At 38.1% G+C, this 238,109-nt stretch overlaps 19 protein-coding genes across 72 annotated transcripts; 8 read left to right on the top strand and 11 right to left on the bottom strand.

The window, feature by feature from the left end:
* The first annotated feature begins 3,624 nt into the window (after positions 1 to 3,624).
* On the top strand, positions 3,625 to 46,904 carry LOC130567378 (potassium voltage-gated channel subfamily KQT member 4). Of its 7 annotated transcripts, XM_057355416.1 has the most exons (17): positions 3,625 to 3,942; positions 4,432 to 4,665; positions 28,058 to 28,148; positions 30,472 to 30,598; positions 30,707 to 30,882; positions 31,338 to 31,463; positions 32,181 to 32,291; positions 32,378 to 32,473; positions 32,604 to 32,692; positions 34,234 to 34,359; positions 35,295 to 35,315; positions 36,240 to 36,296; positions 38,687 to 38,913; positions 38,992 to 39,091; positions 43,015 to 43,146; positions 43,260 to 43,398; positions 44,387 to 46,904. In XM_057355416.1, exons 1-17 carry the CDS (start codon positions 3,911 to 3,913, stop codon positions 44,588 to 44,590), a joined length of 2,088 nt encoding a protein of 695 aa, XP_057211399.1. In that variant the 5' UTR covers positions 3,625 to 3,910; the 3' UTR covers positions 44,591 to 46,904. The 7 variants fall into 7 exon arrangements, with proteins under 7 accessions (XP_057211399.1, XP_057211398.1, XP_057211402.1 ...); XM_057355415.1 differs by having other exon boundaries at positions 3,625 to 4,665; XM_057355419.1 differs by lacking the exon at positions 34,234 to 34,359 and having other exon boundaries at positions 3,625 to 4,665.
* Positions 46,905 to 47,276: 372 nt separating this feature from the next.
* jtb (jumping translocation breakpoint) lies at positions 47,277 to 51,012 on the top strand. Its single transcript, XM_057354704.1, has 7 exons — positions 47,277 to 47,336; positions 47,424 to 47,478; positions 48,054 to 48,199; positions 48,315 to 48,355; positions 49,015 to 49,106; positions 49,406 to 49,485; positions 49,600 to 51,012. The coding sequence occupies exons 3-7, from the start codon at positions 48,111 to 48,113 to the stop codon at positions 49,754 to 49,756; spliced, it is 459 nt and encodes a 152-aa protein (XP_057210687.1). The 5' UTR covers positions 47,277 to 47,336; positions 47,424 to 47,478; positions 48,054 to 48,110; the 3' UTR covers positions 49,757 to 51,012.
* si:ch211-191i18.4 (uncharacterized protein LOC799350 homolog) lies at positions 51,010 to 51,901 on the bottom strand. Its single transcript, XM_057354706.1, has 3 exons — positions 51,748 to 51,901; positions 51,562 to 51,666; positions 51,010 to 51,210 (listed from the first exon to the last, which is right to left on the bottom strand). Exons 1-3 carry the CDS (start codon positions 51,877 to 51,879, stop codon positions 51,103 to 51,105), a joined length of 345 nt encoding a protein of 114 aa, XP_057210689.1. The 5' UTR covers positions 51,880 to 51,901; the 3' UTR covers positions 51,010 to 51,102.
* Positions 51,902 to 52,452: 551 nt separating this feature from the next.
* Positions 52,453 to 53,523, bottom strand: cart4 (cocaine- and amphetamine-regulated transcript 4). Its single transcript, XM_057355326.1, has 3 exons — positions 53,185 to 53,523; positions 52,907 to 52,987; positions 52,453 to 52,820 (listed from the first exon to the last, which is right to left on the bottom strand). The coding sequence occupies exons 1-3, from the start codon at positions 53,449 to 53,451 to the stop codon at positions 52,713 to 52,715; spliced, it is 456 nt and encodes a 151-aa protein (XP_057211309.1). The 5' UTR covers positions 53,452 to 53,523; the 3' UTR covers positions 52,453 to 52,712.
* Positions 53,524 to 60,300: 6,777 nt separating this feature from the next.
* Positions 60,301 to 73,119, bottom strand: si:ch211-191i18.2 (uncharacterized protein LOC564095 homolog). The gene is made up of 5 exons (XM_057353959.1): positions 72,984 to 73,119; positions 63,828 to 63,899; positions 63,452 to 63,591; positions 62,001 to 62,119; positions 60,301 to 61,169 (listed from the first exon to the last, which is right to left on the bottom strand). The coding sequence occupies exons 1-4, from the start codon at positions 73,060 to 73,062 to the stop codon at positions 62,045 to 62,047; spliced, it is 366 nt and encodes a 121-aa protein (XP_057209942.1). The 5' UTR covers positions 73,063 to 73,119; the 3' UTR covers positions 60,301 to 61,169; positions 62,001 to 62,044.
* A 15,038-nt stretch (positions 73,120 to 88,157) lies between these two features.
* anp32e (acidic (leucine-rich) nuclear phosphoprotein 32 family, member E) lies at positions 88,158 to 95,789 on the top strand. 2 transcript variants are annotated; one of them, XM_057355349.1, is made up of 7 exons: positions 88,158 to 88,357; positions 92,574 to 92,723; positions 93,067 to 93,189; positions 93,394 to 93,556; positions 93,660 to 93,802; positions 93,888 to 93,945; positions 94,032 to 95,789. In XM_057355349.1, the coding sequence occupies exons 1-7, from the start codon at positions 88,304 to 88,306 to the stop codon at positions 94,106 to 94,108; spliced, it is 768 nt and encodes a 255-aa protein (XP_057211332.1). In that variant the 5' UTR covers positions 88,158 to 88,303; the 3' UTR covers positions 94,109 to 95,789. The 2 variants fall into 2 exon arrangements, with proteins under 2 accessions (XP_057211332.1, XP_057211331.1); XM_057355348.1 differs by having other exon boundaries at positions 88,162 to 88,357; positions 94,029 to 95,789.
* Positions 95,790 to 100,846: 5,057 nt separating this feature from the next.
* Positions 100,847 to 109,611, bottom strand: plekho1a (pleckstrin homology domain containing, family O member 1a). Its single transcript, XM_057353969.1, has 6 exons — positions 109,373 to 109,611; positions 108,797 to 108,943; positions 105,439 to 105,579; positions 105,104 to 105,208; positions 104,414 to 104,515; positions 100,847 to 103,806 (listed from the first exon to the last, which is right to left on the bottom strand). Exons 1-6 carry the CDS (start codon positions 109,598 to 109,600, stop codon positions 102,724 to 102,726), a joined length of 1,806 nt encoding a protein of 601 aa, XP_057209952.1. The 5' UTR covers positions 109,601 to 109,611; the 3' UTR covers positions 100,847 to 102,723.
* A 1,230-nt stretch (positions 109,612 to 110,841) lies between these two features.
* Positions 110,842 to 117,794, bottom strand: vps45 (vacuolar protein sorting 45 homolog). The gene is made up of 15 exons (XM_057354756.1): positions 117,549 to 117,794; positions 117,176 to 117,310; positions 117,042 to 117,102; positions 116,855 to 116,934; positions 116,098 to 116,166; positions 115,831 to 115,968; positions 115,641 to 115,751; positions 115,232 to 115,366; positions 115,039 to 115,152; positions 114,794 to 114,961; positions 114,558 to 114,716; positions 113,597 to 113,704; positions 112,597 to 112,718; positions 112,161 to 112,292; positions 110,842 to 111,621 (listed from the first exon to the last, which is right to left on the bottom strand). Exons 1-15 carry the CDS (start codon positions 117,639 to 117,641, stop codon positions 111,540 to 111,542), a joined length of 1,707 nt encoding a protein of 568 aa, XP_057210739.1. The 5' UTR covers positions 117,642 to 117,794; the 3' UTR covers positions 110,842 to 111,539.
* Positions 117,795 to 118,208: 414 nt separating this feature from the next.
* Positions 118,209 to 130,377, bottom strand: zgc:153441 (retinol-DH_like_SDR_c domain-containing protein). Of its 3 annotated transcripts, none has more exons than XM_057354449.1 (7): positions 129,945 to 130,377; positions 129,281 to 129,415; positions 127,917 to 128,108; positions 127,671 to 127,832; positions 119,151 to 119,270; positions 118,867 to 119,071; positions 118,209 to 118,625 (listed from the first exon to the last, which is right to left on the bottom strand). In XM_057354449.1, the coding sequence occupies exons 1-7, from the start codon at positions 130,054 to 130,056 to the stop codon at positions 118,523 to 118,525; spliced, it is 1,029 nt and encodes a 342-aa protein (XP_057210432.1). In that variant the 5' UTR covers positions 130,057 to 130,377; the 3' UTR covers positions 118,209 to 118,522. The 3 variants fall into 3 exon arrangements, with proteins under 3 accessions (XP_057210432.1, XP_057210433.1, XP_057210434.1); XM_057354450.1 differs by having other exon boundaries at positions 129,281 to 129,395; positions 129,945 to 130,091; XM_057354451.1 differs by lacking the exon at positions 119,151 to 119,270.
* On the top strand, positions 121,818 to 141,783 carry pogza (pogo transposable element derived with ZNF domain a). 5 transcript variants are annotated; one of them, XM_057354443.1, is made up of 19 exons: positions 121,818 to 122,298; positions 132,434 to 132,553; positions 132,665 to 132,772; positions 132,986 to 133,071; positions 133,292 to 133,385; positions 133,602 to 133,799; positions 133,891 to 134,097; positions 134,234 to 134,322; positions 134,419 to 134,765; positions 136,323 to 136,477; positions 136,582 to 136,682; positions 137,127 to 137,273; positions 137,917 to 138,051; positions 138,239 to 138,462; positions 138,585 to 138,725; positions 138,808 to 138,867; positions 138,939 to 139,051; positions 139,135 to 139,159; positions 139,415 to 141,783. In XM_057354443.1, the coding sequence occupies exons 1-19, from the start codon at positions 121,944 to 121,946 to the stop codon at positions 141,057 to 141,059; spliced, it is 4,350 nt and encodes a 1,449-aa protein (XP_057210426.1). In that variant the 5' UTR covers positions 121,818 to 121,943; the 3' UTR covers positions 141,060 to 141,783. The 5 variants fall into 5 exon arrangements, with proteins under 5 accessions (XP_057210426.1, XP_057210427.1, XP_057210429.1 ...); XM_057354446.1 differs by lacking the exon at positions 121,818 to 122,298 and adding an exon at positions 131,123 to 131,287; XM_057354445.1 differs by lacking the exon at positions 121,818 to 122,298 and adding an exon at positions 131,311 to 131,917 and having other exon boundaries at positions 139,415 to 141,782.
* A 736-nt stretch (positions 141,784 to 142,519) lies between these two features.
* Positions 142,520 to 144,554, bottom strand: psmb4 (proteasome 20S subunit beta 4). The gene is made up of 7 exons (XM_057354452.1): positions 144,395 to 144,554; positions 143,694 to 143,900; positions 143,397 to 143,543; positions 143,190 to 143,271; positions 142,992 to 143,108; positions 142,781 to 142,869; positions 142,520 to 142,664 (listed from the first exon to the last, which is right to left on the bottom strand). The coding sequence occupies exons 1-7, from the start codon at positions 144,517 to 144,519 to the stop codon at positions 142,652 to 142,654; spliced, it is 780 nt and encodes a 259-aa protein (XP_057210435.1). The 5' UTR covers positions 144,520 to 144,554; the 3' UTR covers positions 142,520 to 142,651.
* Positions 144,555 to 146,787: 2,233 nt separating this feature from the next.
* Positions 146,788 to 155,337, top strand: si:dkey-166k12.1 (solute carrier family 22 member 13). Of its 3 annotated transcripts, none has more exons than XM_057354295.1 (10): positions 146,796 to 147,613; positions 148,489 to 148,592; positions 148,864 to 149,018; positions 149,294 to 149,462; positions 150,568 to 150,682; positions 151,083 to 151,186; positions 151,394 to 151,605; positions 152,477 to 152,585; positions 153,034 to 153,234; positions 153,355 to 155,337. In XM_057354295.1, exons 1-10 carry the CDS (start codon positions 147,260 to 147,262, stop codon positions 153,464 to 153,466), a joined length of 1,635 nt encoding a protein of 544 aa, XP_057210278.1. In that variant the 5' UTR covers positions 146,796 to 147,259; the 3' UTR covers positions 153,467 to 155,337. The 3 variants fall into 3 exon arrangements, with proteins under 3 accessions (XP_057210279.1, XP_057210278.1, XP_057210280.1); XM_057354297.1 differs by having other exon boundaries at positions 147,496 to 147,781; positions 153,355 to 155,333; XM_057354296.1 differs by lacking the exon at positions 153,355 to 155,337 and having other exon boundaries at positions 146,788 to 147,613; positions 153,038 to 153,165.
* A 49-nt stretch (positions 155,338 to 155,386) lies between these two features.
* zgc:110239 (uncharacterized protein LOC550326 homolog) lies at positions 155,387 to 161,845 on the bottom strand. Its single transcript, XM_057354294.1, has 11 exons — positions 161,673 to 161,845; positions 161,371 to 161,430; positions 161,200 to 161,292; positions 160,933 to 161,105; positions 160,599 to 160,848; positions 160,333 to 160,528; positions 160,044 to 160,234; positions 159,865 to 159,960; positions 159,406 to 159,563; positions 158,744 to 158,933; positions 155,387 to 155,574 (listed from the first exon to the last, which is right to left on the bottom strand). The coding sequence occupies exons 1-11, from the start codon at positions 161,716 to 161,718 to the stop codon at positions 155,387 to 155,389; spliced, it is 1,641 nt and encodes a 546-aa protein (XP_057210277.1). The 5' UTR covers positions 161,719 to 161,845.
* Positions 161,846 to 164,643: 2,798 nt separating this feature from the next.
* On the bottom strand, positions 164,644 to 168,754 carry sytl1 (synaptotagmin-like 1). Of its 3 annotated transcripts, none has more exons than XM_057355534.1 (15): positions 168,570 to 168,754; positions 167,692 to 167,834; positions 167,430 to 167,572; positions 167,162 to 167,330; positions 166,969 to 167,011; positions 166,810 to 166,849; positions 166,621 to 166,685; positions 166,440 to 166,529; positions 166,194 to 166,360; positions 165,795 to 165,897; positions 165,485 to 165,646; positions 165,329 to 165,407; positions 165,155 to 165,254; positions 164,881 to 165,080; positions 164,644 to 164,804 (listed from the first exon to the last, which is right to left on the bottom strand). In XM_057355534.1, the coding sequence occupies exons 2-15, from the start codon at positions 167,805 to 167,807 to the stop codon at positions 164,662 to 164,664; spliced, it is 1,620 nt and encodes a 539-aa protein (XP_057211517.1). In that variant the 5' UTR covers positions 167,808 to 167,834; positions 168,570 to 168,754; the 3' UTR covers positions 164,644 to 164,661. The 3 variants fall into 3 exon arrangements, with proteins under 3 accessions (XP_057211517.1, XP_057211515.1, XP_057211516.1); XM_057355532.1 differs by having other exon boundaries at positions 166,969 to 167,023; positions 167,150 to 167,330; positions 168,570 to 168,753; XM_057355533.1 differs by having other exon boundaries at positions 166,969 to 167,023; positions 168,570 to 168,752.
* A 716-nt stretch (positions 168,755 to 169,470) lies between these two features.
* fkbp9 (FKBP prolyl isomerase 9) lies at positions 169,471 to 175,011 on the bottom strand. Its single transcript, XM_057354214.1, has 10 exons — positions 174,804 to 175,011; positions 174,219 to 174,364; positions 173,253 to 173,442; positions 172,580 to 172,725; positions 172,306 to 172,495; positions 171,961 to 172,106; positions 171,683 to 171,869; positions 171,388 to 171,533; positions 170,017 to 170,180; positions 169,471 to 169,919 (listed from the first exon to the last, which is right to left on the bottom strand). Exons 1-10 carry the CDS (start codon positions 175,004 to 175,006, stop codon positions 169,743 to 169,745), a joined length of 1,695 nt encoding a protein of 564 aa, XP_057210197.1. The 5' UTR covers positions 175,007 to 175,011; the 3' UTR covers positions 169,471 to 169,742.
* A 632-nt stretch (positions 175,012 to 175,643) lies between these two features.
* On the top strand, positions 175,644 to 178,394 carry crtap (cartilage associated protein). The gene is made up of 7 exons (XM_057354218.1): positions 175,644 to 176,132; positions 176,308 to 176,457; positions 177,014 to 177,185; positions 177,276 to 177,404; positions 177,544 to 177,689; positions 177,802 to 177,885; positions 178,117 to 178,394. Exons 1-7 carry the CDS (start codon positions 175,644 to 175,646, stop codon positions 178,165 to 178,167), a joined length of 1,221 nt encoding a protein of 406 aa, XP_057210201.1. The 3' UTR covers positions 178,168 to 178,394.
* A 111-nt stretch (positions 178,395 to 178,505) lies between these two features.
* On the bottom strand, positions 178,506 to 189,344 carry susd5 (sushi domain containing 5). 3 transcript variants are annotated; one of them, XM_057354213.1, is made up of 5 exons: positions 189,272 to 189,344; positions 185,926 to 186,112; positions 184,470 to 184,579; positions 182,970 to 183,158; positions 178,506 to 182,830 (listed from the first exon to the last, which is right to left on the bottom strand). In XM_057354213.1, the coding sequence occupies exons 1-5, from the start codon at positions 189,309 to 189,311 to the stop codon at positions 181,395 to 181,397; spliced, it is 1,962 nt and encodes a 653-aa protein (XP_057210196.1). In that variant the 5' UTR covers positions 189,312 to 189,344; the 3' UTR covers positions 178,506 to 181,394. The 3 variants fall into 3 exon arrangements, with proteins under 3 accessions (XP_057210196.1, XP_057210194.1, XP_057210195.1); XM_057354211.1 differs by lacking the exon at positions 189,272 to 189,344 and adding an exon at positions 187,503 to 188,709 and having other exon boundaries at positions 185,926 to 186,124; XM_057354212.1 differs by lacking the exon at positions 189,272 to 189,344 and adding an exon at positions 187,503 to 188,709.
* Positions 189,345 to 189,358: 14 nt separating this feature from the next.
* On the top strand, positions 189,359 to 198,889 carry fbxl2 (F-box and leucine-rich repeat protein 2). 2 transcript variants are annotated; one of them, XM_057354215.1, is made up of 14 exons: positions 189,360 to 189,673; positions 191,218 to 191,279; positions 191,448 to 191,502; positions 191,605 to 191,679; positions 191,991 to 192,085; positions 192,691 to 192,855; positions 193,570 to 193,696; positions 193,782 to 193,856; positions 194,944 to 195,074; positions 195,157 to 195,217; positions 195,335 to 195,379; positions 196,325 to 196,381; positions 196,540 to 196,752; positions 197,115 to 198,889. In XM_057354215.1, exons 1-14 carry the CDS (start codon positions 189,644 to 189,646, stop codon positions 197,220 to 197,222), a joined length of 1,299 nt encoding a protein of 432 aa, XP_057210198.1. In that variant the 5' UTR covers positions 189,360 to 189,643; the 3' UTR covers positions 197,223 to 198,889. The 2 variants fall into 2 exon arrangements, with proteins under 2 accessions (XP_057210200.1, XP_057210198.1); XM_057354217.1 differs by lacking the exon at positions 193,782 to 193,856 and having other exon boundaries at positions 189,359 to 189,673.
* Positions 198,890 to 199,815: 926 nt separating this feature from the next.
* clasp2 (cytoplasmic linker associated protein 2) lies at positions 199,816 to 236,666 on the top strand. Of its 34 annotated transcripts, none has more exons than XM_057355635.1 (43): positions 199,817 to 200,758; positions 202,667 to 202,745; positions 203,473 to 203,576; positions 203,872 to 203,963; positions 204,853 to 204,928; positions 205,536 to 205,633; positions 209,643 to 209,713; positions 214,564 to 214,710; positions 216,138 to 216,217; positions 216,566 to 216,658; positions 217,035 to 217,180; positions 217,293 to 217,428; positions 217,514 to 217,584; positions 217,701 to 217,760; positions 218,101 to 218,178; positions 218,258 to 218,425; positions 218,519 to 218,556; positions 218,654 to 218,818; positions 219,040 to 219,060; positions 219,823 to 219,927; positions 221,038 to 221,064; positions 221,531 to 221,557; positions 222,833 to 223,000; positions 223,215 to 223,256; positions 223,965 to 224,072; positions 224,879 to 224,941; positions 226,119 to 226,180; positions 226,677 to 226,700; positions 226,834 to 227,078; positions 227,251 to 227,314; positions 227,970 to 228,026; positions 229,499 to 229,662; positions 229,776 to 229,854; positions 232,232 to 232,375; positions 232,627 to 232,770; positions 232,956 to 233,062; positions 233,143 to 233,293; positions 233,510 to 233,708; positions 234,301 to 234,491; positions 234,573 to 234,701; positions 234,808 to 235,014; positions 235,190 to 235,306; positions 235,493 to 236,665. In XM_057355635.1, the coding sequence occupies exons 1-43, from the start codon at positions 200,561 to 200,563 to the stop codon at positions 235,580 to 235,582; spliced, it is 4,635 nt and encodes a 1,544-aa protein (XP_057211618.1). In that variant the 5' UTR covers positions 199,817 to 200,560; the 3' UTR covers positions 235,583 to 236,665. The 34 variants fall into 34 exon arrangements, with proteins under 34 accessions (XP_057211612.1, XP_057211623.1, XP_057211622.1 ...); XM_057355634.1 differs by having other exon boundaries at positions 226,831 to 227,078; XM_057355628.1 differs by having other exon boundaries at positions 226,074 to 226,180.
* The last annotated feature ends 1,443 nt before the right edge of the window (positions 236,667 to 238,109 follow it).

Raw genomic sequence — 238,109 nt, 5'->3', positions numbered from 1 at the left:
CCTGGTCTGCTCTAAGAGTGCTGACATCATTTTGGAAAAGGAAGTCATGGATTTGGAATAAATTGTTTTTTAGCTCTTAATTGTTTGTTTAGGGGAGGGATTTTATTTTAATAAGAATTCTGACCATTGACGGCCCTGCTTCTGTGTTGGGGTTTGTTGTCTTGAATTTGATATACTTAAAGGTTTACCCAAAAAAGATTTTTTTCATCGTTTATTCACTGTTTATTCAAGCAGAAGACAGAAAATCATATGGCTTTGCGAAAACTTGAGGGTGAGCCAGTTTCCTTAGTTCGATGTCAGTTTTGGGTAAAAAAAAAGGGTCAAAACTGGTATCGAATAAGGAAACTGGCTTACCTTTCACTTTAATTACTAAAAACTTTTTTTTTTAATTTACAGAATTCAAATACTAGGATCATACTTGCATAGACGTTTTAGCTGATACACACACCTGGCCCAAAGTTAACTTCCGGTCTGTGTTTGTTGATTGGGATGGCTAGTTGCTAATAATATAACTATTTATATTTAGTTTAATTTATCTTAATCTTAATTTATATGAATATAAATATTTTATTTTATATTAATTGTATTAAATGTACTATTTGTTGTATTTTATTGTATATTAATTTTAGTAAATAAACAATTTGTTGAATGTTGATGTAATTTTGTCGCATTTAAGTTTAGCCAAGTAACTACTGGTAACCCAAAATAATACTGGCTAGACATACTTTTAACTTGCTAGCTAATGTCATTTACTTGTTATTTCTTTTGCTTGTTATCAGAAATAATCTACAGGGACTCTATTCTTTGCAGATGTGTACCGGAAGTTAAGTTTATGTTGTTGCTTTGAAACCGTCTATAGCATCTACACGATTTATTATGACCACTAAATCGAAAAGCAACTCTTTAAAACTTCTATGATTTCACCGGTACTTCTAAAGAGAGACAGAAAGAATATTGTATATCTACGTTTCCAATAAAAAAAAAGTAATGTGCTATTTTCTAAAAAGGCTATTACTGTTAATTTATCGATTAATGCGCTCTAAAAATAAAGTAAGATTTAAAAAGCCAAACAATATTTTTGATGTGTGGGAAACGCATCTCTAACAACTTATGTTCCACTGAGCACAGCGGAAGTGAGGACCTGAGGTCTAAGTGTGTATTTTTAAATTCTGTTAATGTCCCTCTGAGCTCTACAGTCAGTAACATAGAGTTTTCTGTAAAGTGTGTGAATGTGTCCTGTGTGTAAGTATTTACATGTATAGAGCTCAATGTTTTCTCATATTGCTTCACCACATTTGTCGTCTGTTTGCACCCATGCACCAAAGGAAGACGAGAAGCTGTTTATGTGTTCAATAGACTTGTCTCGGCAGTAACATTTGGCACTCTGAGAACTGTGGTGTTCTGTGAGTCTAGTGACCTGGCCAGCTGCTGCATGTCATCAGAATTCCCGTCCGGAGATTTGGGACTGTAAGTGTGTGGGTTTATGACTGGAGTTAGTGCTCTGTTTGCTTGTGAGTGTGAATGGTCGACTGTGTTTGGTTAAACTTTTAAAGTTAATCTTGTGAAGGTGACCTGCGGTTATAAGTTCAACTATACAGATTTAACTGAAACAGCTTGATCATGTCATGGCTGTACATATAAATACAGAACACTTTCTCTCGCATCCCAGAAACGACGGTTCCCCGAAACCCCAACCTTTGGAACTCGATCGCAAATGCATGGAGGAACGCGATTGCAAATCGACGGAGGGCAATGTTCCGTCTGAAGCTGACTCATTGTAGGTCCTGCGCAGTGCAATTTGAGGCTACGCAAAAAAGTTTAAAATCTACAATGTAGGCAAACGTCCACTCAGGAAGCAGCAGCATTACCTTTACATCATCTTAAGAAACAGGTAGATCATATAAGTATATTTGTCTTTCAGACTGTAATTTCAGAATAAGCGCAAATCTCTCTCACTCCCGATGAGTTCAGAGTGCGCGTGAAAGGAGTGGCGTGTAAAAAAAGTACCTTTTTATATATTTCTGATCTTGGACGGCTGTTTAAAGCTGTTGAGAGTTATTAAAGATGTAAAGCGTTGTTTTCAACAGACAAATGACACGCAACGCAAATGCAGAAGACACGTATGCATGCCATCCCCCCGGTCGACAGACCCGACCATGCAATCCCCCCCATCGACAGAAATGGTGGAGGGCCGATTTTTCTTCCCAGTCCAGCCCTGACCGCGTCTGTATTATAAACTGCGAATAAACTCTCGCTTGTGTTAAAATCTATGAAACAAGCACCGTTCTCGTTCGCGCTAGTTCTTTAAAAGGTTGACAACCACTGTGTTAGCAGATTGTTTGTTTCAACGATTTGTTCTTCAGTAACCTATTAAATTCCAAGTTAGGCATATGAAAATGTTAATAACTAACCGTATCAACCTCTTAACACATGTATTAACCAGTAATTTTTTTAAATAATAAATGTTAAATTAAAATAATGTTTGCCCACAAACTACCTGTCAAACCACAATAAACTGGCTAGAAATTAGAGACCTGTCCCCTGTTATTAATTATTATACAAAAGTTAGTTACAGTCCTTGCGTTTGATTGGACGAGGCAGTTCAGGAGTGCTGAGATAAGAAAGACACTACTATGAGAAAGTTGTCAAGACAGACTTTTACACAATGTCTTTCCCGAGTACATTGATGGATAAGTAAAACAAAGTTAAACCACTTAATGAAATAAAATGTATTAGCAGGGATTTATTATCATTCTTATAAAACGGTGACTCCTACAACAAAGCTCTCTTGTCATTTGAAAGCATTAAAAATGAGCGGTTGATGAATGTGGATTGAAATGTCATTATGTTCAAAACAAAAAGGTTTACCACCAAGAATGTTGCAGGAGTTGCCCCAGAGTGCACAGGGAATAAAGCGTGTGGCTTAAGAGGCAGAAGACTAATGCATTCCATAGTTGCTCTAAAGCATTGCATATAACGGCAGCAGAAGCCATTAGGGCGGCTTGCATAAAATCACATAATCTAAATGCAAGGTATTGATTGTTGATGTCCCTCACCTCCCCTCCAAAGCTGCCACAATCCAGTCCATCATCAACCCCACATAATTTAGACATTCATTCTCAAACTATAGTTCAGCACAATAGAGTGATTAGTAATATGCATTTTTGACTATTTTTACTTTACTGGTTCTTTTATAGCAAGGTGACACATGCAATAATGTTGGCATTTACTGATGCACATGCCTGGTTTGGTCCCGAGCTTAAAACGTTGTACATCCCCAACACCTGTTCAAGAGGGTTAATCTTGGCCTTGACATCAACAAGATGACCCTTTCATTAATTCTCTGAATATGACCGGGTGAACTGATCCAAAATCAGTCGTGTACTTGGATGTTTCTGTGAGAAAGCAACTTCTCACACAGCAAACGTGCCTTTTTATGGTTAAAAACAAATAACCTCGGACTAAACCCCAGTGTACATTCACCACTTTGTACGTTAAATCTCAAAAGAAAGCTCGGAAATGATGTGACTTTCCCCTCGGGGAGAACAGAAAACATAATCCGTACAGCTCAATTTGGTTTCGGTGCCAGCCATCCCTCCCTCTATCCCGTGCGTACTGCGCTCACTTTGATCAACAACGCTTGGAGCGGTACGCGCCCGTTACGCACTCGCTCCTTCCGCACCTTTACGAGGACTATAATATGTCACGGACATTCGGGACAGTCTTGAAATGACCGAACAAAAGGCACGACTTTGAATTCATCTCTCACGGAACCACCGCGCTCCTCCCCAAAGAACCGGAATTGGCTGCGCTCCGGAGGGGGCAAGAGAGGGGAACCGAGGGGCATGCCGCTTACTTTTACACGTTTCTGTTGTGCGATTAGACGGTATTCGTCAGACAGACTTGAGTTATGGGATGTATCGGGATGGTTTATTCCGCTGGGTGTGTTCCAAAACTTTTGTGTCATTTGCATAATGCGTACTTGTGTCTCAACACGAAGTGTTCGTTGTCTTGTTACGGTTTAAGATGCCAGAGAAAAAGCTGAAACATTTATACGAATGTGGAGAGAAGGCTGTTATGGATTTGTCTGTGTGATTAGTTGAGATGCTGAGATTACATTACCAGTAATAATATGTAGACGCGCATTTATGATCAAGGATTATAGTCTTCTCATGAATAATTACACATGAGCGACTGTTCGGCACTTTTGTTTCACGTGCAGACTGTTAGAAAGCTTGATAACTTTTTTAAGGGATTAGAGTAATTATTATTTGGCACACATGGTTTATGATTTTACTGATAACCAGAATGATGTTATGATTTGGAAAAGTGTGATAAAGCGAGTTTGTTAGTTAACGCAATAATGTTAGGAAGTCCTTCCAATAACGGAGGCATCAGGATGCTCTCTTCCCCTTCGCCCAATGACGACAGGCGGGTCGAGTTTGTGGCTCTCGCGGCTGTGCACACTGAAAGAAGCGAGCCGTCAACTCCAGAGCGCGGACACCCGTCTCACCGCACCGGTTTACTGGGCACACCGCTGCCCGCGCCGCCGGGACCCAGTGCGACCCCTTCCGCCTCCAGCAAACGCTACAGAAAGTTACAAAACTGCCTGTACAACGTGCTCGAGAGACCCAGAGGATGGGCATTTATCTATCACGCCTTCATGTAAGTTACCCACATTGAAAACTCACGTGTCAGTTATAAAATGCATGTTTTTTGGTTTGTTTATGAGCTTTTAGAAAGGCTTAGGCTAAGCAGGAAATGTGTTGATAAATGAGCTCGGAGAAACAGATAATAGCAATAATGTCATTTGCGCGCACAAATGGCGCACCTGCCGCGCGCTCACCTGGTGTCAGTGACAGCCTGTAATGACGAACAAGCTGAGTCGAGATATTTGCTATTATGTTAACTGACCCTTCCGATAGACATACCATTTAAACATCAGCCGAGTTTATTTTCTGTATTCCGCTAAGTTTGACATTTTGTTTATTTCAAGTTGGTTATCAACCCACTTCTCTTTGGTTAATGGTACTTACTCTAAAATAACCCACTCTTTACAATTATCTGCATGAAGTGGTTTGTATATCACTATGCTCCTCTGGTTTCTGGACTTTAAAAGTTTTAATTTTCAGAGAACCCACAAACTGTGTACCATGCACTGTAAGTCGCTTTAGAGCATCAGCCAAGGTCTTCTATGGACGTCCGAGATTATAAGCATAAATCAAGCCATGTGTGAAGAAAGCAATGATGGAGACTCTTCAGAGCTTTTAAAATCAGCGATGAACAGCATGTGCTTTTCAGATTGTTTGTTATATTGGCATTTTAACATATTTCTGTCTTTCAAAGATTTTTGACCACTTAAGCATGTTGTTTCGTGCTCTCTTATAAAACCCACAGTAGCCACTAAAGTGAAGATAGATTCCAATCCCCATACAATTTCTTTTCCCATCCAGTGGTTATCTGAGTCTCTCATACCTCCGCATGTCATTCATCTTCTTTACTCAAAACCACAACACAGACCCAAACAGAATGACTTCACGTCTCCTAATGAGTGTGTTTAGTTTTTACGCCCAGTTTAATTGCAAATTCCAAAACAATTTGTTTTCGCACAGCTTAAATGTCAACCAACCATTTCAATTCTGAATTACAAAAAAGATACATTTTGGTGAACATGACATGAATCGTCTTTTATCATCTTCACTTTAGTTTCTCTATATTAACTTTCTATATCAATATAGAACTTTTTGTTAAAATGCCATCTCATTTCCCTGGTTAGCTATAAGCAAGCAATATGTAACATAATTCACCCCAAAAGTGTAAGATTGTGTCCCTGTGCTGCTATTCAAACATTGCTTTTTCAATGTATCTGGCACAGCAACATGGCTTGATTTTGAGACAGGGCTATCTCTTCATCTTGCTGATGGAAGATGTGTTTTTTAAAACAATCTTTATTTTTGCAATTCCATTTTGTGACGCTAGTGATGCAGATATAACACACTTGAGCTTGAAAGTTCACTAAAGTTCATTTACTAAGCTTAGGCTCAGCAACTCTTTCTGTGAGATTGAAGTACCTGCATTCCTGCTCATGTCATGTCATTTAAATGTATTGAGTCACTGTTTGTTTTGGTCAGTCTGATGGGTAGACCCCTGGTCCATGGACAGAGACGGTTTGGTCTGGCGTGCTTTAGTGTAGTTTAAACATTATAGCCATCTGTATACCACTGCCACCATTTGTTTACATCAACTATAAAGCATTATCTCTCTTTTTTATATTCTCATCCACACACTAAGATGCATTAAATACTGTAATTGCATATAGAATACAAACGGCTTTTTAAAAACTGTGTTTTTTAAAAATAAACATAAATATGTAAAGTTATAGGCTAGGAGATTAAAATTCTCAGAGGTTATCCGCATATAAGAGCTTCTGAAACTGAAGAGTTTTAAATGATAAGGTTAAAACTTAGATGAGAATCATTCTTTATGAAAATGGCTTTGTCCAGAGCATTGAAAATAATGAGGTTTTATTAAAAAGTACCCAATAAACATAACATTATCATTTTTAGGCTATCGTTTTAGTTTTCTGTACAGTTTCATTCTTAGTGTGAGCAGGTCTTAACTGTGGATTAGGATCATTTCTGGTTCATGGACATGGTCGCACATTGATCATTAAATTGAGATGATTAAATTGAAATTATGCTGGGGTGTAATGTGTTGCTTAATTATCTCTGCCCTGCGAGGCATCTGGAGGCAATGTGTTTCTCTTAGGGTGCCCCAATTTTGGCAGGGTTGTAGTGTAGAGTGCTGAGGTGCTGCTCGGAGATCTCAACTTTTCTCTTCTTGTTTTTCCAGCAGTTAGTCAGAGAGGTGATTTCAGTGAACTGTTGCATAGTTTTTGCCCGTGGTTGTGCGTCCTATTCCGTAACCACCCACGGTGGAGTTTTTCCAGGCACTAACTGCGCAGAAAGGAGCATTATAACCGGGCATACGTCCAGACGATCAGGGCAGACGGCTGCATTTACGTCATTTTAAAGATCCGATTCAGGTGTCTGAAATGCTTGACAGTTCCGATAAAGATCACAGAATTCTTTGGCCACGTTTGTGCTATTACCTGACTTGCAGTCTTGTGTAAACCGGGCGATAAAACTATGTATACAGTGTTTGTGTGCAAATAAACAAAGAATGTATGTGTGTAACTTTCATAAAATTCACATCACGGACGCTTACCGATTTTAAGAATATCCTGAAAGTAAAATGCTTGGGCATCGATGTTTTGACTAAAGCCTCACGCCTGGAAAAGTCATTTGGGGAGGTGCATGCATTGTTCATTGACATGCGTGAAAAAGCCGTTCAGACAGCGAACACCTGCTGTTCTTCCCGGGAACTTGCTGTTGACAAATTCTTCCGTTGAGAAATGGAGCCATCGCTTGGACACTAGAAGAACCTTTGACCTTGTAAGAAGTTCTAAACAAATGGCTGGCAGCCCGGTTGCCATAGACATTTATTGCATATAGAGTCTTGTAGTCCTTTGACACAGATTAAGACGTCTTGACAAGGAGGTGGGGGGTAGAGGGTACGTGTAGACTGTTGGAGTGACAGTTGTGATAGATGGGGGTCAGAGGTTAGTGTACATAATGTACATGGGCAGATGCCAGGGATGCAACTGGAGGTTCAGAGAGCCAGAGATGACCTTTGGTCCCATCCTTAGCACCACATATAGAAAATCACGAACAGGCCCTGAACACACACGGCCTATCACGAGAAGTTTCACTGCGGTTGAGATGTTGTTGGTCAGTTGTTAAGCAGTTCTGTAGTCTAACTGAAGAAAAGACCAACGGAGGTAGTGAGAATTTTATCCCCTCCTGTACTAGACACCATTTTAATTGTGAGTCATTAATGGTTTGTCAAAAAATCATCACAATTATTAACAATATTTTTGTGAAGATTATACTGATGGTATAAAATTATGAATATCAAGATGAATTTGTGTTTTTTACTGGTCTGATAAAGAGTTTATTCGCAAAAACACATAACTCAGTTTTTCTTAATTTTCATAAACCACGTTTTTATTGCACATTTGATACATGATTTATGAAAATGCTAATTAGAAAATAATTTCTTTTCTCGGGACACTTGAGAGTGTTCAGACATTTAAGCAGCAAAATGGTGGAAGAATTGGAATATTTACATAATTTAAAGGAATAGTTCATCCAAAAATGAAAAATTGATCATCATTTTTGTTCTGCTGAACACAAAGAAAGATATTTGGAAGAATGTTTGCAACTAAACATGTGCCCCAGAACTGTTTAGTTTCCCACATTCTTCAAAATATCTTCTTTTGTGTTTAACTGCACAAAGGTATTTTTACAGTTTTGGAACTTGAGGGTGAGTAAATGATGACAGAATTTTCATTTTTGGATGAACTACATCTTTAGGTGAATCAACCGTCTGTGTGAGATGTACTAAAAATATTTTAATAAAAATATAATTGTTATATGTTGCCTATTATGATAATATATGAATATTTTTATAAATGAAATTGTAAAATTTTACCTGAAATCCAGACTAAAGTCTCATAATCTAATTATTTCACTAAACTGTGTTTTCACGGGCAGTGCCACAAATACCATCTATCTATTTATTTAGGGAAAATTGAAAAAGCATACCTTTTTTACTTTATCACCCAGCTCTAATAACCTAAAATTGTTTTATTTAGTGTGATTTAGTTTCCGTTTTTGACAGATTTTTGTATGTCTTGAATTGTTTGTTATTTGATGTCGATTAATGGAATCGTGACATATACGCAAAGATGTTTGCTGTATGTCGCTGAGTTCCACATAAAAGCAGCTGAAAGACAAACAGATTTTAGAGAGAAATAGATGCAATGAGGGTTTGAGAAGCAGAAGATAAAGCGAAGAGAACTGCATTTTTATTTCCTTTAGGATTCGTTTTGCAGTTTGACTAATTCCTTGACTTGAAGTAGTCAGTCAGAAATAACAGCTTGTCCAGAACTAGCGCTCAGTCCCTCAATGCCCTGCGCACATCACTCGAGTTTGAGTAAATAAATATATAATAAAAATGCGTTCTCTCTCAGCACAAACACGGCCTCACACAGTGGAATTGCGTGCATGAGAAATGCTTTTGTGCACATAGTCCTGTTACACTGTTCAATAATGCATTTTTGTGCTTTTAAAGAAACTACGCCACAATCATAAATCCAATAGGGATAGGAACCTCGTCTACATGGAAAGTCATCGATTGACTTCTTGGGTGGTTGTGAACTTGTCCGTTCTAGCTGGTTAAAGGAGTAGTTCACTTCAAAATGCGCCCCTATTCACTTTCCATAGTCATTTTTATTCCTACTATGGAAAGTCAATGGGGACACATGGAAAAAATTGAAGTGAACTACTCCTTTTAACAGTGGCTACCAAGATGTTTGGGAGTAGTCACAGCTTGGTTGTGGTATGAAGGATTTGCACAGTACTATTTGTACTGTTAAGGCTCCAGCCAAACCTTGGATAGTCCATTCCATCCTCCTCTGGATGAGGCCGTGATTTAATACACATGCTTTAGCAGGCTTTTAAACATAATGATGGCACACACTTTTCCAGTAAGCAAGGCAGTGATGGTACAGTGTGGTGAGTGATACCTTGAATCATGACTACATTTGTGCACTGCTATTCGTTCTTTATATGACATGTTTTTAATGCACGGTAGAGAGTTTTGACTTATATATTAGTCATTAGCCACTAACTCTGTCTATTTCTCAGGTTTAACAGGACTTTAGTGCTGACCTGACTTTGCTGCTGTACCACGCAAAGCTCTTGTATTTTCTATCTTTAGTTTTCTATCTATAGTTTTTCTCGTTGGCCTCTCATGCCATGTTTACCCATTGTAGTTCAGACATACCTATGTCCTGATTCTGCTAAATAAATATCTTTCAAACTTTTACAACATGTGCTTATGAGAGCATACATAAAAACCTCATTATTTATAGATAGAGGGTTAAAACGGACGGCAGCTTTCACACTACAGCCCTTTCCACAAACCGAACAATGAAAGACAACCTGCCGATGATGGATGTTGTCCAGAATGAAGGCCATTTGTTGTTCATAGTTTGCTTCAGGACAAAAAAATGGTCAACGTTAACTAGCTTCATGTCATTTCAAACCTGTATTTTCTGACTTTCTTTCTTTTGCAGAACACAAAAGAAAATATTTTAAAGAACATTGGTAACCAAACAACGTTGGCCCCCATTGATTTCCTTGGTATGGACACAAAACCCCTGAGACATTTCTCAAAATATCTTCTTTTGTGTTCCACAGAAGAAAAGAGGCAGTAAGGTTGGGCGATGTCTGTCTAATTGGCATCAGACGATGTCTACAGTGAAACATCGCGATGGACAATGACATCGCCCTGCGGTGTTATAAAGTGATGCGCGTCTTTATACAATGCGAGCTGCGCAGACACGCGTCGTCTTTATACAACGCGGGCTGCGCACGAGTATGGCAAGCCAATGGTGTCACAATTACGCTATAGATCAAACCTGTTTATATCCGAACGCCATATTTGATGGCGTTTTAAACTGTATTTGCACCGCAAAATACGACGTCGCGATTCCATATGCCGTAAAAAACATGCGAAAAGCCATTTATAGCGCCTTATTTAACGGCGTATTAATGCGCCCCGAAAAACGCAGCCTTTTGCGCCGCTATCTTGCCATATGACGGAGTAAAAAACGCTATTTTGGTTGCACATAGCGCGCATTATTTACGCCATTTTGCCTGGCCCAACGCTAGAAATCATTCCTGGTATAAGGTATATTAAAAGTAAAAATGTTTTTTGCAACCATTGTAAACTGCATTCCCTTTAAGAGGTGCTTATGCGGTTGTCATTGTAAGCTGTTGCTGTTAGCCTACTGGTTAACTGGTTAAAAATTAACTGGTAACTATACTGTATATAATAAGCATACAGTGGGATTGGAATGCTATAATTGCTGACCATGTTGTGTAACTTTACATTTCCAAAAAGAAAAAGTTGTTACTTTAGAAAGCAAGCTATGATATGTTTAATGTTAGCAGAGGTTGCACTGTGCTGCGCACATAATAATATCCTGTAAATTCAAAGGCATTCCTACATGATCAGGTGTAAATTGGTCTGGTCACACTTCATTTTTACTGGCTGTGGAAACCAGCAGGAGGGGATCATTATACGACAGGCAAAACGCTGTAAATAACGCGCTCTGTGTAACCAAAACGACGTTTTTGCCCCGTCACATGGCAAGACAGCGGCGCAAGAGGCGGGGCACCTTAAAACGGCATTTAAATACGGCGCTATAGATGGCTTGTCGTGCCTTTTTAAGGCGTTTGTAATCACGACGCTGTATTTTGCGGCGCAAATACTGTTTAAAACGCTGTCAAATACCGCGTTCGGATATAAACACGTTTAATCTATAGCGTAATTGTGACGCCATCGGCTTGCCACACACAAGTCCTCTTTATACAACACGGGCTGCGCAGACACGCGTCTTTATACAACGATTTTTTTTAACAAACTATCCCTTTAAATTCTTCATATCAATGCGAAACAACAATGTTTTCAAATAAATAATCCTTTACCTTCAGAAGTTCCTTTAAAAACATTATAGCCCCCTCTCTCATAATTTGCATGCTATGTATATTTCTTACTGATGACTGATGAAAATAAGACTTGTAATATAGAAAGGCAGGGTGGGCTGAAATGTAACTTTCTACTCAGCGTCTCTGTTTAAATTGCACATGATTGCAGTGTTGCTTGTTTCCCATTAGCTTGTTTTATTGGTAAGCATCAGTGAAGTGTGTAAATTTTGCCTCATTAAAAACACCCAATATTTATTTAGCCATCATTGCCCATCCCATAATATACTTCAGCACCGGATTATCTCTTTTTCTCACACCACCAATTTCCACTCAAGCTACGGTACAGCATATGCCATGGCACTTCATCTCATGCCCATAATATTGTGACTATTCACCCGCTTGACTTGTAAATAAGGTGAATTAGGTGGAAGAAGAGGAAATGCCTTTAGAATCTGCTGCTAAGTGAGGGCACATTTATGAATCATTCTAAAAGGGATAGTTCACCAAAAATATTTTTTTGTTTAATCTTTCATCATTTACTTACCATCATGTCATTCAAAACCTGTATGACTTTCTTTTTTCTGCAAAACGCAGAAGATATTTTGAAGAATGTTGGTAAGCAAACAACATCAGCCCTCATTGACTTCCACTGTATTGACACAAAAGCAGAGACATTTCTGAAAATATGTCATTTTAAAATCTGTGGAACACAAAAGAAGATGAGTGTGAGTAAATAATGACAGTTTTTATTTTGGGGTGAACTATCCCTTTAAGGATGTGTGAGTGGGCTGACTCTGACTGGCCTCTGATCTGATACCAGTTTTATCAGTTACCTCTGTTTAGTTTTTGCTCATATTGCTTTTTTGTTAAATTGTTAATTAATCGCAAAACATTTGACTCTCTCTGAGCTTCTTAAATGTGCATGCTGTTTCCAGTGTACTGTGTTATTTTCTCACTGAAGGATTAAAAGGTGTTGCTCAGCAGATTGAGTTAAATGAGGTGAATGCAGAACGTGTTCTCCTTATCTACATTACTTCACACCTTTTATTAAGGCTTTGAGTGACTTCATTATTGTTATATTCTCAGTGGAACTACTTCCAGAAGAGACAGTTTCTTTGAAATATGCCCTTAATTAATTTTTTCCTGTATACCATAAAAACAAAAGCTAACATTAAATTAAGAAAAAGTGAGATTGGCGTCACATTAATTTTATTTAAACAGAGGGGATGATTATGCAGAATTCACTCCTGCTGTATTTAGATCTGTGTCTGGGTCGTGGGCCACTGTGATATTTTATGTGTGTATTAGAGCCGTCACAATTCGATTTTCACTACACGATTATTGTGGTCACAAGACTTTACAATGAAGACAATATCACAATTGGGGCTGCATAATGATTAATCGCGACTAATCGTTTGCAGAATAAACGTTTTTGTTTACATAATATATGTTGGTGTACTGTGTATGATAATTGTAACTTGTAAAATGTAACTTTTGATATGTTTTATATTTATATATATAATTTATATATATATATAAATATTAAATTATATATAAATATTAAATATATTTTTTCTTAAAATCATGCATCCATGTGTGTGTATTTATCAATACATAATTATCACATACAGTAAACCAACATATATTATGTAAACAAAAACTTTTATTCTGCAAACCATTAGTCGCGATTAAGCATTATGCAGCCCTAATCACAATATCTACAATGTTTTTTAAAAATAAATAATGCTGTGAGTATTTAGCAGCATCTAGCGGTGAGGTTGTGAATTGCAACCAACGGCTCACTCCACCCCTCCCTTTCGAAAAACTATGGTGGCTGACACAGAACTAAGATGTTGTCACGTTTCCGCTTCTTTGCCGAAGGAGATAACCTATTTACGAAACGCATTCTGTAGAGCAGCTTGTCCATTTAGGGCTACTGTTGAAACGCGGGGACCCGTGGTGTATGTAGATAGAAATAGCTCATTCTGAGTTAATAAAAGCATGATGCTTCATTGTGTAAGGTCTTTATACACCTCTGAAGACATAGACCTCTGTCAATAGATCCTCCAAAAATACACATTGGACCAAGGCTTCAAGGTCAAACTTATGAAGATTTGTGTCTTTTTATGTTGATTTGTGGGAGTTTAAAGGGGTCATATGACACGGCTAAAATGAATATTATGTTTTTTTTTTAGATGTAATGCTATGTGTCTACACGATTTAAGGTTCAAAAACGCAGTATTTTCCACATACCGTGCATGTTTGTATCTCCTCTTTGCCCCGCCTCTCTGAAACGCGCAGATTTTTAACAAAGCTCATCGCTCTGAAAAGCGAGGTGCGCCATGATTGGCCAGTTAACCAGTGCGTAGTGATTGGTCGAATACTGCAAGCATGTGACGGAAATGTAACGCCTCTTACCATATTTGGAACATCAGGTTCCAAAGCAATTGTACTGACAGGTACACCAGCCTGACTTGCGTCTTAGTCAAATCATACCACGAACTGATGTAGATTTGTGGGGGTGTGGTTACACGAGGCGTTTCAGGCAGGTCTGGGTGAGCATTCGCTTTTAGATAGAATGCATCTTTTGTTCCGACACTTTCATTTTTGCAATCTTACGTGTCTAATACATGCATGGGCAACTTATAACACACCAAAGACACAGACAAAACACGTATTCGCGTATCCCCTTTAAGTTTATGTTTCATCCCTCATAAGACACCTCACACACACTGGTGGATGGGCCTTCGTGGTGTCTGATTCTATGCCCGTCACATTCTGGAAATGGCGACACGTCCAGTTGGCACTGTTGGCTTTACTCGGGTTTCTGATAAATTTATAGCGGGGAGTGTTATTCAGTGCTAATGTTGTGTGCGTGTGCAAAGAGAGAGAGAGAGAGAGGGGTGTTTTTAGATTTTAGGTATCCATGCTTTGACAGCTGACAACATGTGAAATCTCACACGTTTCTCCTCTAGAGGTTTAGAAGAGATCTCAAATTGTTCTTAAGGTTGCTAATATGAACTCAAATTTCCTATCAAAGTCTTTCAAGAGATTGTCATGAACTGTTTTTCGTAGTGGACATGTTCATATGTAGTAAACAGAATAAAGCACATTCAGCCCGTCATTTTGCAAAATAAACTTATTGCTGGATGAAAACCGTCTGGGTGTCTTATCCCTTACATATAGAAGCCTAGTGTAAAATTTACCAGCCTTTCTGACCTCATGTGAATGTTATTATCATCATAACATGAATCAAGAATCACAGCCAATCACAGCTGCCGTTAATAGTGAGAAGTGGAAATGCAGCAGTAGGTGCAAGACATGTCGCAGTGATGGGAGCATGATGCCGTGTTTCGTCCTTGTGACAGAACGCTGGTGAAGAAGTCCTGATGCGATGTATTAATTTCTCCTTTCGGGGCAGAAATGTTTCCCGTGGGATGACCTGTCTCTCCCAGGATAAGGCGCAATGAGTTTTGGGTTACCAGAATAATGACAAACAGGAGCTTAGACTGTTCTTCAGATTCTGGTCTAGTGTTCGCGCTGTAATTTACAAATGCTGAGTCAGGGTTAAGATTGTGTCTGTTCTGCGTTTTGTTCGTGTTATTTTTTCCCGGCGAATCACAGTGATTAATTGCCACGTTAGCGAGTACGCAAATGCCAGTCGAATCGCTGCTTTCGCAAGGCCTGTCTTGCTTCACAGATTTTCTGGTGGTATGAACAGTAAAGCAAACATGTTGGATTGCAAATCTGCAGTTGTGCAATGTTTAGCGAGTACAAAATACGCAGGAGCAGAATTATTGACCTAGTTCGGATCCGAGTAGTGTGTAGCATCCTCTCCGACTCTATAGAGGACAGACTGCGATCTGCGTCCAAAAGTGAAAAGATAGACACAGAGACCAAAGACCCAAAACTGCATAGTTGCCACTGCGTGTAACGTGATCGGCGCTAATCTGCTGTAATCTCTGTTTATGTAATGTTATTTTTGCCAGGCTAGACTCAGAGTCTGACGCTTCTGTATGTTGGCCTTTGACAAAGGCTTATTTGAAGTGGAATTAAAAATCTTACTGCACTCAGGAAGTTTTCACAACCATGCATGCGGAGCCATACTGTACATGAGATGATTTGACATGCGTGTACACAGTGGCGTCATATTCAGAGCTATAGTTCATCAGCCACATAAGAGGGATGCTTCACATAGTTTTTGTCTGTTGTACTGTATGTACAGTATAGCTGAGGGACATGCCGGGCATTTGATCCTTCCTCCACAAACACAGTGAATAACAGTGATGTTTGTAGCATTGAAGGGTTTGTGATTGTTTTGGTCCTCAGATATACTTTACCTACTTGTCTTTTGCACTGACATATTGTAACTTTGTACGTCGCTTTGGATAAAAGCGTCTGCTAAATGACTAAATGTATTTTTTAATAGACAACACGCTGTTCTCTTCCAACCAAACCTAAAGCCACAAACAGCCATGTCAAGCGAAGAGGAGTCATCACGAGGGTATATGTTGGGTTTTGAAATATAATTATGCCTTTGGGAAGGTAACAGGGTTCACAGTTTCATTTGACATTGCAAACCTTGCACTCAAGGTCATGAAAGTACAAAATGCATATGCAACAATTCAGACTGTTGATAAATATTACTTACATTGGCAGCTTTGTCTCGTTCAGTTGGTCTCGATCCCTCTTGAGGAACAACTTTGAAGCCAATCTTGCTTGTACTGTCCCAGGTTGATAAAGCACTCCGGCTTGAAATGATACACGCAAACAAGCAGGTTTTTACTTATGGTTTCTGAGGGATTTCCACTAAAAATAAAATAAATCCACTCCTGTCTCTTCCGAGGTTAGGACTACATTGCATGTTGTCCACAAACTTTAGCCATGGCGTCACGTACACCGCTGTCGCTTGTGAAAACAACAATGGCGGCAACGCCGTTGGTGGAATTGTGTAGATTAAGGGGTGGTAATATTATAATAAGATCCTGCTTTTACATCACAACAGGAGCGAAATCTGAACGGCTTGATTTCTCACATGCTTGCACGGAAAGGCTCATCAAAACAAACTTACTGGGATCTTGTTTTTCATGTTTTCTGGGTTGCTAGATGCACCGGGGACCCGATTATAGCACTTAAACACAGAAAATTTTTGATTTTCATCCGATGACTCCTTTAAAAAGTTTGACAACACAGTATTTAATCATTTAAAAATACAGGTTTTTTCCTTCTTTGGAATTGTCCGAGGTTTTAGAAGGACAGCTACGAAATATTAATAACAGCTATAATTCTGCTAACTTTGTGTTCTTCTATGCAATGCTTTGTATATTACAATGAAACCCATATTCCCTGATAGGCTGTGGTTTGCCTTTTTACCATATAATTTTATCCAACAAATACCTTAGTTTAGTCTTTTGTCCATTTTAAACCAAACACCTCCTATTTTGATGGTTTAGTCTACCCTAAAGGGGGCTGAGGGGGCATTAAAGCAGATATTGTACAAAAATACCCACTTGACATCACTTTTGGCCACTACTGTACAGTACGTACAGTATATGAGCGTCACAAACATGTTTTGCAGAATGACAGATGACGTGCTTTAAGAGGTCATTGACAGTAAGCACCTGCTCATTCTGACAGGCACAGCTGTTAAGATTACAAGTTATGTTAAAACGTCATTAAGTTAAAAGGTCTGGAAACCACACTCGGCAATATCAAATGCTGTTTATAAACAGTGCACATGACCTAGAAAGTGTTTTACCCTTATATCTGTAATTGCAAGGCTGGAAAGGAGAGGACTCGGGGGGAGCAGGACTGGCTTCCAGTATGAGAGCAAATGTGTATGTCTTTAGTCATGCGGATGCACAACCTGTGCACTTTTATCTCTGTCTCTATTTAAAGAATGTGAAAATGACCTTTTGAATTACACATCGAAGTCATAAATTACAAATTAGAGCATTCATGGTGTTAGAAACAGCAGTTGTTCACATTCAGTTTACACATCCCTGTGAGCTAGAGCAGGGGTTTTCAAACTGGGGTCCGGGGACCCCCAGGGGGCCTCCAGAAGGTTGCAAGGGGTCCCCCAGAAATTTATAGTAAAAAAAGATTAAGCAAAAAAACGATAAAAGTCCACAGTGTTTATCTGCTTTTTTTTGCTATGGATAGTTTCCAGAATTGTTTATATTTGAATCTTTCTAGTGAGTTTTTCTCACTATAGTTTCTTTTTTCGGACTCGAAGTGAAATTGTTGCCAACTATTTAGGTTCAGAAACAAGTTGTTGTCTTTATAATATCCTATTAACTATTTATCTAGCAAATTTTAAACGTTTCTTTACACAGAAAAATATATAGATTGATACATATTTTAGAAAAGGGGTCCCTCAAAAAAGCTTAATCATATTTGGGGGTCCTCGGCATCATAAAGTTTGTAAATCCCTGAGCTAGAGCATGCCAACCGGTAAACACTGATGTGATGGAGACTCACAATGAATTTGCTGGTAAAATTACTTGAAAAATCTGGAAGAAATTCCCATACTGGATGTCGCTCGCTGCACACTCGGGGGGGGGGTTAAAACTTAAAAACTTGATGGAACAACAACATCCTATCATGTTGTTATGCCACTGACTGTTGTTAAAGGGATAGTGATGTTAAAGGGATAGTGCACATAAAAATGACTCCAAAGGGACAGTTCACCCAACAATGTGATGTCATTGCAAACCTGGATGACTTTCTTCTGCAGAACACAAAAGAAGATATTTTGAAATACGTTGGTAACCAAACAACATTGGCCCTTATTGACTTTCACTGTATGAACACAAAACCACTGAGAGATTTCTAAAAGTAACTTCTTTTGTGTTCCATAGAATAAATAGTCATACAGGTTTAAATGACACGAGGGCAAAAAAATAATTAAATCATTGTTATTTTTGGGTGAACTGTTCCTTTAAGTCTAACATCTTGTTTTGTGTTTCACAAAGAAATATAATACAGTATTTGAATTGCATGACAGAATGTTCATTTTGTGTGACTGGCCCTTTAACTAGCAAGCTATAGGAAAAATGGAAACTCCAGAGGAAGATGACATGTGTAGCCTAATAGGGAACCCCTGTCTACATCTTCAGAGAGGAACCACTAACCTTCCACCCCCACCTCTGCCTTCTCTCGCTGACGGTTGCTGCTGATGTCCCGTGTATGTCCCCCTTAAGTGTTGTTAAGGCCCTTTATTTTATAATGGCAGGTTCTATAAACATGTCGGGAAACCTCTCCATAGCAACAGCACTAAAACAAATTCATAATATAGAGAGGTATTTATAAGCTCTAGCTTCCCGGATGCTCTCACAGAAAGGCTTGGGCTGTGTGTGACCATGAGCATGCGGGTGAACACAAGTCACATGCACAAACCTGGTTGTTCGTACCAGCTTTCATCTCAAAACAACAGCTATTAGTGAATTTTATTGAATTTCTAAATACAAAATTTGCCCATGCATTTATATTGCTGTAGAATTACATTAAATATGCATTACTTTTTTATGAGGTCACAAAAGTCAATATCTTTCCAATCACATTTTCATCTCCTCTTTATTCAAGTAGTATAGTTTTAATTGCAATGAGATCTTTAGGGCTGTGTTTTGTCTTTTAAATCTAAATTTTAAGTTTTATTTCTACAAAACAAAAAGCATGCATAGGTTTTTCGTTTGAAATATTATTGTAGAATGCCGGTGTTTTCATTGCAAGGTTAGTAGTGGATACCGCCGCCACGTGTATATATCTGGACAGGCAACAATGATGTAATGTTACAGATGTAAGTGTGTACAGTGTGTGTGTGTCTGCAGCTTTATGTACATGTGCCGGTTTGTATGTGGGAGTTTGTGTGTGTTCATATGAGAAAGAGACACAAGTTACTGTGTCCTGTGTTTGTCCGGATGGTCTTATCTCGGCTGTGTTTCTTAGAGATGTCATATGATGAATAGCAACAGCTCACAAGTGTCTCTGTCTTATTTCTCCATATCCCTACTGAGATGCTATAAGATGATCTACAAGAGCTCAGCTTTCTTGTTTAACTGTTACATTGAACTTCAAAATATACAGTCGAACATTTTGATTTAAAATCCAATTTAAAGGGTTATTTCACTTAAAATACAATTTCTGTCATCATTTATTCATTGATGTGGTTTTGTGTCTATACAATGGAAGTCAATGGGAGGGTCAGTGTTGTTTGGTTATCAACGTTTTTCAAAATATCTTCTTTTGTGTTCTGCAGAAGAAAGAACGTCATACAGGTTTGGAATGACATGGGGGTGAGCAAAATCATTTTTATTTTGGGTGTAAAGTTGACAGATTCAAAAAAGTATAAAAACATTTCGATTTGTTTAATTCTATTTCTTCCATCAAATAAATACATTTGTCTCACTGGCCATGTTAAGTGATTTGTACAAAAATAAACAGATTTCCTGTCTTCCATTGAAGCACACAAGATGCTCTTTCAAACAATCTCATATTCGGGGATAATATGGATCTGTGGGAACACACACGAGAAATTATTTTTCACAAACCGAAGGCTAAGAATTTCTAACACTTAATTTGTGTTATATTGTGTTAATTTGTCAGTTTAGGCTTTCACTCAAAATACACCAAAAGCATTTTAACTAGTGGTCTCCGATGACCCACGGCTATTTTAAATGCACATAATGTTTTTGTTGTATTAATTTGATTAAAGTCATGGACCATGAGAAGCATCCCTACACATCTAAAAGAAGACAAAAGAACAGAAAAAATAGTGCTGGTAATTTTCTGCCAGGACATTATTCGTTATTTTTTTTACTATTCCTGCAAAACGCAATGCAGTGCAATACAGATATTAATTAGGAATGTTTTTACAGTGTTTTGGCTCCATGTTAAAGTTGGATGTTGTAGTCTCTGTACTGTGTTTCGTGTCAGTTTCGGTGGTGTTGACAAGGTGCTGCTCTCTTGAGTTCACTTCAGCGTGCCACAGCAGGCATTCAGATCATCCTGAAGCTCCATGTTTGAAGTCTTGGTCAAAGATGGTCGCCCGGTGATCTTGTAAATAGTACTGCGGATGATAAGCGTAATGGTGAGATAGCATTTGGCGTGCTCTTTAAATGTCTCTTCTCTGCTGCCAGATGCCCTCATCACCTGTGTGTTAATAAGGCTGTCTTCAAAAGGAGCGTTCCCACCAGAGGGTCAGAGAGACAGCCCTGTCGTATCTCAGCTGAAGAGAGACATCGGCCTTGATCTTATAATGCTTGTGAAGCTTTAATGGTTACATCATTTTTAACCTCGACTTTGTTTTATTTTGTGTTTCCCTGCGTGATCGTTTTTCTTGGTTGTTTGAGTCTATTAGACGTAAAATATACCTGAGTTGAGATGACTCTCTTCATGTTTATATGACACTGCAACCAGTCAAAGTTTAAAGTTAATACGCATCCCATAAAAATTCCAACCACCAAAGCTGTAACCTCTTCCTCTTTCTCACATCTTGGAATTCATAAACCCAGTCAGTCGCCGGTCAAATGTCTAAACCACTTCATTCTTTTGTTGTTTTTCAGTCTACTGGACCGTTCTTGTTAATCTCATAACCCACTAAAGGAACATTCTGGTAAATGAACAGAAGATCTGTCACATTTTAATGATGCCGTTTCGATTCTGTAGCCGAACAAAGACTTTGGCGTAACCGCTTGTGTGTGTGTGCTAAATGGTTATCTGTGCCATGTGCCCAACTGATAAAATGTATGAAAAAATTGATGTTTTTCACGGTTCAGTGTGAATAACAGTTACCCTTGTGATAACTTATTGACATGAAATAATGCCTAAATGTTAAACATATTTTTATGTATAACATATACTGTATATACTGTATATAACATATAAAAGTGTATATCTTACACATAAGATTGTTACATTGCATTTTTAAACTCCTTTCCAAGAAACAAGTTATAATCTGTCACTCCGGAGTTTACCATTATCTTCACTGTATTACTTTGCATTTGGACATGTGTATGAATAATATGAACCAAAAATAGTATAAACCCGGCTTTGGTTTTCGTATTTGAATCAGAATCCACAGTCTAGAGCTTTCCTGTAGCTCAATGGTTCGAGCAAGGGTCTAGCGACGTTAAGGTCGTGGGTTCGATCCCAGGGGATTGCACATTCTTAGAAACAAATGTGTAGTATAGTGCAACGTAAGTCACTTTGGATAAAAGCGTCTGCCAAATGCGTAAATGTAAATGATGCATAGATGAGGAAGACGGTTTGCAAAAGCTTTTTATTGATGTTGTTGATTAACTGATAGTGTCGTGCAATCTGTAACTTGTTCTGATCAATACAACATATTTATGTAGATCAGAAGCTGTTGATCAATACCTACAAAGCATAAAATTAATGAATGTAAGTAAATGTTGTTTAAATGTTGATATCCAGCCATCCTAACAACACACAGCGATGGAGATGAAGAAAGACAAGAACCTGAAATCAGAGCTACTACTCACTTAAGGCCCAATTACACTGGCTTCCATTTTTCCGGCTCATGTGTAAATAAAAGCATTCTATTTTGCAGGGCTCTTGGCTTTTGAAGTGGTTTTAGCAGAGCATTGAGCAGTGAAATGTCAGCACATAAATACAGTAAAGCTGGGCAATGAACTTTGTGTGTGTGTTTTGAAAGCATTGCTTCAAATATGTAGCCAGTTTGTGTATTTTTGTGTGTGAAATATCGCATCTTTCTATGGGCACTTTTTGACCCTGCGGACTTAAAGGAATTAAAAACACTTTCTGACCCGGGGTGGCTAAAAGTGTTTGACTCCTGACAGTAATTCAGATCTGACCTCACCTGGGTCATGCGCTGACCCTATTCACTTGTGTCCCCTTTGAAAGCAAGTAACTTGAATAAAATACGAATACTGAGAAACAGTTGTAATTTGTGAAATGTTTATTTATCATCACAAAAAAGATGTTGAAATGGTTTATTTGTTATTTTACGTGCTGCTGTAGTTCAAATAGAAATTCACGGAGTGCATGAAATGAATATAAATATATAATACATTATATAAATTATCACTTATAAATGTATATAAAAGTATTAATATCATCATAGAAAAATATTTTCAAAATGCATCAAAATACTCTAAGGTAGATGTAATATTGTAAACTTAATGTAACAAAAATGCTGTTTTTCGTAAATAACGTAAGCTAAAATCCAAGATAAATCAAACGTATAGCCGTCTTTTACTCTATGATGCACGTTGGCAGTATTGCCAAATTACATTTAGTTTTAAATGTTATCATCATAGGGCAGTAGTTTGTTTTCCAGTGTAAAAATGCAAACGTGATTGTGTGTAACATCCTGTTTGTTCAGGAAATCGAGAGGGTCTGCTCATGGTTACTGTATTGTCTGTAAATGTCAAGCCTCTCAGCACTCGTCCGCCGTCCAATTAACATCTCTTACTGCTCCTCCAACCATCCACTTGCCAGCTCAGCAAATATCCCCCCGCAATACTGCGACTCGTGGCCCGTGATTGTGCACGCTGACCTTTTTAAACTACAGCCTCTAGATGGCCGAGCATGTTAAGAAGGCCACAGCGTGTTTGTGTGACTTGTGTATGGGGATGAATGGGGTGTGAAGCAAGCGAATAATGACGATTACACTTGTGCACAGCAGGATATCAGTGCTCTGATAACAATGTAAATGGGAACAACCAGTTGAGATCCTAATTTGAATTCAGTTGCTCTTTGGACTCCATGGAGATTTTTGTCTTTTATAGCAATAACGGAGTCGATTCATTTTCTAAGCAATACAAAACATATAACATAACAAATTAAACATCTTAAACCAAGCAACATTGTGGACTTGAGTAATAACAGATGTTTCCTTTCCAGTTCTCAAGTGTCCTTTTAAAATCTGTTTACTTTCTTTAGTTAATTCTACACTACTCCTAATAATAACACAGAGAATTCTTCATCATTCAGTACATCTACAGTACAGTATTTCAGTTTGGCTGCCGATATCAGAATTCAGTCTGCTTTGTTCCGGAAAGTGTCAGTACTTACGGAATTTTGACTGATAGTATTTCTGTTTGTTTGGTGGGTATCCGTTTTAACCCTGTTTTGCTGACATTTTGGATTTGCGTGTTCTAGATTGATTGCAGCTGTGGAACCTTATTCTCAGACAACCCCCCCACCCCTAGTTCGGATGCCCTTGCTTTTTCTTTGTGATGTCTTGTGTAACTGTAGTCTGTACGGTAAATTAAACTGTGACTTCCAATTCCACTTTCCAATTAAGTGTGTTGTTAAGAACTCTCTGGACTCTGGATCATTTAGGACTGAGATGGATGGAGCCTTATTGGGATAGTTCAGCCAAAAATAAAAATGGTGTCATCATTTATTTACCCTCATGTTGTTTAAAAGCTGTATATGAATCTTTCTTCTGTGGAACACAACATATATTTTGAGAAACGTCTCAGTGGTTTTGTGTCCATACAGTGAAAGTCAAAGGGGGGCAATGATGTTTGCTCGCCAACATTCTTCAAAATATCTTCTTTTGTGTTCCACAGAGGAAAAATGTCACACAGGTTTGGAATGAAATGAGTATTAGATGTTTTGTTTCTTTAGTAGTTGTATTTTAGTATTTTGGTCTTTAATGCCCTGTACATCTTTCTTGATCTGATCTTAAAAGATATTTATATGGGAAAGATGTTTAGATATTTCCTCTCTTGTTTTTTATTGCATTACTACAGACATCTAATTGTGCTATATAAAACCTTCGACAGTATCAATGCATATTTCTGCTTCAGTATCAATTTCTGCTTCGCACCTTCAGCCTACCTTTTCCTATGTTCCCAGAAGATGCATTGCAGCTTTAACAATGTGGTAGTTTGTACAGAAACACATTTGCAGGCTGTCACACTTTAAGGCACGTGAATATTTATAGTGTTTTCCAGTGTTACCACCTTTATCATTTGCTTAGAGGCACAATAATACTCTTGTTATTTCTATAATTTACTTTAAAGGAATAAATTACTCAAGATGAAAATTCTGTCGTTGTTTACTCACCCTCATGTTGTTCAAAACCTAAATGACTTTTTTTCCTTTAGTGGAAGAAATTCTGAAGACTTAATTTTTTTTCTTTTTTTATTATTTTGATGCATGTCATTTAAAACCTGTAGGTGACTCCTTCTTCTGTGAAACAAAATAGAATATATTTTGAGAAATGTCTCAAATGTGTCCATACAATGGAAGCAAATGGGGACCAATGTTGTTTGGTTACCAAAGTTTTTCAAAATACCTTATTTTGTGTTCTGCAGAAGAAAGAAAGTATTATACGTTTGAAATGACAAGAGGATGAGTACATGATGACAGAATTTTCATTTTTTGGTGAACTATCCCTTTACGATAAACTAATAAAGGATTAAAAGTACAATTAGCAATAAAAGACAGAACAGATATTACAGAATGAGAAACAAAAAAACAGATAAATATGAAGAACAAATGCTAATGAAATAAGGTAGGGTGACGCATCTCATTCTGGTAGAGCTCAGTACTCTTTAATTCATTTATATGTTTTGATCACATTGTGGACACACAACCTTTCTTTCTGTGACAGTCATTTTTATCTGCGTCTGCTCGTCTTTCTCTCCTCTCTCTCTCTCTTTCTGTGTGTAACTGATACCCGGCCGCTCCATCAGCCTGTCATGATTGAATTAGGGTCACAGTCTCTAGCGTTATGTGCAGATGTTTTGTGCTGTAGGGACTACGATGTCCAGCTCAGCAATGTGAGGAGTCCTCACCGTTCATCATCCCCTTTATTTACCCACATGGCCCATATCTCTGTCCTCCTGCTTTCATCTCGCTGCGGCTTTTATGGCATATTAACAGTCCAAGTGATGAATTTAGCCTGAGATTTAGTCTGATGAGCATCACAGTGGGTTTCTTTACAACATGCTTTATCTTAATTGTGTGTCATAGGGAAAGAGTAGATAGAAACAGCTATACACTTGTATTATTTCAGAACCCATTAATGGTTACTCTAAAAGTGGTTTTGTGATTTTTTTTGCTATATGATATACTTTCTTGCTCTTGTATTCTTGCGAGTTCCATTTGTTTGTACAGTTTTTTTGTGATAAGTTTCCATGAAATTCAGATTTGAAGTTTTCTGCCAACAGAAGCTTTCCGTCAGAGAATGACTTACTGAAAGACTGCACACTTGGTAACGGGAAATAAAAAAACCTGCAGTTGTAGAACTACGTTGTTTTAACCTCATGAGACCATGTTTTCTGCTGATTTGAGGATTTGATTTCTGCTTTTTTTCTAATTGACTTCTGGGCTTGGAGGTTGGGTTCAAAACTCGCCTCTCAGCTGAAATGCTACCCGCTGCACATGGTCTTTGCATAATGTATCTATTTCTTTTACTGCATTCATCGTTTTTTGATGGAAGGGCATTGGGGAACCTAAGCAGTTTCTGTCCATTTCCTTCCTCTGTCTATCCAGTAGGATTGTTGATGATTCAGGTCTGGGCTTTGGATTTGCAATGCATCTGGATTTGTATTTTTCTTTATTTAATTGCTTGGTTTTTTTTTTTGTTTGTTGTTTTTTGAGGGATCCTTTTACCTGTATTAGTTTGCCGCTAATCTGTCACACTCAGCAAATGTGAAAAACATTATTCAGGGATGCAATAACCTCTTAGTCTTCTCGTGTTTCCCCAAATGGTATTTAGCAGAAAGAATGTTTAAGAGCATGTTTCAAAGATAATGGATCACTAATGCAGATTCATGGTCATGCCAGTGCTGTATCTGCACTTTTTTTATACATTTTTGAACCATGTGTATCAGTTTTTTCGACATGTAACACAGCTCACAATCATTCTTTTGCAACACATTTAAACTTGGTCTGAACTCTGTTCAATTCTGTCGTGCAAATGTGTCATTTTTAACTTTTGGGAAAGTGAGTAAAAGTAAAACTTTAAGAAAATGACTCCGTGGAATGCATTCCAAAAGAGTTTGTGCATGTTACATTAGCACTATAACCTATTTATTATTTATCCTGTTTGTTGGCTTTAAAAACAGGTGTTTTCACCTTGCCGTGATTTCCAAAATAGATTCTTTTTTGGTTTTGGTTCCTCTTTTCTCAACATACTGTAGAAGCATGAATTAGTAGCTGCTTTATCAGCGGATTTCTTGCTGACGAGTGTTTAGAGATTTCTATGTTTATTGTCTTTTTTCTTTTCTGAGTGAAAATAAGAATCCGTTACAATCCGTTATATCATCCGGCGTATAATATAAAATGCATTTTAATACACATAAAATGCTGTAACTTTTTTGGGTACATTACTGTACTCTAAAATTGTACCTTAAGGTACCTCGGGGTACAATTTTAAACCTTTTTTCTGACAGTGTTAAATACATATTCATGACGTTATTAACATCCTATCCACGTTTATATCGATAAGTTGTGTTTCAACTGTTCTTAAGGGTCATTAAACGGCAAGCTTTTTGTCTGTTAAGGTCATTTGAATCATCTCTTATCTCTTTATATCCCAGAAGAGACACAAATCTCCTCCAAACCTTCACATTACACCCACCAATGCAGCTGAAACGTCTCATTCGCTCCTTGTGTACTTAAATTGCAAAACATAGATATAACGCAGTGTGGGATGGTTCAAACCAGCAGGCCAGATGTGCCGGGTCCTCATGGGACTTGGCATTGTCCTCAGCAACAGCTGCTCGTGTGGAGCTGTGCAGTGAATTCAGCTTTTGTTTCAGGAGCCTTCAACTGGTAACACCTGGAGCGGCCCGGGAGCCCCGGCTCATGCGAAAGAGCCCCTTTTCTCAGAGTTTAAGCTCTTCTAAGAACTGGCAGGAAGTGAGGCTTTAATCTCAGCTGTTATCCACTCCATTTTTGAGAGAGCATGCTGGGTATTGTGAGCGGGTCTGTGACAGCAGTGATTAAGAGCATCTGTGTGTATGAGCCGTCCGCCAGCTTGGATTATGGGGTGTCAGTGCCATGGCACCCGAGTTTGTCCATTAAACAGAGGGCAGGATCATTCAGTACATGTTGCCACTTTTTTGTTTAATTTTGGCCGCTCTTGCTGCGTCACTGTGATGTGTTTGTGTTTTTGTTGGTTGTTGATTTTTTTATGTTGTTGTTTCCTGAGATGTCATAGAATAAAAATAAGCCAGTCAGTATGAAAACACATTCTTTTAATGTATTTGCATTAATAGAATTAATTCTAACCTACCATTATGCCTGTTATTTTTAATGAAAGTAGTTTCAAAAATAGTGCATCACAGAGCAACACGACACACACAAGCAGTGATACACAAACTCAAGCATCTCAATTATACTAAATATGAGATCAGAGGAGCAGAAGTAACTGAGGAACACTCACCCCAGTTGTGTATTGTATTGATCTGTTAGTTTGTGTGTTTGTGTTTCAGTTTTCTTCTGGTGTTCAGCTGTCTGGTGCTTTCTGTTTTCTCCACCATTCCAGAAAATCAGAAATTCGCCAATGAGGCGCTCTTCATTCTGGTAAGGGGTTGAAATGTCACAATGCCAATGATGTATTTTTCCGGCTACACACGACACCGTGATTCCAAATAAGAACCTTTAACATTCAGACAACCTTATTGTTTCACAAAATGTTCTTTGTAGTAGAGAAAGGTTCTTTAGATTGTAAAAAAAGAAAGAAATGGTTCTTTACGATCTTTTGAGTAAATGGTTCTTTTGACATCACTGTGAAGAACCTTTCGTGGCACCATTTTAGTTGCTCAAGAATTGTATCAATCCAAATGATATCAATTACAATAAACACGTATTATTGCTAGGTATTATAAACACACACATTTACATCAGAATCATCTCTTGCTTGCTGTTAGTCAATGAATAAGTCATACATATTAAACTTAAATTTCTCACAGAGAAACAATGCCACCCCCATGTGTTAATGTTACTCATTAAATATGTCACAGTAAAAGCTTTTCATTTCTTAGTACGTTTTTTTTTTTTTATAATCCACTGACTCTATCTTACCTGCTGAGGAAATGTTTTTTAAGTCCTTCCTGGGTTTCTTGTTCAGTGAAAAAGTTGAAGTTGGCAGCCGGCGAACAGACTGTCTAATACAAGTATCTCTCCAAAGTACCTTCAATAAGCAACATTCATATTACATTGCCTTTGCAGTCTCCAGTCTAAATACATTCATAATTCATCGCTCAAAGCTTCCTCTGAGGCTGTTAGTCTGTCCAATAGTCCGTTTTTGGAGGTGTGTCTTCAAAAAAGGTGAATTAGGTGAATTTTTCTGTTTGCCAGCATTATGGTTCAAATCTGTCATGCACGCAAGCGTGTTTTGCTGTCCACTGTGTTACTTAGAGGTTTATCTTATAAGTGTAGTCTTGCATTGTTCTGAAATCCTTTGTAAGCATAAACGTGCACTTGTTATGTATTGTGACGTTTTTATAAGGACAAAACTATTAGTTATTAAATCATTAGTTTTTGCCAAAATCACGTTTCTACTTTAAGTCCATAATGTCTTGCAAAATGCTGCAATAACTTTATTTAGTCTAATAAGCTGTTGTTTGCACAGTTTCATTACAACACATCAGGGGGCCATTTGCTCACCTTATAACTTTACTGGAAGACATTCTTTAAATTATTAGGCCGTATTTTCGTGACTGTTTTAGCAACATCTCGGGGCAGGTCCATCTCTCATCTGATTGGCACACAGTAAGCATTCCTGTATGGTCTCATGTCTCCCTGTGGCTGCGTTAAGTGTGCATTTTGTGTTCCGGTGGGATCTCTGCTCTGGGAAATGGCAGTGTAAGCATACGGCAGGATTCAGGTGTTGTCGAGTTTGCAAGACTCCATCCAATAATCTCAACTGCAATTCTATAATCACCCATATTCAGTATGAAGTGTTGTCCCTCTCATGCCGTCTGTCTCGACCCCTCACGCTTTCGGCTTTCTGCTCCTTTTTAGTCCATCCACCTGCAGGAAAGGGCTAATGTTGTCTATCATGCAACTTATGACTCTTCTCAAGTATTGACCTGAGAGCACGTGTGCTGCTATAGGAGTTTTAATCAATAGAAATTACGCTTGTCTGGGACATCTGTAGCAGAAAAAGATTATGTACATTATCAAATTCAGGTTCTCTTACTTATTAATATTTTAGCTCATATTTATAATAATTGTAAACTCATCAAAACTATGGAATAACACATGTAACTATATGGGAATTAGGTTGTGACTAAAACAATTCCAAAATAAATCAAAACTTATCTTCTAAAAATTAAATTGAGCTAAATTGTATTTTATCTTCAGTATACTCAACTTATTCTTTTTTAAAAATATTTTTATTGAATACATTTTTTGTAAAGAAAGAAACATATTTTGAAAGAATTATATTTTTTGTAAAGAAATAATTATATAAAACTGTAGTCTACTGTAGCGTGTATATATCTGAATTTTTAGTAATAGAAAGTCAATTTCATTTTAACTCTTAAAATGTATTTGGACAGTTAACTTTTAACTATTGAACATTTTTTTATGCAAATGTCAGGGAATATTATTTATTTTACAAAAATCTGAATAATAAAAAATGCAAGATCAAGTACGAATGAAAAACGAAAAACACACTGTTAAATCCAATTTACATAAAAATTAGGATGGAATAACATCACATGGGTGGTCAGTGTGGTGATAATATAAATCAAATTTAATGAGTGTATTTGTTTAAATAATTAAATAAGTGTTGGATGGTGTTCTTTTTTCTAATTTTCCAAATATATTTCTTAGCTACGTATGACATCCAATCTGTAGCAGTTGTGATGGACTGAATGTGAATGTCACTCACCTGCAGGAGTTTGTGATGATCGTGGTGTTCGGTCTGGAGTATTTTGTGAGGGTCTGGGCTGCCGGATGCTGCTGCAGGTACAGAGGATGGCAGGGTCGATTACGCTTCGCCAGGAAGCCCTTCTGCGTCATAGGTGATCCTGAAGTCTCTCTTTAACTTTAACTATATATGCATACTAAAAGAAATGCATTTTTAAAGAGCCAGTCTTTGTCAATGTTTCTGTCTTTTGGTCTGTATTTAGACTTTATTGTCTTTGTGGCGTCGCTGGCAGTGATAGCGGCGGGCACGCAGGGAAACATCTTCGCTACATCTGCTTTGCGCAGCATGCGTTTTCTGCAGATTTTGCGCATGGTGCGCATGGACCGCAGAGGAGGCACCTGGAAGTTACTGGGCTCGGTGGTGTACGCTCACAGCAAGGTGACAAGCAACACACACACCATGATGGGCGAGATCTGTTTGGTTATAAGCATTCTTCCATATATCGCTCTCTGTGTTCATCAGAACAAAGAAATTTATACAGATTTGGAGTAAATGATGACAGAATTTTCATTTTTGGGTGAACTAAAATTCACAACTAAAATTGCAATATTGAAATATATTTTGGTAAGATTTAAAACCATTATCATTGCTAGGTACTATTTGCACTGTTTTTTGTGTTATTCACTGCAACAACCAAGTAAATTTGTGCTACCCACCCAAATGTGCGACCTACATTTTTTTAACCCCTTAGTGTTCCACTGTACAAAAAGAGATCTTAGGAACGCAAAATTCCTGGTCCAGTATTGTCTTTGAACATATATACACATTAAAAACGTACAAGACCTCTGTCTCCATCTCTAATTCTTATACATGTTTTCCTCCGTTTGTTTCAGGAGCTTATCACAGCCTGGTACATCGGCTTCCTGGTGCTGATCTTTGCATCTTTTTTGGTCTATTTGGCTGAGAAAGACAGCAACATTGAGTTTGCTACTTATGCTGACTCCCTCTGGTGGGGAACTGTGAGTACTGCCTCCTCTGAACTAATGAACTCGTGTCCTTGCTGTCAGATCTGTTCTTACACTTAAAACACTACTTTGATTTCAGCTTCTAATGGACACAGTTTAACTTTACGTTTTGCGAAGCTTTCAGTCCATGTCTATTCATCTACTGTACACAGTATACCTTTAAATTGTTATCAGCGTTTAAAGTGATAGTTCATAAAAAAATGAGAATTCTGTCATCATTTACTCACCCTCTTGTCATTTCAAACCTGTATGACTTTCTTTCTTCCGCAGAAAGAAGATATTTTGATGAAAGTTGGTAACCGAACAGCACAGCCCCCCCGCCCCATTCGCTTCTATTGCATGGACACAAAACAAATGAATGGGGGCCAGTTAACAACATTCTTCAAAATATCTTCTTTTGTGTTCTGTGAAAGAAAGAAAGTCATACAGGTTTGAAATGACAAGCGGGTGAGTAAATGATGGCAGAATTACAATTTTTGGGTGAACTATCACTTTAAGCAATGAAAAATGTGACTTATTGTTAATGACACATCCTACATTACACAAATTCGGTCCATTTGGGTTCTATCTTAGCTTACAGTTTCAATAGAAAATCAACACGGAAACAAAAACTGCACTCGTCGAGCAAATTCACAGTCTATAAATAATGTCAAAGATCTGCTGACTTGGAAACAATAGAGGGATGTTTTGATCTCCGCTGTATGTACTCAGATAACCCTCACTACAATCGGCTACGGTGACAAGACTCCACACACCTGGCAAGGTCGACTTTTAGCAGCTTGCTTTGCCCTGTTGGGAGTGTCCTTCTTTGCACTGCCTGCTGTAAGTACCTCTGTCGATTTCTGCCGCTGGCATTTCTTTTTTCCCTTATCCCAAATCGCCTGACGTCCTTTGTCCTCTTCCGTAAGGGCATCCTGGGGTCAGGTTTTGCGCTGAAGGTTCAGGAGCAACACCGACAGAAACACTTTGAGAAGAGAAGGACCCCCGCTGCCAACCTCATACAGGTAATCGCTCGATTAGCAACACCTGTAGCACATAGTTCCATTTCAATTTCTATTTCCACGTCCAAATACGTTTGTGTTGTGTCTGTCTGTGTGTGTGTGCGTGTCGTCCTGTGCCGTGATGTTTTCCCAGGCTGCATGGCGTCTCTACTCAACAGATGCTCAGCATTCTTATCTCACAGCTACCTGGTATTTCTATGACAGTATGCTGCCATCTTTCAGGTAAGTATTATCTGTGACTGAGCCCTCCCGCGTGCCATGCAAGTTTGAACTGGCCTTGTGTGTAACTGATATGATTGACAGGTAGCTTTGCCGCTTCAAGGTCATGATTTCATACACGGGGGGTTTAAAATATCTCCAGACACTTCAGCGTTAGACAGATCGATTTGATGAAAACAATTTACTTTAAACCGGCATTAGGTGTTTTAGTCATTGAATCCTCAGCTACAGACACAATGTTCTACTAAAATCCCTTTCACTCTAATTAAAAATGGTTCTTTGACCCAGAAATTGTGATTTTAATTGATAGTTTAGCAGTTGCATTTGTTTTTTTGCTTTATTCATATGCAAGTTTTTATGATATGACTTTATGAGATTTTATTTGCGTTGCTGTTAATACGGGGTGGAGAAAAGGGGAGAAATGGAAATTATAATCAGAATTTCGCTGCTTTCCTTTTGAAACCTTGTATCTCCATATTTCGTGGTTTTTATTTATAAATCATTATTAGTCAACCTTTATATTTGCCACTGGCTTTTGCAAATATCTAACCAATAAAAACTATTAAAAAGTGCTTGTTAACTTTGACAACATAGTATTTAATCATTAAAAAAATTACAGTGTTTTTATATTTCCTGAAAAACAGTGAATTTGGACATTTGAGGTTTCGAAAGGACAGCGACGATTTATTTGACTACTTTTATTAATTGCACCTAAAATAATATTGGATGTTCCTAAAACAACAAATATACACAATTATACAATATTTTCAATGGGCTATATGCACGCGTTACTTCCGCATTTCTTAATGCAGACTTAAAGCAGAGAGAAATGGTTGAATAAATTGAATAGTTCAATTTAGCAGATACTGTACACCGCAGTGGTATATAGAAGTGCTGTTCTACCGTATTTGAAATGATACTTTCATAAGCTTACATGTCATTATAACATTCAAATACGGTGGGACGCCACTTCTACATACCACTGCGGTGTGCCGCAATGTACAGCATCTGCTAAATTGAACTATTTTCTCAGTTTCCCATTTCTCTCTGCTTTAAGTCTCCCCAACCGGAAACTGCTGAGGGTTCTTCCTGTGAAACGCATAAGTCACGCATGCTTATAGCCCATTTATTAAACTTGATGTTTATTAAACTGTTTCATTCTATATGTATGTTTTTTGTAACGTATCCAGTGTCCTCAGACAGTTTATGCCACTTCTTTAATATGGATATTTCGATTCTATACTATATGTATTTTCTATATTTCCATTTTCCCCCAAATAACGTTTATGCCCCATGTGTTCTCTCTGGATGTCTTAAATTCATTTGACTAATTATCATTCATTTAAAACGACAGGGAAGTGCATAATATGCCAATACACAAATAATGATTTAACATCTTGCTAAATATGAAATATAGATGTTATCCCTGTCTTTTTAAAGTGTTTGTTTATTTACCATTGTGTAGTTTGTTGTTGCTTTCCTCTCCTATTTTTGTTTCGTTTTGTTTCTTTATCATGTTTTATTATTTTTTGCTTGTGGGTCAGAGAACTGACATTATTGTTCAGTCACCTCCAACGGCCGCGTAGCGCCAAGAAGGTTCTCCAGAACTCCTACCACACCTTGCTGTCGGGGCTCCGGCCGTATAGCTCTCCCTACCTGTCGGGAGACAGGTACTGCACTGTCAATTTGGATTATTTTCCTAGTAAACACTAACTGTACACTACTGTAATACTTTACATTCACAACACACTAGCATACTCTCACTACTGAGTGTAGTAAAGTCTCAGTTCATGACACTCCACATTTTCATTTAGTCTTAATATAGCATCACAGTGCACGGGGCAGCTCAAATAAACTGCAGTCTCTTGTGTTTTCTGTGTGCTACCTTTGTTCGCTTGTGTTTTCTGTCTTGTTTTTGTGCTGATACTAATACCTTATATCTGTACTGGGTGATTGAAAGATTTATCAGATAAGTGATTAAAGCTCTATTTATTATTTTGCACTTTGTTTTAATTTTACACAACCAGTTATTCAATTATTTATGAAAACATTCTCAGAAGAACTATTGTACATAAAAGTATTGAAGTTCATCTTTCTTTTTCATTGTTATATGTTTTATGTCAGACACCATCTAAATGTATGAGAGTATGGAGCTTTAAATTAGGGTGGAAAAACTAGCTCCGATAATTTGGTCTTGGTTCCTTTTAAAATCTCTGAACGTAGTTTGTGATTGTAAAGATTTCTGGGATCTTTTTTTTGTTGAAAAAAGAAAATCAAACAAAAGTCTCTATTTAATCCTGTTGTCTCTAGAATATGCAACAAAAAGCTAGTTTAAGAAATCCTCCCTAATATCACACTGTATGGAATAAGTAATGTTAAATTGTCTGCAACTGATCACATATCTGATCTTGGTCTTGTACAATGACCTTTATGTGTGTGCGTGTGTGTATATATTAACGTGTGTGAGCTTTTGAAGTTTTACCCTTTGACCTTTCAGTGTCTCTCATGCCCCAGACATCTTCATTCTACCCTTTCATTGAATTTCTCCATTCTCCTCCCCTGCTCCTCATTTTTCTGCCATCACATCATCCATTCATGTTTCCAGGAGGACCGACGTTACATGCAGGTTTGTGGTAGGCTTTTCACAAGGCTGTATTTCGTCCAGTGGAAAGTGACGTTGGCCGTGCTGTGTTTATAGCTTGGGGTGCTTTTTTTCAGAGTGACAGTGATCATATTTACTGGGTATAAAATGCAACGATAATGCAATTTTGTTTACCAGTTCATTTCTGTTTACAATTAAGTTTAATATATTGACTCCCAACATGCCAGTTTCCGCATGCACCTACCATCCGCCCACGTGCATGTGATGGGATCTCTTTTCACTTTCTTTAAATGTGTTACGTCACCTTTCACCCTTACATGTTGCACATTTGTATCCCTTTCAACTGATCCTGGGTCAGTCATTTCAGTGCAATGTAAGTCAAGATGTGCTGAAAGGCTGCAAGTTCTGAATCCTGAGTGTGTTTGTGTGTGAAACCCTTTCTTCAAAATCACTTAATGCTCCACTTATTACTGTTACACTTTGTTTTGAAGTGCATGTGTCACTGCTTTAAGGAAAGCTGATGAATACATGTAATATAGAGTATTCTTGGAAATTATGACAGTTGCTTCCATTCCTTCTGTTCCTGAACAGCATTAAACATTAGTTACATCACCAAATATTACTATATTATTATTATTATTATTATTATAAAGAGATTTTATTTGTTTAAAAATATGCGTTGTTAATTTTCTGTTAGATAATAGTTAACACATCTAGTAGTTTTCACATTGAAAACCATGGAAATTCTACATCTAATGCTTTACTCACATTCATGGAAAATCCCACCCAACTGAGAGAACTGGATCACATGGATTGTACTGCCGAATGTTTATCTATTTTTTGATAATAAGTGCACATTAAAACAAGTGTAACCCCTGTGTCCCAGCACAGGCGACTTACCCTCACGACCCCTCACAAATCCCTCCCTCTGCTTGTGTGTCTCTTCAGTCAGCTCGTTTCTAAAAAGCGAGGTTTCTTCCGGATTCATGGTGGCAGTAAGCAGAGGTATCCATGTGCGATGTGCCTGTGCACACTGGGCACGATCTGTCCTGTCCCGAATGCCTGAAACTCTCTGAGTCTTACTGATCTAGTGCAGCTCTATATATTCAGTAAGTTTGGCACACATAATAATGCCTTCTGTTAATGTGCATTTGTGTGTTTCTTGTTGAGGAACCAAATCTTAAGATCAGCACAGTTCCAAACACAATGGATTCATTTTTGAAGAAAAACCTTTAAAGTGGACAGTTCACCCAAAAATAAAAAAATGTTCACCCTTGTGTTATTCAATGGATTCAATACTTGTACGTATATGACTCCTGTAGAAGACAAAAGAAGATTTTTTTGAGAAATGTCTCGACAAATGGGTGCCAATGGTAGTCGATTTGGTTAACAACATTCTTCCGAATATCTTCTTTTGTGTTCTGTAGAAGATAGAAAGTCATACAGGTTTGAAATAACATAAAGGCGAGTAAATGTTGAAATCATATACATTTTTAAGTGAACTATCCCTTTAAGCTCAATCAAAACAGTTTAAAGTTTCACAATATACCCTTTCATTGGATGAGTTAAATGAACATCAAGTCAACATGTATTGCTATTTGCAGCCCATTTTACTTCCATAATATGATACTAAAGAAACAATGTAAAGCAAAATTGGTATCGCACTGTAGCTTCCATTGGTAGTTTCCAGGGAATGCATGTACTGATACAAATGTATGTCTGTACATCACTTTGGATAATAGGTATTCAGTAATATAATAAATGGAGCTGCTGAAATGACATTGTGAGAAGCACACTGTGAACTCAACATTCCTTTAACAGCTGCACTAGCTCAATAATCTCAGTGATATCTGTCCTGTAATCTGTGAGGCTGATCAGAGAACAGGAGCCCACATACAGTATGAGCTCTGCATGTACGTACAGATCAAAGATAAACCATGCGCTTGGGTCTAACTGAAACCCGAATCGCCTTTCTTCATGGTTTATGCTGATATGCATGTCTGCTGTGATGATCAATCACAGTCTTATGGCATGGTATAGTATTTGAAAAAAGGAATGTCAGTAATTCTCAGCACAGAGCCGCGAGACATTTTCACTGAGCTGTAATTTAGACACAAACATGCATGTTTAGGATGAGATGGATTTAAAAATATTTTTAAAATAATGCGTTTGAAAGCATATAATAGCATGCTGCAGATAGCAGTGTAGATTGAGTTACACAGTTCTGGGGTTTGCCAGAAAGTGTTTTGTGCATGAGATCTATGCACTCACTCCACACGCATGATACACAAATCTTGATGATGAATGTCCAGTATCAACAATTAAATAACAGTTACTGCCATGTCTTATTCTAATTGACTGAAGGTTATCGGAAAGTTCATTAAATAGTTTAGGCTTAAAATATCTACTTTAGCTTGTTTTTTCCTATTTGTTTGTTTGTTTTTTATCATCGGTCATTGCACTGTATTTGCACTTTGCATGATTTCATGGATTCAGAGAGTGGTCTTGCTTTTCTACTGTTTTACCTTTGGCATGCTACAGGTTAATACAACATCACTCCCCTTTCTCAGAAACTACCAGTTCATTCAATTTAAGGAATCTTTACTGTTTAAATATTAATCCAAATGAATGTCTGTACTGAAGTAAAAGGAACAGTTTACCCAACAATGAAAATTCTGTCATCATTTACTCACTCTCGAGTTGTTCTAAACCTGTATGTATACCTGTATGTGCGGATGACCACAGAGAGAGATATTCGGAAGAATGCTTGTAACCAAACAGTTCTTGGCCACCATGGACTACATTGTAGGAAAAATTGCTTTATAAATTTAGTTGTAAATAAATGTAGATATTTTGAAGAATGTACAAAGCAAACCGTTCTGGGGCACTTTGGGCTACCATTGTCATTTTTCCTACTAGTCAGTGGTGGCCAAGAACTGTTTGGTTACAAGCACATCTTTGTGTTCATCAGAACAAATACATTTATACAGATGTAGCGTAAATGATAACAGAATTTTTATTTTTGAGCAAACTGTCCATTTAAGAAGTGACTAAAAGTTCTGTATCTTATTTGAATGGAGGATGTTACTAAAACTTAAACCATTGTGACTGTCTAATGTAGATCTATTTTTTTCTGAAAAGATTTGTTGCGTTTTCAGATAGAGAGATAGATTTTTTGCACCACTGTTATCTTATCTCTTAAACAGCTTAACCCTTTCCTTGTGGTGCTACCACATACTAAACTACCCGTGTGTCGATAGATCAATGTTGTATGTTTTCTGGCCCTTTGTCTGTTAGTCTCTGTCTCACATAAACATAATTTGTTGTTGATCAGCACTTGATAACACGTCCTTGTTTGTCATCAAATCAGATCATTCCTCTATTTCTCTCGCCAGTGGAAAGCTTGGATTCCGTGACCGCATAAGGATGAACAATTCCCGTTCCTCTCAGGCGATCCGCAGCAAGGCTTCTCCTTTACCCCCGGGAAACGTGCGGCATTCACCCAGCACAGAGAACATTCCAGAAGCCACCAGCCCCGGTAAGGTCCAGAAAAGCTGGAGCTTCAACGATCGGACTCGATTCCGTACCTCCCTCCGCCTCAAACCACGACCTGCTGCGGACGGTAGCCATCTCAGTCCAAATGTTTACCCTTATACAGAAACACGTTATGCTTTTCTCATTCTGGTTTGATCTCTCGTAGTAGAGGGAGTTGGAGAGGAGAACACAGAAGACAAATCTTACTGTGATGTTGCCATGGAAGATGTCATACCCGCTGTGAAGACCCTGATTCGAGCCGTTAGGTGAGTCCCAGGGCTTGGAGAACTTCTACAGAGGGAGAATCCTGTAATCTCTAGCTCACTAATGGACATCTACTCTCAGCTAATGTCATCTATGTCATTATGTGAATTGAATGAATGGTCTTTTGCAAAAGGGACCTCGGTATAGAATCTGCTCTGTCAGCCTTGACCTTTTCACAGAGCAATTATATCAGCTGAACGTTATGGAGACAAAGCAGGTTGGACTCATAGAGGGCATGACAACCTTCAGTCGCGGATCCTACTTCTTGCTTAAACAAGCAGAAAGTAATACAACATGTTCCAAAAATATCGTTCAGTTCTTACGGAGATGTCAGAGCCCTGTTTTAAAGTGCAGTATAGCAAGATCTCATGATGTTGAGTACAAGATTAGGAGACTACTCAAAAATTCTTGTCAGTTTTTCTGAATTTACCAAGTAAATGATCATTTTTGTTTCATTCTGTTTACTAGTGATTACTAAATTGCAAATGTAAAATGTTATTTATATTTATTTGCAAAAAAAATGAAACAAGACAAACAGGTCAAAATAATCATTTTTGCAGATCTTGAATACTGCAACAAGAAAAACAAGTTTATATAAACAACACAATACTAATGTTTTTGCATGTATTTTAGGATCAGTTAAAAAATGAATATATGATGGATTTTATCACAAATTGTATGCGTCTTGTCATGCTGTCAGTCTTTCACATTGCTGTTGGATGTTTGTTTTTGTTGAAATTTAACAGACACTCGACTAGAATAAACACAATACATGCAGAAATGCCAAATAAAGGCAGAACTGCAGTGGTCTCTTTACTGTATATTTGCTCTATGCAGATGTTCCTGAAAGCCCATATTTAACCTTGCTAATAAGCATATTCTCTATTTATTATTAACTAAGGACAGGATGAAATGATTTATCTTATGTTCAAGATAAAACGTGTGTACATACGCACTGGTGCATCATTGATGTGGCCAATAAGATTCTGCATTTTACACAAGAGCCGTTCAATAAGATTGATGTTCTTAAAGAACAGGCAAATTTTAGCTTCACCGTGCTGAGGTTGCACTTTGAGGGGAGGCCCACATTTTCTGTTCCACTGATAAAAATGTGTAGTGCATGCTTTTTAGATACGGGACAAAAGATTTAAAAAAACAGATTTCACTTTAATAATACAATTAATAGTTAGACAACAGCAAGTCACATGATATTCTCTTCATTGCTACACACTGTTGGATATAACCATGATATAAAACAAATAGTTGATATTGTAGTTTCTGATTGGATGAGCCACATAACAACCAACAGTAATGACTTACAGTATGTCACACAATATATATTAATAATTAATATTCTGCTTTGTGCTTGGGAAGCCCTGGTAAAACACTGTTGTTCTTTTTGCTTTAAAATTTTTTTTTTTTTTTTTTAAACCAGCTTTTAGGAGAGCAGAACTTGAGCAGGTTTAAAAGCATTTGCCTCGCTTAAAGTTATTCAGTCACTTAGAAGATTCTAAACGGTTTCAACTCTCTAAATATTTGGCATACGTCTGAATGCATTTTCACGTTAAAGTATGAAGCCACGCAAGTTGTTGTAGCTATTCTTAGAGATGGCATCTAAAATGCAGCTGTGGGCGGGGGTATTCTAAGGCTGACCAATATAATGATACACCCATACAGTGTGCTGCCGTCACGAGAGAGCGTCAGCACTTTATAGAAACCCGTAGAGGATAGAAATAAATGGGATTTCTTTCTTCTCTGCCCTCTCTCCTTTCACTTTTTCCTTACACTCTTTTTCATCCACACCTGAGACCCGTTCCGGCAAAATATGCAGCTACCTGCAAAATTGCAAGAAAGAAGAAAATATACAGGCAGCAAAAAGCCCAAACTCTCGAGTCATCAGGAAACTTGTTTGTTCTGTATGGAGAACGTTGACGTGTGCTGTGGACCAGCTGTGGGCTTCTTAGCTCCAGCTGAAATTGCACCATCACCCGGGCTGAGATGTTCGCACACACAAGCTGTTCCTGTAAAACGAAGGGTCTTTAAAAAAATTAAAGAAATAAAGTCCTCAGTATACAATTTACCTGCACATTTTGTTCAAGCTCATTCCCTCCCTGCTGGTTACTAATGAATCCAGGACAATTATGCTGCGTGTTTTTTTTTTTTTTTTTAATTTTTTTTTAGAAAGTATACTTACCATAATTGAGGTTATCTTGGCACAAAATGCCTCTTTACTAAAGACAAGGTACTTTTCACTGATATTCTTTTTTAAGTCACTGTGGTTATACATCAAAGCAAAGTATGCCGTTTTCTGCTGAGCCCGTATTGCCTAATAGTGTCATGTGACAATATTAAGAAGGATTAATGGAAGGTTGGAAAAAGCTAACCTGCCTCTGTCTGGTTGTGACAAACTCTCAAACATCTGGCCGAAGCACTTGAGGTGAAAAATTAAGAACTGTGGTGTGTGACGGTCAAGGGCATCTCTGTCCATGCTTGACAGCACACAGTAATGTATAATAGTTTTTCTGCTGTTCTGCTTATGCTCACAAATGGCCAAAAAGATTAAATAAAGTTTCTGAACAGTTCCCTTAATAGTCAGAATTGATCTTGTTAGTTGCATAATGTGGCTGTCTGGTTTTTTTTTTGTAGAAACCTATTTCTAGATTTTCTCTCTTTCCTCTATATGTCTGGTTTGCTATATGTGGCTAATAACCCAGGTAAGTATTTTTTTGTGATTTACTGTTTTCTACATGAAATAATTTTAAATAATGTAAAGAACATTCTGTGAAAATATGACCCTGTCTTTAATATTGACAATGTGATGCCATGTCAAAGATTGAAATCAACTTCTGGTACTGTTTTGTGCAAAATAATAAAATGTAATGTATTATTATTTAACACAATATATTTTATTATTTTAGTAATTTCAGTGTAATAAATGGGTAAAAATATCCTATCTAATATTTTTATATATAGTCCTATTTATATTTTAACTGAACAGTGATCAGAATATTTTAGCCTTATGCGGTAATGAACATCAATGTGAGAGACTGAGAGAATGCAAAGACCCATGAAAGTTGTGAATAAAATCAGGCGTGTTCCATCATATATTCAGTTTTTAACTGTTCATAAATTAGCCTACATGTAAAAACATTAGTATTTTGTGGTTTAAACATAAATATGAATTGCAGTATTCAAGATCTGCATACGTAGCATCTTTTTCGTTATTCTAACCTGTCTGTCCTGTTTCAATTTTCTACAAATAAATACAATATTTTATTTGGAATTTGGGAGAAATTGTTGTTCACAGAATGAAACAAAAATGATTTTACCTAAACACTTTAAATGGTAAATTCAGAAAAACTGAAAATAATTTTTATATATATTATAGCTTTTCTACATATAGATGTAAAATTGAATGGCGATTTTATCTAAAGAGTGTTGTAATAATCTGAGAATTTTTTTGTCTTATGCAATAATGAACATTACATTGTGAATACTAGGGTCATAACAGAAATGGCACCAAAAGAGACAAAAATAATTAATCTTTTATTTGCAACACCTGGTATTTTTCTTTCTTTTCTATTTTAGGCCTCTGTAAATTTACATAATCATATAAAATATGAGATCCTATTATTCATATTAGTTATTTCAGTAATGAATACTGATGCATATGCTTTCCACTGTGTCCAGAGAGTTTCATCAACACAGTAATTATCAGTTATGGGATGTGTGTGTATTTTCCCTGCAGTGATTGTTTATGAGTCACTTACTGTATATAATTGATAAGGTCTCTCCCTGTAATTAATCTTGTTGCTCTTATTAATCATGCGGTTCATTTCACGCCAGTTTGCTTTTGTTTGCATTATTCCTGTTTTATCATCTGCCTCTGCAGTCTTGCGTGATAGTGTTTCTCATCCTAATGCAGGATTCTCAAATTCCTGGTGGCCAAGCGGAAGTTTAAAGAAACGCTCCGGCCCTATGATGTAAAGGATGTGATCGAGCAGTACTCGGCGGGACACCTCGATATGCTTGGCAGAATCAAAAGTCTGCAGATGAGGTTTGGTCAATCAAAATAAAATCAAAACAAGCATTAAACATCAAAAAATAAATATTTGTAAAAAGCATTTTCTAAATGGTCATGTTGAAAGTATTGACTCTTTGTCTTGGAAGGGTGGATCAGATTGTGGGACGTGGTGCCATTCCAACAGATAAAAAGTCGAGGCCTGAGAAAGGAGAAAAGACTCCTCCTGATCTGGAACAGATGGATGAATTAAGCATGATGGGGCGTGTAGTGAAGGTGGAGAAGCAGGTACGCTTTCAATGCATTGAGAGCTGGGCAATTCCAGGGTTATGCATGTGACAGTTTTAGTCAAAACTTAAAATGTATTTATTACAAATACATTGAGGCATCAGTTTGTGTTTATATTACTAAACCCCTGATTATAGAGTCCAGACAAAAAAAAAATTTTTAAAGAGCGAAAAGTGAATATGTTATGGATAAGGATGCACATTTTTGAGAGACCTCAAACGTTTTAGGATTTCTGTGAATTAAAATGTTCAGAACAGAAGTAACAATACCCAACAAATGAAGAAGAGATACCACTTTATAGACCACAAAATAGTTATTTTATTTTAATTTTCATGTGCCCATTTATGAGGAATATGGTGCGTTATAATTCACTTACCTATAACTATGGAAAACAATGCTTTAAAAACACCCAAAAATGCTTTAAAAACTTAAAAAGAGGCTTCACATGGGTATTTACCATCAAATATAACAGCTTTTCTAGCTCAGTGGTTAGAGCATGGCGCTAGCAACACCAAGGTCATGGGTTCGATCCCAGGGATTGCACATGCTCAAATACTAATGAATAGTATCATGCAATGTAAGTCGCCTTGGATAAAAGCGTCTGCCAAATGCATAAATGCAAATTTAAATGAAAACCTTTAAACCTGATTTTCTCATCTTAAGGTTGACGTTTGCATTGAATTGCCCAGCTTTAAATGTTTGTTTTTATTAGTACATGTGGTTTGTGTTTTTTTAACGCATCTAATCAAATCTCGCTAGTTTCTGTTTGAGACTTTATTTTACAAAATGAAGTTATATGGCATCTAATGTGTTCTTGTCTGGAGTACATTGCCGTTCACATAATGTTGTAGTGGTTTTCAAAACTGCCGAGATTCAATAACATTCCACCCTCATTTCCCGGACATTACCGGATTGTTGAAGAAATACCAATTGGCGCTCAGTATCTTCAGTCCCGAATCAAACTCACACAATCTTTTTCACTTTTCAGGTGCAGTCTATTGAAAACAAGCTGGACCTCCTACTTAACTTCTATTCCCAGTGCCTGAAAAAGGGCTCGTCCCACTTCACGCTCTCGTCCCTGCTGGAACCAGACCTGACCTCTGACTACCACAGCCCTACTGATCAACATGACCTCTTCCCTTCTGCCAACACCCTTAATATCTCCCACTCAGACAGCGGCAACATAGAATGACCCGCAGGGAAACTGTGGGAAGAACTGAGATCAGCCCGCAGCCACACGCTGACTGTAGCATCAGGGCACTCATCCAAAGGCTAAATACCTCCCTACATTAACCAACTGCAACACGAGTCATATCACACGCTCTCTCAAAAACAAATCAAAAAACAACCGTGGCATCCTTGCATGGGTTCGTCCTTTGCACAGCTGGATAGTGACCTCTTACCCTGTTTTTCTAGAGTATGCCTTGCGAACACTCTTGCATTTCATCATTTTTTGTTCATCCTTAAACATGCACACAGTAGTGGTAAGAAAAGTCCTCACTTGTGCCTGTTGCTTTCTTTTCATTGATTCAAGACTATTTTGTCAGAGAAATAATCTCGCTGGATGATGCCATTGAGGTTTACTCTGCATTCTGTGAACATTCACAGCGGACTCCTTTTTAGCAACGACAAACTTTTCATTCAGTCTTCCGAAATATATGTTGAAAAATCACTGCTATAAAACGTTCTCCTCTCAAGTTTCTTTTAAACAACAAACGTTGTTATTATGTCATGTATGGTGTTCCTCTCTGGAACTCTTAGTGCCAATATTGTTTCTTGGTTTTGGTTTTTGATAATCATTAGGCCCACAGAGCAATTCTATTTTTCTGTCTTTTTTTGTAAAAAAAAAAAACAGGGCGTTGTGAATCTAAACTGAATTTGATTTCGGACACTTGGCCATGGCCTTACACTTTGACCTGATGCAACAGACCCCTTGTGCCACGAGAAGACACCGAGCTTCTAATGAATGTACGGCATACAGTACACTTTCTTCGTCTATGCGTCATGAATCATGTCCTTCAAGAGAATGACCTCACAGAATGAAGTATACGCATGATGGACTCTGTGACCAAGGGGCATTGGACAGCATTCTCACCAAAGCATCGTCTCCTGTCATCTTGCATGGTCCCCCTGGCATTTCAGGAAGGAAGGAACTTCAAAAAAATGAGTCTATGTGATGAAGCCCTCAGGTTTCCTTCCTGCATCTCTGTAGCTTGTTGGGTCACTCTTTGCCACTGCATCATAGTTAAAAAAGCCCACAGTGCAAAAAATCAAATAAACAAACAAAAATATTCAAATAGCCAGCATTAAAGTGCATGTTAGAGGCGCGGTGCCTTGGATAGTTTGTTTTAATTTAGTGGAATTAGTTATAATAGAGGCAATTCATATGCCCTTCTCTCCTCTATGCCTTGAAGCCCATTTCCTCATTCTGCATGATCCAACTGAGATCAAGTCCGAGGGTCACTGCTTCTCTTCTGAAGTCTATATTTCTCCCTAAATGTGACTCTTGATTAGTTGAGATTAGATTGGGATTTAGGACTAAGGTCTTTCGCTGGAGTGTTAACTTTGGACCTCACGATGACCTTGTTTTTGCTTCTTTTATCATCCCTGTGAGATCAGTAGGTCAGGGGTTATTTTTTAGCTTGAGGATTAAATTGATCCGTCTGGCATGGTGTAATGCTTATCATACATCCATTATCTCTTTCACGAAAATAATTCTTACGTTCTCTCAAACGTGCCCTTAACCTCAGCCATGTACAGACAAAGCATTTTCAGGACTGAGAAGATTAAGAGTCGTTCAGAAAGGCATTAGTCTGAGTGCATGAACTTTAGTATCTATGCATGCAGTTTTGGGAAAGGTTCCAGCTTCATATGAGAGATGCTGCAGACAGCATGGAGGTGATTGTATGGAATACAGCACTCCTCTGCCTTACTGACACAACTAGAGCACACTGACCATGTGTTTACGGTACAACGGTGGACCTAAGAGATTTTTTAGGCCACTGCTCATGGCATTATTTCAGCATTCTAATGGGCAGAACTGGAGTTCAGAATTCAAACGTATCATTTTCTACATTCACTTTTTCTTTGCACATTTACAGACTGTATTTTTGGAAAGTAAAATTTTCCTTTTGCAGTTTTGTATTTGATTCTACTATAACAATCTGTTTCAATTGCTTTGGTTTACTCTGGTATTGCTATGTTGCTTTTAAATCTGTATTTCTTGTTTTCATCTGCACATGCTCTAACTTCTGTGTCCCTTTAAGCAGAACACTGAACCTTTCAGCCATTAAGTCATTATGATATTTTTGTCCTTATGACATGATTAGTAACTGCTAATGTGCGAGATAACTTGATCTATAATGTGTATGTTTAACTGACATGATTGTAAAAATTAATAAATCCAGATTTTGTTTATGAAAAAAAAGAAGTAATAAATCAATCCTGCGTATATGTATACACAAACACCAAGATAAAAAAATACTAATACAACACATTTACAGCAATAATAAATGGTAAATTAAGGAAAGAAGTCATGTTTATTCATAAACACACTGACTAAGGTTCAGACATGTTAGTCAAAATAAAATGTGTTATAAAATTATTTATTATACATTCGTTCTGAAAAACTTTATTTTGGTCAATTACAGCAGTCGAGGGCAAAACTAAACATTCATTATGGAACCATAAGTTAATAATTAATTATCAAAACATTTTATAGGAAAAAATTCAAGTGAAACAAGCCCTAAAACATTTTGTTGTTGCTCAAATCTCAATAAGCTCTTTTACTGTATTTGCGCATGACAACAGGGATCCGCTCCACAAGGGGGCGATACACTCTCATCTGATACAGTCAAAATCCTCATTCCGGCGTGACGTCGTCCTCCGTGTTTTAGTATGGCTGGTAGGCCCGTGTTGAAAGGTCTCTCTAAATAAGGGTATTTTTTATTTTACAAACTGTGTATTTAGAACTAACGTTCTTATGTGTAGTGATTGATCATCACTTTTGTTGTCAAATGTCTCAGAAGTCCTGTCATGGGATTGTACTGTGACACAGACTGTCGGACAATGTGATGTTGAGTGAGTATTGCGTGTTTTCTGGTGATGTGTAACTTACTGTGTTTGGATGGAGCTTCAAGGTGTCTTATTGAACTGTAGCTCAAGCGTTATCTTACTTCTGTCTATTATGTTATTAGTCATTGAGGGAGATAGCTAAGCGAAATCAAATTATTTGAAGATTTGTTGTTTCTTGGTTTATTTCTAACGTTAGCACTTACACGTAGGTTTAGTTGTTTTCAAGTGCTAAAACTAACGCTGTGGCTCAACCCCAGTAAGATGCAGTTAATACTGATATAAAATCATATTAATTTACATATTTATAGTAAAGGTAACTTATGTAAGTGTCTTATAGCTGGCAAAGTGTAGTTTAAAAAGAACACCCAACAACACTCGTTAGGTTAATCTTTCATTAAACGGCTCTGATCGATTACGTAAATAGCGCAGGTAATGAGATTAGCTTTGTTTAGATTCAGAAAACGTACAAACGTGTTACCTGTCTCTAAATATCTTATTTAAAATCTTGATATGTATAGTCTCCTGTTTTGTACAAAATATGTCGTTTGTTGCTCTAACGAGAAAAAAAACCATATGTACAGAGCAATGACGCGCCAGTAAACTGCAGTTGTTACCTGTGCTACACGTGCATCGGCGCAATGGAAAGTGACTGTAGGATTCCGATGTCGTGTCTGAGACCCCGAATCCTGGCCCTGCACGCCTTATTCTGGGGTTTAGTTTCACTTAGGTGAGAAATTACAAATGGTTCACAACATGTGAATCTTTCTTTTGCATTGTTCTGCACCAGAAAAGAAGCTTTGAATATGGATTTATTCATTATTTGTTTACAACTTTTTTTCTAGAGTGTTTGGAGCAGCTCTTCTTGGTGATGAGAAGGCCACAGGTATATCGAAATTAATTTTGTATTCAAAATGGTTTTATGCTTTGGGGATTTTTACGAGAGCTTCTTGCCATTTCAAAAACAACAAATCACTTTAAAGGACATTTCAATACAATACATTTACAATACGCGAAACGTAACAGAAAAGCAAACAACTTTGTGAGGCATTAAAACGTGTACAATACAGCTGTGAAGCGTCACTTTACTCATGATTCGATGCATCTTGTCCTCTGGTTCTACTGTTAATTGAAACTCTTTGTCTTTCTGCCTTTTTATTAGTCTGTTTTTACAGGTTGTTGGAGCATTTTAAAAAGGACCTGAAATTGGGGGGTTCTCTGTAGATGACTCCTGTGAACAGGATTTACTCATTTTGTAGGGAGCTTGTAGAAAGACTACAAGTATTTAAAATAAAAGCAATAACTATTGCATATATATTGTATTGAATAGTTATTGTTATGCAACAATGCAGAGTCTCTCACGTCAGCTTCACATTGAAAAAAATATTTTTTACAGCTCAAGTGCACAATGAATTTGGACCACAAATAATTGGTATAGCATAGTGTTACAGTACAAATGTCAAGGTCATGGGTTTGATTCCCAGTGAGTGCACATACTAGTGGGGAAAACTGAAAATATAAAGAATCATTTTCTGTTTTTTACAGTTGCGGTAACAAAGGCTGCGGCAGCTCCATGTTGGCAGGTGGAAGAGTTTTTAGTGGCTAAAGAGTGCAGTGCATGTGACGGCTTGCAATGGGTGAGATTCTGGGTGGATCACCACCAAGTAATGTTTTAACAGGAATAAATAGGGTCATGATGTTGAGGGGTTGAAGTAAAACCAAAAGCTGAATTGTAAATATAAATAATGATATATATATTAGAGCAGATAATATATTAAATTTAATTGATACAAGATAGCATTGATTTAGTGTAGATTAATGCATTATAAACTGAATGTGGTTATTCTAGAACACTACTTTATTTTCAGTGTATTGTGAATAAACGTAAAGCAATTGTTTCTTTTGCATGTCGTAAAACTATCTGTAATCTTCATAGAAAACTGTACCAGCTTGCGTCCAAACTGGATATGTAGAAATGATCAACTGCACTAAGTCTAACAAAGATACGTTCAAAAGGTAAGCTGATGATCCAGAATCTGTTTACTCTTTCAGTGTTTCAGGCTTTCTATTTAGAAATTTGAGTCATAAATCACACTTGTATAACACACTCTCTTTGTGTTTTCTGTTCAGCTGTCGGTCCACAAAAATGGAGGAGCACCTCTTCTGGAAGTTTGAAGGTACCATGCTAGCTCTGACTGTCGTCTTTGCAATAGTGGTGGTCGCTAGGCAAAGGTCACTTGACCGTCAAGCCTCAGACAAGGTTCGCAGACAAATTGAATCTATATAGTAGACTGAACTATACTAAAAAACTAAAGGACAAATGCCGGACAGGGGCCTGGTGTTAGAGACTCCTGGACAGGCTTCCAGATTTGAACCACTGGTTTTTCTTCCTGGACACACAAAGGCAAAACTCTGAATGAGTACACCCAGATGTTGTTTCCCTGATGCAGGATTGAACTTTTTCTGAAAGCTTGTCAAGTGGGTTCATTTAGACGTAAACATTGTGAATTCTTATAGTGGAATACACATGACATCTGCAAACATTATGCAAGAGTGGAAGTTCAATCCCAGTTTTGTAAAAGATTTATGTTAAGCTCTGCATACACCTGTTCTGTCAAACGCTGTGAAGGTGATGTGCATATAGAGGCAAAATGGGTGTGTGTTGCATGTTTTGAAAACCTAAAGCACATCAAGTATTTTGTGAAAATAATAATTCATATGAGCCCTAAAGCAATTTTCTTTCACTAAAAGTTTGCTTCATTAAAAAAGGTAAGTTCCAGTAAATATGAAAACCATGTGATACCATTCACAGACGTCTGACATACTCGTCCATCTGTTGACATTGGGAACCTTCAAGGAACCTTATGATAATTGAATCCTAAACATGCATTTGTTGTCTGTAAAATCCTTTTTTCAGTGTTTTGATGCTTTCTAAAAAGGTTTCAGGTTCCTGTTATTAAAACATTTAAATTTTTCCTCAGTGGTGGTATTTTACTTTGTTTTTGCTTTCTTGATTTAAGTTGTTTTTTTGTAGACAATTGTGTGGCCAGTGTCTGTTTATAAAGCTCATGTGAAAAATACCAGCTCTGTTCCCGCATCTGACCAACATGTGCAAGACTGCATTATAGTGTACTTGAGAAGCTGCTTGACTTGTTTGAGTGAAAAGATGTATTAAAATCAACCCAAATTAACTTTTTTGATCTTTTCCTGTATTTTTTTTTTTACAGTTAAGTGTTGATGTTGCATGTGCTTAAAATGAATCTTAGTTCCTTGAGGATGTTATACACAGATTTTTGTCATTATCGTTGCTTTTGGGTGAAGAACCAAGTTTCTAACTTTCATGTATACGGTTATTTACATTGAGTTGTTGAGCTTTTTTTTTTTTTTATTCCCCCTTAGAAAGAAACAATGTGAATTCAGTAAGACCTTGTCTCATAGTTTGTTTTATTGATCTAAATTGTAAAAAGTGTATTTTTATAAAAGCTGTGTGACTCCCTTTCCTCTGTTAAACATGAGGAGCAGGAATAAATTGCCGGAAAATGACTTCTTTCTTTATTCATCCACTTGGTACAAAAGATAATTCAAAAGTCATATTAAGTCCTTCATAATATAAACGCATTTTGCAGTGCAATGTCACAAACTCCATAAAAAGAAATATTTGCACTTTGAGCGTTTTGGACAGGAGCACATGTGGCCATGTAGGGAGTGCCTTCTGGCAGAACAGAACTTTGCTGTGTTACACTGTGGGAAGAAATGAACGAGAAAATAAGATATGTTTTCTTTTTAAAAAATCCTAAACACAACGTATTTGAATTGTTTTTTTTCTTAAGGGTTATGTGAACCCCAGTGTATTTTGAATGAACTGCAGGTTGAAGTTGAATCCGTCCACTTAAATTAATATTTATCATTCGTTCAAGATGTAATGAAGATATTATAATAATAAATTAACTATGCAAAAATGATTGAGAATAGTAGGTTAACCAAAACCATAACTTAGCCTAGTATTCAAATGAGTTACAATGGGAATTTCCATGGGTAAAATGACTTCGTGTTGCCACAATATGATTTACAATGCGCTTTAAATGCACGTACCAGAATAGTTATCCTTCTTCTCCTCAGACGTCTACATACACCCGGAAGACGGTTGAACTTTCTCCTCAACATGGGCACGATCTGTTTATGTTTCTGATGTCTTGTCTGTAATGAAGATCAATATTTATAAAGATTCAGCCATTTAACCTTTTTACTCACGTGCACTTGCGCGTTATTTCCACTCACCTCGTCAGTCACGTCGTCATTGTGCGCTGCTATTGGTAAATTATCCGGTGGTCTCGAATCCACGCCGCTGATATTAGAATTTATGTATAAAACACAGAGAAGCGCAATGAAAAGTACAGGTAAACTGGTCATGACGGGTGTTCTGTTAAAGTACGGATGAAAACGCGTAAGTGCTTCGTCTGAGCTGTTTGTGGAAATGACGCTGATCGCCCCTGATGATCGACTGATATCTAAGCTAACCGAGAGGGTTGAAGAGATTTCCGAGAAGCTTCTGAGTATACTTGTATGTAAATTTTAATGTATGCCAGTCTATTGCCACTGTTATTTAAATTGCTAAATTGACCACGTTATAACCTGTTGATGAATCTCACAGTTGCCTAATCCTATTTGTTGAAAAGAGGATTGGATAGAAGACTTCAAGTCTTTCACCGTTGGTTTTAACCGGTGTAACTCCGAAGAAGTGCGACACATTTTTTTTATTCGATCCATAAACTACATTTATTTAAACTAAGTCCTCTGCTTGCCTGCTATATCGTATTAGCCTACAAAACCATGTGACATTTAAATATGTTTAGTGTTTCACAAATATTTTCAACAACAACAAAAATATTTCGAAAAACTTGGACTTTCGGCTGTAAAACTCACTTGTTGATCATGGCAATGGTTATAATAAACTTCCATTCAGACCTGTTGTAATCTGTATTTTACAGTTTTATTTAAATGACGTACATATTATTAAATGTAAACAAGAATGTAGACATATATTTTAAACAATATTTGGACTGTAGCCTATTCAAAATCAATTAACCTTAAAAACATTTTACTAACTAAAAAATTATTTTAACAACACATGTTGTTTATAGATTACGAGCAATACATTACAGTATAGAATGCACCTGTTAAATAAATCAGTTGTCGCAAGCTTTGCTTTCATGTGCACAGTGCCTGAGGTGATAGAGAGTCAGTCAGTAGCAGCGCAAGAAGAAAGTGTTGCAGGCTGTTCCTCGCATACAATCACACAGCCGCCCGATGCGTGGTCCATGCTTCATGGCGCAGCGTTCTCCCACGTCGCACTAAAAAAACATCACATTTTTGATAATCACAAAGGTGTTATTGAAATTTTCACGAAAACTTGGGGAAAAAAGAGTAGTATGTATACCCTTGGTATGACGCTAGCCTTTTTCTCCACGGATAACCGGCTGTCTTGTTCTCCATCCAAAAGTTCTTCGAGAGCCTCAACCTGTGTATAAACAGAGCGTCAGTTTAATTGTGAAAAAAATAACTTCTATATCTTTTTTAAAAAAAAATAAAGAGTGTTTTTTACATAAGCCTTACTTTATGGAGTTACAATTGTAGTCAAATATACTATTATCAATGTCTTCTGTATGTGAAGTTCACTACAAAATTCAGCGGCTTTCAAATATCAGCGACTCTTACCAGATCTCTTTTGATGAATTGTTCCTCTTGCGAAGAAAGCGTGTTGTCCGTTGACATCTGACCTCGACAGACGCACAGTAACGAGAGGCAAATGCTCAGGTATACCGCTGCTCTGATGCTGTCCATGGTGCTGAACGCTTTGGCGTGAATAAGTTCAATTTGGAAATGCAAGTCTTCTTTATTTCTATCTGTTTCAGCAATCCCAGCGTTTAATGTCGTTTTACTCGCTTTTGTGTTCTTGCCTTCTGCTGTTGCTTCGCTGGGCATCTGAGCACCTTTCTCTATTTATGCGATGTGAGTAGGCTACCTGATGTATCCGTGTAACGTCATCACATCCGTAATAAGTCTTTTTTTTAAGAAACTGTAGGCTGTCATTTCCGGATCAAAGACGAGATAGCATCCTCTTACAGCATGGAATATGGAAAAACATCAGCAAATTATAACAACGATTTTTATAAGAGTTCAAATCTTTTAAGAATTAAGACTTTATTTACAACGATGGACAAAACGTTTAGAACAATATAAAAAGTAAGAAAGACGAATTAGACAATATTGTTAACATTATTAATTGAAATATTTGATGATTAATTTAGTCATCTTAATAAATACTCGGTTTTCTATTCTGTTTACTATTTATCAACTCTAGCAAAATATAGACAACAGAAAATGTTTAGACATCATGTAGCCTAGGCTGAAACATGCCACAATTTATTTACACTTGACTTAAGTAAAACAAAGTTAGTTTATAATTTACATTGTGTGACATTCTTATATGTACAAAGACACTTTTCAACTCTTAAAAATAGGTTTTGTCTGGTTATGTCTGGTTGAAGATTACCAAGCCTTGTAAAACTATCACTGCTGTACTTCTGAAACCGCATATTTCCATATTTTGTGGTTTATTTTTTGCCTTAAATCATTATAAGTCATCCTTTATGTTTGTCACTGGGTTTTGCAATCATCTAACCAATACAAAAATGCTTGTGCAGTGTTTTTACATTTACTGGAAAGCAGTGAATTTGGACATCCGACGTTTCGGAGGGACAGCGACGATGTGTAAAAATATGATTAATTACAGCCAATAATACATACATGTAAAACAGTTCAAAGTACATTTGTCAATTAGTGTTATAAGGAATGAGAAATGTGAGTGGATGGTCACAATGTCACTGATGTGTGGGAGGTTACACCTCTAACCTGTTGATTTTACATTGATGTATATTCCCACGTGGAATGTTAACTGGATCTGGGTGTCAATTTCCATCATACTCTGATATGATGACCTTTGCGCTGAAGGTTTCCCTGAAACATATGCAACATTACATGTTCTGAGAAAGTTGTGTTTTTGAGGCTGCGTCCTAAATGTTAAAGCTAGGAACAAATGTCAATGTTATGAGACAAGAAACAATGTAATATGTCTTATATTTCTTAGATCTGTCATATTTGGCTTTTTGTCAATTCATTATTTACAATCTATTTCTCAATAATACTGTGCTCATTGTAGCTTTATGTGACTTACATTGGGAACTAAATAATTCATAGCTATAATAATTTCACTGAAACTAAATGGTGCGAAATCACATAGCACAGGTCCTTTTTAGTACTATAAATTCCTATTCATGTCTTTTTGGAAACTTGAGCAGATTATGTAAAGATGAGGATGAAGATGTTCTTCACAATGTCTTGCATTCTGATGAGGTGCGGTCAGATGTCTGACATTTTCACCACCTCACCTGTCTCACTCCTTTCCTCTGGGGAAGACACTCATCTTCAACTCGTAATTAAAGCTCTGTTCTTTCCATGGCAAGGCTCACATACGTGTGAAGGTGAAAGAATGAATGAATGAGTGGAAGTGACTCATTTCATCTTGGACATCTATACCACTTTTTGGAGAGTTAAATCCATAGAAAAGTCCCCTTTACTTATTCGTACAGATGTAATAACGTAAAACGTTAACAGGGATATAGTACTATAGTATAGTATATAACTTAGGGCTCTATGTGACAATTGGCATAGCCGCGGGAAGGGGGATGCAGCACCCCCTGGCATCGAGCGAAAGAACTTAAACAGTGTCAAAAATAAATAAATAAAAATGTTTTATCAAAAAAGAAATAAAATACATTTTATTAATTTGTCCATTCACTAATATTCATTAAAAACATGAATGACTTCACTGTAAAAGGTAAGCCACACGACGTCATAGCATTCATGAAAATGAATGTCACGTGAAAAAGTGAAAGTCGAGTGTCACGAGCGGTCTTGTTGTCCAAATGGCGCAAAAACGAATTTCAGACTTATTATACATGGACAACTTGGACATTAATGACCTCATGCGGTACTTCATCAGCGTCAACCCTGAAAGAGAAAGGCCACGTTTGGAGTTTTGCATGCAGGCCAGCAGTAAGACAATTAGGCTATGAAGAGTTTGGTTCCAAAATGAGATAACTCTCATAAACCTGTTTTTTAATTGTGCAGTCCAATTCATATTAATCAAACTGCAGTTGGTTTGTTTTGATTTAAGCCACAATTACGGAACTTAATTACTGAATTAAGTTCAGACTTCTGATGCAGGATGGGCCATTTTTAACTATTTTTATTCTGTATTGATTGAAAAACAGGTGGCCTTTGAATGTTAATCAGTGAATAAGCTCTTTTGCTCACTTCGGTAAATTCCGGTGTGTGACGAGAACAGCGTGAGTGCACAGCGCGGCGGGACAGACCACACTGACCGTGAGAAACAAGGAGATGTTCAACAGAGCTCATCGAAAGATTCACATGAAAACGTATTTTGTAGACATGGTCATATAGGGGGCCGGTGCAGCACTGACTGTGGAATTCAAATATAGAATAAAAACAGACTGTTTCGCATTTTGATTTTGTTGGCGTCAGTGGGTTTATTTCATTATTTGATCAGAGATAATGCAAATACTGTACAAACGATGCAGAAATGTTTTGCATTATTAAAGCTATAGATTTGCGGGGATGATATAAATTATGCGCAACCCCACGCTAAAATTCAAACCCTGATTCAGCCCTGGCCAAAAAATACAGCACCTACTGCATACATTCCCGCGGCTATGCTTATTAGTTCACCCTTGCCTTTTGGAGGCCCCTGGTAGTTCGGGGCCCAATGCGATTGCCTACCTTTGCCAAATGGGTAAGCCTGCCCGAGGCTGAGTTGTTTTAACCCATGGTTGGGTCAGATATGGACCAATATTTTAGACAAACTAATACATTCTCAGTTATTTAAAACCAACTGTTTGGTTTGTTCATATCCGACCTAACCATTGGTTGACAACAATTTTTCGACTTCTCCACCAACATTCTCTGAACTTCTTTCAATGTCTTGAAGATTAAGATTTGTCTTGTTAAGAGTTGGCCGGCAGCCATATCACCCTGTAGCCCAAGACTGGTTGCCCACTGGAGCTAAGCAGGGTTGAGCCTGAAAAAATATTACAGAAAATGATATACAGTCTACCGATTTATAAGACATTTGGTGAATAAAAAAGTAATTTATGATTATTAAAACACTAGCTATTTGCTAAAGAATGTGATTCTAATATCTGTCTTTCAGGTAAACACATTGTATGTGTATAGATGTATGTTAATATGTGTGTGCTGATGCTTCTTGCATTATTCAGGAGTGTTGGAGCTGCCAGAGATACCTCTGGAGTGTCAGACCATTATTCACCTGGCTTGCACAGTAACCTTGTGGAGCGCACAGATTTTACTTATTCAAAATGTATGACCTGCATCTGGAATCAAACAAATATGAGACCTTACGGACCCGCCGCAATGATTCAGGGAACTGCTTCAGAATTTACAAAACTGTCCATAAATTTGAATGCCACTGTTTAATTCAAACATGCACCTACATATATTCTGTATTTGCTATTTAGGTAATAATGGTCAGTGTTGGGTAAGTTACTCTGAAAAAGTAATTAATTACTAGTTACTAATTACACATTCAATAGTGTAATTAGATTACTGTACAAATTACTCTCTACAAAAAGTCTTTAAATACTTATTACTAATTACTTTCTATATCTTCTATCAACCTTGATTAGTTAAGTGAGTCAAGGATAGACATAAAACGACTCTCAATTCATTCAAATAAATCATATAAAACTACATAGAGTACAATTATTAACTGACTTGTATAACAAATGTGAGAAAGATACATTAATGCATACATTTTAAAGTTAGATTTTGAATTTTAATGTCAATTCCACTATTGTATACATTACACAGTATTTAATTCAGTTACATCAGAAGTAACTGTAATTTAATTACAGAACAAATAAGAGTAATCTCTTACTTTACTTTTTAAGGTAAAAGTAATTAAATTACAGTAACTAATTACTTAGTAACTAGTTACACCCAACACTGATAATGATCATACATTTTACTTATGAAGCACCTTTCTAGAACCCAAAGTGCAAACAATACAACAAGTACCATAACAATTTTATGATTCATGAGAATGATATTGTTCATAAGTATCCATACGACTATGACTTACAAAGGAATCAGGTGTTCTTAGACACTCAAATGTTGTGCGGAATTGCGTTTCCTGATATTGTAACCATTCATTTTGCCCAGTGTTTTACCACTCAAGCAGGCGCGTTCCGGCGTGTTCACGTGGGAAAGTGACGACACGTGCATACCCTCTATTGTGAGACTGTGAACAGCCTTGCCAACTGTTTTCCTGAATTGATCAAATTCAGTTGAAAGGCACGTTACTGATTCTGTTGTTAACTGGGGACTAAACAAGTAAACATGATCAGACTGTGCACAGTTTGTACACAATTCTTTTTTCCTTGTGTCCTCTGTTGTTACATTATAACCTCAAAACTGATATGAAAGTGGGATATGGAAACACAACGGGACAAGAAAACAGAGAACATAAGTCAAATTAAGCATGACCATGACTGTCGATGATCACTTATGCTGAATGAGTGTAAACACCTGTCTGACCGTATAAGCTGCTGATTCTCAAATTAAATTTAAAAGACTGTAATGACAGAAAGACAAAACAGAAATTACATGTTACAAATAACCTTCTGGCCACCATTAAAAAATCTCCTCTTTCGGTAAATCGTTGATAGATTTAATTTGTTCTAACTATGAAAATTCTAAAAGTTATACTAAAAGAACACTGTTGTCTTGTTCAAATTGAACCAAGATGTATTACTAAGGGTAGTTGACAAATATCGCACATGTGTTTTATGGTGTGACACAGCAAAAATGTAGAAAAAATAACAATGAAGATAAATCTCTCTTATGCTATCTTATATTATAAATATAAATATTAATAATAATATATTATTAACAGTTTGTTTCAAAATGTTTGCTGTCACAGCATAGGACACATGGTAAGGTTTATTTGTCATCTACCATGTGCATTTGTAATTACATTAATCTCATAATGCTGTGCAATTGTTTTGTATACATTTGTCACATTTGTTAAATTTTAGATTAGGGAAACTCTGGGAAGTAAATTGATCAAATGCACCTTTAATTAGCAATATTATGATTTATTTATGATCCTTCGATGCCAGGTTACGGTTACACACTTATTTTTTGTCATGGTCTGTGGACCCCCTGAAATAGCCTTTACCACCCCATATATAAAACGATAAAAACGGTGTCTGTTACGTACATCAATATCAAAATTTAGAATTTGTTTAGTAACTATGCGACTCTAATTTATAACGTTTAGCACATTGAACTTGTCAGATCTTAACTAAAGATTTGTTCTTTTAGAAAACGTGAAGTTTCTGCAAGCTCACGGCGCAGCCTGACTTCAATGCGCTTGCAAATCGTGACTGAATGCAAATGTGACGCAATGGCGTCATAAATATGCTAATTACGCATGTCGTCATTTAGCGACTTACAACAACTTTCCAAGCGTGCTGCGTGCGTTTGTTTGCTACTTTCCGTTGAAACTGATTGGCAATAGTGGACACACGACAGTTTTTATGCATTCCCACTCAGTTAACGTCCATTCAGCTTTTGGTAAGAGCACACAGGCTGAATAAAATGTCAGCTATAACGACGAGGATCAGATTCGCATTATCGAAAGCACACATCAGAGGCGCTGTGTCAAAATAATAAAAAACTGTCTGAGGAGCTCCGATAAGGATCCGTTTTAGATACCGCTGTCGTCATCACCGTGACACCGCGTGATGTCGTTTCTGACCTTATTCTCAGTTTATAAACACCTCAGACATCTCTGTCCGTGTTTCTCCCACTGACCTATTGACCGAGGCCTCTCTCACATAGCAGAGTAAGCGGGTAAAAGCCATGAATATTTTACCAAATGTTGCTGAAAGGGGGCTGACGCAGGTACTGCTGCCTGCATGACATTTTTGCTGCTGTTTTAATTATCTGATTCGTACACGCTGACGGGAGGTAAATGAATTAGTGCTGAGAAGAGCCGAAGGTGATAAGTGCTGTTGATGTCTTCATACTTCATCACGAGATACTAGCAGCCTCAGGTAGGCTGATACAAGCCATACATGTTTTCAGGCGCTTTAATTGGATAATGCTCAGAACGTGACTCGAAATTGTCTTGTTGAGGAAGACATGAGATGTATGGCTGTGAATACAGAACAACCTGTCTGCATCTGAGACATGATACAGGTAAACTTAGAGATCACATCCAGAATACCTAGGAGCGGTTTCCATATTCATGAATCCATTGCTTCTGATGTAAAAAGTTTGTTATTACAAATAAATACATTTTGGGGTGTTTGCTTATTTTAGGGAGTACAGTGGGTGTTCAGACATTTATTAAATTGATAGGGCCTTTGCAAGCATGAGCATGTAGTGATTGTTCTGAATAAACCTGAAGATGACACACACTGACATATCTTCTGCTTTGTTCATTTGGGCCATTGGCCCATGGCTTCTTTTGTTGGCTATAGTCTTCTTCACATTTTGGTCTACTTTCATTTGAATCTGAGCTTTTTAACTTAAAAAATAAAAAAGACTTAAAATAAAATGCATTAAGAAGTTAAGAAAATGCAGAAGGACCAGATAATAACAAATCCCTTGTTTAAACGATCTCAGTCTTCAAAGGAAAACGGTAAAAACAGCAGTGTGTTACTTGAAAAAATATTTATTCAGTATCTGTAACAACATATAAAAATGGCTCACAAATTCATGTGCATTTTGGTGTAGAGCACCATCTAATACAAACATTTTTAATATTAATACATCCATTACAAATAAATTGTGCTGCTATGCTAAATTGGATTACGAAGGAAGGCGTGAGGCTTAGAAGTGCAGTGTGGTTAAGAAAATTGCCAATTTTGAAAGGTCATGATGCCAAAAGGCTAGAAATTATAGTACAATTATATGCTTTTCTGCAACAGCATAAGATGAATTAGAAAGATATATATGAAAAAGATGAAATTGGCATTGGCAATTGTTTAAAAAAAACTGATTTGATTGTTTGTCTGACATTGTGAAAATTAATTGCAAATGAATGAAATTTTCGTGGCAATCAGATGTGCACATTGTATATAAAAAGTCTCTAAAACAGAGACATGTGGTTTTGTATTGTTGTACATGATACTGAATAGCTACTGAATAGCTTGCATGTTTATGAATTTCTACATTCATTAAATAACAGAGAAGTCTTGTTTTCTCAAGTTTTTGTTACTCAGGTTTTGGTATGAATCAGAAATTGACAAAACAGACTCAAAAGAATCTGTCATTTAGATTAGCCCCATTTCATAGTCACATGCTCTATTCCATTCATTTAGCCCAGCGTGCTTTTTGTGTTCTATTTTGCGACGAAAAAGGCGAAAAAATGTGTCTTTTTTCATGAACAGCTTGCGTTGTTGTGGTTGGTCATGGATGCTTTCCACTCGATATTGTCTTTGCTTAAGCTCTTTGTGGGTGTGCACGTGTATGCGTGTCTGTCTGTACTGAAGGTCCAGGTTATCTGTCCATCTGCTCTTCCTCCTCTGGGACTTCTAGAATAATTGGAGAAACAGAAAGCTGCTGAGTGAAGTATTAAAAGATGTTATCTTTAGTTTATTGGCTACATATATTTCATGATGAGTGCTAGGTGGAGAGCAGAGAGCAGGTTAGGACATAAACCCATAGGAAAGATGCAGTGACTTTTAATGAGTGTCAAGAAGTCTGAGAAAACTCAAGTCTGACGCCCATTTCAAATCACAGTATGTGCTCTGGGTGATCCTATTACACCCACACATCCCATAAAACTGTTTGCAAAATGACGCCATCGATGCTTGAGCACCCTCTTCTGGCTGTAAAGAGCGTTGTAGAGAAATTTTTGTCAACATCAGCAGACATTACATTTGTTAACAAATAAAATGTATATAATCCATAATTGGGCAGTTCCAGTGTTATGGTTTTGACGTTTGCAAAAAACAGAAATATTAATAAAATGTTAATATTAACTGAAATATTAATTTATTACCAATACATTGAACCTTCTGTTTATATTGTCCTAAAGCCCTGTTGATAGTCTCCAAACATCAGAAAAACATCTGTCTATACATGTTTTATTTTTAGGATGATGGAAATATACAAAAAAGGACCATTTTTGTAGGATTTCTGTGAATTAAAATGCACAAATCAAAAGCAGTAATACACAACAAATAAAGAAGGGTTGCCTCTTCATAGAACATAAAACAATTATTATATTTTCCCATTTGGTAAAAATATTTTTATGGTGACTTTCCATGGAATTGCCCAGCTCGTATTTTATTAAATGCACAAATGCATTCATATAGAAAAGAAAACACAAGTGGCATTTATATTATATTCATGTTACTCACCTCTTTAGATGTGTGATAGTGTTCTGTGAAATGCTGAGTGTCTTCTATAGTAGTCTGAGCAGTTGATAAACCATCATAACCAGAGTAAGAAGTAAATATACAGGCGTCGACCTAGATGCCTAAAACAGTGAAGAAAAACGGGCATCGTGTAAGTATGTGTTACTCTCAATCCAAAGAATCAAATATCAAATAGGCCTGGGGTTTGGCAGATGGTGATTATTTAATGTGAAAAATTAAATTATAAAACAAAAAACATTATCCATAATCAAAGCAAACCTGACAGAAAAATATGTGATTTATTGAATATTAGATTTATATTTATTTTATGTGTTCAGGTGGCAGTGCACATTTTTTTGGACGACTTAAACAAAACATTTAGTTTCTCTTATGCTCCTCCAACTGTCTAGTCACAATTATATAAGATAATAATTGGATACTGCTGTATGAATGATGAATACATTTATTAGTTCAGATGGATCGTGTGCCTTTGTTCTTCATTGCTCTCTCTACCGCATGTGACTGTTTTATTGTCTACGTTTTTTTTCTTAAAGCAGATGTTACAAATGTCAGGAATTCAGATGGCTAAGTAGAATTCGAGGCTTGTTTAATGAAATGTGCATGTTTGAATAGACCAAGTGCTGTACTGTCGGGTTTGATCAAAGGATGCCGTTCCCTATTTACACATTTCCCCTATAGTGCACAAGCCTTCCTTGAACACAGAGCCATTGTTTAACTTCCCAATACAATGAGGATATGGAGCAGATGGAGCTCTCAAAGGAATCCATATTCTTTAAATAATAGGGGCACCTGTTTACATTCATGTTCATTTGCTGGAGTACTCGGTCAGCAGTGGTGTCTCAGACACAGGCAATGGCATTTCAGTTAGCAGAGTTTTATTGGACATGAATGTTATCCCCTCCACTCTGATATTTTCACAGCATATATCGCTGACATTAAATATAGAGAGCGCTGTTTAATTACGCTGCTATAATTTGAATCTCCATGGAGCATAAGTCCATTTTATGTTAGGATTATGCTTTTGAAATCACTTTAAAAGTTCAGCAGCTCCGGATTTCACGATGCTTGTTTTTTTCCTGGGTTGTTATCATAGGTCAGTGGCATTCTTTGCTTTGCTAAAATGTTTCAAAAGATTTTAAAAAATGATTACTGCGCAGATTTATTGTTTATTTTCTTTCTTTTTAATGACAGGGTTGTGATGTTGAACCTTGTATTCTAAAGTGTTGTGCGGAGAAGTTCTGTCCACCCACACAAATAGTTATCCACACAAATATCTCAAAGAGACAGAGCTTTTGTGTCTCATAAGAGACAACACTCAGGAATTTGTTTTACTTGTTTGACATATGAGCATTTTGAGTATTCAACATGTTTCAAGTTTGCTTAGATTTGATCAACACCAGCACGTGTGATAGAAACAGAAATTCAGGAGATACCCGATTCATAACAGAGAAAGTTGTCTCAGTTGGTTTTACTTCTCGCACACTTTCATCTGTTTCTGTAACGCTGGTGTCTCCTCCAGTGTCTGTCCCTCCTCCCAATAAAAATTTCTCGAGTTCCTCAGTGCTGCCATTGCCTGGTGAGACCATAAAAACACCACAAAGAAAAGTTCTGTTGTATGGACGCAGGTATATAAGTCATATGCATATGATTTACGACTTTATTCCTCTGATTTACTGAGAACTTACTGTATATACATTATCTGAGATACTGTACAAAGTTCATAGGCTACATATGGAAATCTATTACGTGTTTGATAATAATCCCCCCCATAACATGAAGTGACAACATGAAACCGTTAAAAAGACCTACTGAAGAAACTGTACGCGATTGTTGAATTGTCAGAGTACTCCGATGAATCATAGTCAAATTCATAATGGTCACCTGCAAAAACAGAAGAGATTATTAGCTTTATTATTATTAGATTATTGTAACAAAACCGTTATTGGACCCCATTGACTACAATAGTAGGAAAGATTACACTGATAGTCAATCCTACATTCCTACAATCTTCAAAATGTCTTCTTTTGTGTTCAACAGAACAAAGACATTTATAAAGAAATTTTTCCTACTATGGTAGTCAAATGTGGCCAAGAACTGTTTGGTTCATTCTTTCAGATAGCTTTCTCTGTGTTCATCACAACTGTGTTCATCACAACAAAAAATATATACAGATTTGGAACACCTTGAGGGTGAGCAAATGAAGACAGAATTTTCTTTTTGGGTGAAGTGTTCCTTTAATATGAATGATAAAACATTTAATGAATTGCATTATATCAATATTTGCTGAGAAAGGATCACAAATAAAGAAGAAAAGACATATATACATATACACTATATATATATATATACACTCACCTAAAGGATTATTAGGAACACCATACTAATACGGTGTTTGACCCCCTTTCGCCTTCAGAACTGCCTTAATTCTACGTGGCATTGATTCAACAAGGTGCTGAAAGCATTCTTTAGAAATGTTGGCCCATATTGATAGGATAGCATCTTGCAGTTGATGGAGATTTGTGGGATGCACATCCAGGGCACGAAGCTCCCGTTCCACCACATCCCAAAGATGTTCTATCGGGTTGAGATCTGGTGACTGTGGGGGCCATTCTAGTACAGTGAACTCATTGTCATGTTCAAGAAACCAATTTGAAATGATTCGAGCTTTGTGACATGGTGCATTATCCTGCTGGAAGTAGCCATTAGAGGATGGGTACATGGTGGTCATAAAGGGATGGACATGGTCAGAAACAATGCTCAGGTAGGCCGTGGCATTTAAACGATGCCCAATTGGCACTAAGGGGCCTAAAGTGTGCCAAGAAAACATCCCCCACACCATTACACCACCACCACCAGCCTGCACAGTGGTAACAAGGCATGATGGATCCATGTTCTCATTCTGTTTACGCCAAATTCTGACTCTACCATTTGAATGTCTCAACAGAAATCGAGACTCATCAGACCAGGCAACATTTTTCCAGTCTTCAACTGTCCAATTTTGGTGAGCTCGTGCAAATTGTAGCCTCTTTTTCCTATTTGTAGTGGAGATGAGTGGTACCCGGTGGGGTCTTCTGCTGTTGTAGCCCATCTGCCTCAAGGTTGTGCGTGTTGTGGCTTCACAAATGCTTTGCTGCATACCTCGGTTGTAACGAGTGGTTATTTCAGTCAAAGTTGCTCTTCTATCAGCTTGAATCAGTCGGCCCATTCTCCTCTGACCTCTAGCATCAACAAGGCATTTTCGCCCACAGGACTGCCGCATACTGGATGTTTTTCCCTTTTCACACCATTCTTTGTAAACCCTAGAAATGGTTGTGCGTGAAAATCCCAGTAACTGAGCAGATTGTGAAATACTCAGACCGGCCCGTCTGGCACCAACAACCATGCCACGCTCAAAATTGCTTAAATCACCTTTCTTTCCCATTCTGACATTCAGTTTGGAGTTCAGGAGATTGTCTTGACCAGGACCACACCCCTAAATGCATTGAAGCAACTGCCATGTGATTGGTTGATTAGATAATTGCATTAATGAGAAATTGAACAGGTGTTCCTAATAATCCTTTAGGTGAGTGTATATATATATATATATATATATATACTGTATATGTATAGTATATATAAGTATCGAATAATAGAGATAAGTCGGGGGCCACAATTAAATAAGTAACATCTTATTTTGTTATGTGTTGTACTGTTTTAAGACTCAATTTAGCATGTTAAATTGTTCTTAGATAAAAAAATTCTATTACAATATTTCCATTATACCAGTCCAACGGTGAGCATGTTAGCCATCAGTTATGACTTTTCTTCTTTTCACAAACACAATGAACTCTTTGAACTTTATCTGCCGATCTTTACTGCCCGTCACAGCTCAGTCACCTAGCTGAACCAGAGAGGACATTGTTTCCCATTGAAAAGAAACAGTGTCGGTAACTTGAGATCTTTGTATTGCTTCTCACATACTATTGCTATTCGTCAGTTATGTGAGACAGCTAGAGCTATTCACCAGGACACTCTTTCTTTCCATGTATCCTGTCTTCTCATGATGTATGCATGGGATACTATGGGATTACTAGAGAATGAGAGACAACAGTGACATCTGTGTAGTGAGAAGATGCCAAAATGTCTTAAAGGTATTTCGGTAGCAGATATCTTTCACTGAAGTATTTGCACCAAGTTTACTTAGAATTGGCCATTTAATGCCTCAGATTAGAGTTACAGTTTGTCGTTTCATGCAATAACATCTGTTCGTAACTGTTCTTTTTATGAAGAAATTTAATTATGTCTGAAATGCATTCCTGCTTTAGGGAAACACATGAGACAGTGCTTCGTAATATCTAATGAGACAAGACTAACAGGCCACCTGAGACATGAAGCATCAGCCGGAGATGACAGCATGACTAAATAGCGTGGCTGGTAGCCTGGTACTGTAAAAAATATCAGTCTCTAGATGATTCTTGGATCATATGGAAATCTTCTAAAGCAGGTCTCTGTGTTTATAAGACTTGCAGCCTCTGGAGGCACACGGGGCTCTGAAGTGCTGACCCTCCTCGAGAGCTTAGTTTTAAAGTACAGGATGGGAATTGACCCTGTGATTCTACTTCCCCAGGCTGAACAAATAGTCTGTCAGGCCTTTCCTTTTTAAATCCAACTCATTTATACAGCTGTTTTAGTAAGATCAGTTTGATTCACTTTTGAGGGGATTTGAAGGATATCATGGCTGGGAATTGAATGTACTATAAGACGCTCACCTCGCATGCCTCAGGCTTATCTGGGTTTGTCTGACTCCATTACCTTTGAAGCTTTTAGACAGATAAATATCATATGTCCAAATAGAACAGGATACGGAATATGTCTGTCTGATTTACAACCATGTAGACAATATGTGATAGGGTACAGGTCTACACCCAAAAGATATCAGTTCATATTACGTCTGCTTTAATCTACTGCCTAACATCTCCTTTTTTTCAAAACCTGTATATGACTCTTTCTTCTGTGGAACACCAAAAAAAGATATTTTGAGAAAAGTCTCAGTGGTTTTGTGTCCATACAGTGGAAGTCAATGGAGGCCAGTGTTGTTTGGTTACCAACATTCTTCAAAATATCTTCTTTTGTGTTCTGCAGAACAAAGAAAGACATACAGGTTTGGACAGAGGTGTAAAGAGTACCTGAAAACCATACTTAAATAAAAGTACAGATACCTTGCAGAGAAAATGACTCCATTACAAGTTACAAGTCACCAATTCCAAAACGACTTCAGTAAAAGTCTTAGAGTATCTGATTTTAACAGTACTTGAGTATTTTACTCATACTGAATGTAGGCTCAAAGCAGCACTAGTCCTCAACACTTAAGAGACATGTCAGTGAAAAACAAGAAACAGTTGATTTGTGAGGAGAGCAATCGCATTTATTTTCTTAAATCATAATAAGACTGAACAGCTCAAAATTGCAACAAATCATGGTTGACACCATAACCTACGTCATTACAAACACCCAAGTCTCATTTAAACTCAAGTGCTCATAAGTAAGCCAACATTCTTCAAAAAGGTGTCTTCAATATAACAGATAAATAAAATAATGTTAAGTAAAATTAAAAAGTCAAATCATTTTTGCACTGGACATGCTGGTTTGGGCCTCATGGCCAGCTGCAGTCATGTCCTCATTTCACATACACTGTTAGCCCTTACCTGCCATTTCTACAGTAATACATTGGCAACAGTGTTGCCAGCTAGTTACTGTAGGTGTTTTACAGTAAACTACTGCAATGGCTGTTTGAAGATACAGATGTAAATAACAGATGAACACAATAAATCTGTCAAGATTTCACCAGAGGAGAATTAAACACAAACATCAATAACATCTTCACATATTACAGACACCACTTTCACTTTATTTCTGTCATCTGTGTAAGATCTCATTGAGATTTAACTCTAGTTCATAGTGGTTCAATTGTGTTTTAAGTCACCATTATGGCGATCAGTGTTTGCTTTGGTTGGACTCTTTGACTTTCTTGTAACTTTAAAATGTACACTTATACAATAACACTGAAAGGGACTTTACAGGAACCGCAACTTTATGTTTGCTTAGTAACTGAAGATACATCTGAAAGAATTCAATCATTAAATAATAATAATAATATAGCATTAAAGATTTATTAAGATATGTTTGGTAAAGTGATTACATGTTACAATGGAAAGATCTCTGTCAGAAAATCTTTCTTTGCAATTGAGACACAGTTAGACACTTGACATACAAACCTCATCAATGGTGACAAACAATCATGAATGAGTTTTGTACTATGTACCCAGCATGCATTGCAGCATGACGCTGTTCAGTTGATTGTCACCATTGTTGAGATTCATACGTGGATTGTTCATTTCTCTGTGTCCGACTCATTCTATAGGTTAATATTTTGTCTATATAGTGTGAGAGCACTTTTGAAAATTGAAATACTATACATTCTTTTTACTGGTTTACATCACTTCATGGCAATAGTCCCACCACATGGTCAAATTTTGAGCAAACATGTTTAGAGCACATTTAGGAAGAGTTAGTTTTAAAAATAAGAGCTTTTGTAGATGTGTGACCTACAGTAACTAGCTGGCAACAGTGTTGCCAATATATTACTGTAGAAATAGCGTGTAAGGGCTAACCATGTATAAACCGCCAGCGATTGACTTCTACCTGATACTGCACTCATATTCATATAAAGAAGCCATGTTGACAAGTTTTTGTAAGTTATGGCAAAATCCACAAGATTGTAGTACCTTCATTGCCCTGTAAATGGCAATATTAATTATAAGATAGGTGCCATGCAAAATGTAATGTGTAATTGCATTAGTCTAAATGTAGTGGAGTAAAGAGTACATATACTTGTTCAAAAATGTAGTTAAGTAGAGAGTAAAAGTTGCTAATATCTTTAATACTCAGTACAACTACAAAGTAGCCAAAAAGATACTTAAGTAAAGTAACTAAGTACATTTACTCCAATACTTTACACCACTGGGTTTGGAAAGACATGAGGTTCATTACATTATTTTAAAAAATCATTTTGGGGGAACATTCCCTTTGAATAGAATAAAAACTCAAATGGTTTGCTACACTTGCTTTTAGCCTATGGCCAGTAGGCTACCATTAGGTCGTTAAACCTTTTCCCAGCCCTCCCTCACTTTATCATTTAAATCACCCTTGAAATAGCAGGCAATGAAAAGAAATATCCCATACTTTCTAATGTCGTGTTTTCCATGACGCTCTCAATGTTTTTGATGGGTTTTTCAAACAATCACACACCAATATGCAATCATACGTCTTTGGAAACTGTTGCCTTGTCAAAGCTAATTATCTGTAAGCAGTCAAACTTTCCCTTCGTCTGAGATTTGTGGGAAACGGGGCAGAGTTAATACCTGGATCAACACCAATAAACAAGTGGTATCATAAACACACAGGCCTAAATGCTGTTAGCTGACAGTGGGATGCCGGGCCAGATCTGCGGTTTGTCTCTTGAGTAAGTGATGAGTTTGTTTATTTAAAATACATCATCACTAGTACAAATCTTTCACTTATAAAGTCCCATCTAATGAGAGAATACAGCAATTGGGTCTCATGTGCTACAACGTTTCACAAAGGGCTCTTATCCAAACACTGTTGTGACCATTTAATCAGATAATTTTGCCAAATAAAGAAACAAAAATAACTGTTTCTGTCGGCGAGGGGTGAGCATGCTGCAGGGTTTTTAGGGTGAAGGTATTCACACGCCCTGTTGAATATCCTTTAGTGAGGAAAGTTAATAGAGCTGTGCTGCAGATGCATGCAATGGTTCTTGCCATGCATCCAATTATATGGCTTTTATACGTCTCACATGTTCTCCCACTGTCAGTACTACTAAGATGTATGTGGATGTGAACAACATTCGACGTGTCTAGAGGTCAACATATTATTTGGCCTTTGTCCAAATTCTTGCACTCATTATAAACTGTAAAAATCAATCTGGTCACACCAGTCACATACAGCAACCCAATGTCCTCTAAAGTGTTCTAAGTGATCCTGTCGATCTTGGCATCTTTAGGGTCATGATCTGCAATTGAGCTACATGGACAGTGAGGAAAATGTAATAAAAAAGATTGAACTATGTTAGCTGGCAACAAACCTTAAAGGGATTGTTCACCCAAAATGAAAATTATGTAGTCATTTACTCACCCTTCTATCTTTATCAACCGAACAACGATGGTACCCATTCACTTCTATTGTATGGACACAAAACCAATTCAAGTCAATGGGTTACTAACATTCTTCGAAATATCTTCTTTTGTGTTTTGCGGAAGAAAGAAAATCATACAGGTTTGAAATGCCAAGAAGTTGAATAAATGATTTAGGTGAACTGTCCCTTTAAAACATTTTAAACTCTTAAGTGTGCTTTTAAACTTAGATTGACATTTCATAACGTTTGCTGTAAAACACTGGGATTGGGAAATTTAGTCGGGCGGAACATGACCCCTCAGCTCCCACCAAGAGTAACCACAGAGTTACCACCATCAGTCATTCAAAACCCCCTAAACTTGTGATTTCAAGATGTTATCCTAAACAAATGTCAAAACAAGCATGAACACTTACAATAATATCCTAAAGGTAAAACATCACTCCCATAATGATTTTGGCCAACTTTTCCGCTTATCACTTTTCCCAAGGCTGACGGTGAAGTCAGTCCAAGAGAAAGACCATAACACATGTTACTCATCTCATCTGCTTTATTTATTCCCGCTTTTTTTGCAGTGATTAAGTCATAAAGTCACCAGGCTCCTGGCACAGTCTGTCATACTACTGGGCACATTCCCAGTATAGACTGCCAAGTGTTCAATCTTAACGCATTACAGCATAAACTCTCTATGTGCTGAAAGCTAACATTAAATTGGGACATTTATATTCACTAACAGCAGTTCTGGCATTTACAAAGTTTGACTGTCAATAATATTAGTATAGATGTTAAATCTATACTGTAAAAGTTAAAGCGGCCCTAACACACGCGGTTTCTGCCAATCTCATATTCATCTTGAGTACCTATAGAGTAGTATTGCATACTTCCTATCTTCGAAAAGTATTTAGTTTGATCACATTTATAAAAGATAGATACAGCTGAAGTAGTATTTCCGAAAGCATCCGGCGCGTGCAGGGGGGAGGGGTAGGCTGAACTAAAGCACATTGCCAATCAGTTTCACTCACCACATGCGGTTCATGTCCGGCATCTTTTAGCGCTGGGACGGCTCCATATATCAATTTCAGACGATCTCCAAATCCAGCGTTATATCCACCGTTTATATAACATTCATCACCCAAATGCAGTGAACAAACAAACACCTGAACTTGGCGAACGTATGCTGTCTCTCTCCTGCACACAAGTGAAAGTGACGTCTGCGCATGCTCCTTCTCCTGCTCTCCTTGCTGCCGCGTGCTTTTCCGGGAGAATTGTCCAATAAGGGACTAAGAAAAATTGTTACATAACAGTTTTATATGTTCGAAAAAAAACTTTCCGAAACCTGTACGATCACTGGGGGAGTGTGTCGAGCACAGAAATACAACGCAATACACCCAAGTCGTTTTTTGACAAGTTGACCATGTTAAGCATGAGAAGACAGCACGTTTAACATTGTAAAGAAGTCAGAATGCATGACACATCGTTGCAGCACCCCTTTAACATATTAAAACATTTAGCAGATGCTTTTTCCAAACCAACTTTCAAAATAACATATTGTTATTATTAATGCACACTTCCACAATGAAGTCATGGATGCTGTGCATGTCTGTCACTTCCTCAACACAAAAGACCCGATTCCTGCTTGTTTCTGTTGTTAGTCAATACAGTAGACCAAACAAGAGAAGGAAGCGAGAGCTGCGATCATGAGCTCTTTACAAACATGTAGACAGAAAACAGCTGTGCAGGGAACACAGTGGGATTGCATTGCTCTCGAGATTATTATAACCCCCTGGAGCCGTCTGTCATGCCGGAGAGTGTCTACTGCACTGCCGGAGTGTTAAAAAATTCAATAAAGATGCACTGGCTTTTGTATCGCTTTCCTGGGAATTTCCAAACTGACATGTTATCCTAAAAAAGTTAACTAATAAGCAGGATTACTCCATTAAAGGGATAGTTCACCCAAAAATATAAATTCTGTCATCATTTACTAAGCCTCTTTTCATTTCAATCCTGTTGGACTTTCTTCTGCAGAACTCAAAAAAAGATATTTGGAAGAATGTTGCTGTACCCATTGACTTGCATTGGTTTTGTGTCCATACAATAAGATAAATGGGTACCTCCGTTGTTCGGTTACCAACGTTCTTCAAAATATCTTGTTTTGTGTTCTGCAGAAGAAAGAAAGTCATACATGTTTGAAATGACAAGAGAGTGAGTAAATGATGACAAGATTGTTATTTTAAAGTAGAAGTTTTGCTTTTTCCTTTTGATAACATATCTTAATATTTTTGCGCACATGATAAGCAACATATCAGTAGAAAACACATTCTCTGACAGTTGCCAAGTGTCCTAGTAGTTATCTGACAAGTAGTTACTTGCTATAACAAGATATTATTTATAACTTATCTATAACAAGATATGATCATTTGCCTGAGGTCGCAGTTGCCTGGCTTAAGTTGCACCCGCATCTTAGCAGATAAAAATCAAAACCAGATGCCCCCAGCACTTACCTTCCCTGTCAGGGGGTCTCAGCATGGCTCACAAACACGTGTTTGTGTGTAAACACTCATTAAGCACGACAAGACTGCACATTACAACAACACAATTTTTCAAAACTTTTTTTACAATTCTCTCCAGGAATGTGTCTCTCTCTCTACCCTGATTTGAACTTTTCGCCACTTCTGCTTTCATTCCAAACATTCACGCACAACAACTTCTCATTAAAGTAATAATCAGTCTAGCAGCTTTAGGTCTCTCTCTCGCACACACGCTCAAACACTCACCCAAGCACAGCGGCAGCAGTAGGAGAGCGCCTGCCAAGCACGCTGATATGGTCGCACAGGGGTGAGGTATCCTTGCCATGTTGTCCCGAACGTGCTGTTGTGTGTATGTGCAGCCTCCACGCTGTGCCTCTGAATGACTGCGGCGTGTGAGTGTGTGTGAAGGGAGGAAACAGCTAAGAGAAGGGGTGGGAGGAAGGAGAAAGAGGGGGTGGGAACTCCCATGTTTTAGATAACCCATTCATCTGTAAACTAGCACCTCCTTTAAATAATACAGCTGTCTCAAGCCAGAGAGTGGATTGAGGGGAGATCTACTAATTCATGAAATTATTTAAAAAATGAAAACTGTTTTGCAGATAAAGATGATGAGGTCACCCAGGTCTTGAGATGTGGGTCGTAGGGCCCACTGTGAGGTCAGCGAACCGTTTCGTAGGTCAGCAGATCTGAACGTCATCCAGACAGCTGTGTGACAGCGGTATTGTGTCTGCCGATTGTCGACTGATCTTGATAAAAGATAGATGCTGATGCCTGCTGTGCGCTCAGTTGTTGGAAACGAGGTTTCAAAGTCAGATGGATTAAAGTTCACCCAAAAATGACAATTCTGTCATGAATTACTCTCTAGTTGTCCCAAACCTGTATACATTTCTTTGTTTGGTTGAACACAAAGAAAGATATTTGGACGAATGATTGTAACCAAACAGTTCTTGCACCCCATTGATAGTAGGAAAAATTGGTAGTCAAAAGTGCTTTTTGCAGCTAGTTTGCTGTCCTACACTCTTCAAAAGATCTTCTTTTGTGTTCAACAGAACAAATAAAATATAAAGCACTTTCCTACTATGGGAGTCAATGGGGTCCAAGAACTGTTTGGTTAAAGGCATTCTTCCAAATATCTTTCTCGGTGTTCATCAGAACAAAGACATTTATACAGATTTAGAACAACTCGAAGGTGAGTAAATGATGATAGAATTTTTATTTTGGGGGGAACTATTCCTTTAACAAAAGCATTTAATGTGTGGTCCATGAAGATTTTTACAAAAATCTGAACATGTCAAGCCCTCACCCTCAGTACTACGGTATTACCATGTGGAGAGGGGCTATAAAAGTAACATTTTACAAGCATGGACACTATATGTTGTGGTTTTATTTTCACTTAAAGTATTTCATACATCTTTATGTAAAAAAGGAAGCCCGACTAAATATCTTTGCATGCTGGTCCCACAGCACTCTGCTGTGCCAAGTGCCAGATGTTTTTGAGTTCTGGAGCGTGTAGGCAGGGGGGCTTTGACCAGCCCATCCTTTCTACTCAGCAGGCGCTAAAGGAGAGTCTCAAGGTATAGAGATGGACATCAACGGCAGGAAAGGGCCAAAGCGCAGGGGGTGTTTGTTGGCGGAGTACTTAAATGAATGAATATTCTTCCCCTTTCTTTCCTGTCTTGCAGCACTGACGAGGCTTTTTTGCCGGTTCTCACTCTGAGTCATTGGGACTTGGCCCTGAACCCTCTTCATAACCCTCAGCTGTGTGAATTGGATTGTGGGACCGTGTGGGTGAGCTGTGCATGATATGTGAGACAAGGCAAACAGTTGAGATCTATTTTCTTGCTTTAAAGCAGACCTAGCCCTTGTCTCGTGTGTGACAGTATCAGGCTGTGCCCACGGGCTGCGGACACGCCTTTGAATTATGCTGAAATCTGAGATGAGTCTCTTTGAGAAGAATGTAAAACTTTGTAGTGACTGTAAGGACACATCAGTGACGGTCTGGGTCATTTAGTGGAAAAGGGGCATGTGACTCACGTATAATGTGCAAGGCACAAATTCATATGCATTATTGCACCTCTGTGCGAAGTGAAAAAAGATCCATTTAAGATCTAAGTGTACTTAACTGTGCTATTTTGTGACACCATAAATAGAAGTACAAAAAAACTATTTTTTTGTATATTAAGTACAAAATTAATGTGTGAAAATAAAGCACTTTAACTGCAGGATGGCATTGTACTTAAAGTGTACTTGGTGCACTTTTTATTTTAAGAGTTGTTAAGATATTTGAGTTTTTTTCCTAGTATGGTCAACCAGCAAACAAGATTACAGACTGTTTAAAAAGCAAGTCGAGCCACACAAAGTAAAATGGGCACAGTTTTTGAACTTGTAGATTTTGGTCTACATACACAATCTTGGTCTCTTTTGAAAATAGATACTTTGAAACTTTTAAATTAATCAAATACAGAAAGTGTTGGAAAGCCTTGAATATTTATTTATATATTTTATTGTTATGTGTGAATTAGCAAAGATGTTTTTCCTGTGTGTTTTTATTGCTCTTAGGGTATGAAAGACAACTTTATACAAATATTGTTTACATTTCATTTTTCACTTGAGTGGCATAATGGCAACTATGCCATAAAATCCATGCATATGCAAAAATGGCTTTTTGAATAGCCTAGTTGTCCACTATAGTAACCTATATGCATGAACACGATCAGTGACCAGCAAATATTTGCACAAAAATGATTAGGAAATAAAGAAAAAGGCCAGTTGTATATAACAAGTATTGCACAGTTAAAGGTCCGGTTAAACACGCAGTTTCTTCCAATCTCATATTAATCTTAAATACCTATACAGTAATATTGCATACTTCGTATCTTCGAAGAGTTTTTAGTTTGATCACATTTATAAAAGATAGATACAGCTGTATGATTATTTACGAAAACAGACGACCTCATGGGGGTGTGCAGGGGGGAGGAACTAAATCACGAGCACACAATACATCATCGCATTATCCCTGCATAACTGTTGATTCACTATAAGTTTGTGTTGTTTACATTATGCACGTACGCGCCGATTACCAACAAAACACAGACATATGACTTCGTTTCACTTACCGGGTGCGGTTTATGTGCGGTATCTTTTAGCGCTGGGACCGCTCCATCTATCAGTTTCAAACAATCTGCAGATCCAGCGTTATAGCCACCGTTTATATAACATCCATCACTGATGCTGTGAACAAACAAACAAACACACCTCAACTTCTCTCACTATCACAAGAGTAACGAGCTGCAGCTGCAGGCCCACAGCGCAGCCACTCTTGATGGTAGCGGCCTGGTCTTCCTATCACTCATCGGACACGTAGGCGGACTATTTCTTTAGCCACCACAGTACGGAATGCATTAAAAGAAAAAAGAATTCATCTAGAATTTTGGAAATGGGAATTTAGGGAATTCCTTATGAAATGCATTACTTGTAACATTTGTGAAATATATGTTTGCAGTCATGATGAACTTGTTTTGATGGATACATGAAATAGCACATTTTAGCTCTGCAGGTGTAAGCCAAGCATTTAGCAGAACTGCTGTTGGATATTAATGTCTTGTTTCACAGGCACTGTAAACATAATCTACTGTAAATGACTGTGCTTCTTTATTTACATGTGAGCGGGATGTTAGCTACACTCCCACTGATATCTCAGCGTGGGCAGCTGGACCAGCGCATCAAATGGGACGTGTGTGGACGTGAGAACAGAAAGAAGATGAGTCTCGGGGGTCGCAGGGGACCCCTAGGGGAGCAGGGATGGATCTGCTGCTCTGGCTGTGAGGTCCCACAATGGACAAGCCAGCGGGAGAAAACATTTGTGAGTGTTTAGCAAAAAAGCATTTGCATGGAATCTGGGCTCTTATCCAGAAGCTTTTTTCCATGCACGCTGCAAGGTGAAGAGTGAAGAATTCTGCATCATGAACTGCTTAACTGTGAAGTGATTATCTTTAATAGTTAGAGATTAAGTCGGACCGCAGTATTATTGGCAGCAAGGTAGCAATTATTAGTAATAAAAGTTAAATGTATTATAGCATGTTTTTTGCATTAGTGGACAGGTAAAATAGACTCACATATCGTCGCTGTCAGTCTTAAAGCGTGTATCTCCAAAACACTTTACAAGATATCAATAAAAGATAGAGACACAAGATTTCAGTCTAACAGTGACAATATAATACAATTAAATGACTAAAACATGCCCACAGTCCAGTATGAAAGAATTTTTGTAAACTGTTCCTTTAAAATATGCCCAATAACTAAAATTCTGTCATGTCTTACTCACCCTCATGTAATTCCAGACTTTCTGTCTTCCGTGGAACAAGATAATTTTTTAAATGTTGATGTTGGCTTTTATTCGTACTATGAAAGTGAATAAGGCTGTCAGTCACTATCTGCATAACATCTCAACGGAAGAAAGTCATACGGGCTGTGGGGAAAACAAGGGTGAGTACATGATGTCAGAAAGAAAGAAAAAAAAAATCTTTTTTTTATGCTCTTTTAATATCAAAATGGTCGTAAAGAACAAGTGTGAATTTGTACATTTCCATGATGTGAATCACAAGGCCCAAAACATGTAATCAGATAACACGGAGTAAAAACATGGCCAGTATTTTGTCCAAAATCCATTATTTTTAAAGCAACGCTTCCCTAAAGACAAGAATAAATTTCAGCGTGAGAGCAAGAAACTGTTTACACTCTACCTTCATCGACAGATAGCTCACTTAATGCTGGCAAGGGGAGATTTTCTCAAGTGATATGAGTCTTTTTGTTACATAGCAGATATACTGGAAAGCCACCATACAGCGCTCACTTAATGCTGGCAAGGGGAGATTTTCTCAAGTGATATGAGTCTTTTTGTTACATAGCAGATATACTGGAAAGCCACCATACAGCACAAGGGGAGGATGCTGTTGACACAGCTGGTGCCAACTAAATATTTTTTGCTATGAAATATCTGTTGTGTAGATCATAGAGCATAATTGTAATACTTTTGCATTTTTTGTTTTTGTTATCCTTATAGCAAGAAGTGGACTGCATCGGCTAAACTTCCATTTAAATTATATAGGCTACTGTCATTATGTATAGTCGCTGTTTTGAGAGTTAACAGTTCGGTATGAATATTTGTTGTGAAGTGCCTATTGAGGCATTTAAAATATTTTCCATGTCTTAATCTGATTTAAAGAGATGCAGTTTTCGTTCTCTAATCCCACCCACGGTGTCACAGAGAGGTATAAGGAAAAGGTACATGGGATGGAGGCCAAGCCAATTGGGGTACTTGCAAGGTCTCTGGTTGCCATCGTTTCTTTGCTGGAAACATGTGCAAGAAATGAGCTCACTAAGAAAAACGATCAGGGACTACAACACAGGCAAAACTGATTGACAGTTTGCTGTAAATCCACACGACTATAAAATCCACATATGTAGGTTAAATTTGCAGGAATAATGACTCCCTTAACAGTACAGTTAGCAGACAACCATGATATAAAAACAGGAAGGTGCAATGTTGATATACGAGTCAATATTTGTCCACAAAGTAAGTTATTAGAAAATATGAAATATGATTGTGTGTGTGTTAGATTGTTGTTGTTTTATGTGTCTTTGTAAAATCCCACGTGTGGTTTAATTGTAATACTTTTCAAATGTAACAAAGATATACATGTTCATCTGTGTTCTCAATTACTTCTTGGTCAGTACATCAATTATTCTTTGAATGAATTTACATCTTCTGTGTGAATTGAGATACACAAAATATATAGCCAAAGCATATTTATAGTCCTCCAGGGAAACAAGTTCGGTACTTTTTAAACATGACCATATTTAAACATGTTTGGTGGGAACCAACCTGCAACTATTCAGACAACATATAGAGGACTGATTAAACGTTTCCATGGACCGTCTCACAAATGTGTTAACTTACTAAGCTTCAACATTTATGGAGTAGTTGGTTCTCCTGTATTTCAGCATGTGTAGAAAAGGCTACAATGAATGAGTCCCAAGTCATCATTCTCCTGGTCCCCACAGGAGAAGTTATAGAGCTGTGGCCCTGACCTCGAGTACAGCATTCAGGTCTTTTGTAAATCAGTCATGGATTATAGTTAGAATGGCCATCCTGAGAAGCCTAAGAAAACAGAGGGATTCTTTTGGGCTGATTTGTATGTGACCTCAACATTACACTCCCTGGGTAAAGGAGCTCTGGGTGATCACATTGAAGATCGTTGTGTGTCCACTGGTGCCTTCATTGTTTCCTAATTATTTCCTAATGGTGGGAAGGTTTTTAAAAGGTTTTTTTGGAGTTGGAATGCAGTAAAGAATGGATGTAGATTATAGGGGGATGGGGGGAAATGAACCGGGGCTTCAAACTAAGCTTAGTCACTTAAAAGATCATTTATCTCCTTCGCAAATATCTCAGTTCATCTATTGAGTACTTCCTCGTAAATGGGACCAAATGGTCATTAATAATAGTCTGTATCTGTTCATTTTTGCTCTGTGTCACGGCTTCTGTGCCAAAAGCTTCAAGGCAAATGGAGTAAATAGAAGGAGCCTTGTGTGATTAAGAATTTTTAATTACATCATCTGATTTGACTCATCCATTTGACCATAAGACATGTTTTATATTGATTTCCTGTTTTTTCCAAAGTGCACAAATGGTAACCATTTAGTTTTAAGTTTCTGTGGTTTTTGCTAATGAAAAAAACATTTTTCAATGTCACAAACCTGTAAACAAGAAACTAGAAGAGCAAACTTCAGTTTCATTTGCTTTATGCATTTGGCAGACACTTTATTCCAAAACACTTTACAGGGCATTTAAGGTAGCCTATACGTTTTCTCAGTAGGCAAACTGTATTTATAACCACGCTCTGACACCTTGAAGCAAACACATACACACATTTGATTTTACACGTAGTGTTGCTCTGTGATATACAAACAAAAATAAACCTTTCAATGAACAGTGTTCAAAGACTTTCAGAACCAGTGTTGGGTAAGTTACTCTGAAAAAGTAATTAATTACTAGTTACTAATTACACATTTGATAATGTAATTAGATTACTGTACAAGTTACTCTCTTCAAAAAGTAGTTATTTACTTATTACTAATTACTTTCTATATCCTACATCAACCTTGATGAGTTAAGTGATTCAAGGATAGACATGAAACGGCTCTTTTAATTCATTCAAATAAATAATATAAAACTACATAAAGTATTATTATTAATTACAAATGTGAGAATTATACATTAAAGCACGGATTTTAAAGTTAGACTTTGAATTTTTATGTAAATTCCTCTTCTGCACACACAAATATTACACAAAGTATTTAGTTTAATTACATCAGAAGTAACTAATTAAATTACAGAAAAAATAAGAGTAATCCCTTACTTTACTTTTTCAAGGGAAAAGTAATTAAATTACAGTAACTAATTATTTAGTAACTAGTTACACCCAACACTGTTCAGAACACATAAAAAATCTAATATTAAAGGCGCGCTGGACTAAACTGCTTCATGTCGGAAAATAATCATCTGAAAAAAGATTTCTAAGCCGTCAAACTCGAATAGTTGTTTACCAAAAAGCATATTGCATTCGACATTACTAAAGCTTTTAGTACCTCTTATGAAATGTGTTATTCAGTGGTTTATTAGTCTCGTGATAATGACAGCAATCTTAAACGGATAGTTCATCCAAAAATGAAAATTCTGTCAACATGTACTCACCCTCTTGTCATTTAAAACATGTATGACTTTCTTACTTTCAAAAGAATATATTTTGAAGAATGTTGTTATCCAAACAGCGACGGCACCCATTGACTTGCACTGGTTTTGTGTCTATACAATAGAAGTGAATAGGTGCTGCCGCCACTGTTAGGTTACCAACTTTTTTCAAAAAGTCTTCTTTTGTGTTCTGCAGAAGAAAGAAAGTCGTAGGCCTACAAGTTTAAAATAACAAAAGTGTGAGTAAATGATGACAGAATTTTCATGTTTGGGGGAACTATCGCTTCAAGTCTCTGTTTTCATTAAGTGCTCTTTTGTCAAGCTTCCAATTTTCCTGCATGTGATTTACAGAACGTTGTCCTGAAGACTGAAGCATTTTTCCAGGATTTGGTATACATTTTCCAAACCACTACAATTCTTCTAAATTCCCACAAAGCCCTGGCTGATTCACTTGACCTTGTACATGTGGGCTGGCAGATAAACCTGGAGTCAATTAAATATCTATCACACCCCTCCTTCTAATTCTTAACCAACTCCAGAACTTCGTGCTATTGTTTCTCTTGCTTGTTAACACTGCGCTATTTGTGTTTTGAATATACAATTTCAAGTAATTCAAAGATAATATTTGCTTAATGTAATCTGGTTTTCACTAAATAATATGTATTTAATGTATATTTAAATTCATAAGTTTAATGACAATAAGTAGTGCATGTGCATTTCTGTTCTTCAATAGCCCTTACAATATTATGGCCTAAAATGATGGCCTTTATAGTCTCTCGGGCACATCTTTTGTGTCTGGCAATGTATTTCTCATATCACTCCCATATTAAACGCTTGTTAAGGATTCCCAAGGTAGTCTGATGGCCGTTGGCTCATTGTCTTCTTTGCATGAGAATACACTTGTGTGTTTCTCCCATTATTCATTCCTGAATGTGAAATCCTCTCCCCCATCTGTCTATACCTCAGTAGGCCACCACACATTCAGAAGACAAAAGGGTGCCGGAAACATTGAGAAGACTTGACAATGGCTCTTAATCAAGGTCAGGCAAGAGAAGCTCTGGGGTTCAAGCACAATGAATATATCCAGCATTGATTTACATGATCATTTAATAGAAGCAACAGTTTTAGTTTTTTTAATTAATTAATAATGTGTATTCATATTAAATTGGAAGCGTGTCCTTTTTTTGTGTACAAGTAGGCTACAATGTTTGTGGAAAGCTCTAGTGCGCCATCTAGCGATCGCTTCTTGAGCTCGCAAGTTACACAAGCAGTCATAACCAGTCTCAACTAGTTTTGGTCGTGCACGTGTCTTTTCTGCCATCTAGTGTACAAATCGTGAATTTTGGTTTGGCGTACGTCTCCTCCACTTCGAATGTGTATTTTTATATAATATTTGGCTAGTGCTGTAATAAATAATAGTATGAGGGTCCGTTTACTACAAAACCAAATGCAATGCAATTCTGAGCTGCATCTTACTCGCGCACACTTTTCAAGAGTATTTCCTGTTTCCTGTATCCTTATATGTGCTTCAACCCAACATCTAATTACACTAGGCATCCCATGAGATCTATATCTGTATGTTGCACGCAAGGGTACGATAGTGGAATATCTTATTCACTGGACATCTGTGCTGTCACATGATATACAGCATATCTATCAACCTGATACATTGGGTCTGCTTCCCCCACTGTTCTGTAAATACGTATAGTGTGGTATTCTCCATACCTCTTCGGGCTAATAAATAAATAATTAATGTAGTTCGTTCTAACGAATGTTTAACACAAAAGCTTATTCACTTCTTTGGCAGCCTCCATAAATCAGCTTAGGAGATCTGTTGTGGTGTCCATTCCATTTCAGGGTCAGTATGCCATGTACCCCTAGTGGTCACCTTGAGGTACTGCTCTAATGCACAATGCTGGAGGCGTTCATTTTATGACAGGACTTATTTTTTATATAAGTGAGCGGGCATTACATTTTTATCGATTTTTAAAGAAAGTTTTGGATGTACTTAGTGATTAGTAATAATCAACAAAATAAAGGTAGAATAAGAATATATTTGCCAATATGGGACCAGGCCTTTGTGAGTTCAGCGATCAACACTTTACAAGGGACAGATGGCTTGGCATACTTGCAGTATATTACACAAAGTATTTAGTTTAATTACATCAGAAGTAACTAATGCTCACTTAATGCTGGCAAGGGGAGATTTTCTCAAGTGATATGAGTCTTTTTGTTACATAGCAGATATACTGGAAAGCCACCATACAGCACAAGGGGAGGATGCTGTTGACACAGCTGGTGCCAACTAAATATTTTTTGCTATGAAATATCTGTTGTGTAGATCATAGAGCATAATTGTAATACTTTTGCATTTTTTGTTTTTGTTATCCTTATAGCAAGAAGTGGACTGCATCGGCTAAACTTCCATTTAAATTATATAGGCTACTGTCATTATGTATAGTCGCTGTTTTGAGAGTTAACAGTTCGGTATGAATATTTGTTGTGAAGTGCCTATTGAGGCATTTAAAATATTTTCCATGTCTTAATCTGATTTAAAGAGATGCAGTTTTCGTTCTCTAATCCCACCCACGGTGTCACAGAGAGGTATAAGGAAAAGGTACATGGGATGGAGGCCAAGCCAATTGGGGTACTTGCAAGGTCTCTGGTTGCCATCGTTTCTTTGCTGGAAACATGTGCAAGAAATGAGCTCACTAAGAAAAACGATCAGGGACTACAACACAGGCAAAACTGATTGACAGTTTGCTGTAAATCCACACGACTATAAAATCCACATATGTAGGTTAAATTTGCAGGAATAATGACTCCCTTAACAGTACAGTTAGCAGACAACCATGATATAAAAACAGGAAGGTGCAATGTTGATATACGAGTCAATATTTGTCCACAAAGTAAGTTATTAGAAAATATGAAATATGATTGTGTGTGTGTTAGATTGTTGTTGTTTTATGTGTCTTTGTAAAATCCCACGTGTGGTTTAATTGTAATACTTTTCAAATGTAACAAAGATATACATGTTCATCTGTGTTCTCAATTACTTCTTGGTCAGTACATCAATTATTCTTTGAATGAATTTACATCTTCTGTGTGAATTGAGATACACAAAATATATAGCCAAAGCATATTTATAGTCCTCCAGGGAAACAAGTTCGGTACTTTTTAAACATGACCATATTTAAACATGTTTGGTGGGAACCAACCTGCAACTATTCAGACAACATATAGAGGACTGATTAAACGTTTCCATGGACCGTCTCACAAATGTGTTAACTTACTAAGCTTCAACATTTATGGAGTAGTTGGTTCTCCTGTATTTCAGCATGTGTAGAAAAGGCTACAATGAATGAGTCCCAAGTCATCATTCTCCTGGTCCCCACAGGAGAAGTTATAGAGCTGTGGCCCTGACCTCGAGTACAGCATTCAGGTCTTTTGTAAATCAGTCATGGATTATAGTTAGAATGGCCATCCTGAGAAGCCTAAGAAAACAGAGGGATTCTTTTGGGCTGATTTGTATGTGACCTCAACATTACACTCCCTGGGTAAAGGAGCTCTGGGTGATCACATTGAAGATCGTTGTGTGTCCACTGGTGCCTTCATTGTTTCCTAATTATTTCCTAATGGTGGGAAGGTTTTTAAAAGGTTTTTTTGGAGTTGGAATGCAGTAAAGAATGGATGTAGATTATAGGGGGATGGGGGGAAATGAACCGGGGCTTCAAACTAAGCTTAGTCACTTAAAAGATCATTTATCTCCTTCGCAAATATCTCAGTTCATCTATTGAGTACTTCCTCGTAAATGGGACCAAATGGTCATTAATAATAGTCTGTATCTGTTCATTTTTGCTCTGTGTCACGGCTTCTGTGCCAAAAGCTTCAAGGCAAATGGAGTAAATAGAAGGAGCCTTGTGTGATTAAGAATTTTTAATTACATCATCTGATTTGACTCATCCATTTGACCATAAGACATGTTTTATATTGATTTCCTGTTTTTTCCAAAGTGCACAAATGGTAACCATTTAGTTTTAAGTTTCTGTGGTTTTTGCTAATGAAAAAAACATTTTTCAATGTCACAAACCTGTAAACAAGAAACTAGAAGAGCAAACTTCAGTTTCATTTGCTTTATGCATTTGGCAGACACTTTATTCCAAAACACTTTACAGGGCATTTAAGGTAGCCTATACGTTTTCTCAGTAGGCAAACTGTATTTATAACCACGCTCTGACACCTTGAAGCAAACACATACACACATTTGATTTTACACGTAGTGTTGCTCTGTGATATACAAACAAAAATAAACCTTTCAATGAACAGTGTTCAAAGACTTTCAGAACCAGTGTTGGGTAAGTTACTCTGAAAAAGTAATTAATTACTAGTTACTAATTACACATTTGATAATGTAATTAGATTACTGTACAAGTTACTCTCTTCAAAAAGTAGTTATTTACTTATTACTAATTACTTTCTATATCCTACATCAACCTTGATGAGTTAAGTGATTCAAGGATAGACATGAAACGGCTCTTTTAATTCATTCAAATAAATAATATAAAACTACATAAAGTATTATTATTAATTACAAATGTGAGAATTATACATTAAAGCACGGATTTTAAAGTTAGACTTTGAATTTTTATGTAAATTCCTCTTCTGCACACACAAATATTACACAAAGTATTTAGTTTAATTACATCAGAAGTAACTAATTAAATTACAGAAAAAATAAGAGTAATCCCTTACTTTACTTTTTCAAGGGAAAAGTAATTAAATTACAGTAACTAATTATTTAGTAACTAGTTACACCCAACACTGTTCAGAACACATAAAAAATCTAATATTAAAGGCGCGCTGGACTAAACTGCTTCATGTCGGAAAATAATCATCTGAAAAAAGATTTCTAAGCCGTCAAACTCGAATAGTTGTTTACCAAAAAGCATATTGCATTCGACATTACTAAAGCTTTTAGTACCTCTTATGAAATGTGTTATTCAGTGGTTTATTAGTCTCGTGATAATGACAGCAATCTTAAACGGATAGTTCATCCAAAAATGAAAATTCTGTCAACATGTACTCACCCTCTTGTCATTTAAAACATGTATGACTTTCTTACTTTCAAAAGAATATATTTTGAAGAATGTTGTTATCCAAACAGCGACGGCACCCATTGACTTGCACTGGTTTTGTGTCTATACAATAGAAGTGAATAGGTGCTGCCGCCACTGTTAGGTTACCAACTTTTTTCAAAAAGTCTTCTTTTGTGTTCTGCAGAAGAAAGAAAGTCGTAGGCCTACAAGTTTAAAATAACAAAAGTGTGAGTAAATGATGACAGAATTTTCATGTTTGGGGGAACTATCGCTTCAAGTCTCTGTTTTCATTAAGTGCTCTTTTGTCAAGCTTCCAATTTTCCTGCATGTGATTTACAGAACGTTGTCCTGAAGACTGAAGCATTTTTCCAGGATTTGGTATACATTTTCCAAACCACTACAATTCTTCTAAATTCCCACAAAGCCCTGGCTGATTCACTTGACCTTGTACATGTGGGCTGGCAGATAAACCTGGAGTCAATTAAATATCTATCACACCCCTCCTTCTAATTCTTAACCAACTCCAGAACTTCGTGCTATTGTTTCTCTTGCTTGTTAACACTGCGCTATTTGTGTTTTGAATATACAATTTCAAGTAATTCAAAGATAATATTTGCTTAATGTAATCTGGTTTTCACTAAATAATATGTATTTAATGTATATTTAAATTCATAAGTTTAATGACAATAAGTAGTGCATGTGCATTTCTGTTCTTCAATAGCCCTTACAATATTATGGCCTAAAATGATGGCCTTTATAGTCTCTCGGGCACATCTTTTGTGTCTGGCAATGTATTTCTCATATCACTCCCATATTAAACGCTTGTTAAGGATTCCCAAGGTAGTCTGATGGCCGTTGGCTCATTGTCTTCTTTGCATGAGAATACACTTGTGTGTTTCTCCCATTATTCATTCCTGAATGTGAAATCCTCTCCCCCATCTGTCTATACCTCAGTAGGCCACCACACATTCAGAAGACAAAAGGGTGCCGGAAACATTGAGAAGACTTGACAATGGCTCTTAATCAAGGTCAGGCAAGAGAAGCTCTGGGGTTCAAGCACAATGAATATATCCAGCATTGATTTACATGATCATTTAATAGAAGCAACAGTTTTAGTTTTTTTAATTAATTAATAATGTGTATTCATATTAAATTGGAAGCGTGTCCTTTTTTTGTGTACAAGTAGGCTACAATGTTTGTGGAAAGCTCTAGTGCGCCATCTAGCGATCGCTTCTTGAGCTCGCAAGTTACACAAGCAGTCATAACCAGTCTCAACTAGTTTTGGTCGTGCACGTGTCTTTTCTGCCATCTAGTGTACAAATCGTGAATTTTGGTTTGGCGTACGTCTCCTCCACTTCGAATGTGTATTTTTATATAATATTTGGCTAGTGCTGTAATAAATAATAGTATGAGGGTCCGTTTACTACAAAACCAAATGCAATGCAATTCTGAGCTGCATCTTACTCGCGCACACTTTTCAAGAGTATTTCCTGTTTCCTGTATCCTTATATGTGCTTCAACCCAACATCTAATTACACTAGGCATCCCATGAGATCTATATCTGTATGTTGCACGCAAGGGTACGATAGTGGAATATCTTATTCACTGGACATCTGTGCTGTCACATGATATACAGCATATCTATCAACCTGATACATTGGGTCTGCTTCCCCCACTGTTCTGTAAATACGTATAGTGTGGTATTCTCCATACCTCTTCGGGCTAATAAATAAATAATTAATGTAGTTCGTTCTAACGAATGTTTAACACAAAAGCTTATTCACTTCTTTGGCAGCCTCCATAAATCAGCTTAGGAGATCTGTTGTGGTGTCCATTCCATTTCAGGGTCAGTATGCCATGTACCCCTAGTGGTCACCTTGAGGTACTGCTCTAATGCACAATGCTGGAGGCGTTCATTTTATGACAGGACTTATTTTTTATATAAGTGAGCGGGCATTACATTTTTATCGATTTTTAAAGAAAGTTTTGGATGTACTTAGTGATTAGTAATAATCAACAAAATAAAGGTAGAATAAGAATATATTTGCCAATATGGGACCAGGCCTTTGTGAGTTCAGCGATCAACACTTTACAAGGGACAGATGGCTTGGCATACTTGCAGTTAACCCACAATGACTGTCCGGATTTATGGACAGCCATTTTGTAGAATAACAGTATGGAAGACGGTCTTTTCAGATCACTTGTAACTGGGTGCGTTAGACAAAAATGAGAGAATATAATTAAATTATTTCAAGAAAAAAACATTTTTATTTATTTTTTTCGTTCAACTTGTGCTTTTTTAACCTGGCCTCCAAGTTTATTTTAAATTATTGGAGTATTCAAAGACTCGGCCATTCTCCCAGGGTGGGCGGATTTACAGTTTAAAAGCTTCATACTGACGTTTTCACCGACCCATCTAAAATCTCCTGCGCGCGTATTTCCAGCCAATCACAGTACTCTACAAAGACCGATTATGTTGATAAGCGTGATCAATTTGAATGGCAGATCGGTCTACCGCTCAGGCGTTCAAAAATAAACGCAGACCAATCGGCGCGCGGTGTGGGTGGGATCTCGAAAAGGGGGTTGGGTGCGAGGTATCATGGAGGATCAGTTAGAGAACGGCAGCCATTGAAGAAAGCCGAGCCGTGGGTCCGCGCTCTGGAGTTTCTGATTATTTTTTTCTTTAAACAGTCAAGCCCAGTGCAACCAATACAAACAAAATGGAGATGAAGAAGAGGATCAGTTTAGAGCTTAGGAACAAAAGTCCATCGGAGGTGAGATCTTTGAGCTTTATTTAGTTATTTTTTCTCGGAACCGCGAAATGATGTTAGTTCGCAACCTGATTACCTTGCACACTCGAAAGAGTCGCTCGCTAGACTCCGCTGATGGCAGCGGGGCTGAAAGACCACATGTGTGCATCAAGGGAAGCGAATAAGACTTTTTCAGACATTCACAGAAGCATTACATTGATATGTAGACGATAGACTAGACCTCTGAAGTCAATCTAATGTCTGATAGCGCCTAAAACTCGTTACACTCTGTCGCCACTGCATTATACTTGTCGTTGTGGGCGTCCCAAACACCACCTCAAAATAACGTGCTTTATACTTTCTTTCCGACGGATCTGCAATTAAGTGTTTACGAAACAATTTATATTACTCAACAAGTGACGTTCAATTGAGTTACGACTTTATGGTCCTGCGGAGAAACAAAAATGTTCGCTTTTAACTGGTAACAGTGCAATTTAAAGCAAAACGTTTTATTTCCAGAAATGCGCTCTCAGCCCGACCGAGCACGTATGTAAAATGTCGAGCAAAGCATATCACGTTAGAGCGAATCTGCTGCTATAAAAAGTTCGTTGTAGGCAAGCTTCGCGGATGCGTACCTCGGCTCACTTTTGCTTCTCTAACCTAGTAAAACCAGCAGTTTCGTCTTCCAAAGGCGGACATCTTATCTCCAGCCCCGACATTAGACATCGAGTTGGCACTTGCACTCGGTCTTCCTCGTAAGACCCCCAAAGCCATTATGTTCAGGAGTGTGACACCGCATATCGAGCGAATGTCAGGTCAAACTTTATGAGCAAAGCACGGCGTATTGTACAACAACGTTCTGTTCAACAACATTCATGGCTTCTGCATCGCCTCGTTGTGTGTGTGTGTGTGTGTGTGTGTGTGTGTGTGTGTGTGAGGATCGTGGCGCGCCTGATCCTGCTCGTGTTGACGGGCGGGGAGTGGAAGTCATTTTGTTGCATCAGTAGTTTAGACGCAAATGACGGTTTTTTGGCTTCGGCTGTGTTTTTGTTGGTCGGAGTGAAATATTTCAAATTCACGAAACTTACGTGTTATGTGCGAGGAGAGGTCAAATAGTCCCTCGACTGATGCGGTTGAACGAGTCAGTTCGAAAAACAAGTTGCTATTTTCTGCCTCGCTTACATTAATATCGGTGTAATTATTTAACATACAGTAAGAATTTTTTTAATATAACTAATATTAAACATTATACAGTCGATGTGGCGCTTTTCAATGCCTTCTGTGATATCCGTCACCGTTTTATTAATTGAAGGAATGTGGCAGATGGTGAAGGGGCGAGCCCTCCCCCTCCCCTCCGATTTTAGTGGATTATTGTTGACTTGCCTGCACCGAAGTATAAAGCCACACTTCTTTTGAATGAGGAGAGGATCTTTACACGAGCACGAGTTAATGCTCTGGAAGCGTGGACGTGTATTCACGATACGTGGCTTTTAACTTGGGCCTTTGTTGCATCACCGGAGCAATAACGATAGTGTTTTGCAGAAAACCCTTGTGAAACGCGGTAATTCAGCCCAAATCCTAATGTAAAAGTATTAACATGACTACATTACACCCATTCCTTGTGCCTGGGCAATTTTGAAATATGTGCTTATACGAAATGTGGAAGCCGTGTCTTTGTTTTCACAGGCAAAGCAACTGACTGAATATTTAAATGTCCAGCTGGAGTGAATGACTTTGTAGGTTTGTGTACACTGCTAAGAATTGACATGAGAGTAAAAATACACTCGGCACAAATCTGCGCATAAAAGTTAGTTATAAAGCAGCTCAGTCGTAATATAAGTGAAGCGTAGGACTAAATCTTAAATTTCCGGTTTAGAGATGATTCACGACACTTTGCTGCGCCGCAAATGGGATTTTGGATGACGACATTGCATGGACCAATCACTGAATAGATTTCCTTATTTAAGAATATTCTCTGATACATACACGTTGAATGGTGAAATTCCTAAGGAGTTTATATTCAACACACATATGACAAAGACTTTTCAAGAGAATACATTATGATATAGACATTGGAAATGAAAGATAAACACGTTTCCACCATTTCTAATTTTCCCATTTTAAACCGGTGCTGAAATTGGTTTTTATTTTTATTCGAGTAGTTTTGCTTTAAATACAGTGTTATTTTCGGTATAATTTTTTTCTTGAATTCACAAACTATTGAGAACAATACAGTATAACGAGAATGCGTAACAGTACTGATGATCCATAGAGCATCACTCGAATGCGCGCAGCATTAATGACATGTACGGACTGTGTGCCTTTTATCTTGCGCTCAAAGAAGTTTCTTAAACGTATAAATTTGATAATGAAAAATGATGTGTATATGTTGTTTCATTAATAAATGCCTTTTGCAAATTCCTACTTTAAAAAAGTGCCACCAACAATTACGCTTATGCAGGGGAGTGCCGAATTTATGCGTGTATAATGTGTAATGATACGGTTCCATTGGCCAACCCCTCTGTCCACCACATGTCTCTGTCTCTACAGCTCCATCACAAGCCCCTATTGGCAACTCCTAAGCACTTGAGACCTCCCGAGCTGTCTTAAATAATTGGGAGAGTAATAGTGATTATTAGCTTCAAGAAATTTGATAACGTACTTTTATACTTAAGTTTGGAAGTAGGAGTAAATTACACAAATTCTCAGCACTTGAGACTAAAATAGCGCTTTGAAAAGCTTGATAAATACGGGCCCAGATCAGCATGTTCCCAGACCTCTTTCTGTTCACAAATTTGCACTGACACAGAAAAGAGTCAGAATAGCTAAATACATAATTATATTTATAATAAATTTTGTATAATTTTGCCGTTAAACAAACAGCTTAGTATACAAAATTTTTTTTTTTTTGTATTTCCATTTTTTATTTAAAATGTTAGCAGTTGTAGGTTAGGTTAGGTTGTTTATAAGGCCTGCCCCCGACTAAAGATTTTCCTAGTCGACTAGTAGTCCTTCATTTCAGCAATTAGTCGAATAATCGCACATTTATGATATTAATTACTTGCGTATATATACAAGGAAAATAATATAAGTTTACCGGCTGAGAAAATAGGTTTTATAAAACTTCCATATTACAGAGAAATGCTAAATCATAATAATAAAGCGTTTAAAATATAAATTAAGCGCTTAAATGGACACATAAATGAGCAACACTGGAAAAAGGTATAATTATCATGTGTTGGAAAAACAGCAAGGAGACTACCTGTACATTTAAATAATTTATTAACAAAAATACAAACTATAACATCAGTTACATGGCAAATGAACTTGCCAACAAAATAAATAAATAAAATAAATAAACATACCACAAACGGCAACTCTTTAAAATATTAGTACAAAATCAAATATTAAGTAGAAAAAGAGTAAAAAGTACAAATAAAGTAAATAATAAAAGAAAAAACAGGCCTATGGACGCAAGTCATAAACAACTTTGTGCAAAGCAAGGCAAACAAAATAAATAAATAGCAAAAACACTTAATTTCCCTCTTCGATATAATTTTTCAGTTAACGAAAACGAACGAACGAATAAACGCAGCAAACACCAAACCTTAGAATTAAAAAGAACAGGCTACTAACAAATATGTTTTTGTACAAAACAACGCAAACAAATAAAAAGCCTATAAGTTCTTTGCTTAAATGGTTTAGAACAAATATATTTGAAACAAAACGTGGCGCAAATAATTTAAACAAAATGAATACAAATCAAATGGAAACATTCAAGAAAAATATCAGCGCAAACTGCCATATAAACCCGACGGATGAGTCTGAGAAGTGTTGCCTGGCCGTCAAGTGTTTCATCGCATGCGTGATACCAATAGTGTAGGGAAACCGTGACGTGGTTTACTACGTAATTACGCGCATGCGCAGAACAGATCGTGTACCGACACTCACGTTGTTTCTTTTGATGTCATACACTGACCAAGCTGCGCAGCGCCGTGATGTTTTAACGCGCATACTGACTCCGTGACGTCACGTGAGTTTTTTTATTTTATTTTCGCGACTAACCGACCAATGAAAACGTATTCGACCAAGCCTCCTTCACATCGACTAATGTTTAGTTGACTATGTGGGGGCAGCCCTAGTTGTTTAACTAAGCCATTTACCGTATAATTTTTTAATACAGTATAGCAGAAATTGTCATTCTGTGACTGTCAATGACTTATATTAATCTCTCCTACAGGTAGCAGAGCTTGTGGTGGATAACTGTCGCTCAAGCGATGGTGAGATTGAAGGCCTGACGGATGAGTTTAAGGAGCTGGAGTTCCTCAGCATGGTCAACGTGGGTCTCACCTCCCTGGCCAAGCTACCCTCACTGCCCAAACTGAGAAAGGTCAGTCAGAAGATCCAACAAGACAGTTAAGATGACCAGCTGGAGTTTTGCTACCAAAAGCTATTGTTTCAAGTTCAAAGTTAAATTTAGAGAGTATTCAGAAATCCGATTTTGAATTAAAATGTTTATTTATAACTTCATTTTTCAATAGGATGAGCCACATTTAAAGCTGTTATGAAGTGCTGATAAACAAAAAACAAAGTAATGTAGTTGCATACTAGTTACCCTTGTTATGTAAAGTATGATGTCATTGTCTGTTTAATAGATCTTGATATAGTATTTTCTCAGGACGTTCCTATAGTTACATCATTTATTAAGCTTAGGGATATTTTTTCTCATACAGTTGGAGCTAAGTGATAACAACATCTCAGGGGCACTGGAGACGCTCGCAGAGAAATGCCCGAACTTGACGTACCTGAATTTGAGTGGCAACAAGATCAAAGAGCTTAGCACACTGGAGGCTCTGGTAAACAACCCTGAGCCACTCTTGCATTGGTTGTTGTTATCATGTTCTATTTATGTTCTATATCAGCATTTCTGTTTAACATTGTTACGTTACGGTTATCATAATTCCTGATCTTTCTGCAATTGTATTGATTTTATTTTTGTTTCATTGACATATATGTCATATATGTTGCTTGATGTATTACACTTGTTTTTGAACCTTCAGCAAAACCTTAAGAACCTGAAGAGTTTAGACCTGTTCAACTGTGAGATTACAACATTGGAGGATTACAGGGAAAGCATCTTTGAACTGCTGCCTCAGGTCACATACCTGGACGGTTTTGATGCAGAAGACAATGAAGCTCCAGATTCTGAAGCTGATGATGATGGTGAGTAAATAAGACTTTTAATAAACATATTTTTTGCAATGTAGTGCGACGTTAATGTGATATTAGTTTATTGCAAATTAAGTGTGGTACTTTATTTGCACAGACGATGAGGATGGCGAAGAAGGAACTGGTCAGCTCGGGGATTATGAGGAGGAGGATGAGGAGGAGGAGGAAGAAGAGGAGGACGAAGAAGGCTCAGAGGGGGGAGAAGTTGGCCTGTCCTATCTAATGAAAGATGACATCCAGGTAATTTAGCTTCTGTGTTTTAAACATTCACAACCCAAGCTTTTCAGTGCTAGCTGTGTCTAACAAAAGTTTCCTTTTGTAATAGGATGAGGAAGATGATGATGATTATGTAGAAGAGGAAGAGGAGGAAGAAGGAGGAGGAGGTAAGCATTTATCACCCCACTTGAGTTATGTTCGATAGAAGTCTTGAGTTGTATCCTTTAAACAGTTGCTTCTCGCTCTCCAGAAGAGGCTGAAGTCAAAGGAGAGAAGAGAAAAAGGGATGCTGAGGATGAAGGCGAAGATGATGACGAAGACGATGACTAACCTTTAATGTTTGACTCCTTGGAAACAATATCCAAGCTGTAGATCAACCCTGAAAAGACCGTGATCTTGCAGATTGTTTTTCTCTTTGTAATCCATAGATAAACCACTGTAGATGCTAAGTGTTTTCTTTTATAAATACATTATATATTACATTATATAAAAAGGGGGTTTATTGACAAGTTATTTTTAGCCATTCCAAGTTTATCCAGAAAACGAAAATCAAAATGTCATCGAGGGGTGGGCACAGGAAGATTTGCAGGGCATGTTTTTGTGATTGCTTGTACGTTTGGAACTTGAGACAGCACTAGGATTTTACGGAGGGGAGACAGCAGCATTTGTGTGTCCAAATCCATAAGCTCAGTTCAGTTTGTGCTTCAGGTCCCAGTGACTTTTCCTAAGACCTCTGTGAGGAAGCAGAACATGTCCTGTTCCTCATCTACCTCTCCAGGTCTCATTCTCAGCCCATCACGAAGCAGCAAGCATGTCATCTCTGTCCCATTAGATGCGCTAGGCCATCTCCTTTGTTCCTGCATCAACCAATCGCTGCCAAGGATCTTGTGTCACAGTCTTTATATGGGATGGTCTCCGATTGATTTAGCTTTTCTTGTAGATCTGGATTGCTCATGTTGGCAGACCAGATGGTATGTGGTTTCATGAATTTTAAAAGTTTTATGTATGTAAATGCGATGTAAACGAATTGAGCAAAGATCAGGAGTTGGCAAATGGATTTTAAGTTTTAATCTCAGTTTTTTATTAAAGAGATCATTCATGGATTTAATGTGACCTGTGAGCGTTTTTTGCCCTCTTTCCCTTTTTGTTTTTGACAAGTGTCATTTTACAGTTAAAATTATTATTTTTTTAGAGAAATGACATGGCTAGACATTTTCTCGATGTTCAGGTTTAACAGTTTTGGATTAAATAGCACCCTTAAGTACCTTTATACCCTGTCTTGCTGTGGAAACAGGTTAGTTTCTACCTTGTCTTGAGGTGTTTTACAGAGTAATACCTTTTAATCTTATGATGTTCGTATGGCAATATGTATATAGTATCCGTTTCAACAGGTTGCCATTTCTTTTTTTTATCAAATTATTTGGTCAGTTGTTTTAATACAAAAGCACATTTTTGAGGGCTTACATACAAGCAATTCACTCGTTTCATTTCCAGAATTTGACTGTTGTGTGTGTGTTGTATTTGGGGTTGTATGTGTAGTTAAGTTCTTTAAAGAGTTTTAGTTTTTCATTGAATTGCAACGTTTTGTTTAAATGGGTTGTTTTGTTTAGGTTTTTTTTATGTCACATCTCTAAGTTTGCAAGCTCCTTTGTTCGATTGTGAACTCTATTGGAGTTAGTGTTGTAAATGAATGAAATGTCCTTTTGGTGATTAAAATGACAACTCGATGTTCAACTTATGTTTAATAGATGGGCCTTTGTTGGGCAAGGCTTTCTGCAATTTGACTATAAAATTATGAACTGAGAGCCATGAGGCAGCTTTGCAAATTTGCAAAACTGGTGAAGAAGCACTGTTTTTACCATCTCAAGAGATGACAGAAATGATCCATTCTGATACAAACAGTGATATTTCAATATATTTTTTTTACATGAAAGATTTATAAAATCCTTTTGATTAATACAACCTGGAATACGTGTGATGTGGACAATAAAGGAAAGACCTATGACCATTATTTTGTGTAGAAAATGATTGTCTTTAAAAAAGATGAACATCTGACAGCACGATTACACAAATTCTGCATGTCAAATCAAACTTTCCTAGGCCTTTGACGTGATGTGACCTAACACAGATCTAAATCATCCTGCCATCCTTTAATTTCATACGGCCATCTGTAATGCCCTATAGTACTTGGACCATTTATAAATTACACGACGCGCCAGAGTGTAGTGGGAAGGGGCGTGGCATTAATTCCTTAATTATGAGCTCTTCCTTCGGCCAATAGAAACGCGTGCAGCACTGACTGGGGGGAGGAGTCACGATGATTCTTCGTATTAGTTATTGATTGATTTATTTAGTGTTTCACTGTGGGTAATTGTTGATGATAATTAATAAGGCCAATGAAATTTAATTACTACTATAGCATCTTCTGGCTTTAAACTTGTACAACATCTTAAGTTTACCACTATGATTTCATAATGCAAATTCAGCTGATTTATGCACTATTTAGGACACATTTACACGCGAGAGTAACACATCCAGACATTAATTTGACTTTAATTTAGCAATAAATGAGAATATTTCTGAAAACTATAATGTGGCAATAATTAACCACAGGTTCACTCTTTCTAACAATTAATTGTTTACTATCCTAAAGCAAGTTATTATACCTTTATGCTATTGTCTGTATTTGCCGTTAGTTGTGTAGTTCGATGAAAATAAATATTACCTTGTAAAACATGTTGAATGTAAGTTCGCCCTTAGACCACTAGAGAGAGCTACTTTTCTAGTAACGCTCGACAAAAGCTCCTACAGTCATATTCCATTTTTTAAGGCCCTAGTTTAAGGTTTGACCACATGTTTATAATTATAACATCAGCATTGTCAGAAGGTCTGATAGTAGACAAACAGACAAATGTCTGTTCATTGCATTTTTGCATACTGTTTTGCATCGGAGATGTTTGTTTTGCGGTAATGGTACAAAGAGTAATCACACAAAAAGCATTTCTGACTCAACATTTGGAATCTGCAGTGAAGATATCATGTAGGCTACACTGTACACAGTCTCAAGCTTGGGTGAAGCTGGCTGCCCATGTACACACACAACAACATACACATATGTCACACAGCCTAAAGAGCCCCCACCGCACTACTAGACTGAACCATCCAATCAGAAAGCCCAAGCTTGTGTAAGCCTTATATGAGGTCAGTGGAGTGAATGGACAAGACTGGATGAGCAGTTACGATGAGTGACCATTTAGCTTTTTTATGTGACACAACTTCGTTCTTGTCAGATTTTTTTTACTAACAGTACTTATACCTGTAAGCTTCAAGTCTGAACGCTGACATCTGTTCTTTGTGAATAGCGTTGTCTGAATTAGCATACGGTATACTTCGTATTCTCTGTATGAAAGGAATCGCCAACACAATCTCAATGCTGGCTCATTCATAAGAATTCGAATTAGAATCTCATTCATACGCTTTAGTAAGATCTGCTTTCTCGCCACTGACTTCATTCGTGTTTTTTATTTTGTACTTTTGTGTATTATTCACATCGTACGAATTCATTCGAATTAACCGACCTCCTGTTGAACCGGAAGTAATATCAGCTCTGATTTTTTAAATATCTAACGTTAATTTCATTATTTAACTGGGCTGTCAAATGCATTTAACATTTAAAAAAAAGATATCGCAAAGTGATGAGGTCATGTGACAAGCATGAGTAAGGTAAAACTGCACAAAAGAATACAGAATAGAACTGGTTACATTGTTGTCAATACGCAGCTGTTCCTGGTTCGGTATTAAACCGGCGGACATGAGAAGCATGTTTACGTAACTAAATCGTTTTAATTCTCCCATAAAATATTGCTTAGGCTCAGATAAAATTATATCTGACTACAGGCATAACTGTAAAAAACACCTGTGAAGGTATTTTATTTACAACTGTAAATCCCTTAACCAACAGCTGTACACTGCGAGTTTTTTTATTTAACCTTGAACCAATAAATCTTTCTGTAATCAAAGGGTCGAAGTGATTTCCATTGATTTAGCAAACTGTCACCACTCTACATTGTAATTAGACAAACGGAGGTCATAGACATCATTACACCAAAAGTGCTAGAGCCTATAATGTGACACCAGGAAGCAGTCATTAACAACACATGATCATAATTTAGGGTCATTGTTCATTTTACAGAGCTATAATCATCTGTACAATCCACTTCATGAATAAAACATGGCATCACTAGCTGTTTTGAACTCTTGGGGTTCAAGTGATGAAAAGGACAGAAGAACAGCCTGCAATTACAGCTTTACGCTGGTAAGGGTGGGGAGAAGTAACAAAAGGATGTTTGAAGGGGATGTACAACACTAATTTGTGCTTCAGATTTGAATGTATTTGTTCAGTGATGCAAAAAGATGCAACACTGGGCAAAATGCATGTTAAAGTGATAGTTCACCCAAAAATGACAATTCTATCATCATTTACTCACACTCTTGTCATTTCAAACCATGACTTTCTTTCTTCCACAGAACACACAAAAAATATATTTGGAAGAATTGTTGTCAACTGCCACCCATTGACTTTTCTTGGATTTTGCGTCCATATAATAGAAGTGAATGGGTGCCGCTCCTGTTCGGTTTCCAGCTTTCTTCAAAATATCTTATTTTCTGTTTTGAGGTAGAAAGTCATACAGGTTTGAAGCGACAAGAGGGTTGAGTAAATGATGACAGTTCACCCAAAAATGAAAATTCTATCACTTTAAAGTATATTTTATTTTAAGATCACCAAAAGACTATGTGAAACCTCATGTCCGAGTGTTTACGTTTTCCACAGTGGCTCATAAATATGCAAACCCTGACGCATCTCTAAAAGCTCTCTGTTTTCATGTTATTTTTATAAGTCGCCATGTGCAGGATGCGCTGGTCCGAAAGAAATGACACATTAGGTTTTGGCCTTTACACTCCCAGAGCACTATAGCGTGCTTGTTTTGTCATGCGGTATTAGTAAAACGCTGTGTATTTTTAGCTCCGTTGCTAGCATTTCCACAAGAAAATCTCTCAAAAGAAGGAAGCAATATGTTTGGAACTGCAAATAAAGAAAATATTCTTGAGTTTAGTTTTTTGGCATAAGGTCAATTTCTTAATGGGACATGACATGTGATATAGTCATATCTTTTAAATCATTGTTGTGTTAGCAATATTCTTGTTACATGACCTTTATCTTTCTATAGCCTTTTTATTCGCATATGCAAGTTAGAATAATCTTGGAAAGGATGATAATGCTTTTAAATAATTGATATCTAGGTTGTTAACATTTTATCACGCTGGCAAACGTTGCTTGTTCAGATTAAATTTATCGTCTAACGTATTCTTACCTAAAAATACAAATCCATATACAAACATCCACAGATCTTGATTAATGGCCCGTGAGGATTTCCCATTAAATAAATGCACTTTACCTGTAAACCATATGAACCCCCAGCTGTGCTATACAGTGTCAGATCTATTTGTGAATATAGGTCACGTTCAACAGCCGTACTCCCTAAGCCTTCTCCTCGGAAGAAATACAATTTATGCGTAAGCAAGGCTATACCATTTAGCTCCAGGCCTCAAACCCAGTAATGCCGTCTCTGGGATGTCTCTGTTAATCTATTTGAATCAGTGGCTACGCACCAAAACCAGATGCTGCAAGGCTGATGATTCACAAAGCAACACCCCACCCCCATCCGCACGCTCGTACATACACGGAGCGCTCCCCCTGGCCCAGATGAATCAGGTGTATAGCTGATTCATCCACTCAACTGCCTGCTCCCCTGAGTTTTCTGATGTTAAAAAGTGCTCTGATTTGTGTCTGGCTGGCTAATGAGATTCAAATCCTAACCCCACCCGTATTTCTAGCCTGAGACTGATCAGCCTGTCGGCCACAAATTGGGGCATCTTCCATACGTCTGCTTTTACTCTATAGAGTTACTTATAAGTACAAAAACGGCATATTTGTGTCTATATGACGCTTCATTTAAAAAAATCTCCTGCACCTTATCTAAAGTCCTGCTGCATCTCACGTCTGATGTTCACGTTTCAGTACAAAATTCCTTTCTAAAACAACATTTAATGAAATGCAGTGCTGAACCTCAGAGGCCCCAGAGCTTATTAAAATGGTGAGAGGTGAGAAATTAAAGGAAAGAGGGATATAAATCATTTATTTTAGCCGGGCAGCAGAATCACTTCAAAAAACGGTGTGGACCTTCTAAACAGACTCGTTCTTGTTGTTGTGTTAAAGGGATAGCTCACCCAAAAGTGAAAATCCGGTCATCATTTACTCACCCTCATGTCATTTCAAACATGTATGACTTTCTTTCTTCTGCAGAACACAATAGAAGATATTTTTTAAGACTGTTGGTAACCAATAAAATGGTGACACCCATTGACTTCTTAGTGGTTTTGTGTCTATACAATAAAAGTCAATGGGTGCTACTACTGTATTATTGTTTGGTTAACAACATTCTTTAAAATATCTTTCTTTAGTGTTCTACAGAAGAGTCATATACAGGTTTTTAACCACATGAGGGTAAATAAACAATGACACAATTTTAATTTTGGGGTGAACTATCCCTTTTATAGTATTGTACACAGTATATATATATATATATATATATATATATTCCAAGTTGTTACAGAGCTGGTGGTTATTTAAATATCAGCCACTCTGTAGAACGACATATTGTTTCACAAAGAGCATGCCATCGTTTGCATTTGGTTTTGCCAAAGATCCTATTGATAAGATGTTGAAGCTGGACACAATGAAGTGGATTCACGATGACCTGAAACTGGGCCAACAGGATGACTCGATGTTGTATCATAGCCTCTGTGATGTTTTACACGAGCACATATATATATATATATATATATACTAACATAAACAATGTGAACAGGCTGTTACTCAGACTGAATACATCTGAATGATTGAATACATCACTAAACAAATGAGGTATACGCTTTAAATGATTTGATGTACTACCCTTATGAAAACTTGCAATGGCTTTAGTCTAGTATGGTATTGGTAGAAGAAATTGGGTTAAATAAATTATGTTTATTTTTATGTCCATAACAAATATGTTAATGAGAGTGTGCAATACATAAGACAGTCAATGTTCATAAATGAATGCATGACATTTACAGAAAGGTAACCTTTTTGAGTTTTGCCCCATGATCCATAATCTGTGTACATTATCATACAGTATAGTCACTTTAGTATACATCTGGCATGAGCGTGTGTGCTTGATGTTATGAACCGCAAGTTGACATTTCTGCCACATCAGCGAGACCTCACTTGGCCTCTAACTAAAGAAATTAGCCGTATGTTTAGCGATTGCGTGTTAATCTGGCATGCTGAAGTCAAGCCTGCTTTGGAAATACGTGGCCTACATAACAGTCATAATTCATTTAGTAGTCAATGATTTATGCTCATTTTGTCATCTAATATGACTAAAAGTTTGGGCTTTTAGAAGTGCCATAATCTAATGGGTTCCTCATAAAATCTTTATTCATCGAGACTGCAAGATTCAGGTCGCCAGATTGCACAAAAACGGGCATGCATTGACTACAGGGCCAGTTATTGACCCTGTTCATCCACCCACCTGATTCAATACGTCATGATTATGCCTGTTATTATGTTCTCATAATTACTATTCCTCCAGAGATCCAAAAGATGTTAATAAGTAGCTTCTTGGAATCACAATGTTCCCATTCAGAAGCATTCTTACATGGAATTCACTACAGTAATTATTCAAAACAACACAAGCATTTTGAAAATAAGAGGTCAACATACCTTGTGAAAAATACATCTGAAATATAGAGTTAGTAGATACTGGCCACGAGTCCCTATTTTGTAAGTATAAATGCATTTTTGTAAAATAAAATAAAATGAAATAAAGCATTCCAGGAGTGCTCATATATTGTTTATCACTAATGGAATATTACACTTTCTGACTTCTGTCTGTCTTATAGTTCTTATTTTGCATTACACTTGCAGATTAACAAAGCCTGCTGAAGGACAACTACTTGAGCAAGAAAATCATTTTATTTTTAAACTTTTTGTTACTTTGGGGGAATATGACCTGTATATATCTGCTTATCGATTCTGATTCTTAACGATTCCCAGTTTCGATTTCAAAGTTGTAATTCACTGCTCTGCTTATTCACTGGTCGCACTATATGTATATACATAGTCATAAGTTTAACAACCATGTTTTGTCGGATTTATTACGATTTGTATTACCATAGTTTAACTACAAATATCATGGTTAAACTGTAGTTACTATAATGAAACTATGGTAAATTTGTGGTTACTGTGCTTTACTACAAACCATGGTAAAAAATATGGTTCATTTTCATAAGGGTTTTTATTGAGATATCAGCAGCTCATTTCTGAAAATGTGCACACAGGAACTGATAAGATAAGAAATAAGTCATTTTAATTTTATATTAAGTATCCCATTCCTAACCTTTCGATTCCGATTTCAGAATTGGAATAGATTTTGGATTCCCAACCCTATTCTTGACACTGCAGGTTTGGAAAATGGATGGATAAGATGGAACCACATGGTCTTAGGCCCACTGCTGACTCTTACCAAAACATTCCCATGTGTTTACATTTTTCACCTGGTGTGTTTCAGTTCAAAATCAACCATACACCAGTTTAAATGCTTAACTGCACAACCACAATCCAGTGCTTACCAATAGCTATAGAAGTGAAGCAGAACATCATTGGAAGGTCATATTTAAACAAGTAAAAATACAATTATTCACAGTGCAAGAAAGGATTAAGGTGTCAGAGGAACAACAATTAATATATAAACAAACTGTGAGATTTGGCACAGTGGACAAAACAGCATCTTCCTTGCATTCATCATAAAGCCCTAAAGGCTTAAGTCTGGATAAACATCAGGTCAGGGGCTTTTGTGCTTGCGGCACTGTGAGGGTGTCTCAAGCGTCTCGGTTTTATTTTGCTCCGCCCGCTGCTGTCTTGCTTGTAGCTCCTTTACTTCTGCCAGTATCTCTCTAGCTTCTCTCCAGGATGAAATGGCTTCTTGTAACAGTCGCTCAGCTGCTGCCCTCCTGCTATCCCAGTCCAACACTTCACTGAGGGGTGAGTCTGTACCTTTAATGTTTTTGACATGGGGCAAGTAGGACACCCGGAAAAAAACAGGTTCTGCACACTTCGAATGGGGAGAGTGTGAGCCGGTGGAAAGAGGTGAATCTGAACCTTTGATGTGAGTCAGATCGATGCATTTCATATGGGGCGAGCTTGCCTCTTTCGAATCAGGTGAGTCGATGCTCTTCGAGCGAAAGTTGCTCTTAGATTTCGACGTTTTAAAGCGAGGCGACTCTTTTGATTTTCCATGAGGCGATTCTTTCCCTTTGGAACCAGGTGAATCTTTACCTCTAACAGGGGGCGAGTCTGCTCTGCTGTGGGGAGAGCTATGTGAGCTGGAGCCCTTGGAGTGTGGAGAGTCGGATCCCTTGAGATGCCGAAGTCGGGGGGAGTCGATGCCTCTCAGATGGGGGTAAGATCCCATCCTGTCCCTATGAGGTTTTTGTTCCTGGATCTCAGCGAGGAGCTCTTGAGTCCTCTGCAACCTCTGGGCGATCAGGTCCTGAAGATGGTCCGTGGGGCTTTGGGCTAATGTTTCCTTCTTGGTTGTTTTCCACTCTCCTCTGGACAGAGCGTCGTCCATGGAAGCACAGCGGTTGCGGCACAGAACTAACACCTTCTTATTTGGAGAGGTGTGAGACTGGAAGCTATGGGAAAACTCACTTTGGCGTGGTAAGCTACTGGTGTTCACCTTGGCGTCTGTAATGGAGGATGGTGGCCTGGACACATCTGTACCAGCACGTCGGCGAGCAGGTGCAAGCTTATCCAGACTGACCTCATGGTCCTTCATCCACTCATCTTGATCATCATCAAGCATACCAGCATCTTCTTCATTTACCAAGTCCAGTGTCAGCATCCCATCAGAGGTGGTAGATCCCTAAAAACAGCGAATGTTCATAACAATTAAATTGTTCGACAAGCAGTTTTCTTTCCAATGTTGATGTATTTCCTTTACAAAATAGCTAATAGGGACATCCTCATTCTGGAATGCATTTAAAGGGATAGTTCACACTAAAATGACAACATTTTCTTCTGCAGAACATGAAATAAGATATTTTGAAGAATGTTGGTAACCAAACAACACTGGCCCCCATTGACTTAGATTGTATGGACACAAAACCACTGAGAGATTTCTCAAAATACCATCTACATAGGTTTTAAATGGCATGAGTAAATAATTGCAGAATTTTCATTTTCGGGTGAACTACCCTTTAAATGGCAAACATCTGTGTTGTGCAAGATGAGTCATCATTGTTTCCGGTCTGTTTTTTTCAATGTATGTAGAAGCCCTCAAAACAAACGCATATTAAAACCAGAAAACATACTTTAAACTGCCTTTATGTATGTTATGTACATTTTAGCTATATTTGTCTATTGAATCAAACAACAATAAAGTGTCCTAAGGTCAGTACATTTCTTCTAGCACACAGTGTAAACATGAATCAAACAAATGTCCTCAAACTCAACACAAGAATGCTACCCACCACAGCCATGAGATGACCCCGCGTGGGCAAGCGGCGCCCAAGTGGGATCTTGGCTCGATCGCGTGTAGGGTGCGCCAGAAGACTCTCCTCCTCAATCGTGACCTGCAGAGGAAAAGAAGCAGTAAAGTGTAGCTGTGATTATTATTAACATATAGAAGAGTCATTTCAGCAGCCATATATGGATTTTGATTTACACAACACAAAGGGCCTATAAGACATGAAGAGCCATGCGTGTTTGTTAGATGTTAATTAATCTCACTTTCAGCAGTTTTCTTTAGCAGCTGTTAGTGTGAAAATGAATTTGCAGATTTATAAATAGCATGTGCTATAAATTTGTTGTTAAATTTGCCGTTTTAGGGAATGTGAAATGCAGTTTTACAAATAGGATTTTTATTTAATGTACATTTAAATGTAAAATGTGTTATTGTCAAAGCTTAAACCAAAACCCCTATTTCAATTATTGTGGTCATATAAAGCCTGATAACAATCCTAATTTTTTTCAATCCATAATACATAGTTGTGAGAGTTTATATGTTCAATGTTTAATTTTCTAACAGAATGACTGAATAGTTTTAGTATTATACGAAATGGTGCAAAGGACGGAAATAAAACAGAAATATCTATGTTGATAAAACCAGACAAGAAATGAGGGGATAGTGTGTGGAGAATAGATGACATGTCTGTGCTTACCTCATCCAGAACCCGGTTCTTAGCTCTTGTAATAGCTGTATTTAAAACATTGATCCAAGATTCCTTTTCTTCCGGACTCACTGCCAGAAACACAAGATTTGGACTCTAATGAAAGAAAAGGTGTTATAATGTTAACAATCAGAACTACACCAGCTCTGCTGACAAGCTGAAAATAGCAAAAATATTTGCTATTGTAAAATTAAGTGAATGCAGGAAAAAAGATTTGTAGATTACAGAAGTGCCTGCTTTTTAAAAGAAGACCTCAATATGCACAAAGGGAAATCAAAATGCTGCCGCTAAGCTATTTTTCCAACATTATAGTAATTTGCCCTCACCTTGTTGCCAGGTTGTGCGCAACGAAGCAGTGTAAATTTACTGTGGTTCTTCTTGCTGTGGCTCTTGAACTTTTTCAGTTCCTCCGAGTGCTCATATTTAGCCAGGTCAAATACTTCATGTGTCTTTCCATTATTCTTCATCTAGACACAAAAAGAGCAGTATCAGCACAACGACCGACCATCACAAGGCACTAGTTTTTCTGATTTTAAAATGGACTTTTTAATAAGTTTTATTAGGTTTTATTAGGTTAAATAGGTTTTGTTTCATTCTGTGAACTACTAACAATGTTTCTCCCGAATTTTTTCGGTATTTGCGTTTATTTGCAGAAAATGAAAACTGGAGAAACAGGTCAAAATAGCAGAAAAGACGCTTTGTATTTTTTCAGACCTCAAATACTGCAATGAAAACATGTTCTTTTTCACTTTTAAGCAATAAAACAGTAACATTTGTAAATGTATTTAGGAAAAGAAAAAAACTGATAACCTTGATTTTTGTCACAGTTTTCACGTGTCTTGTCATGCTGTCAGTCTTTCACATTGCTGTTGGATGACTTTATGTCACTCCTGAGGTTTGATTTAGTTGAAACTCAACAGACACTGGACTGGAATGGCCACAATACTTCTAGAAATGCTGATCAAATGAACATTTGGAATGGTCTCCAAATCTCACTTTCCGTGGCTGTATTCTTCACCATTTAAAATTAGTCAAATGTTTTTGTGGCTAATAAAATCATTAGTTCAGAGAAATATTGTAGGGTTTAAGTATTGTGAGTGGTGTTTTTTTGCAATCAAAAATCACAACAGATGTTACAAACGGTTTTCAGTTAGATCAGCCCCTCCTCCATCTATTCAGCCAGTGACCCATCTGTGCAAAAAGCCTTATTTTAAGACAGGTCAGTCCTCATTATAGCTAAATGTGATGGTAAATTTCACTGAACCTGAGAAATAAAACCCACAACGGGATTTCAATTCCCAGAGAGTTCCCAAAGGTTTCTGCAGATACAAACAGAAAAGTCAGACGCAAGTGATATTAGCATGAACTAATATGTGATGCGGAAAAATAAGGATGGAGGTTCACCACAGATACCGAGTTACGCAAAAAAAAAAGAAATCTGGAGTCAGTGAGTTTGAGATTAAAGTAGAGATCAAAGTGATCTGTGATCACAGACCAAACAGCAAGCTTAAAGCAGCCTGTACATAGTATCCAAGTGAATAAACAAAAAAATGACTCCATAATATCACATTCTGGTTTTCCAAACAAAATCTAAATCTCCTAAATCCCATATGGCCAAAGGTATTCTGCGTAACCTCACGCCTCCAGCTGGGCTCCAGAGGGTCACACATTTAAATGTGAGTGAGTGCACACTCGCAGAAAGAGCATACTGGTGACGCTTATATGGGGCAAAAGACCCCTGGAGGAAAAGAGCCCGGCCTCTCTTCACCACATCAATATTTCACTCCCCCACTGTTGGCACAGCACGTTCCCGACAGGGGGCCATCCTGATCTCTGGATTAACCACCTCCAAAAATAATTCACTAACACACCATCTTCATTCTGATGGCGGTATCTCCATCCACAACAAACCGGGAGGTCTTTATAAAGACTGCTCCTATAAATATTACATTTACCTGATGTGTTTCCTAAAACTCCAGTAGATTTTAAAAGCAAAGCTCAGAGAATAATGAATCTGTTATATTATGAGGTCAAACTAATTTCCACACATAAACACTAAGTAATCGAATACATCTCATGTTTTATTTGTCTTTTTATTTTTAGTCCCCCATCAAAGCGAAATTTAGGCAAAACCAGCAAAACCAGTTGAGACCCACAGCGCTACAGCATCAATTATTCACACCAGATATATAGAGAGAGCCTGAACAGAGGCACTTTGAACACAGTTATAGAAGCTCAGCTAGCTGTCTGCATGTATAAACATCAAATGATTCAGTTGGGACTCAGAAAGAATTATAGCATTTATGACTAGTGCTGCACGAGACGTGCCACACTATGCAATACGGGTGAGATCAATTGAAAAGTTATGTCAGGTGACATCATACTGGCGAGAAGAGGGCTACCTTGAACTCGAAGTCAACTGTAGTAGCGCACATCCCTGTCAGAACTACAGACGGCCTTGACAGACTATACAGAGCCGGAGGCAGTGATCACCAGAGGACAGTCCTACAGCTAACACACTAACTGATGCAACCTGCTGACACTGTATTCACATCCTATAAACGGAACACTTGCCTGTGATTTGTTTTAAAGTGATAGTTCACCCAAAAATGAAAACTCTGTCATCATTTACTCACTCTCTTGTCATTTTAAACCTTTATGACTTTCCTTCATCCGCAGAACACAAAAGAAGATATTTTGAAGAAAGCTGGTAGCCGAAGAGTACAGAACCCCATTCACTTCTATTGTGTGGACACAAAACCAATGCGAGTGAATGGGGTCCAGTTAACAACATTCTTCAAAATATCTTCTTTTGTGTTCTGCAGAAGAAAGAAAGTCATACAGGTTTAAAATGACAAACGTGTGAGTAAATGACGACAGAATTGTATTTTTGGGTGAGCTATCGCTTTTAGGGGTATGATGTCACGCCTTTGGATTCAAAGCCCTGAGCATCCTCTGGGACATGGACAGGTGCGGCTGTCCCTTTGATATCTGAATGTAAGTAATAACATCGCTGTTCTAAAAGATCACTGAATAGACTTTTTTCATAACTTTGGATACACTAATCAGGGAAAAATCACTGCACCACTGAGGTACCCAAGGTACAGATTCCAATGGTATATGCTGTTTTCTGACAAGATGAAAACAAGCTGCTAGACTTCCATGAAAAATGACAACCGTTCCACTGCATGTGCTTCAGGTAAGCAAATGATTCAATTACAAAGATTTCTTGCCCCAAAAATAAACCAACAATTGGAGTGATGCTTTATTCTGTATCTCATTACTTGTTATCAACTTTCAGAATATTTTGGGATTGTTGAAATTATTGTCATCACTTAGAAGACATCCATGGTACTTGAAAATGCTGATCATCACTAAGCAGCTTCAGTAATAACACTTAAACAAGCTTTCTATTGTCTGTAATGGCGTTTAATTGTCCGTGTTTCTATAATATCCTTAAGAAAATGATATTGGCAGGGATTGCTTTGATGATTTTGCAAGATCGTAGCTTTAATATCAAGGGCAGGAATTTTGGCAGACTTTCATGCACCAAGAATGACTCATTCGATATTATTTGTAACCAAGGTTATGTTTACTTGAAAAAATCTTAGCAATCCCCATTTGATTAAAAAGTAGTATAATGCATTATTTGACATCAATTTATAGCTCAGCTCTTAAACTCACCTGTTTTTCAAATATGTACAGATGATCCCCTTTCAGCATCACAAAGCGGTTTCGCCACACTTCCCTGAAAATCCCTTTGCCACAGAACCTCCGGATCCAGCCCACTTTATCCGGTTGGGATGACGGCTGGTTGGTATCATGAAGACCCTTAAGTGTGTCAATAACACCCGGTTACAGTTTCAGCCCTCTTACATAACAGTACATACAGATCTCTCTCACCCTGCGTCCGATCTCATTCGCATCTTCACTGCCATGAGTCACATACATTTCAATAAAAGAATGAACATCCCAGAATGTTAAACTGTCAGGGTGTGGTCAATTAAATAGGTTAATTGAAATAAAATTCATCACTTGATCCCATCACGAGCGATCTCTACCCCATTAAATAACGCACGAGAAAGGAGCGGAAGATGCAGAAAGATGCCCAGTATTCCAGTTTGGCACAACAAAGGAATCTTTTAGGATGTTAAAATATATATTTAAAACAAATCAATAAAAAGCAATGTGCACTACAAATAAATTGCACGTATTTTTAAGACGTGCGCATTCCATAGAGTAATTGTATAACACTCTCACCCTTTTGACCATATGGCTTTTCTTCATGCTGGTGTATGTGTATATTCCAGTGTATATTCCGCGCTGTGTCACGCTTTCTGTTCGAAACAGAGATGTTCGCTTTATCTTCCTCTTTATCCTCAAAGGCTCTGTGGTCCGCGCAGGTGTTCTTGTTAATAGGTTGAACTGCTGTAAATCAGCGCTGGACTGCCTCTGTCGGTTTGCAAAACGCGGGCACCGGCTCTCCATTGGCTTGGGTGACTCCCTGAGATGCTGTGGGTTTCATTGAAACACCCTGTGGGGGGGGTTATTCTCGTTCATAGAGCTCGACTGCTCCATCTATTGAACGAGCGCAGCTGTCAGCGTGATGTCACGGTGCGCGAGACGCTTTCTCCTTTTCTCATTAACAAATCAGATAAGCTCAGTTATTCGTTCAGGGAGTCTGTTAAAATGTTAATGCTTTAATACAGGGTGTTTTGATGATTAATAAGTTAAATTCAATCGAAAAGTATGTGCAAATAATCTTCTCTATGTAGGCTGCTTTAGTACAACACATTATGCGGCTGAAAATATACCGAGCCATCTACTCAGGAGGTAGACATTAACTTTTTTATCCCATATACAGTAAATTGTGTGTTTGATGGAGTAAAGCTATTAAGTCTTTCAGGCCTGCTAGTTCTCTGGCTGATGGGTGGGGATTAATGGATGTGATTATGGTGAGGGGAGTTATAGTGCAACAGCCCAAGCGAATCCAGAGGGTTTAAGCTCTGAAGGTTAAGGTAATGACCTAAGAGGTCAGGGCTAAACTCAGTCCACTTGATACATTTTTAAGTCATCTGTCAAGTGATGGAGTTTGTAAACTATAGGCTTTGGTCAAAATATAATTGAAAATCACTGAATGGAAAAGATAATACCTTTTAATTTATTTGAAAGCATCATAAAAATATTGTCATGTACTCCTTCAGTGGTTTTAGTGTAACTGTACAATGGTAAAGAAAAATTAGGTGGACAAAAGAAAAACACGCACGAACATGCTGAAAGAGTTAAATACAGTATGCGTTCTATACAAATTAAAGGGATACTCCACCCCAACATTTAAAATGTTGTCATCATTTACTCACCTTCAAGTTGTTTCAAATCTGTAAAAATGTATTTGTTCTGATGAACACAGAAATAAGATATTTGGAAGAATCCTAATAACCAAACAGATCTTGCCCCCCATTGACTCCCGCAGTAGGAAAAATTACTTTATCTTTTTTGTTGTTGTTCTGTTGAACACAAAAGAAGACATTTTGAAGAATGTAGGACAGCAAACAGTTCTGGGGCACTTTTGACTACCACTGTATTTTTTCGGAGTCAATGGGGGTCAAAATCTGTTTTTTATTAGCATTCTTACAAATATCTTTCTCTGTGTTCATCAGAACAAAGACATTTATACAGATTTGGAACAACTTGAAGGTGAGGAAATAATGACACAATTTTCATTTTAAAGTACCTTTAATAAATTTGGTCCCCGATCTGCAAAAATATAAGAATTAATTACAGCGTTTGATTATTATATAGTGTTGACCAGATCAATGAACGTAACACACAGCAAAATATCCATATTTCTTTATTTTTTCAAAACACTTCTGGATATTTGCAACGTTATTTCATCTAGATGGACAGGTCTGTGATTTTCAATAACAACATAAAGAATATGGTGGTCCAATATAATATTTAGTTGTTTGATTTGACATTTTAAATGCTCAGTTTTGAAACAAACTGATTTGAACGATGTTTCTGACTTGCTGGAAACTTGATGAGACATTTTACTATTTTATATTGCAATATTACCATTTAATATGGTTGCTCATATTATTTTTACAACACAGTTTTTTTATGTAGGCTTTATACACTTCATTTTTGTTCATGTGAAACATATTCAGCTGTCAACAAATGATCAAACACAACAACACTGAACAAATAAATAAAAATGCTGTCATTATAATCACTTCAACGGCATCCGAACATAATATTTACAGATAATTATTTCAAGTGATGCACATTTTAAATGTTTTGTTTCACACATTATTAGCAACACTCTAAAATTATGCACTTTAAAGGAATGTTAAGAGTGAAAAAATTAAAATGTGTTTAGGGTCAGAGTATTTAAGCACACATCAACGCATGTGATTATTGTGACAGTTCAGCGTCGGCTTGGTGGTCGACCAGATCCTTGTGCCCTGTCACCACCCGAACCTACTGTGAGCATCACTTCCTCCAGGAAGCTGTGAGGAGTGAAACAAATCTGGGTCAAAATGCGTAAATGTAGTCCACAATATACAGCAGCTCTCGGATTTAAATAGCCCACAGTGGGTAAAAAGAAGATTATAATCACATGTATGAACATGTTAACTATAAAGAGAAATTACTAACAAAAATAAAATATAAACATTCATATACATTTCATTTTTTTTAAGTTTATAATCCAAGACAAATATTCCAATAGCATGCAATAGCAGCTACTGACAACAATAATGTATTACTAAATAATTTCGATACACTTTTATGCAAGTTAACAAACAATCTTGACTCTGTAAAGTATGACCTAACAATAAAAATAACTCTCTGAATGAAATCCTGAATGATTCAATGAAATCATACGAGCAGACAAATGTTTTTTTAAATAACAGCATTCAAGGGATTATGTCACTCTGTAACCAGGATCAGTCTTGAATAAGACAAAGGCTTGTGTGCCGGAGGGCAAAGGATGGAGGCGAGTTGGTGAAAAGAGACAACTGTGTTGAGAGCATTTAAAGACACTGACCTCTTAGTGTTGTGAACGGTCGTGCCCCCGAGGACGATGCGCACTCCAGGCATTGTGCGGTTCAGATTGTAGACAGCCAGTGCCTCCTCATAAGTGGCCCCACCGATTATGAAGACGATAATGTCTTGAGGTCTAAGGGTGTCAGAATATAGGTCCAGGATGGGTCAGAAGCTCTCACTCTACCTTCTTCCCCACATATAACCATATGGGTGATATTAATCAGTTGGGTTGACTAACTCCTACCCCATGAATAATACTAACTATCTGAGCATCCAGTTAGAAGTATGAAAAGTAAATATTACTCAACTTAAAGAATTTAAGTTACACACATTGTAACCAGTAGGATGTCTGAATAAAAAAAGTATTACATCAACAGTACTCCCATGTATTTTAAGTGTATGATTATGCATGCAAATGTATTTATGTACTGTGTCACCTGTCTCTCAGAGAATTAGGCCCGAGGTAGGGGAACTGGCTGTCTTTCAGACGACCCTTGATCAGCTGATCCAATGTGTCATGTAATAGTGGCTGATGCTGTGTGTACACATTCTCAACTCCCTGTGCAAACACACACAAAAGCACCCATTTTGTGAAAAAACAACAACACTCTGAAGCTGTCGAAAAACATATGAATAATCTGTTAAATCATCAAATATAGATCCTGCACAATAGGTCTGCACAATAAGGGAAGTACTAACTAAATAACTACATTATAGTTCAAAATACTAACTATGACCTTTCTATTTTTAACAGAATGTGATGAGATAAAGATTAAAGTGACGCATGTATTCTTAAAATCAGAATCTCTTCCTTCAAAATCTAACACGTATGATAATACCATGTTAAACCTTAATGTGTCTCAGCTGACCACTTGTGTTCAGGTCATCTGGGATGGCTGTTAATACCAGGTCTAAAAGGATTAGTGAGTGGAGACCAGTGTTGGGTAAATTACTCTCAAAAAGTAATTAATTACTAGTTACTAATTACATATTCAAAAGTGTAATCAGATTACTGTACAAATTACTCTCTCCAAAAAGTATTTAGTTACTTATTACTAATTACTTTCTATATCCTATATCAACCTTGATTAGTTAAGTGATTCAAGGATAGGCATGTAAGGGCTCTTAATTCATTCAAATAAATAATATTAAACTACATAAAGTAGTATTATTAACTGACCAAATTATTACAAATGTGAGAATTATACATTAAAGCACAGATTTTAAAGTTAGCCTCTGAATTTTGATGTCAATTCCACTATTACACACACATATATTACAAAAATTATTTAGTTTAATTACATCAAAAGTAACTGTAATTAAATTACAGAAAAAATAAGAGTAATCCCTTACTTTACTTTTTCAAGGGGAAAGTAATTAAATTACAGTAACTAATTACTTAGTAACTAGTTACACCCAACACTGGTGGAGACCTACCTTAAGCCCTTTGAAAAACTGTTTGGTAATAGAAACAGCATCTGTAGGAGTGATGAGGTCACTTCCTCTGACTCGTTTACCTCCGTATTCCACCACAGCCTGTACCATCTACAACACAGACGTTGAGCACATGTTTGTAGGTTAAAAAGTTAATTTGTAATTAAAACAAATCTATCTACAGTATCTATCTATCTAAAACAGACACTATTTAAACATTTCTGTTAATTAAAATAAAATACCAGCCTAAATAATAAAAACCGTAAACCTCAGCAATAAACTGAAATAAGTTTAATTTGTTAATTTAATAAAAAATACATTTATAATAAGTGTAAAAATAAATATATATATATTGGTTTTATTATTAACTAATACAAAATAAATTAATTTATTAACTGAAATAAAAATAAAGTAAATTTACACAGCAATACCAATTTTAAAAATAAATAAATAATAAAATTACAAAATCCCAACAAAAAAATCAAATTATAATTAATGCAGCCTGTAGCATCTACAACACAGATGTTGCACAGAGCACACATTCATAGGTGTAGAAGTCCCATTGTAATTAAAAAATCTAAAACTGACACATCAGTCTAAATAATATTTAAAAAACTTAAACCTCAGCAACAAACAGAAATAAGGTTATAATAAATGTAAACATTTATATTATTTTTATTTATTAATAAAAATGTAACCGATTAAATAATTTAATTATTAACTTTAAAAAGTTATAAATTAACATTACACAGCAATACAAACTAAATAAAATAAATAATAAAATAACAATTCTAACAAAAAAAGTACATTAACATGAAAACAAAACATGTAAAAAAATAAAAGCTAATTTAAATGACTAATAAAACAATAAAGCTGAAAATAATACTATAATAACTCTGGCCTGAATCCCCCATCAATATTAATACAACATCTTTCTGCAACACAAAGATCTGATGTGTATTACCTTACGATGTCTCTCTGACACTCCTCTACGGTTGAGGTCCTCAATAAGGCTAGGCAGGATACTGCTGCTGTGTTTCTCATATCGCAGTGCGTACAGCATTACCAGCCGCACAGCATCAATTTCATTCAGCCGTGGGTTCTGCAGGAACCGCCTTACACTCTACACATATTCAAAGATATAAATCAAAACTTGGTGATAGGACCGAGGTTGTGAAAACTCAGTGTCTGATATCTGACCTGTTGTGCATTGGAATGGTCATTCTGGCAGGCCAGCTCCTGCTCCACCTCTGATACCTCCATCAGTTGTCTCTCACTCACCAGACGTGACAGCTCACCAACCACGGTCACGTGCTTTGACACCGTGCCTGACATTTTCTTAAACTGGGGGTAGTTATCCACAAATGCCTGAAGGAGAGGAGCAGGAAGTGATCATTAAAAAGAGCTTTGGGACAAAATACTAAAATATCCAGATCAGTGCTCACCTTCATGTCTGTTATGGACTCGAGTTTCTGTTGGCCCTTGGGCTTTTTCTTCTGGAAATCCTCCATGAGGTTCTTAATGTTTGTTCCAATCTCACCAAAATTTAGATACAAGTTCTTATTGAGAGAACAAGAAAGAAACATTTATATGTCGTATCGATTCCAAACTACGACAATTCAGGACCAAGCTACTCACATTAGCATAAAACTCATCATTCTCCGCAGACAAGACCACCTCGCGCAGTTCCTTACTGATTCCAGGCACCCTGGACAGGTCTATGCGGTTGTTATTAATGCCCAGCAGCTCATGAACCATAGCTTGATATGTCCACTAGAGGGAGCAAACACATACTTATTTGCTGCATTGCCAACACATTAAATTTTTATGTGATGTTTGTTTGGCTGCAGTAACACAGTTGGCTCAGGACACACTAGATCTTATAACTTCAAGATCATGAAAAAATGGAAATTTAATTTGAAAAAAGTTTAGAGATTATGCAGAAAAAACAATGTCCTCTATTACCCTCTGGTGGTCAGGTTAAAAATCTAACCTATATATTTTATATGCAAGATGACGTTCCAAGGAGTTAAATTCCATTTCTTGCCTGGTTGAGAAGAGGAGTTATGGCATCATCACTTCTGTCTAAAATCAGAAGTAGAGGTGGTACTTCTGTCTTCCTAAAGTCAAACAGTTCATACTCCTTGGTAATGATTTGCTGCGAGACAAACATAAAAGAGAATGGAGTGAATCATATCACGGCACATTACGGATATAACTGTAAGGTAAAATCTTACTTTGACGCTCTCTGCCAGTCTTTTGGACATGTCAGAAGAGAGCTGGTAGCGAATCATGGGGCATTTCTTTAATGACAACAGCACTGATGTCAAACCCTGTGTGACACGAGGCAGGACGCTAGGTTCCCAACTGCGACCCTATGAACACGCAAAGAGATGTTCACATGTGAACCTGTGTTAAACTTTTGCAACAAAGTCCTGAATTTAGTTCAGTGGAAAAATATTTAATTCCTATAACAGCAGACACAAGACACATTTTTTTCTTACCCTGGATACTCCTTGAAGGTTAAGGGAGAAAAGATGGGGGTTCACAGCAATGAAATCCCCATAGAACTCCTACAGTAACATGGAAACAATATAATCAACAAGAAACTATGGCTATTTAGGATTTTATTAGGGTTCTGAAAATTCTGTTAACATTGTTTATATTAGGAAGGTTCTGTTTTTTTAGCAATAATAACCATGTACTGTACTGTATTCATCCCTGTTTGTAATGTATACACTTAACACAAATTAAAGGGACAGTTCACCCCAAAATTAAAATTTGGTTATTATTTACTCATGTATTTATTTACCCTCATGTAATTTCGAACCTGTATGGTTTTCTTTCTTCTGCAAAACACAAAAGAAGATATTTTAAAGAATATTGGTTACAGAAAACCGTTGGTCCCCATTGACTTGCATTTGTTTTGTGTCCATACAATAGAAGTCAATGGGGACCAACGTACGGTTTTTGGTTACCAACATTCTTCAAAATATCTCCTGTTGTATTTTGCAGAAGAAAGAATGTCATACGGGTTGTCATAATGTCAAGAGGGTGAATAAATGATGACAACATTTTCATTTTTGGGTGAACTATCTCTTTAATTTCAATGTTTTTTATTTGGCAGACAAATGACAATGCAAATTACATGTACATTTTCATTTTCCAGCTTCATCTTTCTTCAACACTGCGTTAAATTAATCAAGTAAATTAAAAGCAATGCAAAGGTGACCATGTTATTATGAACCAGACTTCACTAACCTGTACTTCTGCAACAACTTCTTGCTCATCTGCCTCGGCCAATGCTTTAATTTCACTCTTACTGATCACATTACTAAAATCTGCACAGAAAAAAATAGAAGACACAAATTCAGTGCATGGTGTTTGTTTCAAAGAGAAATAAAAGTGAGAAATGCAATGTGCCTGTTGATCTACAGCTGCCACTCACAGATGAAATAGACACTGTACTTGGGTCGACGGAGCTCTTGAATCAGATGCTGTACGTTCTCCTGTAAACAAAGATGTGCTTGGTGAATAATAATCCACAGCAGTATCCACATGCAGACTTTAGATAAGGGTTACCTTGGTCGGTCGGAGAAAGCAGATGGCCTTTAGGTGTTTCGTATTGTCTCTGTTTTGAGAATCGATGCGCTCGAAAAGGTAGACCTCCTTCTGCAGTATCTCAGACTGCGTGTACACCATACTTACTATACTGGTCTGTAATAGTAAACAGAGGTTAATTTGTTTAAACACAAATTAAAAGTTGAGAGTTAAGAAAACTATGCACATCTGTTTAAGAAACAATGTTATTCAAAATTAGATCGACACATGACTTCATAACCCAGACACTATACCAAATTTTATTGAATTAGATTGCATCACCTTATTTACGATTGAACATTATTCAATAAAACCGTTTAACACATACAATTTTACTCGGTTTGCATTTACTCACCGTCTCTTTATCCATAAGCAGCACCTTCATACCGGGTCCGCTGCTCTCTATCATTTTGGAAACATACTGCTTGACAGCCAGAGTTACGTTCATTTTGTCGTTTTCTACGCGTTTAGGTGGAACGGGTTAGATAATCCGATCGTTAACAGTTATTTAATGGATTATAAATTACTATTTTAATCAGTAAACTCCAGCACATAAAATAATGTTGACATGAGAGTCAACAGCCTGCTCTTCCTTGTACTTCCGGTGTACGCGGATATTTAATTCGCAGCTGATTTGGGATCGGCTTTGCTATATTGTACGCGCTAGTCTTACTGGTTTAATGTACTTGACCAACTGATCTGAAAACAGTTCGAAGGCACAATAACACGTATCCCATAATTCAATGCTGCAACGTACAACAGCCTAAATAAAGCGCCATATTGGTAAGGGCGATGCGCTTAGTAGTCACGCCATAAATGCGCGAGATATCTGAAAGCTAGTTACTTATGTGTTGTTTTTATTTTGTAAAAAATATTTTAAGTTACGGGTTAATGCTTTTATTTATCACCAAAAGAAAAGTCTTCATTTTCATCTCTAAAGTAACAAGTGAAGTGGCCATTAAGTACCATTTCATCAACACATGGCTACACCTAATGCATCAGGCGAGTTTATGTTTAAAGCATCATGTTTATTATCAACAATTTCAGATGGGTGAATTCAAAGTATTTGGTCACAAAATGGGAACTATTTTTTTAAATATTGATAAATGGCAGATAGAAATGATTTGCATTGTCACACTTTATTTCATCCCACACACACACAAAAACAAATCCTGAAATCTTCAGTTTGGCTATCATCTAACCTTTAATCGTTTTATTAAGAAAGGTTTATTAAAAAAATTATAACGTGGCAAAGAGTGAATGCGTAGCATTGATCTTTAGGCATATGGTAGGCTATTAAAATAAAAACGTGATGAGATGTTGAAGGTGTCAGTCTTCACTGTAGCCCACAAGCTTTGCACTCACTTCCCACAATCTCAGTGCAGCGAGATCATCTTTTCCCTCAGGAGCTGGTTCTTTCAGCTTACAATCACTGTAAACAAAATGATCTCATAATTCTCCATTCTATAAATGCATCATAAACAGCAAGTTAAAAATATTTTGAGAATCTATGATGCAAATATCTTGCCAAGTATTTTCTCTAAAAAACCAAAGTAAGATTACAGATATAAAACAGGTGTTGAGGTTTCATAAGCATTCGATGCATAGGTGTCACTTTGTTGTAAAAAGTAGGTGGTTAATTCTTGTTAAATGATGTACATTGTGGTCAGCACCTGAAGTAGCAGCCACTGTGAGGCTCCAACCACTCAGCAACAGCACAGTAGATGGTGGTCTGAGCACCTTGCTTTGGGGTTTTCATCAGTAGAATGGCAGGAATAGATAACAGGGCACCGATGAGAGGGTGTCGCGTCTGCACATAACGCCCCAGTTCAGTGCGGATTACTCCAGGATGAAGGGCATACACGGTCACACCAGACACTGGTTGAAAAGTGTGGATGATTAAACAACACACAAGGGAATAAAACAATATTCATTTTCTGGTGATTGAGGCACAAACCTTTAAGCCTTCGCCCTAACTCTTGAGTAAACAGCAGGTTTGCAAGTTTGCTCTGCCGGTAACTAATCAAGGAATCATATGGTGCTTTGTTGAAGTTAAGGTCATCAAAGTGGATCTTCCCTGTTAGAAAGTCATGAGTTGAAATAGTAAATCTAAACATATTTACACAAAACCAGGAAAATATGTAATGGACGGATCAAGATATATTCTTTATCCATAAACTTACATATTTTGTGAAGCATATATATTACAGAATTTTTTTAAGGGTATCGAAACCAAAAGATACGGAGCCTGTCTGGTCACCCGTCGGAGAAAAAAAAACAAGATCCGCAAATCCGTGGCCACAGTTTTGTAATTCGTTCCCTCAGTTTAAAAATCCGTACTCACGGATTCTAAAATTGTTCCCACGGTTTACAAAACCGTGCTCTCGGATTAATAAACTGTACCCACGAGTTTCCAATCCGTGCTCTCGGTTTTGTAAACTGTCCCCTCAGTTTTTGAAATCTGTACCCACAAATTCATAATCTGTGCGCACGCTTTCGCAATCCGTTCGCAGTTTTACAAACTGTAGTCTACTCGCGGAATTGAAGCCTCTGTCTGTCAACAGAACAAGCTCCTACAGGAACATTAACAAATATTGTATACTGTTTTATTTTAGATTATATTATAAATTGTCTTAATGTGTTTACACACGAGCGCATGGCGCATATAAAGCATGCGTTCATTGCCGCATTTCACTGGCATAAAGTTGGTTTGACATTAAACTTTCGATATTCGTGAATTTAGGGACCATTTCTAAAGTTACATACACATTAAAATACCTTTTTCCAACTTCAAAAGCATTTACAGGGAATGATTTATAGCCACAAAACTAACTGTACAGTGTTCATGTGTGTGTCAGCTATTATGCACAACTTTTAGATTATAGAGTATTAAAATAAACCATCAAATCATATGCACATATTCCTATACGTATATTGAGCTTTAAGTAATGGTATATTTGTGTATGAGACCATTATACACATAGGAATGTTTGCATGTGATTTGACGGTTTATTTTAATACATATCAATAATCTAAAAGGTGTGCATTCTATCTGACACACACATGAATACTTTACAGTTAGTCAGGGAAGTCATTCCCTTTAAATGCTTTTGAGCTTTAAAATTTGTATATTTATGTAGGTATGATGACATAGCAACCACTCGCGGCGAACATTCTGTCTCAACAATGTGTTCCAAACTGCGTAGTACTAAAATGTGTGTGTCATTCAATATCTACTCCTGGCCGCCTGGTGGGAGTATGTTTTTCCTGAATACGACGGTAACTACATCGAGTGCAAACCCCTGCAGCGTTGGACACTTCGGGATTTCAGCCCTAAGGTGATTTCAGGTTACCGCGACTTTCGGAAGATTTGCGTGGCTTTCAACCGGTCCGCGAGCTTCATCTAAGCTTTGGACACTACTGAAAGGTAGGTGGACATAAATGCATAGCTTTTATCTTGGTACTGACGAAATTCCATCGAAATCCATAGAGGAGAAGGTATTTTACTAAATCGCGGAAATTATGTAGTCACATTTGTGGCGGGTAGATTAGCGAATGTACTGCAGGCGTCGTTCTAAAAAAAAAAACATCGTCTGTATTTAACTCGTTCTATTTAGCCCATTCCAGCTAAAACAGTAAATTTTCATGATTTCATTTGAAAGAACTAACAAAATTCTACCTTCTATTCAAATTTCATGCAAATATCTGATAAAATGAGGAAGTTACAAGCAAAAATGTGTGAATAAGCATTTTCGGTCACATGACTTCTATTGTAGTTAATGTATACTATTTTCATATATTCCCCGTTATTTTAAATATCATAACTTTCGCAATCCTCAACTGATTTTCACAATTCAGGTGTCGTCGTAAAGGGAATTTTCAGCTCTGTCTAGTCATGTGATCTATTTTGAGTTTAGGGGTGTTTGGAAATTTTGTCATCATGCCTAATTTATGTATGAGCCCATACAGCAGTGAAACACATAGGAATATTTGCATTTGATTTAACGGTTTATTATAATAAATATAAATAATCTAAAAGGTGTGCATTATATCTGACACACACATGAACACTGTACAGTTAGTCTTGTGGGTACAAGTCATTCCCTTTAAATGCCATTGAAGTTGGAAACATGTATTACAATGTGTATGTAACTTTAGAGACGGTCCCTAAATTCACGAATATCGAACGTTTAATGTCAAACCAACTTTATGCCAGTGAAACGCGGCTTTATCCGCGCCACGCATGCGTGTGTAAAGTAAACACATTAAGACAATTTATAATATAATCTAAAATAAAACAGTATACAATATTCGTTAATGTTCCTGTAGGAGCTTGTTCTGTTGACAGACAGAAGCTTCAATTACGCGAGTAGGCTACAGTTTGCAAAACTGTGCGAACGGATTGCGAAAGCGTGGGGACAGATATGAATTTGTGGGTACAGATTTCAAAAACTGAGGGGACGGTTTACAAAACCGTGGGAAAAGTTTTAGAATCTGCGAGTACGGATTTTTAAAATGAGGTAACGAATTACAAAACTGTGGCCACGGATATGCGGATCTTGTTTTTTTTCTCCGAGGGGTGACCAGACGGGCTCCGCAAAAAGATGTTAAGTTTTCACCTTATTTTGTCGTAAATGTGAGCGCCGCCATCTTTGAGCTGTTTGTGTTAAGACTTCCGGTGAGCGGCTACAGCTAATAACAGTCGTATTGCGAGTGAAACGAGTGTGCGGTTTTGACGTTGATATTTATTATGGAACCCAAAGGTACAAGCTTAATGTGCGCAGTTAGAGGTTGCCACAATAGCTGGTACAAACGCCAAAAATTTCTACAAAACATTTGTTTTGACCATAATCCACGCACCAGAGCTGAATGTGGATGTGGCGCACGCTACGATCTGCATCCACCTCCAAAGGAAGAAGAATCTCTCCGGCTTTGGTTAAAAACTTTAAATTTAAAGCATCCACCAAAACGGCCGTATGTTTGCTCATTTCACTTTGTTGACAGAAGACCCACAGAAGATCATCCATTCCCTGAGAAGTGGTTAGGCTATGATGCTCCAGTAAAGACTCGGAGGCGACGTCCCGTCAGGACAGTTGCTCAAACAGGTACAACAGCTCGATGAAATGCATGGTTAAGTCGTTACTGGTACCAGTGTCGATTGTCGAACGCGTGCGACGCATACCGCACATACCACGAAATGGGGACCCCTCCCACCGGCAGTGACGTCATGTCGAGCAGCTGCTGTATTATTGCATTTAATTATTAACATTATATAGGTTATAAAATTTAAATGTAATATACAAAATAACTTCACTCTAAAGACTACAAGATAAATGTATATGTTTGGGAATAATGAAAAAACAGCGCATTAAAGTCCCAGTGAAATAAAAAATTACAATGCCTGTATTTTCATGAAACATTGCAGCGTTTATTGTAAATAGTTTATCAATGTGGGTCATTCACTTTTTAAAAATCGTGTGCCCTCATAAACTTAAGTTAAAATCTGAATATGCACTTTCGTCCTGTAATGACTATCCATCTTAAAGCCCCAGTGAAATCAAAGTGAACGTTTTTTTCCTTTTATTAAAAATAAGTTAGCCTTAAGGACATCAATAAACTGATATGCTCCTTTAAGGCTATATGGAAGAGGCTATATGAAGATCGGACATCGCAGCCTTGATGAGTAAAGGAGAAGATAAACGCCATTGTCACTCACCAACATAAATAACAAGCGTCAAATGACACATCACTGGTAACACTGATCTTCCTATTCTTTTCAGTACACTTTTACACCACTCTGGCTATGCAGCTTTGCCAAGCTGACTGTTTGCCAAACAGTTTAACAAAACGCTATTGGTTATTTTAAAAGGGGGTGGGGTCACTCGATATGTCACGTGCTCTCTGCATTTTTCAGTTGAAATTACATAAACGCATCAAATAATGCTGTGCGTTCCAAGGCATTACAGTGGGGCTTTAAATGGCGTATGTTAGATAGCTTGGGCAGAGCATCCGTTAACTCCTCCCCTTCAACTGTCCAGTTCCATTTCAAAATGCAATGGCTGTTTTTATACATCCATCAAATCGCAGAAAGCCACGCCCACTATTTTTCGCATTCAAAATTCCATTTCACTCGGAAATGTGTCAAAACACGGAAGTAAAAATGATCGCAACTTCCGGTTCACAGGGACTTTAATACAGAAAAAGCTTAATTTGTTGACAATTGTCTACCACATTAATAACAGGAAAACAATAACGGATTTACCAACGTGATTTTATCGCAGTGCTTATCGTCCGGTGTGAGTCCCACCTAAGTTAGCGTCACCTGCGGGGCTGTGAACAACGGGTGATGGAAACAAGTGATGTTATTTCGGGAAATTTAGCAGTATGTTCTGTTTATTCTGCATTTTTGGGCTCCACTTAAATATTTTTGCTTAAATATTCTCAGTCAACGTGTTAAAAGGATACTCCACCCAAAGATGAAACTTCAGTTATCATTTTCTTACCCTCAAACCCTTTTTCTGATGAACACAAAGAAAGATATTTGGAAAAATGTTAGCAACTGACATTTCTTGGACATCATTAGCTGCATTTACATTACCCGCATAGAAAATACGCCCAATGGAAACACATCAATTTTGCAAAAAAAGTTTTCGCTTGCATGAGGTGTTTTTCCAGGCATGTTTGGAAAGATAGGATATAAGGAATTCACATTGTTTAATGGCAATGCTGTCATGTTTTTATCTACATTTACAAAATATTGCTTAATTTTTGCGCAAATCTGTAATGGAAACCCGGCTATTGACTACCGTAGTAGGAATTGTATCTTTTTTTGGTTCTGTTAAACACAAAATTAGATATTTTGAAGAATTTAGGAAAGCAAAAAGTTCTAGGGCACCTTTGATTATACCATTATTAATTTATTTTTATTATTATTTTTAGGTGTATACCTTTAAGCCTAAACAGTATATGGACCCATTGTAAAGTATTTGACATTGATATTAATGGAGGATCAGCCTCCCTGCAAATAAACAAGTGAGTTCAGTTTTAATATATAGCTGCAAGCAGCAATTACAGGGTCAAGCCCAAAAATGGCCCATAGGGAAACATTTTGTACATGTCAGATGATCAGATATTGAAAACAAGTTTAAAAACAGGGAAAGGCATTAAGAACACATAAAATTGCTTATAACTTTTGACCACTAGGTGACGCTCTGACCAAATATTAATTGAGGCAGACAAGATGTGCCATTGAAGAGACATACCAAGTTTTGTGTCAATACACAAAAGCGTTGCAAAGGTACAGCCATATGACCTTTTGGGGTGCTCGCCTTGATTTCCTTGAAGCTGAGAACCATTTGATCAATCAAAAAGCTTTTAACAACTTTTTGTCAGGAGGGTCTCAAGATGCTATGTACCAAATTTTGAATGAGGAGTTCAAAAAAGTAAGTATGATGGAATATGACAAATTTGTTATCAAATTTATCGTCTCTAGCCAACAAGTCTAGCAATATGAATAAAATGACATTATGTTGAATTTTTCATATGCTATAAGCAGTTTCATACATTTTGTTATATCTCTTGACCACTAGGGGCGCCTGCCCTAGTGGTTTTGTAGCCATACGCTATTGTGTTTGTAAAATACCGCATTTTATGACAAAATTTGAAATTTGTGGCACCCCCAATGGCCGACCGAGTAACATTTGATATGCCTTGACTTGGCATGACTCAAGGAATCAAACGAGATCACCCTCATGATTTTAGATGAAATTTATTATTACTTTATTAATATATATCTATATATTACTTATGACCAGTAGGTGGCGCTGTGCTAAAACTTGGTGTGTCACCGTCAGGCCCAGATCTTGATGACATATACCAAGTTTCGCATCGATACATGAAAATTTGTCAAAGATACAGCATTAAATCCATTTTGCCGCACTCTTCGTCAAATTCATCGGCACGCCATTCGAGAACGGATTACCCAAACAAAAATACATTTTTGCCAGCACTGTCTTGATGGTAGTTACCAAATTTGGTGCAAATCGGACAAACGGTCTAGGACGAGTAATTTTAAATGCCTGTACGTAATATGACCTCATGGGGTACAATCGAATTGGCATCAGCCAATGGTTCATAGGTAAGAAGAATTTTGTTTCTAGGGGTGTGCTCCAGTCCAAATTTGTATGCCCTTCCCTTGCAAACCTCCCCCAGTCTCGTTGACTAGGAGTGGGCGGATCGATCCTTGAAGTATCGATACTTCCGATACTGAGGTTGTATCGAAAAGGAACGATCCTAACATTAAAATATCGATACTAATGTGTTTTTAGTTGTACTACTGATTTTATTTATTTACTAATGTAGCAAATAATTGTATAATGAAGAAAAACTATTTCCCATACACCTAGTTTTGCACACGTTGCTCCTCCCTGCCGTGTTTTGTAGTCCGCTATCACGTGACTCAGCAATGCCAAGCGCAAGCACGCAGACGCTGCTGCAGCCAGCGAAAAGGTGAGGAGCATCGTGTGGAGTTTTATCACATCGGTGAATAAAAACACTGCGAACTGCGTTGTATGGCAGTGGGCCTTTGGGGGTAAAAATCCAAAGATTGAATGTACTTTATTATTTAAGCACTTTATTTACTTTGTTTCTCAATTGTGTGCACTTTGTTTATAAATTCACTTAAAAAAGTGTAATGAAAGGGAACAATGTTAATTTGTTCTATTATTTTCTAAACATAACACTGAACAAAAATGGAAAAGCAGTTTTAAAATCTTTGTTCTTCTGTAATAATTTTGTCCACTTTGGGTTTTTTTAAAGCTATAGAAGTAGTACTGGGATAACGAGAAATTGTTTTGTAATATATCGTTTTTCAGTTCTGTTAATCTGTTATTGTTACTATTTTCCAGTAATAATTTGGTGAAAAGTTCATGTTTGCAAATTCGATTACAGGAATAAATAACTAAATAAATAGATTCATTTGGTTTAAATTATGTCCCGTGTTTTAACATCTATATGATTAATTAGCCTACAGGCACATTAAGAGCATAAATCACAAAATATTTTAGTGGTCATGAAAATGTATTCAGATTTAGCATATTAATGATGCATTCATCTGATAAATCATGACATTTCATTTACAGGAAAGTAAATGTAAGTTCAAGTGAAAGCTTTTTAAAAGTAAAAAGTATTGGTATCGGTATAGATATCGCCAATACTGGCCCTGCATTTACTTGGTATCGGATCGATACCAGATTTTACAGTATCGCCCACCACTATCGTTGACTCGGATGTGCGTTATTGCTTACGTTGCATGAGTGCCCACTACTGGCGGAGCTTGTGAATAAGGTGTAAATAGAACGCCCTTGATCACTTGGTATTCACTTTGAAGCTGAATTATTAAATAAATCCCTATTCACTTATTAATTTGTTTTATGCACCATTTTATATACATATCAGTTGTTGTAGAAAATAAAAAATATAGATGGCTGTATAAGCTATTGGAGAAAAAATTAATTACACAGTCAAAACATCAATACTATAAACTTTGACTGTAGGCTAAGCTAACTATGAAATATTATGCAATTAAATCTCAACATAATTAACATAATATACACAATTTTGCGTGTATTAAAAAAAGTGTATATATACAGTTGAGCGATCTGCTGTGACGTCACAATCAAGTTGAATTGTGGGATATAGAGCTGCTTGAAGTGTACAGTACAGATGAAGTAGACTCGCTCCCTCGGTCAAAATCGAGGGAACGAGGGTCTGTCCATATAAACTTACCTCGTCCACTTCACAAAGTGGAACGCACTTAAAAATGGCGGTGGGGATTCCCGCGAGGGTAAGTGTTTAGGGAAGTTTGCGAGGGCCCGTCTAAAAGTGAAGTGGACATATCCTAGGACTTATGGTTCAAAAGTTATGAGAAAAATGTGTGTGAAACATTGAACTGGTGTTGGCGCTATAGAATTTGAGTTAGAGACTCCAAATTTGCTGTGGTTAAGGATGATACTGTCTTCTATCTGTGTGCCAAATTCTATAACTTTTTACCATACGGTTGGTTCTATGGGCTGCCATAAACACACCTAATGAATGTTTGACCCCTAAAAAGCAAAGGCTTCCCGTAAACAGGTGAATCTGTGACATTGCCCAGCAAAAGGGATGAGGCTGCGGGGGTGTCCCATATGCCACTGACTGGTACACCTCTGTGTTTTTATACTTGCTCATAAGAAGACCCCATGTAACTGAATATACGTTCTAGCCACTTTTTGATTTCATCCCCCCCCTGTTATACATTGCAGGTGTGGAAAATATTTACCATAACTGTTTTTAATCGTGTTTTGAGCGTGCTCCCATGACATTGCTTTCCACCGGCCGGCAAATAAAACGGAAGTCTCAGCACAAAAAGGAAGTATGTCACATCGTTTACTTCCACGTTCAAAAATATGGTGGCTGCAAGAGAACATGACATCCTCACCTCCTTTGTGAGCAATACTGGACACATTAATAACTCGACTAGGAGTAGATTTCCTTAGCACATCCAGAAGCATAACAGTCACAAGAAAATGGCCCAAATGATTGACAGCAAACTGGGTTTCATAGCCGTCCTCTGTAAGGCCTTTAGGGCACATCATCACGCCTAAGAGTACAACAATAGGTTTCACATAGTGTTTAAAGCAATTTTTATAAAATGCACAAGATGATTTGTCGAACAAGGTCTCACCAGCATTGTTAATAAGTATATCCAGTCGGTTTTCAGTGGCAACATACTCATGAGCAAACTGCCGTACAGAGAACAGAGATGCCAGGTCTAAGTGCCGAACGACTATGTGGCCGTTTCCTGTAGATCTGCGGATCTCTGCTGCCGCCTTTTCTGCTCTTGAAAGATCTCGACAAGCCATCACAATTCGAGCCCCTAAAAAAAAGATAATAGAAAGGCAGCAGCTATTTGCACTAAGTGTAAATAGCGACAGATGCTATTTACACTAAGTTTAAATAGTAGTAAGTTCTGTTTACACTAAGTGAAAATAGCAGCATTTCTTAGCTATATGCTATTTACACTAACCAAAAATAGCTGTAGGGCCTATTTTCTTTGGATTAAGTAGTTAGATGCTTTTTACTTATAAATAGTGGCAGATAACTTTACTATTTGCACCTCAGTATTATTGTGCATTAAACATTATGCAATAATAACAGACAGTAAATCATTATATTTTAAAAATTCTTAAAATGATGGCAACTTATTGAGATATTAAAGCCCTACACCTACCCCTAACCTTACCCTAAACCTAAAGTTTATGAATAAAAATGAATTTTAAGTCTTAAATCAATTTTATTGAAAGCAAATGCACTTATGATCTGTAAAGTAATAAAAAAGGTTGTAGAAGGTTTTCAGCAGGATTAGAACCCTGGTCTCCCGTGCCGTGCTATACAGACTTTACACTCTATACCACTCCTGTCACTGTTTGAGATGGTGTCAATCTTACACTTTCTCTATTCCAATCACATATTGGTAGACGGAGCTAGTGTATATAGTCTCTGCCAACAAGGCGGGCTATTTGTACTCAGTGTAAATCGACACTACGTATTAGAAAATGTGCCTATGTTTTGCTGTGATGCAGCGTGGACCTTAAATCCTATGAAATAAAGGTATTGGGTCCAGTGTGTACTTTTTTGGAGGATCTATTGACAGAAATGCAATATAATATACATAACAATGTATTCAGGGGAGTATAAAGACCTTACATAATGAAGTGTTATGTTTTTATTACATTAGAATGAGTTATTTCTATCTACATACACCACGGGTCCCCTTACATGAAATTCACCATGCTGTTTCTACAGTAGCCCTAAACGGACAAACTGCTCTACAGAGCGCATTTCATAAATACGTTATCTCCTATGACAAAGGACCGAAAACGTGATCTTAGCCATGTGTCAGCCACCATAGTGCTATGAAAGGGAGGGGTGAAGTGAGCCGTTGGTTGCAATTCGCAACTTCACCACTAGATGCTGCTAAATTTCATTACATACACTGGACCTTTAAGAGGATAAAATGATGAACAATTAGGACAGCATGCTGCTTACCTCTCATGGCCAAGTCATGTGCTGTCTCTTTTCCTATGCCGGTGTTGGCACCAGTAATGACAACCGTCTTCCCATCCAGTCGCACACGACATCGACATACTCCACCTGCAATCCACTTTCGTAGCAGAACCAAACCTTTTTTTTTTAAAGAAAACTTATAAGCTTTATTTTTGAATTCAGGACCAATGTATAGTTTTCTTAAAACAATAGTTAAGAGTGATGTATGCAGCCTTTACTGCAAACCAAGTGTCCAAGTGTTTTAAATTCAGCTTAGATTTAGAAGCTGTGTTGGAGAGCTGGCTGGTTGCCTGTATTAGATTTGATATTAAATCCATGAGGTCCAAAACATTTCTGGAAATTCTTAAATGTGTACAGTTACGTATTTGTTACATTGTGTTACACTGTGTAAACATCCTGCCAGCAGGTTACCGACATGCTTGTATCAACTGTCTACAGTACAAGATACAGATATGAAGTGGGGGTTACAGTTTGATAACAATACATGATTTTATATAGCCACTTCCCTTCTATCTTTTGAGCCACAACATCTAAATAAAATAAATAAAAAATGAATAAAAACCAACTGAACACTAAATTCTTTATTGTATTTTACAATATAATCGCCAAAAGTGAGCAAGAAAGGAAATTATATTACATAACTTACTAATAGCTGTGACGGCAGTTGCTGTGCCATATTTGACTAGACAATTTGAGTTCAGTTCCTCCCAAAGTTGAATGGCAGAGATAGATAGATACATGTCATTCGTTGTGATCATCTTAAAGTTCTACTTTCATTGTATTTTCCGGCCTAAAGTATAAAGCTTCTCTTTACTGTTGTTTATTGTTCAACTGTACAGCCACTATCAACCTCACTGACTGCTAACACGTCTGAGCGCCCTGCATTTACGTCTGGGTTAAGGTTTTATAAGAAGATTAAGACAAGATCATGTTATCCATGGCTTATGCCTAGGCAAAATGTGTATAACAAAAGCAGCAATCAACACAATTTCTTAATTTAAAATACTAATATCAGTGTCTTTTGTTAGGCAACAAAATGCAAAAGGTAATTTAGATTTTAAATGTTTTAAACGACACAGTTCCAATTCTAACACAATGGATAAATGTGTACAGTCTGGAGTATTTAACAACCCAACCCCCCCCCCCCCCCCTTTTAAGCTGTAAAAGCTTTTTGTGTATGTTGGTAGGTCAAGAAAACCCATCCTTCTATGGTCTACAGAGTCAAATAAGACAAAAATTGTTTGGTTTTGTTTGAACGTCATGCTCTGTAATCAAACCTTTATAAACATAAGCATACATATTACACTACACATTACATTGCTTATGATCTTTTTTTACATGCTAAGCAAAGATGCGTTCTGCAGAGACCCCATATAAAAAGAAAACGTGTTTATGGATGGTCTTGACAACACAGTAGGAATCCTGATCGAGGATTAACGTTCTTTCCCCAATACAACGTTTCAAATACATTTTCCGAGCATGATCAATGAGCCATTCGCACATAAAACACGAAAGGTTTTGGCGTTCCACTTAAAAGTAGTCGATTCGCTTATCAGAGCAATAAATCAGAAATCAATAATACAACTGTGATCATTGTCAAGCATGAAACGTTAATGTAAATAAAATGGGTTACGCTTTCTTAACGACGCTGTTCATTTTAAGAATCGACGTATTTATTATTACTTTTGGATTGGACAAAATAAGTGTTGCGTTACTGGTTGTAACCAAACAGTGCATGTCTATTAAGTACTTGTAATTATATACATTTCGTTAGTGTGGAAAATAATGTGGTACACTAAACAAGCACGCTACGACAAATATAAATTGTTTCCATATGTGTGGTGTAGGAACGTTTCATATTGTGAATGGGAATCATGCAGCCTCGATTTGAAAGCCTAATCGCCATCTTGAAAAGGGGAGTGAAAATTATTGTGGCAGAGAAACGATTATAGTGAGACTATTAAATGTGGCGTAACACAGAATAAAGAGGTAATATTTCGACTTAAAAATATTGAATAGCGACTTTCATTGTTTCTGTCGTGGCGCATTGCTGCATGCATTTTGTAGCCTAGTGCTACGTCTGAGCTAATGCTTAGGCGCCAGTGCATTCGGTTTAGGACAGCCGAACATCTTTATCGAACAAACGCGTTATAGTAAATCGGAACAGGACTATATCTGCCCTCAAACGTACAAAAATAATGCAAATGTCACATTTTAATGTAGCTGGTGATTGGGTTCACATGTTGATGTGACGTTTTATGTGTTCTTTATGAATAGAATTAATCAAAAACCTATAGGCACATTTCCAGCATTAATATGTACTGCACGTTGTCTTTTCGCGTGTGCTGACACCAAGTATTTTATTCGCATTTAGTTAATAAATCGCGAATTATAATGATTAGCCCGCCTTATTCACAAAGATCGCAGCCAATCAGTGTGCAGGGAATATTCGTGGAAGTGACGTTTTTAAATGTTCGCCTACCACTACAAGCAAAGAGGGAAAAACGTCTTCAGAACAGAGATGTTTTCCATCATGGCAAAGCCTGCGATAAATGAGAAGAAATAGCGGATTTTATAAAATGGTTTCCTGTCTTTTGCATATGCAAAACGGTGCATGAGGTAAGAGTTTCACTTCTTCTCACCGGAAGCAATGCAATAGTGTTTACATGCAAGTTGTTAAAAGTTGTGCAGCCAGGTAACCGCTAGCCCCGGTAGCTATACACACAGCTGCACGGGCTTCCACATTGGCTGAGATACGGTTAGCAGGGCGGGCTAGCGTTAGCAACGCGCGCTGTTTTGTGAAAGGAAGTGGGAGATCGCGAGCTTGACTGTGTTGTGGGGGGGACTCGCACGTAATAGAATAGATTTGTGTATTTATGCCAAAAAAAGTATAAATATATAAAAAATAGTTTAAACTCTAAACTAAAATAAATGATTTAACACACTTTAAGTACTGATGTTTAAATAATTTAATTTACAAACAGTTATAGAATTATTCATTCATATTTTTATTACACTTTTATTATTGTCAGTTGTAAATTGTCTAATAAATTGTTATAATTGTGATTTTTTTTATTTGGTATTGTTATTATTACATTAATAATAAGTTAACCACTCAAACCCACTAAATTACAGGAGAATGCTCACGATTTAACAGAATTATGGCTGAATCTGACCTTTACATGCAATGTGATGAAGATGATCTGGCTCCATGTCAGAATATTACAGAAAACACAGATCACCCTTGTACCACAGGTAAATTGGACTCTATAGGGTATTCTGCTTAACTGTTTAAAGAAATAATACATGTTTAATGTCTTATGTGTGGTTATGTTGTTTGATTATTTGTTAATTTACCTACTCTAGACAAAAGTGGCAATACTGTACTCTCATCTGCCCCACCTGATGGCACCTGCTCTAAAGAGCCACCGGCTGCTGCTGACATCACACAACAAGCTGTGCCTTTGGCTAATGGTGAGGAGACAAACAAGCATGCCATAAAAGAATAACATTCATTCATGCAATTTAAAGGTGACTTTAATTAGAGCTTTACACCTTCCTTTCTAGTTACTGACACTTGGTGGTTAGTAGGAATCACAAACATGCCTAAAAATGTGGCCAAGAAACAGAAAAACAAGTGAAAATCCATATTCAATAGTGTTTTTGTATTCTATCCTGTGTTTCTAGCTCCTGCTGTTGTACTGTCAAATGCCGTCCAGCCAAATGTTGCTGGAGGTGGTACGCTTGGTCAGACCATCTACATCACCACACAGGTTTTACTTGTCTCATTTACTGCTCTTTTTTAACTCTTCTTGAATGGTGCATTTCTACATTTTAGATACTAAATATATCATTCTGAAGAGGTACCCGGAATATAGTCTTTTTGAGAGACCTTCGAAATTCAGATGTCGTTTCTTTCTTAAAAGAGTACTTGTTGGATTGCAATATTATTACAAGAATGTTAGAACATTAAGTAATGTTCATGCATCTTAGACTAATCCAGGACAGCCTCTGTCAAGCCCACCGGGTCTGGGAACATCAGTTGGCTACATCTTGAATGGACAGCCCATTACTTTTTTGACTCCTGGTAAGTCATAACTCAAACGACTGGTTTTATTTCAGTGTCTCATCCATATTCCATAACGCATTGATCACCTCAACATTTATACAAATGTATAAATCTGCAAGTATTGACATAACTTAAGGTGTGCAGAAGAGTCCTGTCTGTCACCACACTATCTTTTGTAATGCTCTGCTAGTAGAAATAGTTTTTATAATCAAAGTATTTTTTCAATCTCTTTAGCTCAGGCACCACAGTTACTTTCTCCACGGATGGTCACTACAGGAAGTGCAGCACAGCCCGTGTCCCCTGGAAACATGTCCAGACTGCAGATCCCGGTCACCCTCAACACTTCAAACCTACAGAGCGTCACTTCAGTGGCTCCTGGGATGACCTCTCTTAACATGACACCTTCCAGTATCCTACCAACCACAGCTACAGGTACCAGAATATCATTTTATTATGTGTCTTAAGTAATAATAAGTGTCTTTTAATGTTAAAAGTGCAATAATAAATTTGTTGGTTTTCTTAGGCACAACAGTAAAGGTTATAAAGCTCACAAAACTTAATGTTGGAGCTGCAGCAGCTGCTGGTCTAGTATTGAGTCACCCAAGTCAGCCCACCAAAGCCATCACAATGCAAACAAAAACAACAACCAGACCTCCAGGTCAGCGACAGTCACAGACCGAGAAACGTCAGGCACAAAACCCCGCCGCCCGTCCTGTCACAACAACAAATGGTTAGATTCACAAAATGCACTGTTTCAGTTGTATCTCTCTGTTGTCGCACTGATTATCACTTGCTGTTTTATGGTTGTATACTGTATATGTAAATTTGATTTAAAAAAAAGATGTTTAAGATTTTTTTTTTTACAGTGTTTAAAAAAGGCTCCAATCTTTCAGCTGTCTGCGTTCGCTGTAAATACAGATACCAAAAGAGTGAAGCCCTCCGTGGATACTTCTGTGTATGTCTGGATTTGTTTGTTCTCTCCTGGCATTTCTTAACTTAAGTCTTTGAATTACACACTTTATTCAATTATTTGTCTTATTTTATTTTCTAGCAATGCAATCAGGAGCTTATTGGGAGTGTGTGGCGACTTAAATCCAAAACTAAAAAAAGCAAGTGCCCGAGTGAGAAATCAGGCTCACAACCCTCCATGTTGGAGACTCCTGTGTCTTTCTCCAAATCTTCAGAATCTTCGCTCAAGCATGTCACCGCTTCTGAGTTACCAGCGGGAGTGCCTAGTCCAGGCTCTGGGGATTTGGACAACCAGGGCAGACTGATCATGTTAGTCGAAGACTTCTTCTACGGGCAGCGCCCGGGTCGAACCACCAATATAGAGACCAGACGAGAGACTGTCATAATGAAGTGTCAACTCTGTGACAAGAGGCTGATGGGCAACATCAAGTAAGAGATTTTATGTAGCATTTTACACTGTGAAGACAACTTTATTTGTGTTTATTTTGTGTTAGTGACTTTTCAAGTGAGTAATTCTGAAATGAAATGTGGATTTACACCATAGATGGTTAAGCAGTTTTCTCTGTGTTCAAAAATGTATGCGAGCCGAGAACTTATTGTAGATTGCGGTGGCGAACCGTGACGTTTGAGCCTTGGCCCTCTGCGCACGTGCAAAGTAACACGCAATACAAATACAAATCATGATTACACATATGCATTATGATCGGCGTGCCGTGTGTATGTGCTCTTCAGCGTAATGGACCACATGACAGACACTGCCACCCAGTCTGATCATAAAACCAACACAGACTAACGTACACAATACCATTTTAAAAAGCGACACCTCAGTGGAGCGCTCTCAGCAAAGAAAACCGGTGACTACACTAGCAGACAGTAAACAGAGATTCACCAGCGAATAAACTATGATTATAAAAAATCTTGGCGAACCACCTTCTGGTGCTTTTTCCGCTTTACGAGACTGCTTGCGAACAACCCCCCAGATGGCGGAAAGTTAGCAAAAAACAAAGTGCGCTCCGTTTAGAAAGATGATTTATAATTGGTCAGTTTTACTGTCACTCAAAATTAATCTCTCTCATTGATTTACTATTGTACTGTCAGCGGTAGACTCATTGTAGCCCCCCTATGTATGCACGCGTTCGATTTCTTGCATCATGCAGAGGCTGCGCAGACAGCGTATGACATCACAGAACTGTGACTGCTCCTTGATCTTGAATTACTCTTGTTAGCATAGGTGTAATTTACAGGTGGGACATGTCCCCGCCACTTTTTGGAAGAAATTAAGAAATGCTTGCTGAAGATGTGTATTGTTTAGGGGGCATTAACATCTAAAACTCGTGGAAAACGCAGGATGTGCTGCTTTCTCACCATCTCCCGTTGCTCACACTCGTAAGTTATATTTGCAGAATACAGAGAGTCTTCAGAAATGCGGCCAGTATAAAAATGCGTGCATCATCTGCACTCGCAGCGCTTGCTTGTGCATCCAGTGTCCAAGCTCAAAAACGTGTAAACCAATGAACAAGTGACATTTTTAGTCATAGGAATGAATTGTTTTAAAGTGTAGTGCACCGCAAAAGCCAAGTGACCTTCCCCAAATTACAGTTTGGGAACCACATACTGTGAGAGCTGGAGTCGAAAAGCGGAGTAGCCAATGGACAGACCGCCCACTATATATGATAAATATTCCCAACGAGTTATTACGAGTTATAACTATAAAAGTATTGTTTTTGTCATCTCTGACCCTACCACTTTTCAAAACAAAGTTACGCCACTGCTTGTGAGACTTGGAAATCTCACGTGGATAGAGTCTGCATCGATCCAGGAAGTCAAGTATACATATCTAATAGGGGAAATCGGCCGACTTTTATTAAAAATAATATTTTAAAGTTTTAAAATATAATTTTTTACGATAGTTTAGATCATCAGAGGGCCCTGAGGGTTCGCTACTGGTAGATTGTAGAAGTAATTTTTCGACCTTTAATATTAAAGGCTGATGAACCACATGAGACACCACATTGAAGTGGAGCACTTATCAGGAGAGATGGACAGTCATACAATGTGCCACCATTGCTTCAGAAACTTCTCAACACCATTTCAACTGCAGTGTCACGTTGAGTCCGTCCACAGCCAAGTAGAGTCTTCAAGTAAGTCTAAAATGAAAAATTAAGCAGTAGGTTTACAAGAGGCTGTGCTATATTGAGATGAAATTATATTGCCTCCAGTTATTTTTTGCATTTCGTTTCTACAGAAGTGTGTAGGATCTGTGAGTGGTCCTTTGATAATGAGCCCCTCTTTCTGAATCACATGAAACACGCGCACAAGCCTGGCGAGATGCCCTACATTTGTCAGGTAACTTGGCTTGTGTGTTCCACCTTAAAGTGTGTCATCATTTACTCAGTGATTGTTCACCCCCCCAAAAAAATGTCATCATTTACTCACCCTCATGTCATTTCAAACCTTTATGACTTTTTCTTCCGCAGAACACAAAAGAAGATATTTTGAAGAATGTTGTTAACTGGCCCCCATTCGCTACATTAGAAGTGATTGGGGGCCAATGCTGTCCCGTTACCAACTTTGTTCAAAATATCTTCTTTTGTGTTCTGCGGAAGAAAGATAATCATAAAGGTTTGAAATGACAAGAGGGTGACTGAATGATGACTGAATTTTCATTTTTGGGTGAACTATCACTTTAAGCTTTTTAGCTACTGAAATGAAATCCTTTGTCAGAATAATTTACTCTAGAACATGTGAACCAGTGAAAGTGCTAATGATTGCTTTGTTTTTGCACCTCAGGTGTGCGATTTCCGCTCCTCGTTCTTCCCAGATGTTATTAATCACTTTGCTGAGCTACATAAGGACACCTGCGTTTTGATGTGTATCTACTGCCTGAAAGTGTTCAAGTCTTGCACCAGCTACCAAGTGCACTACCTTAAACATCAGGTAAAGAGTGATGTAGATGCTCAGCATTGGGTATTTCTATGGCGGGACTTGCTAAATGCTAAAAAATGCTAAATGCTAAAATAAACAGCATTGCCACATCATGTTGCTGCTCATTTGCTTATATTTACAATGGTTGGAGTAATATTTTAAAAACCAACCCATTGTCTATCATCTGTTCATTCTATATTCGTATGGTTTACCCCCATGTCTGTGTTTTTCTGGTCTTGAGAAATATTATGTGGCATAAAAAAAATGAAGTTTTCAAGAACGAATGATATTGTTTTGTGAGAACTACCCAAGTACTGTTCAAATTCAGTTTGAACATTATCATTAAATCATGTTTAGATGAAAGTATCCCATTAAATCATATGCCTAAGAATTATTTCACCATTTATTCAGTCATTTGAAATCTGTACATGACGCTTACTTCCGTGGAACACCAAAGAAGATCGTTTGAGAAATGTCTCAGTGGTTTTGTGTCTTTAAAATAATCTTCTATTGTGTTCTGCAGAAGAAAGTCATACAGGTTTGAAATGACATGAGGGTAAGAAAATGATGACAAGATTTAACTATCCTTTTAAAGTGGTAGTTGCATCTTGTGAGAAAGTTTTGTTTCAGTCCTGATTACGTATGTTTTGTCCAGAAAAAAAGTGTGTTGCATTGTGACAAATGCCGACTTCAGTTCCTGTTCGCAAAGGAGAAGATAGAACACAAGCACAGGTTCCACAGGACGTGTGTCAAGCCCAAACAGTTGCAGGGCCTCAGGCCTGGCACAAGGGTAAGAGACTCTAACATCTCTACAGTAACAGTCTTTTTTCACAGATTTTATCGTTTAACACAGATGCAAGGTTTTGTTGTTCTTGCTTCAGAATAGGATCATTTTATAACTAATTGCATCAATTTACCGGGGGGTTATTGAGTTTTCGATGACTTGCATGTTGACTCTTGTACTATGTCCGTCTCAGGTAATCATTAGAGCTTATGCAACGAATCAAGTTCCTGACAGTCCTAGCAACAGTCATGTAGGAGCATCTCAGATGAACACATCCACCTCTAGCGAGTCAAAGATCTCTTCAGACACCACGTCAACCACTCCTGCATCTCAAAATGTCACCAATACAGTCATTCCCGAAAAGAAAAAGCCAGTGGAAAACATGGTGGAGCTGATGGTCAAATTTGAGCAGCAATAGTGAGTGTTTATTTTTGTTTTTTAAATTACTTTTTTTTTTAAATATTTTGTTGATCTTTTATTTTTCAAAAAAAAATAGGATTCATATTAATCTGACTAATGACCATCATCTAATTTTCCAGCAATGATATAGAAAAACAGTTCTGCATTGAATGTAGCTATGAGATTCCGGGTTTTTCCAACCATTTTCCCACCTATGTGCGCTGTTCACTCTGTCGATACCACACCTGCTGTTCCAGAGCATATGCCAATCACATGATCAGGTGAAAAATGTTATTCTAAATATTTCATTTATTTTACGAAACTTAATATTTGAAAAATGATTAATTTTGTCTTTATTTGCAGTGAACATGTTTCTCACAAAAGCACCAGAAAATACATCACACTGTACAAATCCTGCCCAAAGTAAGACACGAATTCTCTTCCCCTTTGGCTGTTGTGGCATTTCGACTTGAATAAATCATAATCTTTTATAGGAGGGGACGTCTAAGTTGTACCGACTGCAAATACAAAACTCAGATTGGAGATTTAATGGCCAGGCATCTTACTAAATTTCCTACACATCAAGCAAGCCGCTGCACCCTGCGTGGTAGGATTTTTTTTGATAATCAATATGACAATCTTGTTCTTTGCTATTACAGTCGACTGATTAGTAATATTTTTCTTCTGTAGAGGGATTTTCACGTGGTTTTAAAAGGTATGTCAATTTCAAATTGATTGCATGTGCTCTCTCTGCTCAAAGAATGATTTGGTTAGAAAAGGGCAAATATAGTAAAATCTGTATAGTAAAAAATGTCATGCCTGAGATCATTGTAGACATTTAAATTAGAGACTGTAAAGACATTACTGCAAAGAACTATTTTTGATATGCAAACACCATTGTATTACCTGTACATTCTGCCAAGTGTCATAAGTCATTTTCGTCATCTGTCTTATGAATTTGTCATTTTAGGTTTGTCTTCATCCCAACGGACTTAATCAAAGGTGGTCAGAGACTCAACATGAGGTCCCTTTTGCCTTTGCAAGTGGACAAGATATCATATCCTTTCCCCAAACCCCACCCTCGGCCCAGCTACATAATAACTCTCCCTGCCGGACCTGCCCATACACCATCCCTTCCCATTCAGGTTGACAATATAAAACCAAGCGTGCCAAACCAAAACTGTGAGGCAAAGCAAGATGCAACCAGATCCATTCTGAATGGAAGATCATCTCGCATGGATTTAGGAAAAATGGTGGAAAAGTCACCCCAGCTGAAAACTGTGCTGTACGCTCTTTGCTCTGGTGTCCCACAGGCTGCGAATCACTTTGGCACTCAGCCGGAAGAAATTCAGTCCTTGCTTTTGAAGCGGAAACATCAGCTCCAGTCCTTGAGAAGTGCAGAAAGCTCGATTCCACAGGCGGCCGACAGGTTAGTCGAATGGGTGCTGTACCAACGTGAGCAACAGCTGCCCATCGATGAAGCTAACCTGTTCAACAAGGCCTCCGAGTTCATGAGAAGTGATGGTGCGACAATCATCTCTTATGACTGGGTGGTTGATTTCTTACTGAGACATGATCTAGGCTTGCAGGCATTTGCCACATCTAGGAAACTGCTTCCGCAGAAGTCTCAGGAGCTTTTACGTTCCTTTATCAGCATTTTGAACCGGCAAATCGCCTCTCAGAGTTTTAGGCTGTCTGGGATTGGTGCCATGGATGAGCTGTCCGTCTTTATAGACATGGAGCAGTTAGATGGAGCCTCCGCAGATTCGTCCTCCATGATGTCTGCTTTTAAGTTGATGGGTACATCCGCTCCGCTGATAGATGTTGTCTTCACGGCCTTGGCTGATGGTACCATGCTATCCACCATGCTTTTTCTCAAAGGTGAACCATTTAGCCCGGATGCCCCATCCTTGCCTGACTTCATCATCCTGGAGGCTAAACCAGAGGGGTTCACAAATGAAGAAAGACTGGAGATTTGGTTGAACAAGGTATGGCGACCACATGTAAACCCCAGTTCTGGAGGTAAAGGATTGTTGATAATGGATACCTACAAAGGACACATGGCTGATGATTTCTTGACAGCGCTCAACAGTGCTAATACTCTGCCAACGGTGATCCCTCGCAGTACATCACGTCGTCTGCAGCCCTTGGAGGCTTGCGCGGGGCCTGTGTTACGAGAGTTTCTGCAAGCCTGCTGGAGTCAGCATGTGACATCAGAACCGCAGGAACTGGTTGAAGCGAAGCCTGCCGATTTGGCACGTATTCTCTCTGGTTGGCTCGTTGAGATACTGAATGTTCTGAGAGCGAAGCCAAAACTGCTTTTTCGTTCTTTCGATCAGGTTTTGAGCACAAACCCAGAATCAACATCTGAGGAACCTTCAGAGCTTATGAGGAGTCTTACTGAGGCTCTTTTTGCCAGTAAACTGCAAGAAGATGAAGCTGTTAAGCAACAGATATCAACTGTCGCTCAACATGACGCTTCTCCCGGTGTTGTTTCTCCTAAATCTTTGCCTTCCCCATCAGCTGGCATCCTTGCGTTGAAAAAGATCTTTGAGAAAGACAGCGATGTGGAGTCATTTCATGGTTTTGAGGATACAGAATTGATGGATCATTGAATTCCTTACCAATGGAATGTGTTTTTTACTGGCTGTTTTATGTGCCTTCTTTGACTTGTAGTTAGTGTCCATAAATAATAATGTAAAAATAGGTGATTGCGTGAACATGTTAGTACGAAACATATGTAAATATTTGTCACGCTGATGGAAGCTTAAAGGGATAGTTCATCCAAAAATGAAAATTATTTTCTCATTTACTTGCCCTCATGTAACTCCAAACCTGTAACAAAGAACATTGGCCCCATTATATCGACACAAAACATTAATCGATATGTCTTCTTTTGTGTACAACAGAAGATATATACAATCATATACAGCTTTTTGAGCAACATGAGAGTGAATAAATGAGGACAGAATTGTTATTTTGTGTGAACTATCCCTTTGAGAGTGATTAAATGAGGACAGAATTGTTATTTTGTGTGAACTATGCCTTTGAGTGTGAATAAATGAGGACAGAATTGTTATTTTGTGTGAACTATGCCTTTAAGATTGCCAAGTTATGGCTTCGGTTGTTGTCTTTTAATTGCTGACGTTTATTACAGTTTGTTTATCCTTCCAGTTTGGAAGTATCTGTTGTCAGAATGTGCATAGATGTAAATGATCTGAAATCCTATTGCCCGCTGCATGTAGAATTGTACCATAGCTTACTTGATTACATACAAATAAACACTTTAATAGATTTTTTTTTTTTTAAGCACTGTTTAGTCTCACAGTTGTCTTTTACAGAGCGGTTAGGCTTTATCAACGTATTTTAGCTACACTTATAGGCAAGCAGATTTTGATCTTCCGATGTTATTAACAAAAAATGTAACTTGCTCTTATAAACAAAGATAGGTTCAAAGAGCCTAGACAAACAAATTAATGTGTAATTAGTGGTTCTCAACTGACTTAACAGCAGTAAAATTATGGAAGAATGTATCATATGGAAATGTATCATACATTTTGTGCAATCAATGTTTCAGCAGTGTGTAATTGTATATGTTTTTCGTTTAATTACAATTTAAGATCGTAAGTCTTTATTTAGAGGGGGGCACAAAGCGATACACCCAACACAAAGGGGAGCCTTACAATGAAAATGTTTGAGAACCACTGTACTAGACTATAGCTTCCTATATCTTGTTGCTGGACACAATTTTGGTGCAAAGTCTTGGTAGACAAACTAGAAACAAGCTGGAATCTGGATGATAGCCCCTCATCTTCAGAAACCACTGAATCAAAAAGACAATTTTGGTACTGTATTAAGATAGCACTTGATGTGCGTTGTAAAATTTGGAAGCAAAATCAGATGAAGACCTCCACTTTGAGGTTATACAACAAGAATGTTCCAAGTTACATTATGGACAAAACAATAAGGTATTTTTAGAGTCCAGCATGAATGTTTGTTCATTTGACTGGATAGTTATGGGTCAACAAGGGGCAGTTTAAATACATATAAGAAAGTACACCTAGGACACACCAAACAACGTTATGAAATTTATTAATGTATAACAAAAGAGAGAGAAACAAAACTAACTGTAGTCTTGACAATACAATAATGATCTGGTGGAGCTAAGAGCATATCTGTAGATCAAGTGCCAAAACAGGATTAGCATTCATTCAAAACCACTGCAATAAAAACAGAGCAATTGAAAAGTCAATAAAATGTCAATCTGCATTCATAATATAACTATGCACTTTATATATGAGCTAATATTCACAGATACATTATCATTTCAGCCTACCTGATCAGATGGGCAATGTCCCAGTTTGTTTCAGATGACAGTGGTCCAATAATCTCAACTCCTTCAGCTGTCACGATGGCAATCTCATGCTAGGGGAGGATCCAAGAAAAGGAATAATTGTACTGATTCCAAACATACAATCAAATATTTGTACACTATTTCGTTTAATAATCGACTTTTGACACTTTATGAAAAGAACAAAGCTTGTTACCCTGTTGTAGGAACGTGCATCCCGGTAGTACAGAACTTTAAGGCATCGCTCTATCAGTGATCGTGCCTCATCTTTAGTAATTTCTACCTTGTTCTCCAGAACCTCCCTCATCAAGGGCTGCCAAAAACAAACAACTTCAAACATTATGATATGTCATAGGTATCAGTAAAATTGATGACATCATCCAAAACAATTTACCTGAGCCAAATAGGCACCAAATCCTGTTGCAATTGATGGTGCTTCATAGGCAACTCCTAACTTGTCCACGTACCCAAGAAAGCTGGAGGGAAACAATATGGACACAAAAACACAACTTGTTTTAGTAAAGGTAACAGCTCTTTTTAATTGCAACTTGACATCTACCATCTTCGTTAACAATAGCAGTTAAAATGGATATTGTCCCACCTCTCTCCATTGTCAAATCCACCAATGACCACTGTGTTCCACAATGGGTTCATCTTGCTGCGGCGGTTGTACATGACTCGTGTGAGCCAAGAGTGAATTGCTTTGGGAGTGTAACTGTGTCCATCTCCAAGAAGCTCTTCATCAATCCTAAACAAACACACATTATATAGATTATATTCTAAAATAATGTTACACTGACTGAAGACACTACTCCTTTGGCTTGATTTGACATAGTGTCACAATAATACAAATGATATTCGCAAAATGTTTAAATCAAATTATATTATGTATACTTACACCATCTGCTCAATAATCTGTTTGAGGTACTGATAGTCAGCATAGTCCCCTGAGGCTCCTAGGATGGTGTTGTTGTTGACTTTCATCAGACGGGAGATGTTGCGGAACCGCGCAAGTGATCCATAAGAGCCGAGCATGTCAGCAGCAATGATCACACCTCCAGTAAACTTAACACCGAGCACTGATGTGCCCGTTACCATGGGATTGCTGTAAAACACGAGATTATAAATGTATCAGTAAACATGATTACAATTCAATGTAAACATGCATATAGCAATGATTAGTGTCATTAAGATCCCACATGAATCCTCGGTAATACATACATGCACCTTTTTCATTTCTATTAATAAATATTCAGCTGTGTACATCTTAATTTCATGACAATTTGCCATCATAACAAAAGCTCCAGACAGGTTTAAACTTGGTTATGATATTTGTCTACTCATTAGCATTATTGCTAACACGCTAGCCGATCACTGTCCACTCAACTTTCACTTTCTCACAAGATCAAGAGAAACGTTTAAAAACTGAAGTAAGAACATCTTAAAATTCAACTAAGGAACGTGAAAGATTTATTTAAGACAATTTGCCGGTGTAAACAGTTACTTTCCTCCATGATGATGCAGCACAGCGCAGGGAAATCGAAACTGTAAACTAAGCGGCTAATAATGACAAAGATCACAAAACAGAACCGAACTTACAGCGTGTGTTTGATGGGTCCACATCCGGGAGCCGTACTGCTGCTGCTGTTACCTGGGAACGAATAAAACTGGCCGGGTCTCGGTCCATTCTCCCAGAAATTCAGCTTCAATCCGTGCGACTCCATGTTCACAATTGACGGAAATGACGCCACACATGCTGCTATGCTTGCACGCAACACGCGCAAGGTATTGTGGGATGTTGGGTTGTTTTTTCAGATAGTTTATATAATGTCCATTTTGCGTTTTGTCAGATTAATATTTACGTTATTGTTTGTTTGATCATATGTTTATGGAATATTGGTTCCGATTCTGATTTATTTGGCCAATGACATAGATTCCGCTTCAGTTGGGCCTCATCAGAGCCGTTGAATATTAGAGTTATGCTGCCTTCACGTGCTCTCGGAATCATCGGAAATATGAGTTTCGGAGGTAAAAATTGCACATGAACCCAAGCGGTACTCGCTGTCGCGTTTCCCACTGGGAAGTTGGGAAATCATTTAGTTCCCGAGACGGGCGGGCCTTATACAATCAACATGGCGGATGGGAGAATGATTTCTAATGAGACAGATATGATTTGTTAGTTTTTCCGCAACAGCTTCATTGCCTTGTCTTGTCGTTAAATTAGTACATATTTACATAATGAATAACCATTTGAAGTATACTGTATGTTTTATGCACTGCAAAAAATAGAATGTTTCACCAATATTCCAGAATAGTCAGCAAGCTGACGAGTAATACTATACAGTAGGATGTACGGTTGAAAACTATTACCATATAACATTAAGACACAGGCAAGCATGAATCTGGCGTCCTCCGTGCTTTCCGACAACAAAGCACCTGAACACAACCAGCTCGGAATCAATGACATCAGAAGTGGGAACTCGCCGCCGTGTGGTCACGTGGTTCATGGAGCACTCAAAAACAAATCCGTGCTGTCAATTTAAATGGATTTTACTGGGACAGATGACAACAACTGTATTCGCATACATTTTGCTAAAAATTAGCACATCGCGTTCACTGGTTATTACTACGTTGATTACATTTATAGCAGCATTTTATCTTGGGGAGTAATATGAATATAAGATTTTTGTGTTTAATTTTAACATTTAATATCAACTGCCAACTCGTTAAAATGTAAAAACATGCAGTTTTTTCACCGACTGTACAGCAAATGCGTTTGGGAGACACGAAATGAATGGGCTTCAGTGCAATGTTTGACCTGTCGGACGCCCCATGACTATGACGCGAGTTAGTTCCGCATTCCATTCTTCCTATGGAGGTGTATGCGAGTGCCGTAACTCTCATTAATGGCTCTGGGCCTCATAACACTGAATTTACATCCTCTTGTCAGATGTCTGAAGTTTGTGTGAGTGTTGTTCATTGAGTGGGAAATGGAAACAACCTGTACAATATAAAAACTACACAATTCATTTGAATGTTTTTCAATTTATGTAATAAAAAACACCAATAAACTACATTTTCTATCTCTGAACTGGTAGTCTTAATCAGTTTTTCTATTGAAATAAACTTATATAGCTGTTATGGATTTCCATTCTGCGTCTGCCCTAATTTGCCATATTTTCTAAGTAGGCTAATATGTACATGGATGTTTGTTTGTTTTTTATTTATCGTTTTCTTCAAGTAACCAAGCCCACATAACATTTACATTTAGCAGACGCTTTTATCCAAAGCGACTTACAGAGAGTTCGGGGGGCAATTAAGCGATATGTCATACAGGAGCAATAATACAATAGGTACCAAGTTACTAGTTTCCACAAAGCCAGAACAATACCTGTTGAGAGGTTGAGAGAAAGAGAGAGTTTTTTTTTCATTTGCCTGTCAAGTATTCACAGAAGAGGGTTTTAAGTAGTTTTTTGAATGTTGTGAGAGATGGTTGACCGGACTGAGTTAGGAAGAATGTTCCACCAGGAAGGAGTTGTGATCACGCTACAACTGTTATTCGCTAAAGACGTAGGCTACGTGGAATAAATTATTTGTCTGCACACAGTCTATTACAAACTCATACTGATTGATTTTTCCATTATGGTTTTTAATCCATTTTCTTTATTTTATACACTTTGGTATTTATTACATTATATAAAATCTGTAAAATAAAAACTGTTTATGCATGAATTTGTTTCTGTCACGGTATCACGTTTCTTGTTTTCAACCAGAGGTTGTTTTCTTGTGCAGTGGAGTCGCGTGGGACTAATTTAACGTTACCCATGCTTTGATGCACAGCCAGCCTCATGATGGGCGTGCCATTTCTGCAGGTGTAATTTAATAGCACAGAAGCGTACATATGATGTTCGTATTAACATCATTTATATGTTCCTTATGATCGTTGGCAGTACGAGCGAAAGTATTACACCCGTTCACACTTGGTGTTGTTGTGCGCAAGTCTGTCTCATAGGTTTCGTAACAAGCGTAGCGCGCGCGGGGTGTGTGTTTTGTTCGGTAAAACAGTCAACCAGTGCACAGTCGCGATGGATGGGAAAAGCGCCTAATAGGGAACATTAACAGACTTCAACCTTTGTATTAACATTATTATCTAACCATTTAGTTTTCGGTGCGTAAAATGCACTTTCTTGCGCGTCTTCGTAAAAGTATTTGTTTTTCTCTATTGTGGCGTTATAGAGTTTTGTCAATGAAACAATACGGAATGGCACAAGCTGGAGCTGCGTAAATGTGTTATTGATCTCTGTTGTTGAATTGAAGGAAACAATTGTTCCAGGATAAAAACAATTGGTTTTTTTATATTATCTGGTTCTTACACGTGCATGCAGAAATCCAGATTCTCGTGTTGAGCTTCACTGTACACATCTGTATTATTGTGGGGGTGTAAAGCGACTCGGAAGATCTTCCATGCGACTCGGAAAGTCGAAAATGAATTTCGATCAGCTGTTGGCCACGATCGGCGGCTTTGGGAGATATCAGAAGCTTTTGTATGTATGGATATGTCTACCGCAGATCTTTCTGGCATTCCACATGATGGCGAGCGTCTTCACAGGCGCCACGCCACCCCACCATTGTCGGGGTTCACGTCCCGAGGACCGGTCATCTAACGACGGCAATGTTTCAAACGTGAATTTGAGTATCTCTCTCTTGTCTGGGCATTCGTGCACAGTTTTTTCTGGAGAAAACCAGAGTGCATATTCAAGTTGTACAACAGGATGGGTGTACAGCCACGAGGTGTTCGAAAGCACAACTGTCACAGAGGTAATATTGATAGGCTTGTACATTATGCTACATATTACTTGTATATTGGCTTTTTTGTTGTTGTTGAAGCTCTTGTAAAATGTAGAATTAATCATACTAATTATTAATATCAATATGTCATGGATCTCGGGTGAGGTGAGAGACAGAGGACCCAAGTGCAGGCGGGAGGTAAGGGTTTAAACAAGACTTTAATAAAACAAAACAAAAACCCACGATGGGGACCATAACAAAACATGGAAACAGGAACTAACAAGACTAGACTAATAACACATCACCTAACTATAAAATAAACTAGACTTACAGGACAGGACAGTACAATGATCCAGCACAAGACAGAGGACACAGGGGCATTAAATAAGGGGACAAATCAAGAGGGAACAGGTGTGGGGCATGAAACTAATAACAAGCAATTAAGGAGACGAAATGGCGGGAACAGAGACTAGACACCGGAGAGAAAGAGAATGTGGAAGGCCAAGTGGGCCAAAACTTCTCTCTCCACGTAAAACAAGAGGTTCTGTCATGGTTCTGCCACTAGCTCAAGAAAAGCAAGACAAGATGGGGCAGAACCATGACATCAATAAGTCAAATAAAAAATTTGTTTGTTTGTTTATTAGGCAATGTTTATTGCCTAATGTTTATTAGGCAATAATATGCATTTATATTGTAGCGTATTTAATTATAATATTTATTATGTTGTTTATATTAACGTGTTTGCATTGATACAGCTGATCTTGACTGTCACTCGCTTAACTCTCTGCACAATGCATATAATACACCTGTTCTACCGGATGTCATTCTTGGGTAATGTTTTCTTTTAAGTAACTCTCAATTCATTTTTTATGAACTAATATGGTTTCATGTGTATTCATTTGCAGTGGGATCTGGTCTGTGACAAGGCAGGTCTAAACAGTCTGGGCTCATCTATTTATATGCTGGGGCTGCTTGTAGGGGCTGTTGTATTTGGAGCTATGGCAGACAGGTACACTTTAGTCACACACATATGCATCTACACATGGACTTGTGTACTTTGTTTAGGCAATACCGGACAACCCAGAGTCTTTCGCTCTGTCTTTATATCGTTCAACCCATTTGATTTCTGTGTTCACATCACTTTGCATTATATATGTTATTTTATCACAACCTCCACTGTGTCATCATCTGGATAATAAATAAATAAATACCATTTCATCCAAGATTTCATCACCATATTCTCATCAATGCTCTCTCTTTTTTTCTGTCTCTCTCGTAAGGTATGGGAGAAGGTTTGCCATGCTCTTGTCTTTAGCACTTCAGACAGTGTTTGGTGTGGCCGCTGCCTTCGCTCCAAACTTCCCTGTTTATGTCACCCTGCGCTTCATCATAGGAACAACAGTCTCGGGAGTGATAATCAATGCATTTGTGCTTGGTGAGCCTTGAAGTAACTCAGAGAAACTTTCTAATGTTCCTCTAGCTCTGGTATAACATGGCACCAGCAATGCCATGATCATGGGTTCGATCTCATGTAGTGACAGAAGGTATACTTTTAATAAGTAGGTTCACCACAACATTGTATTGACACGTTTAAACGCCAGCAGTAACAAACTCACAATTTTCTTTACATTAGAGCTAAACATCCCAGATTGAGCCCTTAAACCCCAATGCCAAACAAACCTAACTTTGATCCTCACCCACTCCTCATAGGCACAGAATGGACCTGCACACAGAGACGGATGTTAGCCGGCATCTTCACCGACTATTTCTTTGGTTTTGGCTACATGCTGCTTGCAGGTGTTGCTTATCTCATCAGAGACTGGAGAAAGCTACAGCTTGCTATCTCTGCACCAGGATTTCTCTTTATTTTCTATATCTGGTGAGACAACGCATATACAATATTACATGTGGGAATTCTGCCTGAAAAAAAAGCATGATATACTAGTAATTCAATACATATTTGTTCTCTTTCAACAAAAATACTGAAAGCACACCTCTTACCTTAACAAGCTGTTATTAGATGTTTTTTTATTTATTATTTTTTAGATGTATTTGGAAGTTTTTAATTTAATTTGATAAAAGAATGTATAAATAATTATTTTAAAAGTTTATTTAAAACTATTATTCAACTTGTTTCATGTATTTATTAAAGGAAAACATATGTTATCTTTTATTTTATTTTGTTTTAATTTAATTTTATACACAATCATTTTAACACATATTTTTAATGCCCCCTCAGGTTGAATTGAATCATAAACATATTTGAGGTGTACAAACAGTGTATTTATTAGACAACATTTGGCAAAATGACAAACTAGCATATCTGGGAATATGTTTTTTATTTTACAAAATATACAAATTCTTCTCAGACCAAACCAAAAAGTACAACTATGTAACATAAATGTAGTCGTTAATACTAAATATTAAATATCGCTGGTGTCCAAAACCTTGTATCTCCATATTTCTTGATTTTGTCATAAATCATTATTTTTAGTCACCCTTTATGTTTGTCACTGTGTTTGTAAAAATCTAACCATAAAAAAGTATTAAAATGAGCTTGTAAACTATTTAATATTTTAAATGTACAGTGTTTTTTCCATTTCCAGAAAAACAGCCAATTTGGACATACAAGGTTTCGGAAGGTCAGCGGTGATATATTATGAAATGTTTAACAATATAATTACATTTAAAGCAAAGCTGTCCATTTTCAAAAGTTGGACATCACTTTTGGACACGACTGTATATAGGAACTAAAACAAGGTTAGAACAATAAATACTGTAAACACTAAATTGAAGAACTATTAGAACTATTAATCGCTAATAAAATACGATTTTATGTATTTTCCTAGGATCAGAATCTATGTGGTTGCCTTTTAAAAAACAGTAAAAGCAGTACTTAAGATTCTGTGTTACATCTTGTCTGTATATCACTTTCTTTCCCTTTATCACTCTTACAACATAAATTTATCTTTTTTCTTTCACAGGGTTCTTCCACATTCAGCCCGTTGGCTGTTGGTGAATAACAGAAAAGAGGAAGCGATTGTTCTTTTGCGTAAGGCGGCCATGGTTAATGGTTGCGTGTTACCTCCCACCGTTCAGGTAAACAGACTTTCTTGTGAGCTGTCCTCTCTTTCACCCCCCCCTCTTTTTCGTCACGCCTCTGGCACGATCCTCAAATCCCATAAAAATGTCTATGAGCTCTGTAATCATCACCATGACAACCATCACCCACCCTAAGCAACCAGTCTACCAAGGGGACCTTTGTTTATTAGTCTGTAGGAAGTGATAGACTGAAGCTAGCGGTTTAAATCACCAGGGCTACAAGGAGATGACTTTCTCACCATCCGGCCATTGAGTGAAAGAAGTCTGCCATTGAAATTGAAGTTAAAGGTAGATGTAGGGATTCTGTAGTGGAAACTGTTATCTGTGCCAACTTTTAAGTTTAATTAACTGAGTTTGATTCTCTGAGTCTATTTTATTTCTGTTCCTGCTGTCACAGGTGGAGCGAAGTGAGGTCCCGCAAGGACGGACTCAATATACTGCTGCTGACCTAGTTCGGACCCCACAGATGAGAAAAAGGGCTCTCATACTGTACTACATCTGGTGCGATTAGAGTCTTTAAATGTACCTGTGCTTTACATAATTTGCATAATTTACTTTTATGTTACGTTCCAGACAGACAAGTTAAAATTTCCATGTCCAACCAAGTCACAAATGTAATAACAACATGCAAAAATTCAGCATTTCAAGTTTCAAGAACCAGTGCATATTAAAGTGTTTCTTAACTGATTTTTCTCTTTGTTTCTGCAGGTTTGTTAATGTGTTGGTGTATTATGGGCTGTCTCTTGGTGTGTCTGACCTGGGGGTAGACCTTTATCTTACTCAGTTCATGTTTGGATTGGTAGAAGTACCTGCAAGGTCTCTGGTGTTGGTCCTCTTGCCCTACAGTCGGCGAATCCCGCTGAGTGTGTTCCTTGCTGTGGGAGGAGGGGCGTGTCTACTCACTCTCGCCATTCCAGAAGGTGACCAATCAAATGAAACGACAGCCACTCTCTTTCCCTGCATCTCAATTCACGTACTATCCATACTAGTATTCAAATGAAGAATTATGTCCCAAATCATAGTATGTTGATACGAGTACTCTTGATGAAAAGTGTATGAACACTTAAACGGCTGATATTACCCACAACAATAAATTCAAATAAGTGATGCGTCACTGAATTAGTAAATGTAAGTATATACAGTAAACATTATATAAGAAATAATGAATAAATACGAAATACTTTTCCTTAGCAATATCAGTACATACTGTACTTTTAGGGCATAGTATAAGTATTGTATAGTATAAGCAATTTTCTTTTTCTAAGTTTGAAACGTTTTACCTTTCTATTTTAGGGATGGGCACAGCCGCTTGAAATATACAATAATTGCATAACATTTTTATTTCACACCTATTCTTGTCTAGTAACAGAACAGACAATGCAAAAACGTCTCTTTCTTAGTTTTGAGATGTGTTTTAGTGGTCCCCCATGATCCCACAAGCTGCAATTTGGGTCAACACTGTACTGTACAGACTTTCAGTTTGAGACATCAACAGCGTTTAACACTATTTGAGGATTACAGGCCATGCACACAGCTGTGAAAACATGTTTTTAAAAGTTGAACCATTTATATTTTGACAAGCTGTTTTAGGAATGTTCACAGTGTGAGATGCTAAAAAAGAACTGTAAACAGTCATTTTGACACATTGATCAACAATTAAAACCTTGCAGATGGACACTTAAAGCATAAGTGTACTCAAGTGATTTGTTGAGGACACTAAACAAAATGCTTGTTTTTACTTTTTTCTTTGTTTTACTCATTTCCATTGTTTACTTATTCTCCTTACTTCAGACAGTTTTAATGTTCGGACCGCTTTAGCCATGGTGGGGAAATTTGGAATTACAGCGTCTTTTGCCATCATCTACATTTATTCCGCAGAACTTATCCCAACCGTTCTCAGGTACACACATCTACACAATCTTAATCTTAACTGAAGGCTACAATTAAAGTGTGAAAGCAACAGATAAACATGAAATGGCCAAAGGCTCAGTTTGGCAGTTTTTGCATCCTGATATAGGCAGGGAGGAAAAATATGTACAAGTGTTCTCTCAGATATCGTAACAGAAGTGGCCTGTTTGTCATCATGCTGTGAAACAGATGGTAAGTGTCATTCATGATGACCAAATGCTTGGCCAGCACGTTCTTCTTATCCACCTCTCTGGGTTGAGTTTGACCTTAAGTGTGACACAAATAAAGACCAGAAACTGCTGCTATTTCGACTTAATACTTAAAGCCCAGATTGTGATAATGCTGACATTTGTGATAGCCGAGACTACCACCCCTTGCTCAAAATCATCTAGAACTGTAAATCTATATACTATGTGGAAAGCTTTTCTGTCTTTCGACAGGCAGACGGGTATTGGCGTAGCTTCTATGTTCGCACGCATGGGAGGAGTTTTAGCTCCACTAATAAACCTGCTTGGACGCCATGCACCTGTTGTGCCTATGGTGATATTTGGCTCCACCCCTCTGCTTGCCGCACTGCTTGCCCTGGCATTGCCTGAGACTGCCAATCAACCACTACCAAACAGCATTTTTGATGCAGAGAGGTGAACGATCACACCACATTCATCTAAACAAATAAAAGCATAGTCTAACAAATTTTTTTTTCAAATTTTCAAAAATTTTACCGGGTAAAATTTGAGTAATTTTCTCTTCTACTCCTTTAGGTCTGATCCTCAGAAACATGACGGACAAATTCCAGTAAAAACCAGCCAATCACAAAGCAGCACAGAAGACCAAGAACTACAGAGTTTAGCAGAGGAGTTCAGATCGACATAAATGATCGCACAACACTATGCAGCCTTATATTCAAATATTTCTACATTTTACATTAGCATTTTCATAAATGGGGAGATTTAAGTTTTGATGCAAAAAATGCCTCTTCTGTGTGACTTTGACAGATATTTGCACGTTTCCTAAATACGTTTGCCTGTAGGCTCTAGATTTTACTTGTGTACAGACATTTAAAAAAAACGGAGGTTTTTGGGATGATCTATTGATGGAAATGCAATATAATATACGTAGCTATGCCTTCAGGCGTGTATAAAGAGCTTACACAAAGAAGCGTTATGTTTTTATTACCTTAGAATAAGCTATTTCTATCTACATATACCGCGGGTCCCCTTGCATGTAATTAGCCATGTTCTGTCAGCCGTCTAGTGTTTCGAAAGGGAGGGGGAGTGGTGGAGTGAGGTTGGTTGCAATTCACAACCTTGCCACTATATTTCACTGACTGGACCTTTAAAGCAGAGAGAAATGGGAAACTGAGAAAATGGCATTCTACCGTATTTGGATGTTATAATGACATGTAAACTTATGAAAGTATAATTTCAAATACGGTTGCACAGCACTTCTATATACCATTGCGGTGTGCCGCAGTGTTCCTGAGATATGCTACTCTCCATACGTCTCAGCCACACAGAGATTTAAATACACAAACACATGCAGACAAACTGTATCTTCCCATTAAGCAAATGCAAAACCAGCAGAAGTATATCAGTAAGTCTCAGTAATGTTGGGTGAGTTGACAGGTAAAGGCAGTTACCTACAGCTAACCACATCAATTCTTATACTAATATCACTTTACTGTAATTCAATATTAAATGTACAGTATTTGTCACAGATCCAGGTTCTGAATGATTTACACACTCCAAGGTGGATATTTCATATTACAAGAGGGAATTTGCCCTGCAGTGCACTCGAAGGAAGCAGTGTATTGTGTTTTGTTTTGAAGCCATTGTATCTTGCAGAACATTTTAAGTGTTGTTTAGAAATGTGAAATTGAATAAGATGCCAATCTTCTCAGTACTACACAGAGTGGATGGTAGTTTAAGGATGTTAGAATGGGTTTATTGATATGTTTGTGACCTTATTACCCATACTAAACAATAGGTCAACATTTGTGTGTGTTTGGGCTTGTTGGGTGTCAAGTAGTGCCTTCTGTATAAAGCAGTACTTATGCTTTCATTTTTCGGAATATTCCACAGATATTTCTCGTGTAGGCTTTTATTTACTTTTGCTAGTGATGTTAGTTGAAATGGTTTTAAGAGCATGTACAATTCATTTTAGCTTAGAAAATGATTTTGTATTGTTAAGTGCTGATGTATGAACTCTATATGGATCCATTTGATTTTCATTTTGTAAAGAAAACATTCGTAAACGTACAACAAAAAACTTTAAGGCTGCTGCATTCATATTTTAACTTGTGGGGTCAATCTTACTTTTTTGAGAATACTATTACAGAGAAAAACTTATGTTGATGGTCACATGGTCCAACCTCAGTCACACACCACCAAATGACAAAGTCAATATTTTCAATTTTACATTAATTTTCAAAACATAAGAATGGTAGTTATACTGCATGCAGTCATTTGTTAGAAATGATCTTTTTATTGTGCAATTTGTCTTCCAATGTTAAATAACATCGGAATGAGTTTGATAAGGGGATATGTAGGCCATGTAATTGTTGACCACTGCCCGTGCGAAAGTGTTTTTCTAGGGGGTTCTGCCTCCGAAGCTGCATTTTGAAAAGCATTTCATTTACAAACAAGCATTTTGTTAAGATTTTCCGTTTATTGACATTCCAACTGAAGCACAATAAAACTGTGAACAATTGTCCAGCATACAGAATACTGCATTAAAATAAAATTAAAAACTTTTATTTAGTGGTGTCATGTGATTTTTAGAAGGATGTGTGTATTAAGCTAACGTAACATATGTAGCATCAGTAGCGACACCACAGTTGTTGTCTTTCATAGACATTAGTACATAACCATCATTGCCCCAGTAAGTGGACCAGGAGTTCTTCACAAGCCAGTAGGGCTCACCTTCCAGGACCCCATAACCAACTGCCAGCACAGCATGATCCAAGTCATCTGTTCCATTTTCTGTAGATATCAAACATGTGTCAAAAAGTATGTAAACTAAATGCATTGTTGGCATGGATGGGCAGTATTTACGATACATGTATTTTAATACAAAATAGTATTTTGTCATTTGTATTTGATAAGGGTGATGAAAATAGCTTCATATTTTGTATCAAAATACTTTAGGGATTGTATTTTTGTAGTTTTAAAATACTGTAAAATACTTCGTAAGAAGTCTACATGATGACATAAAAATGCGGCCTCTGATTGGTGCCTACTCAGTAGTTTGCCCTGACTTACATTTACATTTATGCATTTGGCAGACGCTTTTATCCAAAGCGACTTACAGTGCATTTTACTATACATTTGTTAAAAAGTATGTGCAATTCCTGGGATCGAACCCATGACCTTGACGTTGCTAGCGCCATGCTGAGCTGAGCTAAAGGAAAGCAGACTTGAAAACAGATCCATGTGGAAGAAAAGTGGACAACGAAAGAAACATGCAGGCTACCAGATTTCCATCGTCTTTTGCATAAATTGCTATAATTTTTATCAGTTCAGTTAAGTTTTGGTGTTTATTTTGGTAGCCTAGGCTAATAGTTTGCCAGTTTACATGATGTGTTGTGTTGAAAGACATCAGTAGCTAAAGAGACATGTGGTCTCAGTTTGACTGTTTTTGTTAGAATTTGTCAAGTTGACAAGTTCTGTTGCTACTTTCCGAAAACATATTGATCATTTAATTAGTGTTGAAATGCTAAAATGTTTTTTTTTTAATAAAATATTGTACCCTTATAGTAGAATCATGATTTTGCAAACTATAGCAAGAACAAATGCCTGACACATATATTATATTTACGATTAACAATCAGATGATTAAAAACTAGTTGCTATGAATACAGGTGCCATCAGTTGTCTTCTTATGAATGACTTGTTTGTCATTGAGTCAGTGTTGCTGATGCAAAGTAGGCCCTTCGTTACCAAACACCAAATAACTAAATTAGGATACAATTATGAGTCATTCGCACAGGGGCCTAGCCAGAACTTTTTTTTAGAGGTGGCCAGGTAAGACCCAGTGATTTTATTAGGGTGACCAAAAAATCCTTACAGACAGAAATTCTTTAACTTCTACTGTAATTTACACCAATTCTTCATTACACATAGTTTGCTGGTCAAAAACATACACAAAGAACGTAAAGTAAACAATTTATTTGCAATGCTTTCATGTGCTAACATTATTTTAAAATAATTTGCTAGCTACCATTTGCAGTAAGTTAGCATTTTTTATAGAAAATAAACATTGCAGTACCCCAACTTAAACTTTCGCAAAAATTTAATTAATAAATGAAATCCAGTTAAACAAGACTGACCTGATCCTTCTGCTCGCGATGACCTTCAATGGTACACAGACAGTACACTGTCACGAAGCGGTTAGCAGCTGTTCAGCTATAGCGCTCAGACTGTTTGCGTCAGTGCGTCACCGTATGACATCATATTAACGCGAGAGTAATGCTCTCGCATTACTTTCAGTGCATATGCTAAATGATCTGAGCAGCACTCCGTAAACTCCGACACACATCTTAAAACTGCTTTGCACAACAGAGGTGGCCAGATAGGTGGCCATCCATCATTCAGGGGTAGCCGTGGCCAACCATGGCCACCATGTAGCTACGCCCCTGCATTCGCAAACTTTTGAACATTAAACTGCTGGTTACTTCAAAACTGACATAGGGGCAGTTTCCCAGACAGGGTTTAAGACTAGTCTCAGACTAACTTAAAATGTGAGAGATGCCTTGATCGAAAACAACTTGCAAGGACATATCTTAAAATATATCACTGTGATTGTTTTGTCTCAAGATGCACACAGTAATATTTTTTTTGTAAAGTATGTTTTTTAAAACAAATTAATTATCCTAATTTAACTAAGGCTTAGTCCTGGCTTAAACTAATCCTTGTCTGGGAAACCGCCCAATAGTGTCTACACCAGACACGACCGGTAACACGATGTCCGATTGGCTAATTCTAACCCCTCCCCACACCTAATCCTAGCCTATCCCCTAACACCTAATCCTCACCCTAACCATTGTGGGGAGGGTGGGTGCATAATTTGGCAGGGGTGCATTTCTCGGCATTACACCGGCATGACACGACAGCGGCTTTTTCTTAATGGGTTTATCGCTTCGCGCTGCATCCAGTGTGGACAAAATTAAAAATCAAATGGGTGCTAGTGTGTTCTATTGTCTTTTATCGTGTCACGTCCGGTGTAGACACGGTATAAGCTTTATCTGGGAGATCACAGGGATATGCGAATATTTGATCTGTTAGCTGGTTGCATATGTCAGATTTATTGCATGACTCAGAGAAAAGCTGTTGCCATCAAAAATTCTTTACTTAATCAACAGAGTCAGTGTAATGGTGAAGAGATAAATAAAATAGGCCAATTGATTGATGGAAGGTTTGCGAATAAACGTCATGCTCCCTTATAAAAGTATATTTTAGTATTTTTAAAATACAAAAATACTGTAGTTTATTTTGATACGTGGTGTGGCTTTTGTATTTTGATACACATAAGATTAAGGTATTTTATTTTAAAATACATTTTCATGTATTTTTGCCCAGCCCTGATTGTTGGTTTGCACCAGGGCTATTCAAAGCTCATGTTGGTTTACTTTAAAGGTCCAGTGTATGAAATTTAGTGTCATCTAGGGGCAAGTTTGTTAATTGCAACCCAATGGCTCACTCCACCCCTCCCTTTCGAAGCACTACGATGACTGACAGAGAACACGTTTTCACATCTTTGCCAAAGGGGATAACAAATTTACAAAATGCGATCTGTAGAGCAGTTTGTCCGTTTAGGGCTACTGTAGAAACAACATGGTGAATTCCATGCAAGGGGACCCGCGGTGTATGTATATAGAAAAAGCTCATTCTAAGGTAATAAAAACATAACGCTTCATTATGTAAGGTCTTTATACACCTCATAGTTGTGTATATTATATTGCATTTCTGTCAATAGATCCTGCAAAAAAATTACACACTGGACCTTTAAACAATGCATACTACTTTTCTGTAACATTTTCTGTGTATAAAGCAGTATGGCAACAGGGAAATGGCCTTACATATGAAACTTGTGCATGTCATGTTAGTAATCTTTTATGAGGTTGTATGTTAAATCATGAATGTGTGGACTCACTGCATGCTGGTTCGTAGTAGACTCCATTGGTGTAGAAGGCGAAAGAGCGGTGAGCAGCATCAATGCTGACCGCTACAGGGCCGAATTTAAAGATAGCAGCCTTCAGTGCCACAATATCACCACTGGTCACGTTTGTGTAGCTGTTCACCTTAGCCACCAAGGATGACTTATCATAATGACACAAACCATTCTGAAAACAAACACACACACACAAAGGTTTGTTTGAGTATACTAGTGAGGACATTACATAGACTTCCATTGATTTTATATCAGGCTTATGATATATTCTATCCCCTATCCCTAACCCTAACCCTTAACCTAATAAATCACACAAACGTGCACTTTATTACATTTAAAGAAAAACACTATTTGAGCGAATTACGAGCCTTTTTATTTAGTGAGGACCAGTAAAATGTCCTCACAAGTGGGTTCACATGTATTTCACTGTGGTACTGAGGACATTTGGCCCTCACAAATATAGCTAAACCAGCACGCACGCACACCAATCTTTTGTATCACAAACCTAATTTTCACAATGCATAAACTATCAGAATACAGACTAGAAAGGTCAGTTCTTGAAAAGTTTGCAGTGGAGGGATCATGCGACACCAATTTGAAAAGTTTGGGTGAATTGAACATATGTTGTATTAGTATGTGCACACCATGCCCCTATATGCTCCATAGTTTTCTGCTGAAGAAATACCACCATGTTTCATCATCCACTCAAACGCTCTCCACTCCTCTCCTCCATCACAACCATTATTTCCAAAACCCCATGTACAGTCCACAAGCATCTGCTGGGACAATGACACTAGCGTCCCTGTCTAAAAAAACAGAAAAATATCTCTTAGTACGTAATAGCCATAGTTATATAACACAGAAGAGTCAACAATGTAAGACATTCATAAGAAGGCATGGTATTCATTTCAATTCACAAGTGGACAAAAACAGGAAAAAGATGTATGGTGTAGTGAATAGGAACTGCTGTTTTATGTGTATTAGTTAGGGGTGTGATTCGATGTGATACACAATACTGGGTTTATGATTATGACGTTACTTATATGTTATATATCATCACACCTCTGTTATTATTAGTAATGCGTGTTAAAATGTGTGTAGACTTGCCTTAAGGAAAAGTGCTCCCTCTAGGGTTCCCGTGGTGGCAAAGCTCCAGCAGGATCCACACACAGCCTGATCTTTCACGGGGGTCACTGCACCTGAAAACAGTAATACAGAGTTCACATTTTCTGATCATAAAAACACAACCAAATGAATCTGCGAAAAGCCTCTTGAAACGCACCATACAGCCTCCAGTCCATTGAATCAGGTATGGCCACCGAGCGAATGTCAGCGGGAAGGGGCCGAGCCTTTCTAGGAGTCCGTCTGCCTTTACTTCCTCTCATCACAGCCAGTTCTGCCTCTGATCGATCAGCCAGATAATTCACAGAAAGAGAGAACGAAAGACCAGCTCTGTTCATAGAGTGAACATACCTGCGAGTGTATTTATCAAACAAGTCAAGCATATTGTTACACTACTTCTCTATAGTATTTTATAATGTATCGAACACAGAAATGCTTTAATTCCTCACCGCACATTATGTACAAAGTTGTGCTCGCGTTCCTCATGTTCCTCCTCGCTGTCATATTGACGAGTATACTGTTCCTTAAAGTGGCCGAACATACGGTGGGCGTGGCCAACAGGGGAAGCGTAAACAAGATCTTGAATGGGATTGGCTAATAGATGATGCTCCACGCCAGGACCAGGGAAATTTCCACAGGTCATTCCTAAAGGATGAGTATTAGTTTTCAGTTTTATAATTGTAATAAAGGCAGACAAGACCATTACACTGCATACCCTCAGGTAGTTTGAAAATGCCAGGGTCCGTGCGGGGGCTGTAGTCACTGTAGTCTATAAGGTACTTGTCGAAGTGGGAGCCCAAAAGTGTGTTGAAGCCCATCATCTCGTAGTGCCAGGGTGTGGCCGGGGAATCGTTTCCTTCCCAACGCGTTACCCATAGACGATATGTGCTCTTCTTATGGCCAACCACTGTGATATTTTTCCAGACCTCACACAAAGCACCTGCGTAATATTCTATCGTCTCAAACTGCAAACACACAATGACATGCACTTCTTTTTTCATTCGTTTGACTGTAATGTTCTCTAAATCTTAAAACAGCACATAGGCTACCTGAAAACCCCGAAGGTCAGGCAGGGCTCCCTGTGGAAGTACTGGCTCATCTTTGGTGCCATTGAGTTGGAAACACTTCATAACATTGATTTCTGTCTCAGTGGTCACTGGAGTGATTTTGTAGAGGGCACCATAATCCAAGTCAGTCCCGATCTGAAAAGTGCTCACCTGACCTGCACGAGTCACACAGAAACATGGCAACACACAGTGCATCATCTACTTCCATTGCTAAACTTCAGGAGTTTATTAAGAGAATAGATCACTGACCATGATAATAATCGATTCGACTTTTCTTCCCCTCGAGATCATACCACGCCTCAAACGGTTCTTTTATCTCAGCATAAGGCAATGATATCACACCTAGGAAAAAAGCGACTCGTGCAAGATTAACATTATTAGAGAAACATCACTGAATATGGCTTCTGTTTTAAAATATACCTTTAACATGGTACGTCTTTCCGAAATCTGGAACTGTTCTGCCACCAAGTGGTGTGGCATCTGCGGACATAGACACAAAGATGACTTTCTTCTACCTTCATGTGCTATTAAACTTGTGGTGCAAGTATGCAATGGTCCTTTGCGCCACAAGTTATGTGTAGAACTACAACAGGAAATGTGCCGCAGCGATCAAATCACGAGATCACTCATGCGCGTTTGAGATAAAATATATCTCCTGCTTCCTTGTATTATTATATATTAATATATTAACTTTATATAATATAAGTTACATAAATCATTACCTATAGTACACCACAGAATCACGACTCCTGCTAAAATAAACCACATGGTGTAACGAAATGATCGGCGCGGTTCATTAAACTCAGACAGACATCGACACTGTCGAAAAATGAGCAGCTTTCTTCCGTTTGCCCTCAAGAATGTCTCGAAACCAAATTAAAAAGCAAGCGGAGTTGTGATACTTGTATCGAGAGTTCTTGCACCAATCACATCGCTTGATTAGAGAAGGCCCCAATAAAAATGCACGTGGGCGGGACCTAATTAAAGTCATATGACCTGAGGGTTCGCTGCTATCCACATGACTCCAGTCAGCTGTGCACTTAGGTACTTCCTTTATTGTGGTTTTTAAAACTGCATTTCTAAAGAGATTTCTGCTCCATTTTAACTAGAACGAAGAGTTTTATTAAGTAGCTTAAATAAATATAGGCAAGTATGTTTACAATAGCGCGCGCGCAAAGAAAAAAATCGCTTACGTCAAGAAAGTGTTGTGAAATGAGAGCTCAGTAGTAACATTGCAGAAATGCTTGCAACTTGAGATGACCTGCATTTGCTACAGTAAAAACGTAGACCAAGACATAATTATCGGTGTGTGACATATTGTTACTTGTTTAACCTTTTTAACTTAGTTTTATCTTTAATATGTAGTAAAAATAAGTAATAAGACGTTTATATTTATGGATATTTAAGTGTTTATTGAAAAGTCTGACACCACAACAATTAGACAACATCAACATTTAATATGTAGCAGTTTCTTGTAAAAATATTCGGTGTATTTATTAATTAAATAAAAGGTTTTATTTTATTATATAAGTTTTATTCTGTATTATTTAATTACATGTGTGGCTTTGGCCAGCAATGTCACCCAGAGCACTATTACAAAACACAAAGTTAAATGTAAATCATCATTCTGCATAATCATATTAAGAAAAAGAAACAAACCGGTATGAAGATGGGGTTCCACTCTTAAACAAAATTACAAAACAATGAACCAGTTCTTACCTGTTTAAAGTGATAGTTCACTAATTCTGTCATCATTTACTCACCCTTGTCATTTCAAACCTTTATGACTATCTTCTACAGAACATAAAATAATTTATTTTGAAGAAAGTTGGTAACCGAACAACACTGGTCCCCATTCACTTCTATTGTATGGATACAAAACCAACATACATTCAATTAACAACATTCTTCAAAATATTTTATTTTGTGTTCTGCGGAAGAAAGTCATACAGGTTTGAAATGACAAGAGGGTGAGTAAATGATGCCAGAATTTTCATTTTTGAGTGAACTACAGTTTTTTCCTCATTCTTTTGCTATTAATATTTGTATGACATAGTCTACCAAGAAACTCTCGGACACCCCAATGTAGACAACACAATCAATTTGTCAGTATTATTCACCAGCAATGAAATACCCAATGAAATGTGTGAAGGTCATTTTTTTACAAATCCACTTGTGCAAAATAGTTCATTGTTTAATACGGTGGCGTATTGCTGCCACATACATTTTATTTTTTCCACTCAATTATGTCGTTAAAACGAGATAATATGTCATTTAAATGAGATAATATGTTGTTAAAACGAGATAATATGTGGTTAAAACGAGATATGTCGTTAAAACGAAATAATATGTCGATAAAACAAAATAATTTTCTTGTGTAAACGGCATATTTTTCCCGTTTTAACGAGATGTTATATAATTTTAAACAACATATTTTTCTCACTTAGGTTTTCATTAATAGACAATTCAAAAGGAATTGATATTGATAGTTGTATCTAAAAAATGGACATCCTGCTAAACTTATGGTAAGACAAGAATATAATATTAAGCTTAAAGATAATATTTATTCATCTATGTCAATAAATATCTGCTTTGAATCCTCTACATTGTGTTGAAGTCTTTGGTTATTTATGTCATTCACTTCAGTATCTGAATAAAGTGTCTGATGCTGATGTACAGTGCTGTGTTAAGTTTTATTTATCGTCATATTTTGTATAATACATTTAACTAGAAAATTATTTAAATTATGCATAAAATTGAATCTTTAATGCACAGATTAAATCACAAATTAAATCAAGTCCCAGCAATGTCCAATGTTACATCATCCCGACGAATATGGGAATCACAAAGTTAAGTTGCTGGAACGTTATTTGGTATGTCGTGGCAACGAATATGGTCTGGTCGTCACTGTGGTAGCGGAGCGGACCCATAATTCCTTGTTGATGAACTAGACCGTTATGGGAAGCTTCATGGATATAAGCTACTACATCTGAAATGTATTCAGGCTGGATTTGTTGTCAGTCAAACATTTATTAAATATTCTGGATCCGTAAGTGCAACTCAGAAGAGAAATCGCTGACTTAATTTTGGCTACACTGTAAAAAAGAAATCCCGTAAAAAAACAGATAAATTACTGGCAGAAAATTACCAGTACATTTTCCTTTATTTTATGGACATTTCCGTTAATGCTAAAATGCAATTTAATGCAGTGCAAAATGTAAAATACAGGTTAAACAACTGTAAAAATGAATACAGAAAATTCCTTCATATTAATATAGTAGGCCTATATTGTACCCTATTTTTACGGATTTTTTTAGAGTGTACCGTACAGCGGACCGTGGTTCGAAAACATGACATTTTACCTATGTCCATCTAGAAAACATGTCGCTTTCACGTAATAGGTTAATGTGTAATTATTATGAGACGTCATATTATCCCTTTATAACAAGAAAATTATTTCGATTTAATGACATATCTCGTTTTAACGACATAATTGAGTGGAAAAAATAAAATGTAAGTGGCAGCAATATGCCACCGTAGTTTTAAACTTAACACCCTCTAGTTTATTATCTCCACTTTCGTTTTGTTAAAAGAACGAGTTTTCTAGTAAGGATGTAACTGCTCTGGGTTTCTCATCTGTCAGTAGAAATGATTAATAACTCAGATTGTTACACAATAATGTCACAGGTCAAATATGCATATAAACACAGTTTACTCTGAGCACAGCTGTAAATTGGTCCTGATTGGCAGACTTGATTCCACCCAGCTGTTGGGACTCTGAATAACACTCGACCATACGCTGATCTCTTCCTCAGTAGAGTCCATCCAGCAAACAGACTGACCGTAACTCACACCTGCAACACACATACACACGTTAACTTACTTACATAATGCCACAGCAGATTTTAGACACATCTACATGCGTTTCACCTGAGCCAGTACTGAGTCGTACTCCACCGAGACAGGTAGATGGCTGTGAGCTCCAGACCGTTATTTCTGCACATGCCTGAAAGAGGTCACTGGACTGAAACCCATCATAAACCATGGTGTGGTTGAACTGTGGATTAACGGACCCTCGCACCACACGAGTCTGCTGGCCGCTGACGCCACTTTCATCTGGCAATACCACACTGTCAAAAAAACATAAAACATAATTACATAATGACAAAAAATAACACATTCACTCAGGAATGTGCACACGTACCTTTTCACATATGTAATGGGCGCACAACGTTTTGTATGAAGGAGACCGACAATCTCTCTCAACCAAATGTGGAGCTCACCAGTCAATGGGTAGCCATCTCCTGCAAAACACACCATAATATGATGCACACGTCACAGGGTGGAAAAGGGTTTGAAAGTGTCTGTTCAGACTCACCCTCGGATCCAGAAGGTATAAACCTAATCGAGAAGAGAATGGTCCCTCGACTGATAATGGCGTCTGGATTTATTTGAATCTATGATATAGAGTATTGTGATAAGAAACTGATCTTCAGTACAGATATTTACAGATAACTCATGTATTAGGGCTCACTCTTGGTTGGAGGGTGTACCAGGCTGGTTGGATGTGGCTCCAGTCCCACTGGCCCAGCCTCACTTCCACCTCACCCAGGAAGAGGTTTCTTCTCATCCTCTCCATGTGCCAGACTGAAATACTCAGCACACGAGCTTGAAGATCCAGCCTGCGGACATTGTACTGATCCGAAAGAAAATTTATGGTTGAGTGAAAAAATAACCAGCAAGTTTAGAAATGTATTTCGGAAGAGCAGAACGTGTTGGCTTTTGAAACTGCTGAAGTACAACATTTCTGGAAATATTATGCATTAAAAAAATGCTGAGCTCACTTTCATGGTTTCATCATAGATTGGATTTAATGTTTTTCTCTTCACTGATGTTTTTCTCTTACTGTGAGATGTGTTGTCAGGGAGAAGGTAAACTTTTACATACCTGTGTTTGAAAGAAAGACAGAGATGACAAAAGGCAAAGAATGACAGCATCCCTTTCCTAAAGCAGGGTTATTTCTAGTTTTTTAATTGTTTACTTCTGATTCTAATTTCATTTTTGATATTTTGAGTGTAAATGTAGTTTTCAATCCTTATATATATCTTATATATATCCAGAATATGTTTTTCTGGTATAAAAAAGTGTATCAAATCTAAGTGGGTGTTACAAACAGTGATCATTGAGAGATAATAAATCACAAAACAAGTGAAAAATCAAAATCCATATCTATGTATACTTACGGGTCTGAACGATTTTTGCGGGCCGGCGCAAGATCTTGACAGCGCATTATACGGACACGAAGCTCCTCCCTCTTGACATCATACTGCAGCGAGAACTGGATCCGTCCTGACACTACAACATCCCCGAAATCCCCCACACTGTACAGGCTCATCAAGCTGCCATTCATCTACACACATGGAAACCGGGTTGACATCCTCAATGATGCTGAGGCTGTGGTGTTGTGCTGTACTGAATGTGTATCTTACCAAGTGATGGGAGCTCAAGCTGGTGACTGAGTCGAATTTAGTGTTATCGAGTTCAGTACTGCCAGAGTTAATGTCTCCCTCCGAGTCGACCTACAGAAACATACACACACAACAAAACTTTAAAGAAACACTCTGTCTGTTTTCAGGGATGTATTTGTACAATTAACCATGCTGATAAGACCTTCATAGATGGTGATACGCTTGAAAGAGTTCTGCTGTCCGTGTCCTCTGAATGCACAATACTTCCTGGGATGTACAAGAAAAGGAGATGATGAGACCGTAATAAGTTATTGGCATCGTGAAATATTTTACTATTTTTACTTCCCTTGTTGTGTGCTGTCATGCAATATTTCAGTGTAGTTTTATTTACCTTCAAGACTTGAAACGGCATTTATTTCCACTGTATTTTTCTGTTAAAAGAAAGAAAATTATTTAAATTATTTCACTTGTATTAAACTATTTTAGTACATCAACAACCATCTTTCTTGCACACACATTGAAATTCAAACTGAAATGTTTGTACGCTCACCTTTGTGATGAGTTTTGTCCTGGGTAGGGGTTCAGGGGGAACTCTGTGAATGGGACTAAAAAAAGATTAAAAACATAGTTGCAATGTGCAATACACATTGACTATTACATTATTCTGTTCCAGAAAATGCACAGTATGCACACTAAACTCGACATAAAATGCAGAATTAAGGTGCACCAACCATTGCACCAACCTTTCCTCATCTTCCTTCTCTCTTTTTTTCTCTTCCTGACTGGTGCCATCTTCTGCTACACTTATATTTTCCTGCCCTTCTTCCTCTGTACTTATTTTTTCTTCTTGCTGCTCAGGAAATGGAGCAGAGGAGGTTTTACCTTTATCAAATATTGCCATCAGAGGTACATCTAAAAAATGAAAACAAAGGAGAAAATACAAAAGTCAAACAAACACACAGATTTGCATAAGTACACTAGACTACAGTGATGAGTAAAATATAATGTAACCTTTTTCACGCTTCTTACGGCGTATAGAGGCATGCACAACATCAGCACCTCCCTTCTGATATCTTTTTGAGCGCTGATCATTAAACCACGCCCCTGAGAGCGTGCGCAGACGGACCGGGTCTGACTCAGTTTGCTGTAGTTTACTGAAATAATGCAAGTAAACAATTAATGTATGAATATACAATCTGTGTGTGTATATATATATATATATATATATATATATATATATGCCAAATATGTTTAGTATTGTAGACACACTAACCGCATTCTGCCTTCATCTTTGCTGCGCAGTTCAGAATCTCTCAGCAGCACATTGAGAATAATAGTTTGCTCCACCTCGGTTAGGTGACCCAGATCCAGTAAATGTTCCCCTTCCATCACGGGCGCATCTCACACAGATCACACCTGGTTTTTAAAAGAGATGATTTATGAGAAAGCACACCCAGTGTTACAGATAAATGTTTGAGAACTAAAAGATTTCCCGAATTATTATGACTGATTCATTATCATTATTCATAGCCATGTGACTCCCTTATACCATTGGTTTGGTTTTACAATATGCAATAAAATTCAATAAATTACACATTTCTTCTCGTACAATTCTCATACAATTTTATGACCATAGATGGACAAAATGGGCACAAATTGCAGGTTCCCTAAAACAACAACAGAACAACATCGAATATGTTAAACTGGCAGAGCGAGCGATGCAGGCACACTTGAACAGCGCACGCGCACAACAAACCTTGACAAACAAGGCAAAAAGTAAACACATTGCTTACCGTTCAGACCCAAGTGTTTTACAATCTCCGTCAAACATATTGAGCATTATAACACTCAAGTAACTTTACAATCTCGACAACATGTAACTAAAGTACAGACTACACAAGCATAACTATTACGTGTTGATTAAAGAGCAATTGTCCTGATGAAGTTCCCAATCTAGTGTGCGTTGAAAAAAAATCACAAAACCCAATGTGAGCATTAACCAGAGTCAAAATTCTCAATAATAACAATCAAGTGTTAGATTAACAAATGGGAGTTAATTTTGCACCTGTCAAACACTGGAAACATGCAAAGAAAGTTAAAAAAAGCATACCATTCACTCAAAGACTTCACCATTTAATACGTTTTCAATACCTTTGTCTCATCTTATGTCTTCTGGGTCATCCATTATCGTCGCTTTTCTTAACTTTAGTTGTCGGTTGCACACTCTCCCAGGATTTGGCAGGATTGACACCCTCACGACCGCCCTCGGGCACACAGCAAAACACGAACCGGATTCACACACTACTACAGCAGCAGCTCTCCGGATTCACACACTACTACAGCAGCAGCTCTCTCTCTCTCTCTCTCCTGTTCTAGAGAATAAAATTGTGTGTCGAGGGAGTGTATAGGGACGCAGTGTTTTCACCATTTGGCAGAATTAAACGTGTGCTTGCTTGATTCACGTTCACTAATATGTGCGTTCAGAAGAGTTGTACAAGTTCCGGTTTGGAGTCCGTCGCTATCAGCACACCTGCTAAACAAACACACACACACGTACGGATTATAAAAACACCTGGAAGACACTACCACCTGTTATACTTAGGCAGGGTTTATTGACCCTTGTTGGTGACTGCTTTTATGTGCTATTTGCTTTATGTAAAGACAAAATAACATTGTTAGGTCAGAGTGGAGCGTTCATGTAGTTTTTACAGTCAGTTTAACAATCATGTAGAAAAGATTCAAAATTTCTTTATATCCCTTATAATTTTATATAATAAAATACTGAATGATCTTTTTCTTATATTTTTCTACATTCACAAGCATTTAAAAGTCTAACACGTTATTTGTGTTGTGCAGCTGCTTAATAAATATGGAAGTTCAAAGCTTTAACTTCTCTTAACATAAATTAGATTGACGATGTATTGCATTGTTTAAGGAACATTGCAAAACAGTAGAGTGATCATGCTTTGATGAACATGACTTGTGAAAGACAATATTTTTTGAGTTTTAGTAAATTAGTAGTATGATTTATGAATGACAATATGTAAAGCAATTGGGGGTTGGAATGTGTTTATTTTAAGGGATTTTTTTTACAAAGTACAAAGTAATGTTTTGCACATATCACTCCAAATTTACACGCACATTCAGACACATACAAAAAAATCATCTAAACACAATAAAACACACCCACACATGCACATCTCTCAGACAAACATCAAGTCAATAGCACTGAGCGACATTTCACTTAAAAATCCAACATCATTATTTCCCTCCCAATAATTATAAAATTAAACCACACAACAAATCATGACCCCGAGTCTGCCCTCATAACTCATCATGAACAGGTTCATCTGCCTTAAGTTTAAACTCTGTCTCAGTGATTTTTCCATCTTTATTGCGATCCTGGTTATCATACATGTTATCCATGATACGCTGCTGATCAAAACCTGGCGCAAGACGACCTTTGCCGTCTTCCACCTGCTGGAGGATGTACTCTGAAAACTGCAGGACGAAAGAGGAAAAGAAGGCAGGAGAAATTAAACACTTTAGTAATGCATGAGTTAAACACATGCAAACACACAATCAGATGCAGTTTTACCTCAGTACGGTCCACCTCTTTGTCTTTGTTCTTATCCATCTCACTGAAGAGGTCAGGTGAGACCTCGCCGTTCCACACAAACATGTATCCTTCAGGAAGACCCTCCTCCATCTCTATCATCTCAACATCAAACACAAGCACAGCACTGCCAGGAACCTCGCCATCTGAGCACAGAGATGGTTCATACTTTAAAAAAGCACATCAAATATTCTATGCCTGTAAAATACACTGGCTTTAAATTATGTTTAATGCACGTAGATGACCAGAACTGCTTTCTTTTTTGGCCCTTATGTGCTTTTATCCCATCTTCACATAAAACAAAAGTAATAGCCAAACCTGTTCATTAAAAGGGTGTATATTCATACTTTTGGCTGTCTATTGCATCATTATATTAGTATCGTGGATAACATACAGTGGTGATGCTTTATGATAAAACAGAACCAGAAAACCGACAGGTCACCCTGTCTGAGACATTCAGGTAAAGCTTGAGATTAGGAGTTTAAAGTAGTCAAAGCCATAAAAATCACCAAATTGTGTTTATTTTACAGTAAATTACAATAAATCAAGTGTTTATTTTACTGTAAATCGAAATTATATGAAAGATTTCAAGATACAGTATTCATGTTTTATTTATAATACTGCAATTAATGGTTTTAAATACTGAAATGGGTGATTGTATTAACACTTAGGTTTATTATTTTGCACAAAACGTTGGCTTCCTAAACAGTGATTTACCTAGTTAATACTAAAGATATCACGATAATATTTTCTCGGAATGTTCTTTACACTATGTAGAATGATTTTGTGCTCATAGATAGGTTGTTTGTTGGCATTACTTTGCATTGGATTTGTAATGCCTCCCTCTGGTGGTTACACAACAAACTGCAAAAAAATCTCCAAAACAGTAAAGGGATAGTTCACACAAACACGAAAATTCAATCATTATTCACCCTCAAGTTATTCCAAACCTGTATGAATTTCTTCTGCAGAACCCAAAAGGAGATATTTTGAAGAATGTTGGTCACCAAACATAATTGACCCAAATTGCCTTCCACTGTTTGGACACACCAACACTGACACATTTCTCAAAATAGCTTCTTTAATGTTTATAGGAAAAAAAAGAGTAATATACAGGGTACATGAGGGTGAACAAATGATTGTAAAATTCGTATTTTTGAGAACTGTTCCTTAACACACTTAACACAATCAGCATTGTCATTGACATTGACAAAATGTCTGACATGTGACATTCTCTCCAGAACGAAATACATTATCAAGGGGGTTTGAATTATGCAAATTATAAAACTATATAAACATAGATATTTTGAAAATATGTCTGTTTGTTTTGTGACTGTAGGAGCAGCATCTTACCTACTCCCCTCTCTCCATAGGCAAGATGAGGTGGAATAACAAGCTTGCGTTTCTCTCCAACACACATTCCCAAAAGCCCTTGCTCCATGCCTATGACCACCTGTCCAGCACCCAGAACCACATTATAGGTCTTTCCAAAGGTATTTCTGAAGTCATACACATCGAAGTGTTAAAACAAAAACTAAAATAAACATTTCAGATTTTTTCTCTCTCACTTACTCACAATGAAATTAAGTTACACATATGCTTTAGCATGCAAAACAAAATGATCTATAAGCATAGAATGGCAACTCACGTGGAGCCGATGTGAGTGCCGTCCATGAGCGTGGCGTTGTAGTGGTATTTGACAAAGTCACCTTGTTTCGCCTGGTAGGTGCATTTTTCTGGCTTTACACCTGAGATCTCGACTGTGTCAGATGGATTGTGGAAATCAATAATATGGATATCAAACACCAGCACAGCTGATCCAGGGATATTAGTTCCTGTACATGGAAAAAATACATGAATACAGATATAGAAAAGGCTGACCACGTGATCAAACAGTGCACAAATGTACATGCACATAACACACACCTGTGCCCTCTTCTCCATACCCCAGGTGTGGGGGTATAGTAATCCTCCTGCGCTCTCCAATACACACATCCATAAGACCCTGATCCATTCCTGCGATCACGTAGCCTTTCCCAATGTATGTGTCATAGGTGTGATTCCTCGAGTAACTAAAACATACATCAACACAAACATAAATGTTTACAAAGTTAGTTATGGTTGGCTAGTAGTTCAGATATGAGCTGCTAACACAAAGCCTGCAAGTTTTCATCCCCTGCCCTAACAACCATTGTGCCTTTAAATCAAACATTTAAACCCAAATTGTTCCATGCCATCCAAAAACATTTTGTTAAAGTATATGTTATTTACCTGGAGTCAAAGAATGTCCCGTCAAGCAGCGTTCCGTTATAATGGTAGCGCATGAAGTCTCCAACTTTGCTCTTGCGTGGACATGGATCTGGGAGGCTTTGTACGTCAACTGTGATTTCATCTTTGGGGTTATGAAGATCCAACAGAACCACATCAAACACCAGTGAGGCCTGACCAGGGATATCACTTCCTGTAAATTGAGATAAATGGATGCTGTAACATTTATGTTACATATAGAAACCGTTTATATATTTAAGAATTTAAGAATTCTCACCGTCCCCATTCTCTCCGTAGCCAAGGAAAGGTGGTATAGTGATGAAGCGCTTTTCTCCCACACACATTCCCAGAAGTCCCTGGTCCATTCCAGCAATAAGCCAGCCAATACCCACATAAGTGTCGTAGGTGCGCATACGTGTGTGACTGCAGGATGAGAGATTGTAATTTTTCATTTTTCCATCATCATTTTTTTTATTGTAAGACAGCTGGAAAAGTACTAAGAACTGAGTTTGTTTGTGATGCTAGGACAAAAACCAATAAAACCCCATTTGTTGCTAGATCCTGAGGAATGATATCCTGACCTCCCATCAGGGGTTGATGTCCATGCACTGAACCCCTCTTCTTATCACGCCTCTCCCCTTCCCTTCATCTCTTCAAGCCATGATCATTGTAAAAGTGCTTACTCATTTCATACTGTGTATTGTATTAACTTGTATTTATGAATATCCCTTCACCCACGCCATTGGATTCCGTCGTTGGGCCAGTGGGTGGTCTTTTACATTATTAAGACATGTTTTAACCAGTTTAAAATGTAGAATGTACATTTATTTTAACCTTAAAATAATTCTACTTATAAAAATATAAACAATATCACTGTCTTTGTAAGATTACAAAACTACTATATATTTCAAAACATACTATATCTGCTTGTATGTACCGGTTTCTCTCACCTGGAGTCGAAAAGTGTGCCATCAAGCAGAGTACCATTGTAGTGGTAACGTACATAATCTGATACTTCCACAGTGCGATTGCAGCTCTCTGGTTTATAGTAGGTTTGTTTCTGCACCTTATCCTCTGTGTTCCAAATGTCCAACATTAACACATCAAAGTGGAGGATGGAATCTGCAGGTATAATGTCACCTAACAAAGAGTAATACAGACATATTGTAAGAGTATTCATTTTTATTTTTTTCAGCTTTGTAAGGATGTGACATCTTTTACTTTTTCTCTCATAATTTACCCACAACGTTTACTTTGGTTTATTGTGTTTTGTAATTCTTTGAGTCTGGCTCATCCAGATTTATTTCTTGTACTATGTTACTTGGCAAAAGCATAGCTTTGAAACAATTAAAACATAAAACCAGCTACTCTCAAAGAGAGCAAATGGTTTGGTCTAAATACCGGATGCTTTGTTGGCACTGCAGTGTAAGAAACGTGTGTTGTGAATTTCATCGGCAGTGCATTGTGCTGTTCATAAGCGTAGCTGCAATTACATTCATGTGTTTTAGACTAAACAGACATTTAGTCTATTGTGCACGTGTGCAGTTGAATTGTACACATCTGGGTGTTTTCATTTACTGATTCATGCAGGTGCTCTGGGCAGACACAAATTATCTTCACCACGAGACTAGTTTCAACAAGTGTACAAGGCTCAACATTCTTGTTTAGATTACTCCCAGTGGGAGTTCACTCCTCCCTCTCTCAACCCCCACCCCAAAGCTTCCAAGCACTTACTTAGCACTTAGTTCAGGAGAATCATGGGTATTGTAGGCCCTAAAGGTTAACATTAGCATGTTTTGTAGTAGTATGTGCATAATCAAAAACAAATGTTGATGTGTCCACAATGACAACCAACTTTGAAAATGGCACTGTTCAAGATGCTTTCCTGCTAGAGTGGAAAAAGAGGTTTGTTTTACCATAGCCATTCTTTCCATAGGCAAGCTGTGGAGGAATTTTGATCGTCCATCTTTCGTTAACACACATGCCCTCCAAAGCTTTGTCCATTCCAGCGATCAACTTCTTCCGGCCAACCAACACATTATAGGTGGTGCCACGATCATAACTGCAAGCATAAACATAAACACATAAAGATCATTTTTTGTAAGCATCTGCTATTTAATAATCTTTATTACTTAAAACTGACAATTTCAAACAAAACTTTTGAAATCCATTCAAATTATGAACAATTTTAAACTCTGTGTGTGTCATATATAAATCACATTATACCTCTATAATCTCAGTTCATTCATTCATCCATCCGTTCACTTATGTATTAATCCATTCACTTATGCATTAATTGTGTACCTACATTCATTCATTCTTATAAGCTATTTTGCAAAACAACATTCGTTTTCGTCAGTTTATGCAAAATAAAATGTTGAGTCAATTCAGGTTTGCCTGCGTGGCTGCAGTAAACATACAGTGACCTGTAGGCCACGCATTTGGCGTAAGGCCAGGTGCGAAGATGCACAATTGATCTCATTCAATAATTTTGCACTTACCTAGAGTCAAACTTTTTTCCATCGGGGAACGTGCCTATATAATGATACCGAACAAAGTCTCCCGGTTTCACCATACGATCACAGCGCTCCGGGGTGAAAGTCTTCTCTATCACGATGTCATCTAACGGTACGGGCGGCGCGTTGCACGCCACGAAAGTTACAAGGACAGCTAGGAAAATCATTTGAACCGTTAACCGTGTCATCTTCCGTCAAAGTCTTGCGAAGGGACTGTTTGCACCTCTCCTGCTCTGCAGCAGAATTTTCTTCGACCCAAACCGTACAGCAGCGGGGGAAATGTGTAGACGTGGTAATACGCGCAGGACGGTTCCCCAAACTTCTTCCTATGGCAACGGTGTCACTTTACAAGGAGAATGCGCAGGAAAGGGCTGAATTTTGTTCGGGAAATGCGGAAACGCGGGCCTGGAGGCAGGAATGCTTTCTACGTGGCACACAGATGGGCGGCTCGAGCGTAAGGGGGTTTTATGAGATGTAATTCCCATCATAGGCTACAGCGCAACTTGGTTTTGAATGCTTTATTCGTATTAAAACTGGTATGCATGAACATGTCCGTTATTATCGTAAAGTAGGTTTTGATAAATGCATGCATATTTTATGCATAAGAAAAAATGTAATGCATACTAATTCTTCATAATGCATCCATTTTCTTTAGTTAATGTTATTTTAAAATCCATGGCATGGTCATTGTTCTATTTTATTAGGTTTGCAATACATGCGTTTTAATTGAATCAAAGCTCGTTTTCGTTTGGTGAGTGGGGGAAGGGTGTGGACTGAATTTGGGGACGTGGAAAGGTTACAGGCGGGTCTTGCTGCTCCAAACTCATGCGTACTTTTGGATTCCCATACGGGACCATGGCCTTCTCATCGCAGTGCCTGAGGCTCGCGTTTCTGTTATTCTGTTATTCTTTTTGCGTTCTCGCACAGTATGAGAAATACAACTTTCGAAGTTTCCCACGGCACGAGCTTATGCCCCTTGAGTCGGCGTACCGACACGCTTTGGACAAGTACGGTGAGGAAAAGTGGCCCGAGGCCGTGGAGTTTCTGGAGGTGAGTCTCCGGCTGTATCGACTGCTCCGAGACAGCGAGGCCTTCTGCAACCTGAACTGCAGCACGGTGCGCCTGGACGACGAGACGCGCTTTAGCGAGTTCCCGGAGCTGCGTGCATTCGGTAACGTGATGAAGCGGGCGCAGTGTCTGAAGCGATGTAAACAGGGTTTACCGGCCTTCAGACAGACGCTTCCCACCCGAGAAACTATAGAGGAGTTTGAGAAACGGGAACCTTACAAGTACCTGCAGTATGCCTACTTTAAGGTTAGTCTACTGTACATTTCTTTATGGAAGAAAACTATAATAGAAATTGTAATGGATTTAATGTTTATAATGGCTTTTGTATTGATTTTGGGGGTTGTATTGATGGATGCGAACCAATCAAACCCATTCGAATCTGTATTTTAATCATATATTTTAATGTTATGAATGATTTCAGAGTGATCATTTGGCCAAAGCTGTCTCTGCTGCGCACACTTTTCTCCTGAAACATCCAAATGATGAGATGATGACGAGAAATATGAACTATTACAAGAGTTTACCTGGATCTGAGGAACATATGAAAGACCTGGAGACCAAGTCATATGAGGTAAGAGCCATAAATACAAAACTGTCCAAGAAAAACCATTTAACATCTAATGGAAGATCAGTTTCTCATATAATCCCTATATCATCATTTACTCACCCTCAGATTGTTCCAAACTTGTATACATTTCTTTGTTTGGTTAAGGAAGTTCTTTTTCAGTTACCAAACAGATCTCATCCCCCATTGACTCCCATAGTATTTATTTTCTCTTCTATGGCAGTAAATGGGGATGAGATCTGTTTGGTTTGGGGTGAACTATAATACTGGTGATATTTGATACTATCACCAATTTGAAACACTCTTTTTTCTTCTTCATACACATGTTAAGTTACATTTTTTCCTAAATTCCAAAAACATCTTTTTATTTTCAGGTGTTTTTCGATCATGATAGATTTTAAATACCATATTTTCAATGTTGTCTCCAACTTTTGGACCCCACAGTATTTTTTAAATCTGCTGTGTGATCCAAGCACAGTTAAATGTATCAAATGTCCATTGAATGTAATGAATAAGGCTGTATATATATTCACACTCATGCATAATTGTGGCTCTTGTTCAGTCACTGTTTATCCGGGCCGTGCGGGCATACAATGGTGATAACTTCAGAACGTCAGTCACAGATATGGAGCTGGCAATAAGAGACTTTCTCAAGGTGTATGATGAGTGTATCGCCGCTACAGAGGGATCCAGACAAATCAAAGACTTTAAGGACTTCTACCCCTCCATTGCAGGTTGGCATACACCCATTGCCATCAGTGTACGCTTTTGTAGCTTTATCTGAAACATAGATGACATAGATATTGTTTTCTCTATCTCACTAGATCATTACACTGAGGTACTGGAGAGGAAGGTTGGCTGTGAGGCTGAGCTGACACCAGTTGTTGGTGGATTTATTGTTGAGAAATTCGTAGCAACCATGTACCACTACCTCCAGTTTGCATATTATAAATGTAAGTATGGATGGTATCTCTGGATAAACTATACACGTGAACTGATAAAAATACTTTCGGGGTCTGAGAATCAAAGATCTTTCGGACCCCATTGTGTATCTACCAGAAAAGAAATTTGTTTCCATTTATTGTTGTCTAGTGAATGATCTGAAGAACGCTGTACCTTGTGTGGCCAGCTATATGCTCTTTGATCCCAGTGATGAGGTGATGAAGAATAATCTGGAATATTATCGATACCATAGAGATAAATTTGGTCTCAGTGATGAAGACTTCTTGCCTAGAGCGGTAGGTGTCTCAAATCCCGGTCACCACAATGAAATGCTATACACACAATCACATGAGCAGTGTTTGCTGCGGAATGTTTAATTTCGGAGTAATTTGTGTGATGTTTTGACAGGAGGCATTGCGGTACCACAATCAAACAACGTTACAGCTGCAGCTGCTGGAATTTGCCCAACAAAAGCTCTTGCAGGATGATGAGGTGAGAGATCACTGCTTGTAGTACTACATGTGACCACTTGGGTGTAGCCAATGATAAATAGAGAATCCCATATTAGCGTATGAGCGGGTTATTGTTTTACACTGCCCTCTAGTGACTGCGTAAAAGAAGGATTTTTATTGTATGCTTTATTGCATGAATATATAAAATAAGATTAGATTACATTTTAATTTATACAGTTTACAATAATCAAGCCACTGGTTTTTGTTTCAGGGTGAAGTTGTAGAGTTTCTTGATGAATACCTTGATGCCAAACGAGACTGAACTGCATGTGCACTGAATTAGAAACAAGAGGAGTGTAAAAGTCATAAGGGTCCCCATCCTTTAGCATTTTTCTCTTGTATTTATTTATGGTTGGTTAGAGGAGTTTACAGATATTTTATAGTACAAATGTTACACATGCACCAGAAATCTGTCAACGTTGAAAAGATTCACTGCCTTGTTTTATTTGATGTTGGGTTGTTTTAATAAAGATTCTTTTGATAATTTGCTATTCTGTGTTGAACCTGATATCCTGTCATGTAAAAGAACAACAAAGATTATTTTCTGGACTAAGTTAAGTCATTTGGGCAGAACTGATAGAAACACTGACAATGTTTTATTCCAATGATTGATTATTACTTTAAGTAAATAAATAATGTGGATAAAGACCAAACAAAAAAATCATAATGGGATAAATGGGATTGTCAAACTTATTTTTCAAACACATAAAACTCATCAGTAAGTTTGAAACATGTTGACTAAATGTAATAGTAAAAAAACTAAACACTGTATCTTATGCAAAACATGTTTACATTTTAAGAGCGAATGTGGAAACACATACTTTTTATCCAACTTCCCTCCACCTCCAGAACTCCCCTCCCACCACCACCCTTTTCTCTGTGGGTTTTTCCTACTCTGGTGTGATAAACTGCACAGATACTCCATGTTCAAACACATTTAAACAAGCCTCTGTTCTCCCGCTGTGTGAGTGTTTGTATGCAGGAGTGATACTGAGCCTTTAGTTTTTCTGTCAGAAATGAAAAGACATGAAGCAATAAATCAGGCCATCCATTTTTGACTCCTCTCTCTCTCTCTCTCTCTTGTAAAATTATGTTTAGTGGCCTCACAGACCGGCCTACACACATATGAAGACACCTAAAATACTATGTGTTTGCAGTCGAATTTTTTTTTGCCTGTTTTAGCTCCCACCACACTGTTGACACCAAGTAATAGTAAAGCTGACATTTCTTCCCCCAGAGTAATTTATTTGTTAATGTTCAGTTAGTTTTCCACAACTTTGTTTAGTCAAGATACCTTCATATAACATCTAACAGACATCGCTACAGTGTAATGTGTGATATTACCAAGAAGTTTTAACATCTAAAGGAAAAAAACATCACAAAGATTTCATACGCTCATTCAGAGAAAACTCCATGTCACAACAAAATTTACAGTTCAGAAAATCAGCGCGAATATGATGATCAAGAGCAAATAAAACATCCAATGGCCACAAACAAACCACACTATGTGACCAATCATTTAAGGTATGCATCTTTCGCTCTCAAATCTTTACATACAAAAAATTCTAGATTGATATTAAAGCAACGACCTGCACAGAACACCTACAGATTGTAAGTCTAAAGTCTGATGTTTGAACATTCTTTGTATTCAAATAAGATGCACAAAGACAGGATGCAAATGCTATATAATTTAGAGGACTATCACTGTTTTATATGTTTTATAAGTCATTCTAACATCTCTACTAAACAGAGAGGTATGACAAAGGATTCATAGAAATTATATTCTATAATAAAAACAAGTTATTACAATATCAGCTGTACAGTTCTTGAAAACATGATTCCATGAAAAGATCTTAAAAATGAATTCACCCTAGGTAACAAACAACATGCAGACATATAGTAAGATGTTGATTTTGTATAAGTAAAAAAAATCATTGAAGTATATTTGCATATGACCCAGCAAATTTGGGGAAGAAAGCTTAGTGTTTTACTCTACATAGCCTACTCATTCTTTTATCCTTGAATCAATTAACAATGTAAAACACTGTTGATGTTTTGTATACTGTCACTATACTTCACCGCACCTTGAGAACTAAAATCACAATAGAAACCAAAACCATTAAACCAAAAACATTAGCGTGCCATTATTTCTTTGACATCGGCTCTGTGACAATTACAATAGTAGTGTTTTATTTAAATTCGCTAGTTCTAAAATAACGTATTTATATTTATAATACACACATTATATAAATATGCCTGATAAGTGCATGTAGCCGGAGGTGATAAATGAATGAAAATTTTATACAACATTGAGGGGCAAAAAGATTTGTTTTAAAACATCAATGACACATTTTAGATTATACACCTTTTCAGTAACAGAACAGATAATAAACCTAAATAAAATAGTTCTGTTTAATTTTTGCTTAAGCGAGGAAGCACATTCTATAAACGGAGAAATAAGCTTAACATAAAAAACTATAATACTGGCATTAAAATAAAGAATATAAAGAAAATATTAATTTATGGCATTTTTCTTTTCTTACTTAATTGTTCACATATCCCTTAATCGGATAATATTTCAATGTTTTCATGAGCACCAGGAGAAACTGAACTTACTTAAATGAATAAAAGCTTATATAAGCTGACAGCCAATCAGAATTCACCCTCAATTCCTCTCACCAGAGTGTCTCACCTATTTGTGAGTTTGAAACGTTTAACAGCAGTCAGCTCATCCTCAAGAAAGTGAACTTATTTATAGGGGGACAAACAAATACTCATTGTATTCTAAATTTAGAGAAGCAAGCTATTTATTCTACAAGTTCTGGGCCGATATGTACTGAAACCAACCAGAATTCACCCCCAGTTCCTCTGGCAAGAATGTCTCACCTGTCCGTGAGTGGGAAACTTTCAACAGCATGCACAGAATGCTAAGTTCAATCACAATCTTTTCACTCACTCTTTCTTTCTTTGTCTCTCTCTCACACACATATACGAGATAAAAATAAAAAACCTATAAACACACTCATGCACCAGCCAATGCAGTCCATCAAAAGTCAGACACAAAAATACAGGGTTATTTTCGACGCATGTTTGGGTCAAATAGTGACAAAACCAACAGTTGGGTTATAAATTAACATGGTTGTGACAACTCAAATTCTGGGTTGTTTCATCCCATGGTTAAGTCAAATATGGAGATTTCTTAGGTTAAGTTAACCCAACAGTTGGATTCATCCCCTGGTTAAAAATAAACCAACGTATTAAAAGTGTAAATCCGTGACAATTCATCAACAACACAATACAAAAAATATAAAGACCAAGAAAACCGGACGAATTTACCTAAACTAGCATTACGCCACCCTATTCAATGGATTTTCGTGAGCTCTGGGACGTTCTTTGTGTTAGTGTGAAAGTGGACAGCAATGTTCACACATTAATGGCTTTGTACTGATGCTCGTGTAAGCTGTGGGTTCGCAAGGGTGCGTGTGGCTGTTACACAGTCTGCTGTAATTCAATACACTGCGTTTGCCTGTTAGTTCCATTGAGTTGGTAGTGGGAGCTCTTTTGTTGCCTTTTTTTGTAACACCACACCCCCAAGACCACGCCCACCACCGCTGCTGCTATGCCAACGATAATGGCAGCGACCATTGGCCCACGGCCCGATGCGCGGCAGGGGTCTTCTGCACAAGCACTCTCCCCAGCTCCTTCCTGGGGGTCCGGGCTGAGATCTCCATCTCTTTCTATCTCACTCTGAACATGGGGGATATCAGCTGTGCCGTGATCAGGAACATGCTCTAGGAAGTGATCATTGTCATTGGTTTCCCACATGATAGGTGTAGTCATGTCGGTAAAAACAGGCGTACTGTCCAAATGGACCATCCCAGAGGGCGTGGCTTTGTGCTCGGGGCCCAGCCCCTGTTGGCTGGTGCTCACGTTTTCTGGAGCGTAAGATGGTGTGTACATCATGGGCCGCTTGTGTAACGCAACATCATCTGCGCTTGTTGTTGTAAGAGTAACAAAAGTGGTAGGTTTCATGTACACAGCATTGGGCGTCCCAGTAACATCATCCCACTCCAGCTCTGCCTCAGATTCTGTTTTCGTTGGTACCTTTGGTGTCTTTTTCTCCAGTTCATCTTCTGTAAATTCCTCAGAATAGGTTACCACTGGATCATCCTTCACTCCAACAGGCTTTTCATCTCTGGTTGTCCCTCCTCCAACGTTATCTTCTCCTTTCACGTGAATGACTACCTCATACTTCACGTCCTCAGGATGGTTGGTTACTTCAATGTGTTCCTCCACTGAGCTGTCAATCAAACCCCCAGTCTCCACAGAGCTTTTTGTTGCATCCTCAAACACCTCAAGGTCTGTGCGCCCAGTGACAGTTTCCACATCTACTCCGTGTTCCAGCTCCGCCTTCCCTGTGGACAGACCCCCTTTATCTCCCCCTTGGGAAACAGGGTATCCGTCTAGCCAGGAATCCTCTGTGCTTCCAACACTGGGACTGGTAGGTTCTTCAGTAGGTGAATCTGTCGCGTGATCATAAACAGAGTCATATTCCTCTGTGATCACTTCTGATTGGTGGGAAATTTTGTCGGTCATGTGACTCTGGTCTTCAACAGGGATTTTAACAGAGGAGTCTGTGGTTATATGTGGATGCTCCTCTCGGTCCTGGAAGGCCTCTGAAGGAAACCAAAACATGTGTTTCTGACTGAGCTGAGACACTGGAGGTTTGGTTGCTAAAACTGTATCGTCTTCATTTGCCTCCGACATGACAGTCGGCTCACGTTCTGGCTCAGAACTGGGTTCATCTATTTCATGATCAATGGTTCCTCCTGGAGTGAAGGAAACTTGATGCACCTCCCTTGGATTCTCAAAGAGATGGCCATCGGTGAACTTATCCTCGTAGTCGATGTGGCCTTTAGGATCATCTGCAACAAATAAAACATCAAGGCTCAGACAGGCACACCCAAAAATAAAAAATAAACCTTTGAACCGCAAGGCTTATGTGTCTCTTTTCCCACGTTCAAGCTCTCGTGATTTGCAATGTTATTTGGATCATTGGTTTACCTTTGAGACAATGTTGCACCAGGCCGTACCATTCTCCACAGCTATCACAAAACAGGCTGAATGCTGTCTGTCCATCGGGCAGTTTGTATTCTTGGTTACAGGCATACAGGAGTTCATCACCCAGGTCTAACCCAGTTTTCCCCTGCAGATGTGAATTTGGAAATGAAGGTGGTTGTCCACATGGAGCATCTAACGGGTGGAGGGGAGGAGGAACAGTGTTAGTCATAGAGGTGAAGAGTGTCCTAAAATAAAGATTTCATAAAGAAATTTCATAAAGAGGTTTTGCCTTTGCTTTTAATATTACTGTGTGGAAAGTCAGACCAAAAATAAATTACACAGAATTTAGATACTTTAGATATCAAATTAACCAATAATGTAATTGACCAATAACTCTATCATGCTTATTGACTAAACGTCTCATATTTTTAAATTATACAGCCATGGAAAACATTAAAGGCCCAATGTGTAATTTTTTAGGGGCTCTATTGACAGAAATGTAATATAATATACTGTACATAACTGTCTTCAGAGGTGTGTAAAGACAAAGACAAACTGCTCTACAGAGCATGTTTCGTAACTAATGTTATCTCCTTCAGCGAACAAGTGAAAACGCAACGTCGTCTTAGTTCTGTGTCAGCCACCATAGTGCTTGGAAAGGGAGGGGTGTGGAGTGAGCTGTTGGTTGCAATTCACAAACTTACCTTTAAGAAATCCCTCCTAAATTATTTACAGTTTTTCTAAATTTACTATAGGTAAATGTGTTTAAGTAAAATGATCATTTTTGTTTCATTCTGTAAACTATAGATAACATTTCTACCAAATGAAAATGTTCCAAATGTTTTTTTATTTTACTTTTTGGTAGAAGATAGAAACAGGATGAACTGGTTAAAATATAAAAAAGGATGCAATGTTTGCAGATCTTGAATACTGCAAAGAAAACAAAAAGTTCATAAGCATGTTTAAACAACACAATACTAATGTTTATATATACAGTATATTAACATTTAAAAATGGAAATGATTAATGAAGTCTTATTTTTCACATATTTCATGAGTATTTGAATTCTTTCAAATTGCTGTTGGGTGACTTTATGTCATTCCTTTATGAGTCTTTTTTTCTTAAAAAAGATTTAAATTTGATGTTTTTGTCATCAGTTCAGTCATCAACAATCTTAAAGACAATAAGTTTACAATTAATACCATTAATGTGCATACCATGAAAATGTTCACACACAAAGAGCTTACTACCACTTTGAATATACATGATTACAAGTTTAGACAATTTAAGGTAAGTTTCGTAATTACATTGTACTGAGAAAAACTGCAGCAATGTATTCTGTTTTACATATTTCCTTTCTATAATAATTACATCACCCTACTTCTGGTAGTACTATCTGTATGTATGTCAAGCTGCTTTGCAACAATGTAAAGCTGTGAAAACAGAAATAAAAAAATGAAAATGGCAAAAAAACAGCCTTTCTTTGAGTGATTTTAAACTGACCGCTATCTTTCACACAGAACACGCCCAGTCGTTCAATGTCCCTGGTTACATTCTCCAACTGGACGTCAACTGGCCGCAGAGTCCCCTGGACACTACTGCACACTGTGGTCCTGAAATCACACATTAATGTGTTGGAACTTAATTAGAGGAATTCTTTACCTCATTTCTACACAGCAAAAGAGTGACATCATTGTTACATTTTGCTTATATAGGCAGATAATGCTCTATAAACATGCACACACACTTCATGTGTATATCCCTATCGCACTGTTAATGTTCCCAGTGTTTATATAAATTTACCTCACAGGTCTGTTTTCTATTATACAGTATTTGTCAAAGATTGTGTCTTCAAGTGTGTTTAATTATCATTATCAGTTATTATTTATATACTTATTAACTGAATTGACTGTCTGAACTAGGGTGATTAAAAAACGAATTTTATCTAATGATATTAAAAAAGAGACTTTTACATGTCAAGCTGATCATATACTGTTATCCACAAGCACAAATGTGTCTGTTTTGTTGCAGATCTTTCATAGACATTCCTCCAAATGTTTCTCAAAGAAGGTAAGTTGCCTACCTCACCTTTTAACACTCCGCTTTGAAGTCTTAATCAGAATTATGAGTGTGCGGGTTTGGGAGCCAAGAGGTTTGGGCTCTCTTGGGAGAGTGTTAAGTTACTAGGGAACACCCAATGTCAAAGTTTTAAGCCGAAGCAGTTTTCTTCAGGTTGGATTGCATGGAGAAGTCCATGTTTATGTGATTTATGACATAATCATCTCCAGGAAATCCATGTATAATCTATATGTTATTCTGAAGGGAAGACCACTCCCTTTTTATACCTCGCAGATGTAAATGATATTCAACAATAGTCTGTGCTCGTCATACATGCATAAATTCACACTTCATCACAGCAGAATGATTTTTGGAGGCCTATTAGGCAGAATGATAAAATACTTTTAAAGTTTACACAAGACAAACTCTTTATGAATTACTACAAAATTACATGTATGAAATATAAAGCAATATGTTTTATTTTCGTTTGGTTTTACCACTGGATATATTCCATTTAACACAGAATTGATTGTTTTGGATCACATTCTGAATGTGATAATTATTTTGAGATTTGCGCTCAGTAGTAAAGAACTACATCAAAGAAAAGGAGCAGGACAGAAAATGAACCGTGGGAAGGTGCTGATGTGTTCTCTCACACCAGCTCGGGTCCATTTTCTCTCAGGGCCTGAGGTGCAAATAGAAATGTTCTACCTGAATTCGCAGGTAGAATTCTGTCTGTCTTTCAATCGCACACAAACACCGATATACACACATACACAAGCACGAGCTACATCTCATTATCATGTTTAAAAATGCACACTGACCATTCACAACAATGACACTTTGACCGACAGGATAAGCCAAAGTTTAATTCAGTTCTTCATGTAATGAAAGTTCTCACCCTATGCCTGGACCAGAAAGCCAACCACGCGAGCAGGCTGAGAAGGCACATTCCAACACTGCATGATGCAGGTCCGCCCCCGATGCCACCTGGGCCCCTTGAGCGATACAGGCATTAGCTGCTGCCTCGAACCCTGCCTCTTGTCCACCTTTTGAACCATTCTCCAAATCCAGAAAGAACACATGTCCTATTGAGGAGACTGATACAGTATTATTCCAAAAATGCATATTTTGCATTACATTAGTGAAACACAGCATTACCAGAGAGACACTGCATCAAACAGAGAGAAGGACATCAGAAAAGAATGCAAGGAAATAACCACAGCTAGATAGTATCCACAACTAGTATGAATGGTATGAATTACAACACCAAAAGTTTGTATTCCAAAAGGCATAAATTTGGCATTTATCAGGTCATAATCTGTCAACAGGGTCAAGTGAGGCCAGTTACTGCAGGACTGGCTTAAGCATTTGGGACGATGGGGGTGTGAACACGACAGAGAGTTGAGCAAAAAACATATAGATAAAAGAAAAAAACGTATAGAGGAACAAAGATCAGCTTCAAACAGGCTCCATGTGTACAGGTGGCAATGTTAATCCACGCCCACATACAAACCCCAGTCTTGTTCAATACATCATAGCTTGTCACCGTTTCACACAAAGATACTAAAACAGCAGTTTGAGTCAATTCCTTGTTGTAAAATTTTGTAAATTGTAAAGCCTCTGAAACAGAGCTCACACGCAGCCTACAGATACGTCAATCTGCATCACTGTAACTGTGTCAGAGGAAAGCAATGCAGTTTCATATACAGAGCTGTCAGTTATCACTAACCGTGGCTCCAGAAAAGATTAAGGGTTAGTGCACCAGACATGCATTGTACGTTTTTTTAAGAGCTTTTTTAGCCTTTAGTAATGTAGCCTAATGCAAAATTGCTTTCTATTATCCCTAAACAATCTATTATCTAAACCTACATATTAATTTACATCATTGTTTGGGATAAATTGAATCTTGAACACATAAAGCTAGCAGGTTGGTGTAAATGAGGTAAATCTATCTGAGTCATAGAATTCAGTAGGGCATGTGACTAATCAAACCCATTAACCCACCACAAACAACCTGTCATTTATCAATTCTTTGTTACAAATTCATTAGTGTCACACTGATGAGTCTGTTACGCTGATGTGAAGATATCATAGCTTTGTGGTGGATGAATATAAAATTCATAAAAAGAGATTTTAAGTAATATTTAAGGTATCTAAAAAATGAGTAAAAGAGTGCAAGAGAGCAATGTGTAATAATTCTTAAGAAATGCTAGCAAGAACTCCATTCATTAACATTCCATAGTCGAAATAAGGATTTTACTTTGTCATCTATTCTATTCATCACTACAGCAGCCTTCACATTTAAACACATACACATCAAAAGCAAATATCACATACATACACATACATTCACAACACTCTCAAGACTTAAGAAACCTGGACGCACGCAAGGGCATCCATTCATCACCTCGCCTATGTGTATTGCAGAGGCGCGTGAAACAAATTACCGCACCCAAACCATCAAGAGAAACCCACCGTCTGCGCGAGAGTGACCGACTGTTAAGCAAGCCAAGCATCCCAGAAACGACAGGAGCCCCAGCTGTCGGTTACGCGGTCGCCTCATCCTGTAAGGTTGAACGTTCAGGAGGAAAACTTTTCCAAACTTAATAGGAGAGGTGAATTGTCCAATTTATTTGCGCACCCCCAAATAATAGGTCCGAATGTTTCGATGACCCAGAGAAAAGAACTAATAGGCGCAGTGGCAGAGGTGCAAGGGGAGGTTTATCTGACCAAGAAGTACATTACAGAGCTGCTGGTGTGCTCGTGCGAAAACTCGCACGGCGTTGTCAGTAAATACGTCATGACTCAGAACCTGTGCAGTGCCGCATGAGAACAGAGGCGCTAAGCACTGGGATTGTTCCAGTGCCTTGGGGAGTCGGGCGCATAATGGTTTGTGCTTCCTTGGCACGGAGAAAGTTTGCCACCGTGTAATGCGTTTTTTCTTTTCGGGAGTCTTAATTTTGGTGCGTGTTGTCACCATAGCGCGCCTGGCTGCGTTTCAGTTCAGAACGAGCGGGACAAAACCAACTGTGCCTGAAAGGGATCCAGTTAAATTCTTGGGGCCAACCTCAAGACACGATAACTTTGATGAAGCTGCCCAATATGGGCGCTATTGGACGCTATGAGAGGGAGAGCATAAAAGGTGTCTTTGCCCCCCACCACCACCCACAAACCCCGACTCACATTCATACGATTGTAAAGGCTTTTTATGCGTATGTCTGTGCTGGAGAAAGACAGAAAGACAGCGAGTTTGAATTAGCAAGTTTGCTGATCAGCTTTTAATGTTTTTTACTTGAGTTAGAGCCCCTAAATTCCTTGGCTTATTATTCAATCAAGGCTTAAGCGAAACAATTTCATTTTAGGAGCGCGCGCACGTACACGCGCACACACACATGTCTGGTTTACTATCTCCGTGGGGACAGTCCATAGGCGTAATGTTTTTTATACTGTACAAACTGTATATTCTATCCCCTAACCCTACCCCTAAACCTAAAGATCGTAGAACACATTTTGCATTTTTAGATTTTTTAAAAATATTGTTCTGTACAATTTATTAGCTTTTTTGCCCATGGGGACCTCAATTTTGGTCCCCACGGTGACACGAGTCCCCATGTGTTGGTGTGCGTTCAGGTTTAGGTCCCCACCGGGATATACAAACATGAACACACACCCACGCACGCACACACACACACACACATAAAATTAAGTACATAAAGCCTCTTAAAAATAGGCTAGCTCACTGCACACGTCATTTCCTGATAGAATAATGACTGTTAGTGGAACATATTTAAGGAACATTCACTGAAAATGATAAAAGACCAATTTAGCTCTAGCCAACTCTCTTTCGCCCTCTGCTGTTGTACAGCTACAAGGCAAAAACAAAAATAGAGGTGAATAATTTCCCTTAAATATTCCCGAAACGCACTTAATAAATTACACTTCACATTCAGCTGCCTGACTGTGCAGTCGGAGCAATGGAAAATGAATGAGAATGTGTTACGATATTATGTCGACGGTATTTATTGCAAAATAATATTCTATGAAGTGGCCGCAGTTTCTGTTCTCTGAATGAAAATACTTCAATCTCCCCCAATTTGCATTAACCACGATGACGACACATCTATGCAACCCAACGCACCGACATAATCAAAACAAATCACATCAACGTCACGACAGTCTTTTGAACCCCTTTGGTGCATAGCGTGCACAATTCCAAGATTTCCTAAAACATACTTGCCACACACCTATTAAATTGTATTGGTGTCGGTTAATGATTAAACACATTTACCAAGCAGGAATTCGTGCACCCGAGCGGAAATGTAGTCAGAGTGGCAGCTCGGGAGGCGGAAGTGAGGTTAGAGCAGCAATCTGCTGCTCCGTCCGTCCATGTTATTATTGTTATTTTGGCAGTGTGATGGTTCACAGCGGAGCGCACGGACGGCGGCCAGCCCGGGATTTCTCCGGTTACCAACACGGTCGTGAACGGCTAGCAGGCCACGCGTTTCACCTGCGTTTCAGTCCCGTGGTAGTTTGATCGCCGACGTTGACAAAACGCGCATACGTTGCTGTGCGCAGCGCTCGCCTCGGACTGTCTTATTATTGACACCGCAACAGACATGAACGGCATCACCAAGAGCAGATTTGAGGTAACTCGCACCGAATAAACCACGGACATGGCTGTTAAACTCAAACACTTTGCTCGAAGAAACGAAATCGGGCGGTGGCAGGCTGTCTGGGCGATGATAACAGTGTGTTTAAGCGTATGTTTGTGTGTGTGTGTGTGTGTGTGTGTGTGTGTGTGTGTGTTGGACGCGCGTGTCCGCGCGTGTATGTGTGCAAGGCACTGTGTGTTTTGGACTCTATTTTTACGTGCCGTGTTTAGGCTTTTGTTCGTCAAGGGTAATCCCGTCCTAACACAACGGCACCAGCTGACCGTGTCAGCAACGGGCGCTGCGCCTGAATCTGTTTAAAAAGCTGGAGTTGGCTGCTGTTATTATCGGAGTTATATCAAGCTGATAGACTGGCTTACGTGCCCTGAATGCAAGGGCTTGACAATATGTCACAAAACAGCAGAATTGTCTAAGACATTGTTTTTCTTAGTCACTGCCACCGACAGCTCCTGTTAGCCCTTTGAGTGTTATGTAAATTAGTACGTTACCATGAGTTGTGCCAGCTACGATTTTGCCAAAGGTGGGTTTCTGTATCAACAGTCCTGTCAAACAACCTAAACCATAACTGAACCCCTTATCACAACTACCTCATGAAATTATAGGGAAATAATAGTTTCATGAGAACGACATGCAATGCCCCTAAACCAAAGTCTGCGTTCTGATTGGTTGATAGAGACAATGTTCCAGGACCAACAATGATGTTTATGCAGAAACATGTTTTACAAGTGAAACAACTTTGATTGTGTGTAAAGATCAAACGGGTGTTATAAGAGGTTGATAAAATGCATGTCTTTTAGGGATGCATGATAAATTATTGGCCATATCGGTATCGGCCAAAAAATTGTCATTTTTTATGTTATCGGTATCGGCCGTTAATTAAAATTTGGCCGATATATTATAACTAATAAATCATTTATCATTTCCTCTGGTTAAACTTCTTCAGCTGCACGCTGCTTACAGTTAAAATACAGTACAGTGCTGTCTTTCTGTCGTGATCATTCACTTACTGCTATTAGCAAAACATTGTTGATGTAGGTACAGTACATAGATACAGTATTTATGAATGTGTGAATTATAGGAACAAACGCATATTGTTTGAATCAGACTGCTGTCTGAATGCTTTCTGTCTTGAGACCTGTTAGACATGTGGCTATTAAGAAAATTTTTCTGGATTGCTCTGGAAGAACATCTATAATTTGTTTATTAAATAAAAAATATACCAGAAAAGTGTGACGGCTAAAGAATCTTTAACTAGTGTTAAGTAGGCTTACATGATTTTCAGGGGGAAAAAGTGAACTAATGGTAACCTTGTTTTCTGCAGTCAATGTTTTCAAATAAAAGCAGTTGTCCACTTTTTGCCTTTTGTTTCAGTCTTATGGAATTTTATATTTATATTTAGATACTGTATATCGGCCAATATATCGGTTATCGGCTTCCAATGTTAAAGAATTATCGTTATTGTATCGGCCAAAATGTACATATCGGTGCATCCCTAATGTCTTTGCTTTCATATTGTCCAGGTGTTCTCAAACAGTGATGAGGCTCTTATCAACAAAAAACTTCCAAAAGAGCTTCTGCTCAGGTGAGCTAAACACATTGAATGTGGTCAGCAACAATTACAACATTTATTGCAAATGACAGACAATCTATCTATCTATCTATCTATCTATCTATCTATCTATCTATCTATCTATCTATCTATCTATCTATCTATCTATCTATCTATCTATCTATCTATCTATCATTTTAGGATTTTTTCCTACCTGGATGTAGTTACTTTGTGTAGGTGTGCTCAAGTATCCAAGGTAGGTTCTTCTTCTCATTTAGTTATAATTTAACAACATGGTAATTATGAAGAAAAAGTTAGTTTGCTAACGCTACTTTCTCATTACCACTTTGCACAACAGGCATGGAATGTTCTTGCTTTAGATGGGAGCAACTGGCAGAAGATTGATCTGTTCAATTTTCAGACAGATATTGAGGTGAAAATGATCTCTGTGATGATGTACTGTAGTGTATGTGTTCTGTAATGTTTCTGTTTGTCGGTGAGATTCTGTGTGCAGACTCATCTTGTGCGTTATCGCATTATGGCCCCTGTCTTATTATTTCATGTGAAATTTGTTTACATGTGCTGTAAATTGTTCATGTCTGTGGGCGTTCTGCATGTGGGATTAACACTGGGTCAGTAGGCTTTTCTACTGAATCCATAGACTGTAACGTCATCCCTGATCCTCTGTGTCTGGACTCTCTCTCCCGCTCTCGCTCTCTCTCTCGTTATCTCTCTCTCCCGTAGGGCCGTGTGGTGGAAAACATCTCAAAGCGATGTGGAGGTTTTTTAAGGCAGCTGAGTCTAAGGGGCTGCCTCAGTGTAGGAGATGCCTCCATGAAGTAAGTCAACAAAGATTTCAAAGCATGAATTGTTGAATGGTTAGTTTATGAAACAGTTATCAAGGTATAAAATGGTATTTGAGTGTTATTTCGATGTAATACATTAAAGGGACAGTTCACACAAAAAAATTTTTTTGTCATTATTTACTCACCCTCAAGTTGTTCCAAATCTGTACATTTCTTTGTTCTGATGAAAGATATTTGGAAGAATTCTTGTAACCAAACAGTTCTTGGCCACCATTGACTACCATAGTAGGAAAAATTTCAATGGTGGTCAAAAGTGCCCCGAACAGTTTGCTTTCCTACATTCTTCAAAATATCTTCTTTTGTGTTCAACAGAGCAAAGAAATTAATAAGGCAAATTTTCCTACTATGGTAGTCAGTGGTGGCCAAGATCTGTTTGGATACAAGCATTCTTCCAAATATCTTTCTCTGTGTTCATCAGAACAAAGACATTTTTACACAACTTGAGGGTGAGTAAATGATGATGGAATTTTCATTTTTGGTTGAACTGTTCCTCTAAGAATCATAGATACTTTTGTTTTTGTTGCTATTTTTCCCGTTTTTGTATTTAGTGTTATTGACAAATGTTATTTGATTGACAGGACTTTTGCTCAGAACTGTCGCAACATTGAACAGCTGAACCTCAACGGCTGCACCAAGATCACGGATTCCACATGCATCAGCCTTAGCAAGTTCTGCTCTAAACTCCGCCACCTTGACCTGACCTCCTGCGTGTCCATCACCAATCATGCACTTAAGGCCTTAAGGTAAAGGGCAGTTATGAGAACCGGTTTATTACTGTTTCAATGTTTGGGTTAATGCAAAATCACTTAATTTAATGACTTTGTTTGGCTTTTACTAAAGCTTTTATAATTCCTAGTTTTTAAATGAATATTAAATGCATGCACACTCTGTATAAGTCTGGTTTTATTGCTGTCAAGAGGGTGATTTTGTTAATAGTTAAAAAGGTGCCTTCACCTTTTTTCCTGGAGTTATTGTAGATTATAATGCTTAAGCCTGTGAAACGGGAAATTCTGAGGAACAATTATTAACTCATTGTTAGATGTTTCAGATCCTGTTCCCACAACTTAAAAGAACCATGTCATGGTCTGGATTTCAAATGGATGACCAAAAATTTAAAACCGTCTTATCTTAGGTTTTCGCTTAGTCAGTTTACACTGGTAATGATTGTAGTCTAATGATTTTTAAATTAATTTTAATTCCGTTAATGCATCCTTGTAATAATTAATTTATCCCAATAACAGACAAGTTCAGCCTAGTGTTACACTGTAAATATGTGATTTTAATGGTGTGCAGACGTTTTATAGTATAACAGGATAAGAAAAAGTTTGCTTTTTGTTTGTTATACTTTGAACTTTCTGTTGATCTGATTATTCTTTTTTTGTTGTTCTAAATAAACTAAATTTTCTGGCTTTTAATTGTTTTTTAAGTGTTTTTAAATGGTTCTGTCTGTGTGCTAGTGAGGGCTGCCGCATGTTGGAGAATCTGAACCTTTCTTGGTGTGATCAGATCACGAGCGATGGCATCGAGGCTCTTAGTCGTGGCTGCACAGGTGTCAGAGCTCTGTTTCTGAGAGGCTGCACACAGGTACATAAACACAAACACTTACTGCAACTTTATAGTGGTGAGTGACTGAGCAATGATGATGTCACATGATAATGTGTCATTTCAGCTTGATGATGCAGCACTTAAGCACCTTCAAAAGCACTGTCCCGAACTCATGACAATCAACATGCAATCGTGCACAGTAAGGCTTTGACCGAGTTTAAAATTTTGCTTGTTTTATAATGTGGCATAAGCAAATGTACATTATAGGCAGGAATAATTAACCTTTTAATTTAATTCAGTTATGAGTTGAAGAGTCATGATTCAGTTAAGAACAATTCTCAAAGCATCGATTGTAGGTTAAAGGGATACTTTACTAGCAAATCAAAATTTCCCCATGTTTTACTCACCCTCAAGGCATCCTAACTGAATATGGTTTTCTTCTTGAAGAATAATGCAGTTGGAGTTGTAATACCACATATCATTTTACCTCCAAACGGTAGAATGGGAGTTAATGGGTGTTGACTTTTTCAAGCTCCAAAAAGTGCATCCATCGATCAAAGAACTGCTCGACACGGCTCCGTGGTCTTAACAAAGTCCTTCTGAAGCGAATCGATGCGTTTGTTTAAGAGAAATATCCATATTGACAGCACTATTAACGTTGATGTCTAGCTTCCGTCATCTCTCAAATGCGTGTGAACCAGAGGCTTGTTTTTCCGGCAAATGACGCTATCCTATTGGACGCTATCCTATTGGAACAAAACGATAAATGCACTTCAGCGTTCGTCACCGGAACTTACGACACTCCTGCGTCATGTGCTGGAAAAACAAGCCTCTGGTTCACGTGCATTCGAGAGACGTCAACAGTGCTTTTAATATGGATATTTATCTTAAACAAATGCATCTATTCGCTTCAGAAGACCTTTGATAAGACCACGGAGCCATGTCGAGCAGTTCTTTGATCGATGGATGCACTTCTTGGACCTTCAAAAAGTCGACACCCGTTCACTCCCATTCTTCCGCTTGGAAGCAAAATAATATGTGGTATTATTCTTCAAGAAGAAGACTATATTCAATTAGGATGCCTTGAGAGTGAGTAAAACATGGGGAAATTTTGATTCATGGATGAAGTACTGCTTTAAGGTGGTTTCCTTGCCAGATCGCTGTGTAAATTAGAGCGAATTAGAGCGACCTTAAACTTTGTTGTTCTCTGTCAGCACGCGTCTTGTTTCTTGCGGACGTGCAATAGAGTCTAGATAGTACACTAAGATGGCTTATCCGTCTTGCAGCAAATCACAGACGATGGCTTTGTGAGTTTGTGCCGGGGCTGTCACAAACTGCAGATGGTGTGTGTGTCTGGCTGCAGCAATATCACAGACGCCTCTCTCACCGCCCTCGGCCTCAACTGCCAACAGCTAAAGTAAAGCTTTCTTCCTCTGTACACAGATAAGAGCACGCACACACAGTCAATCATTCATTCACATTGTGTGTTTTGTCTTCAGGATCCTGGAGGCTGCTCGCTGCTCACATGTGACTGATGCTGGTTTCACAGTTCTTGCCAGAGTGAGTAATCACAACAACGAGAAAACATCAACATATGTATTTGGTTTTCTTCGACTTTGGGTTATAAGACATTGTTGATTCTTGTTAGGCTTACACAAACTCTGCCTTCTGTTTTAGAATTGTCATGATTTGGAGAAGATGGATTTAGAGGAATGTATTTTGGTGAGTGTTGTGTAAAATGTTTTGGTTAATGTGATTATGCTTTTAGCTACCAGTTGTACATTGTAGGATTTTATGCTCTTCGTAACAATATTTAGCAATTTTATAGATTTTCACTTAAAATCCTCATCATCAAAAAAGATGATATAAATAACAATATAATTGTGATATTTATGAAATACGCTATGCTATTAGTCAACTTCATCTTTTATTATGTAGTTTATTTCTGTGTGTGTTTTGTTTTTTATCCAGTAAATTACATTCAGAGAGTTTGTAACTGTTGTGGCAAAATGTTAAAGGGAAACATGAATTACTTACCCTCAAGTTGCTCTCAATCTGTATAACATTTTTTGTTCTGATGAACACAAAGAAATATATTTGGATAAAAGTTAGCAACTATCAGTTCTGGGACAGCATTGACTACCATAGTAGGAAAAATTATTGTTGAATATAAAATATATATTTTAATGAATTTGGGATAGCAAACAGTTTTGGGGCACCTTTGACTACCATTGTAATTTTTTTCTACTATGGTAGTCAATTCTGCCAAATTCTGCTATTCTCCAATAGTTGCTAACATTCTTCCAAATATCTTTCCCTGTGTTCAACAGAACAAATAAATTCATAAAGGTATGGAACAACTTGAGGGTAAGTAATTCATGATAGAATTGTCATTTTTTTGGCGGAGTACCCCTTTAAACAGGCGCAAAACCGACAATTTTTTTGATGATTATTTTCCTGTGTGTAATATCAACACAACACCAATTATAACAGTGCGGAATTTTACTGGTCATACTGGTATATTGTGACACCCCTACTTTCGCTAATGCGGTTTAATTTTTGTGCGTTCATTTTCTTTTTTTACTTTGTCTGTTTCCTTGCGAAAGCTAATCTTGGTATGTACAGCATATCTCATTTTAATTACGTGTCTGCGCAACTTTTTTTTAGGTGACTGATAACACTCTGGTTCAACTCTCAATCCACTGCCCTCGGCTGCAGGCGCTGGTAAGTGCCAAGAAGTGCTCGCTTGAAGGAGTGTGGAGGAGTTTTCTACATGCTTATATATGGCTTTCTCTAAAAGAGTTAAAGACTATACTTTTGTTTCCTGGAAACTCACTGTTAGCATTTGTACTTTATTAACTCTACATATGTGTGTGTTGTAGAGCCTGTCTCACTGCGAGTTGATAACAGATGATGGAATCAGACACCTGAGCAGCAGTGTGTGTGGTCAGGACCGTCTGCAGGTCGTAGAGTTGGATAACTGCCCTCTGATCACAGATATCACACTGGAGCACCTCAAGAGTTGCCAACGTCTAGAACGCATAGAGCTGTATGACTGCCAGCAGGTCACTCGCGCGGGCATCAAACGCATCCGGGTGTGTTTAACGCAGTCGCTCGATTATATCACGACTCCCACACGCAGTAATCATATACAGACTAAAATGATTTACATCAATCTGCAAAAATTCCATTAAAATGTACAATAGGCAACCAGGGATTAAATCAGTCTCTTCAGTTTTTATCCAAACCGAACAAGATGAGGAACAGCGCATTTTATTGGTCGCTCGATTTCTATTGTTAAGCCGGGTAGCCACGCCTACACTTTATTCATTATCCCATTCCACATAGCTTTGTGTTGATTTCATACATTCTTACTGGCTGAAATATTTTTGTTTAATTTTCGCTGTTATGATGTCACCTGCTATTTGTCTCATTCCACCTGTATTTTCTCACTTAGGCTCACCTTCCTGAGATCAAAGTTCACGCCTACTTTGCTCCGGTCACACCCCCTCCTTCAGTGCACGGGGGTGGCCAGCGTCTGTGCCGATGCTGTGTCATACTCTGACAGAAGGCGGGGTCTCTGAGCGATGCCGCGGAAAGTCAAGCTGTCAGTCAACCTCTAAACTCCACCCAGCCCCTGCTCCACACTACTGTGAGACTCTGGGTTGTGGCTAAAGGAGACGTCGCTTGATCACTGAGCGGTTGCCTGGCAGCAGGATGTATCTGAACAAGTTACGCAAAATAAATACAATGCAACGTGACTTATAAATGCTACGTACATACGATACAACCTACTGGACATACAAGAAGAAAATCAAGGAGCTACCCTGTAAAATATTTCATATTTGGATATATAGAAAAGAAATATGAGGAAGTACTTAAAGCATGATGGAACTACTGAATAAAGAATGAATCCGCAAAGAACTTCGAGGCACATCCAATGTCGTATGACAACTAAACAGTGTTTACGTCTTGCTCCTCCTCCTCAACCAATAGGAATACATTCTCTCACAACGAGAACCAATAGAAAAACAAGTTTCCTTTGAGGAGATACACTTCCTGATGAATGATCATGTGACTTTCTCAAACCCGGGAGCAGAACGTTTGAGCGTTTTTGTCTGATTTGTGTGTGTGTGTGTGTGTGAGAATGTTTAAATATAGAAAATGAAATATAACACTACAACAAATGAACCCATATTAAACCTGGAGTAAAATGGCTTTTGTTTTTTTTTGTTAGTGCTCGCCTTCATTTTGAGATGGAAAAATAGTTGCATTTAATATGTGAGCGAATGAGGGGAAGAGAGAAGGACTAAGACTGTGCATACGGGATAAAGTCGATTTTGCTCCAGGGTGGAAGGAAAGTAATGTCAGGATTGATGTGAATGTTCAATTTCAAATGATATACATGTACAAAGGGTGGGATACATCAAGAATAGATTCACATTTTAACATTTTGAATGTTTCAGTGCAATATTAAAAGGCCAGACATATGTAACTGTGATATGTGACAAAATTTTGAACACACCTTATTTTTGGCAATAGTCTTTGAATATTCTCTTAGCAATGTCCCTGTTTCTACAGCTAAACCCTGTGTTCTTATTCATATTCACTGCCAACCACGTCATTGAGCTTATAGATCAGATCTCGACATCACTCAAAAATCAACTGTTGTAACTCATAGAGACAAAAATATTGATGCTTTCTAATGCAATCGTGACTGTCAGGTGCATAATACAAGTATTCAACCAGAGGTTTAATGCCAACATTGCATATTTCTTTAAATACGTGTCAAGTCTTGCTATTACATCTACTGAGTGGATCATCTAATTAATGGATGTTTTTATTGGTGCGAGTGCCTTTGATTTTGCAATTTGGGGAAGGGTGGAATTACAGCCACAGAAAAGCTTGACTCAGGGCAGCGGCGTAGTCACTTTTTTCTTGTATTCCCTCTTAAGTTTGTTTAAACCATTGGATAGGAACGTGACTTCATCACTTGCAGTCAATGCATACAGTACATGAGTGATTCCAGTATTCTCAATCATGCACCTTTGGAAGCAATGCTCAAAATGGTAAGTGACTTAAAGTGAAGTTTGTTTAGAATTGTTCTGTAATATTGAATCGGTTCCCTTCTTTCTCTCCCATATTTTTTGACAAAGATGAAAAAAAATATGTCCTTGTGTTCTGGTTGTTAATGTGACATTTCTTTAAATAAAACGTCTGCGCAGTGTCACATTCCGGATTGGCTGGTTCTGGTGTTTTACAATACACTCTTCATTTAATTGTGAATGAATGAATAACATTTTACTACTTGCGCAACAACATCTTCAGGTGTATTATCATGGTAAATATGAAATGTAAAAATATACTCATATTTTCATTGTATAATATAGTAATCAGATATATTATATATTTTAATACATTTAATATATATGTTAATTATATTTTAATTATATGAATCCTATACTAAATCACTATTTAGGCCAATAAATGTGTTACATAGGAAATGTAGTATGCACCGAATACTATCAGAATGTTGACTCCACTGTGCACCTACACACACTTAAAATAATGAATTATATAGGAACATTAATACAAACGCATACTATGCTCCGGAAAATAAATGTAATAATTAAATTTGTACATAATACAAATTAGGGTTTAACATGCAAAGTTCAACTACGCCACGAGGGGGAGATGAAGACAAAGACCAAGGCAACTGGAAGCGCTTATGTTCGTATTGTTTAAAGGTGTTACAACATTCAAAAAGTATAACCTGCGGTTATGAAGTCTAAAATACGTTTTACTATGAAACTCAAAGTGTTTGAAATTTAATTGAATAATTATTTGAGAAGAAATGTATTATGTCTTACATACTTGAATAACTAGACTCACCATCAGAACTAAAAAATGAAGTAGGAATGATACAACAACACTAATATTTTTACAGTAATAAAAATATTTTAATAAAGATCATCATTATTGTTCCCATCATAATTATAATTATCATGATCATTAGCCTTTCCCTGATACTATTAAAGTCCACATTATGTCTGATGTAAAACCAAAAGAAGAAGACGTAAAGCAAACTCTCCTCCTTCAGTAATTAACATATTTTCATTCAGGCACCACGCTGGCCATCTGTGCGGCGTTGAAGGACCTCAAGGCCTCGGCCCAATCACTATTCCTCGGGATCGTTTCCTATTCAACACACTCTAGGATTGCGGGTACCGGTGGTCCAGGAGCCGTGACCGACGCGATTGTACTGAGCTGAGCTCCGAGAGACAGCTGTCACACTCCGAATTATTTTTGGAATAAGTGTAAACACGAGAACAGAGAGAGTAGCGCCGCGTCTAGCGCGCTTTCCATCTGATCCACGGATCTCCCCGAGCATCGCGAAGCGGGCTTTTCTGAAATGGAGGCCAGGAGGGAAGAGAACCCCGGCGGCAGGCCCCAGGATTCTCGACCATAAGGGTTAAAGCTAACATTGTTAGCCGAGGCTGCCTGCACTCGGTCGGATACATTTCCACTGGTTTTATACGCGCATCACCGCGGATCTCTGTTACACCCGTTTGTGCTTCCGTGCGCGCACACTTTTCGATTAACGTTAGTTTAAACACACTTTTTGTTCGGGGAACCTCCTATCAACCATTTCATCCTTGGTAAACTTCGGGAAAGTTTATTTTCCGTTACTACATCGTCAAAGCACGCACAGCATACTTGAACGCCGCCCGATCTTATATTTCACAATCACAAGCTCTACCACTTTATTTAAACGCTGTATTTGACTTCCTCTTTGTGCACGTTTCAGTTTTGTCGTGTTGTTTACGCGACTTTGACAGTCATTCAGCTATTGCTATTGTTATTGTTTCGTTGCAACCTGAGGAATACACACAAAGCGTCCCGATGGAGGAAAATGACAACATGGACCATTTTTACCAGAAAGTTTTGCAGAAGGACGTGACCCGACGGCTGCAGGTCGGCCCGGATCTGATAGACTACCTGAGAGACCCGCAGAGATCCTGTGATGTGGAGCAGGACAAATCCCGCCTGGATAAAACGATAGATGAGTTGACGGGATGGGTGAATTCCAGCAATTACAAGGTAGTGTGCGTGTGACCTGATTTTGGGAACGCGTAAATTAACATTAACGTGTCACCAAAGGTGCGTTTTGAGTTATTTTCATAGTAGCTGTTATAAAGATGAGTGCATTGTTTTGAAGGGATAACTTAAGTGCTGGAGCCAAACCTTTACTTAAGTTATATATAATCATATCTAGGCTGGTAACATAATTTTATTGCGGTTTATCATTGTGATTCGTTAATGGCATCAGGCAAGCGATAGCTTGTGCGTTCATTGCTGTACTCTTCTGTCAAGCTCACAAGTCTATGCAATACCATACGACGAGTAATAGCACTTTTGAGATGCTTCTAAATATCAACGCAATTTTAAGTGTGTGTGTGTGTAAAAGAAATTCTCAAATATATTGCAATTGATATGCATAAATGACAGATTGGTTTGTGTCCTAGAGAGAATGTGTGGATGCTGATGGGGGTGCTGTGAGGATGGGGGAGGGTCGCGTGGGTTATTGTTCTGGTGCACTGGGGCTGTAAAAGGCACGTCAATGTCTAATGTACAGTCTAATGTACATATTCATTTAATTTATCTATTTATTATCGTAAGGCTTTAAAAAAAGTGATGTTTAAATGACATTATGAAGCGACCACAGCTTTTTGCTGGCTCATGCTGCTGCTATTATTTGAGGCCGGTTCTTATTTGGTCATGTGTTCAGATATGCTTTACTTTCTTTTTTATTGTCACTGTTGGCATGAACAGTATTGCTTAAAGGCATAGTTCACCCCATAATGAAAATATTGTCATCATTTATTCACCCTCTTTTAATTCAAACCCTGTGTTTGACTCTTTCTTTTGTGGAACACAAAATATGATATTTTGAGAAATGTCTCGGCGGTTTTGTGTCCACACAGTGGACCCCAGTGTTGTTTGGTTACTTATCAATATTCCTCAAAATATCTTTTGTCATTTTTTGTTCTGCGGAAGAAAGTATATTGGGATGACATGATGGTGAATAAATGATGACAGAATCATTTTTGGGTGAACTATCCCTTTAATGTCCTTTAAAAGTTTCAGAGATCTTTCAGGTGGCCTGTGCTATTAGTGCTCCATCTGAATCCATCTGCATTTGTCCAAATTGACTAGTTGAGGTCTTCAGGGATTTAAGTTAATGGATGCTTATGACATCAGACTCATTGAGGTTGGGTTTTACGAAGGATGGAGCCGATTCATAAATTGGAGTCACAGCTGTTGAATTCAGTTGCAATATATGTGGTTTGATAAATGCAGGATGCAGGAATTTATTTTTAAGTAACGGTCTGGCATGAATTTTGACACAACAGTTTGCACTGTTTCGTCGAGAGGAAATGCCGTAAAGTGCTGACGGAGCACAATGGGTTTGACAAAATTATCCATAAAGGAAGAATAGCTGGCCAACAACATGTTTTCATAATGGACTGCAAACTTAGAGCCAGTAATGCTTACTAATGCAATAGGTCAGCTAAGATGCCTGAATAAGACCCCATTGCTGCATTTTGAGGTCGCCACACGCTCCGTTATCCTTATGCACGGCACTCTGCCTGTTTTGCCTAAAATAGGTCATAACTGGAGCTTCTGGGATGTAGTGAATATTTGATTGTTTCCCTGGAATGTGAACTTCCATCCCGCACTGCCAAAAAATACACAGCAGCAAACTCACTCACGGTCTTGTTTTACCTCCACACACACACACACACAGTATCGATACTCATTCTTAAAGACAAAGCACACAAATACACAAAGATGTATTTGATCACAAGTGTCAGAATAGAGCATTTGAAACTCTCCCCTGTCGGTGTCTCAGCTGGTCTGCTGTCTCGCGTTTAGCTCGCGTGAGAGAAAGAGTTGACCGTGAGTTTACATTTTGAGCTGATTTATCTCTTTCTCATTTGGTGTCAGGTTGCCTTGCTTGGGATCGATATCGTCAGCGCGTTCGTGGATCGGATGACTGATCGCTTCAGAGTTAACATTGTCACAGGTAAGACATTTCCACGCAGGTTAAAGGCTCAACAGCAAAACAAGTATTGCACAGCAGTACCAGAATGACTTATGACATAATCCACAGGCTCGGTCTTCTTCTCTCAGCTGTTTTAGCTCCGCCGCCTATTGTTACCAGAGAAACGGGATGTTATGACCATAACACATCACATCTCACATTTCTCAAAAATAATTTGATGACTTTATACAAAGACTGTTTAAATTTGACTGATGTAAAAAGATGTTGAATGAATGTATGGATGGAACACTTCACCCAAAAATGAAAATTCTGTCATCATTTACTCGCCCTCGAGTTCTTCCAAATCTGTATAAATTTCTATTAACACAGAGAAAGATATGTGGAAGAATGCTTGTAACCAAACAGTTCTTAGCCAACACTGACTACCATTGTAGAAGGAGAAATTACAATGGTAGTCAAAAGTGCCCCAGAACTGTTTGCTTTCTTTAAAATATGTTCTTTTGTGTTCAACAGAACAAAGAAATTTATAAAGCAATTTTTCCTACTGTGGTAGTCAATGGTGTACTAACAAACAAACTCTTATTTTAAAGAGTTAATCCGATTTCTTTTCCAAACAAATAGTTTTCCAAACCAAATGCCATGGGTTCGGTCGTTGCTCAAATAATCTACAAATGTCTTATTTAGAGATTTTTGCATGCTTAGCTGGAATAAGTGCAATATTTAAACCCCGATTCTTTTTCTTTCACAGTGGTGCCTGCGTTATTGGACCGTCTCGGTGACGCAAAGGATCAGGTTCGAGAACAGGCGCAAGCGCTCATTCTGAAGCTGATGGAACAGACAGCAACGCCCATGGTGAGCAACCACACCCCAAAAATGAGCTAATCATACAGTCTATAATAATCGCACACAAACTATTACACACATTTATACAGACAAACAGATACACTCATGAAGATTCTGTCTGTAGATGTGTGAGTGCTGTATGAATGGAACAACATCAGGTCACGTTTGCCAGTTATCACTGCCAATGATTCATTATTTCCCACAATGCTCAATCTCTTCCTCTCCTGCTTTTGCGGTAATTTTGCGGACACAAAATGAGGCAATTACGATTGTTGTCATCCCTCCCCGTCTTCTCTTTCTGTAGTATGTTTGGGAGAGGCTGTTCACTGGATTTAAACATAAGAACTTCAGAAGCAGAGAGGGACTCTGCATGTGCTTGGTCGCTACACTAAATGCGTAAGTTCTTCATACAAACATACATTCTCACTTTGTAAACAAACATTTGTTTTGGTAGTGTTGTCCAACAGGGGGCGCTGGTCTTCCATATTGCAGGGCTCCTTATTCTTTATCATTGAATATGATTTAGACTTTTATTTATCAAATTTGTAAAGTAACATCATAAATATAAAAATAGTATAAGTGAGTTTTGTATAAATAATGTACACCAGAGAGTGAAAACACTCTTCATTCACTCAACACAAAATCCTTCTCTGTGCCACACACACGGACTACGCAGGTAATCCTCTTACCTGTTAGTATCGATACCGGGAAAGTCAGATTAACACGTATTCTCACTTAAGTGTTGCATGCACACACGTAGGCAAACAAAGCTACTTTCTCAGTAACATTACTCCTCACGATTGACAAAAGAGCTGTCATTCTCATGTAATCACCTCTGTATGCACTCGAGTAGAACACTACACTATTATTATATGTATGTTGCCTTTGTTATTAATGAACAATACGCTGAATATCATGATTGTTTGGGTGTTTATATTACATAAACATGTGGGGTTTGGGTATCACATACAACATCACAAGATGATGACCATCATTATATGTCATGATTCAGCACATTGCAAGGCATCAAATACTGTATTGCATTTTACAGAGACTGAGAAATGCTGGTTTCAGAGTGTTTGCTATTCATACAATTTTGTGAGAAAAAAATCATGATGATTTTGCAACCTTTTCTCAAATTAATGAAATGAGATTTTAACATTCAATGCTAAAGCAATAGCAAAACAAATGCTAAAAAAACTGTTTTCTATATTTGCGTTTAAATGTTGTACTTGTTCATACAGCGTATGCTGAATTACACTTACTATTTTTTTCTCTCTCTCAGTTACGGTGCTCAGCCTTTGAGTTTGAGTAAATTTGTTCCACATCTCTGTTCACTAACTGGAGACCAAAACCCCCAGGTAGGGATCTGTGTCTGTCTGTGTATGCATGTAACGCTTGGAATGTGTGTGCAAAAGTCAAGTTTGTCTATATTTCTCTGTTGCTTTCACTGTTTGAATGCTTGTGTGTGCGTGTGAGAAAGCAGAGACAAGAGCCATTTGTATAACAATAAATAGAAGAAATTTAAACCATCAATACGACATCTTAAGGGATGTCCCGCACCCAAGTAATAGAGCTTATCTGCGATTGGAAACTCATTCTTTGCTCTAAGATCTGTTGTTGACGACCAGTCTGATTTTTTTAAGAAGTTCATCAGATTTTGGCCTTTACTGATTCAAGTAGACAGGAGCTGTTGCAAATAAAAAAAAAGAGCTGTCTGGGGGTGCTTAACATGGCTGCCGAGTGGACTGACTTGCCCTAAAAGGGATTCTGTAGAGTGGCAGTGAGCACTAATGCAGTTTTTCTAATATTGTGCAGCTGAGTTCAATCCTTTGTATTAGTGAAAAAAGAACAATCCCATGAGTCCACCCTTAAATCCGGACCATATGCTTGTTTTTTTATCTTTGAGTTTTAGGGTGCATTGTGTACTTGTATTGATTTGTAAAGGTTATGTTGTGTGCCCTACAGGTGAGGGAGGCAGCTATATCAACCCTGGTGGAGGTCTATCGGCATGTGGGGGAAAAAGTAAGAGCAGACCTCAACAAAAGAGATCTACCATCTGCACGGTTAGTGTGTTACTGCTAATATTGTAACCTACCTAGTACACGATAGATAGCCTAGTAGTGTTTACTGTCCAGCCACACCCCATTTGTCTGTAGTTAATGCTCCACATATCAACAGTACACTATTACTGTACTGCATTAGCAGTTTAGGCCTTCCAGTCTCCATCAGGTCCTAATTTTGTTCATTGTGTGTTTTACTTGCACCCCATAGTGTAAACTTACCATGTTGTTTGGTATGATTTTTACCTGTAACGTTTTAATATTTGCATACTAACTAAAAGACCACATTCACATTTAAAGAGATTCACCCAAAACAATTCTGTCATCATTTACTCAAGCGCTTGTCATTTCAAACCTGTATGACTTGAGAAGATATTTTGAAGAACGTTGGTAACTGAACAACGACGGTACCTATTCACTTGCATTGGTTTTGTATCCATACAAAAGAAGTGAATGGGTACCGTCGTTGTTTGGTTACCCACATTCTTCAAAATATCATCATTTGTGTGTCTGCGAAAGAAAGTCATACAGGTTTTAAATTTTCATTTTTGAGTGTACTATTCCCTTAGGCAATGAAGGCTTGTAACCAAACAGTTCTTGGCCACCATTGACTACCATAGTTAGAAAAATCGCTTTCTTATGGCTTTGTTCTGTTTTACACAAAATAAGTTATTTTGAAGAACGTAGGAACGCAAACAGTTCTGGGGCACTTTTAATGACAATTGTAATTTTTCCTACTATGGTTGTCAATGGCCAAGAACTGTTTGGTTACAAGCATTCTTCCACATATCTTTCTGAAATGTATACAGATTTGGAACAACTTGAGGGTGAGTAAATGAAGACCGCATTTTCATTTTTGGGTGAACTGTTCCTTTAAAGAAGTGTGTTTGTTACCCTGGAAATGTCTGTAATGTATTCACAGCAAAAACTTAAACATAAGGGTTTCTAGTTACAGAAGGGTGAAAAGCATAAATCATGTCTTCACATTGTATTCTGTAAAGGATTCCTTGTTATCTGATGAATTATTGCAGGCATCAGTGCATTATGTTGATCTGTGATGAATTGAGAATTGTAAGAGTGGTGTGATGCTTCTGCATTCCTTTCTGTCTGATGTAAGACCCTTCAGGCGTTTGAACCGACTCCACTGGCCACATCTTGAACATTTAAGGAACACTTTTGAATGCAATTGGATGATGCTAAATCAACTTTTTACATGCACGTTTACATTTAAGCATTTGACATATGCTTTTATTCAAAGTGACTTCAAGTAGATTCAGGCATTTTAGAAGTGTGCGCATTCCCTGGGAATCGAACTTCTGACTTTAGCATTAAATGTTTTGCTCTTCTTCTATTACAGTTTCATGGTTCCAGGTTTTGGCTCTTTCATAACTCTTGAGTTCTGCCAGAAGTCAGATTTAAAGATCCGAGATGAGTCACTTTTAGCACAGTCCAGATGTTTCAATAAAGACTGAACTTTTTGGAGTCTGAGATAAGCCACACAGTGTATATGTTCAGTCTGGTTTTCATAGTGAGGATATGATGTGTCAGATAGTGTGTGGTGTATGTATGACATGCTTATGACACACAGCTCTCACACAATACCTCTGGTCGAGAACTCAAGTCTGACTGAGGGCATTGTTAAAAAATGCATTTCTTGCTTTTTACTGGAGGTGTTTTTTATGGTGTGCCGTGTCATAAGATGCATTTGTTTCCATTAAGAAACAGCTACAGGGAGTGAAATAGGATGCAGGGGTCCCAATCACTTGGCAAAATACAAAAAAAAACATTTTGAAGTTAAATCTTTTCATAAAGCTTTTTAAGAATTAAAATCAAGAGAATCAAAATCTGCATTAACCAGTTCACCGACTAGTTGTGTGTTTGTCTCTTACACTTTGTTGTTGCAGTCATATTGCATCACATCACATTGATATGATACAATCTGATAACCCCCACTGGGGTGCCGATGGGCCGACAAGGTCCTGAAAATTACTCCAAGCTAATGTACAGAAACTGTTATGCCATGCCAGCCTTGCCCTCATGAAAGAGAGAGAGTGGGTACAAGAAAGGACGTTCATTCTGTTGACATGGACACAGTTTGAAAGGACGGAGCCGCGAGCTGGGTACCGTGACCGACAAAACAGGAAGGAGACCAAGAGGGCAATCTGAACCGACTAAACGAAGGCAAGATGGCTAAAGGGGGGTTGTTGTCAGTGTGGAAATGGAAAACGCAAGCAGCGCTCCTGTGTGTGTGTGTGTGTGTGTGTGTGTGTCTGTCCATGCCTGGAGGGGGAGGGGTTGCAGCCCTGTCTCTGAGTTTCTGAGCTTTAGCCCCTCCCCCTGGTGTGTGTTCCAGACAGGAGGTTATGTAAAAGGGAATTGAATCCTAGCGCTGTCTCTCACACACATACACTTATGCTGGTGGCAGTTTTGTAGGTTTTATGCCATAGAGTAGGAACGTAGCAATCAGGAAGAAGTCCTTGAAGCGTTTTTCGTCCACAAAACAAGGGCACTATGTCTGAGCAGGTGGGTGGGACCTCGCACGCTGTCCCTGTTTTTGCCGCTTGTCGCATGTCTGCTTTCTTCTCATTCTTGGCTGTCTATTCTCTTTCTGTGTCGTTGCCTTTTTTTTGCCTCTTCGCATTTCAGATAGAGATGCTACATTTGTGTGTTAGGGATTGATGTTCTGTGTGTGTGCGTGTTTCTTTCTATGTGCGTAAGAACATGCATCATTCGTGTGGACTGCAAACGTTTCATTAACCAAAGGGACACTCACATACGCGGTGTCTAACATGGCCTTGGATGTACATCGACATGCAATTGCATGTGAAAAAGTGGCCGTGTACACGTTATTGAAGGTTATTGGTTCACGGTTGTCCATTTCAAGGACTGCTGGAGCATCACATCTGAAATCGTGCCGTCTCCTGCAGGGGGTTTAAGAATCATCTTCGTGTTTTCACACTATACGTTGGGTTTGTGAAGGACAGTAATTGAACTGCAGTGTCCTCTTAATTTTGCGTTGTTCTGAAAATAGTCATGTGTTCGGCTGACAGATCAAGGCTAGTAATTATGCCAAGACTTCTATGTAAGAGCACAACGCAGATGTGTGCCGTTGGTTTAGTGAATCTCATATATTCAAATGCTTTCATTTGTTGCTCACTGTTTTAAAGGGATATTTCTCCCAAAAATTAATTCTTTTTGTCATTTATTTACTCATGTCGTTTGTTGTGCAAGACTCTTTCATCTGTGGAACACAAAAGAAGATTTTTTAAGAAAAGGTTAGGTCTCCATATCAAAGTCAGCGGGGGCCAGTGTTGTGCGGTTACCAACATTCTTCAAAATATCGTCTTTGTGTTCTGCACAAGAAATTCATACAGGTTTGGAATGATATAAGGGTGAGAAAATGACAAAATATTTATCATTTTTGGGTGAACCTTCCCTTTAAACGGGGGTATTGGTTTATCTCTTACTCTTTAGTTTTAGATTTTGATGTTGTGCTTTACTGCGTAATGCAGTTTAATCTTTAGCGTATGCATCTAAATTGCCTTGAGTACATGTTTGGATAGAATGTTATCATAAATATTAAGAAAAAACTAAATAAAGGTCTTTATGTTTGTAACATGCTCTTTGATAAGTAGTTTGCACTGAAATTTCTCTTTTCTGCGAGAGGTTAGTCAAATCTGACAGTGGTACAGGAGAAGCATCACTTTGATGGACGGACTAAAGCCTCTGATGCAGTGCCGTATCTTGATTCCCTTTGAAGTATGCTGAATGTTTATAGTTTTTGAAGATTTTATACACCATTCGAAATGAAAAGTAATACATTAATGGTACTTAATTTTGCCTTTCCCGTAACATTTTGTGGTTTGTGATGAATACCTGGTTATTTTGGCATTATAATTTGGAAAATACCAAGTATTTGCAGTATTCATACCTGAAATGTACAATGTCTGTGTCATTTTTACATTTTTTTTCTATTCATTTCAAAATATCCCATTCTGTGTTTTTTTTTCAGGTTACATACTATTCTGAGCCGTTTTGATGAAGTGCTGAACTCTGGGAACATGGCTCTCAGCCTGAGTCAAGGTAAGTTAGCTTTAGCATGTTAACATTGTTCGTTAAACACCTTGTTTACATCACTCAGTTTTCAGCTTCAGTTGAAATGCTAATATTAGTCTTTGTCAACGTCTTTAATCACAGTAGTGCCATAGATAGATAAGCCTTTGACATCCGAGCTCTGAACATTTAACTGGAATGATTCATTCATCTCAATGCTAATCCTTATGTTTTGGGGTTTCGTTAGCATTAACTTCTACTTGAAGGTTAACGTCAACATAAACGTCCACATTTACATTTATTCATTTAGCTTTTTATCCAAAGTGACTTACCAAATGAGAGGGCATTTAACAGTTTGTCTGTGAGCCATAAGCAAAAGTTCCAAAGTTATGGGTTACTTCTAAATGCTGGGATTTACCGTGCCCCTTCTGTCTCCAGCGAGTTAGCTTTAACTTCTGTGCTGGAATCTAAAATGGGGAATGGTGTCAGACTTCCATGGCCTTGGAAATCTCCATGATGTGTTTGGCATATGTTGTATAATGGGAGAGCTGGATCTCTCTCCAGATCACACTGTGCTGCTCACATTCGGTCGGTTGTGGTTTGGAATGCTATCAGTATGTTAATGTGTTTTCCAGTGTGTGTATGTTTAGAAGTGTTTGTGGTCGTATTCATTGATATCGTAGGGTTACGTGTGTTTTTAAGTCAGAACTTATTGACTCTTTGACTTGAAGTGGGTATATTCTTCCTTTTTATAGGTGGTTAATGCAATGTATATTTTTTCCTAGTAATATAGTTAAGCAGTCTGCTGTTGTTTCTGCTCCTATGGATTTTAGCTGAATTATTTCTTTTAGTACTTTGTGTGTTACTCATAGACATAAGAGTGCATAGTTTATGTCTGAATAATTGTACTACATTTTCTAATTTTGTCTTATTTTAAACGATTCACTAGTGCACGTTATTCCACAAAAACATGTCCCTTCATCATTTTTCAACAAGTTTCACCCTAGCCTACATTTTGTTTTTGTTGAATATTCTTTTTCATTTTTTTGTGAACAGCGTTTCATATTTACTTCATCAGAAAGAAATAATAATCGTTATTACGAACCTTAATTTATCACAAACTTAAATGTGCTGTTGACAGTTACATGGATAAAATCTGATAAACGTATTGATAATTCAGACTTTTCAACAATGTTTCTTAATAGGGATTGGTGAACTTCCGAAAGTGTTAAACTGACGTTTTCTTGACCGTGCGCCATGAGATGTTTCTTGCCAGTTTTCAGTATAAGAACAGGAAGGGGTCGATCGTCGTGAGGCCAACTTCCTTGCCAGTGTCATTTTAAATGTGGGAGAAGAATGAAAAGTGGACATTCAAAGAGGTTTTTTTGGCTTTGCCAACAGCCGCTGTGAGGAGAGGGTTATAGAGAGAGAGCAGTGCCTGTCACGGCATTACTCTGACACAGCGTGACAGAGAGAGAGAGAGAGAGGGAAGGGCGAGAGAAGGACAGGGTGAAAGAGCTGCTCCTCAGATGCGTTCTAGCCATGTCTGTTGGGGATGATGGTGATGGTGAGTGTTTTATCAAAATAGTATTTAGTGTAAATTATGTTTAGGTGTTTTGCTTGGAACATAAATGTTTTGCTTGGCAAAACCTTGACAGATTTTTGGAAAATATACAGACTCTCTATTGCTTTTCTGCATCTCTGTTTTTTTTGTTTTGTTTGTACATGCTTGACCTTTAGTTAGCAAGCTTTTAGACAATAAATAGAGTTTGACCAGCGAATATGTAATATTGTTTCTCTGTGATATTCTTATTGGTTTCTGCATCAGTAGGTTTTGTCTCTTGGGGGAGTTTAAGTGTGACCCTCTTTCTAGGACATCTCTTTGACTGGATATTGAAGTGGTTTAGGAGATGCCGTGTGTACGTAGACTATAAATGAAGTGGTCTGTAAAAGTATTAGGGTACTTACGCTCCGAGTACTTTTTGGTGAACGTATTGCACAATATGCTCGCTGCGTGTTTGTTTTGCAGTAAACGGATTCACTGCTTGCCCCCCGTAATCCTTAAACCAGATTAAATAGCCAATTAAGTAACCAAATGAACAGAGAAGCTCAAACATCAATAGAGTCTTCAAGACGCACAGGCGCAAGCAGTGACCTGATTGAAAGATATGGCTGTCAGAGAGCATGTGTGTTTCCAGGTCAGTTTTGAGAGAGAGAGAGAGAGAGAGAGATTAGCATTTTTGAGATTATCAGATATAAATCATGTCCACTTGGTTGATGGATAGAAATATTAAGATTGAAGATATTAGTATTGCAGATATTAGTATTGAAAAATGTTATTCTTCAAACTAATGTCATAGGTGGCAAGGTGGATAAGAACTATGCTTTTATGGTAATACTGATGAACCAAAATTTTTGGAACTAAATGTAGTTTTTTAAGCACATCACAGATTGTTGGTAGGCAAATTTAAACAGTTTTTTTTTAACTCTGTTCCACTGATGTGGGTAGCGCTGCACTTGTTGTCATGGAAACTGCCCTTTGAGAAGTCTCTCTCTCTCTCCCTCTCTCCCTCTCTGTCTCTCTCCCTCTCTCCCTCTCTCTCTCTCTCTCTCTCTCTCTCTCTCTCTCTCTCTCTCTCTCTCTCTCTCTCTCTCTCTCTCTCGTCTCGTCTCTCACTCCGCCCTCTTCACACTAACCTTCTAGCTCCCAGCCACTGTCTCTCTCTCTCTCTCCTCTCTCTCTCTCTCTCTCTCTCTCTCCTCTCCCGTCTCTCTCTCTCTCTCTCTCTCGTCTCTCTCTCTCTCCTCTCTGCTCTCTCTCTCTCTCTCTCTCTCTCTCTCTCTCTCTCTCTCTCTCTCTCTCTCTCTCTCTCTCTCTCTCTCTCTCTCTCTCTCTCTCTCTCTCTCTCTCTCTCTCTCTCTCTCTCCTGTCTCTCTCCCTCTCTCTCTCTGTCTCTCTCCCTCTCTCTCCCTCTCTGTCTCTCTCTCTCTCTGTCTCTCTCTCTCTCTCTCTCGCTCTCTCGCTCTCTCGCTCTCTCTCTCCACCTTCATCTCCTCAGCCTCTTTTCCTGTTGCTGTTTTGTTGTTTTCGCTCTCTTGATCTCGCTCGCTCTGCCCTCATCATTGGCTCGTCCTTGTTGGATTGTTGTTCACGCCTTCCAGTCTGAACAAAGGGCGGGTTATGCTACTATGCTAATAATGCTAAACACATAGGCAGGCACACAGAGCCTATTCAGCCCTGCTAGTGGGGTCAGAATATATAATGTGTCTATGCAGTCAACCCTCTTGGCTTTGTAACAGGGTCACAATGCCCATTACACACACACACACAAGCATACAAAACACCACCACATATTCACTGTAGGGGTATGGCTTCTACCTCCTCACTGTATTTGTGCATTTGGTTTTTTAATTCTCATATATATTACACTGTTTGTTTGACCGTGTGTTATCTGGGTTTAAATGAAAAAAGTCTTTAGGTTGATGCTAATTAGCTTAGCTGGAGCATTAGACGAAAAACAGCTTATTTACATTCAAGAAGCATCCTCAAATCTCAAAGCTCACTGGCTGGGTATAAATGATGTCATCACTCTCTTGATTGGTTCTTCGGTTCCGTTTAGGAGGGGTGGGTACATGGTGAAGTGCGAGGGAGTGATGGAGAAGAGAGGGAGGAGGCTGAGGGAGAAAGGAGGTGAGCGGGGGGAAGGAGCGAGTGAAAAAGAGAGAGAGCGATGATGCCGACTAGCTTTTGGGTGGTGGTTTCTGTAAACCGTCTTGTACGCCTTGCCTATTCATCTATGGATGTTTTGTCGCCGTGAGAACCGCTGTCATGTGAGCAGCAGCTTGGGCGTTGCCTCGGATACGAGAGAGAGCCACGCCCGCCTTCAGGCATGAGGCGCCTCATCTGCAAACGCATCTGTGACTGTGAGTGCCTACACAAGATGTACATGTTTATGTTGATATACATGTTTGAATTGACTGGTGATGTTTGCATCTGTGCCGATGTAGGGTGTTGTCCGTGTACTTATGGAGGTTTCATGACCCGGGTACCGGTAGATGAAACGAAGGGCCGTTTGCATTCTTCTAGCTTTTCTCTTTGCTGGAACCACACAATCTGTGCTTGTGTGGGTGGATTTGAGTTTTGCAGGCAGGCTCTTTGTCTGAGATATAGATTAAAGTGTAATACTTGCTGCTTTTGCCGTTGAGTAATTTATAAGCCCATAATAGGTACTGGTTATGTGCTGGTCATTGATTAATAAAGATGACATTGTGGTACGGATGGAAATCGGATCTAAAGCTCTTTGGTTTCATTGGTGCTTGGATGGGTTGCTTGTATGTGTATCAGTCTTATTTGATATTGCTCACATTATTGAACCAAATACATCCAAATGAGGAAACGATACAATGGTTATATGGGAAAAAATGGCTGACCCTTGTGCAGCAAGTTCTCCAAACAGGATTTATCCATCTATTTTGAACTTAAAGGGATAGTTCATCCAAAAATGAAAATGTCATTTCAAACCTGTATGACATTCTTTCTTCTATAGAACAAAAAAAGATATTTTGAAGAATGTGGTAACCAAACAACATTGGACTCCATTGACTTCCATCGCATGCACAAAAAACCAATGACATTTCTCAGAATATCTTTGTGTTCCACAGAAGAAAAAATCATACAGGTTTTGAAAGTCATGAGGGTAAATAAATGGTGACAGACATCATTTATCTTTGGGTGAACTATCTCTTCAAAAGGGACAAGTTGGGTTAAATGTGAACCTTTTCAACCTTAATGATATTACTGTCGATCAGGAACGGATCTATTGATATAATGCTGCCCCATGTTCTGTTTTGATGAAAGATTGATCTTCTGCTTCTTTTAGATCGTAGTTTTGACGATGACGACTCAGTGGATGGCAGCAGGCCGTCATCGGCTCAGGCTGCGTTTAAAGTGCCCAAAGTACCCAAGAAACCTGCAGAATCTTCCAGCAGCGCTAGAAGACCCAGTGCCACTGGAGCTACCAAGACAGGTGAGACACCTTCAAATACACAGATTCAATTCATTTTAAAAAAGGATGTTGAGATGAGGTCACTACATGTGGTGTGTAGTTCAGTCTTTAGACTTTGATTCTGTTAAGCAATCAGTCTAAAATACTTATGACAGATTTCATCTGTGAGTGATGTACTATTAGGCTAAAATGCTGAATATCATTGAAGGAGAACTTACCACAAAGATATGATTTATGACAGTCTGGCTGCATGAATTCATTTCTTAAGTACCTCAAAAATCTGATTTGGTGTGTTGATTGATGGCTGGGTTTACAGGCTTGTGATTGATGTCTCTGTAATCAGACAGTCCAGCTCTCATGTCTGTTTCTCTCGCCTCTCGGGGAGTCCAAAGTGAAGAAAAACATTAGAAGTCTTCAAGTGTTTATTCCCAGGTTTTAGCCTTTTGCCAAATCTCTTTTGCCTTGGGACAGATTTATTCCTGGGACATGTGCCTGCATTGGACCAGTGTCAAGAAAAATGCTTATATTTATGCTTGCCATTATTTGAAGAACAGAATGAGTTGCATGTTTAGTGGTATTTAAGGCAAATACTGTTATTGCTGTTGCTTATGTAGATTTTGATTCCGATTGGAACAAAGTCCATCTCACCATGTTGTGCTATGCACAATAGTATCTTAAGTGGCATATGTTGTAAAATGGTGGTACCAGCCTATTTTATATAGCAAAATACCCTTTAAGAACAAGAAGCTTTTGCAGAAAACATTTTAATTCGCTGACTGTCTGTTTGCATCAGCACTTCATTATGGATTGATGTTGGTGCTGAGGTTCATTATCGAGTTTAGCTTTCAGTTTCAAACAGGTCCAACAGGAGTGCTTTGAAATGTGGTTTCTTGAGCTGATTCTTCTGAATTTCTGATGTGTTTATCAGACTCTCCGGGCCTCTCCCTGTGTGGGTGTTATTAGCGGCCACTCCCCCTTTGGGCCGTATGATGGATCATTCAATTACAGCCGGACAGGAAGTCCATTAGGACTGATACATGTTAATGCGTAGGATGATTTGCCTGCCCTATAAAAGACATTAGCAGCCTCTGAAACCACTTTTCACACTTTCACATTACTATTTAAATAGATTTATCCTGTTAGATTTTGCTCCAATTCAGCTTCTTTCTCCCCACATATATCCCCCATACATAAAAACACAGAGGATCCCCTTTAATGTAGCAATGTAACAGTTGCCATAGGAACACATCATTGTGCACAGTTTCTATGGCAACAACTGCAACTGTCAGTTGGTTGTCTGCCGGTGTGATTGAGATGAAGTAAAACGGTTTGGAGAATTTAAGACATCCCTTTTATAAGCTTGAGATTAAGTTGCCCTCCATGATTTGACCGCAGATGATGAACTTTGAGAGTTTGTTTGTTGAAGTAAATAATAATGTGTGTTGCAGGTGTCTCTAAAGAAGGGGCGGTGGGAGCTGTGGATGAAGAAGATTTTATTAAAGCATTTACAGATGTACCCAATGTTCAGGTGAGATTCAAACTCTTGCATGGAAATGAGGAAATTAGGTATCTCTGAGTTAGTTTTAGCATCTTGTTTGATTTCACCTGTGATTTTCACAGCTGTAATGATGTTTGTGGAGCTGTTAAACGATTAATCGTGATTCATCGCATCCAGAATCAAAGTTTGTGTTTACATTGTATATGTCTGTGTACTGTGCAGATTTATTTTGTGCTTATAAACACATACATGTACACAAATTAACAGTACACAGATATATTATGTAAACACAAACTTTAATTCTGGATGCGATTAATCGTGATTAATCGTTTAACTGCATCAAAGAAAATGTTTGAGCACTTTCTCTCTATTTTATAGATCTACTCCACACGGGACCTGGAGGATAATCTGAATAAGATTCGGGAGGTTCTATCTGATGATAAACACGATTGGGACCACAGAGTTATCGCGGTTAGTGAAGCATACGTGATTCAAGCGTGTTACTCAAAAATCTCTCACACAACCCCTTTATAGCCTCCATATAGCGTTTTCGAGGGTGACCGAGCCTGTTTCCTAAATAAATATTTGGTGAAATGTGGTGGCTGGCAAACCATATTGGTGTTTCCCATGAGAAACCGTCAAAGGTCAAGAGGTGGTGACATTGTGATGCAACAGACCTAGGGCTTTATTTACATTTCAGGCAATTTCACTTTCAAAGGCTTTAAAGTTTTCTGAAAACATGCAAGCCTTTGAGTGCATTCAGAGTTTTCTGGCTTTCATGTAGTTTTATGTATGCATTGCTATTCATCTTTGATAAACCTATGATGTGGTCTTACCCCTCACCCAGCTGAAGAAATTCCGGTCCCTGCTGGTTGCCGGGGCAACAGACTATGATTGTTTCTACCAGCACCTGCGTCTGCTGGACGGCGCGTTCAAGCTGTCTGCGAAAGACCTGCGTTCACAGGTGGTGAGGGAGGCGTGCATCACAGTGGCGTAAGTTATTTTTATAACGCAATTTTTGTGCTTTGTTTGTTTTGTTGAGATCATGAGCTCTTCATTTTTGGGCACAAATATTTATTGTAATGTTATATTTGTGTCCGTGAAGGTACCTGTCTACAATATTGGGGAATAAGTTTGATCATGGAGCAGAAGGGATTGTTCCAGTGCTCTTCAATCTCATCCCTAACTGTGCCAAAGTGATGGCCACATCCGGCACGGCGGCCATACACATCATTATACGGGTAATAAAGGCTGCCACGATGGAGTCTGTTCTGTTGGATTGTGCTCTGTCTGTGTGTTTTGACCGTGTGTTTTTTGCTTTCTTAGCACACTCACGTCCCACGGCTGATTCCTCTCATCACCGGGAACTGCACGTCCAAGTCTGTGGCTGTCAGAAGGTGAGATGGCGGAATTGCTTAAAGACAGTGATGCTGAGTATAAGCATTATTATTCAACAGACCTGCGTGACTTCATTGGAGACTCAATCGTCTCTCTTCCTCGCTCTGTCTTTCAGGCGCTGTTATGAATTCTTGGATCTACTGCTGCAGGAATGGCAGACTCACTCTCTGGAGAGGTACTACACAACATCCCAGCAGAACCTACTGGGGTTTACAGTCTTAAAGGGACAGTTCACACAAAAATGAAATTTCTTTCTTCGTTAATCACCATCATGTCATTTCAAACCTGTATGACTTTCTTCTGCTGAACACAAAAGAAGATATTTTGGACATCGGCCCCCACTGACTTCCATCGTATGGACAAAAACCACACATTTCTCAAAATATCTTCTTTTGTGTTCCACAGAAGAAATACTCATATACAGGTTTTGAATAACATGAGGTATATATTAATGATGACAGAAATTTTATTTTCGTGAACTTTCTCTTTAACTGTGCTCTTTCTCTGTGTGTCAGGCACGCAGCGGTGCTGGTGGAAAGCATTAAGAAGGGAATCAAAGATGCGGACTCGGAGGCTCGAGTGGAGGCCAGGAAGTGAGTTAACAAAATGCATGTAGTGTCAGATTGCATACTCTTCATGTTGTTGCCATTCATGACTCTTTCTCTTCCTCAGGGCATACTGGGGGTTGCGGGCTCATTTCCCCGTGATGGCGGAGTCTCTGTATAACTCATTAGAATCGTCCTATCAGAAGACGCTTCAGTCACATCTGAAGAGCTCGGGTAGCGTGGCGTCTCTCCCGCAGTCCGATCGCTCATCCTCCAGCTCGCAAGAAAGCCTTAAGTATGGAAATTTCACTCGTCCACCATTAACTGAAAGTGGAAATGAACGATAAGAGTTCTGTGTTTGACTGACTGACTTTTTTCCTTTCCCCAGTCGGCCGCTGTCAAAGTGGTCAGCTGCTCCAGGCAGAGGTAAGAGCTGGTATTTAGCACATATTAGTCATATTACAACATGTGGTAATTGTTTGTTGTATAATGAGGTTTGTTTTGTTTTTTGTTCCTTGTGAAGTGCCAGCAAACTCAAAGTCATCAGGATCTCCAGGCTCTTTGCAGCGCTCCCGAAGCGATGTGGATGTTAACGCGGCTGCAGGTGCTAAAGCCAGACATAGCGGACAGGCCGGAGGGGCGGGGCGAGTTACAACAGGCCTGGCCCCTGGATCGTATGCTTCTCTTGGTAGGGGCAACCCGCCATTTATGTGTTGATTTTTGGCACACGCCTCTCCTCTCTCACTTACGTGTGAAGAATGTCTTTAATTCTTCAAAGTAACATGCACGTACCAGTGTAGTGTGGGTGAGTGTGTGTTTATGTCTTTCGTTCTAACTGGTTTGCTGTGCTCCTCCTCTCTCTCTCTCTCTCTCTCTCTCTCTCTCTCCCTCTCTTTTCTTTGGCTTAAGATGATGCCTCTGATAAGGATGGTAAGATCATCTGGCGTTTGCTCATTCATTCTTCATCTCATCTACTCTGTATTCTCTTTTTGCTTGCCACCCCCACCTTCTCTTACATCTGTTTCTATTTAGGTCAATGATCCCAAGTTTTGACTCAACAAATGAGAGCATTTAACATTTTGTCCATGAGCTAAAAACAATATTGTAGTTTGCCAGGCCATGTTTAGTAGTAGGACAATGGCTCAGGCAAGGTAAAAATGAACAACAAGAAAGAAAAAGCATACACGTTTTTTTAATAAACAGCTAGAAAGTAGACAGCTAAAAATTTGCAATGAGGTCAGAGACATGGATTTAATAAATGGGCTGAATTTTGATTTCGTGTTGACTTCAATGCATAGTTGTTTTAATTGTATTCAGAACCCTGTTCTTTCATACACAGTGGGTGGAGCTCTTTGTGTACATACAGTGTGTTGTGCTTCTGCCGTCTGCTGGTGACTAGTGGTATTGCAAGAATGACTTATAATCTGCCAGTGGCTTTCAGCTTGTGATTGTGTCAAATTGAACTGCTTCATCAAAAATCTCCTTTACTGATCTGATACTCTTCCCTCTCTCTCCATTTCGTATTAACTCCATATCTTTTTTCTAATTCAATCATTAATTCTTCCTCATCAAAGGAATAGCTTTGTTTATAGTCTGTGTGTGTGTGTGTTAGTGGGTGAATGAGACACAAGAAGATCTCTTGACATTGCTTTTATTTTATTGGAGCTTTATGAAAGACCTATTTGTCTCCAGGGCGGTTAAGGACTAAGCAGACTTTATCTACGCCGTCTAGCAAGAGTAGCAGTCAGGTCGACTCGAGAGGGCGGACCCGATCAAAGATGGCATCCCAGTCACAACGTAAGTATCTGCACAGTTGTGTAGACGCACACGTACTCCAATACAAATTGTGTTCACGTTCATTTTGTGGGAATCGCAAATATAATCAATACAATTGACATAAACAACACTGATCCAGAAGTGCCTCTTGTTTCAGTTTTATTTAAAAGTACACAAATGTTGGAACAGAATACAACCAAACGAACATTAGAACTGAATCAAAATTTGAAATGAGCATCTTCATGTGAAAAAACTGAAACAAAAAGTGCTTCTGAACCAGTGATGTTTACGTCTTCAAAATGGTCTATAGATTTACCCACAGATATCTTGTGGTGTTGTTTTGCTCAAGTACCAAACTATAAGCATATCGTACCAACTTAACACATTTCTCATGTAAGCGTCAATAAATGTCTGTATGAATGAATCATGTTTACAGTAGAACATTATACTTGAGACAAACACATTCTCAGTAAATAGTTTATACAACTAGGCTGTTCCTGTTGTTCAGTACATTTTGAACTCTGTAACTTTTAAAAATGATCATGTTGGTGGTGTTATTTTGTGAAAAGTGTATATTAGACAGTGAAATATTAGATATTTGCTCTGGTCAGGCTCAGATACATCAACATTATTAATATTTACCATTTTAAGTCACCATTTAAAAAAGAAAAAAAAATTAGCTGGAAATTACACGGTTTATTGTAAATGTTTTTTTTTTATGTGGCATTATTTTTCCAAAATTCATGTACCATCCTTAAATCAAAAACATTAGTGGGAGGCTGGAACTGTATTGACAGATGCCTAAAGGACTAAGTCATGTCTACATTTAGTTTTTCTCATTCCAGAAGCTGTTTTACACAGATTTATGTCACAAATAGGGAAGACAACACCATTGTTGAAAATCCATAAATTGTTTACCAATTCAAATGCACTGCAACTTAGGAATGACCCCTAGTCGATATAATGCTTATTTCATAAAATTAAATGAAAAATAAAATAGGGTAAGTAAACAGCACAATGTGACTATAAACACAGTGTCCCTGGCTGCATGTGTGTGTCTGTGAGATTGTAAGGAGTCATCCTGCTGTAGGATGTAACCCACAGCTCCTCCAACTGTTTCTGTGCCTCTAGGTTCCGACGATTCCGATTGCACGCCAGGTACCCTCGTCTGACATGTTGGCGAGTGTGTTAGTTCATGCAAACTTGTGTGAGAGTTTGTGTGCGCTGCATGTTGTGTGGTGTTCACTTGGGTGTGACAGTGTCAGTCCATTTCTGCCTGCAGGCGTGTAGACACGAACTCAGCCGCATCAGTTCAGCTGTGTAGTTGATGGAAAATAAAGCAGTGGCAACACATTCATGATGTCTTTCATCTGTTTTGTGGTGATTGTGAAGTATCGTCAGAATGCAGAGCTGTTGCAGGGCTTCTTCAATCTATGTGCGCGTCTCAAACTGTTTTTTATTTGCAGGCTGATGGTTTTATTCATTTGTACAATGTGTGCGCTTTACAACGCATTTACTGCATGTTGTTTACCCCATAATGCATTGTATCCGTTTATTATGCTGTTCCTCCTCCCAACCAATGGGTCTCTTGGCCCCGCTCCCTAATCCCCCCTCATTGGCTCAGGATCACAGTCTGCTACCCCTGTTGGTGGTAAGATTTTCAACATATTTCATCTGTCACTCATTCTCTTGGTTGAGTCACGTCCCTCCTGCGGACTTTCATTCTGTAGTGTTACCTTTGACTTGACTGAGCGAGAAACGGGTTCTTTCCATCAGCCCCCACTTTCCTCACTGCATGGAGGGTGTGTAGCTTTGCTCACTCTGGATGCCCTAATGCTTTCTTGGTTGAAACCTGTGCGCAATTCATGCACAAAACCTCACGCTTTGAGCGGGGACAGATTTGGTAATCGGCGTGTCAGAGTGAAGCGTGGGTGTTTTCATCTGTGTTTGTGTAGTCTGTAGTCATAGAAACATTTTCACTTGTTCACAGTAAACACCTCATTCTTCCCTTTTGATGGCCACAATACGGATCACAAAACTAGCTCTTTTATTTCACAATGTGTGTGTGTCTGTGATTGTTGTTTTTTGTGTGGTATAGATGTCTGTATTAAAATAAATGCAAGTATAGCGTTGTGCGATAGGTCAGTTATGATATTTAGAATTGATGCGGACACGTGTCTGTTTGTGATGTTTAATTTGTATAAAGAATTTGTGTATGTGCGCATCACGGTTGTGTGTCATTCAGAATTGAAAAAGCATTTTCATCTTATTCTGTTTCTGAATTTGAATTAAAGTAGGAAACATGCAGAATGGTCATGTACTGTAAATGTACGTAAGTTTAATAAAATGAAAAGAAATTCATGTAATTCAAAGAAATTCATATAACCACTGTTAGTGTTTTTTTATATTTTTATGTTTTATATGAATGATTTATAAGCATGTTTCAGGTTTTTCCAGAGCCATTAGGTTGTATTAATACTTTTTATTAATATTTTAATATTCATACATTTGCTGTTTTCAATTATTAATATTTTTATATATTTTTAAGAATATTAAAGTTTACTTCTTGTACTATATATAATATGTTTATGTATGGTTATAAATTATAATAAATAATATAATAAATTCACATTTTGCTGGAATTTAGTTCATATAAAATTGCTTTTCCTTGTGGCATACATTTGGTGGTGCTTTATGGAAAAATCAAGTTCTGGTAGTTATTTTGATTGAAACATTTTTTTCACATCAGACATAAATAGACACTGTGTAATTTTGTTGAATTTCTTCGAATTGCAATTCAGTGAATTCCACTACTCTCATTCGAATTGCTAACTTCTGAATTTTGCTTAACCCTGATGTGCATACAGAAAGTTTTCTAATGATCTGTTAGTCTCACATTCTTTGTCTGTTTTCTTTTTGTTTACAGCTGGTTCTCGCTCAGGTTCTCCAGGCCGCGTGCTGGCCAGCACAGCTCTGAGCACGCTCGGTACAGGTGCGCAGCGTGTCAGTGCAGCTCCGGGCTCTCACCGTCGCAGCCGGATCCCACGCAGTCAAGGCTGCAGTCGAGACTCTAGCCCCACACGGCTATCTGTTGGTGAGCACTAGCTTCTTTCTGTGATCGTGATGGTCCTCATCTCCTTAGTAGAACTATATATTCTGATCAGTGTGAATCTCCGAACACCCATCAACTCTGTAGGATCGTAAGAGGCTGGCGGTGCTAATTGTCACATAAATGTATTGTGGATTGCCACATGGAGATTTTTCTAATGTTTTCTTACCAAAATTGAAATGTTCTCTTTCAATCAAAGCTCCATCAAACATCAGCCACATCTACAATGGAGCGAAAGGAGGTATGTTTTTCTTTCTTCAACACAGCCATCCCATTACGATAATCCATCCGCTTGTCTGAGCTCAGGCTGTCATCCTAAATGGGGTTTCATGCTGGAGGTTGTTCTGTGTTCCGTGTAACACGCTGCTTTGGGAAAGCAAAACACGCCGTCACATTAACCCTGCTGGGTCTTCCCTTGTCTGCTGTGATGTTAAACCCCACAGCTTGGTGCTGCTCTGCAAAAACAAATGAAGTCCATCTCATGAATGCAGATGAACGTTGAACATTGGTTTAAAGACAGAATATAAGAGCAAAGATCCAGTCCTGCCACCTCCCATGTATTAACATTCTCCATTTAATTCTTACCCCTGCAATAGTCTTTCCTTTCCTGTGAATGTTTACTTATGTCTAATCTATTGCTTTAGTTACAAATTTATGCATGGCCTTTAAAAGTTACTACTAATATTAACCTTCACTTGTCCTCTGTCTTCCTACTGTCTGTGAGGTTCCCTAAGGTTGGATATTGGGCCCCCTGCTTTTTCTTCAAATGCAACATATCTCTGTTGTCATTTTATTGCTTAACAAGCCTTGATGTAATAGATTCGTCGTTTCTTATGTCTCCTACGTCTTCAATCTTTGATACCTCTCAACATTTACCTTCTTGTTCTTCTATATCTTTTTTCTCTATGCTTTTTTCTTGGTGTGTTTCCCTATCTTGGGGGTGGGTCAGCGAGGGGTAGTCGTATTCCACGTCCTAGCGTGAGTCAGGGCTGCAGTCGCGAGGCCAGTCGAGAGAGCAGCAGAGACACCAGCCCTGTGCGCTCCTTCACGCCACTCGGTGAGTAGCCATAGCAACCTTTTCATCTACCGGGACCAATCAGCCTTAACTCAGCAGTGGCCTTGATGACAGATCATGCCATGTTGAACAGTTATAAATGGCGTTCAATTGAAGCCGGAAGCATTCCCAAATTGGGAATGTTTGTGCAGTGGCTCAGCAGCACTGCTAGGGCACATTAGCATTTTATTGACTTGTAGAATGTTTTTACAGGGCTGTAATGACCTCACATAGTTCAGCATGGGTAGTAAGCAGGGTTCTTCTGGCCTTGATTTTTTGTTGCCTCATTTCACTCTTATGAGCATTGCTAATGGCTGCTGACAAGCTTCATCTTAGGTGCTCCTTGTATACAACACACCAAAGAAAAAAGCTTTAAATGGCAAAACCACAAAATAGGAAATATTTCAAATGCATTTTTGTTGAGGTCAACATGAAGAAAGACACTATTAATATACTTCCCTGGCCCACATCATGTTTTATTATTTTAGGTATGATGCATCCATAGCTTAGTTTCAGTACTTAAAGAATAAGAATGGAGGGTTGTTTAGCAAAAGTGCAATCTTTCTGCTGTTACGCAGAGCACACAAGCAGAACTGGACTCGTACCTTTGAGCACTGACACTTGGAGTGTGTGTGTGAATGTGTGTGCCACAGTGGGGCATGTGTGTGGTTGGTGATGGCACTTTCTCACTTTATTACTAATTGGGAGTTTCTCTGGTGAGCTTTAACACTGGCCTGGTTATTTATATGTGTGTGTGCTTGTGTGCATTCTTGTGTGTGTGTGTGTGTGCTTGTGTGTGTGTGTTGCAGCATCCCGGCATTACTCGCGTTCAACTGGTGCTCTTCATGCCCCAGATGCCTTCGGGGCAGCAGGTGAACTGTTACCCCTGCCAGCACGGGCCTCTTTTTTTAGAAGCCTTTGTTTAAAGTCATTGTCCAACAAGTCTTATTTGTTTCACTTCATTCTTTTGCTTTCAGTTTAGCCACCATCGGACATGCATGCTTTTAGTCATCATAACAACCATTTTTTCCCCATTATCTGTAACATCTATAACAACTGTGGTGATACTCAGCAAACAGCTGCAGATGTCAAGTCACAACTGAACGTTGACAGCAAGAAGCTTGGAGTATATAAAATGTTTTTAAAGGTGCATTTAGGTTTTTTGCGTTACTTAGAATATATGAAGAGTTTGGATTCAAAATGAGATAACTCGGTTTAAAAAAAATAATGTTGTTTTTTTGTTATTATGGCTTAAATCAAAACAAACCAACTGCTGTTTGATTGATATTAATTGGAATGCACAATAAAAAACTTAATTATCTCGTTTTGGAACCAAACTCTTCATATATAAAAAGGGGCATTAGCTCTTGTTTTTGCATGATGCTGTATCTACACTATTAAGTAAGTCAAGTCAAGTTTATTTATAAAGTGCTTTTTACAATGTTGCATTGTTTCAAAGCAGCTTTACATGAAAAAATGAGTTATAAATTCAAAACAACTGGCATATCGATTGGCACATATACAGTAAGATGACATAAACAAAAAATGGAGTGCACCTTTAAAAGCCAAAGGAAACGGGGTGAAAGGATTTGAGCATATGAGCTGAGTGAAAAGGAACAACAGGGGTTGTCTGAAAAATGGAGAAAATTAAATCTTCAAGATCAAAATGAAGGAAAATTCTGTTTTGTGTTTGAAGCTTTTTGCTGTCAATTCCAGTAGATTAATTTGTGGAATATTGTTTTTTATTTACCTGTGTTTTCTCCTTAATATTCTTTTGTAATTTTGTATATTAATTTGTGGTTGTTTTCATCATTGTTTTTGATGGTAACCTATGTCTTTATTTTCCATTGTCTGGTGTGGTTTTCTGTCTGGTGGTTTATATTTGGTTGTTGCTGATATTTGCTTAGTGATGAGTTAAAAGCATGCAATTTCTTTTGCATTTTGACATGTAGGTGTCCCATGTGTGCATGTGCGTGTTTGTAAGACGTGTGATGTGTGTTGTAGGTTCTGGGTTGGGTATGTCTCAGTCCAGTCGTCTCTCATCCTCAGTTAGTGCCATGAGAGTGTTGAACACAGGATCAGATGTGGAAGAAGCTCTGGCAGATGCTCTGGTAAATAAACATCCAGTCATACAGAACTAACATTCACACTAACACCTATAGTCCTCATGCGGTTATACCACAACGCTTATTGCAGAATCTTAGATGTTTAGTCATTTTTAAAAATAAGACCACTGGAAAACATAAGCTGTGTATGAGAAATGTAAGAATATTACATCAATAACAATAATACAACAATAAGTTTCTCAACAGACTGCAAATAGTAATGTTTTAGGAACAAAACACAATATTAAAGATAATGGTTGTTTATTTACATAGAGGTGGTAAACAACCCATATACTTTCTTAAAATGACCTTGAAGTTCCATGTCAAAAATAGTATGAACATGTAGTATAATGATTAACATCTTTCAGATTCAGCTGTGGCTAAGTAAACCAATGCGCAGAATACAAACATAACAGAATCACATAACCATTGTATTATGTGTAATTGTCTGTCTTTAACTCCTCGATCATGCTTTAATCTTTGGCTTTGTCAATGCTGCCAGCTATTAGGAGATATGCGGGGCAAGGTTAGTTTGTTTGGCTTTCTGTCCGCTTGTTTGTGTTTCTGCATTAACCTTTAAATTTCCTTTTAAGATGTCTCTTTTTTTAATAATTTATTGCTTATTAACTTTTATTTTTCAATACATGTATTTTAAGCAGAAAAAACCTGCTCGGCGGCGATACGACACCTATGGGATGTACTCGGATGATGACGCGAATAGCGATGCATCAAGCGCTTGCTCTGAACGTTCTTACAGTTCCCGGAACGGCAGTATTCCAACATATATGCGGCAGACTGAGGATGTAGCCGAAGTGCTCAATCGCTGTGCCTCCGCCAACTGGTCTGAGAGGAAAGAAGGGCTGATGGGATTGCAGGCGTTACTGAAGAACCAGCGCACTCTGAGGTAATGTATGCAAACACACAGACACGCACATTGATTTCTGTTTTAAACTCATCAGAGGTTAAAAATCTTTTGAAGTTTGGACACACTTGGGTGTGTTTAGCAAAGATATTTACTGGCGGATATTTGTTCCCTACTGCTGTTCAAAGCAAATGTGTTGTTTTTTCTCTTCTAGCCGAGTTGAGCTGAAAAGGTTGTGTGAAATTTTCACCAGGATGTTTGCTGACCCGCACAGCAAGGTACTGTTGCATGCCGCTTCCAAACACGCTCAAGCTCACCAACACACACACATACACGCACTTCTGCAGACATAAACCAGCATGAACCTCTACATCACACAAACCTGCCTGACTGTATCGGATTCTGCCTCACCACAGCCCGCGTTCTCGCCACACACACACACACTCAGGCATGTGCTGTGCGCACTAACTCTTGGGTTGAGGACCGTGGCTAATAGCATGGTTTGGTTTGAGAGGATTCTGATGCTGCCAGTCGGTTCAGTCGTCTTTTTCCAACCGCTGCAGCGCCGCCCCAGACTGCCTCCTTAACGTACCTCTGTTTTTCCCCTCATGCTTGCACTCATGCATACACATATTGGGACTGTCACCCTAAAAGTAAAACATCAGGTGTGGTCTTAAAATCTTAAAGCGATAAATAAATGGAAAAACAAAAACACCTTTTTTCAGACAATATCTCAAAACAATTGGTTGACCCGACAGCCCAGTCCTACAAACACAAACAGACTAACCCACGTTTGAGGTGTCTCTATTTCTCTCACTCGTTTTCCTGGAACTTCCTCCTGGCATTCTTCTCTATTTTGTCGGGTAACCCGTAGCTCCGCCCCATTTATCTGATTTGCTGGGCTTATGGCCCGCCCCTGTTTCTGATTTGCAGCGTGATTCCAGAGGCTTCGGCACGGCAGAATCCAGTATCAGTTCTGCCTCCTTTAAGGTACAACACTCATTCAGTCTCAAACTGTCCAGCACTATCACATTCTACAGGCATTGACGTGTTATTCAGGGGTCTGGAAAACCCCTGGATGTGATAACCTGTCATATTGAATGTGTATTGCAACATTTTGTAAATGGTTCATACGTTCTGTACTTCATTCTTTATTATTTTGTTTGAGAGTCTTTTTATGAAGGGTCAATGTACCTTTTATTCATTTCATTTTTTTCGATAGGGTAATTTCTTTTTTAGCAGTGGAAAGGTTTGAAGAATGTAATTATGGTGTATTTATCATTAATGTTGATGTTCAACAAATGGTTTGCAGCGAGTATTTATTGTCTTTTTTATGGTTTTATAGAAATTCACCAGTTTGTTTGTTTTCTTTCATGCTTTACCTTCTGATGGAACTGTAGAGAGTAAGTTTGGTTAACTTTTATGCAAATCGTTATTTTGTTTTTTGCTTTTGACCGCTTGATTGTTTTTGTGTCCTACCTCTGCACAGAAACTGAGATGCTATTTTTTTTTAAAGTTCCCTGTTAAAACCATTAATTCAGTTTTCGACTATGTTTGGTATTGAATGCTAACAGGGCTTCATTACTTTCCATTACTAATATACTAATCAGTAACAGCATTGTTTGATTCAAATCTAAATGTCTAACAAATGGCAAAGATGCTCTTGATCCCGCTATTAATATGTTCCTTAGTTGATAATCAAGTTTATCTAAACAATTTCTCTGTTATAAACATCAGCATCCTGTCAATAATCTGGATGTGTGATGTTTCTGAATACTGGTTGTAATGTAACATTTAGCATGCTGTTTCTTTTAAACAGATTATTGTAATGAAAAGATTTCCTAGTAGGTAAATAACTAGTAGCAACTTTATCATCTCCCCTGATAAGGTGCTGGCTCAATCACAAAATGTCAGCAATTTGATTCACTTGTTTTTAAATCAAATGTTTAAATAACAAATCATCAAGATATTTCTGAAATTTTGGGGGGTTAGTAGAAAGCCTTATTTACCCTTTTCCCCTATACCGTGGTCTATAATTGTATTCAATTTATGACCCGTTAGTATGTCATCTGTTTCCTTTTTTAATATGCTTTTATATAAAATTCAGTTATATAAATATTGTTAGTTGTTTCGAGCTTGGATGCTATTGAAGGTGATTCGTACCTGTGTTTTTATACACCTTGAAATGAATGCAAGCTGTTCGTGTTTTAAAGCTTGTATTTCCAGTCAGTTTTGGATGAAGGTGGGAGATTTTATTGGTACTACTTGGTTATTTTCCTGTCGGGAGATAAAAAACAAACACTGCAACATTAATATACGCTGCAACTATTTCTAACAAATACAAACCATTAATGTTCTCAAATTGAAGAAGATAAATGCATGAATCTTTCAAACTGCTTGCTTACGCTTGTAGAGCTGTTCTTATTTTTTCTAATGTCTCCTGCTGGTGTATTTCTGCACAGGTGTTTAGCATGTTTTTGGAGACACTGGTGGACTTCATTGCGGTTCATAAAGAGGATCTCCAGGACTGGCTCTTTGTGTTGCTCACTCAACTGCTGAAGAAAATGGGGGCAGACCTGCTCGGCTCAGTCCAAGCCAAAGTACAGAAAGCCTTAGATGTCACAAGGTGTGTAAGATGGAAAAACTGGAGGCCGGTATCTCTGTTATACTCCGATATCAAATTGTGTTTGATGCTCGCAGGTGTTAACACTGAGTTTTTTCCTCTTATGTCATCTTCAGAGAATCTTTCCCTAATGATCTACAGTTCACCATCCTTATGAGATTCACAGTTGACCAAACACAAACACCCAACTTGAAGGTAAGTGCAATTTGTTGTGTTGTTTTTGTGTGTGTGTGTGCGTGTTTTTCTCGCACTGTGAGATCATGGGTTCAATAATAAGTAGGGTTTAGTTGGGTCAGTCCACTCAGGTTGACGTTACAAAAATTTCATGCAATCCCCAAAGATTTTGCTTTACATTAGAGTAGGGCTGAAACGATTCCTCGAGTAATTCGATTACAAAAAATCATCGAGGCAAATTTTGTTGCCTCGAAGCCTCGTTTAATCCATTTAACTACAGTACACACGGAGCGCTGCGTTTCCCCATGGACCGTTATTACTGACGCACAGCCCGCTAAACTCTATTCATGTTACAGGGCTCTCAAGTCTCACGCATTCACTGTGAGACACGCATTTTAGTCTGTTCACACGCTCACACGTATTTCTCATGCTGATAAATAAGTGATAGCTTATTGAAATGGTGAACTGCTATTTTACTTAGTTTTAGTCTATTTTACGAGTGAAACTTGTTTTCCGGCTGCATTGAGTCCATCAAACTAGATGCGGACTTGTGGACGCCGAATCCTGTTATTTACACATGTCATCTGGCTGTTCTGCATGAATGAACTGCACAGTTTAACGTGCTACACGCGTGATGCTCATAAATTTGTCTGCGTCTGCGCTGAATGAGGATATGAACTTCACCTCCAGAGTTGCTCTGAGAGTTTATTTCACGACCATGTTATTGTTTGAGTGAAGAAACAGACATACTAAAAAATAAGTGTCTTCCAACAACCTGCCAAAATAAAAGTCATAGGCTATACATTACTATTTAATAATAAAAAAACCTAATATATATAAACTAAATGCCTTATGCATAAGCTGAAGTTAGTTGTTTACCTTTGAAATTATTCTTTCTATTTTTATTCATGTTTCTTATTTATATATTTGTATTATATTGCATTTTGAATTTAATTTGAGTTCCCCATTGTAATATGGCAATGGAATGTACTAAATGGGTTTAGTTTTCACAGATCTTAATGTATGCAATTTCAGCAATACAAACTTTAATTGTTCTAAAAAGTAAACAAATTAGTTGTTTTACTCATTTTAAGAGACCTGTCTTATTTTCTCTTGTATATTTGGTATTGCTTTTTAATAAAGAAAAAGTACTTATTATCCGAATACCCGATTAATCGATGGAAAATCAGTAGAATACTCGATTAGTAAAAGAATCGATAGCTGCAGCCCTACATTAGAGTCTCCGACCCCTATCCCTGGTCCCAAAACCAAATTTGTCATATGCACAGCACCCACCATCATCTTTTCCATCTACCTTACTTTCAACATTGCAGCAGTATTACTTATTGCTGCGTCCTCTCCTGTTCCTCCCACCCCTTTTTCTCCCGGTCTGGGGCTTTCTTTCATTGATGTGCTTTCCCTCTCTCTCTCTGAAGCCGGGGAAAAGGCGCTGTTGCCGGTACGGGGGCGGGCCTATAGAATTGTTTCCCCTCAGAAAGCGACGACATGCTTGCACACTGGAGGAAAATATCCAAGTGTGGAACCAAGCAGTACAGGTCAGTGAGACACAGGGGAAACAATTCTGTTACGCGCAGCCCCCACTACCGTAGACTATCGTAATTGTCTCGAGAGTATGAGAATGTGAGATGGATGTTTTATAATGTCTCTCGTTTAAAATTTTAGGAGTAAATTCTGTGTAGTTAACTCAGTTTTCCAATAAATGAGCGAGAAATAATCTCCTGACAACATATATACCCTGCATATTGAAAAAGCATTATGAGCCCAGTCACACCCGCCATGCTCATTCCAACCTCCCCCTGCTGTCTTGCTTCATTTGACGAATTTTAAGAATTTCAATGAATGTGTGATGTCATGTTTGCCTGTTACTGGTGGATTGTTGTATTGATGGTTTGGGGCCGCTGAATGGTTTGTATGTGAATCTTTTTACCTGATGGACGGTTGTGTGTTGAGGTAAAATTGTGTTTGGTGTATTTGCTGTAAAGGAGTAATTAAAGGGATACTTCACCCAAAAATGAAAGTTCTGCCATTATTTTGCTAAACCCGTATCAATTTCTTTGTTCTGCTGAACACAAAGTAAGAATGTCAAAAACCAAACAGATCTCAATCCCCATTTACTGCCATAGTAGGGAAAGTAAATATCATGGGAGTCAATGGGGCTTGGTTACTGACATATTCTTCCAAATAACTTCCTTTGTGTTTAGCAAAACAAAGAAATGTATACAGGTTGGGAACAATCTGAGGGTGAGTAAATGATGACAGAACTTTCATTTTTGGGTGAACTATCCCTTTAATGCTGCTGGTGTCTTTGGATGGTATTTTATGCCTTAGTTGGCGGATCATTTTGCTGCAGAGTGGTAACATGAGGATAATGTTTCAGGTGAAGGTGGCCATTTTGAAGTACATAGAAACACTGACACTGCAGATGGAGCCGCAAGATTTTGTCAACTCCAGTGAAACCAGACTGGCGGTGTCACGTATCATTACATGGACCACTGAGCCAAAGAGCTCTGATGTCAGAAAGGTACAAGATACGAGAAACATACACATGCTTACATGGACATTGTTTTGAATGTTTATGTGTTTGCTTTGAAAGGTCTACAAAACCTTAAACCTCCCAAAGTGTTGATGCTAAACAGAGACTCTGCCCAAACTGATTCATGGGGTTTTTACATTTTACACAGAGATCTTTCAGTGTAATTCTATGTAAATTGTTTTGGAGCTTGTTGGTGGTGTTGACTGGTTTTACGTTTTAATGATATGCTTTACTTTCAGGCAGCACAGTCTGTGTTGATTTCACTGTTCCAGTTAAACACACCAGAGTTCACAATGCTGCTAGCAGCATTACCTAAAACCTTTCAGGACGGAGCCACCAAATTATTACAGAACCACCTGCGAAACACCGGCAACACAGCCCAGGTAATACTGATGATATACAGTATCATGTCTTAAAACAGCCATAATTTAACACCCATTTTTGCAGTTTGGTTTGTGAATTCTGGTTTAATTATCATATAAATATATATAGTAATATATAATACATTTTTAAGGCCGCTGGAAACACTAAAGTTTGTTGTTGTTGTTTGTTTGTTTCGTTTTTCTAGGCTCAGATGGGAAGCCCTCTCACCCGACACACCCCAAGATCACCAGCCAGCTGGACAAGCCCCTTAACCTCCCCTACCAACACATCTCAAAACACACCTTCACCAAGGTACTTAACTTTTATTCCAACCTTAAATTACTTTGCTCACACCCCAACATGACTTCATGTCATTTTGTATGTGTGCACAGTGCATTTGATTACGATACAGAGAACATGAACTCTGAAGAGATCTACAGCTCTCTGAGAGGAGTCAGTCAGGCCATCCAAAACTTCAGCGTCCGCAGCCAAGAGGACATGACAGAGCCACCACGAAAAAGAGATGGAGACGGTGGAGAAGAGGTTAGAAATGTTCTAGTGTTTTTTTTTCAAAGTGTGTGCTTTTAATTGGGAACCATGTTATCTGCCTTCTTCCTATACCCAAGAGTCTTTTGAGGTCCAAAAGCATTGTATCGAATTTACACTAATATTAATACTGTGTGTCATGTGTTTTTTTTATGTTGAACCTAAAAATTAAGGCATGTTGCTATGGTGGTAAAGTATTGTGAATGTGTGCAGGGAGGTATTGAAACTACAGACACTGGTCGGACAGCACTGGATAACAAAACCTCTCTGTTAAATACGATGCCACTGCTCTCCTCTAGTCCTCGCCCAACAAGAGATTACCAGCCAGTCAGCTACTCTGATTCTTTTAGCTCCTCCCCTTTTAATAAGAGCCTGAAAGATGCTGACCAAGATTCAGAATCGCTCACAGATGGTAAGACAATGTTTGGGAGATTTCGTTTCTTAAAATGACATTTTTAAGTACATTGCTTTTGTTCTGAAATGTTAAAGGGGTCATATGGCGAGAATACGTGTTTTTCTGTGTCTTTGGTGTGTCATAAGTTGCCCATGCATGTATTAGACACGTAAAATTGCAAAAATGAAAGTGTCGGAACAAAAGATGCATTCTATCTAAAAGCGAATGCTCACCCAGACCTGCCTGAAACGCCTCGTGTAACCACACCCCCACAAGTCTACATCAGTTGGTGGTATGATTTGACTAAGACCGCCCAAATGTATACGCAAGTAAGGTGGGCGTACCTGTCAGTACAATTGCTTTGGAACCTGATGTTCCGAATATGGTAAGAGGCGTTACATTTCCGTCACACGCTTGCAGTATTCGACCAATCACTACGCACTGGTTAACTGGCCAATCGTAGCACACCTCCCTTTTCAGAGCGATGAGCTTTGTTAAAAATCGAAAAAACAAACGATAATATTTTTTTAGGCGTGTCATATCACCCCTTTATTGTTGTTCAAATAAGCCTGTGTGGGTCTGATTTGTTTTCTGTTGATGTTGTTAACAGACAGTGTGGACCAGTCTGAGATGGTGGCTGAGCTTCTGAAGGAGCTCTCAAACCACAGCGAGCGAGTGGAGGAGAGGAAAGCGGCGCTTTGTGAGCTAATGCGTCTGATCAGAGAAACACAACTGCATGTTTGGGACGAGCACTTCAAAACCATCCTCCTGCTGCTCCTGGAAACCCTCGGGGACGGCGAGGTATGCATACATCCACGTACAAATCCGATTCAAGTCCGATTTACCTCACTTAAATTTTTACTCTATTTTTGTTTTTTTTAGCATGTCATACGGGCATTAGCACTGCGGGTGTTGAAGGAGATCCTTAACAGACAGCCATGGCGCTTTAAAAACTATGCCGAACTCACCATTATGAAGACCCTGGAAGCACATAAAGACCCTCACAAAGAGGTCAGGATTAAACAAATGTCACAGACATGCACAAGATCGCCTTAGAATAGAAACTTAAAGTGCTTTTGTATACACCTTAGTAAAAGTATTTTTGGCTCCGTTTCAGGTGGTCCGGGCTGCAGAAGAGTCGGCATCTATGTTGGCCTCTTCAATAAGTCCCGATCAGTGTATCAAGGTGTTGTGCCCCATCATCCAATCGGCCGACTACCCAATTAACCTGGCTGCCATCAAGATGCTAACAAAAGTCATCGACCGGCTGCCCAAAGATGGTCTTCATCAAATGCTCCCTGAAGTAGTCCCTGGACTCTTACAGGTAATGACTGTATTGTGTTAATATAAACCCAAATACAACGTAAAAATCTTCCTTAAACGAATTGCTTATATTTATACTGTAATTGTTTTGAATCATTGATGTTATAGGGCTAACAGCTCCTAGCAAAGATTGTCACTGTGCTCTTGTAATTCATTTCTTTGCTATTCTTTCTCAGGGTTATGATAACTCTGAGAGCAGTGTACGAAAAGCGTGTGTATTTTGCCTTGTGGCCATCTATTCAGTCATTGGAGAGGATTTGAAGCCTCATCTTAGCCAGCTGTCTGGCAGCAAGGTGAGGTGTTTTCTTTTGCAGCTCTTTCAATTAATACATGTTTTATGCAGTAAATAAGAAATGCCATCTCATTATTCAGGAAAGCGTTTTAATGCGTGTCATCTTGGAGAGACCGACCAATGAATGTCTTAAAGAAAAGCGTTAATAGAGTAAGCTGTGACACACTCTTTCTGTCTTTCTTACCAGCTAAAACTGTTGAACTTGTACATAAAGCGAGCTCAGAGCGGCTCCGGTGGAAGCGACCAGTCTACAGATGTCGGAGAGCAGGGCATGTAGCTCTGCAGTCTTCGTTCAGAACTACAGCACTCTCTTAGTGCAGAGGGACCCTAGCTGGCTTTTTAACTCGCATGCGCACACACAAACAAACACCTACACAGCTTACTGACAAATACAAAAAGCTGCGTACATCGACACTGCTGGACACCCTCCTCTGGCCCCACAGTACCTGCCAGTGGGACACGCTGTGAAAAGCGCCATTGGACTAAATCTCTTCCTCCAAACTGAGATCATCATCATTCGTGTCAGAGTGAGAGACCACTGTGTGTGGTGGTCTGCTTATGTCAAAACAATTGTTTTGTTGCCTTGTAAATGACAGAACCGTGCGTGTCTGAGTGTCTGAGTGTGTGTGTGTGTGTGTGTGTGTGTGTGTGTGTGTGTGTGTGTGTGTGTGTGTGTGTGTGTGTGTGTGTGTGTGTGTGTGTGTGTGTGTCTGATGCATTGGGAGAAGGTTGTGGTATTTAATATATGTAAAATCCAGCACAGTGAAGTCAGGTGGAAGAGGGGGGGTGTTGTTCGTGTCCTTGTGCAACACAGAGATAATAACTTTTTATCAAAAAAGGTCAAACTTTTAAGATGAAGTTGAGAACTCTGACCAACATGTTATTAACGTTCCTAATTGCTCACTATTGATTATTAACGGTCATATAAGTTCAGGTTGAGCTTGCTTTATTATAAGGCATACTTTGCTTGGCTATATGCATGTCATGAATAAAATCTGAACTTTCTGGTTGCGGTCATGGCTTAATGGGCCATGCGTCACCCTGCGGGGCCAGATGTGATGCCATACCACAGGCGATATGTATTTATATAACATTCAGGATGATCTTGTGATGTCCTGAGGGCGAGTGAATTATTTTAAGTAGCATATAGTGTCATTCTTCTCTGAATGGGATATTTGTAGAAATGTATTTACGCGTTTAAATGCTGCAATTGTCTTGTCACTTATTTCCTGTAGTGTCAGCCTTTATCACCTGTGAGGAAGCTTTCTCTCTCTCTCCCCGCTGCATTTCTAGAACTGTGCTAACGACAAAATTAAAATAAAGAAAATGTACAGTAATGAACAAAAACTCCTCATGTTTACTTTATGTACTTGTGTTTCTCTTAGTGAAAGTTAAATTGAATGCCTTCTTTGTGCAGCTCGAGTTAAGTTATATAACATTAGATACTAAGGAATGGATTTACATGGACGATTTTTGTTTTGTTTTCTATAACCACGTATTTACTATGGTCTCCCAACAATAACACAATGGGTCATTCATGAAACACGCGTAGAGCGATTTCTTTGTGTAAATCGTTCGTAAAGTCGTTCTGACGCAAGTTTTCGGATTCATGAAAATGTTCGTATTTTCAAAATGTTAGTTATCAAAGAAATGTACACCTGCTCGCTACCACGTGTAAATCCTGCGTAAACGTTCTGTATTCTTTTGGACAAACTGATGACACTGCATTTTGATGCACTATGTATCAAAATTATGTTTCACGAGTTATTTTGCCCTGTCTTGTTTCATGTTTTACTCTTTAACTTTGGGTTAAACGCAAAGCTCATCTCTGTCCTTTTTTACACAGCCCTCCAATCACAGTGGAGGAGGGGCGTAACAAACACTACAGTACATTGACCAACCATTACCTGTACAACACGACAATGGAGAAGTTAATATTAATGATTACAGCATTTTTATATTCAGTAATGTTCTTCAAAATAAGATACTGGTAACGTAACTGTCGTGGATATTCCAAATCACAGCAACAGACGCGTCTCTCTCAAGCGCCCCTGGTAATTTTGAGAATATATAGCACCAGGTATTATTTCAGCTGGCTAAAAACGCTTTGGTGGACAGAGTTTAATTTATACATTTATTGGTAGGCATATAGCCTATTAGTCTAGTATGCATTTATGCAATATAATGTAGCCAAACTAAGGAAGTCCAGAGGATTCTGGCATTTCTAGATACGTATGCGTAGTGCATATAGGCGGGAATTATGCGAATGAGCGTGCATGCGAGCCCTGTTTAAGGATGATTGGAGTTCATTAACACACACATTTTACTATCAAATTTACGAAGTATTTGTGAATCCGGAAGAAAGTTTCAGGAAGGTCCGTTTTACGCGCAAATTACTCGGAATTCACTCATATGTTTACGAATGTTTCATGAATGAGGCCCAATGCGTGTAATTTACCACGAAAAGATCATGATCTGCTGCCTTATTAATGTCCTATTTCACAGCAAGGAAACAATAAAGAGAATTTAACGCAAATGCACAAAATGCTTGTTAGCAGGATCATATTAAAGACGTACGTACTGGAACAGTACTGTATATTCAGTCACGAAGGGGCGATCGCGTGCGCTGTCCCGGTTGAAGTTCACTGCTGATAAACAAGTCGCCACTGGTTGTTTTGAGTTTTGATCGGAAATCCCTCAACACGATAACATAAAACGAATCTTAAATTAGCAAAGAAAATCCCAGGTGTTTCATAAATTTGCATTTTTGTTAAAAGTAAGATCATTTTTCGAATAAAATATAT

Source organism: Triplophysa rosa, linkage group LG16 (assembly GCF_024868665.1).
Source record: "Triplophysa rosa linkage group LG16, Trosa_1v2, whole genome shotgun sequence".
Classification (NCBI taxonomy): domain Eukaryota; kingdom Metazoa; phylum Chordata; class Actinopteri; order Cypriniformes; family Nemacheilidae; genus Triplophysa; species Triplophysa rosa.
This window is presented reverse-complemented; position numbering and strand designations above follow the sequence as displayed.

Coding starts and splice junctions, on each gene's coding strand:
- LOC130567378 (XM_057355415.1), top strand. CDS start 4,364: ATGTTAGGAAGTCCTTCCAATAACGGAGGCATCAGGATGCTCTCTTCC. Junction 4,666..28,057: donor TTTATCTATCACGCCTTCAT/GTAAGTTACCCA, acceptor TTTGTGTTTCAG/TTTTCTTCTGGTGTTCAGCT. Junction 30,883..31,337: donor TGGTGTACGCTCACAGCAAG/GTGACAAGCAAC, acceptor CGTTTGTTTCAG/GAGCTTATCACAGCCTGGTA.
- jtb (XM_057354704.1), top strand. CDS start 48,111: ATGGAAAGTGACTGTAGGATTCCGATGTCGTGTCTGAGACCCCGAATC. Junction 48,200..48,314: donor TGGGGTTTAGTTTCACTTAG/GTGAGAAATTAC, acceptor CTTTTTTTCTAG/AGTGTTTGGAGCAGCTCTTC. Junction 49,107..49,405: donor CATGTGACGGCTTGCAATGG/GTGAGATTCTGG, acceptor TAATCTTCATAG/AAAACTGTACCAGCTTGCGT.
- si:ch211-191i18.4 (XM_057354706.1), bottom strand. CDS start 51,879: ATGACCAGTTTACCTGTACTTTTCATTGCGCTTCTCTGTGTTTTATAC. Junction 51,667..51,747: donor ATGACGACGTGACTGACGAG/GTGAGTGGAAAT, acceptor TCTTCATTACAG/ACAAGACATCAGAAACATAA. Junction 51,211..51,561: donor GAAGAAGGATAACTATTCTG/GTACGTGCATTT, acceptor TTCTTCCCACAG/TGTAACACAGCAAAGTTCTG.
- cart4 (XM_057355326.1), bottom strand. CDS start 53,451: ATGCCCAGCGAAGCAACAGCAGAAGGCAAGAACACAAAAGCGAGTAAA. Junction 52,988..53,184: donor AATTCATCAAAAGAGATCTG/GTAAGAGTCGCT, acceptor GTTTATACACAG/GTTGAGGCTCTCGAAGAACT. Junction 52,821..52,906: donor AGGCTAGCGTCATACCAAGG/GTATACATACTA, acceptor ATGTTTTTTTAG/TGCGACGTGGGAGAACGCTG.
- si:ch211-191i18.2 (XM_057353959.1), bottom strand. CDS start 73,062: ATGGCAAGGATACCTCACCCCTGTGCGACCATATCAGCGTGCTTGGCA. Junction 63,900..72,983: donor ACTGCTGCCGCTGTGCTTGG/GTGAGTGTTTGA, acceptor CTGTTTTTGCAG/GTGACCATTATGAATTTGAC. Junction 62,120..63,451: donor CTTTCTCTGTTATGAATCGG/GTATCTCCTGAA, acceptor TCACTGTTTTAG/GCATCTAGGTCGACGCCTGT.
- anp32e (XM_057355348.1), top strand. CDS start 88,304: ATGGAGATGAAGAAGAGGATCAGTTTAGAGCTTAGGAACAAAAGTCCA. Junction 93,803..93,887: donor TAATGAAAGATGACATCCAG/GTAATTTAGCTT, acceptor CTTTTGTAATAG/GATGAGGAAGATGATGATGA. Junction 93,946..94,028: donor GGAGGAAGAAGGAGGAGGAG/GTAAGCATTTAT, acceptor CTCGCTCTCCAG/AAGAGGCTGAAGTCAAAGGA.
- plekho1a (XM_057353969.1), bottom strand. CDS start 109,600: ATGGAGAGCCGGTGCCCGCGTTTTGCAAACCGACAGAGGCAGTCCAGC. Junction 108,944..109,372: donor AAAGCCATATGGTCAAAAGG/GTGAGAGTGTTA, acceptor GACACACTTAAG/GGTCTTCATGATACCAACCA. Junction 105,580..108,796: donor TGTACATATTTGAAAAACAG/GTGAGTTTAAGA, acceptor TTTTGTGTCTAG/ATGAAGAATAATGGAAAGAC.
- vps45 (XM_057354756.1), bottom strand. CDS start 117,641: ATGAACGTAACTCTGGCTGTCAAGCAGTATGTTTCCAAAATGATAGAG. Junction 116,935..117,041: donor GTACAGTGTCTATTTCATCT/GTGAGTGGCAGC, acceptor TTTTCTGTGCAG/ATTTTAGTAATGTGATCAGT. Junction 116,167..116,854: donor AAGTTGTTGCAGAAGTACAG/GTTAGTGAAGTC, acceptor ATGTTACTGTAG/GAGTTCTATGGGGATTTCAT.
- pogza (XM_057354443.1), top strand. CDS start 121,944: ATGGAACCCAAAGGTACAAGCTTAATGTGCGCAGTTAGAGGTTGCCAC. Junction 134,098..134,233: donor TCCTGTCACAACAACAAATG/GTTAGATTCACA, acceptor TTTTTTTTACAG/TGTTTAAAAAAGGCTCCAAT. Junction 138,726..138,807: donor TATGCCAATCACATGATCAG/GTGAAAAATGTT, acceptor CTTTATTTGCAG/TGAACATGTTTCTCACAAAA.
- zgc:153441 (XM_057354449.1), bottom strand. CDS start 130,056: ATGATCACAACGAATGACATGTATCTATCTATCTCTGCCATTCAACTT. Junction 129,416..129,944: donor AACTGCCGTCACAGCTATTA/GTAAGTTATGTA, acceptor TAAAAAAAAAAG/GTTTGGTTCTGCTACGAAAG. Junction 128,109..129,280: donor ACATGACTTGGCCATGAGAG/GTAAGCAGCATG, acceptor TCTTTTTTTTAG/GGGCTCGAATTGTGATGGCT.
- psmb4 (XM_057354452.1), bottom strand. CDS start 144,519: ATGGAGTCGCACGGATTGAAGCTGAATTTCTGGGAGAATGGACCGAGA. Junction 143,272..143,396: donor GGATTTGACAATGGAGAGAG/GTGGGACAATAT, acceptor GTTTCCCTCCAG/CTTTCTTGGGTACGTGGACA. Junction 142,870..142,991: donor ATGCACGTTCCTACAACAGG/GTAACAAGCTTT, acceptor ATCCTCCCCTAG/CATGAGATTGCCATCGTGAC.
- si:dkey-166k12.1 (XM_057354295.1), top strand. CDS start 147,260: ATGCGACTCGGAAAGTCGAAAATGAATTTCGATCAGCTGTTGGCCACG. Junction 147,614..148,488: donor AAAGCACAACTGTCACAGAG/GTAATATTGATA, acceptor ATTCATTTGCAG/TGGGATCTGGTCTGTGACAA. Junction 152,586..153,033: donor CTTATCCCAACCGTTCTCAG/GTACACACATCT, acceptor GTCTTTCGACAG/GCAGACGGGTATTGGCGTAG.
- zgc:110239 (XM_057354294.1), bottom strand. CDS start 161,718: ATGTGGTTTATTTTAGCAGGAGTCGTGATTCTGTGGTGTACTATAG. Junction 161,293..161,370: donor AAAGACGTACCATGTTAAAG/GTATATTTTAAA, acceptor CTTTTTTCCTAG/GTGTGATATCATTGCCTTAT. Junction 161,106..161,199: donor TCGAATCGATTATTATCATG/GTCAGTGATCTA, acceptor TGACTCGTGCAG/GTCAGGTGAGCACTTTTCAG.
- sytl1 (XM_057355532.1), bottom strand. CDS start 167,807: ATGGAAGGGGAACATTTACTGGATCTGGGTCACCTAACCGAGGTGGAG. Junction 167,331..167,429: donor CCGTAAGAAGCGTGAAAAAG/GTTACATTATAT, acceptor TTCATTTTTTAG/ATGTACCTCTGATGGCAATA. Junction 165,081..165,154: donor CCCATTACATATGTGAAAAG/GTACGTGTGCAC, acceptor TTTTTTTGACAG/TGTGGTATTGCCAGATGAAA.
- fkbp9 (XM_057354214.1), bottom strand. CDS start 175,006: ATGACACGGTTAACGGTTCAAATGATTTTCCTAGCTGTCCTTGTAACT. Junction 173,443..174,218: donor CTATGGAAAGAATGGCTATG/GTAAAACAAACC, acceptor ACTCTTTGTTAG/GTGACATTATACCTGCAGAT. Junction 170,181..171,387: donor CTATGGAGAGAGGGGAGTAG/GTAAGATGCTGC, acceptor CTCTGTGCTCAG/ATGGCGAGGTTCCTGGCAGT.
- crtap (XM_057354218.1), top strand. CDS start 175,644: ATGCGTACTTTTGGATTCCCATACGGGACCATGGCCTTCTCATCGCAG. Junction 176,133..176,307: donor TGCAGTATGCCTACTTTAAG/GTTAGTCTACTG, acceptor GAATGATTTCAG/AGTGATCATTTGGCCAAAGC. Junction 177,886..178,116: donor AGCTCTTGCAGGATGATGAG/GTGAGAGATCAC, acceptor TTTTTGTTTCAG/GGTGAAGTTGTAGAGTTTCT.
- susd5 (XM_057354211.1), bottom strand. CDS start 187,590: ATGAGGCGACCGCGTAACCGACAGCTGGGGCTCCTGTCGTTTCTGGGA. Junction 184,580..185,925: donor CTTTCTGGTCCAGGCATAGG/GTGAGAACTTTC, acceptor GTGTGATTTCAG/GACCACAGTGTGCAGTAGTG. Junction 183,159..184,469: donor GTTCTGTGTGAAAGATAGCG/GTCAGTTTAAAA, acceptor TCCACCCGTTAG/ATGCTCCATGTGGACAACCA.
- fbxl2 (XM_057354215.1), top strand. CDS start 189,644: ATGAACGGCATCACCAAGAGCAGATTTGAG. Junction 189,674..191,217: donor TCACCAAGAGCAGATTTGAG/GTAACTCGCACC, acceptor CATATTGTCCAG/GTGTTCTCAAACAGTGATGA. Junction 196,382..196,539: donor GCCCTCGGCTGCAGGCGCTG/GTAAGTGCCAAG, acceptor TGTGTGTTGTAG/AGCCTGTCTCACTGCGAGTT.
- clasp2 (XM_057355627.1), top strand. CDS start 200,561: ATGGAGGAAAATGACAACATGGACCATTTTTACCAGAAAGTTTTGCAG. Junction 204,929..205,535: donor CTGGAGACCAAAACCCCCAG/GTAGGGATCTGT, acceptor TGTGCCCTACAG/GTGAGGGAGGCAGCTATATC. Junction 205,634..209,642: donor AGAGATCTACCATCTGCACG/GTTAGTGTGTTA, acceptor TTTTTTTTTCAG/GTTACATACTATTCTGAGCC.